The 206311-nt window shown below is 44.5% G+C and overlaps 3 protein-coding genes across 6 annotated transcripts; 1 reads left to right on the forward strand and 2 right to left on the reverse strand.

Moving 5' to 3' along the window:
* Positions 1-4350: 4350 nt before the first annotated feature.
* Positions 4351-27045, reverse strand: YY1 (YY1 transcription factor). The gene is made up of 5 exons (XM_032187750.1): positions 26138-27045; positions 17272-17434; positions 9196-9256; positions 6633-6791; positions 4351-5533 (listed from the first exon to the last, which is right to left on the reverse strand). Exons 1-5 carry the CDS (start codon positions 26832-26834, stop codon positions 5351-5353), a joined length of 1263 nt encoding a protein of 420 aa, XP_032043641.1. The 5' UTR covers positions 26835-27045; the 3' UTR covers positions 4351-5350.
* Positions 27046-36857: 9812 nt separating this feature from the next.
* Positions 36858-52395, forward strand: DEGS2 (delta 4-desaturase, sphingolipid 2). Its single transcript, XM_032189188.1, has 3 exons — positions 36858-36939; positions 45102-45844; positions 52252-52395. The coding sequence occupies exons 1-3, from the start codon at positions 36858-36860 to the stop codon at positions 52393-52395; spliced, it is 969 nt and encodes a 322-aa protein (XP_032045079.1).
* A 4284-nt stretch (positions 52396-56679) lies between these two features.
* EVL (Enah/Vasp-like) lies at positions 56680-197540 on the reverse strand. Of its 4 annotated transcripts, none has more exons than XM_032187988.1 (14): positions 197290-197540; positions 124068-124236; positions 117946-118123; positions 77000-77063; positions 72890-72951; positions 68643-68872; positions 68082-68203; positions 64570-64630; positions 62507-62573; positions 61060-61126; positions 60893-60955; positions 58765-58831; positions 58352-58409; positions 56680-57289 (listed from the first exon to the last, which is right to left on the reverse strand). In XM_032187988.1, the coding sequence occupies exons 1-14, from the start codon at positions 197292-197294 to the stop codon at positions 57252-57254; spliced, it is 1251 nt and encodes a 416-aa protein (XP_032043879.1). In that variant the 5' UTR covers positions 197295-197540; the 3' UTR covers positions 56680-57251. The 4 variants fall into 4 exon arrangements, with proteins under 4 accessions (XP_032043879.1, XP_032043878.1, XP_032043877.1 ...); XM_032187987.1 differs by lacking the exon at positions 197290-197540 and adding an exon at positions 176301-176489; XM_032187986.1 differs by lacking the exon at positions 197290-197540 and adding an exon at positions 137123-137196.
* Positions 197541-206311: the final 8771 nt, after the last annotated feature.

The raw sequence follows: 206311 nt of genomic DNA on the forward strand, positions 1-206311 counted from the left end.
AAACACATTAATAATCTAGTCTCATACCCTTAAACTGAGATGCAAGAAATTTTGAGACACTTTAAAGAAAACAAAGGTATTTCAGTGAGTCTTGGTTCTTAACCAGAATTCATGTCCAAAGGCCAAATCTTCTGCTTTGCTGGGAAAAAGAAATGTAAATTCAGTTAACACAAGCTGCCTGATGCCCCCTGCATGAGGCAGTCACTAATTTTGCAAGCCAAATTTGCTATTGGCAACACTAGCGAGGTCCCTAGCGAGCATCTTGCAGCTCTGAAGGACAGCTGACTTTATGAGCCATTAAATCACTCCATAAACCCTGTAACAGAAATAAAACAGGGTTTTCTTACTCTTCTGCACTAGTGTGTGGGGAACTACTTTGACACTGTTATGTTCAAGACACCCTACACACAATTTTGCTCACAGATTCTGTGATTCACAGGGGCACCCTGACACTGCTTTGTCTGCTGGTACAAACTCACAATTGACAGCCCTCTCTTGGCAAACTGTTATTCAGGAGTATCTATACAGACTAAAATAAAGCATCAACATAGATGCTACTTTCAAGCCAATTAGAGGGAAACCACATTTAAACCCATGAGAACACTTAATACAGAAGTGGCAGCAAGAGAACCACCCAAAAGTCCTGCAAGGACTCCAGGGGCTCTCTGCCTCTTCCCTGCCCTTCCAAAATCAGTATTTCTACAGAATTTCAGGTTTGCTGCTGAAGGGTTTCCGAATTACACAGGAACCCGGTGAGAACAGCAATTCACAAGAGGAACCTTACGTCCACATCTGAATACACAATAGAGAGCAAAGCCCGTTAGAAGAAATGGTATCCAACCAGCAGCCAATCTTAGTTTTTCTGTCAAAAGGAAAGTAAGACTTCAGGAAAAAAAAAAAAAAAAACACAACTGGAGTTGTCTAAACAACAATTACTATAAGTAAATTTATTTATTTGCCTAAAGTAGCAGAAAATACATAATTTTGCTTAAGAGAAAGTCAGGACCTGAAAAAAAAAAATCAAAAAGCGCTTCTGAACTGCTGAATCTAAACTGCTGTGCTTTTTCCAAAAGAAAATGTAATGTTCTACATTACTTCCACAAAAATAGATTAAAAAAAAAAAAATCAAGCAAAACTACCTTAATAATACAGTATTGTGAATATACATGAAGTTGCCTAAATTGATGCAATTTAGGCAAAAAGAAAGAAACTAAGGGACCACAGATTAAATTATTACATTACCTTACAAAATGAAGCTAGTAGCCATCCAGGTGGCATTTAAGCATCACCGTAAAGCCTTTTCCACTACTGGCCTTTTTCAACTTGACACTAGATCCATTCATAGATCAAAACAAATACTGAATCTCCTGACAATTCAAGCACATATATTCCTCCATTAAATTTTGAACCTTTTTGGATCACTGCTTACAGTGTTCTGCAGCAGGGTCTCACAGTCTCCCTCAAGTCACTCACATTCTTTCACCCTAGGACTGCAGAAACAGGCTGACAGAAAAAGTTATTTAATTTTCCTAACTAGGAAGTGTTACTTTTTAACTATGCCATTTACACAACTATGAATAATTGTACTTGATGCAAATCCACATTTCTGTTTCTGCCTGCAAATCTTACTCCCTACTTTCAATTAAAAATCCAACATGAATTCTTAAGCTTTCAAAAGACTTGTTGATTTCTCTACAGCATTAAGCAATATAGAAATAATTCTGCAGTCACTAAAAAGTCAAAGCTTAATGCTGACACAAACCATTGTTTACTTCCCTTGTCCTCTCAAGCCATCATAAGGCAGGCTTAAGAGAGGTGTACTACGGCTGAAAAGCACTGAAGAACCACATTTCCAATAATGCTATTCGTCACATGCTATCCTCGAGTCTGGTCATCTTAATTTATTAGAAAGATTAATTGTTTTCAGTCTTTTCAAGGCATACATTGATAGTCTCTTCTGCAAGCATCTTAGGGCAACTGATGACTACGTGGTAATATCTTTCATTGCCCCAGTCACTCCACTTCATCTAGCCCTTTGTAGCTTTTTAAAGCTTCAGTAATTTTGCCAATTAACTAATGCTGCTTTTCCTAAATCCCTGGTAGATGAAAAAGCCAAGAGAAAGGAACTGTTTGCCTTTAAAACTACATTATTGCTGACAACCTACGTTGTTTGGAAACATGTTTGGATATAGCTTTTTTGATTAACAATTTGGGGCCATGACATAAGAAATAAATGATGTGTTAGACTGTACATTCAACAATGAACTTTTTGGTCCAAAATGTCAAGTGCAAGTGCAGCCACAGAGAATAATAAAGGAGATACCAGTTCTGTTTGAAACACTAAAGTGAATAAATTCTTAACAAAGCTGTACCTGGGCTCTTCCTACTCACTTTTCAAGTAGTGTATCTAGAAATAATGGGCATTTCAGTTCAGTTTGCCTTGCATTTAAAGCAGGCACTACTGTTACAGGCAGAACATAAACATAGGCACTGCTCAAAAAGCCTATAGTCAGTTCTATGTTTTGAAATCTGGTCAAGCCCAAAGATACACAGCCACAGAAACCTATATGCAAGCAAAGTTACAGAACCTTCTTCCATTTCATCTGCAAGATAAACACATAGGGTAACATGAAATGTGACGTCACAGAAGCATTTTAGCAGGCACGATGAATCTTTTCTAAAATCTTTTACCAGTTTTAAAACTAGGCTGCATTTTCCCCAGCCCTGAAGATTTTCTATGCCTTACCTGAGCTTGCTCACAAATTCATGGTCTAAAGCAGAAACACGAAGATAGCAGGCTGGTAATTGTGGTTTCAGAGTCAACTCTGTTGCTATTAACTCTGTTGCTATTGTCAAAGCTTGTTTTTCTTCACCAAAAATGCCTAAGCAGAACTCTGGAATCAACTAAGCATGAAGTTTTAAGGACAAGATGTGCCAATTATATTTGAAAAGCATAACTAACTGACAGAAGCTGCTCATCACAAGTATTTATCCAACCCCAGTATGGAATTTGCTCATTAACAAAGCAAGATCTTTCATGCTACTAATCATCGCTCCGTAGGCTTGGGGTTGTCTTGAATGCTTACCAGTTTGAGGCCTAGATGAAATTATCACTCCGTAACACAGATGCAATATAACTAGGGACAATGCGTGTTTGAGCTCCCAGTTAGTCTTCAAATGAAGATTAAACTTAAGTAACTTCGTTGCAAATGCATGTTCAGGGATAAAGTGTGATACCATCAAGGGATCTCTTTACTTTGCAACGCAATAAAATTGGTACCACTTCATGACACAGGAAAGTAGAGTTCTGAGCAAGACTAACATCCCATATACCATTAAAAAAAAAAAAAAAAGGTCAATTAGATCTAGACTGAACTGATTTTATTTCCTTCCAAAAAGAATAGACACTAATTTAACTGAATACAGAATTTAACTTAACCGTAACTATACAAATTTCAGTATGTTGTCCTGTTCAATAACTGCTTATAAATAATACTGCCAAATTTCTAGTGCATACCTTAAAATTAAATAGCCCGTCTTTCTTTCTACTCCTAATAACCTTAGATTAGAGCTGCAACGTTCAAATTAACTTAGATACAGCCGTCAATTCTCTTGCTTTTCAGTGTAGTTTTATATTATCCACATTTTTCCCCCCACTACCACCAAACCAGGACTCAAAAGTACATTTTACTGTACTGGCCAAGAAACGTTTGATGAACCTTGTAAGAACAGAATTCAGAAAAAGATTAACAACAGTTTTTACCGTAAAATATTCATCACTTTCCTCTAAAAAATAACTTATGCATTTTTGTGCATATTCTTATATTTATTAGTCTGTCACATTTTACTATAGCATCTGCAAGTTTCTTATTTGAACACTTGAACAAAACGAGTAGTACCCACTTTTAGTTAGACCATCCAAAAATCCATCAAGTTCTTTGAGAACTATGAGTTCCTGTTTTGAAATGAAAGGTGTCCAAGGATGTTCCAAGAACTTTCATCATTATATTCAGTTAGCCAAAAAAAAAAAAAAGACAATTTTCTTTTTTCTGGTATGACCAAACACGACTGGTTCCCCTACTTCCTACTGCTGTTGTATTTAAACCTCCAAAATTCCTTACCTTTACTAAGCAAAGGTGCCCGTCTAACTATTCACTGTATTGTTTCACCTGCTTACTGTCCAGGCAAACCAAAATCTCCTCACTTCACTGCCAGGTCTCCAAATCCATTGTTCCAGTTAATGGAAGTCTATGTCACGTGAAAACAGCATTATATTCACCAGCTCTGTTTAGGCATACCACCTGATGTGGTGTTAAGTGATTTCATCACAAATCACTGACTGTAATGAAATGCAAAGTAAAGGAAACTTGACTTTATTTAGCTTCCAGTTTCTGGGAGGTCAAGAGGGACTAGGATTGCTCTGGACAACAAAAGAGACTGTGCTTACAGATCATTTTCTGCCATATTCTTTCTTTAGGACCACTGTTTTATTGTTGCCCTTTCTATTACATGGGATGTACATATTATCAGGTGTTAATAAAAGGTCAGTGCCTGTACAATACATTCTACAACTGAGCACCACTTTCCGTAACTGAACAGGCAAAGAAATTACACTGAACATCAGCATCTGGCAGTATTTCTCCAAAAAAAGTGACTAAAATGGGTTTAAATTGATTAACACTATTAAATCACATCTAATATTTGATACTACATGATTTCATTACAGCTATACGATACAATTATACAAAATGTGTTAACATCAAAGAATACAACCAAAATTAAGATAGCAAACAAAACCTATATAACTTTTTTCTTTACAGGAAAATACTTTTGAAGTATGCATGTAACTGCCCATTCTTTTAAAGAAAATCTACCGCAAGCAAGTTATCAACCTCCAGGAAAATCACACATAGCATTACTACGCATATCCCCAAAAAGTGTACAATATGCACACTTGGAAAATACAAAATTAAAAAAATTGTAAGCAACAGGTGAGCTTCATATTTATAAGAATGTGAAAAGAAGTCCAATTTTAGCACTGTTGTATAAAGAATTGTCTCTTTTGATGCAAGTTCATGAACGGACCCCTCCGGTCAGGGTCACTTTACAAAACACCGTGTTCTTGAAACGGCATTACAGAGCAAGGTAGAGCATCTTAGCAATGTCACCTTAAAGTTTTTCTGTTTCTTTTTTGCTTTTTATTCACTACTTATCAAAACATGTCCTTTAGGTTTGTAGGGTTCTTTTTTTAAAATTCTTTCCTAGAAACAATATACAAAGGGGAGGCGTATTTATTTCCAATTCATATTTCCTGTAAGATGCTTGAGTTCAACAACTTTTCCTCCAACTTTCACTGGTTGTTTTTGGCCTTAGCATGTGTTAAGATGTGAGATTTCAGGTTAGTTGATTGCGCAAACTTCTTATTGCAGCCATCAAATGGGCAAACATAGGGCCTGTCGCCAGTATGAATTCGCACATGTGTGCGTAAATTGAAGTCCAGTGAAAAACGCTTTCCACATCCTTCAAACGTACACTGTTGAAAGGAAAAGACACATTCTATTAGCTAATAAAAGCACCACCCATTTCAATCATAGATTTGAACAATACCCTACACTGCACAAGCACAAAGCCAGGCGCTGAATATTATTATAAGTGCAGCTGTGGGCATTACTTTTAAATTGCATTTAAACAATACTTCAGGTTGTTTTACCACAGTAGTATAGCAGATTTAGAAGAGGAAAATAAATTCTAGCTTGCAAGCAAATGCTTTCGCTAAAACAAAAAAAAAACACACTGCTCCCTGCACCTAAAACAGTATTTTGCTAGCTGTACTAGTCTCACATCAGATTTCTCCCTTTCAGTAATAATTTGTAAAGATTTGCTCATTTTACTAGCTTTACTTCCAAGATGGGCTCAGAATACAAAGAGCAGCATGTTTAACTGCAAATACTAATCAGGAAACACAAAGCAGCTCAAGCATGCACATCTAACTGAGTGTCTAAGAACTGCAAACTTCTGAAATAATTCAGTTTTCAAAAAAAAATCTGCAAAAAAGTACATAAGTATTGACGAACACAGTATGCTCAAAGCTATGAATACATGTGAAGAATATTTATGTGAAGGAGAAATATCATATGAAGTAGGCTGGAGACCTCTGGTGGCAGAAGCTCATGTGACTTGATACGAATGGAAAGAGATTCAGTAACTACCATCACTGTCCTCAAAATTGATTAATATCCACTACTAGAAATTAGTATTATGAGTCAAATGAGCACACAGCCCTGAGGGTCAGTTGTGTAATATGGGAAGTTGAAAAGGAGGAAAAAAGACATTTTCCTCTTTCAGGAGTAACTGCAAACTTCATTTTTCAAGTGAGTAACTTCACATTATGTTTTGGAAGGTATCTCTCACGTATATCTCTCATGTACAAACAATTTGCTTATTTCTATGTCCACAGAAGTAGATAAATGACAGCCTAATTAATTTAAGGTGACTTCCAATTTTAAAGATGATCATTCAGTGCTTCATTTGATTTTACAAAATAAAGAGTATCCCCAAAGAGATGTAGAAAAGAGGTTATATAGCCTACACAATTTTTATGAAATAAATTGTGGTTTGCAACTTAACAATACCTGAAAGGGTTTCTCTCCAGTATGAACTAGTTGATGTCGCTTTAGTTTCGAGCTCTCCACAAAGGCCTTGCCACATTCTGCACATACGTGTACTCGAGGGCCATGAGTGTGCAGATGCTTCCTCATGGCAGAGTTGTCCCTGAACATCTTTGTGCAGCCCTTAAAGAAGAACAGTGAAACTCAGTTAGTAGATAAGCTAGTTCTGTTAAGTTTTACCTGCTACAGTACAAGCATTTAAGCATTTAAAATGATTTCATATCCTGAATACTTTCTGAAAAGTTGTCCCTGTAAAGCAGACCCCTTGCATATATTTCAAAATAAACAAATAAAAGTAATACCATGAAAACTAATAATATGAAAAGCTGAGTAAAACAAAACAAAATACCTCTCTTTCTCTTAGTATTACAAACCATGTGCAGTCAAATGAATAATAGGACAGTCTTGTGGAAAAGATGCAGCTCTGCTAGAAGCAAGTGAATATGCTAACAAAAGCACCTTCAGAAAACAAAACAAACAAACAAAAAAAAAACCTGACAGAATGGTAGTTCATAGCTATCTATGGTATCATCTTTGATATGCTATACACTGAGTACTACAGTACTCCAATCTGATAGATTATATGCTGTGGTACATTAGAGCATTCTCTAGCACCAACTTGTATCTGCCCTGCTCTGTCTTCCAACATTCCATCCTTTTGCTTCTGTCCTTCTCGTTCCTGAGAAGAAATGGAGTACAAGGGCTTCCAGAACATCGCTTACAGGAACTACCCAGCCCACACCTGCAGCAGCAGACTGATCACTACCCACTGTGGCACAGAAAGAGACAACCACCAATTCTAGTTTAAACCCATGAAGTGATACTGGGCAACTGAGTAAGGCAGATGGATCTCTCGAGTTACTGTCGACTCAACCTAGTCATACTCACTTGAACTCAGGTACCATGTCAGAGGTCTTAATCTGGGGTACGCACTGCATCAACACAGGAATTCCAGGGTAAATTTAAGCCAGCAGCGACTTGTGGCTCTCTTATTCAACATTTCTGTGCCTTTATTCACCTTTTAGCAGTGATCAATAGACAACTATCTTAGGTTTTAAACATGTACTTCTCACAGCACACAACTCCTCATGAAATCCTATTAACATCTGTAAATTCTATTTGTACTCCAAGTGATGCTGTTTCAGCTTACCTAAAAATTAGTCTACCAACACTGCAGGGTTAGGAGGCACAAAGTTCAATAACAGTACCTATAGAACAATCAACTGCTAATACTCAATTCTACAGGCGTCCTCTTTGGAAGTTATTTCTTCAAAACTAATATTCACATTTAAACATGCCTTATTTCTTAAAAATGGAAAACTAACACTTTCGAGGAGTTCTCTCTTCAGGTACTAGAATTTCTTTGACTAATTTAAGAAGTGCTGCACCAAAATAAGCACACCATGGACTTGCATGCATTTATTTCAAGTCCCTGTTTGCCTCTGAGAGGAACAGTTACATCTTCTGCAATATGTTCCTTTCTTAAACTGAACTCATAAATACACATAGCCCAGAAACATCAGAAAGGAGAGAAGATGGAAGGATTGAGTGTTCTTTTTTTTTCTGTTTAAATTAAATTGAGGCTATGAAAAAATACATCAAAAATGAAGGCAGCATTCTTCAGCATTGTAAAGAATAAGTGTTCTTGTATCATCACACACTAGATGACAGTAAAAACATGATATGTAGAATGTAAAGAATTGGAAATCAATATAAGCACAAAGAGGAATCCATTAAGTGAAAATTTCTTATGCTACCACTTTCAGGAAGAAGCCTTTTATCCATGCTCTCCCATACGCACTATTAGCTATCTGCCCTCACTACTTACTTATGCTCACACCATCTAGACCAGAAGTCAGCAAGGTTGTATTTGTCTTTTTTCATTACAAATTAAGTTGGCTAACAGAAGATCTACAGAAGCTGGGTAATCCATTAAAACTAGATGCTACCAATTTAAGTAACTGGCAACATTTATTCAAGACAGTGGCCTCCCCACTACCAGCAGATCAGAATTGTGTTTCTTCAGAATCGTATCTGTGAGATGTCCCTCTCTCTTTCAAAACGATGCACCCGCCAGCTCTGTGGAATGTAATTCAAAGTCTTCCAATAATGCTAAGTTTGGCATCTGCTCCATAGATTGCTGATTCCTGATCTAGACTCCCAAATCTGTCATAGCTTCCAAGAAGACAATATATAGATCTTAGGAACGTACTTTGAACAGCTTTCAGAACATTCTTTCAAGTATGTATTCTTGGGTGGCAGGAAATCACAACAGTAAAACCAGCATGTTAGGGACTGTGCATCATGGTTACCAGAAGATTAGGGATGCACTAACCTTAAGACAAGGAATGGGAATAATATTCAGTGAAAGGTTTTCAAGGAAGCCTTGTAAGAGCGATAACTTCAATACAGTTAATCAAGCATAATTTATTTACAACAAGACATGTTGCTTATTCTCAAGAGAACATCAGAATAAAATTCTGATCTACAAATCACTGTCTAGTCAGAAGCTGAGCACTTCACTTACTTTGTGAGGACAAGCTATCGTTCGTGGAGCATCGTCTTCTTTAATTTTTCTTGGTTTCATTCTTAAAAAGAAGAAAAAAACATTAGTAGAACAACATGGGTAGACAGCTCTTCTCCCTCAACTGCCTACATAATACACACATTTATTCGATAGTATTATGTGCATCAGTAATACTCTTTTTAATATTTTTAGAACTCTTGAAATAATAGGAACAGCGGTTTTTGGTATTTGGAAAGCCCAACTTTCTAGAAGGGCCTCAAACACTGAATAAGACATTTAATGCTACATTCCTAGTTCTGAGTATGTGGAAATAAGGTTCTTCCTGACTTACACTAAGTATAATTAGGACATTTTGTTTGACAATTCCATTCTTTTTGTGCACGTAGCCATGTGTGCACGTAGCCATATATTCAGACATGAAGGACAGAGTAGTTTCAATCATTCTTCAGTAGTTTCATCACACAAAGCTTCAGAACAAAACTCTACAGAAGCAGAAAAGGCAGGCAAGTTGTGGAATCTACACTGACAATGCAGACATCTGTTTTAACCACAGAAATTGTAATTATTCTTACGTCAAGCTATTGCACACATGGATTCCACTCTTGTCAACTGACAAGCAATCATCTACTTAATTTTAGCCATTAACAGAGGTATCCCACTATCTTATCTGTGTCATTAACCTCCACTGATGGAGCCCAGCAAGTTAATGCTTGCACAGAAATTAGGTGTTTCAAGTACAGTCGTAAGACTCCCTGTAGACAATGACATTAGAACAGTCTTGCTCTAATCGCAATCTGTCTAAATGTCCAAAAAGAGACGGGTGTGTAGGCAGTAACCTGGGAAGTTGCACGCTGCCCCTTTACCTATCCTTGTATCTAAAATCTGTAGTGCACACGGTCTTCAAAAATATCAAAAATAAATGGCATGATTAGCGTAGCAGATTCCAATATAAGTATGTAAGTGTAAGTAATTCATAAATGCACCACACAGCTGGAGATTCACTTAAGTAAGGTATGAGATTTTAACACATTCCAAAACCCTGCCAGAGAAGGGGAGCTACACCATTTAGTCAAGTTCCTCAACTCTTTTTCCTGGTAACACAGTACAAGATAGCTCTGTACAACAGATATGACAGGTAGCTACCTCAAGTTAAACAAAAGGTTTTCTCGTGTTTTTGCTAGTTAAAGAGATGAGTGCCTTGAATTTAACAAAAGAATTACAATGAGCAGAGTTGCTACTATGAACATTAAGAAGCAGAGGGATCTGTTGCTATCCCAGAGCGATTTAACCCCCATTAGGACAGTCCCTGAAAACAGACTGACATGTATTTTTAACATGCATTTCTAACAATCGATCTGGTTAAAACACAATTTCTAAATGATCAAAACAACCCCCAAGAGCTGTGGGGAAAATAAGCTAAAAACTCTTTATTTTGACCATATAAGCATTTGTTTCTTTGCAGGTAGGTTCCAGGATTCTTTGATGCTGTCATATAAGTAAGTAGGACTGAAATCTGCAGTTTCACTTGCGTCATTCACATGGATAGAGGAGAGAGGACAGGAAAAGAAGGCCTCCTGAGGCTGAATTAAGGCCAGAGCAGTGAAAAACCTCCCTGAGAATTCCTGAAAACTGGATCCAGGGAAATCTCCTTAGAACCACCAACAGAGACGTAAGTACGTGATGGAGAAGTCTCCTATGGCTCTGTGGGCCATCATTTGTCTTTCAGAAACAATCCAACTCCTCTCCATGTTGCAGACATAGCACAGGTACAGCGTAAAAAATAAGGATTGAGTGGCTACATTTATTCTTTTCTCTGCCTGGACTTTTAACAATCTCCTGCTTGCTTAGCATCTCCGGACTACACCGAATATGTGCAGGGCTAACTGAAGAACACTGCAGCCTCCTGCAAGGGTTAATACATGCATGACAAAAATATGGGAACTGGAGAGTATCATATCCAACAACCCCTTAAAAACAGGCGTGAGGTATTTCTGTTGACAGAGCTCCTCTCATCCCATCACCAACAGCATGCCTAAAAATCTCAATCTTGGACAAAAACTATTTTTGTTTGTGCAGACCACCTTTATTACCTTAACTTTCCTGACTCTGAGGCTGTAGGGCAAAACACATGCTTTTTTTTTATTTTTATTTTTACAGTAGCTCTACAGAACACTTAACTACCCTTTACATTGGATTTTCCTTATTGCATCTTTGCATCTCATTTTTTCTGTTTTACAGAAAGACAAAGCATAGAAGTGTGTGTCTGTAATGCCAATGTGGACAAAAGACAAAGTGCTTTGATAATACATGACATGAGAGAACACAGTGCCATGTTTTAATGCCATTAGAGACACCCTTAGCAGACAAATCCGGTCCCACAAATCCCTGCCTCGCTTCTAATGCTATCAACTTGGTAAACGCCAACTCATTTTCCTGACCCTAAAAACAAAATGCCCTTAAGCCCAAAAATCAATGTCCATGACATCATCAGATGCTGGTGGTTAGCCATCTGGCTCCCACCCAGTAGAGCATCCCTACCAGCTCCCTCCAAGTTTTCTTAGCCTGAAACACTGACCAAAACCAGAACTCTAGCAGATACCGCTATTTAAAGCGACTATAGAGGCACACATTAATACCTGGGTGGAACTTCCAAAACAGCTGCCTTTGCACAGAGCCCATTTCCATGGCAAGACCAGAATTCCCATTTCTGCAGCAAGCTTCTGTGGGCCACGTCTAGCAGTAACAATTGCAGACCATTAAAAAAAATGGAAGTGTAACCTTTTAGACCCAGGTACAGGACAGTGCAGTTAAAGGCTAAGTCTGATAACTTGTATTTAAAGCATCACATTGCTGGAGTGAAATCACAGGCATTAACCATTCCTCAAAACAAAGTTTCTTTCTAATATTGCAGTGACAGTTTCAGCTAACTACCTCCTTTCACTGCCCTGCTGACCTGCAGGAGCTGTTCCTTCCAGGAGAACCTCTGCATCAAAGCTCTGTCAATCTCCACAAACAATTATGCTGGAGATGAATCAGATTTTTAACAAGTTAGCCACAGAAACAGTGCTAAAGCAGTCAAAAGCAACTAACAGTATAGAAATCCACCCTCCCTTTCGGTATCTTTTTTTTTTTTTCTTCCTGTTAAACCTGTGTTGTCATATTTTTTTCTTCTCCCTCTATAGAAACCTAAACAGCATTACTCTCTCTCTGGCAACTTCTTTTGCACTTCCTGGAGGTCTCTGATGATCAACAGCGATAATTCACCTCTACTAATGACCGCATCACTATGAATGGTTAGAAAAGGAGGAAGTTATTCTCTACAGGTTCACTTCCACTTCTGGTCTGTTCCCTCACTGTCACACCCTTCATGGTGCCCTGCTGAGGCAGAAGTACCACAAGTGGTCCGTTTGTGCTAAAGAGCTCCTGAAACTGGCTAGACTGGCTTCTGGATAAACAGACACAAAGGGAGTGCCACAAGGCGTCCTAGGAATCTACCTACAATCAAAGAGCCCACAGTTAGCCTCCGACGCAGCTGGGCCCAGAACTGTTTTAAAATTAAACTGTTCCCTCTTGTTCCAAGGTTCCAGCAAAAATAGTTACTGGTTTTGTTCCAGTTTGCAGAACATCATGTATGTAAACACAGAGAATGACCTTAGCAGCATGAGACAGAGCAAGAGATTTCCCTTCCCCCCGAGTAATGCCTGGGGTAAAGCAATTGTCAGTTTACTGCCCTTTAAGTGTCTCTGGAACAAGAACAAGACCAGTACAAAAGCACATACCTTATAAAGAGGCCTAAATCATAAAGCTAGGTGACCAGCGTGCCTTGTCATGTTTAAGAAGGGTGTCCAGTTTCAAACTCTAACACAGTTACCTCGCCTTTGTTTTCTATCCATTTTGGAAAGCGGTTGTAACAGGAGGGGCACTTCCTCCAATGGCTCTCTTCCAGGAAAGGTACCAAGAGGAGCAGAAGATAAAGCCACAGAGAGGATAATTTTTACCACTATGACCCGTTACTGTGCCAATTTCCCAACTTCTCTTTTTATTTCTTTGTATTTTACTCATATTTGTACTGTGCTGTCTCTAGCCAGTTCAGTCATCTATCAAGAGAGCAGACAGGAGTTTTCAAGGGGATTTGTTTGGGGGAATTTTAAAGAAGCCTACCATATGCACCAACTAGAAACACATCTGTTACTTCTCCAAGCAGTTATGACTGCTTCACATCTAACTACAGAGCAACTTGTAATCAGGTTAGACTTGGATGAAACATTTTCAACCTGGTTTCATCCAAGGTTTTCAGCCTTCATCAAAGGTTTTCAACCTGGAGAAGAGAAGGCTCAGGGGCGACCTTACTGCTCTCTACAGGTACCTTAAAGGAAGCTGTAGCGAGGTGGGGGTTGGTCTGTTCTCCCATGTGCCTGGTGACAGGACGAGGGGGAATGGGCTTAAGTTGCACCAGGGTTGTGTTTAGGTTGGATATGAGGAAAAACTTCTTTACTGAAGGGTTGTTAGGCATTGGAACAGGCTGCCCAGGGAAGTGGTGGAGTCACCATCCCTGGAAGTCTTTAAAAGACGTTTAGATGTAGAGCTTAGGGATATGGTTTAGTGGAGGGCTGGTTAGTGTTAGGTCAGAGGTTGGACTCTGTGGTCTTGGAGGTCTCTTCAAATCTAGACAGTTCTGTGATTCTGTGATTTTATTTCACCTTAATGGACTTTCAATGGCCCAGCCAAAAGGTATTGAAAGAAAAATGAGGTAATTTATGAGGTTTTATTTCTTTCTTTGCAGATCATTGACAACTAATGTTTCGCATTCTGATCTGACTGCCTTAGAGAAATACACAAATCCATTTTTACTTTTATTGAATTTTTAAAGCATAGTAGAGAAAATGCATGAGTTGTACAATAGAATGCAGTAATTTGTGGAAGGAAGTTGCCCAACAGGTATAGTTTATAGTCATTCATCTATGAATTACTAAGCAGATCTTAATGTTCTGATGCAGTTTGTTTATTTGCAGTGTTTTCAATAGTTTCAGGATGTAGAAAAACCTTTCCAGGAATCAGTACAGAGGTTCCAGTTAAAGGGCTCAGATTCCTGCTACATGACTCAATGACACACCAAAAAGGCAACAGAATCCAGCAGTATCTCGATGGCATAAACGCTCGTTCCACTGGTGCCACCTAGCTGCTGAGCAGCAGTGGTGCCCATTTCACGTGCTGAATTTCTGCAGCTTCTGAAATGCTTTTTGTAAGGCTGCAGCACTACAGAAGACTTCAAGCATCGTTGAGACCACCCCACTTTACCCCTCACTGAACAGACTCAGAACTCCAGACCCCTGCCTGAAATTGGTTACTACTAAAATTAAATTCCAACATGCATTTTAATTAGAAGGCCACAAAGCTTTTAAGTTACCCAAGTTAAATTACCCAAGCTTTGCTCATTTCAAGTTAACCTCAGAACTCTGTTCCCATAAATTAATGCAACTGTCTCAGTCAATTTACCCTTAATCAATATAAGCTGCACGGGTATAAAGAGTGAATCTAGCCTGGTTTTGAGTAGCTGATTTACAAATGTATAGCACGTTTCTTCCAACTAATTTAATGAAAATGGGAAAGCATCCCAAAATAGCTTGTTTTCAACTGCACAAAATTAACTTAGTATTAGATTTTCCTAGCCTGTTTATACTTCCTTATATGTGGACTATGCACAAACTTTTTCCCCATGATCAAAATAAAAGGCAATACCACATGAAACTTGTGAATTTGAAATCTCTTAAAACTTAACATGCTGGTCAAAGCTTTCAGAATACAGCTGAGAATTTTTGAAGTCTGAATACTGTAATCCTTCAAGCAATGCTTGGAACTTTCAGGGAACTTGACACTAAATAACACATCCTTTTAGGAATACAAATACAACTGTACTCCTAAACCCTATACCTCCAAACCCAATTCTCATGCAAGTAAACCAGTTTTTTTCTTTCGGTTTGCCACGCAAGAAGGCTTTCAGTGATACACAATATGTAGATCAACAAGACAACTGAGCAGTACAAAAAGAGATCTGAGGAATCAGAGCCTGAATTCATCTTATTAGCTAAAAGAAGTCCCTTCAACATGTTTATTTCTCTGCAAGAGAATAAAGACCATAGCAAGCAGTATTCTGATACACCCACATGCACCAGTCTCAGCTATACACAATCATTTCAGATCTAACATACAACTAACTCTGTTTTCTTTTCCAATTTTCTTTTTTAAGGCAAGAGTAAAGGTTTGACAATCATTGATTCTGACCAAGAAATCAAAAAAGCTTTCCTAAAACAGAAGATGCCTAAGGTTTTCATATACCTGCAATTAAGCTATCAGAACAATTTTTGTAGGCTTTGGGCAACCTGGGGACATTGATAGTGGGCACGTTGTCACCTTCAGCAAAGTTTGTTCATCTTATGACTGAAGCAGTTCAAATTTTATCTGCTATACAGAGATATATTAACAGAAAAATATGAGACAATAGACATAAAACTCAATCTTTCTATCATCCACTACAAATTCTAGCTCTGTAACTTCCTAGAACATTCCACCCTGAACAAGGAAGTTGAAATTTTACATTACGGCCAAGTGCCACTATTCTCTCAGCAGAAAACTAACTAAAACCTAAAGATGCAGTACTTTTTATGATATTAAGAAGTATGCAGAAATATCTCACAGAAGCAGTCTGGTAATTTCAAGAAGTCCAAATCCTGGCAACCTTTTCAAGTACTCAAACTGATCTGGAGAATAACATTCAGTATGTGCATGAAGGAAACCCTGTAAGAAACTAGTTCAGCTTCATAACAGAAGAAGATAAAAGATAACTATTTAGTACTTCAGTGCTTACCAGAACAAAAGGTTTCAGAATATTTTAAACTAACTGAAAGAAACATTCTAGGCAAATGATTAGCAGAAACGTTTAACTAACATTTTAGAATTAGAACACTATGTACATTCGGAATATCACTTAAACATTTGCTTTCACAGAAAATTGTGTATTAGCCTTTCAGCAATTCTCAGAGGAAACCACATTCATTTTGATCATTTTACTAGTAAATCAGGTAAACAAGAGCATCAATAGGTAAACCACCCACCACTTCAGGAAAAAAAAATAAAAAAAATCCCCTTTTCAGTTGTTCATGACTTTTTTTTTAAAAAAAATACACTTCCAGATTAGATAGTTTCACAGTGCTTGTTCCCTGTCTCTTACTTAGAGCCTTCAGTATTCAGAGTTTAATGGCTTTACTGCAAACAGTGGGAAGAGCCTGTACCAGCAGTTCTCCAGTGGAATCACAGCACAGACTAATAGAAGCAGCTTCTAAAAAGCAGCAAGATCAAAGAGGCGAGACTAGAGTAGACACAGCTCACTGGGCACCAAGATCCACCTAACCAAGAAGCTAGATCAGAACTTGGGTCAACAGTCCTTGTCACCTAGCAAGTAATGGAAAAATTTGGTGGTATGTTAAAAAAAAAAAAAGGCATTAAGCCTTCTGTAATTGCAAGTGCACTGCACAAATGTCAGAACTATCCAGTGCCAAACCAGACTTCTCTCTGGTGACCTCACGGTTGCCCTCTGGTGGCCAAGCCTGCCCCGAGCACTCGGCACCACACCCAGCAGCTCAGCAGGGCTTTTGTGTTTAAAACCGAGAGCTTCAGAAGTGAGAAGCAAGTGAAAAACAGAAGTGGCTTCACTAACTATGTTAGCCTAGCTTTCTTGTACTGAACGATCTGAATGCAAGACTTCATTTATTTGATCCTTTGTCACCAGAGACACTGAAAGATGCACTCTCTCACATCAAAGATGCAGAATATTAATGTCTTTAGGCCCCACCTTGCCTAATGAGAGCTGAAGATCAGAAGTCACCTGCTGAATGCAGGACCCAATTATTTTAATACATTATTCACTACTCCATTCTGAATCAAGTTCCTTGTTTTAGAAGATGATTAAAAGGAACAACAAGCCATATTAAATTTATCATTTATGCTGCCCAACAGTTTCTTAAATAAACCAGTGGAAAGAAAGCTCTTTTAGTTTGAAGATCCTTTCTTCTTACTTACCTAGCAAATTCAGCCAGCTGTTTGGGGTCTGAGAGGTCAATGCCGGGTATTCCACCAGGAGGAAGTTTCTTTCCTGTCATGTACTCTGAGTAATCCGGAGGAGAATTCTCTCCAATGATCTGCTCTTCCACCACCGTTTCATGGTCAATATCTTTCTTATCATCTGAAATACACAAAATACCCAATTCAGTACATACAAAGATCAAAACACAACACAAATTTTCAGGCTCATCTCAATCTAAGTTCACTATTGCTGTACACATAAAAACAAATTGCATTCCCAGATTTCTACATTAATTGTTTAAAAACAAGAAGACATCCGCACAGTTACAACATGAGCACAGAAAGAACACAGTAGGTGGGAACAAAAGCCTAAGTTTCATATCTACTTAAACACAGACAAGTAAGGAAATAAGTAGAACCATCCTACGAGAACGACGGCTGCATTTTAAAGATAACACACTTTTCCTGAAACAATGCATAAACATTTAATTCTCTTAACCTCTTTAAGATTACCCTCCACTGTAGCCACTTTGGATCTCAACAGCAACCAGTAACCAAACAAACCTATCTGAGAAGTGACAGGTACTTACCTTAAGAAATTACGGCTACTGATCTTTAGCTTCGGAGTCCTCAGAGTCCCTTGACCCTCAACAGAAATGTCACAGAGGGACAAGAAACTTTAAAAATAACTGCTAATGGACTTCAGCACCTGCCCATAAAATTGAAGTTTTTCAGCACTCGCCCACAGATCTGAGGGAAAGCAAAAAGCTAAGCAGCGTGTCTCCCTCCCCAGGGGGCTTCCTCTTCTGTGGCACTGGGCAGCCTAAGCGATTTCCCACTCTACTGTGTAAACAGCAGATAGGGATCGCTCAGACCTTTGATCTGCAAGCCAGTTAGAGACGGCTACTTCAGCTGCTCTACAGCTCCTCCTGCGGATTTCTGCTTAAGGACAGCGGGGAAATTAGGTTGAAGACCTGCTGTTACTGTCAGCTCATATTCCAGCACAGAACGTGTCACAACATTTTCTCTCTCTCCTTTTGCTATTTTACAGCAGAAAGCAGACAGATGCAGAGAGGAGAGAATGGAAACATCCACCACCTATCTCCTCACTGCCCAACTCACACCAGCTGAGGGAAGGACACAGCACCAATCCTGTTTTCCACCCTCACCTGAAAAACCATCTTCCCAAAATACACCTAGAACAGATGTACGTACAGCTCTAACTCCTCAGCTAACTGTTAATAAACTTGTCACTGCACTATTTCTCCTACCCTGTATATGGGAATATCCTGCAAATCACATTATACAGAAAGACTTTAAGTCCAAGTATTTGCAAAGTATCACTTTGTATTTTTTTGTAAAGTAACAGCATTAGGATAGAAACGGTATTTCCCCAATTTGGAAAAAAAAAAATAGGAAAACATAAGGCAAAGAACAAATGAGGCAGTATTTCCCTTTTCTTTTTTTTCCCACCTAAACACAAATACAGATAATAGTATTTGTTATGCAGTAGCTCCGGTTAGGGAAAAGAAGACAAGACTAAGCAAATAAAAGAACTATACTAAGGAGAAATCTCTATGCAATTTGTAATGCCTGCTTTTACTCTTGGCCACTAAGCTATTTCTAGAAATGTTACTGCTAGTTTGGGGTTTAACCTGATCTACCAGATCAAATGGCAGTTCGTGTATACCTTCCATGGCCAAAGAGGAAAACAGACTTCAACACTGCAAAGGCAGCAGTGTTAATAAGCTAATAATAATATCTGCACTATTAAACTGCAACATGGACGATTTGGACACTTTCCTTCACTTTAATCTATCTTTCCATTCATTGCATTACTTTTCAGTCTTTATCAATGCTTCACAGAAAGCAACTGAATTTACCTTAAGCAAGTATTACAGGGCAAGTTTTACTGCACCTGCAGGAGTTACAAAGTCAATTCAATAAACCTCTAATTCAGCAACGCTTTGTTCTTCCCAACTGTCAGAAGGCTGAGAAGAGGTATTTCGTAATGCCTACACAGGCAGAAAAGGCACCACGAAGCTCAGAAGAACAGAACACCGGAAAGCTAAACGCAGAGCCTCCTCCATGCTGCAGACCAGAATGAGATCAGCTGCCTTCAATTTGGCCATTTCAGCAGCTCCCCAGAACTTCCCAGAGCTTCCAGTTTGACTGTCTGATGACATGTGTAACAGAAGTGAGCTTTCATTTCCTGCCTCAGCTCGGATGCATGAGTCAACTGGGAAATTTTGTATGCATTCCTTAAGATTTTCTCTTTCCCTAACGTAAAGGCCCACAACTCAACTGTGCCTTCTTGATATTTTGAGAGTCAGACTGAAAGTCAGCCAGCTTTCAGTGCCCTTCCTTCCCGACAGCCCACCAACAGAAATCAATTCCACAGCAGTGTTTTAGCTAGGCTGCTGGAGTAAAACATGAAAAATCAGTACATGCTATTACCTTGATAGAGAAGAAAATATGCTGAAGTATCACTTAACACGTTCTTGACAGTTATGTGAAAATAAAAAGCACTCCGGTCTTCCTATACAAAAACAACACCTAACATGCATCTCTAGAGCAGGAAATACCTGCAGTTTAAAAAACTAACTTAAAACAGCCTAAAACAACAGCATACAAAACATTTACCCCAGGCTAAGGGCCTTCAAGATAACTTAGGGTATGAACCAGATCTAACTCAGTTATGGAAAGCAGCAGCAGACTTGAGCAGCTCCTTAGCATCACAACACCTTAGTTACAGGCCATCCCACGATACCATCAGCTCATTGGAATAAACAAACAAACCCACGCGCTGGGAGAAGTCAGGAAGATCTTTACCAACGTCTTCTAGGCAGGACTTTATCGCAGGTTTAAAATTGCGATGCCCAACCAACCCGGACTAGGCAGCTCAAGGTTTAGAGGCTAAAGTCCAAGCAAACTTTCACTCGCGCCGACAAGTTAACCATCACTCTCATTGCAAACAGGACAAGTTGTCTGCTTGATGCCTTCTGCCTGGCACAAACTACATCCAAAGTACTTCTCCCTTCTCCTCTCACAAAGCATCAGGAATTCGTACATACTGCATCTGAAGCAAAGCAAAACGCAGCTACCCTCAAGTTCTAGTGACACCTCTGGACGAGTACAGTCCAAAGGAGGCACAGGGCAAGCTAAATACTGACAGAGCCATTGAGCCAGTCAGCAAAAACAAAATTAACTGCTATATACTACCTAACCTGCTTTGTTTTGTCCCTTAAAACTGATTTAGAGGGGCATTAAGCATTCTGCTTAAGTGTATTTAGCCTTGTTCCGCTAGATCCATTGCAGCTTTCTGTAAGGAACTTGCAACATGATTTCAGTCCCACCTTCTCAAATACATTGCAGAGATGAAGGTACGTCAATTAGTGAACTACTTGATCCTTGATTTCTGCAGAAATGTGTGATACCAGTCACTAATACCTACATCCAATATTCACATATCTTTTAAGGTTATAAAATATTGGTTCCTTAGAGATACAACAGATACTCTCCACACCCATCATCTTCTTCTGCCCAGCTACGGAAGACAGACACCCTGAACTGGTTTGTTCTATGCATCTGTCTAGGACATGCACAAACAAATCTTCATGTTCGCATCCTTCCACCTGCATGTCTCACTCCCTATTACAAGCAATACATATTTTGCACATTTTTGCATTCAAAGTATGTCAAAGGAATATTTTTATACACAGACCAGTGGAAGTCCAGCACTTTAGCCATCTGGGTTTTGTGACAATCACTTAAAGCATACCTGGATTGGTGAAATGACCAGAAGTTTTAAGGGTACCAAGCTCAGGTACCAATTCAGGTGTGAGGAAGCCAGTCTACCAGAATAAAACCACTAACTGCAGATTGTGTGCATCACAATGACAAAGCATGGTGGAATCTGTATCCCAAGACTTCTGTTGACTATCTTTTGCTCTTACCACCAAACCTCCTCCATCTTTACACAGATAATTCATCCACCTCAGGACCTTGTTATTTCATGTGCTTCTGGAACAGCAGCTAGCTCCAGCTGCCAGCTCTCCATTCTCCCCAACTCTTTCAACCCAAGAAGTCCTATCACTGTTTCTGCCTCAGTTACTCTGGTTTTAACCTTGGAACTTCATCTCAAGATCCCCCATTTTCTGAGCTATCCTCCTCCTTCACTACATGGCAGGGAGAACACGTTATTCAATCACATTTCCCCTGTGGTACATACAGAGTACAAATGGGAATTCAGAAGGTACGCTTGCTAGTAAAGGAATGAGACTTAACCCTAGAGCTTTCTCCCCGAGGTACCAAGTTAACAGCCACTCTTCTTACTAAAAGGATGAACAACAGTTAAGCTCAGATTTTCTTTTCACGATCACACAGTTACACACATTTGTTTTAGGAACAGCTGAAATGCAATTACATGATAAAGGATGCATTCAGTGACTGCGCAGCACCAAGGCACTGTGGTAACAGCTTGGTTATTGCTACCACATCACAATCTCCTCAGGCAACATACTTCATTGGTCACGTTTGGAAGCAGAGAACCGTAATTAGCTCATTAAATAATACAGTAATTTAGCAGACGCTTCTGAAAGTTAAATTCCATTTTGCACAGTATGTCATTTCTTAACCTAACTGGCTACTCAGTTACTTTCCCTCCGCAGTGCCTTGCACGCAGATGGAGAACAGGTTCTTCTTTCCCCACGTCACCCATCTCATATTTCACACCGCTGAAGGAGACATGAACTGACAAAAACACTGCATATATCAATAGTCATCATCTGACTGTAACGCTGGTGAGACACTGTGCTGAAGCACTCTGACCTGAATCATCAGCACCTCGCAGGGAAAGGTCTAGGAGTAAGCCTGAGGATCTTCATTTGACAATGGGCTAGGAGGCAACTTCATCCATACAATAAAAGTGATGAATCACATTCACGTATTTCACTTTCAAAGCTGAAAAGATGTTTAAAACAGATGCAGGAAAATATCTACGATATGTACTTGTCCTCTAAGGTTCACTGGCAAAATTCTTAGGGCAGACTCAGTGCCTATGGATACCAACAGCCTGTATTGCTGTCAGTCAGAATCAGAAACAGATTTCCATCTTAACATTTTAAAGGAGCCACACAAACACTTCCTGCCTCCATTATGATTTTTTTTTTTTTCATATAAGAAGCCCATTACCCATTTGTCATTGCAAAGAATTTTGGCTATCCTTGATACTGGCCCAAGACTGAACTAAATGACTCTCTCTCTTATACTACTGAAGAAAACTGCTCAGATAGCTGATGATTCTTTTTCTCACCCCTGTAATCTGATAAAGCCAAATGGAACCCCTTCTACTTTAAGAAATTAAAGGTTTCTTTTTCTCTCCCAAAGAGGCTTTGAAGAACCTTCTGGAAACCCAACATGACGTCCCTGCATTTCCAAATATGGGCCCTCTGCACAGGCTTTCTGGATCATCACAAACCATTTTCAAACCATACACGTATGTATATTTGTCTTTCCCATCTAGAAACAGGATACTTCAGCAGTGTAACATCTATGGGCAATGCTGAGGTTGGTTGTGCTACTTCAGCCCTAAGCTTGCAGGCCATCTATACTAACAATAACAATTTGTGCCAGCACAGCCTATTTCAGATTCAGCAGCTTGACAATCATTATCTAATACACTTTTTCCCCCCCATATCAAGCCCAAGTTGTTCAAGATTGCAGCATTTGGTGAAGCCAGAATTTCAGCACCACCTTCCAATGTAATCTGAGAAAGCAATTTCTATCAATCCTTTCCTCCCCCCATTGCTGGGTACTATCACGTAGTTGATGCTTTTGTTTGGTGCCTATTTTCTACAGTCGAAGAAAGACAAATGATTCCATTCTGAAGATCTGGAAAACGAACATGAACTAGAACAAAGCCTTTCTTAAACCAACCACTTTAATTAAAGTAATCACGGGTCACAAGTTTGATATCACCACAGATACCAAGGTGATAAGAGAAGTTATGGTGAGTCCAAACCGTTGCCAACAACAGTAGAGCAACTACAAAGTAACCACATTAACGAGACCAGGATTGAACAGTCCACTCTAATCACATCAGTGGATATTTCACATGCTATTCCTACACCTTTCAAGAGGTGTTACGAGGTATGTTAAATGCTTAGGGACAAAGATTTATGACTGGCTACATTTGGTACAGCTAATGTAGCAGCACTAGAAAACAGTAACGAGTAATTAATCCATATTGTCTTTGCACACTGCGGTGAGCAAAGAGCCCTTGTTCCCAGTTCAAATACCCAAGAACAGCAACATAGGACTCATTGTTTTAGCTCGATGCATGGTCTTATTTACTGGTCATCTTTCGATAAACTTTTTGTTAAATATTTCAAACAGTCCATTAGATCAGTGTGTAAGCAAGTCTTTAATTAAGTCAAAAAATAGAGGCAAAACAACTATCTTTGTTCAAAATAAAGCGTGCCTGATTCTGCAGGGAAACTTTAGTACAACTAACTATCCTTTTGTAAGCAGGTAGTTTATTCAGCAATTTTTTTTTCTTCCATTTCTGCCTCTTTTGGATTTTTTCTGGCATTCACCCCCCCCAAGTTTGAGAAAACACATAATGAAGCACCAAAAGTTAAGTGTTTGAACACAAACCACTCCAGACCACTTTTAAAACATTCAGTAAACTCTCTAAGAGGCATAAAAGCCTACCCGACAAGCTCAGTAAGCTTCACTCTTAGCTGAAGAGGTTAAACCAAAGGCTGTTTCAAGCTCAGGGTGGGAGGGTGCACAGTATAGGGGGAGGAGGCTCGTGCGCATGCGTGCAGGGAAGGAAAGTCAAACTTGGATATTTTTTTCCTTTGTTAAGTATATTGTGATTTTGCTTTTGGGGAGTTTGTGGGTTTTTTTGCCTCTTGAATTCAAGTTAGCAGAGGTATTCTGTATCTTTCTGCAGCATGAATATAACTGAACCGAATGTACCAATGCAATTCAATCCCCAGTGCATTACAAGTGGAGATCGTTCTGTCTGAGCTTGCGTGGTCATGATCACAAAGAAGAAAACCACTGCAATCAATAGGGCTATCCTGATGTAAGAGTTGTGTAAGCTGGAATAGAATCAGATGCATTGATTACACACACGCTTCGTTTCAGTCAAGCAATAATCAGCACGCAGCTCTACGGAAGCATCCTATCAGGCACTCCGAATCTGAGTACAAGCGAGGCCCTATATCCTGCCAGCTCACGAGCCACACATTGACTTGCTTTCAGCTACCTCAGGTACTTTCCACAAACCAGAAGACTATGTATTTTATTCTCTTTTGTCTTTCTTGGATGGTCAGTTTTAAGAAGAGACAGCATGCGAATTCAATTCAGGTCACGTACATCGATACACAGAAGCATATAGAACCCCATTCTACTGAACAGCAATTCAGGAAACTCCGAACTGAAACTTCTCTGTTCATCCAAAAGCAGGGAACTCTGATCAGGCTCATGAGCTAACCAACTAAGTGTATATCAGCGGTGTCACACGCTCTGTCAAACTTGCTAAATAATCGCCTATATTAAAGAAAGTAGAAATCAGAATCACTGTTCTCTGCATCTTTTCAGACAAAAGAATCCAGTTGCTCAATATACTCTTCCTTCAGCACTCCCCTTACTAATAAAGCTACTGGTCACTCACAAGCATCACATTCCGCCAATATTTTTTTTTTTTTTTTTTTTTAACTACTTTGGAAGTTTAACCAATATCTGATACCCTGCTACAAATTATAAAGCACACAAGAACTATGATATGCAAAACCGAGCACCAGCCTATTAGCCGTACTAATTTAAGTAGTACATGAAACGACCGCTTTTTGCCCTTATGTAACTTTAGCCCAGAACTTTGACTACAGAGCCTTAGCTTCCAGTGACACAATTCTTTGTGAAAACAGAAAACAAAGCAAGAAAACCAGCCACAGCGTACCGCTGACAGAAGAAATACATCCTTCCCTTTACATATTTTGAAGCGAAGGGTCAGGAAACCGTTGGCGGCTTAAATGGGAAGCGCATGTCAGGCTTATCCCGAGCCCTGCAGATAATACCGGGCATCTTCACATGACTTCCCTGCCTCCCTGAGACACTCCCACAGAAAGCGACTGGGAAACGCGCGCTCCCACACCGAAAATACACGCTTTCACCCCCAAAAACACACGCTGCCAGCCCGCTCGGCCCCCGCTGCGCCTATCCCAAAGCCCCGGAGCTTCCCCGCCGCCCCCACCCCCCTCCCGGCCATCCCGGCTCCCCTCAGCCGGCAGCGGGGGGGCCGCCCCTCGCCTAACGGGCGCGATCGGCACCCAGGCGGAGCGAGAGGAGCGGCGGCCGGGACCGGGAGCCGAGGAGGAGAAGGAACGGGGAGAGGGGGGGGGGGGAGAAGCGGCGGGGCGGGGACGGGCGGAGGTGGGGGGGGGGTTGAAGCGCGGCGCGGCTGGGCTCGCCCCGCACCGAGCGCCCGCCCGCACACCCCGCCTCCCCCTGCTGCAGAAACTACGCCATTGCGGCCTAGTCCTGGAGCCAGCGGCGCGCCGCCGCCGCCCGCCCTCCTCCTCCCTCCCTCCCTCCCGCACCCCCTCAGCCGCCGCCATCTTGGCGGCCGCCGCCATCTTTCCTTCCCCCCGCCGCGGAGCCGGGCAGGAGCAGCGGCGGCGGCAGCGCAGCCCCCGCCATCTTTTCGGGGGAGCCGCCATACTTGCCCTGGCGAGGAACATGGCGGCGCCCATCGCACACACCAAAACATGGCCTCCCTTCAAAACAACGCCGGCCGCCGGCGGCCGGGCGGCCCGCGGGGCTCGGGGAGGGCGGCGGGGGGGCGCGCACTTACCCGAGGCCCACATGGTGACCGAGAACTCCCCCTCCAGGGTCTTGATCTGCACCTGCTTCTGCTCCCATTTCCTGCCGCCGCCGCCCTCGGCCCCGCCGCCGCCTCCCCCGCTCAGGTAACTCTTCTTGCTGCTCTTCTTGCCGCTGCCGCCCTTCTTCACGCGGCCCCCGCCGCCGGCCGACGAGGAGCCGCCGCCGCCGCTCTTGCTGCCGGCGGCGGCCACGGTGACCAGGGTCTGCTCGATGTACTCGTCCTCGCCGGCGGGGGCCGGCACGGGGATGAGGATCTGGTCCTCGAAGCCGTCGTCGGCGCGCAGTCCGTCCGAGTCGTCCCCGCCGACCACCTCCTCGCGGGTCTGCACCAGGATCACCTCCTGGTGGTGGTGGTGGAGGTGCAGCTGGCCCCCGCCGCCGCCCGCCGCGCCGCCGCCCGCCCCGCTCGGGTCGCCGTCGGAGACGAGCGGCTGCAGGGCGATCATGGGCTGGTGGTGGTGGTAGTGGTGCGGCGGGTGGTGCGGGCCGCAGTCCTCGCAGCACTCGTCCTCCTCCTCCTCCTCCTCGTCCTCCTCGCCGCCCACCACGGTGGTCTCGATGGTCTCCACCGGGATGGTCTCCACCTCGATCTCGTGCAGCTCCACGATCTCGGCCGGCATCTCCGAGCCGTCCGTGGCGATGTACAGGGTGTCTCCCGAGGCCATGGCGGGGGGGAAGGGAGAAGGGGGTGGGGGGGGGGGAACGGGAAAGGGAGGAGGGGAGGGGAACGGCGCTCGCTCGCTCGGCGGCCGCCGCGAGGGGCTCGGCTCCGCTGCCCTCAGCCGCCGGCGGGGCTCGGGCGCCTCCCGCCTGCCTTCCTTCTCCTGGCCGCCTCCTCCCCCTTCCACACAAACACCAGCGCCTCGCAGCCAGCCGGAGGAGGGAGGGAGCAGGGAGGAGGGAGGGAGGAGGGAGGGAGGGAGGCAGCCGCCAGATCCCGGCCCCGCGCCCTCGCGAGACTTTGCGCTGCCGCCGCCGAGACGGCCCCCAGCCCCCGGCAGCCCGCCGGGAACCGCCCCCAGCGGCCAATCGCGCCGCCCGCCTCAACCGGGCAAGGCGGGGAGCCAATCGGGGCGCGCCTTCGCTCGGAGGCCCGCCTCCGCGCGCCGCCGCCGGCCTATCGGGGAGCGCGGCGGCGGCCGGCCCCGCCTCCCTGCTCGCAGCAGCCAATCGGCACCGGGCTGCGTCACCTCTCTGCCCGCAGGCGCCGCCCGGCCGTTTAAGCCCCTCCCAGCGCCGAAGCCCCGCCCCGCCCCCACTGCTCGGCGGGAGGAGGGGGGGGCGGGCCCGGCTCGCGCTCCGCCTCGCGCCGCGGGCGGCCGGCAGGTGGCGCGCGCGGAGCCCGACCGTTAACGGCCGCGGCGCGCGCAGGCGCGCGGGAAGTCCGCTGACAGGAAGGTTGGCCCGCGGGGGCCCTGCCGCTGGGCGCCTCCTCTCCGCCGTTATTTTACATTTTGTACCTTTATATTTTTTCTTTTTTCTTTTTCTTCTCCTAAAGGCGGAGCGCGGGCGCGCTTGGCCTGGGGGAGCTGACGGAATTGCTCCCCTCCGGTCACACTCGGCTCCCCCCTCCTAACAACGGCCAGATAGGGCTTATTGTTGTAAAAGTCCCACAAACGGCGGCCGTTTGCACTTCCTAAGATATTCGCAGCTCGGCACGTGTAAATTTCTCCCCTTTGTAGGGCGATCTCAGCGACACAGTGAAAATAGTGCCTTTAGCTTTTTAAAATCAGTACCGCAAGCGTTTTCTACCTCTCCCACCCTTCAGCATATACCGAATGCTTTATTTTGCTGCAGCATTCACAAGTGGTTATTTTTCAGTGAACCGCTACACGGAAATGTTCCTCAGCTCAGTGGTTTGCCCGTTACACGCTTCCCTTCATCCTGAGCTAGGTGATTTGCCTAAGCAGCACACGGTTATTTTTCAGTGGCTGCGAGGATTAGCCATGCATTCTTTTTTCTCTTGAGAGAAGAATACGGCATCAAAGAAAAATAAATACATGAAAGCTGACCTCTGAAAAGGTGTTTTAAAAGAAAATCTTGCCCTGAGTAGCATCACCAGGTGAAAGAGGGCAGGGAAGTCACACACAGGATCTTTCTTGAGAATAGACCAGTCCATACACTAATCTGGAAACCTTTCCTTGGAAATAAAAGTTATTTTTAAGCATCCATAACAAATATGTTTATTATGAAAATATATTCTTTCCAAGCTCTAGATTACTTTTTTTTTTTTTTTTTTTTTTTTTTTTCCCCCCAGTTCCTTCCTTAAAATCTGCTGAAGTAAGTTGTGGTGCACCATCAATCCGCAGACAGCTGTTTTTAACTTTTCCTGCATGCACCACCAGCATTGTTTTGTTCTTGGCTCTGCAGAAGTCCTGGGAATAAGTTCATGTCTAACTGAAAGAGCAAAACTGAATTTGTTTACTCTTGGCAAGCCAGCTTCTACCCCCCTCCACCTTTCTTTGTTTTGGATTAACTGACTCAAGTGCTTGCCTTTCTTCAGCAGGTGGATGGGCAAGGAAAAGCCTTGGGAGATGGGTTTTCATCCCAAAGAGAAAATGTGTTTTGTGTCAAAGAGAAGACAGTTGCAAATCCAGCACAAAGCATATAATAGCTCCATGCAGTCATCATCTAGATAAGAACGAAAGCTAGCTGATAATGAGATTTGACCTCTTTAATTTTGGTACACAGTCCTATAAAAGTAGTGCCATCCACAAATACTTGAGCTACTAGCAATACACAGTGCATTAAAAAAGAAAGGAAGGGAGGAGCAAAAGGAAGACGAGGAGATACATATGAGGTCTCTGATTTCTGCTCAGCAAGAGATACCTTTCTCTTCTGAACCCCAATCTGCTTTTGCTGTCTGCATACACTTGGCATCTATCATTACAGAAGATTGTGTGTGCTGGGTCCTGTCGAGGTTTATCACAACAAATACTAAGCTCAATCTTTAAACAAGACAGTTGATCTTTTCAGTTTCACATAATCTCAAAAGAGCTGAGGCTGCAAAGGAGCTCTGGAGATTGTCCAAACCCCTGCTCGGAAGAGGAGTCACCTAGAGCAGGCTGTGTCCAGTTGGGCTTTGAATACCTCCAGGGATGGAGACCCACAGCCTCTTCCCGTTTGACCACCCTCGTGGGAAAGAGATTATTTCATTGTGTTTAAGAAGATTTCTTGTATTTTCATTTGTGCTTGTAGCATTATGTCCTTTCACCGAGCCACAATGAGTGTGGTGCCTCCGCCTTCTTGTTTTTGATTTGTAATATTATGGTGCAAGCAAGAACAATCCTCTGCAACTCCTGGGGTGCTCAGTGTCTGGATTAGGCCTTAAAGCGTTTGTTACATGCAGACTAGCTGCAGGGAAGTCAGTGGTGCTGTTCACAGCACAAGACACAGTATGCTCGAGGCATTGCAGCACCCTGGCTTGGAAGAGCTCTTGCGATCCATCTCTCAGAGATATTCAATATAGCATCAGCAGATGATGGTCAGCACTCAGCAGCATTAGCCACCCAATCAATACTGTGCTTTCTCCCCTCATGTGTTTTTGTTTTCTAGGGTGAACTACCCGTTCACAGCATCCAGAAATCATAGTTATACTAATCCATTGCATGCTGTATTCTATTGCATGACGTTTATATAGAAAACTGACTCTCATGGAGCGGCATTTCATGCTACAGAACTAACTGTTCTGGCACTTATCTCGGCTGCATCAAACCAAAACTAGGTAACTGCTTTCTTAAGAATCACTCGGTAAATACACGAGTCTGCTACATTTTAAGAAAGGGAAGGTCACTGAAAATAACTTACTTTTTTCACAAAGTAAAAAAAGAATGAACAAAAAGATCAATACTCTTTTTCCCAGCTAGGTTTTTTCTTCTAGTCCTATTTTCCTCTGTCCCCATCCCTTCAGCTTACAAAAGAGCAAGAAAGGGGAAGAATTTTGACATGTGAAACTTGTGAAACAAAATGAGGTTTTCACAGCCATCACCTACAGCCTTTTCTCTTGCCCCTAGTGGGGTCAACGCTACCTTTTCCCATTTTCTTCCACCCAGCCTTTCACATTCACTGATTTGGAGACTTCTGATAACCTTTTTTTTTTTTTTTTTTTACCTCCTTTCTCATTCTCACACCAGCTATTTTGTATAGTGCTTGAAAGGAAAGATTAGCCCTCCCATTGTAAATCAACACTGACTGATAAACTGATAACACTTGCATATCCGGTTAAATATATGACATGTATAGCTTTTAAGACATTTTTGTTCTTGTGTAAAGAAGACTAGATTATAAAGCCACTTACTAGAGGAAAAGAAAATCGATAGTTGAAATACAGTGTTAAGCAATTAGCTCTTGTTAACACTTTTTAAAGACTTCTCTAAGACTAATGAATTAGTTCTGCTGATTCACTGTATTGGGTTTTCTTTGTTATCTTTATCTAAAATGTCTTATTCGTCAATAAAAAGAGGAGAGGTCTTAGGAAAAAAAAAAAAAAACTCAGGGAGAAATCTGAACTAGGATTTACAATACCATTAAAGTAATCCACAAAGGAAGATGCTAATTAGCTGTGCCACTCTTTTCCTGTAGTCCTTCTTCTGGCTATCTGGAGCTCTGCAGGAAATGTGTTTTTTACTTTACCTTCATAGTCTTTCATGATTTAGCCTCATCATCTCCATCTGATCTAATGCAGCTATCGCCCTTACAGCCCACTAGCTTCTGCTGCAAATGTCTTTGTCCTCTCTCTCAGATGGCTAATTAAACATGAGGAAAATCCCTGAGCCCAGCTTGTATATGGACTCCTACAAAATGCATTTCAGGGTTCACCATGACTGTAAGGTTCTGCTTGCTCACCATGACTAGGGACAAGTCATGAACTCTGTGTACACTTCGTTCCTCTCTTTCTTTTCCTCTCCTTTTAATAATTACTGTTTTCTTTTCTGTACCACATCCTACTTCAGATCCCCCTTTAAAAACAAACCAACCAGCTAGCAAAGCTACGCCAATTAATTTGCTTAGATTTATAGCTGTGTCCCTCCATTTGTCATCTGTGTCTTTGAGACTGAGCAAAGTAAGGGGAGGATTTTCTCTCCTTTGTTGTCTTGCAGAGGGAAGGAGGCAGCATTTTTACTGCTACCATTACACAATAATTTCTAAGTTAGGGTCACTAATCACCCCAGTTTCATTAAGCAGGTGTTTTAAGGACAAGGTCACGTAAGTTGTTCTTACTGTATGAAAGGATACATGAATCAGTGGGCTTGATCCTTGTTCCAGAAACGTTTAACCCTTGAATTGTGGACATAAAATACAAATAAATATTATTGAACTGTGAAGCTGGCTGTCAAATATGAATGCTTTCTCCTGTGTTCCTGGTTGACTTCACAGCTTGGGGTATGAAACTACACTTCCCAAATCACCAGGCTTTACAAAGCAGTCCTATTAGATCTATCAGCATACAGTGTTTGTGGACACCTGGATGGATGGTGTCTTGCAAATCACACATAATACAAGAATGGGAAACCTCTGGCAAATAATGCATATTAGCTGAGCCAGCATGATATGATTTCACAGTTACCAGCACAGGCAGTATAAGTGAATGTATGTCCTAACCTACACCATAGGACCAGGGAGCAAATCTGCATCTCCTGCTCGTGCCTATTGTCTTACAAAGAGCAGCACCTCCCAGCCCTATTGTGCGTACGTATTTGCTTGGTTTACACGCTCCAGACCTGATGCTGAAAAGTGCTGAGCTCTCAGCTTCCTTTAAGGGCACCAGATATTGATAGATGGCTGGAACACTACGAAAGAAATAGACCTACAGTTAATATTATGTTGTAAAAGAAAAATAATCCCAGATTGAAATGAATAAAGCTAATTCATTAAAGATAAATAAAACAAATAAATTGCTGCAGTCTCAATGGAAGCCTGAGGGCAGCTATTTTTTCTTAAACAAACTTAGCTGAGTTTCTACAAGGCAATATATATTGCAACTCTGGCAGCTTGCTAAAATATGAGTATAAAAGCTCCTTCAGCATAAGCAAAGCTGATCAGTACTTTTTTTTTTTTTTTTTTTTTTTTTTTTTTTTTTTTTAGAGCATTTATTTTAGAAGAATTTGTAACTCAAACTGATTGGAGATTGGAGAGTTTGTCATTTTACTTTGTTTTTTTACAGTCAAATCACAGTCCATTGCAGAAGGGTCTTTATATATATATTTGTTGCTACAATATAAATACTGAGTCAAAATGTTTTTCCAAAGCAAAAATGGAGACTGCATGATGTGATTCTGTGATAATCTGTGCAATTTAGCAGTTTGTTATCGAAAACATTCTCCACCTGTTCCCTGCAGAGGGAATACTTCCTACATGCGCACACGTGCACACGCATACACACAGCTATCCATCACACCCGACTATCCACCTTCAAGTGGCCTTTTTTCCTCTTCTCAAAGTCCAGCCTCTGCCTTCAAGGGGCTGGACAAAGTACTCCTCTAAAGTGTCACTCCTGTTGTCAGAAGTGTGCTTGGCAGCACTGAAATAAACCAGGCTCTGAGTGTATCAGTGGAAACCTGAGTGTCTTTGAGACAGCAGGTCTGTTAGGGTCACTTGTGTCTCCGGAGTGCTGCCGTACCGATGATGTACAGCAGTGTAGGGTTTTATGGAAGAGATCCATCAGTGCTTAAGGAGGGAGGAGAGAAATCGCAGTTTATCTTGGTAAACCTCACAGGACCTACATTTTCTCATAAACCCGACACTATTTGCCAAGAGGGAATGCCTTAGGTTCTCTGCAGGTGTTGCTACTTCTTGCAGGTAACATATTTACTGTGGAAGCAAAGTCTGGTCAGAGCGCTCCGTTCTGCTGTTTGTACTGGGGTGCTACTAAAAGTGGTGCTGAAATCCCGAGGCTGCAGGGAGGGTTGCTTCAGCTGCTTATGGATTTTGTACTTAGGGTGTGCAAGAGCAGACGCATCCCTCGCCATAAAAGCGATTGCAAATCCTCTGCACAACATGGAACATGGTGTGCAGCAAACACGCTGTACGCGGCGGTGCTGCCTCTAGTCACAGCGGGCCTGCCTTCGCCCTGCTCCTAGCTAGTGACCAACTTCGAACCGTGTTGAAATTCCCCAAACCCGCGTTTCTGAAGGAGCCAGGGCAGCTCCCAGCCCCGCTCTGTTTCTGCCTCACGAACTCCAGCGCTCGGAGGCGCCGCCAGGGGGAGCGCGGGGCTCGGGGCCGCCCGCCCGGCCGTGAGGTGCCGGGGGCGGCCCGGGGCGGGCTCGGCCGCAGCCCCCGGGCCGTGAGGCGGCGGCAGCCGGGCCCCCACCGCCGACAGGGCGGCCGGCAGGGCCCCCTTGATGACCCTTAGGGTCAGCTCCGTATTAAACGGTTCTGTGATGTGCTGGGCAGATTCAGCCACACCAGCCTCTGCCCAGTGCATCCACCTCACAGTTCTGGCACAGAGTTCACCCCATGGCAAGAGAAAGCCAGAACGGGTCAGCACAGGGAAGAGGGGACGAGCAAAAAGCTGGGTTCATTGGCACATGGTTTCCCCTGAGCTAACCTCAGTGGGTGTGTGTGTCGATGACATGGTTCAGCTACAGACTATGCCGTCTATAAAAACCTGACATTGTTCAATAAAGTACACCAGCTTGCAGACCTTGTCACTGGGTTAGTGTGGTGCCCAATACAAAACTGTTTTTTAAGCAAGTGACTACATAGCTACGTTTTCTTCAGGTAGTCAAAATAACTATTTAGAAAGGTCCAATTAATACATACAGAGAAGAAACTAAACGTTTTATTATTATTCTTATTGAAAAGTCTTCTATGGGACATGGAGCTCTTTACTCAGAAAACACCTTATTTAGGATAAAATTGCCAAACAACCTTATTTTACTTCCAGAGCATCAATAATAATAATAATAATAATAATAATAATAATAATAATAATAATAATAGTAATAGTAATAGTAATAGTAATAGTAATAATAGTAATAATGTTAGTGTCTAGAAACCAGAAAAAGAAGAGTTAAAGCCTGTACAGAGATGTGGAATTAAGATACCTCAGACATGAAGCCTGCTCTTCAAGCTGTCAATAGCCAGTGGGAAGCATGTGCAGGTGTTCCTGCTGTATTTACTGTGTCACCTGTTCTTTTAATACACGGAGGGAGGAAGTAGCTGGGTTGTGCGGCAGAAATGTGTGCTGGGAAACCAGCTGGTGGAAAGGCACCTTTGGGTGGGGAGGCGTGAGTCTGACTGTGTGGATGAGAGGACCAGTATGTCTTGTTTCAGAGCTGCATCTTTCAGTTTGTGTCCTCAGTGGAGCAAAGGATTTTTGTCTTTTTACCCTGAAAACTGCTAGCAGTGATGCTGGAGGTGAGTATGACCTGTACTTAAAGCTATGTAAATGAGGTATGTGATGGTACCTACTGAGGAGCACAATTAACACGTTTCCATGTTAAAAATTTATTTCAGATAGATTTCTTGATTCTTAGAAGTCCTAAACAAGTATAGGAAATTGCCGGTGAAAGGAAGGCTACAGTCAGGAAAACCTGGCCATATGAAGCATGTTTGAATTGCCATAAAGTGCACTGAGTACATGGGTTTGTAAAACTCAGACACAGTTGTTATGATGTTTTTTACAAGGGCTATTATTTTATTCTCAGGTGAGGTTAAAATCCACCCTCCTTTTCCTCTGTGAATGATTCTAACCCTGTTTGCACTTCACTAGGGTGCTGTAAAACAAAAGGTGCCAAATGGTCAGAACTGGATAATACCTCTGCCAATTCCGAACAATTCAGCCTTACTCTAAAGCTGGCATTTCTTGTTTGTCTGGCATCCACAATTACTCTTAAATTAGTATAATTTGTTCAGTTTATTATAGAAATATAAAGGGTGAAATTCTATCCTCAAAGAGAGATGCCAGCTCACTGGAGACGGGAGCTTTTTGTTCCTCTCATGTGGTAGGGCTGAGCCCGTAGCAATAAGCTACATGAAGGCAGTGCGGTTGCCTGCAAAGGGATGCTCACTTTCAATGCGTAACTTACCCTGCGCACCAGCCTATTGGATAAACTTTTGGGGATGAAGTCATGTTTGTTTTCTTGTCAACCACATGGGCTGCCCCACTAATTTGCTTTTGTAGTCACCCTAAGAACTACTGAGCAGGAAGTGACAGACAAGTGTCATCACTGTCCTGTTGTCTTTGGCTTCTCCACCAATACTGTCAACAAGACAAAGGATTAGAGCCAATTAAAGGTTTAGGCTGAGATACTGATGCATCTGCTCTCTGAACAATTCCTTACTTACAGAAACGTGTGACAACCTTACTCAGATTAACAGTCCTAACTGGGCAGGACCCTGCAACCTTGTGGGTGACCACTGGCCTCACGTTGGAGCGATGGAGAACAGAGAGTTGTCCTTCAGAGAAGTGACCTGCAAAAGCGAACTGGTTAAACTCCTGCTCTGGGCAGAGCTGCTTTACACCATGCTCCTTCCACTCATCCTGCTTTGTTCAAGAGTTTAAATTTAGACCGCTTAAGAGGAAAAAACATTTAAAGAAAATCCTACAGGTTTCTAGCAGTCAGGTGTCAGCATTTTGTTTTCATTTTTGTGGGTTTTAACCCATATCATTTCACACAACTGTCCTAACAAGCAGTCTTAAATAGTTAAATATGACTAAAGGAAGAAATCATTGTGTTGCAAATATCAACAGGGAAAAATTTTCCTGAAAGATTTTTATGCTTTTTTTCTGCCACTTGCAACTTCCAACTGTGCTAGGTATTTGTAAGGGTAAGAGACTAAGGAGTGAGCGAGATTAAAAATTGAGCAAGAACATCGGGAAATAAGATTGTCTTCTGAGTGTGGAGCTGGTCCGAGTGGGATGTGGTCAGTGGAAGGAGCGATGCTAGGGACAGCGAGCACCGAGGACGGACAGTGGGTCAGGTACGGGCTTGCACAAGAGCGCAGCGGGAACAAGAGCAGCACTTTAATTTGGGGTTGTGCGTGGAGAAACATCACCTCTCCCTGTGAATCAGAGAGGCTAGAGAGGAGTTTTAGGCTTAGCAAATCCTTCGCCTGGCTTCCTTACCGAGGAGCGCTGATTCCCCGTACCAGACGCAGGAACTGGGCCGCGGACTCCCAGGAGCGAAGCACGACCCAGCCCAAGGCTGGCTGCTACCAGGACAGCTCGCCCAGGGCTGGCAGAGCCCAGGGGCTGCGTGCCAGGCGCTGGCCACCCGCTCGCCCTTCTGAGCTTCCCCGCCTGGGAGCAGCCCGCACCATCGCGCTTCTCCCTAAATCACATCCCACTTCGGGCTGCGGATTCACGGGATTTTTGACAACCCTCGCTTACCAAAAACCTTTCCCCAAGCCCCAGGGCGACAAGCCCGCAGTGCCGCTGCCTCCCTTCCCTCCGCGACCACCCCCCCCAGAGCCTCCCGACGTCGGCAGCGGCACGACGGGGACCCGACCTCCCCCAAACCCCCCCCGACAGCCCCTATACCCCCCCCCTCATCCCCCACACACCTCCCCCGGCCCCTTCGTGCCCCCGGCCGCCGGGCGGAGCCCTCCCCGGGGCACCCCACAGCCCGGCCGCCGCTCGCCCTGCCTCCGCCCCGACGGGGCGGCCGCGGCCGGCGCCGCCCCACAGCCGGGCCGCCGGGCTATATAGGGCGGCGGGGAGCGGGGCGCAGCGCGGCGGAGCCATGGGCAACCGGGTGGCTCGGGGGGACTTCGAGTGGGTCTACACCGAGCAGCCCCACACGCAGCGCAGGAAGGAGATCCTGGGTACGTCGGGGGGGGTGGTCCCGGGTTGGGGTCCCGGGGCTGGAAGGGGGCTCCGGGGTTGTTCCCCCTCCGGAGGCAGCACGGCGAGGTGCCCCCCGGCTTTAGTGCAGCAGGTGGAAGAGCACGGGGGGGCTTGTCTGCCTCTCCCAGACAACATGCTCCGGGAATTTCTTTCCACGCAGTTTCCTCCTTCAGCTCGAACTGCTCCGCTTGTCAAGGCAGCGGGGCTTGGCTGGGATCCCTCCTCAGTGCCAGATCTTTTTGGTGGCAGTGGCACGAATGGGGATGTGGGTGAGCTTGCCAGAGAGCAGCAGAACTCCCTGCTGCTTGCTTTGTCCTGGCAGTAAGGAGGTACAGCTACCTTGTTTTTTCCTGTTGTGCAGGCAGCATTTAACTGTACATATAAATATGTTGGCTTGGGGGATTTGGGGTTTTCTGAAGCTGATTTCTGAGAACCAATAATTCTGAGTTCCTGCAGAATATTGTTGAGTATTTCCTGATTTTTTTTTCCCTTCGGCATTTTATCAATAAAGTAGACTTTGACTCATTTTTCCTTCCCTCTGATCAGCAGGATAAAGTTGTTTAAAGATCCCTTATAAAGGAAGGGGCTGGGGCTTGTGGCTGAGGGCTGGGCAGGGGCTGCGATAACCAGATGCCATCTCTCAGCTCCTCTGCGCTCTCGTAGCTGAATCCAGGATGGGTCTAAGCTAGAAAAACATTTCCCATGTAGTTACGGTGGTGGAACATCCTGGTACAGGTTTGAATAGTATCCAGGAAAATAGCTATTATTTTACTCTGCAATAATGATAGAGAGTCAAATGATATAATTGTATAAATATGCTGCCCTTTGGTGTCGTGCCACTGATGCTTTTGGTGATGGGAGCAATGTTTTGGTGAGCTCTGGGTAGGAGAGTGTGTGGTGGGGCTCCCCCTGGCTAATCGCCTCCTTTCCACATCTTGCTTGGAGTGGAGTCTGCAGCCCGTGGTGAAAGGCAGTGCTGGAATGCGTGGGCTGCCTTACCCTTGCCTTGGCAAACTAATTTTTTGGGGACCTATCAGCCTAATGCTTGCAGAGGCTTTGCCCCACACTTGTTTTGGGCTCAGAAAGAGCAGCTGGACTCAAGGTCTGTCTCCTTCCCCACAGCGAGGGAGCAGGAGGAGCGGTGGGGAAGTGGAGATATGGACGAGCTGGGCAGAAAGGGTCACGAATCTAGTGTCATGAATGCCAAAACACCACCAAAAGTTATTGAAACTATCATGACATCCCGTGTGATATCGGTGTAATCACTGTCACTGTATTGTTCAATGCCTGAGGGTCAGTAAACCCTGGTATTTAAAGTGTACTTGGCAAAGTATCTAGTGTCTGTTGAGCAGAATATGATTCGTGTACCTTTTATACATATGAACATTCATCCATAAATATCCCTGTATTTTACATTTTTGTGTACAGCATTGCTTTAGGGACAGAAGCATTCCGTGCCGATAAAGGAAGTATTTCCTTCCCTGTAGGTTAATGATTTAGTAGTTAAGTACTGAAACTGGATTGTTTTCTGTTTAGGCTGTAGCTTTTGGAGATGTTGATCTCTCTCAGGCATGGCTACTTGGATTTTAATGCAAATGGAAAATTATCTATAAGGGAAGAAAATGCGGGGAGCTTGACAAACACATTAGGCAGCTTCTTTCCACAGACGCGCTATTTCCTTATGCTGCTTTCCCAACCTGTTTCTATGGAGTAACCGAGTTTCGTGTCCTGGTTTAATTGTTAGCAGCCCTGGTGCCTCTATGACTTTTGGTGGTGTTGATGATATATCTGAGTAACAAAAATGCCTCTGAGTTAGAGAGATCTTTTCAAGTACTGGTGGTTCAAGCTTTCTGGCCACAGCGGTTGCAGATTCCCAGGTAGCAGCCCTGGCATATTTGACCCAGGGGTGATCCTTGGGGCAGATGGTTATCCGCTGGGCAGGAGGGCTGTGTGCCGACTGGGCTGGCTGGAAGCTGGTTTATAGCAGGGCTCTGTTGCAACAGATGAGCCTACTAGGGGCACGATTCCTAACTGATACAATTACACCACCGAATAGATCCACATTTTGCACAAGGGCGAGGTAATGCATCTTTTTCTGTCCCTTACCTCTTTGTAGTATTTTCCTCCTAGCCTCTAGGTATTAAAATGTAGCTTGTGCTTGGTGCAGCCTAGGTGCCAGCTGCCTCTACGGTACTAAGGAGCTCTTCTCCCAAGCCGACACTTCAATCCTACTCTTAAACTCATGGTCATGTTATCCACATTTTTCAGTTTATTAGACCAAGCTGTTTCATTGTTTCCCTCTCACCCTCCTCTTTATGAAAAGCCTGTTACTGTCTTGTGCCAGAACTGAGATTTGTGTGACGTTGTGGAGAGCTGTGTAAGGGAAAGACCTGGCTGAAAACTAACCCAGTGGAAGAAGGGCTTTCATCTGCTATTGGAGGGAGAGGCTAGGTGTAATGTAGAGGGGATATCTGCTTCTAGTAGAATTAATATTTCAACATTAATGGCAGTAAGGGTCTATTGGATTAATTTGTGTAGTACTACGATCTTACGCAATGGGAAGTGTTGGTGTTTTTTTCTGTCTTGAGAGAAAATGAGCAGACATTGCTCAGGTGCTGGTAACACCATAAGCACACAATGAATGGTCATTACATCTGCAATCGGTTCTCCAAATGCAAGCAGTGAGCAATATGTTGTGGCATGGGAAGAATGAGATCCTGTATGTGCTGTGTGTTGGATCTAACTTTACAGATACTGTAGGTTGGTCAGAAGGTGCCTTGTCTCTCGGGTTCCTTAGAGAAGCATCTGTTTGCTGCTGAGGATGAGGGCTGAATCAGTGTTGCTCATGATAGGCTGGGAGTAGCAGATCTAACATCCAAGCATGATTATATACTTGGTTCTTTGGCAAGTTATTTTATAGCATAGATGGCATAGATGCTTTATCCTGTAGGAATGCTGAGATGTTAAACTGGGAGGGACAGAAAGGACACAAAGTAAAGGCCAGAATCCATTTTATTTTTGCATTTAGCCAATTTCTGGGTATAATAGCTTCCAGACAATAGGAGTTTTGCTCATTTATTTACAGATTAGTTTAGTATTTCTTACAGATGACTCCTCTGCCTACTTAAACTTCACATTTATGAAAAGTCTGATAAATTGCACCCACTAAAATGTGCAAGATGCATATCTCAGTAGCATAAATCAAAGCTCTGAATTACACATGCTTCTGGCAAAGAAACCGAGCCTGTTTCCCCTTTATACTGCAGTACGTGGGCACGCTGCTGCCACTGATGTGCCTGTTCTCTGATCAGAGCATTCAGAATAGCTGCCGTCTCTGTGCTCATGCAAACTCCCTTTGGGGATCACCTCCAAAATAAATCGCACGAGCAGAAAGACCATGTCCTAGGTGTTCGTGGTCTTCTGCTGACAACGTATTACGAGAAACTGAAGGCTTCAGCATGCTCCATGCTGCATGTTTTTGTTTGAGGTTGTTGGGAGCACTCTAACACTCCTGTGTCCCTTTACTCCCAGCCAGCTAATGACCAAGCATAAACAAAGAGGTCATAGCTGCTGGAATAGTGGTGTGCTGACACCATCCACCTCTGTTATCAGCACCATGGCACCACCGCAGCACTTTGCCTCTGGTGGGTGCTTCTGTGTGACCCAGCTCCCTTGGGCCTGACAGCGCGAAGCAGCTCAGGTCCTCCTGAGGGGCAAGTAGAAGTCCGTGGGTAGTGGATATGTAAAACGTCTGAGTAATTAGTTGGGTCAAAAAGGCTCCTTATTAGTTTGCATGCTGGAGGGGGCAGGAGACGAGGGAAAGCAAAGCTTTTGTCATGCATGCTGTCCTCCGGGTGTGTCCTACCTGTGTCCTGGCTCATGTACGGTTTGAATTAGATGCAACTCAAATGGGCCGTGCTGCTTGTGAGCGTGTTCACAGGCTGAGCTGCTAAAAAGCAAAACACTATCATGTCAGCAGTTATTTGCTTGTTTGTTTTTGGTACAAATACCAGCTCCATTATAAGACGTAGTGTGGTAGAGCCAACATCCTGTGCCTGGTATCTCTTATTTGATCTGGCACAGGCTCATATCTAATACAACATAGTCCAGGACAGCAGCATCACAGACTTCTTTTTTTTTTTTTCCCCTCCTTTTTTAACATGCCTTCTGAAAATATTATACTGAATAGTATGCCCACTGTGACTATACCTGTGTGCCGCATTTGGGGTCAAAGTAAAGGAAGATAAAGAAATTAAATTCCTTCTCTTGGTGCTACTACCCCTCATGGATGTGAGCACTGCTGCTCCTTTAACTCCACTGCTTCTGTGTTTCTGAACAGCTCCATCGTTTGCTCATGTCCAAATCTTGTGTCTACATAAATGTGCAAATGCTACATATGTGGTGTCAAAGCAATGACAATTTGTGCCTGTTGTTCTCACTGAGGTCTAACTAGGTCTCTCCAGAGTTATCTTAAAACAAAGCTTTATCAGTGGGACCAGAGAATAAGTGAGGGTTCAGAACAAGGTATTTGTAGAATCATAGCATGGTTTGGGTTGGATGAGACCTCTAAAGATCTTCTAGTCCACCCCCAGCATTGGCAGGGACATCTCTTGCTAGATCAGGTATTCACTGTCCCCTGAGGAGGAGAAACACCAGGAACTGGTGACTGCTTCTCTAGGAACAATTACTCCAGCCCTAACTGGGGATTGCTGTAGAACTATGCTGAGTGCTCCTGGACTCCCGGAAAGGTCCTCTGACTACATTTTTTTAAGCTTGATGTTCTTTGTCAGTGGTGTTTTAGATTGAGGCACGCCTTTAGAAAGGTAACTGATGCTTACACACAACAGTGGAGTGATCTCTGCAATTGTTAATTTGGTTAACAAGTTGTTTCAGAATCATGAATGCTTTTGAAAATAAACTCTCAGCATTTGTTCTCTCTTGACTACTGTTATTTTATCCACACTGTTGAACAAGTGGGAAGTGCTGTATTTCATCGTCCCGGTGAGTTTTCAGTTGCTCTGAGTTTATGGCATGGAGACTGCGGAGCTGGTTGGGTTGGGCAGAATTATTAACTACCCCTGCATACTGTGCTAAAGTGCTTGCACTGCTTTTTCACCGTGTGCTGACCTTGGAGACAGAAAAGTCACGTTTCTGCACTGCTGTACATCCACCCCAGTATGCCTGCTCTCCCAGTGGCAGTGTGTTGGCTCTGGACAACTGGAAGCAGTGCATGGGGTTAAGCTGTCTGCTGGGCTGAGCTAACAAATCCCAGCAAGCTGGAGGCTGGAGCATGTGCTGCGGAGACAGAGTAGCTGGAACTGTCCTGGTTGTACTCTAAAGGGCAAATCCTGGTCCTCTATGGTCACATAACTTTGTGACTTCATTCCTTTTTCTCCCCTCTACCTAGAATGGCAGAATATTTGTTTGTTTTTCTCATGCTCCTGTTCCCCATCCATGACATGACTGTTGATAAAGAAGAGCTCACTATAAATTATATTTTATGACCTTCTTCATATGCTCGCCCTGACCCAGTGCTTGTTGGGAAGCAGTGGACTCTGGCCTTATAGAAACTGATTGTGTTAATAACGGAATAGTGCTTAGGAAGACAAAGAGAGGAGATTTGGGAAAGACCAGCATGATGCAAGTTCATATACATCTTAGTGTGAAACTCCAGCAGGCTCCAGAGGGAGAGTAAGTTTGGGAAGGGTCAGCATTCAACGTTCTGCATTTGCAGCCCTCCCAAAACGCAAGGTCTCTAGCAGACCACTCCACCGGTGGCACTTTGAGCCTTCAGGAGCTTTGCAGCTGCACCTGTCAGCAGCCTCCTGGAAAGAGGAAGCAGTTATCAGTATTAATGATAAGCATGCAGTGTTTTGGCTTAACTATTACACAAAAATTTACTGTTGGATAGGAATTTATCACGTTCAATTTAATATTAAACCCTAGTAAGTTACTTCATAGCTGTCATTTGTGATGAATGCAAGCTGCCCGAATTGCTGCTTGCACACAGTGCTACTGCTGGCTATTGCTCTAAACTCCCTTCTAGGTAAGCTGCAACAACAATAAATAGGTCAAAACTTTTGGTGTTCTCAAATTACAGCATAAAGCATCGCTTAGTCATTTTCCTGTCCACTTAATATATATATATTTTTTGATAGAGGTGACCTGATTTGGCCAGGCAGAACAGATTGGGCCATTTTGTATCTGCACAACAGCCGGTGTGGTGGCTGCAGTAACTTCTCTCTACCAACTGCATGACTGAAAATTTGAGGTTGCTTGATTTACTAAAGGAATTCCTCACTTTTGGACAGAAACCCCTAAGGCGACATTAAGCTATATACAAATATTTCTATAATGGACTTCCTAACAAGGTCATTATATGAAGTTATTTAAAGCAGGTATCCTGGCACTTTGTGTAAAACCTTTCGTACCTGTCTAGGTATGAGGGAACAATTTCTACCATGTTACCACTTCTAGTGTGAAAAAGTATAATTTCTAAAACTGAAAAAAAAAAAAAAAAAAAGACAAAAACAAAACAGTGAGAACAAAAATCTGGATTTTTAAAGAGATTTTTGTCAAAAAATTAGCGTAACTTGTGAATGTTGTGTTACTAGCGCTTTCCCACCTGCCTGAATACTTCTAATGATGGTTTTGTCCCCTTGTCTGTACAAGGGGAAGAACCGAGGATATCCCTTCTCTCATCATCATCCATGACACTTAATCTTGTCTCTTCACATCTGTCGAGCCTGGCTGCAGTTGACCACCAGGCTCTAAGGTTGTTGGAATAGTTGCAGAGCATGACTGCATCAACCTGCTTCCTTAAGTCCTGCTGCAGACTCCTCAGGCTTCACTCCTACAAAAAACAACTCATTTGCATCCCTCACTCAGTGCCTGGCACTGCTTTCAAGGTCACATGAAGTTATGTGTATTGTCTCCAGTGTTTGTTTATAGTACATACAGCTGCACAGATGCGAATTGTCGTAACCTCGTTTTATGGCATCGGTATCACAGTGATAGGCAGATGACATTTGATTTTCTATTCATAAAATGTGCCTATCAAATTTGTAGGGACGCATTGTGTAACCTCAGGCTCCAGAATGAGTGACTTGTCCTACAGTCTTATCTATGAGAGCTGCAATTATTGATAAATGCAGAGTATGAGTAAAAACAGGAAGGTTGATGGGTGGGCAAAGGCCATTAAACTGGAAAAATTCCAGTGCAAGGTAGCACTGGGAGTGAGAAGTGGGGGGTTTGTAAAGAAGAGATGTGGAGGACAGAGCAGCACCTAGAAGATAAGCTGGAATTCTTATATATATAGATATATTTGTAAAAGATCAATTAGACGGCCACCAAAGATTGGTAAGCTGGTCCTGTACTGACACGAGTCAGACCTGGCAAGTCTAATCCATGTCCCTCTAATCCTGTATTGCAGTACTTGTGAGGCTGCATGTGGGATTAGCTATGTGATTTTTCATGCCTCTTTCTGGTATGTGACTTGGGAACACTCTAATCAATGGAAACATAGGGAAAAAAAATCTGTATCTTAAAAATTCCTGAAAATATTACTTATTTTCTAGTGATGTTAGCATGTGCAAAGACTTGTGCACGTTGTAAGCACTGGCAAACACTCACTTATGAAACTTTTCTTAATGCTACAATTGTCATGTAACCACAGAGTAAAACCAGGAGAGCCTGTTGCACAGCCCTCTTGCCCTGCTAGTATGTCTGAAACCAAGGTGTGGAAAGGATTACAAAGGAGGCACCTGTATCTCTCCTCTGCTGAAAATAGCATCTGGATTGGGCATAAAGAAAGAAAAGTGGAAAAACTTGACAAAAGATGCTTTTTGAGCTTACTTTAATGGTTATTAACATCCTAATACTCATCCTCGTGAGGGTGCATGGTGCCACTTGTTGACCATCAGGGTCATCCAATATATGTGCATACATGCACTGGACATGAAGCTGTAAGTGGGGATGGAGCCCATACATTAATAAAGTTTTTGCTGTAGTGGTAACTTTGGCCTGGAATTCCTATTTTATAAATCTAGAACCTTAAATTTAAGGTGACAAAAATAAAGAGCACCAGTGTTGATTGTTTACGTGCGAATTAATGAGATTTTCTCTGCATTTTTCTCCTTAGCAAAATATCCAGAGATCAAGACTCTGATGGGACCAGATCCACACTTGAAGTGGATTGTATCTGGAATGGTTTTCACGCAGTTTCTAGCATGCTATCTGGTGAAAAACTTATCTTGGAAATGGATTTTCTTCTGGGCTTATGCTTTTGGGGGTTGCATCAACCATTCACTGACACTAGCTATCCACGATATCTCACACAACGTTGCCTTTGGGAACAAGCAGGCCAAGTGGAACCGATGGTTTGCAATCTTTGCCAACCTGCCAGTCGGTATCCCTTACTCTGCCTCCTTCAAGAAATACCACATAGACCATCACCGGTACCTTGGTGGGGACAGTTTGGATGTGGACATTCCCACAGACTTTGAAGGCTGGTTCTTCTGTACGCCACTTCGGAAACTGCTTTGGCTCTTCCTCCAGCCTTTCTTCTACAGTCTGAGACCGCTGTATGTGAACCCCAAAGCAATCACACGGATGGAAATTTTTAATGCCATTGTGCAGTTTTCTGTTGATCTTACCATTTACTACCTTTGGGGGCTCAAACCTATTATTTACTTAATAGCAGGCACAATTCTTTGCATGGGTTTACATCCCATTTCTGGGCACTTCATAGCAGAACACTACATGTTTTTAAAAGGATATGAGACCTACTCTTATTACGGACCTCTGAACTGGCTCACCTTTAATGTAGGCTACCACATGGAGCACCACGACTTCCCCAGCATTCCTGGGTGCAAGTTGCCAATGGTAAGTACAGCATGAGCACAGTTGACTGGATTTTTATAAAAGCTTCTAAACTGATGCAAAGCAGTCACTCTAAATCATAGATGATTCCTTTTTAGAGAAAGGAAAAAAGGAGAAAGCTTTCTGAATTTGTTTCTAATTCTTTCTTTTTTAACCAGGGCATTGAGAGAAATGGCTGCCAAAGTGCTATAATATGTAGGTTATTTGGAGGAAACATGAACTTCTGAGCCTCAGAGGGCTCGAGTAGTATTTTTTTTTCTTTTTGCATTATAAGATCCTCAAGCAATAGTCTAAATTTCTCTACTGCCTTTCTTCAGCTACCCAGTTTTGACTCTCGTTAAAGAGTCTTTAAAAGACCAAAGGCCGATCTGAAGTGAGTCAGGAGGCAATCACCACTTGAAAATTGTCTAATGATCAATCTATGTATTAACTCTATTGCTTGATTAACATCAAACAAAAGTCTATTTTTGAGATGACATAAATGCTGGGGCGTGTTCCAGCTTGACACAAATAGCACTAGGAAATAAATCCCCACTCTACATGACTAGTTTTAGCTCTGCTGCCCCACCCACAGAAACTGAGGGTGCCTGGTCCATCAGAGGGAAAGCACCGTGGCTTTGCTCTTTCTAAAGTCAAGCCCCCTGTTGTTTACATTTTATCAGTTGTGGGAATCAAATTTGCAAAGCCCAGGTGTCTAGGAATGGTTTTGAGTCTACCACCAGGAATGTAGCTGCTCTTCTGGATTTTAATGCGAGGGTTCCTCGGCAGTTGTGCTCTCAGTGCCAAAGGTACGTGACTTTGAGTATTACTCCTACACATAGATCTTCTGGCATAGCAGGGAGGAAACCTCTTCTGCTGTTTGGGAGATACTGCAGCAACATCTTCCTGAGGAGGAGGCAGAGCTGAGGAGGCTGAAGCTCTGGAGCTGTGAGCTCCACACTAGTGCAGAACACAACTTTTATGGCAAATTGAGTTTGGGAGCTCTGCTTTATGGGTTAATCTTCCTCAAAAAAGGTTTAAAACAAGAAGCTATCCAGCCAGCAGTTCTGTTTAACACCTCCCCTTGAGTGCCAGAGGCCTGTCCTGTAGAAGCTGGCTATTCCCAGTGGGGTTCAGGGCAGCCAGCGTTCACATGTCAGGTTCTCCCATCGGGCACTCCTATTGCTGATACACCTGATAGCTCAGCTGGGAAATGCATGAGTTTAGCTTTAGTTACAAATGTTCAAACTTGTTAGATAGGCTTAGATACTTAGATTACTGAAATGTAAATACATCAAGAGAAAGAGGTTAAGCTCTGTATCTTACACAAGGGAGGTGAGTGACTAATTGAACTTGCTGGGACTGTTGCTCCAGACCTAAATGAGACCTGAAAAGCTCTTCCCCACCCACATCACAAATAGCTTAGCGTAATTTCTCGAGGCAGTGTAGCAGCTGGAAGTGTCTGCACTCCCGTGTAAAGAGGATGGAGTTATTAGTTGAATTTCATGGACTTGTTTTCATGTGTTTCTTGCTCTAGGGCAACTGAGACTTGCCCTGCTGGTGGAGGAGATACCAGGCCTGTCAGTCGTTTTTGCCCGATAGAACAATATGGAAAACTTGAATCTTTGACAAGTGAACATTTGCAAGTGAAAATCTATTATGAAAGGGGAACTCCTTTGTCAAAACAGCTGTTGTAGAAAATAGTTTGACCATTAAAACATTGTCTGTTCTTTACTGCAAATTGAGGACAAAAAACTTTGCCTCTTTGGTTGAAGGAGAGGGGACAAACTCTCTCTGAATTGCTTTAATGCATGAACTTCATAACAGGTAGAGGAGGAATCTCACCTTGCTTAAATGGTCAGCAGATTTTTCACTCAGCAAAGATGTATTTTTTCCACGTAGTCTTCAAGCACTCAAACGTTTAATAATTGAGTTGCTTGATTTGGATGACTTCTCATTTCTTCAAATATTGGCAAACAAAAAGTGGAAGAAAGTCTTTGTTCTTGCATGAAAGAGAGCAGGGGAGAAATAGGATCAGAAAATAACTGGATCTTAAGCTTGGAAAGTAACAGGATCTTCTGCTTGCTTATCAGAGAAGTAAATTTTGTCCTTTATTACAGGTGTCTTACCCAGTATGTTCTGAGTAATATGTTTGCCACTAGAAAGACCTTTACCCTGGGACTGTGAAAAAATTGAAATATAGTAGGCCGTGCCATAAGCTGCCAGAGAGTGACAGTGAGTGACATTAGTGTGCAGTAAGAACTTGTCCCGCTAGTATAATGAGAGATTACACAAGAGATCATGAAACTTTTCATTGTATGAAAGACCTCTCTAAAAAATACCTGTAGACTTATGACCAGATTAGCCTTTGTGTGAAGCCTTAGAACAATAAAATTGCATTTTTCACCAAGTGAGTAAGAAGATGCATTCTTCATTATCTGAAGGACTGAATAGACTTACAGTGAGGGGAGACAGGAGAACCAGAAGGAACTCAGTACTCGTCCTACAAACAACAGTAAAAATTGCTGTGTTACCAGAGGCAAACAAGTTATTCATTAAGCTTGTGGGAAAAGTGGAAGACATGGTATGAAACCAGATTTATTAGACAGACAAGACTGGAAAACATGGTAGATGTACTCCTTCTGTACTGCAGGTTTCATTAACCCTGTGATGGCCGGGGGGGCTAGCTTGAGTTCTTCTTCTTCTTCAGTCAAGGAGTATGGAGGGAACTCCTGTACTCTGCTTTCTAGCACTCTAAACAATTTTCTTATCTCATGATAAGGATCTCTAACTCCTGGATTGCCTCAGGACAAAAGGTCTGTAACACTTGTGGTGAAATACTAGGTTGTATTTAACTTCCGTGCCTATCTGGTGCTGTGGCGCGGGATGGGGGCATTGCTGTGTGCTCTACAAACACAAAACCAGAAGCAAAGTTTCCACCCAAAAGATTCATTACTTACCTCCTTGATCTACTTGAAGGAAAGCACCAATATACCAGGTGCCAAGTGTTGGCTTATTGTGGACATTGATTTTGGGTTGTCCTTCCACAGTAGGTTTCATTCACTTCTAGCTGCTATCTCTAAGAAGGGAGGAAGAAGTTGAAGCAGATGGGCCTTTCCAGTGCAACAAGGAGAGCGTGGAATGGGGAAGGCAGAGGCAGGATGTAGAAATACTTCGTCACAGTACCATCCTTTTTGAGATGGTGGTAAGACTGGTTGCAAAAATTGCTACCTGGAAAAACTGCCATCCACAGGTTTTGTGCTGCACCCAGAATGCAACATGGGGGATGCCTTTTCTAGCCTACACTATACTTCATAAAGATAGTTTGATGTTGCATTTAAAAGGGGACTGCATTTAAAGGGAAAAAAAAAAATAAATCACTTCCTGCCTACTACTCTGGAAGGTAATGAGGAGATCATTTTGTTTTGCACATGGAGATGCTGAAACAAATGGTAATCGATAAGCTAGTTTTGTTGGGAACCTTTTTTGTGTACATCCATTGTAGAAGAGAAAATATATATATTTTTTCTTTTCCCTCCCATATACTAGTATAATGAAAACAAGCACCAAATATGCTTCCTTGTCATTTCCATAAAAAAAATCCTTCAGCTGTCCCCTCTACCTACATTCATCAATTTTTTCCTCTTCACCATTCCTTTGTCAAAAACATTTTATCATGGTTTATCTTTTCTCCCTGCTTTCTGTACATCTCATGCAGTTTTCCTGCCTGGAGCACAGAGACCTTGCAAAAGATGCAGGCTCTGCCTGCCTTCCTGCACGAAGTGCTGCTGAGCGCAAAGCTAAACAGAGACAGGAGCAAAGAGATACTGAGCTCTTGCCCCGCAGATGGGTAACCCACTCCAGTGCCATCTCCTCTGGTTTCCAGAATGAACTTCTTCAAAAAGAGATGGCACCATACCCTGTCGGGAGGTGTTAAACCAATATGCTTGGTGAGCAAGCAACTCCTCCATCCCTTGATGCTGGCAGGCTGCTTGCCAGCCAAGACTGGGCTGCCTGCTTCCAGAGTATGGTATGCACGATCACAAAATTCACGCTTCCCAGTGGGAAGCTTCCTGGTGGCAAAACTGTTTTGTGGCAATTGGGGATGACATTTCTTGTTTATCACAAATGGGAATAATTTAATGTGGTTTTCACTTGGATAACAGCTGCATTCCTTTGGAAAATAGGAAAACTATGGGATCTCCTCAAGTGCTCAGCCAGGGTAGCTGTGTACCATAGGAAGCTTTTGAGGATGGGGACCCGGGACATCCTTTGTGTCTGCATAGGGCCTCACTGGTGACCTTTATTCACCAAGGACCTTACAGTGTGAACAGTCCTTTCTCTTGTCCTCTCATCCTCTGGCTGTTTAGTTACCCGGCTGGGAAAGAGGAGGATGCAAACCCCAGATTAAGTCATTTCTTACTGTGGTTACAGGAGGAGAGCAGGGAATTAAATCTGCATCTGCAGAGCTTCTACCCAGTGCCTAGAAATCACCCTTCGTCCAGCTATTAACAAATGCATCTAAGGGGAAATGTTGGTGTTGTCTGCATCACACTGAAAATGAATCACCTCGGAAGTACAGACCAACACTTGAAAGCAGGATGTAGGAAATTATCAGGCAGTCATAGGTATTCGGTGGCAGGCATAATGAGACCTGAATTAAATCTCCCTCCTCCAACACAACACTACCATGCCACTGGCACAGGGAGTGCACAAGGGCTGAAGTACAGAAGTAAAAGATCATAACAAAACTTGTGTTACACAACGAGCCTCGCAGGGAAGTGACTGCTAGGGAGCTGAGCTAACCATGTAACCAGCAGTGAGCAGCGATGGCTTGTAATTTACTCCAGGTCTCACCTGGAGTGCTGTGTCCAGTTCTGGGCTCCCCAGTACAAAAAAAAGACAGGGATCTCCTGGAAAGAGTCCAGTGGAGGGCCACAAAGATGATACGGGGCCTGGAGCATCTCCCCTATGAGGAGAGGCTGAGAGACCTGGGTCTCTTCAGCCTGGAGAAAAGAAGACTGAGAGGGGATCTCATCAATGTGTATAAATACCTGAGGTGTGGGAGACAGAGGGATTTGGCCAACCTCCTTTCAGTGGTCTTTGGGGACAGGACAAGGGGCAATGGCCACAAAATGGATCACGGGAAGTTCTACACCAACATGCGAAAGAACTTCTTCACGGTGAGGGTGACGGAGCACTGGGACAGGCTGCCCAGGGAGGTTGTGGAGTCTCCTTCTCTGGAGATATTCAAGGCCCATCTGGACACCTACCTGGGCAGCCTGCTCCAGGGAACCTGCTTTGGCAGGGGTTTTGGACCCAATGATCTCTTGAGGTCCCTTCCAACCCCTACAAGTCTGTGATTCTGTGATAATTTTGCTCTGGCTGTGAATCTTACCTTTTCACAAAGTCCTGCGTTAAGACTACACCATTACACCGTGGATGCAGACTAGTCCCTCCTCCCAGAGGGCCATTTATGTGTAGCTCTAAATTTACAATTTCCCTGGAAGTCTTTGCTGGGCTCATTGTAGCTGGCTCTGAAATTCTGCAGTGTTTTTAAAGAGAGAAGTCGTGCTGTCCACCCAGCCAAACTGCTTTAGCACAGAGCTTTGTTTGTCTGGGAAGTAGAGTTTTAATAAAACAGTGCTCAGGTAGGTGTTCTTATTTTTTTGGTGAAATGTACCATAGATAACACTGATACCCAGGAATTCTCATAGTTCCCCAAACCTGCCAGGTCTGAAACCTGTGTCCTCTGGTTCTGGCCTTGCTCCTCCTGCACCACCACCCACAGAAACATGCAATGCTTCTGTGGTGGCAACAGTTTTAAAACTTGCTGATTTGTAACAGGGATAAAACTTTGTGAAATTCAGGATCTAGCCAGGAGTCTTGCAGTATTTTTAACACTGGGCTGAAGAGAATGGACCACCCCCAGGATCTCCTCTGCCTGGAGGAGGAAGCCCTTGCAGGTTTGCATGGGGGGAACAGAATGAAGAAAAAAAAAAAAAAAAGAGGCAAGCATAGCACAGGCTGTGTCACTGGCATTTTCTCTATTGCTATTTCTCTCCTCGACAGAACCCTCAGCAGACAAGTATTGCAAGCCTTGCTTAAATACAGCGTGTTGGATTGCTGGCAATTTGTAGGGTGGATTAGTCACCTCGCTGCGGAGAGCTCTCCACCTCCCAAGTGAGAGAAATTTGGTTCTGACTGAAGGCAGAGGTCCATCATCTAGCACTGTGAGGCAGAACTTGCATCCAAACTCAAAGTATCTAAATGGGTTTAAGCGTATCTTATTTGGCTGAACTTCAGGAACTTCAGGAACTCACAAGCAATAACAAGTAACTCCAGGTTAGGGCTGTGCTATCAGATCTGAAAAGTGAAATACACCTGACACCGTGCAGCTAAACAGCTTTTTATCTCTCTTGTTCTTCCAGGTGAAGAAGATTGCAGCAGAATATTATGATAACCTTCCCTATCACCAGTCCTGGATTCGAGTCCTGTGGGACTTTGTTTTTGATGACAGTATCAGTCCCTATTCAAGGGTTAAGAGAAAATGCAAGCTGGCAAAAGAAAATTAACGGACTAGCTCCAGCTAGGAGCTGCACTGGTATTTGGTTTGCTTGTTTGAGTGGTTTCAGTGTTCTGTGGGAGGAGAAGGATGCTCCTCTGTGCTGGCATGACGTTGCTACGTGCTCCATAGACCAAGAGGATAAGTGTCTAAGTTGGATGCACTATTTTAGGTAATATTTTGCTAATACTTTTAAATAAAGGATATTTGTATATGTAACCCTGAGAAACTATGCTAGAGCAAGCTGCACTTACATGAATCTTGGTCTAGACTTAAAGTTAACTTCCTGGGACAAGCTTTTCCCATGGCTTCAAATGGAGAATATTTGGTGTGTGTGTGTGTGTCTGTGTGTAGCTGAGGGCAGGTTTCTCTTCGTGCCAGATGTGATGTAGATGCTTTGCATGCACAGGACCATGGAAGCAGGGATGACTGGCGTGCAGTAGCAAATGATACTCTAGAAGAGAACACAAGGGTGCCTGTAGCTCACACTTCTGTCTAATCCAGTGTCTGATGCCTGACAATGGCTGGTGGTAGAGATTTTGTATATGAAATGTAAAATGTATGTATTTTTGTACATTTGGATCATTATTTTAGTAGCTGCTGTTTGTCCTTTATTCCAGAACTTTGTTTAAACCTTTTCTCAAACCATTTCTGTTCTTAGGGTCTAATATTCAATATAGTTACGTGGCAGGGATGAATTGTGGAGACTCGGCAATGGGAAGCACATGATACTCGCTCTTCCCTGCGCTCTGGAAAGCTGACTACTAATTTCTGTCCTTACCAAGTGCTTAAAGGAGAACAGATCTATAAAGGTCCTCTAACAACCTGACAGCTTAATCCCTCTAATGGTTTTGACTGTTTTTTCTTCTGGAAACCCATGTACATTACAAAGGGAAGGATTATTTTACAGTCATGTTGATACCTCAGAATACACTGTTAGGCCTGGGAAGCCCAATTTCCCCAATAAACTCAGTTTTGTCCCTCCCTCCTACAGCCCTGGATCCAGTGAGTCATTCTGGTGCAGTCTTCTGTCCTTACAGGAGCCGGGCACAACAGGCAGCTGAGGTAGCCTGTGGCAATTTGGGTTCCTCCACCTACATTTTCTTTTTCCTGCAGTTTCCTCATTCCTCTGGTTTTGGCAGTCAGGTCAATAGCCAGGCTTGCTCAGCAGTGCAGGATCCTCTGTGACGCAGGGGCTGAGCACCAGTTTGTTCACAGATCCTGGCTTGGTCCCTGGGTTGGGCTTCTGGAAGAGAAGAGGAAGGGCAGATTTCTTCTGCCACTTCGCTGAAGTGTGCCTTTTCCCCATAAAAGAAGCTTTGGTAATGGAAGCCCCCATTAGCTTCTTTGTGTCAGTGCTCGTGTCAGGGAGCTTGGCTTTTTTTATTAATTTACTTCAGTGCTGCTGGCACGTTGTCATCGTATTCAGCTTCCCTTGTCCTTAGCAAGCTGGTGCTCAACTCTCAGCCAATTTAGCAAGCTAATATAAAAACCATAATAAAGATTATGCTGTGTTCCTCAATCTGACTTTTGTACTTCTCCTCCATGGGGAGTGACCTTTCTCCGGTTCCCTTTGCTGCTCCGTGATGCAGTCACCTTCGTGATCTGCACATTACCAGCCTATCCTGACACAGAGGCTCTGGTATAAACTGGGAGCAAGTAACCAAAATTGTCAGCCGCTTCTGACCCTGCCTCCCATCAGCATTTCAGTCGTGGTCCCACCTTGCTGTGCCACAGTGCCCCTGCTTGCTGCAGGGACTGGGAGCTGCTGGAAGTACTGGGGCCTGCGGGTGTGCGGGGCAAGCTGAGCTTCCATGAGTGTGGCTGCTGCTGGAGAAGGCTGTGGGCTTGTCCTCTCTGTGGCTGCTCATTTTTTGTAAATACAAAGCAAATGGGACTGGGTTAGGAGAACGTAGGGTCTGTGTATGGTTTTATTCTCTTCACTTAAAAATTAATCCAGATCCCCTTCGTTGTGTGGCCATGTTAGAAGCGGAGAAACGATGGACAAATAGCTGTGTGGGTGGTCAGAGAGAAGGTCAATGCCCTTTCAGGTTTCTGATGCTCTAAAATGCCCCTGGCTGCTGTGTGGCAGCAGAACCTCAACAAGCACAGCCCGGAGGGGCACCCTGCCCTATGGCAGGAACAGGCAAACTACAGCAGATGCTGTGAGGGGGAAATCCTCTGGCAGTGCCACAACTGCAACCACCTCCTGGTGCCTTCCTGTCACCAGAGCCACCAAAACACCGGCTTTGACCCCTGCTAATCCTAAACTGTGCTTGGAAGCAGCGTGGGGCATCAGCTGGAACCCGGCAGAGCCCCAGGCCTCTCCTTGCTGCTGTCCCCTGTCCCTGGGACACGGCTGGGTGTAGAGCAGGGTGAGCGCCTGGCGGGGGGATGAGGTGTCACTGCTTGTCAGCCAGGCCCCCCTGCTTGTCCCCGTGCACCTCAGGGCTCTGCTCCCATTAAGCAGCTCTGTGCAGACTTCAGTTCGTTGTCTTAATTACAGGAGGCCTGTGGAGATAGCAGAGGGTAAGAAAAGCTCGCGTTCAGCAGGTTGCTGATGTTAACGTAGGGGCACACCGCATCCAGGCCGCACACAGCCTGAGTGGCAGCAGTTTTTGCTGACCTTAGGCACAACGCAATACTCTGAGGCAAAACACAAACCATGGCAGTTCCTCAAACATCTTCAACCTTAAATAGAGTTTCACAGAGCAGTTGTGACCACCTGCAAGGCAGCAGTCTAGGAAAGTACTTGCCATTGTCAGGTGTGCCACTAAATGGGTTTATAATTAAGGAACACATCGGCTGTTGTGTGAGATTTATGCAGCTGACCATAATAATCTTCACCGTTACTGATGCCTGGCTGTGTTCTTCCCACCAGAAAGTCTCTTCCTCCTGGTCCTGGGGCTGCAGTGTTGTGTTGCACATCAGTGTCTTTCAGCTTTATCTCCCACACGGACTTCTGTCCCACTGTGCTAAGCCAGCCAAGTGGGAAGCCGGCACTAAACAGCCAGCGCAAATCAGGCCTGGAGCTTGTGTTTGAAATAAGTTTAAATTTCTCCCATATTCCCATATTTAATCTACAGTATAGCTAGAAAGAAAGAAAAAAAAAAAAAAAAGAAAAAAGGAAAAATAAAAAAAGAAGGGTTCTGAAAGACAAATGGGGCTGCTTTGAAGGCTGCTGAAGCATAACCACGGGCTCTCCATGCCAAAGCAGATAAAAATTTATAAGTAACTGCGAGCCCGCCCTGCCCCTGCCTGCCTGGGTGTCCTGTTGCTTGAAGGCAGTCACACAGATCCCCAAGACAGTGTAGGTTGGCAGGGCCTTTGGGGGGCACCTGGTCCTCCCTTGCTCAAGCAGGGCCACCCAGAGCAGGCTGCCCAGTCCGTCCTGCCCCATCCTGCCACACTGCTCTGCGAGGTCTGGGGGCGGCCACTGCCTCTTGAGGGCTCTGCTCCTGAAGCAGCTCCTGGGACGTGGCCTTCAACACGAAATCTTCAGGAAGGCCTGAAGCAAGGCAGGGGGCTCAGGGAATGCTGGGCTGACTTCAATAGCTGAACTCTGATTGCGTCTTCCGTTTACACAAAGCTGTTGAGAAGATGGTATCGTGGCTGCTGCCTTGTAAATCTTGCGCTGAACCAAGTCGAGCAGAAATTCCCAAGATTGCACTAAAGAATGGGAAGAATGGCACTAAAGAAAAAAAAAAAAAGTGTGACCTGATATAGATACAAGTGGGTGCATGCTATTAAGTGCTCAGCTGTGCCGACGCAGCATCTTGTACTCAGATATGAGACTTCATTTTCCATGAAATAAAGCTCATCAAAGGCTGCACAGCGTTAACAGATGAAACGTGTGAAATATTAACAAGTGACACCCCTAAGCCTCTAGTTCAGAGGTGTTGCACCAGTGATTTCAGCACTGCCCTAATGCCTTCTGTAGCCTTGCTCCAGATGAACAACCCCCTTTTATTTACTAGGAGCTCTTACACGTGCAGGTGATGGGACTGGTACTTTTTTGTTGTTGTTGTTTTGTGTTTTTATTTTTTTACTGATGGCAGGAGATGCAGCAGGACAGTGGTGGCCTGAGATGAGCCATAAGCCACTGACCTTCACTGACCAGCAAAAAGTCACTGAGGTTTCTGCACGGGCTCTCCGTTCCTGCTCCGTGGCGCTGCAGCTGCAGGGCGTGTCTTCATTGCCTTCCTCCCATCCTCCCTGTGCCAGCAAGGAAACACATTCAAGTGGCATTGAGGTGGGGAAACTGAAGCGATTAATGAAACAAACAAAGGCAGGGCCATGTGGACAATAAACAGTTTATTACCAATATGAACACAGATACTGTGATGCACTGACGTACCATTTTTTTATATTGTGATAACTCTGAGACAAAGAATTTGTTGGCTGACAACTAACATGTCTCTGTTTTCTTCTGGTGATGCCACAATACATTTCTGTTGGCAAAGGATCTTCATTTACATTGCAGACTACTAGTAAAATTACTTTGAAGTCATCTATCAAAAGCAAATGATTCACGTGTGTTCTTATCTACTACTAAAAAGAAAGGTAATACATTTAAATAAGCAAATACAAAATACAAAAAAGGCTGACAAATCCAATGTGCAGTGTCAGATGAAATCTAAAAAATCCAGAAATTTAAAATTTAATATTCTTTAGATTAAGACTTTTAAAATGAAGCGAATCCAAGGCAGCAGCAAGCTTCAAAGTGTGCTGAGTCTGCTAATAAAAAGGGTATAAGAACAAAGACAGTGCCGGTGTCCTCTCTCACCATCTTGCGTGACCTTGGTACACTTAGAAATGATCCGCTCTTCCTAGCATTCTTAGTACCGTCCAAATGCTTTGCAGTCATTATGTTGTACTGATCCTACTCAACTCCTGCCGTATGGCTAGAAAACCAAACCACAAAGTTAGTGCATAACGTCATGCCCAGCGCGCGGAGAACGCTAAGTACAGAGGGTGCAGAACGTACGCGCCGGTAAAAGGATGAGTGGAGGGTAAACGGATGGTAAGGGTAAGCAGTCAGCTGTTTGCTTGCAAACTGCAGTAGTGGCTTAAGAAGTTGCATCTGCGATTTATAATGGATGTCTTATTTTGCACTGGAATGAACCGGGGAGTCTCTGAGGGCCAAGCTGCTGGGGCAGTAGCGTACAAGTAAGGGCGTCCTCACCCCAAACTGCCCAGCTGATGGTGGGCACGTGGTGGTAGGGCAAGGGGAGGGGGCATGGGTTTAGCTGTTTCACAGTCTCCTCTATTTCCCCTTCTGTATGAAGCTAAGATGGGGAGTGCAGGGCATGGGCATGGACCTACATTCACATGCCCTAACGCAGGCATCAAGTAGGTATTTTGCTGTGCGTGTCAGTAATAGTGTTATTATGCTACCTTATGACGGCCTTGAGAAATACATTTTGTCATCAACTGCAGAGCAATTTATAAAAAAAATGTGGATACTTTTAGTACAGCTGTTGCACTTTTCACCGAGTTGGAAAAGTACATGGCTATTCAGATTGAGTGAAGGGCTGAAACAGATTTTTGAGCATGGGAGGCCTACGGAGGATGCTCGGGAAGGATTTCCAGGTAGCTACCTTTGTGTCCTCCTGCTTGGCAGGCTAGTTAAAAGTGATTTCACGCTCTCTGACTGTGATCAATTGATGTGCCTTGGGTTACGGGCTGGCCATTTCTCCCAGTCCCACCTCTGAGAAGCACAGGCCGGTGAATTTCTCACAAGTTGGGGTGAAAATGCTTGTCAACAGCATAAAAATAAAGGATGTGAGTACAGTGTCACAATCAAAGATCAGTTAAGGTAGATGCATGGCCTTCGGTTGTGTATATAAATCAGAGCTGCTCAGGCAAGTCTGAGAACACCAGGGAACTCCCTGCCGTGCCTATCATCTTATCTACAGGAAATTAGTCATAAAGGTGAGAAAAATAATAATTTTTCTCTTTCTTACCATCAATTATCTCCTCTTTCACTTTGTGTAACTCTCTTACAACTTCCTCCAATATTTCCTGATGAGACAAAACACAAGTCAGCTGCTCAGAATCTCCTTCTAACCGGTGGAAGAAAACGCAAGTTTAACACGGTTGTGCTGTGCCCCCGCCTCTGCTGGTGCTCGGAGCCTAGCGCTGCTCTCAGCCAGGGCTGCAGAAGAGGCTGGCATATTTATTTGCACATTTCTGTACAGGCATCTTGCTCGAATAGCAGTGAGACTGTGCTCTCGTGCTGCTCACCAGCTACCCCTTCTCTAAGCACCTAGTTGTAGAGGAAATCGGCAGACTGAACAGCTGTTTTGCTCGTACAGCGCATGCATGGGGGAAAATGGGTAGCTCGCCAAATCCGAGTGCCAAGGACCTTTCGACTCACCTGTTTCATTCGATCAAAATCTAAGGCATCCATAGCCACGTCGTTGCTGCTGCTCACTGGCTTCATCCTTGAAAAAGGAAAGAAAAGGACAAAAAAGCAGCCTGTTAGTTGCTTGCAATGCTTGCCCAGCCATACCCACCTGCTGACCCCGGCCCTCGGGGAGGCTGCTCCTGGACTGCCCACAGCATGGAGAATACATGCCAAGGCTGAGCCCAAACTTAATTTGGACTCTTTTTTTGAGGGTGAGGGGGACTCAATAATTTTAAACTAGAAAATACTGAAAGGACTTAACAATATACTTTATCACAGAATTTGCAGTGTAGATACCAGCATCCTTGTCTTGGCACCTAGGCTTTAATCAGTTGCTAAAATAACAGTAACATACAGGTTAGCAAAAGATGATTGGAAAAAGAATAGCCCAACAACCCTTTGCTTCAAAGACCTGGCTTGAGCTGAGCTTGCTGATAACACTGTGCAGCACCGGCACTTTGTCTAGACCCCAAACCAACCGCAATCTGCCCTTACTGCCTGATACACGTGAGTATTACCAGTCTTCCAGGACTGTATTCGTCCACAAGCTGACCTCTGCTGATGGCTGACGAAGGACCATAGGGAAGCTGAAGCTGTGAGACTTTCCATTTTAACCAGTAACTCTAAAACATCTCAGAAAGGAATCATGCTAAATAATTCAAAGAGAAGATTTCAAATAACTTTGCCATCATCTTTGGGCCCATGCTGGCTGAGATCCTGCCACCTCTGTGGGTACACTTGGTCTTGTAGCCTTTTCTTGAGAAACCCTTCATATTTTTGCTACCATCTCACAACTAGGTTAACAGTTAAGACAGATACAAATGCCATCAAACTGGTCAGAAAGGAAACAGGCCATTGCTGAGAGCTTCTGCAACGTGCCCTACTCCCCCTGCAAAAGTCAGATGAGCAGCAAACACTGAGAACTACTGCCAGGCGTTCAACTAGAAATGGAGTTTTCCCTCTGAACCTCTCCATGGTGGAATGGCATTGTAGAAGAGAGATGGCAAAAGCTTGGTGGCTGCTTTAAATAGCCTATATTTCATTTCTGTTTGCAAGAAGAATGAATAGTCTTTTCTATACCAACTGGAAACAGACATATTTCCTACAGCCAAGGCGTCCCACTGGTCTTAGGAGAGCTGACTACATTTTGTCCTAGTAACACTGGTTCATACTTTGGTTTTTGTGCACGATATGTTCTAGCATCTGTAACAGCAAGAAGGACGTGCAGATAGATGCCATTGGCAATTTTCTGTATACTGTTCGCACTGTGGTCAAGTAACAGTGCAAAACAAGGGGCATCTCTTTGCAGTAAGTGCTAACCACACACAAGTCCCTGTTCCACCTCCTCCTTCAACGTATCCACCTGTCTCAGTGCTCAGCACCGCAGTCACACGAGGTGTTCCTGGGCCAGCCCCAAAAGGCAGTCTCTCTTTAGCTGTGCAACACCAAACCTTAATCTCAATCTCTGTGATGACCCTGCAGCGTGGCTGATGGGACTGCTGGATTCCTGCTTCAGGTTTCTCAGCTTTTGACACTTGCCAGCTTTTGTACCCCGTATTTCTGAATGCCAGTCTGCTGGCTGGCGCTTTCCACAGCTCAGTGTTAAAAAGTTGCTGCACCAAGTTTTGCTCTCCCCCTTTCTCATGCATTTGTTGCAGCTGCACAGACAGGAGAATAACCACCCTTCTCCAAGTTGTAGGCTCTTCGGATCATTTCTGTCATTGATTTTGGATTTCTGCTGAGGTTGGGCAAGGAAAACTTCCCCTGTCAGCAGGGTCATCCTGAGCCTACCGCAAACCAGTGCTCCTAAACCTCCTTTCTACTTCGCACAGCACCCTGCCAGCCCCTGCCTGATAAGCACTGTGTGATTAATTCCTGTGATGCCCGTGCCCACCTGAGCAGGGGGCTGTTTCTGTGGAACAAGGCTTTCCCACAACACACTCTACCATCACCCTGTTCCCACTTTGTGCAGCGACAGACAGAGCAGACCGTAACAGAGTGAGTACAGACACAACAGAAGACGAGCGCCAGTGCTGAATGATGGGATTTGCCAAAGGACAAGCCAAGACGGTTAAGAAGCCGGGCTGTTAGCCAGTACCTAGAAGACACGTGGGATTGTGTGGGGCTCTTAGCTTCACAGCTCTTCACCACTGATGGATTTCTACAGCAATGGAATGAAACGAGACATGAGTTGTGCAGGTGCCACGGGGACAGCGTGACCATCCCAACTACTAGCCAGCCACGGGGACAACCTGTGCGGCTCACCTAGACAGTAATGAAGATACAGGCTTTTCAACAGAATTGCTCCTTTCCCATGGCTTCTTCCCAGAGTCTGTAAAAAAGAAATTGAAATGTTACTGTTTATTGTTTTGTTTTGTTTTTTTTCTTCTCTATCAATAAAAAAATCCTGATATTGCTTGTTTTATACAACTGCTTTCATTCAGTGGGGGTGAATGACTTAGAAAGATCCAGGAAAGCAGGAGTGCTGGATGAGGGTGGTTGCCTACATCACAGAGAAAGCATTGGCAAAGATTTGCTCAGTGATCCTTTTAATTAAGGACCAGACACTTAAATGATACTAAAAATGCATGGAATTGGAACGGTACAAAGAAAAGCACAAATCCCTGATAGCAAGAAATACAGGCTAATTGCTGCAAGGCTTAGTTTATTCAGTAGAATACTTATTTGTATTTTAAGTGAAAAAGGCTTATGTTTCTTGTCTGTTGGCAGAAAATGTGGGTGTACCTGAAAAAAAAAGTGTGACCCCCTCAAGTGAAATCTCCACAGAGAAAATTTATTTAATGCTGTTTGCATTTCAAGCCAGCAGAACGTTCCCCAAAACTGCGGTACAGATCCCTCATTCCTGAAAACGCCTCCTATTGCCCCAACTTTCTCTGCTGCAAGTAGTCCAAAATAAAGTGAGCAGTTTCAGAGACCCGCATGACACACAGCTTTTTACACAAGGATTTGCTCCTCTGTGAGGTGCTGAAAAGCTCTTTAGAAGAATTATGGACACTCCCAGGAAATCTCTTTATCTTGTTCCTCTTTCATATGCATTCACCTTTCTGCTAGCTTCTTCCCCTTCCCTTGTCAAACAAGCAAATAATGGCTTTGTTCCAAAAGGAAGCTGGAATGGTTAAATACTCATTCCCCTGGGAGAGATTTCTTTCAGCATGTATGAAAGCCAAGGCTGATGCAAGGATGATTTGCTGATGCAAAGCTGGCTGGCTTGCAGCTTATCTACTGCGATACAATCATTTCAAATCATCGTAGGAAAACATATTTTAGGGGCTCCTTAATTTCACCAGGTAACTCTCAAGATTAAGCCTACTGCAACAAGCTATTAGGCTAAGGAAGGATAACAGCTTGAGACCTAAACGCCAACAGTACAGACCAGGACAGCTACAGTACCAAAAGCGGAATAAGTATTTGCTCTCAGAGGATTGGGGTGCATGATTCTGACGGTGCAAATCCTCAATTGTATGTCTGGACCCCTGTAACTTGATTGGCCCTTTAGTCAGCTTTGAGTCTGAGAAGTGCATAAAATCACCATTTCTTGCTGAGTACAGCTTTTGAAACAACTGTCACTAGGGAAATTTTCCATTAGCTACCACTGCTGCGCTCTGAAGGAGGACAAGGAGCCAAGAGTCCTGAGAGATGCAGAAGACTGGATTAAGAGGTCAAGTAAAGTACCAGTAGTTCGTTTTAATACCTGATGAATTTTGCTGCTGCTGGGTGGGACCTCGTGTACCGGGTGAAGGAGAGGTGCTAGCATCGTCCTAGGAAGAGAAAAACAGAGCATTACGTAATTATGGAGGTGAGGCACAGAGTCCTCATCTGCTCTGGAGACCAGCTACAGTACACACAGGTACAAAACCAAGTTTTGTTCTGGCACCTTTTATAGGCACTGCTACCATAGCATGGGTTGAAGTCCATTTAAACTTTAATTTTTCTCACTATTTAGCATGGAAATTTTTTTTTGTTTTATTTTTTTTCTCTAAGATGGACACTTTGCCATGATTCCACTGAATCATTCTCATCCCTGTGTAGCAAACCAGGCTGAATTACCACTGAGGAGTGCCAGCTGGTGTTATCTAAATACAAAACATTCATTCCCCAAATTTAGAAACTCTCTGTAATATGGAAACAGAGCCATCTGAAGGAACACCAGGCTACATCCCAGTCTTTTACACCAGCACAGTCACTGGTATCAGTGAGAGCAGCCCAGGTGCTAACAGAATATAAAATAACTACATCGGTCGCTTCTCCTCCTAACTAGAATATTAAATACTACATCACAGATTTGGACTTTGTTTCATGGGGTTTATGAGTGGCAGGTCATAAAGCATTAACCCATATTTTTGACATGTCATTTTTATTTAGTTACCCTCACAACAGACTCAGGAAAAGGTTTAATTGTGTATGGTAAAAACAAAATCACGTCAAGTTTGACGTAAGATAACCGCACCACACAGTGTGCTCAAGACACACATTAAACAGATGTTAAAACATCCTTCTTAATAGTTTGGTGCTACCAAAAAGTTAGAATGGGGATGCAGACTCCTGCAGAGCTTTAGGAGAGATAGCAAGAAGCAGAAAGACAGCAGAGGCTGAATAGTAGTGGTGCCTTTCATCTCAGAGTGTATGGTTCAAAACGAGCCTTGGGGCAGGATTAAGAGTAATGGTTGCACTGCAGAACCAGGGATTCAATAAGCAAATTCCATGCTTGAAGCATTCCTGGAGGACCATGCAAAAAATAGCTGCTTTTCACCTTAAACAGTGCTTATTCTGCTCTCACTACAAACTCTTCAGACTGGGGTGAGACCTGCACTTTCTGAGCAGCTTTCCTGCTGAGCAGTTGTTATCTTGTCTCTGGTGGGAATGTCTCTGTGATATGGGGCACACGAGATGCTTTATGAACTTGCAGCCTTCACAAGGGTACAGTCTGGCAACAAGGACACTCTATGAGCAGCAACCCACGGGAAAGGACACAAAATTAACTCTGGCCTCTTCCAAATCTGGAGAGATCTCCCATGCTTCAGTGGTTCAGCAAGTAAAAAGAAGGGTTTTAATCTGCATGTTGGACTCAAAATCATAGCACTAAGTTTGGTGTAAAGCTTGCGTCAAATCAAAACTCTTGCTCAGTTGCTTTCATGGACAGCATACAGACAGACTGCCTAAAACAGAATGAATCCAAGCTCCCCGAAATTGTCTTAAGTCTCACTGCAGTGTAAGTATTATGAACACAGATTTTAATTTTTGTATGGTCTAGTAGTTAATAAACTGTTTCTCCTTCCCTCCCAGAGACATGTTTTATATGCACCCTATGGTCTGCGGTGAGCTGATTCTTTCTTTGCATGAAGGATGGCAAACCAATGTTACCCCACATGGCTGATGATCCACTTCAGCTCAGCTGAAGCTGCAAATTAAAGAAACATGGACCTGGTCTCAAGATGACTTGCCAGAAGGGCTCGTTTAATCTTCTTAAGGGGCAAGACTCTACTGTACCCTAAGATACTCAGAGCAGAGCATGAGAAAGCACCAATTGGCCTGGTTTGGGCAAACCCTCACCCACAAATAGGAAGGCAACTCTTGTTTCTGCAGTGCTCTTCCCAGGAAAGGTAGAAACAGTCACATTTATTTCAACTGATTGTGTATTACAGGGTCAGCACTGCTTGTCATTCCCTGCCGTACTCAATGAACGAGAACAGGACTTTGCAAGGCAGAACATCAACATTTTTGCAAGAGCACAACTGCAAGGAATCTTTTACTTACGTTTTGGCTTTCCTCTTCTTTTTTGTCAGCTGGCTTGTCTGACTGCGACGCTGCTTTCCTCCTTTGCAAAGGAATACGAGACAGGACACACAGTCAGCTCTCTGGAAGCACACTTCCTGCAGCCTGTGGGAAGGCTGATTCAAGCTTTGGTGGGAGTTATTATTTACTTAGCTCCTCTTACAGAACTTGACAAAGACTGAATACATTCGGTTGCGTAGGATTTTGGATGGAGGTGAGGAATCCAAACCTTAGCGATACAACTCACGGAGAGGGGCAATATTTTGAAGCCGTGTTTAATGGAGGAATGCAGGGTGTGCAGAGTAAGAAATGTGTTGAGGCAGAGGAAAGAAGCAGAGCTGGTATGAAATGGGGTAAGAAAGGGATGACTGCTCTCTAGGGCTCAGGACCTGGCAGCGTCAGTCCTACACAGGAGCCCCCACAGGGGGTTCTGAGCAACAGGTGGCTCAGGTGGGAATTGCTGTGGTGAGATATTCTCAGACAGCTCCAAAACCGTTCTGTCAGTCATCCTATGATCCAACCATCCCCATTCCCACCCAGAGAAAGGGCTGTGGCACTGCTCCCATGTACTGAGATGGTCAGAAAAGCCCTTCAGCCCTGGGAAGAGAGGGCACTGCTCAGCCAAGGCCCAGGGTAGGAAAGCTCTGGCTGGAGACCAGGAGTCAGGAAAAATGAGTGCGCCAGCCTGGGTTTTCAAGTGCCTTTGGTGAGTGGTGGCAGATTACTGCTGTCTCAAATCCAGTTCAAAGGTAGCAGAACTCCTGAGCCCCCCAGTCCCAGGACCAGCAGTGTTGGTGGTGGCTGCAGAAGTTGAGTGAAAACCTCACTCTGTCCTCCCTCTTCCCAAGGTGAGGCAGAGCTCCATGAGAAGCACATGGCAAAGAGCTGCAAGCCACCCATGGAGCAATTGGACATGTGAGTAAACAAACATGTTTGTTTTGCTTTGAAGAAAGCATGGTGAAACTTCTTGGGTGCCAGCCACATTGACTGAAGAAAATGAAAAACAAATTCTTGATTTTCAAGCCCTGCTTAGGGTCTAAACAACACTCAAGGGTGCCAGGTACTGCTTCTCTTTGTAGGCAGGGGAACTGCAGCTCCAGTCTCCACCTGACTTTTGGTTGAGATGATCCTTATCCTTACCCACCTGCAAACACTACCCTTAGCAGGCTCTTTTTTAACACACCAGTATGACAGGTTTTTCATTTCATCTTGATACTGAGTTGGACAAAATTCATCTCAAAGGAAAAAAAAAATAAATCCAAATGGCTCTCAGAAAGGCTTCTGAGTTTCAATAAACTGACATGTTTCTATCTTTGCCAAAAGAAATGCCTCACTGGATTCACAGAGGAGGATTTGATGTAAATTTGGAGTAAAACAGAGGAGTTTTTATCTTATTATTATATGCATGCATGTGCTTGTAGGATGTAAATTTGGAGTAAGGAGGAGTAAAGCACATTTATGTGTTTGTAGGCCACAGTGCTCTGTAAGAATTACTTTCAGATATTCAACTGCATTTATAATTTTATGATATCGGATCAGAAACAATGTTTAAAGTCTTCCTATAATATTTAGTTGGCATTTCTGAGGGGGAAAAAAAGTTATAATGGTTATGAACTTGAGCCAGGGAAATACTTGCCCTGCTGGGACCAGTGTCAGATTTATGTCTTTCAACAGACTTAACTGGGCTAGAAATGATGGTGGGTTATGAGGTGACAGTACATTATTACACTTGCACTTCAATTCTCAATCAAGCAGCTGCTCCCACGGAGGCCACTAAATCCAGAGAGCGGTATTTTACACCACCTGAGCATGCAGACACATTTTCTCCATTCCTTACCCAGCACTAGGTGCACTCCCTGCTTCTGAGCATGTGGTTTTCTGCTCAGAAGAGGGCCCTGAGATCCCACACTCATCACTCAGCAAATTTTATACTGCACATGCTCACTTTCAAAAACACCCTTCCTCCAGGTGCCTTTCCTCCAGGCTGCCAGCTTGCTAAAAACCACCTGAAACACAGTGCAGGTTCTCTCCTTTCTCCATGTCATCGAAAAGAAAAAGGGTTTTACAGCCAAAATGACCCCTCTCCAAATCAGTTTAACAGTCTGTGTCTGACATCTGACTAACATTTGTTCATGGCCATTGACTTCCCTGGATTTGGGAAGCGAAACTGAACATGCAGCTCTGCTGATGGAGCTCCCAGGAAGGACAAGCAGCTCAGTCATTCCCAGAGCAGAGCAGCATGGTGCTCACCACAGTGCAGGGGCTTTTGTTAAGGTAGCAAGGGGATTTGATTCTGAATGCTTGAAGACTGCCAAAAGCCATGCTTGAGTACATTTCAAGCTAGAACCATGGACATTTGTAGGATTTCTACATCCAACCATATGAAATGTCCATTTAGATCTCCTGTTTAAACACAGCTTGTCACCCAGTTACCCTCCTCGCTGTATTTTATTTTGCTTACAGACATTTTCCAGTTCAAGCAAAGTCCGTTTTGACATGTAGCAGTACAAAGTAGATCAGAAGTTAAACCAGAAAATAAGTATTAAAAGCTATTAAATTATTTTAATTCTGAAAAGAGACAGAATTATATATTTGACATTTCAAACTGCTGGAAAACTGTATTTGGAGCTTTGTGAATTAATTGAATGCTTTCTAAAAGATTACATCCACAGTCTGTGCTCAGAATTCCTTTTGAAATGACCAGAACATGGAGGAAAGTTGGAATCAGAATCTCTGCACTAGGAACTGTGTTTATGCTACACAGTGTTATTTATAATCTCCATCTCTGCACACCATAAGACTGTACCTACCCTTTGTTATCTTAGTCATCATTTTGTTTCATTATTCATATGTAAAAAAAAAGTCTTTAGAGCTAAAACTGAAACATCTATCACAAAGAACTTGTGAATTACTGTTTAACAGAACATTACTGGTGGAAGGAGGGGGAAAAGAGAAAGCAAAAATAATTGAAATAGAGTGCTTTTAAATATCTGGTAGCTTGATATATCACGACTCACCTTGGCAGAGAATAACTTGGCTAGACTGTCTGAAAAGACACTAAGGATCAATACCAAGTTACCTGCCAAGATGTTGTCCCGTTATTCTGTGTATGTCTTTGGGCCCAGCATGCTGAATGAGCTGCATAAAATTTATTTGTCTAGGTTCCTTTCGTGGTTTATTCTTTCTGAAAACTGTAACTTCAAAATAGACCTCGTAAACAGCAAAATCACAGAGAATGTATTTGCCACTGTCTTTGAAAGTTATGACACTGCAGGCTTTGCCACAACAGCTAAACTCCGCCAGGTACCATTGCTGCAACACCTTCACTTTCATATTGAATGTCAGGGCATGTGGGTGACTAGGAACTGTGCAGGACCTGGCAAATTGCAAAGAGTCACCGAAGTGACCCATTGCTCCCCAAAATGAGAGCACCTTGTCCCATCCAGTTCACTGCAGAGCTCACGCTAGGGCTTACTTGAAGTCTAAGTACAAACCTTTTTGCCAGTAATTTATTCATTTCTTCCATTAGTCCTCCGCCACCTCCTCCGCTACTTGTTCGGTTGACATCGCTCTTGGAGACCCCACTGGGGCTGGACCCTCCTGAGCCGTCTTCTGGCTTAAGACAGAAATAAATATTGGAATTAAGGAGAAGAATTTAATTTAGAACCACACCCTTAATGATTAGTTTTCCTAATTATTAGCAGCAGCGATCACAATCACAGCTCAAAACCAGAGGCGGGATGTGTTTGGGGTTGGAAAGGAGACCCACACAGACCTTAATAAACCCAGGAGCAATCTGGACGAGGCAGTGCATATGGGCGAATGATGAAAAAACCCATAGCAATGTTTGTTAATAATTATGTTTAGGTTACATAACCCTTACCAAAGTGGACACTTATTTATGCGAGGCCTCACCAGTCTACCCTGGCTTTTTGAGCATGGTGGCTTTAACCACTTGTAACGCTTGTAAAATACCAGCAGACAAAACCAGGATTGAATTGTAATGAAATCCTGGTAGAAGAGGCCATCTGGGGGCCGCCGTGCCCCCTCCTTACCCGTTGAACTCTCCTTAGTTTGGCACCAGCCAGAGCCGCCGCGAGCCCCGACACCGACCCGTCTTCACCGCCAGCCCCTTGGCTGGCACCGGCCGGCAGCGGGGGCGGCGGGGGGGGCGCAGCTCCCATGGGTGGCGGAGGGACTGGGGGGGGTGGCGGAGGGGGAGGGCCCCCGGACGAAGCAGGGATCACCGCAGCCCCGCTGGGATGGCCGGGTGGCAGAGCTGGGCCTGAAATGCAGAGAAGACGAATTACATGTGAAGAGCCATCTCCAACAGCCCGCGCGCGGCGTCATGAGCGCTATTCCCAGGCTGTGACCTGGTGGCACAACGAGTGAGTGATGCCAGGAAGCACCAAGCACCCAGAGGAATAGGGAACTGTGGTTGCATCGATGGTCAATCAGCTACGGCTGTGTCCTCCTGAATGATGGAGGCATCCATGGTCAATCAGCTGTGGTTGTGTCCTCCTGGATGGTGATGCAGCAATGGTCAACCAGCTGCGGTTGTGTTATGCAAGACCCTATCACTACCAACCAACTTTCTCCCTCTGGGCTAGTATTTTATCCTGTACTGAAATCAAAGCACGAAGTGGCACCTTTCTTCTGCTCTTCTCATAGCTTTCTGCAACAAGCCGCTCTAGGCTTTGCAGCACTTTGCCTGTAATGGGTCAGTTGAATGCATACACCACCAGGAGGGTATTTCCCTACATTATGCCCTCAGAACAGGCTGATCTTGATATATAATCACAGGTTCAATTGTTCAGTAAGTGTTATTTTCAAAGACAGGAGGGTTTTGACCAAGCAACATTTGGAAATTAACATTAGCAGCCTGGTTTTCTTCTTATCTAGGGTTTTTCATAATACTACCTTATTTCTGTGGTTACTTCTGCATGATTTCACGCTCTTGATTCCATTCTTGAAGTGAAGCATAGCTGCTATTAGAAATACTTTAAACATTTCAAGCCCTCTTTGGTTCACAAACATAATAGCTGGTAATTCATTGTGGGTACAGTTAATTGTAATTGCAAAACTACACACACCTAATTAGAGGCCAGCCTGAGGCAAAAATTGAACTGAGTCAAAATAATGGACTGATGTAAGTTTAAAATAACTTTATTGAACTAAATGGATTTCAAGGACTTGTATCAGCTGAAGGACTGAGCCTCCCCTCCAGTGGCTGTAGTAATATTTTTAGCACTAAGTGGAAGGAAATGTCTCAGTTTTATTCCTTTTCTAGGCACATAATTTAAGCATTATATGTGCTTATAGACAGGAATGGATCCAAGTCACAAAGAGTATGATCTGAATTACAAATAGGCATTACTCGTAGCTGCTCACACAGCAGGCTTTAGATGAGCACTAGGAATCAAGACCATATGTAAAGTGCAGACCCCAAGCTCTAGATCTGCTTGCATTGAAAAAGGTTTGCTAGAACAGTTATAGTGACAGTACCTCAACTATTAGTGCAATTTACACCAGGAAGAGAGTTGCTAGAAGGAAATAAATTATATAAGCATGTAAGATTCTGCATAACTCTAACAAAATCAGCGTTGCATCTTTTACTGGTCAGAAATACCACTTAAGTGAAAGAATACAAATCCCAGCCTCTACCAATACTGCTACACAGACAACAAGTCTACCACAGACCTGGCCTCCAGCTTCAGAGCCCATCGCTAAATTTGGAGCAGAATGAACACAGGCTTTGAACGAAGCTCGCTGCCAAATGCAATTTGCCTCTGCCGAATGATATAAACCTCCTCCTGGGCTAATACAGTAGGAACATGCATTGCAACAACCCAGCTACAGGGCCCCAGCCCTGTAATTCTTGCTTTTTGTTCTGCTTTTAGCTGAGAAGGTCCTCAGACCAGACCTGAGTACCTACTTTTCTACCTTGCTTTCAGAAATCATGTATGACAGCAGTGGTCTTGGGTCTCTCAGGCCTTGTTCTAGTGGTCACGGGCAGTGCGAATGCGGCTTTGTAGGTAGCTCAAAGCTAAGCCTTTTACAGGTCACAACTCATTGAAAATCAGTACTTACTCAAGTGGGAAATGGTTGATGAAGTCATGTAAGGAGGGGTCCTCCTGGGCATAGTCACCTCAGACCCAGCAGCGTAAGGGGGAGGCAATGGAAGACAGTGTGACATGGGCTGGCACCACTGCTGCGGGGGGCGAGGTGACGGAGGGGAGGACAGGGACGGGGCCTGGCCGAAGGAGCCGGGGGGGCTGGCAATCAAGGGCAGCTGGGAGGAGGGCGCAGCTCCTAGGCATGGAAAGAAAGACCCAGGCACGCTTCTCAGCTGGGTCCTAGGGGAGCCTGAAGCCATTTGCTCTTTGGGGTGGCCATTCAGAGGTACGCTGGCCAAGCCTTCCTGGCCTGCTTTACCTATGGGTTCCCTGACCCTGTCGTGTTGGGCAGGAATCACGGGCAGGATGGTGGGACTGTGGGGCTGCAGGGCGTCAACCCTCTGCCCTAGGGGGGCATTTGTAACAGGGGCAGCAGAAGTCCAAGGAGAGATGCAAAGAGAGGAGCGCCTCAGGGGCTGGCGAGAAACGAAGGGAAAGTGGGAAGGGTGGAGAGGTGGCGGAGACAGCGAGGTCCGCCTGATGCTTGGCATGATGGGCCTGTGGCTTGGGCAGGCTGGAGGGGAGGAACCCGGGACTGTCAGCAGCTCGGAGGCCGAGTGTCTGTGCAAGAGCTGTGGGGGCTCGCTGGCTCTCCCCGGGAATCGCAAAGAGGATTTTCGAGCGAGCTCTGGGACAGCAGGAGGGGAAGGGACAGCTCTGGCATGGGGGGGTGGCAAAGGGGAAGCACCAGAGGCAGGAGGAGGAGGCTGGTGCTGAGAGGGGGGAGAGCACAGGCTTATCTGAGGGGTGGGAACTAAAAGAACAGAAAAGACAAATGAAAAAAAGAGTAAGATGGGCATGCAGCGAGGAACGAAACCAAGGCAAAGCAGTATGGACAAAAGGAAACAAAAAATAAATGCAAACAGAAGCTCAAACAAAGCAAAGAGGAGATGGCACAGACACCAGCCCAGGGGTTTCCAGCCCTCAGCAGAACTGGGGGCTGTGCAGAGCAGGACCCCACGGCCCAGGACGGGCTGTGTGCTCCAGTGATGGTGAGCTCCATGTGAATCTGTCAGGGTCCCCAGCATCACCCTCATACTAGGGGAGCTGCAGGGGATGCACTGAACACAGCAGTGGTCACCCCGTAGCCTGGAGGGGACAGCCAGAATGCTCCAGAGGCCACGTCCCACTCCTTGTGGGTGCCCAGGTGGGATTTTGGCTGTGGTCCCTGATGCAGAAGAGCACACAGAAGCCTCTGCCCAAACAGAATCTGTCAAGTTATGTCACTGGCTAAGATATGAGTGCATCTGAGCTGGTTTCAAGTCAAAAACAACCAAGAAGTTGTAACTGCTGAGGAAAACTTCCACAAAAGCCTAAAGCAGACCATCCTGGCCCACTTACTGCCTTCTTTCATGGAGGCAAAGCCATACTTCATAGTTATACACTATTCCTGTCAGCTCTTCGCTCAGCCTTGTGCAACTTAATATGCTATAGAAGATTTTCATAAGCTCATTAAATATGTATGCATTTTCCATTAAGCACACAGAAGACTCCTTACCTCATGAGTACAAAATCCCCACCGATGAGACTCTAGGGCTCTCTTTTGCTCTGCGCTGTATCTGGCTTTGTGCTGCAGAGCAATGGGGAGGCCCCGACCTGGTACAGCCGGCACGTCCACCCCTTCGTGCTGACATCCTCTGGGAATGAGGAGTCACTGCCACTTTGGCCAGCCCCACCTTGGTATGCCAAAAATCCCCCTCTGCTTAGCAGTTTTGGCTAGCCCCAAACCTACCTAGCTCCACCTGCATGGCTCGGACATGAGCCTCTGTGAAACAACACACCAAGCCCGAGTGCTTTTAAGTGTCTAGCTGCAAATGCTGTAAAATCAAACTATCACTAAAGCCACTGTTCCAGCACTGGCATAGGTTGTCCAGAAAGGTGCATGAGTCTCCCTCCTTGTAGGTATTCAAAAGCAGTGTGAACATTGTCTGGACGTTGTCACCTGCTCTGGGCTGGGGATTGGACTAGATGGCCTCCAGAGGTCCTTTCCAACCTCCACCATTCTGTGATTCTGTAATTGTTAGCAGTCGAGCTCCCGCATAGCACCACAAAAAAACCAACTACAGCTAAAGAAGACATGCAGGCTGAGACTACAGCTGCTTTGTTTCCAGGTGTTTGATACATGCCTGTGGTAGAGGTTCTTCTTTCCAGGGATTCCTGGCGTTGTTGCTGCTGCTCCATCACTTGTCTGAAACAGCAATGAAAAAGACCTCAGTCATTATGTATTCCTTATATTTTTGTAAGAGCTTTATGCAGTGAGGGGCCCTCAAGCTGTACATTACGGGTGGGTGAGCCAGTCTTCCACACAAACACCATTCCTGCAAGATGGACGTGGTTTTGACTTCCACAGCAGTGCCATTGCAGGTGCTGGGGACATGTAATCAGGACACAGCCTGGTAAGTTCAGGACACTGCAGATGCTTGGTTCAGGGGCTGGTTGATCCACGCCACGCAACTCTGCAACGAGTCCCTTGTTGGCACAGCAGGGCTTTGCAGGTGAGCAGAGCACTGCCACACCGCCAGGGAGGACCTGAACCACTGCCTTTCTCCCACATGTGCTCATCACAGAATTACACCACTCTTCTTTGCATCCTCAGGAGCTGCCAGCTCCCGGGTTGCCCAGGCAGGGAAATGCACCGCCTAGCACCGAGGAGCCTTTTCCCAGGCTCTGCTTTCCAGGGACGTGCAGTTGCCAGTATCTATCAGCAGAGGTCTTCTCTCGCACGCTTTAACACTTCTGCAGAAATAGCTGTCACTGCTGCCCCTGCCACGAGCCCTCCCTGCCATTCTCTAGTTAAAAATATTGACAGCTAAAAAAGCCACTTATTTTTACCACACACGTAGATATGAACTGGGGATTTCAACAATACTACACCACAACTCTGAATTACCTTATTGGAGCACTTGGCAGTAAGGTCTATTACCATTTTCTTCCATGATTTCTAAACCAACGTTGCCTTGAATTTGTTCCACCTATGTTTGGGCCAGTCTTAATTGCAAAGAGATTTCTTTTTTTTTTTTTCTGCAAGAAGTTTATTTCTAGTTTTGTACAGTAAGGTAAGCTTAATGAACTACAGGCAACGTTTCTATATTAATACTTTACATAATATTTCAAAAAGATCTCCCTGTTACATTTTTGCTAACTTGTACTTTCATATGAGTCTGCTATTTCTAAAGAATTCTATTTACATACAAATAAAAAATAAGAAAAAATATCCAGAAAAATAAAGTTATGTTATGTAGGAACTAAAAGAATGTCTTAATTTGCAAAACAATTTTCCTGTGTTTCAATTCTAATTCAATAGAAGAAACAGAAAAATTCACAATTATAATTATTCACTGTGGAGAGATCAATCTTAACCTGGTATTATGTTCAGGACATGCATTTCACTGAACACAAGCAATTTCTGGAAAATCATTACAGGCATCTCAGGAAATTATTATATGTGCAAAGTGCAAAGGGGAAACAGTTTTGAGAAACAGCCTCAGCTGGCTGATTCCAGTGGTTTTATTTCAGCTACGACAATCTAAACCACAGAGAAATCTGTTCTGCAGCTTGGCTCATATGGGACAGTTTTGTGCTGAACACCTATGCAGCAGCATCAGTTGCACTTCTAAAATTTCAGTGGTAAAGAGATGTGCTAAAATTCCCTAAGCATACTGTCCCCCACAATATCTTGGCATATATTAGAAAGTTTTGATGTTGAAGGACTTAACATGTGAATTTTCCTCGTTAAACCTTGGTGAATTCTAGGTTTATCTGGAGGACAGATGTGAAAAACTCCAGCAGGACAGACTTGGAAAGGAAGATGGGCAAGACTTCAAACTACTGGAGCCCCTGGTGTAGACACCAGGGCTGGATGCTCCCCAGAACAAGGGTCCAGCCACAGGCATTTTAAGTCTTTTGGGCTGATACTAGCCTTGACTGCTCCTGGGCAGCAGCAGCTTGCATGAGCCAAGCACGTCCTCCCACACGTGCTAAAAGGAGAACTTCTTACACTCTTAGGAAGTCAAATTCGTTCCAGTGGAACTAAATAAAGACCAAGATTTGCACAAGGCTGCTTAAGGAGTACGCCAGGAGTAAAATACAAGAACAACCTGCATCCTCTGACTTACAATACATTCTTTTCACATTTGTGTAAAGGTCCTTAAAAAACTTTAAAACAGACAAATTTGCCGGGCAGTTACCAGAACTTGATCTCCTTGCCTGCTCATAAGCTGTTCAAAAAAAGCTAGGCCTAAAATTAGGGCTGCTATATGCTTTAAGAGTGTGTTAGCATAATTAAAACTGAAAGTCCTTCAGAGCAGATGCCATAACCTCTAAGTGCATCTACTGGCAGAGCTTATTCCAGTCCAGTGGAGCAAAAGAAGCTTTCCCAGAACCATGTGCCCTGTAGCAGTGGAAAAATATCTACCCAAAGGGCTCTTACTGTCTCCAAGCAAACAACCAACCAAAAAATAAATAAATCAAGTCACTCTTTTTTCCAACTTAAACTGGTCACACTTTGCATATACAGACTCACACACCTAAATTAGGGGTCTGAGTTCATACAGCCTGCACTTTCAGCAATTCCCACTGGCTTGATCAAGCTTGGGACCATGTCTTCCAGCCAGGTTGTGCAGCACACAGGTGTGGAGCAAGAGCTCTCCTCTCACCTTTTTGATTGCTCAGCTATCAAAGTAACCCTTAATAATCCCAACTGGCGTATCATCACCCACTGAGGCATTTAATAGTCACTTTTAATAGTCATTTAATAACCCTTGTTCAACTTCAGGCCATTTGGGAGCAGGGAACTAGTTTCCTTACACTTTACATGCGATTTTTGGAGAAGGGAAAAGAGAATTGTATGGAGGGCTGCCTGAAACAGAAACCTAAGCACCCACCACAGCCTGTGTAAGGGCTATACATGGTTTTGTGTAGGGGACATTGTGCCTGCTCACAGGTTGTGCCTACAACTGAAGGCAGAGCCCACTGAGACCTGAGCTTCTGTCACCGACAACCACCACGCTGAGCTGCAGCTGCAGGCCTGGTTGCAGTAACCGCCTTGCAAAGCTATTTATTATCCAAACCAAGCACCCGGCCAAGTCCTGCGAGAGCTAACTGCGCTCCTGCTGACCCTCCTCTGTTTACAGAAGCAAATGCAAACACAGCTTTTAAACAATCACACACCAAATGGTGATCAGCAACAGGTCCTGCTGGTTCCTGTACTCCAACACACTCCCGATGAAGGGAGGCTCACCAACTTTTAGCTACGCATTTTTGGGGAGAACACGCTGTGGTGTTTCTCATAGAGTAGGCGAAACACATTTGCAGTGAGCAGAAATACACCATTCAGAGGTGCGTTTTTTGTGTGCATGAGCCTATACTTCACCAGGGAGGCACAAACCCGGCTGTGCAGTGCTGCTGGGCTGGACACAGCCGATGCCAGGCAGCCAGATCCCAGCTCTGACAGCCCAGGTGCCCAGTCAGACTAGAAGACCTTGTCCAGAATGGGATGAGTACATCTTCTGCTTGGCAAGGGAAGCTGAAGGTACTGCTGCTACAGGAGTCTTGGGTGAATCAGCAAAGCTGAAATGGGAACATTGCCCTCACAGCTTGATTATGGAGAAGGTATACAAGGAAGGGCACTCCTGCCCACCTTCCCCTTTGGCATCAAGGAGACCACTGCTAGCAGCTAGAGAAAAGGCCACGTGTAATATGGCACTACGTCGAGGCTTGCATGGAAGGGTGCCAGGCATGATTTTACAGTTTCATTTATTATCCTGTTTAGAGCAAAACATTCATAAAAGGAATGAGATATGACATAGGAAGTTTCCATAGGCAAAGTGAGCCTCAGTTACTACTGGCAGTGTATATATTCCATCAGTGCTTCCTGGGCAACATGACTAGCAAGAGCCAGTAAGTGATCCAGAACAGGGAATGGTTAATTCTTAATGTGCTTAATTCTTTCTTAACATGCTGAGAAACACACACTCTACAGATTGCTTGTAAACATGTTTTGTCTTTGAACACGAACATGCCTCACACTTGCCCTTGAGCAAAGAGTTTACCTAGGGCTTCAGTTCACTTCACCCTTTAAAAAGTCATTACAGATTTATTACCAATAATTACAAACTGCTCAGAATCAACATAAACCAGGTTATGAGTAGGAAGAACAGTACTTATTAGTGAGCAAGGACTGCACACACATCAAATTACAAACTAGAAATCTACCATAACTGATGAACCCAACTTACCTCCTCTGTGCTTCCATCTCATCTGGGGATGGCCCATTCTGGACCTGGCGCTGGGCAGCTGGACCTACAGAGAAAACAAGAGAATGATGCTGGGAAAGCAACTGATGCTGACCTTTTCAGTAAACCCTTCTGAATGGGGTAGGAAGACAGACGAGGTCCCATCCCCAACTTGTGGAACTGGACCAAACTCCCCATAGTTAGTAATGTCACCTGTTTGGACCTTGGGCTTTGGTGTGATGCAGCTGCATATACATGCATATGTCGGATATTTCACTAAGCGGACTTGTGGATGAAAGAATTTCAGGGTTTAAGTCAGTTACTCCTCCGTCAGTGGCTAAAGAATTCCATCATGACAAGCCTCAGCCATGTTCAGCACTGATTTGATCACAAGAAAACTTCCTTCGTATGAAGACTCACAGTATCAAACAGAAGTCTGCCCTCTGCTTGGAGAGGTGGCTAAATGTAAGTGCCAATGTTAAGAAGAATGGCCAGAGGATGAGGCTGCAGGAACAACAATTATTCTTCGGCAGTAAATTATGTCAAAGTATAAATGACATCATCTTAATCAGGTACTTTGGCATGAATCTTCTCTTTCATCTAAATGCCCAGAAAAATGAGGCCTTGTGGCCAATTTGACTAATGCAAGGAATGCAGAAGGAGCCTAGCACCAGGCTGTGGACAGCAGGCAAAACACAGGCTCCTTTTCCCTGTAGGTGCTGTTAGGGACCAACTGGATAGGTTTAAAACCAAGCAAATCAAACCAAATCAATTTGGAAAGCTGCCCGAAGAAACCTTTTTCAGGGCAATGTTGCAGAGCACATCTAGAAGTTGGGATTATGGCTTTTCATCATCTGCAGCTTTCTTGAGCTGATCTCACCTGCATAGCTGGCAGGTAAATAAGTAACCCTCATAGTCTGCCAACAAGCTCACCTCAATTTTCAGCATGAAGGAGCTGCAGTAAATTCAATGAGTTTACTTCTATTTTCTGTTATGTATGTGTATGTTAGCAGGATTAGGACCATACTGAAACTAAATACATAGCCTCTGGTTGTAATGCATGGTTGCAAAATGAACTCTGCCTTTAAAAATTGTCTGTGGTAGGGCAAATACCTGATATATTCCTAGGACAGACCACAAGGCAATTCAGACAATGCTACTTGAATTTTTTTTCCCTCGCTTCATGGAAATAATTTAATTTCACTCCTTTATTCAGAGATGAGCTCTACCCATTAATAAATCCTGATTGTTTATATATATATATATATATATATATATATATATTGAGAACTGTAGATGACTGTTTCAGTTGGCAGCATTTTGTTATTATTTGGTCATAGTGTGAAATTGAAGCACATAAAGCTCATCATTATGTTTTGAAATTGCAAATTTCTCCATATTTTCTACAGAAATATCCTCCTCTTTGAACAGACAGCCCCCAAAATAAAATAAAATAAAACGAACAAACAAACAAAAACAAACAGAAGAAGCTATTTATGACCTAAATAAGTAAAAAAAACAACATTCAAAAACTCTTTACAGAAGCAGTGACAAATTTGCAGGTATTTTTGTTTGTATATTAATTTAAAAAGACAGGCAATTTTTCAGATGCTCAGGGTACATGCCTGCATGGACCCCAAAAAGCCCTAATTCTCTCTTGGATATCTTAAAATACATAACAGTGCTTTCTGAATAATGACTAATTCCTTTCTTTTACAGGTTGAGATTTCTTAGACATATCACCACACTGCAGCAAAACATTTGTTCCTATAAATCTTTTCCAGAATCATTTTTCTTCTCTTTTTCTGGCTTCTACACATTCATTCTGCTTGGCATGATTTTCCTCTCCAACTGCTTTGGAAGTGAAGTACTCCAAAAAAATAGACAAAAGAAGGCAAGCGTGGATAGAAGAGGAGGAGGAAGCTCTCTCAGAGAAGAGGTAGAGGAGTTGAAGTTGATCAGACACTGCCAGCTGAGGAAGAGCAGTGAGCTCAGTAAACTGGAAGTGATAGGAAGGGAGGGAAGCCGTACATATGTGGTGTTGTTGTGGCATAAGAGGGTGTGCAGGGCAGTTACAGCCCTTGCTACCTGTGTCCCAGCTCTTCTTGCAAGCAGTGGGGAACATACCACTTCTCTACCACTTGTAATGCTTGAGTCACCCACAGCCATAAGAAATAATACCTTCTTACAACCTCTGTGATCTTACTGTAACCAATCTTCCTCCTACACTGATGTGAAACCTTCATTTTCAAACCCTGAAGAAAAAGATTCGTTGCCTATTTTGGCGACCAAGATTTTGCTGAGGCTGGCCAATACACTTAAAAGTCCAACCTGAGCTTTCAGGTCTATTCACTGCCAGAAGCACAAATGCTGCTAGATTTATTTCCAGTCTGGAGCTCTGGGCAGACCAGGCACACCACCACCTGATGTGATGTCTGCAGAGCACTTTGTGTTCTGCAACAGTGGAGCTCCGTGGTTCTCTCGTCCTTCAGCTTGCTTCTAGCACGCTCAGTGCAGAAATTGAACATGGGGATTATTTTTATGCTTGGTTTCATACGTCTATGTTCTGTGGTGCACATACAGCAGCCATCTGTTTGATGGAGGGTTTTTTAAATTCAGGTGGACCTTTCTAGGTTCCACTTCTCTCCACCTCCTTAGGTATTTCCCAGACATGAGCAGACATGAGCAGTAGGTGCTCTTGCAATGGCATCCTCATATAAACACATGCCACAAGTTGCACTGCAAGCTGCCTCCGACCCTGCCAGCCTTTGGGATCAGCTGCACAGAGAACAGTGCTTCTCAGCACAACCAGGAGGTTGTTTTGCTCCTGACCCATCTGCAGCTTCATAGCTGTGGCAATCTACATTTTTAGCAACCTAATTAATGCAGGAGATACACTGTGAACGTCCACGTTTCCTCGCTTCGTTGCTTTGTAGTAATTAACTGCGCTTTATATAAGCATCTTGTGACTCAGCTCAAGGCAGATTTTGGGAACACAAGGAAGTTTGCCATTTTCTTTTTCTCCTCTAGCTTATTGGAGAAGGTTTGCAAGCCCTATAGCCTCGTGGTGCTCACCTACCAGCGTGATGAACGTGGTGGGCTAAGGAAAGCGTCTAGGGCCAGTGTTGAATAGGAAATATAGCTGAGATTGAAAAACCACAGTCTGCATATGAGCAGAACATGATGGTTTTGCCTGAAATAAAACAGCAGACTATGGCATGAAGAGAGGTGACAGACAGACAGACGCCTCTCCCTGCTGCTGGATCATTTCAGCTTGTACTGGGATTGTGCAAAACTCAGGTTCAGCTCTGCCCCATCGTCAGGTATGTCATAGGAACGTGCCATAAACATTTGCTCATTTTGACCAGAAGAGTTCATGCCAGATTACAAGTTCCAGCAAAGCCTTTTTTTTTTTTTTTCCCATAGGAATGCTTTTCAAATAAATTGGCATTTTTTGACGGAAAAAAGAAAGTCAAAAATATTTCCAACAGGCGCACCATGGCAGGGCACTGAGCTCTGCTACTGCCAGCTACTGGTGGCCACCCTGCAAATCCTCTCCGTTACCTGGAAAGTGCATTTTGGTTTCTTCACCACCTCCCCCTTCCCCTGTGCAGGTCGGAGGGGCATTACCCACCCCCAGCAGTGCTGCTGCCCATCAGGCAACCCAATAGTGTGACGGGGATGTGAAATCAAGAGAGCTCAGGCTCCACTCTGGCAGGATGGGGGAAGTTTTCTGTAAATCATCAGTTCCCAGCGCTCACAGCCAGGTGTAAATTTAGCTCCCTTGCTGCTGTTGAGCAATCTCATTGCTGCTGGATCTGTCAGCACCTTGTCCAGCTGCCCAGGAGACCTCAGCCCATCGCCGCAGGCAGGGATGCTGCTGTGTCACGTCACCATGATGCCCTGCCACGGGGTCTGTGTGGGGTGCAGACACTGGGGGTCTGCCCAGGGGGAAACAGGACCTGCTTTGGCCGTCCTGGTGGGGACAGCAGGTCTCAGAGATGTCCTGGCACAGCCAGAGGCCACCAGGCAGCACCCACCAAGGCAGCCAGTGCAGGAAGCGGGCACAAGGCCGCTGTGCAGTGACACTGTGCTCAGACTGATTAGTAGAGACAATTATCCCGGACAAAGCGCCAACCTAATTAGCCTAGATAAGGCACACAGATAAAGCAGGGTGCCTGTACTGCCTCTGGGGCCCGAGCTGGTAGGACCAGAGTTGGATGACACAGCAGGTCAAGCAGAGCTAAGTGCCTGTGGCTGGGTAAAGGGCTGCAAAGGGGGATCACTGAGCTGCAGGGGGGCAGAGCCAGGGCCCTCATGTGTGCCACTGTGCCACCACAGCGTTTGTAACCCAAATATTTAGGACATCTCACCTCACCTGATGTGCAACAGCTCACAGGTCAGACATGCTGCAGAGAGCATCCTCTGAAAGGGCTGAGGCAAAGGACAGTCCGGTGGGGCAGGTTTACAAATGTTAATGCCCTTAGGGTTTCATTGTGGTGTTTGCCATGCAAGACAGCAGCTACAGCCCCGTACAGGACCCTGTTTGCTCATCTGAGTCACAGGAAGCAGAGCGAGGAAACGCAGCCACCAGGCAGCAGGGCTGGGTCCAGCGCCACAAAGCCTGCTCTCATGGAGTGTTTACCTCGCTACTATTAAACATTAACTCCAAACAGAAACAGTTTCAGAGAGTGTTATTCACAGGCAGGGTGCAGTGTTTGTAACAGAAGACGTTAAATGCCTGCTATAACATCACTTACATGTTGACCAAGCCTTTCCTCCAGAAACTGCAGAGCTTTACCAGCCCTAATGAGCTTCACCAGCCCGGGGAGGGAGACGTTAAATGCCTCCATCACACCCAGACCATGCCTGCACAAGCCAAATTTGTTTGCATCAATTTACCTACAGGTGAGACTTGCTACTGACACAGCTAAGGCACTCTTATTCTGATACAGACCGAATTAAATTTGGCTTGACCTGAGGCCAGAAGAGTGCAGTGAAACGAGCACTGCCAGGCCTGCGCCAGCCAGGAACCCTCCTCTGGCTCCCTCCTGTGTGCCCTGGTGGCTGGCAGTGAAAAGTCAACATCCCCTAAAAGCATCCCCCAGCAATGTTGTATACAACCTTGTCTTACCTCAAACTACACTGAATTGTAGGAACTTCCAGCTTAATAGATCTGAAAAGCACCTTTCCCACTATTGCAACTGCCTTACCTTCGTCTTTATCCTTTCACCCATACAGGTTTACAGATTACCTTAATCCAACATAAAACAGGCCTCACTTAAACTGAAATGAGGGTGTGAGCACAGGGGGTGTGCATGAATTCTGTTCATTCCAACTAAGGACTGATTTCATGTTCACTGGTGAAACCTTCTGGGGTAGATAAGGTTTGAGGACAGTGCCAGAGCTGGAAAAACAAGCCTGGTATTTAAAATGGGAATGCCCAACCCTAACATTAGTTCACACCTCCTGCAAGTTAACAGGTTAACAAGTTAAGCTGCCTCAGTAACAGGTGTGTGCACTGTGCAAGGTCTTTTTGTAAATTTTCTGTTATGGAAATCAACAAATGGAAGCACAGGGCATGCTGGTGCACGCTCAACAAGCCTGATGGGACCAAGGAGATGCAGAGAGGAGTCACCTGATAAAACTGCCACAGAGATCCAGTGCTGAAAGACGACAAGAAAGAAACCCTCTTTGGTGCACCAGGAGTGCTGGTGAGCACACTGGCATGAAAACATTGTGCCTTTGCGTCCACTGCTCAAGCTGTTAATTCAACTATTTTGCATGAAATGTGATGGTAATTGTTTGCTCCTGTATGATTATCCATCATGGCACTGGCACTGTATTTATGAGCTTTCACGCTGGTGTCTTGATTGGGATGGGAAAGAAAAGCTTATTTTTTTTCTATTTATTTTTTTCAATGAATGAATGTAATAAAGATGATTAGGTGCTAAAGCAGCTCCTGTAGAAAGCACCTGTGCTCCGACAGCAGGGATCATATTTAATATGTAACAGGCATGGCTCAGGTGCACTTCATCTCAGCAGCAGTGCCTTAGCACAGGAGCACAGCTTGGGTTACCTCTCACATAAAGGACAGCTCCAACAGCTTTAAAAGAAATTTATAAATACCTAGAGGTGACTGTGCAAATGGGAGGCATTCCAATGAGGTGGATCCAGGGCTATCAGGGTCAGCATCACCCTTGCTGTTCAAAAGCTGCAGGAGCATTTTTGCTTTAATTCACGCTTTTCCCTGTAGCTCAAGTTTCCACTTGACCTTTAAAAACTTGTGTGAATAAACAGAGTTACTCCATTCTGTGCAAAAGCGTGAGCACGCCTGGGTTGTGTGCATGCAAGTGGAATAGCACGAGCTGGGAAACAGAATCTGCAGTTCCCCGGGCAGAGGGGATGGCACAGCCGTGTCTTTTCTCTTGGGAAGCTTTTCCACCAGCAGACCCTGTGCAGCATCATCTGCGAGTGGGTGAGCCCTGCTTGGCTCTCCTAGAAGCAGAGCACAGCCAGCAAGGCGAGCACAGGGAACAGCCACACAGGTCAGGGAAAGGTGGCACTGGAGCATCCCAGGAGGGGTTTGTTTGCTGCACTGAGCTCAGAGCGAGAGAGAAATAATTCAGTGACTGCTCCATTGTGTGCCAGTAACACAGAGGTGGATAAGCCAGCCAGCCACCTGCTATGGTAGCACTGTGAGCACCTCCTTCCTCCGCAGGGGCTGCTGGCCTTGTTTCCAGAGGAGCTTCATCATACACCAGCATCCTACTCAGCCAGGGACTGACTGCTGCTGGTATGGGAACTGGCTCTGAAAAATTGGTGTGTGCATGGAAAGCTATGGGACTAATTCCATTTTTTTGGAGGAAAAAAAAGGCGACACTGGATTTCTGAGGGTGTGACTCCAGTGTTGTCAGCTTCATAACCACAAACAGAGAACACAGGGGGACAAATGGCAATTGCTGCCAGAATTTAAAAGGTCACCCGTAAAGTTCAAAGTGATTAGACTAGCTAAAAAAAAAGGTAAAAAGTATTAAGTAAAACCATATCTAAACAAGCCCACAAAGACTGCTGTTCTTTTTTATCTTTCTTTTTTCCTTTTATTGTTCTTACAACATACATCAAGCCTACTTTCCTGCACAACCAGATTTGAAATTAAGGTTAAAATTAGTTTATAAACTCTCATGTCCCTAGGCTGAAATGAAGCTTTAAGAAACATGCCAACTATCATAAGACTTTTGTTAAAATTAAGAAGATTAGTGATACTACAAAGCTGTCACCCCACTGTCACTGAGGGTCTGGCTAACTCCAGAGCGCAGTCAATAGATGCTATATGGAAGCCAAGGGGACAAATCAATGTCCTCCATCATATGACACATTACAAATGAGCAAGAGTGCGACCAGGTGTGTATTTGCACATGAACACATGCGTATGCCTGCTTATACACATGTCATACGTACAATTCCTTTCATCAAATTAAAAAGCAGGAATTTAGTCCTTTTGGGGGACAAATTAGATCTCTGAAAATCTCTGAAAGGAAGAAAGAACAGAGCCACTGATATGTACAGGAGTTCAATCAGCTGATATTTACACACTTGGCTTGTCAAACATCATCTCTAGTTTTGTTTAACAGTAAGACTTATGACATGTTAAATTAGAAAAACCTCTACACTTAGTGTAGTCTGCTGCAGCACCTAGGGAGCCTGGAGCACCACGGTCTGTTCTTGGCCCAATTCCATGTACAACCTTGCAAGGCAAGTCTCGCTGTTTTTCAAGTGTCTCCTTCTTTCTTCACTCTCCAGTGAGACAGTGAAGTCCCCAGGGCAGGTTTTTAGTGTGTACTTCTGCACCACGGAGAACAGCAGGGCCTGCAGCCCCATATGTGCACTGAAGCAACACGTACACGTAGAAAACACCGTATCATAAGGACACAGTTTGCATCTAGTTAATGGTTAAGATCCAGACAAGATCCATTTTAGCAAGATTTAAACCCCAATGCTGCTGTACGCCTGCCAGGATGGACATCGGTACCTGGACAGAGTGCTAGAAGGCAGAGGATTTTTCTGTGAAACACAGCTAAATGAGTATAAATTGGGGGATTGATGGAAAAACGTAAAAAAACAGCATTAGCAATGGATAGTACTCCTTGATAATAAAAACATGAACGTAATAAATTCAACAGAAAACCAAAGGAATTCAAATACAGCACCCGATCCTGTTCACACCACTACCAGAAGCCAAGCCGGGAGGCCGCAGTAGCTGTGAAGGCCCACAGTGAACCCACCCATCCTTCATCCTCACAGCCCAGGCCTGCATGACCCTGCGAATCCTCACTTCCAGGCAAACTAACGGGAGTTGACAGTCCCAGGCAGGTCTTCGTGGAGGAAAAACAGGTAAACAGCCAGGCAACTACAGCAGGTATAAACTGCTGCTCTTGTTAGCTGTTTTTTTAAACCAGTATCTATTCCATGAGTATAGATGCTATTTATTAGCAAGTAAAGACAGAAGTGATCCGACATGCTGATTCACAAGTCACCGTCCCATATTCCCACTGTAATGACTTCTCCTGATTTAAGAGCCCTGACTAACGCTGGCATCATCAGAACCTAATGGCCGATATCTTTCAAAAACAACTTGTCATCCTACTGCCCTGTTGCTGGAATTAAAAACACGCAAAAGACAAACGATCAATCGATGCAATACAACTGCAAGCCATTTTCCAGAGCGACTGGCTGGCAGCACAGTACATCTCCATGCAAAAAAAGCCCAGCATCCACAAAAGCCAACCCACAGCTCCCCTCCCTTCCCGGTGTGGCTCCCGATGGATCGCAGCATGCAATGGCCAAGGCGCGCGAGGCCTCAGGGAGCTCCCCGTCACCTACACGACATTCTGCACAGGACGATGCAGTCACAGTGGCAGAGGCAGAAGCAGTGCCAGATCCATTCCCTGCTGACCATAGTATGGCAGCACACTCCTCAGCGCACTCCTCTCCGCGCTGTCCTCATGCCTGGCGCCCACCGCCCGCCCGCGGCAGGCCAGGTTTCACCACCTGTAATCTATCCACCACGGCACACTGCACCTGCACGCTTCAATATTTAATCGGGCCCTCTTCCTCGCCTATCGCAATGCTTTAGGGTGCCTGGATGCCAGACTTCATTGTCTGACACACTGTCTGGGCAAGAAGAAGCACCCCTAAAATAATCCCGTGAAATTCAGAGAGAAATTGCATTTTCTGCCCCCATCCCTGTCAGATCACCATAGGCTCACATACATGAAAGTAATTACTTCTGCAAGTAAACGCAGAAGTGTGAGTAAGGGTAAGAAGAAAAAAGTTAGCTTGTCGTGGGGAAAAACTGACTGCAAATGAACATGTAGGATCAAGGGCACTTGTTCGGTGGAGCTGCTGAAGTCAAAAGGGTTACACCAGCAGTGAATGCTGAGCACTAGTTTTAAATATAAGTGTGAACATGCTGGATTCAGAAATAAATACGGATGGCTTAAGGTCCCCATCTCCTCTCTTTCAGTTCTTTTCATCAGTCCATCACTCCTGATCTCCTCTGATCTCGGCACTTTATCTCCTTTCTACTTTGCCTGCTAGTCACTTTCCTCTTCGTTATTTAGGCACGGCGGGTCTCACAGAAGGCAATCTGGTGGAAGTTAATGGAAAGTTTGTACGAGTAGGCTACCCAGAATATTTATTCCCTGTCATCTTTGCCTTATCACTCATTCTTTGATCCGTCCCTTTCCCTTCCTGTGCATTATTCTGTGCAGAGGTGACTTCACACAGCCCACGCCTGCGCTCCTCACGCAAATTCACGGTTGGCCTCGGGCAAGTTTCTCCATAGCCCCAGTGAAACTACTTGGATTTAGACTGCTCAACGTTTTGACCCACTGAACGTTAGCAGGAAAGTCCTGTATCTGATATCTCATTTCTGGAATATGCTGAACAGAAACTTGGTACAGTTGGAGCAGGTGAAACCCCGGGTGGAGGCAGGTTGCTGCCTACCTTGTGATATATCAGAGCCACTCCTGCCCTTCCGAAATGGTACATACTCAGCACACCTCAGCAGTTACCCTCTCCCTGTGCCTACCTCCTGCAAGGTTAAAAGAGTCTGAGAACGTTCGAGTGATACGCAGATATTCTAATATCCAAACTGCTTATCACAGGTTTCCTAATGCTCCCTGCTATGAATTATTTATGTCCCATTTTACAGTATCGATACCTCTCAGTTATGCTCTGCTATCAGATTCAGCGAAACAAGTATTAACTAATTAATAGTTGAGACAGCAAAAACTTTGTTAAGAGCAAACTACCTTTTTCACTATGGCACATGGATGATCTAAATTCTACCAGCATACACCCAGCGCTTCCTGCCTGCTTGTTCATAATGCCAGGAGCAGTACATCAGGAAACAGAAATATATTGAGTGTAAATTCAGGTTCCCATGGCCATAAATGCCAAGTCTTTTGCCATTACTTTCTGAGGGTTAAAAAAATAAAAAGAGGTATAAATTTACTTCAGCAAAATAGGCATTAAAATAATAAAGCTATACACAGTATTTTATCACCAGGACTCCATTTTTTTCTATAGAAATGGATATGTTCAGATCACTGAATTCCCTGTTTTGAGGGTGCTCCAAATGCTTTTTGTTCTCCTTTGCTTTCCTCCTGCATCTTGCGATGAAGGGAAGCATTTGACTGGTGTAAAAAATCAGCTCTGACACCAAAGCACAGACATGCCATCACTGTTGGGACCACCTGCCCATTCAAATAAAAACAGTCCTACACAAGTGTAGGCAGCTAAGAACAATATACCCAGCTAAGGAGGCATTCTGTAAACACAGAGATGTACAGTTACACTCTGTCACAGGAATGCATTCAGCTCTGACTCTTTCTGTGACTTATTTGGCCACGAGTGTCTGTCATCTCATGTGTTCTATACTATTGTGCTTAACTCTTACACACTAAGATTTTGGTTGCTAACGGGTTAAATATACTCATGCGTAATAGAAAGATGGAAAATCCCCTTCAAGGCCAAGCCACATCTCAGTGATTCTCAGACTGATCTGACATAGATTAACAAATTCCTGCAGGTCCTTCTGCAGATCTACCACCTGCAGAGACAACGTGCTGCCAGCCAGGTCTGCCATTCCACCAGCGGAATGAGGGAGCTGGCATGCCTACTGCTCCCTCCACCTCATGTAATGCTTTGCAGATGTTGTGCACCTGAGGAGATTTCAAGTAGCAATTCACTTGACCATCTCTGACTTCTGAATAAAAACCTTGACCCTGTTTCTGAGCACGAACCAATACCAGCTGGCTAAATGGCAAACTCTCCTTCAACTAACTGCTCTTCTAATCCCTGTAAGAGGAAATCAATTGTGCAAATTGCATTTTGACAAATATAAATCATGACTGAGTCCATAGCAAAGGTTGAGAAATCACTTGTGATGCCCCGCACTTACCTGGTGCAGTGGTCCTCTGGAAGGAGCTGTGCTGGAAGAATGCTTCTTTTTTTTTAAACAGAAGCTGTAAATCCCTAATTCCACAATCCACAGCAGTGAAAATAAAGGACAGCTCTGATCCTGCAAGTGGGAGCAGGCAGGCGGATGGCTGTCCTACATGAAGCTTACTGCAGGAAGACTGTAATTATCTGAGCACCTACTGATTGTATCTATTGATTGAGTGCACAGAAGCCAATATGCTGCTGATATAACTGGTGTCATTTTATTTTCTGTACATTTTGCCCTTAATTGAAAAGGCTGCTTTCCGTTTTTATTCCTAATATCTATTGTCTATGCTTTGGGAGCCATTTAACAATGCATTAGATGGCTAAAACACAGAGGCCATGCCAAAGCTAAATAACACTATCGAGTGAGCAGAGTGCTTGGTTTTATGATTTTAGAAGCATCTTTATCCAGTGGTACATTGAGAAGGTCTGTACTCTAAAGCACTCTGAAAAACACTCAAGAAGGAGAAGGATAAACTTTTAGGTTCCTCAGCTGAGCAAAATACACTAAAAAAGCCATTGTCATGCCATTGCCCAGACCACTGTAGATGGAAACCAGTTTCTTTTATTGAGAATCGCTGTCAGATGCCTTGTCCTACCTGTAGAAGCTGCTTATACTGAACCAGGTTTAACTTTTGCTATTGCCTTTCTCTGCTCTCAACCTCCACTTCCATCATCACTTCCAAAGGACTCTGGGCTACTGTGCCAAGGGGAGCTGAAATTTCCCCAAAGCACACCACGCACATGGGATGGCTGTCACTCCGCAGACACTGCACTTATACACCCTAGCACATCGCCTGGTGTGAGACTGCTTGGAGCACACAAGACATGGGAGAAAGCACGCTGCTCATCTCCACGTGCTGTTTCTCTGGAGCTGCTCCCTGCAAGAGATCTTGGCTGAGCCCATACTGAGCTGGGACTCCTGCTGGGACTCCCAAATTTCTGCCTGCAATGCAGACACAAGGGATTGAGCACAGCCCATGAAATCAGCATGTAGCCTTCATTTCTTACGTGGACAGCACAGGTTCAGGAGCCTGAACTGAGACACACCCATGGTGGTGAGAAGACCACAAGGCACGGCATCTATTTTGGAACTGGGCTCACATATTTCCAGTTACAATTTTAAATAGAATGTGAGATGGGAAGTTTCCACCAACAAACAGGGAGCACAAACCATTACAGGCAGATGTGTCTCACAAACAGCCCAGAAAACCCCAGTCCACTCAAAGCAAAGATTGCAGCTAAAAGAAATGTATCTGTGTTGGAGTGCCTTGTAGTGACACCATCCTCTAACAATATCCTATGATTAAATCATGCCCGTATTTTTGGTACTAAATTCAACTAGTTTTAAAAGACATGCTTGCATGGTACATGTCTTTTCTTTAGAGGGTACTGCTAGGGGCAAAGCACCTGCAGAGGAACAATGAAGACTGGCCAGTCATTTCTGACAACAAGGTGGCCCTGCTTGCAAATTACCTAAACTGCTTGTCAGAAGCCCACAGTACAGTAACAATTCAACAGTCACTGGTAACATACCCTGATTACAACATACTGTTTTCTTTCTGTCTTCTACACAAAATTTCAGCTAATTTAACTGATTGGAAATTTTGAAGTCTGTGCTACACAGCTATTAAGGGTATTTGGTACAAAGGAAGTGTTGGCACGGATTTCATAGTTCTCAGAGGGCTCAACTTTAATTAATTTAAGCTTGCAAATTGATTATGATTCACTTGAAAGTGTTCAGAAAGTGCGTTCTGTTCCCGGAGAGGAAGAGCAGCCATTTCGGGGCACACCGGGATGTACGTTTCACAGCAGGCAGAAAGCCCCTAAGAAAACCTCCAAACCCTCCTAACTCCGGTACAGAGGCTAGCAAGAGCAAATCAGAAATACTTCAGCTTTGCAAACTTCTGCCTCTGTCACCAGCTATCAGTGCCAGTCTTCAAGACATATGAACCCTCCTCTAGTGGTGTATCTAGTGGTGAATCCTCCTTTGGTCATGGGAGGAGCTGGGTCTGACTCCACTCCTAACTTCCAGCCCTGTAAATACAGCTGGGATGAGTCTCATCCTAAGAGTCTAAGCCACAAGCTCTACCAAAATACCCGTGGATTCAGGGAAGGTTTAGGAACCTGAATATCACTCTGCATCTTGGCTCGCCAGCCTGCTCGCTGCCCATGAGTCACTCCTGGGTGCGCCTCTCCTCCACGAGCAGAGCCAAGCGAGCCTTGCACTGCGAGCAAACCTCATTGCCATTGGTAACAAATACCCTCCTGGCTCTGGCTCAGCAGCCCCCATGGGACTTCTCCTGAATGAAACAGGCTTCCCCCTCCCTGTCTGTGCCCTCAAGGAGGAAGTTTATTCATTGCTTCACTTTGCTGACAAGCCCTCTGTCCTAATATCTGGCTTTACTTACTGAGAGGAGGCTGGCGTGGTAAGTGCTTGTGAGACAACAGTGACACAGTGCATACATGTTCCCTCCCAGCTCAGGAAAGCAAGACTTCCCAGAACAGGAGTTATAAATAGCTGGTTTGCCTCGGAGGGTGTATTCACTTTGAGACACAGAGAACAAGCCTTAGCTGCCACCTCTAATAAGATGGGCATCTCTGGCTGTCTGCTCTCCGTCAAAATCACTGCTGCCTTGCTCTTCTGCTGCTTCACTTCTTACCTTTCGATATAACAGGTGCTTTGCATTACAAGAAGTCTGGAGGCAGGGAGAGCAGAGATGGCATTCTAAATTACATTACAAGCAGCCTTATTCACACCAGAATGGCTCTTCATGGTTATTTCCTCAGCATTGTTGCAGCCCTGCCTTTACTCCCACATTTCTGCCACCAGTGCTGTTTCTTTACCCGAGCACCCCATCAGCCCGGCTCCGTGCCATCCCCACAGACTCAGAGCAGACGGGCCACATCCTGCCCGCTGATGATGACGGGACAGGCTGGGCTGGAAACCACATCCCAGCACCAGCCAGGAAGGTGCCCAAGCTCTGTGCTCCCCAAGGCCAGGCGTGTCCCTCCAGCATGGTGTTTTGGCAATGAGCGAACTGGGAATGCTTCAGTGGGGACCAGTAGGTTCTCTATCACATGGGGTTATTAATATCGTGGCTTTGCAAAGTGTACGTTCTAGCACAGACAGGGCATTACCTACTTGTGCAGAATCTGTGGGCAGAACACCCTAGGTCTGTGCTGTACGAGGAGGGTACAGTAGACAGCTTTAATGGTCTCCTCTGGCTCTAAAATTCTAGGAATCCATCATCGGTGGTTATCGCTTTCTTACACCCAAAATCTGCTTGACTTTTCTGGGAATCCATTAAAGCCTAAAAGCCTGCCAAGCTGAGAAAATTATCGTGATATTTTACATTAACCCTTCCCCAGCCCCAAGTAAGCTTTGCCAGTTTTCTTCCAAGCAGCCTGAGCACAGAACAAGGTTGGGCTGCTCCTCTGAAGGCTCCTTACGGCCTCCATCCTCCCCGCATGTCCCCTCTCAGGTATTCCCATGCCATGAAAGGAATTAGGAAGCTTTTCTCATTCCCTGACATAGGCACAAGGACATCTTTGCCAGCCTGGAAGCCAGCACCACACTTCACATTTCAATAGCAGCTGACACAACCAAGCAGGACCTACCAGGACTGCAGACAGCTTGCAGGTTCCCAGCGTGACGGCCTAAATAAGAGCTGCTCTGAACATCATTATAATAAGGCTGAAAAATCAGCAATGTTCCACGCTTTTCTCGTGTGCAGAAGTGCCGAGCAGGAGATGGCATTTGCTCTCTGGCTGCCAGGGATGGGACCCAGCTGATCTCCCCCCCCGCCCCCCCAGTACAGCCAAACCCACCCGAGTAGCTGAGAAACGTGAGCAATTCTGCACCATGCTGATGAAGCTCCTTGACTACGTGTCACCCAAGCTGAACTGCAGAACACAGCTGCCTGGCCCAGTTATCAAATGACCTGAAATCCAGCACCATCACCTGCCCTAACAGCTGGTTCATTGACGGAGGCGGCAGCTCCTGCCCGGCTGCTGGACCACAGCCAGAGATGGAGCTGGGGGCCCGGCGTGCACGCCCAATTGTGGGGCTGCTGCTCCCATCCCCTGGGATGCTGTGGCCTCAAACTGTCTCATGTTCTCGCAATCCTGCACGGCAAATCCTTCCTCTCCACGTATATTTTTCATCTGGATCATTAAATAGAGATTGCAGGGACATGGCACTTCAAAGGGGGGAAGGTAATGAAACGTCCTTCCCTGCAAACTAAAGTGAATGCAAGGCTGGGTTTTGTCAGGTTTACTCCTTTCTACCTAGGCTGCTGCATAAAAAATAAGCAGCACTAACAAATACACTTCCTTTTGGAAAAACAACCTATATAGGAGCACAGTATGCAACGCTTACGTGATTGTGCAAGTAAGAGTTACGTGCGCTACGCAGGCAAAGTTAGGGAGCTAAACAACTCTGACAGATGTTATGAATTCTTTTTTAGGAATGGCTCACATTCACACACAGCAATACCTTCAGAAGTTGCTTTGATGTATAGCTAATTATATTTTTCTATTGCACTGACAAAAACATCTAGTTGTGTATTAGTAAATTTTTACAACATTATTATTGCGAAACAGCTTCAGTGATACTTATTACTCCTTAATATTGAAATAAGCAGAATTAAATATTTGCACTATATTTTAATATATCTGCTTTTGTGCTTCTTCTCCAATTAGGAATGAAGAGCGAAAGCTCTTTTATCAAAGACCAAGCCCTCAGCATCTCCTCTGAACCCAACAGAGCTCCTAAACTGAATCTAGACTAGGATGTTTTCTGGGGTGATCCAGTTTGTCCACCAATGGCATTTCCCCGTGCCATAGTTGTAACCAGAAATGAGGCAAATGCTTTCTTAACGCACTGTGTGTCAGCACTGGAAAGTCAATAGCTTCACAGCGCTAACAGTGCACCAAGGCAGCATCTGTTCCTTTTATTTTCCCATACCTAGCTGGTGGAAGTGTTCCTGCAGTGACTATGTGTGCACCAAGGTTTGGGCTGAACACATACATTGCTCTCTGTGTACATCAATGTAGGCTCCAGAATCGCATCTTTACCAGGAGAACATACTGTCAGGGAAAATAGAAACATGAATATTTGATTACAGACACATGAAAAGAATCTGAAATCGTATGGTACCAAGAGTTTAACTAAAGTATGCATGAGCAAGCAATGTAACTAATATTAAATGTATGCTTGTATTTTTCTTGTTCTGCAGGGTTGTCTACACATCTATGTGAATTAAACAAATTGAACCCCCCCAGTGAGCAACATCTGATCTAAATGTAGTGCAGAATGTCTCCCTAATGAATTTCAGTTTTCCTATTTTCTCCCACAAACAGTGTTATCATACTACTGAATAAAAGATTATTAATACATATGGTAATTTATATCAAGCCACTTATTTTGGCTTAATTATGAGAAAAGACTATGAAAATAAACATTTTTATTGATATTAATAAATTGTTTACCTGTGGGCTACTGTCACTGATGCCTTAGTTTCACTCCTTAGATGGTGTTTGCTAGGTGTGGAGTGCTGACTCCATGCATTGCTGACATACATGATGCTGCTACTCCCTGTCGGGCAGTGACCATAATCTATGCCAGCAAGTCTCAATCTTCTAATCATGGGATTCCTGCTTGCTATACGGGGACACCCTCCAGTCTGCACTCTCATGAGCCAAGAGCTCCCATTAGACACATGGGGAGGAGCACTGAAGATGATTTTGTACTCACGTGCCTGCCTGATTTGGGACAACATGCTCGAAGTGGTAGGTGAAGACCCAATTCTGCAAAGCGCTGAGCTCCACGTGAGAGGAGGCTGCATCCCATCCCTCCTTTCACTACTAGGAGTCAAGAGCACATTCCTGAGATGTGTCAAAGTCAGCACCTTACTGTATCAACCCCTCCACAAGTACTCCTTCTTATACCTTAATCTTATCCTGACTTGTTCTAATATCTTGAAGATGTTGCACGAAAGCCTTTTCTGAAGCTCCTCTTTCATTCACTAGCTGTGCTTGAACAGAAGCAGGAACACTGGTGTTGACACATGGACAATTTAAAGTAATTTAAAGAACAGACTGGTTTATATTTCTTTTGCACCTTCTTGAGTCATTTGTTAGGTCCTTCTGTCCATGGCTGAGCCCAGACAGTTTAATTTTGTCCTATGATCTGTTTTTGAAAAGTGCTTTTTTGGCTGCACTATTAGAAGGTAATAATACAACCAACACAAAGTGTTTGGCAATAAAATCTTATTCAGTCTCTATGTGATCTTAAAGTGTTGCTCTGTGAACTACAGAAAGACTAGTGGGAAATGCCAGACGAGGTATTTTGTTTTCAGCTCTATCACAATGGACAGCTAATTAAATGCTTTGCTAATAATAGTACTCTATGTTTGAGGAGATAAGCTTAATTACTTGCTGAATTTCAGTGAAGTTTTGCAGACTTGTCTGCATACTCCTGATAGCATGAAACAGATAAAACAACTTCTGTTTAACAATACAATTTGTTCTCTTCTCTATTTTTCTAGTTTTGATTTATCTTTAATGAACATAAAGTGCCACTGATGGAAAGAAATAAAGGAATCTAGGATTTCTTAGCAAAAACTCCTTACTACATAAAAAATAACTGTCAGGTCAACGCTGTAACAGCAGACACTCATCACATAAAACCCTCAAGGGAAGTCAGTGGAAATTCTTCTGTTGACTTAAGGAGAAACTAGAGTACACCTGTGGCTAATTAAAATATTATGTTTGCAATCTGAATGCAATCTGTGGTACCTGGAACACTGTAAAATTTGTTCTTTTCAATAATAAACCATTTCCCATTATCACCTGGACAAGATATTTTAAACCCTGGCCTGAGAGCAGGACAGCTGAGATGAAAGGCAATATAAATGCTTTCTATCTCACTGCTCTTGACTTACCTCAGCATTTGTAACACTGGGTCCAGCTCCAGACCCCTAATACAAGAGAAACCTTGACAAAGTGTCATAGTCCGATGAAAATGGCTGGGAGTTACAAAGGACACATGAGAAACTGGCACTGGAGGAACTGTCTTTTTCAGCTTGGAGAGAAGGCTGAGGAGTGATCCTAATGCTGGTGTCAATGCCCAAGTTAATCACAGTGGGAATGGCACAGCTCTGGAACAAGGGCCTGGCAATGCGGAGGATTCTCCATCCTTGGAGATGCTCAAAACTCAATGGGACAAGGCTCTGAGCAACCTAATCGAAGTTTGATGTAGCCTTGCTTTAAGTATGTCCCTGGATTAGGTGATGTCCAGGGGTCCCTAAATAATTCTACCTGATGACAGTGTGGAAATTAAGGAAGTAAATACCACTAGTCTCCGTAATATCTGGACAGCAAATAAAGGAACTTCATCTGACCATGGTTTTCACTACAAAATGAATTATCTGCTGATACCCTGGGGTCTGCTGAGCAGTTTCTAAATCTTAATTAAGGTGGTTACTTCAAAGATAATTCAACATTTAATACCTAGGAGTACTTACTGTTCTCCTAAATGGTTTCTTGAGTTTGAGCTCCACTGTTACAGATGACCTCAGATGAAAAAAGTGTCCAATAAGAAGGATGCTGACTTAGTACTAAAATTCCCAGCAGCACAAGATCCCTAAAAGACATAATGCTATTCTATATGCTACAGCAAATTAGTCAAAGCCAAAAGGTTTGTGTTCATTTACTAATGAATAATTTCATGAGACTGTGACAGCTCAGGAACACTGTTTGCCAACTTCAAAATTCCCAAATGAGGTAAGTTAGCTAAACAATGACAATTCCTCCAGTGCTACTCTACTCTTTCTGTGCCAAGGAAGAGTTCTAGAGGAAAGGTTATGTTTGTACAGGGTCCTGCACCTAAGGAGGAATAACACCAAGCAATGGTACAGGCTGGAGGTCCAGACCTGCTGCAAAGGAGCCCTGCAGAGAGAGACGTGGGAGTCCTGGTGGACAGCGAGTTAACCATGAGCCAGCAATGTGCCCTTGTGGCCAGGAAGGCCAGCGGTATCCTGGGGAGCATTAGGAAGAGCAGGTGGAGGGAGGTGATCCTGTCCCACTCCTCAGCCCTGGTGAGGCCTTGCCTGGAGCACTGTGCCCAGTTCTGGGCTCCCCAGTGCAGGAGGGACATGGAGCTGCTGGAGATGAGAGGAGGCCTATGAAGGTGATCAGGAGACTGAGGCAACTCTTATGAGGAAGGGCTGAGAGAGAGCTGGGCCTGCTTCACCGGAGAAGATAATGCTGAGAGGGGGTCTTATGAATATATACAAGGATCTTACGGGAGGGTGTCAAGAGGATGGGGCCAGACTGCTTTCAGTAGTGCCCAACAACAGGACAAGTTGCAACGGGCACAAACTTAAACAAGGGAATTTCAGACTGAATATGAGAGGGCATTTCTTTACTGTGAGGTGATGGAGCACTGGTACAGGCTGCCCAGAGGCTGTGGAGTCTCCTTCTTAGGGGATATCCAAACCCTGCCTGGATGCCATCCTGTGCAATGTGCTCTAGGTGATCTTGTTTGACAGGGGTTGGACTAGGTGATCTCCAGAGGTCCCTTCCACCCCCAGCCACTCTGCGCCTGTGTGCCTGTGATCACTCTTGTTATTACAAGGTGGTTCTGGTTCAGGTAAGAGCCCGTGCTGCAGAACGACACCCATACTTGGAAAGGAAAAGAAAAATGTAGAGCTAAAATGGACAGTGGTAGCAAAAGAAAAAGGCATGATGAAAAACAAAATAGCTGCTGGGTTAATGAAACCTGACTTTGAACTGCATAAATAAACACGGCTACAGCTTCTTGCAGAATTTAGGAAAACGCCCTGAGCACATGAAATGCAGTGGTTACCATGGTAATTTACATGCGGTTATACATCAGACAAATGCGGGAGCTATTTTCCAGTTTAAACTCCCAACAAAAAATAAAATAGGATGAGGTACAGACAAACAAATCTGTCGCTGTACTGGTGAGGGATTGTTCACATGAGTACTTCCCCAGGGGGCAGCTCAGTACCTGTGGTGACAGCCCTCTGCCAGCACTGGGGCTTACAGCCTGGGTGCCTCACCAGCTCAGTGCTTTGCAGAATTAGGTCTTCACCTACCACCTGCTCTAAATCTACGAAAGGGACAAAATGGTAAACACAGGTCAGGGCTCTCAGCTGCCAGGGGTTTAAACGAAGACAACATGATGGGTCAGGGACTGCACAGGACACGCTACTGAGCCCTGCGCATGAAAACTGTGACTGCACTGAGGGAGAGGGATCTCAGGACTCCTTCTCAAGGACCTTTCCCTGTAGTCTCTCTTCCTGATGGATGCACGCACTGCACACAGCTGCTGCGCCGGTGTGTGTGGTCTTGGAGAACAAACAAAGGTACGCTCAACCAAAGATGGGAATGACAAGAAATAACGAACGACAAGGAAGCACAGAATCAAAACCTGCCTTGATGATAAAGCCCTCTGTCTGCCAGAGATCGCATTCCTCTCAGTAATGCTGCAAAGCTGCTGAGGCTACAATTTCCTTGTAAAATCCATCTTTCTCTGATAACACAACCATGTGCTGAACTGCATGGCTCACGACAAGAGAGTGCTGCACAGACTTGCTGGAGACCAGGTCTCCTGGCCCGTTTCCTTCCTGCCCCAGGGCTTTGGGAAACCTGGGGAGGAAGCTGGCAGCAGTGCAAGTCCCCTGAGACCTCCTGAGGCCAATCCTTTGCTCTCTGCGCTGCGATATTACAATGCCACTTGGATCCTGCTGCAAGAAGCTGAGCACCTGCCTGAACGTAAAGCTCTGAGCAGTCCCACGGGACGACTGCAGTGCTCGCTGTGAGGAGCACGCTCAGCTGCAATCCTGAGTCTGGGCTGCAGTGAAAAACAACTGATGTGTTTAACAGCAGTCCTGGAAGCCTCATTATGCTGTTTATCCACTTTAAAAGTCGAAAATAATTCATTTTCTGAATATGGATGTCTGCAATACTTTATGTTGCTTCTGTGCCAATGCACAAAGTGTTTTGTGAGATTTTTTGCACCTGCAGTCTCTTACTGTCCTAAAGAGGGAGCAAATGAGCAGAAAAGAGCAAAAAAGATTTTATTTTTTTTTTGCTCCAGAATCTCTAGTTCAAAAAGGATTCATCTTTTCCCCTTCAAACAGGGAATTTCATTTCAAACAACTACTGGTAGGATAACTAATCTATTTAAATATATTATTTTTTTCCAAAACATCTTTTGCTTTTAGGACAATTGAACTGAAAGCCTAGAAAGCCCACTGTTTTCTCATTTAAAAGGTTTCCTTTGAAGAGGCTGCATACATTTCTGCTTCCTCACTAGCTGATGTGCTTTAATAATGTTTTCCATAAATATATATATATATTATAAATTATATATATATTATATTATAAATATATATTATAAATATATATATGTATTATAAATATATATACTTATCATCTCTAATGTTAGGAAGAAATCAGGACCATCCACAAGGCTGGCAGGCGTTGGCTTTTCTTCTGACACCACCAGAGACAGCTTCTGGGATACCCACCCAGACTCACAGGTTCACAAAAAGGCAGACAGGGCTTGCTTTTGAAGGCCACTGAATGTTTTTAACTCCCAGAGCCAGCACAAAGAGCTGCTCAGGTCTCAGATAGCTGCATGATAGTAATGTACTCGCTCCTGAATCATGCTTCTGTCTGGACTGAAGTTTCAATAAAGGAACAAAGGAAAAAAGTGTCCCAACCTCCTGCTAATCCCCTCAGCATCTAGTTGCTCCATCCCATAGTCATAGAATCATAGATGGTATGGTAATTTCATGTTTTACTCTCAATCCCCAGCAGGGATAAACAGACAGTGCTTTATAAACCTGTTGGTCTCAGCAGACTTGGATTCCACCAAAAATGTGAATCAGAAATGGTTGCATGAAGGCAGCATCTTGTGCAAATGTCACATGAAAATCAGACCTGTAGAATTTATGAAAAACAGAAACTGAGGTAGACACATTAAAAAAAAAAAAATCACAATTCTATTTCTTGCCATAGTGCAACAACTTGGGTTTAATATTGGTGAAGTTCTTCCAGGTATACAATATTTTACCCCCAACTTGCCATCTTCCCAAGAAAAGTACTGACTCCTGTTGTCAGACTAACAGGTATGTCCAAAAAAACCCCCACAAATTCCCTACTGGCAACATGAAAAGAGACATTGAGGAACCCTGTGGATTGTCTTCTGCAACCAACAGAGCTAAACGCCAACCCAGTCAGGCTGGCACAGCCCTCCTCTGGGATGCAGGAGAAGGTCACCACCAGTCCTGCAGAGAAATGCCTGAGATGTGGAGAGCCTGCCCCAGCCGATGGCTCCATACGGGCACAGAAAGCAGCGAAGGGCTCCACAGCAGGGCCAGATGAACAACAGAAAGCAGGAGGAACTCTTTTGCAAAGCCTCTAATGCGGGCTGGGTGTCCTTTGCAGCAATACTTAGCCGGTGAGATGTGAAGTACTCGCTTTTAGCCGATGTTAGCAGCACAGTTCTGAGGTCTGATGATGCTTTGTGAACCGCAGGCTGCACTGCAGCACCTCACCTTGCAGCTACAGACACTCGCTGGAGATGTACTTACTCTTTTGGCTTTTAGGCTAAAGATACCAAATGTTCGTATAACACATAGAGGGGAAATTGTAACTTGTAGCATTAAACAGCAGTAATGAAGCTCTTCTAACCACAGGGACATCATGTGCTTGAGGTATTTATGTCTTCTGTAATAACATGATTATCCTTAAAACATATTATTAGGGATAAGGAATACTTCTTATTTAATAATCGGTTTACAATTTTCACCCTATTTCAATACATAAATATATCGACACTTCCTCAACGTTTTTTGTCAAAATGTGTTTGCTCTTGAGGGTCATCCCACAAAAGAAATGTTTAAACTAAATAATCTTTTGAATTCTTGGCATGGACAGTTCTGTAAAGTCTCTCTTTTTTTTTTTTTTTTTTAATTATTCCGGATACACGCTGTGCTCACTGCAGAGAGAAATTATAATGAGGTTTCTGCTCTATATATTTGGGCTTAGCAGCTCAGCATTGATTTTCCTCAATATTTGGTGAAGGCTTCCTTGCTCCGCTCCTCTTGCAAGCCCTTGTAGCAGCGTATGTACACAATATACAGCAAGGAGACGAGACCAGGAAAGACCCATCCAGTAGAACTACTGAGTCATGGGACAGCTTTCAGACAGTTTTTAATCAATCATCTTAGCTGAGATGAAAAATCATCACAGCAGCAATTAGTAACACCTTGAGGAAGTTTTGGGGAACAGACTTGCAATATTAGCAAAAAGTGACGCACAGACACATGAAATATGGATCTTGTGGCAAAGCAGGGTCACAGCAGTCTCTTACTGTCATCGCCCACAACCAAGAAGCCCCGGCCATGCTTATAAACCTTGCATTCACTCACATTTGGGGATGTGGGAGTGTTTTTCTTCCTTTTCTAACTAGTGCTTTTTACTGAACAGAGCTAAACTTTCACTGAAACAAGAAGACTATTTTATATCATCAGCGTGCTCCATTCCCCAACAGCTGAAACCCATGCTCACATTTAATCATTCTTCGGGACATGAAGTCCATGAGCTGAAAATCCACTTCCTTCACAGAAATGTTGTTCCCCGCCTGCAGTATTGCACAAAAAGACACTGACAGTTTCCCCAAAACACTTCCTCAGAAAACTCCCCCCGTGGGAACCAGGGCTGACCTGGGTTCGGGTGCCTGTTCTGCTGCCCCTCCTCGTGAAGTCTCATGAGCACACACGACAAGAGGAGGGCTCTGCTGTCATGCAGTCGCAGGGCTTGTGCGCCAGGACTGGGTGCACGCACCAAGCACTGGGCACCAAGCACAGGTCCTCAGGGGATCCGGGAACACTGGGGATGTGCACCCTGCTTCATCTGAACAACCACAAACTCGGTCCCCTGCTGAGACTGAGCAAGTGCATTGTTTGCATATACAGCACTGTTCCTACCGTTGTATCTGTTGCAAATACAAAAGGACATTAATGTACAGGAGCAGGCACTTTCATCTAAGATTTCACTGAAATTCAACACATAAATCCAGCAGGAAAGCTCATAGCTCTCCTAACTACTGTCTGTGTTTAATCCACATGGGGAATGGCACTGGATCTTAGTCTGACATGCAAATGAATATAAATAATTAAACAATACTCTAGAATGATTCAAGCCCACAAGGTGCAGCTGTTAGCTCTCCTTTAGATCCAGCTTCATGCTGAGGACTCCCAGCTACCAGATATTTTTAAGAAGAGACGGACCATATGATACTGATTTTGAGGCTTTTTTTCCCCACCTACTATGAGCTGTGCGTGCTGAGCTCTTTAAAAATGCACCACCAGATTCCTTGTGGTTCCTGAGGTATCTCCTTTTAGAGGAACTAGATATGCTGTCAAAAGACAGAAGAGCTCAGACAGTATCAACAGGTTGAATTTGGGGTTTGCTCCTTTTACAAAAAGTCATTGATGGCATAAACAGCACTCTTAATCTAAGCACTGGGAGATCATTCTGTCACTGACAGCAAGGAAAACAGATGAATTTAAATTTGCTCAAGCCAAACACCTCTGCTGACAAACCCATCACAGAGGACAAACCCTGTACAACTTGGGTCATGGTGCCACGAGCACCAGAGACAGCAGTGAATGTTTAAGCACTTTTAGTAATAGGAACTTATGCAAGGGGAATAACACAGTCCAGGAGCACAAAATAAAAATAAAGGAACTGAGGTTTGATACTCTTTTGTATCCACTGAGTCTTAGTCCTAGTAAGCAGACTAAGTATGGCTTACTGTGGGAAGGTTAGGAAAGCCCAGCCAAATAATAATATATATATATATATAAAACTCTAACCTATATTAAAATGGGAAAAAAATAAAAACAAAAACAAAAGAACAAGCTAAACCAAAACTTCAGCTAACTTTAAAACTCATCTGAACAGAAAACAGAGGCTTCATCATCCCTCACAGTGCTGCTTGAACAAACAAAACAAAACCCATAAATCAGCTGATTCGCACAACCATAATTTCATATTATATTAAAAAAAGCAACTACCATATCCGTTTCTTGTGTAATACAATAAAATATTGGTTTAAATTATGTAGCGCAAAAGCCAACAGTATGTTTTACAGTTTTGTTTAAATTTTGTTCTTACATTAGCCATAAATTAATCTTATCACTAAAAATAACCCATAAAAAAATAACGTGAAAGCTAGTTATTCAACATCCTGCTGACCAGGAATCATTGCCACGTTACTTCTTCTACTGCAGCAGTGAAAAAGATTTTTAAGGTAAAATTTTGCACTTCAATTAAAGAAATAATAATTCAAAAATTATTTGCAAATAATTTTATGTGGTGCTATTTTTTTGATTGTGAATAAAATATATTAAATTTATTTTTAAATTTTAAATGCTTCATTTCAGCTTTTCAAACGAAACAGTTCTTTTTATGTTTTTGTAATTTACCTTGAGTTTGAGCTTTAAAATGAAAACACTAAAGAATGTTTGATTTAAATTTCTATATATATTGATTTAGAAAGCTGAGATTTTGTTATTGACTTCAAGATAACCAAACATGGCATGTTGCGTTATGTGTATTTGAAAAAAGAAGTGAAACAAAGGGCGATTTCAGAATGAAAAATATATACTTTATCTTCTCAGGAAGGTCAAAAGTCTCATTTTTATTTCAGTAAAACAGAAAGTATTATCAGATGTAAGGCATTTCTGGGCAAAAGTCTGGGTTTCCAGTAAAAGAACCTTGAAAACCCTTGAAAATATTTTTACCAGTGTTGATAAAAAGGCGACTTAAGCACACACTTAACGCCTGCTGCAGACGTCCCAGCGATTTACCTCGATGCACCTCCAGAATGCTTAGGAAGAAACACACAGGTTGGTCGTTCCCGTATCTGTAATTAAACTTCAGAAGTGGAAGAGAAACTAGGGTGCCTATGAGCAGTGTCAGTGAGATGTATGGGGAGAACCTGACTACTAAACAGGCTCCTGAGCAGCTCTTGCAGACTCAACCTACCCAAGAAACCAACGCCAAACTTTGCAGCATTATTTAGAACATATCGCTGCACTTCTGAGGTTTTTGCAATGGCTTGAGACGTCAGCATAAAAATGCTTTCCTTGTGTGTTAATGGTGGCTGACCAACCCCCAGCCAACTCTTACAGCGCAGTTCAGTGGATCTGCTCTCCACTTTTTGCACAATTTGCAGTGTCAGGGAAAACATTATTTAAAGACATGGCAGTGTTGAAAGATCTAACTGCAAAATAATGTGGCCTAAGACAAGAAATGTATACAGCACAACCTTAATTGGGCAATTTCTGGACATGCCAGTACACTCTGACAAGCAAAAAGAAGGCAGCTTGGGGCTGCACTCGCAGGCTGATGAGATAACGAAAAGCCATCCAGGGGCTGTGTCCATGAAAATCATTGCGATTACAGTCAAGTAAAATGCAGTTTCTCTGGGCGTACAGCAATGTTACAGCTGATTGCAAAAAAAGGAATCAAATGCCAGATAACCTAAAGAGCATCTGCCTTTATTATTCAACTTTAGCCCTGAAATCTAAATATTAAATCTAGAGTGATCAGAAAGGTCGGAGAGATGAGGAATAAAATGATCAACAGGAAGCATGAGGCAGGATTCCCTCTGGATTTCACCTTTGTTACACTTGTTAAAGCCTTCCTCTCACAGCCTAGAGGCACACACCTCATTTACCTCCAAGAGTCTGGAGTTCTGCTGGTGGCCCAGGCTTCTCCCAGAGCCTCCTGCCTCACGGCAGATCCAGGAACCTGTCCTCACGTTTCAGCCACATGTCCAGCGAGCTGGATGCCATCCACCCCTCCTTGCCTGCTCACCGTGCCTACCCTGCAGCATTTTGCATGCTAATCCTCGCCAGCCATTGCATCAGACGTGCCATTCCTGTTAGTCAGCAGCAGCAGTTAGTGTTTTGGCAGGCTCTGGTGGACAACGAAAGGCTCATTTCTGTTCTTCTGAGTTCGGTTAGCTGTGCTGCTTTGCTGATTCAGAGTGTTTTCTTTTGCATTTAGCAAGGACCCTGTAAGATTTCCTGGCAAAGCATCTTAAGAAGTGAAATGTATACATCTGTAAATGATGCATGGGAATCCAACCTCCCAGTTCCAAACGCCCAGAGCCATTTGTATTGTGGATGCTGATACCAGTTGCCTATGGTATGCCAAAAAAGAAAGAAAAAAATATCTCATAAACTAAAATGACTTAGTTAATATTGGAAAGAAAAAAAAAAGCCAATTGAATGAATGAATAAATAAATATATTTCCTCCTGAATGACTGTATGTGACAGAGGAAAAAGCAAAATAATCCCCTGCTAACTAGAAACGAGCCCAAAGCATGGTTGTGAAGCATATTTTTGGGGTGTAAGCACACCTTCACATTAAAAATACACAACCCTCTTCAAAGCAATGAACCAACACCCCAGAACTGAACAACCACTGCATTTCAGGACAATCCCTATTCATCATTCGGGTCTGTTTCCAACATATCCAACCTTCTGAACATCCCCTTGCTCCCCCCCTAAAGCAGCAGGTAGGTACCTGTGGGTACCTGACCTTGGGCTCCTCACCCCAACCTGCAGCTGGGAGCACACCACTGCTCCACGAGAACCAGCAATTCTCATTTTGCAAGCTCAAGCACTCACAGGAGGTGATAATGACTCGTGAGCACACGTGTATTTTTAAAGGTGTGAAAAAAGCCCAAGGTACTATGCAGTCAACGCTGAATAATGTTTGTGCCGAACAGCCAGGCAGCAGCATTACAAATGTGCACAAACATGGGCTGACACACTATCACCTGCTGCAGGGTCCCTGTACCACTGTGCACTGACATTTGCCTTGTAGCAGCACCGACAGCATGGTGAGAAGCCACATGGCCAGCTAGGGGTGTGCGTACATCTGCTCCATCCCCAAGCGACAGCTCTGGGCAGGGCAACCTGGGCACCTTATCCCAGCTTCTGCTGGTTGTACATCTTAGCTCAGTACCCAGGGTCTGAACTCACCAACTGGAGCCTATGGCCATGGAAGACAAACGTTTGAACACACCTGGAGTAAGATCTTCACCTGTGCTGGCCAAGAACAAGGGATTTGGAAACATTTTTGACATCATATTATCACAGCTGGCTTTGGGGATCCCACCACCTCTGCAAACACCAGCAATACTCTCCAGCACCTACCTCACCGGCTCCCTCCTGCCTCGCCCATGCCTGTCCTTTAGGAGGAACAGGATTTGAACATGAAATCAGGAGGTCCTGAAGGCAGTACTCTCCTCCCAGCCCTTCCAGAGTACATCTCCAGCCATCAAACTTTTAGATGGCAAGCTTCTCAGAATGGTCAATGCACATATCGCCAGTTCAAACTCTAACACCACTCATTTATCCCTTCCAACATTTTTATTCACAATCATGTATTGTATTTCTTGCAGAAAGCCATTTACCATGATGGCTGCTAATTTGCTTAGGCAGCATTATACGAGAGAATATACGCTTACAAGATGCCCAGTCATGGCTCATTGGCACCTACTGCAAATCTCCGTGTCTGCAATCCCTGCTTTACCAAACCTATTGGGGGTTTTATCTCTTGTATCGTCTCCTGGTCAGCACCATGGACCCCCACAGCCTCCACGTGGGGTGCAGCTGTACAGCAGCGCCTTCTGTTTAACTCTTGCAGTTGATCCTGGGGACACGTTTTGTGGTAAGCACCTCTAAGCCAGCTGCCTCCCTGCTTCCTTGCAGCAGCACTCTGCCAATTTGCACACCACCACCAGAAACTGAGAAAAGGGAGATTTGTAGTTCCCTTGGCTCCTAGTCTTGTCCTCTGGGCCTAGCATAGCATCAGAAGAAAAAGAACTTCCATGCACTGAGTGTCGTGGAGGGAAATAAAGGCAACTTCCCACTGTATGAACACCACTGCTCCACTGGTTATGCATTAAATATAATCCTCTATGTACCTGTCGCCCAGAGAGCAGTCAGTGACCCCTGTAGTCACTGGCCTCAAAGTCACAACATTGCTACCTAGGGTAGAAAGAGAACTTACAGTTTCCATAACTAATATTAAGAAGAGCACAGGATGGGCCCCTCGGGTAAGATTTAGTCAATATTGGAAAACTGGCCTTATTTAAGCACTATAATTCTCTCCCTTAGCACAGAGGATAGGCTTGCATTAAAATAGAGCAAAAGCAGCACAGTAAATAACTACTGCTATTTTCCTTCCATTTAGTGAATGAAATAGGGTTACATTTCTCCCTTACATTGCCATGCCCACATTATCTACCTCCAGCAGCACGCCATATCGCACAGGCAAGGATGCACACAGCTTTTTAGGTGCTGCACTAACCAGCAGAGGGAGTCCCTGGAAACCAGCCGTGGAGAAAACAGAATTAAAATCGATGTTTTATAGGGTGCACTCTGGAATGCTAATCAAGACCAAGAGATAAAGCAATCCATGCAAATCAGATTGATGGTGATTGCTTTGCAGGGTTTGGCTTTTTTATCGGTAGAACCGGAGCAGATTTTAAAATGCAGTCTCGAGGCGTGCATCACGCTGACTTGGCTGCAGCTGTGCAGCTGAGCACGTACAAGTGCAAAGGCTGCGCACCGTGTGAACCAGAGTCACCTCCTCGCAGATGACTTCCTTCCTGAACTATAGGACGACCAGAGATTGTTCCATTTTATCGCAGCTCCCTGCTGTGCTGCAGGGGCTGAGTCGCTTGGCAAGCCACCCTCCCGCAGCACGTGGCCACGTGCACACCCGTCACCTCTGGGCGAGCTGTCCTCTCTCTGTGAGGTGCAAAGCAAACGTGCACGGTGATTGCAGTTCTGTTAAAAATCCCATTTTCAGTTGTATTTTCTCATTAGGATTACCTGGAGAAAACCCAACAGTCGTTCCCACAAGGGTCGGAGGTTTTGTTTGCAGAAAGCCCTACCACCTAGAACTTCTGGCTCTCCGTCTCATGAAAAACAAGATGCTGGGTGACCGGGCAGAGTCCTTTAAGAAGGCAATTAATAGAATCTGCGTGAGCTCCCCGGGGATTACCCGCCAGCGGCAGAAGCAGCTCTGCATGCTTTGCTGGCGGCAGCATATGGCGACGCTGAGGGTTCGAATCAAACAGCACAACTTGCCTCTCGCTGAGCCTGCTGCCAGAGGGCTGCGTGGCCGTGCCCAAACTCCTCGGCTGCACTGCTCCGTGCCGTGGTCCTAAATGCTGCGTGTTTTGAGCAGGAAAGCATTTTTATTGCACGTTGTTCATGCAGCAAATTGTGGCACATAATGAAAGCTAAATTAAAATAAAGAAAAAGCTGTTTCAAAGCACTATCAATTTTATTTTGATTACACGTGAAAAATCCTCTTGGCCCAGCAGCTCATTCCTATCTAGATACTTGTGAATTGTTTCCCGACTTCACTTCTGGTTTAAAACGCAAAAATTTGCATGTCCAAAGGCCATCTGTCTGCAGAGCTCAGGCGGTCAGAGCAGTGATAATCCGATGAGCAGGGCCCATGTGAATGCATGCTCACACACGCACCCTTGTGAGCTCTCCCTGGCTGTCCCAGGGAAATCCAGGGAGCATCGCTAAAAATACAGCTTATGTACATTGGTTTCAAGTTCTGTAACTTACTATTAATTAAACCAGAGGTTTAATTATTATTGTAATTACTAATTAATTATAGCTGTGATTAGAAATAATTACTCTATTAATTAGGAAGTTTGGAAGAGGATCATAGAAAAACTGTCTATACCAGGGAAGGGTTCTTCACAGCAATTCTTTACAGTCAATGAAGAAAAAGAGGAAAATGGTCTGAATTTTGCTTAAAGGTGACTGGTAGAGGCACCTAAAATACATATCTGAACGTCCTAGGAGCATCTGATTCTCCTCCTTGATCACAGAGACAGCCTTGCTCAGATGCAGAAGTTTGTATGAAAGATTTAACTTCTGCTCCAGTTAACAGGAGGACTGTGATCACACAATTATTGCATGTTTGGGGTGAGACACAGCTAGGGAAGTGTAAGAACCATTGCATGGAGACAAGCTACTGTAAGAACTGACTCTTAGATGGCAATTCAGAAAATCGACTAAATAAAGAAGAACCAAGTTTTTTTGCCAGCTCATCAACTACTAAACCAAAACCTATCGTAATCCTTATACATTTGTATATTTAATTTCAAGTTAATCACCATTATAAATTAATTAGTACCCAAAAATTAGCATAGGGTACCTGTGAATAATATAAGTTCTTTTGCGTGTGTGTATAGCACTAGGATTAGACAACACCCTAATTATCAGAACACACCATTTTTGCAGGATGATTGAAAACGAATACAATACAATATCCCTGCATTAGGTATGCTCGGATACCTATTAATGTTGTAGAAAGCCAGAGATGTCACTCTGAGCACAACCGTTTGGAAGTTTCTACAGTTTACTTTTCCAAAAATAGTGAGCACTTAAAGGAGTGCAGCACCATCTTAAAAATCAATCCTTTTTTGGTGATTCGAGTCAGGAATGCCTATCAGAGTTATCACTCTGCAAATCTGGATCTGTGTAACTACCACCATGGCAGACTGCCGGGCCAGTTTTTTCCTTTAAGAACAAACACATCCCTCAGAGCATTTGAAGTAATTTACTTGTTTTTGATACCGTTTTTTCTCTCTTCAAAAAGAACGCTCTTTTCAATATCTGGCTTTAAAAATAGTGCAAAAGAGTACAAAAAGGTTGGAGTGGGATGTCAGGGTACGTGCAGAGTTAAACAGAGCATCATTGTTCCTTGTGGAAGTGCAGCGCCTCTTGCTCGGGCAGGGGCTGAAGAGGAAGACAAAACTGCTTTCCTCAAATGCAATTCTTGTTCTGACAGAAATGAAATCATATTAGAGTGAAGTTATTTTAGAGACTACCCCAGGACACCAAATATCGAAGCACTTTCAGAATGACAGCAAATGAACACAAAATTGAAAGTTTTCTTAAAAAAAATAAAAAAATAAATAAATCTCTTGCAAGAAGCAATTTCTCTTTCACTGAAAGCAATGAGATGTCCAACCAGTAAATAACTCTCCTGTAGTCTGTTAGTGTTGAACAAAACAACATGCACTGAGATTTGGCATGCCAAAGTATGGCATTGGAAAAGATAAAAAGAAAAAAGCAAACACTGTTTTCATCATAAAAAGACATTTTTTTTTGTTGCACAACGTGGTAGAGACTGAAACAGGATGCACCATGAGAAGAGTCCAGCACTCAGGCTGGGATCCTGCAAGGGACCGTGCCCTGCCGGGGGAGCCAACACCTACCTTCCTTGGGCATTTTAGGACATCCCACCCTGTCACCCTATACCGAGGTTATGCTTGGCAACACGTCTTCTGCCACCATGACCCTGGGGAGACAAGAGGAGGCAGAGGAGGGAGAGCAACACGGAGCAGCTCTTGAGTCACAGCATCTCCAGGGGAAAGACAATTTTTGCACTTCAGTGGCTTGAGGCTGATCTCCTCACACAGGCATTGCCTGACACAGGACACGGTGTGTATATAGCCCAGAATAACCCCAAAAAAGGAGCCCTTTCCAGTGGGGGAGATAAAGAGGTGTGTTGAGCAAGGACATCCTACTAAGAGTCTCTAAAAAATTCGATGGCCAAAATCTGGCCCACACTGCTTACATGCAAATTACTACACTTCTCAAATTCCTGAAATTCATTTTTTTTTTTTTTTTTAAACTGTCTTCTACTGCCACTTACAAGAGCCTAGTGACAAAGCCAGACTGCATCTTTTTCCACCAAGCTCTGGGGGCTTTGCCAGGCTGCACCAGTTTCAGAAAAACAAGGGTTGAGGGCAATGGTGCTGGGGGATCTCACTAGCAGGACTCCTCTCTCAACATGCACAAGTCTCCTTTAAATCTCTCAGCAGTTTTCTCCCCACACGGTTTCCTTCCTGAAGTGGTTTGCATTTAGTGCTGAAGATTTCAGTGCAGCAAAAACATCAGTGAGAGCCTCAAGAGCCGTTAGATTTGTTATGCTCTTCAAAGAACAGAGGCACCTTTTGTTGCTCGAGATGGGTGAGGGTAGGATAAGAGAATCCTGCAGAAAGTGGCTAAGATGTTTACAAGCAACGTGCCATGGGGTTTTATTAGCATAATGCCAGGAGAGCACTTCACTGCTCTGGAAAACATTTTGCCATGGTTGCCCACCATCTGGGGGATTAAAAAACTGAATGGAAGAAATGATGCCTACTTCTTAACAGCAGAATAACTAAATAACGGTCTGGTACTTCCTGGGAGATGAATAACAGCAGTGATATTTACAGTTGTAATGCTAGAAGGAGACTTTAAGCCCAGTTTATCTGTTCACGAATAGAGCAATCCACCTCCTGTGCTGCGCTCAGCTGGAGCCACGCTAAGCCGGCAGATGAAGCAGTCCTCCTCTCGCTCCTTCTGGCTGGGCCAAGTGCTTCCAGCTCTGGGTGTGCTGTGAGGGTGGTGTTAGCACACCAGTGTGGTCTCCTTCTCTTGGAATGGCTGTAAACATGTTTCTCTTAATGTGGCCTCAACTTATGTTGAGTATCCAAGTTCTTAGAAATTCCACGTATTCCTCTTGGAAAACCCAACCTAACCGGAGCAGTTCTGCAGGCAGGGGAAGCTCGTAAGGCAAGTGCCCTAAGTGGCAGGAGGAGAAGTGTTGGTTATTTTGGAAACATGGGCAGTGGGCTTGCACAAGGACTGTTATCTCCATCAGCACAGTAAAGAAGAGCCTTTGGAGTGAGGCATAACAAGCGCTGCTCTGGCCTGAACTGATGTTTCTCAGCTAGGCTGAAAGGGAAATCCTGCCCTCAGAGGATCGGGCAGAGATGGGAACCACTGAAGATGCACAGGGCCACTGGCAGGGGTGTACCCTTCACTGGCTGCTCAAGAAAATTCACACTTGTTTGCTCCGTAACACCTCATCTCTGCCCAGTTCAGAAACGATCATCTGAAGAAACGTATTCCCATAGTAAGCAATATACTACAGGAATATTTATGTCAGGTGGATTATTCCAGAACAGACCCAGTGCTAAAGCAATGCAGAAGATGAAAGGAAAAAGGAAAAAGCACAGTGAGCTAGGTTTGAAATTGCCCCATCTGCAGTGCATTTCTGAGCAGCTGAAGTTTACGTTGAAACTGGAGTAAGCACGAGGCTGGAAAAATTGTGCAACTTAATTTCTCTAAACCTTTCTCTTGTGCTTTTGGAAGATGACAGTTGAGTAAGATTTATTCCCCCAGGAAAGCTTTGTTTTTTAAAGAAGCAAAAGCTTTTTGTATTTTTAACATGCACCCAATTAACCATTGCCCGTGGCTTGCTATTTTGGCTAGCACTGGGCATCTGACCACATGGATCATATTTACACTAGCAAGTTTAGAAGTTTGTTATTTACAAGTTCTCTTTGCATACATTATAAATAGGAACAACTTCTGGGACGATTCGGTTAAAAGACCTGCAGCATAATGGCAATGCCCACGTGATGTGAGGTTACATCAGCCTGTAGATGCTCTCAGCACACCTAGAAGTAAAATGTGCACAGAATAAACCATTTTAGTGTTTTATAATCTGCACCAACACACCTGGTAGTGTGGGAAAGCAGCTTGCAGTGCGTTACATGAAGTGGCTTGCATGGGGCACGGATCCCTTTACATCAGAAAAGTTTTGGAAGCAGCTGGCTGCAAATGGTCACTGTACTCTGTGGTGGGTCCCCTCCGTTACTGATGAGTTATTTTATGTAGTATGCAGGACTGTAATGAAGACGCAGCCTTTTGTCTTCCCACACTGTGTCCTCTGTGGTGCTGGGAAGTCTTGGGGCGATATTATCAAATAAACCAGCCACTGCGCTGTAGAAGACTAACACAGCTAAAGGACTAGTTGGAAAAATGCTAATGAAAAATGAGCTGAATATAACATTACAAAATGATATCCAATAAATTACAGTCTTTCATCTGAAATCTGGTGCACCAAAATCTTCACACGCATCCCATGCTCACAGAAACACTACAAATACTTCAGGCAGCTAGCCAGGGGAGAGGAATTCTGCTATATGCTGCCAGTTTATCGCTGTTTGATGAATCAATGCTTTCTTCTGTTTCTACCCTTATTTTGGAGGGTTTAAAGTGCTTTACAAGCAACTTCCTTCCAGCAATATGGAAATAGTCACGTCTGGACTAGGGAAAGAGTGGAACAACTGAAGGAATTGAAAAAGATCTCAAACACCAAAAAACTTCATCAAGTCCAACTTATGGAAAAGGGAGTGGAGAAATTGCAAATAATCTGTAATGGTGAAAAAGAGAAGTCAGCAGATCTACTAATCAGAAGAAAAGGAGTGGGAAAGACTCCCCCTGACTGCCAAAATGCTCTTCCTGCAGAGGTCAAGTCAGGTCCGTGAGTACCAATGATTTTCTTATATAGCATGTCAATATCTCCCCAGGATAGATATTGAAAGAAAATTAAAAAAAAAAAAATCCACAATATATAATACTCATTACACAATTTACCCGTAGGTTGCATATCTCAAGACTGCCTGTTCTTCTCCAAGAGGTACCTAGTCTTTCAACCACAGAAGCTCAAGACACTTGCTGATACCCTCACCTCATGCCCTGCTCCAATAACCGTGCTGTGCTGTCACCTGTCATTGCATTTGTTAAATCTAAGAGGATGTAAGCCCCAAAGAACATGAACCCTGTCTGCTTAGCAGACATCAAACAGCCTGCAAGCATGATCCATGTAAAATGCAGGGCAAGAAGGGATGCTGCTCAGTCCCCAGTGAAATCCAGCTGCCAGTGACAAGGCAGGACAGGGACACTGCTTGCATCGAGTAATTCACACCAGTAAACAGGGCTGGCTTCACAAAGGGGACTCCCATGAAAAAAACAAACAAACAAACAAAAAAAAACAACAACTAATCAAACCAACAATTTAACAAGAAGCCATTTGTCACACTAATGGCCTTGCTAAATGACACCATTAAACAACCATAAGCAAGAGATTGGTAATGAGCAAGTCAATGTTATCATTTGCTCTTATTTCGCAGGTTGGCACAGAACCAGCTCTGCATTTTTATTGTAAAGGAGGACAGACTAAAGGGATATATAAGGAAATCAAAGTAATTAGGCATATAAACAAGCTGGCAGGTAAACAATTGTGATTCAGTGAGTCAACCTCTCAAGGAAGGATGGGACACTTTCATTATTACTTTTCTTTCATATTTTATATCATTTTAGATTACTCCCAACACAATAATTAGCATCCTTACAAAGCACAAGACTGAGATGAATACTGCATTCAGTTCCAGAACTGTAAGGACTTTCTTTACCCCATCCTGAGGATGCAGCTCCCATCACATCACTAGGAATTTGGACACGTGGGGGACGGCCAACGTCAGCGAGTTCAGCCGCTGCAGAAATAAGCCTTGGCAGCAAGTTCTGGCTATGGCTTTCCTCCCAACTTTCCCAAAAGTGGGCCATCATACTCCTGGGAGGAATCCCTCCCCTGGGATGATCTCGACACGCAACCCAGATTAACACAGGCTTGTGAGTCAGCAACTGGATTTAGGATCTGATTCAGCCCACTTAACCTTAAGCACTTAATGAAGCGCTTGGCTTAACATTCGCTAGTGCTTCATGCGACCGGCGCAGAGAGATGGGTGATGGTGGTGTACGAGGCTCTCTCGTGAAGAAGTGGGACAGCACAGCGATTCTCAGCACGAGTTCAGAACCGTGTCTTCATTTCAAGTGACTCATTCATGCCAAAGTCAGCACTGCCTAGAAATTAGTTCCAATTCCCCCAGACATGAACTGCTACCATTTTAAGACTCTCTAATTCAGCGTAATGTGCTGCTCAGAAAACCCACACCATTGCTTTCTGAACAGGACTTAGTTATTTTCGCAAATGTCTATCTAGTTACAGTACCCTGACTCCACATCTGCTGAAGACATGCCCCAGATTTCTGCTGTAGTCTGCCATGATTCATTTCTGTCTGACAAGTGGGCAGTAAATTGAAGGGAGATGGAAGACAGAACCTGTGCCCCGCTATAAGATAGCAGTGCCTAAACGCAGCAATGTCTCAGTGAGGTTATATGGAACAAATAAACAATAGCACGTCCCAAGTAGTGTATGTAGCAAATCCCAAACTGTAGAGCTAGCAGATAGCTATGATGGGCTGTTTTCAGGATGAATGTGCCATGAGCGAACACCTCTGTTTAACTCTGTGGTTTCAGTTGAGGGATTAATGAGTGTGAACAGTTCTGTGTGTACAAATACACTCTTCAAACCTGGAATCTGTCTCCACAAGAGACAGATTGTCTTGCACAAGAGCAAAACCCTAACACATGGATGCATGGATATAATAAATGCTTTCATTTTTCTAATGAGTTTTGCGTATGAAAATCAAACCCCAGTGCAGCATGCAGGCAGCAGAATGGATGGCAGGGGCTGTGCCTGACAAGGTGTATGGATACATGTGCCTGTGTGAATTCATGCCCACAAATACGAGCAATATGCAATATGAGCCTGGAAGAGCAGATCTGAAAATACATCTCATACCTCAGATCCATTACACACTTTTGCTGTCAATTCTCACGCTCAGACTATTGCAACAGCTGGGAAAATTATGATAATAGAAAAGTCCTAAGGGAGAACAGGTATCTGTTGAACACCAGCATCACACAGTGGTGCGGGGAACACAAAGGTGGGGGGATGCAGGCTGCCCTGTCTGCGGTTGTGCATCGACTGATTGCCTTCCCAGAGCTTGTGCTGTGCCTCTGCTGACTGCGCCCACGCCTCTAGTGCTGCCTGGGGAAAGCAGGGCGAGGGGAAGCAGCCCAGACAAACAGAGGCTGTGAATACAGCAGGGCAGAAGTGCAGTGTCAAGATATTTAATGCTGACAAAGTTAGCATTATATGCCACACAAGTGGGTACAAAAGCTTGAATTTTGGCTCTAAAGAGCGAAGTAGTGAGAAAAAAGAAGCTTTGAATCAAAATACTTTCCTTTTTGAATCAATAAAATTCTGAATTTTTATTTTGTTTCCTTTTTTTTTTTTTTTTTTTAAATAAATGTAATTCCTGATAGTTACTTCTGAGAAGTTATTGTTGAGAACAACCAAGAAAAAGAGTCTGTTTCAGCAAACTTTAGGTACATTAGGACATTAGGTACAACTACCACTGCCAAACTGTTTCAGTATAATCTAATGGCAATTTCATAGTTTTAAAGGGAAACATGCAAAAATATATTTTGGAATTCAAAAAAAAAAAAAAAAGTTGATAAAGAATGAATATTTGGGGACTTTGTTTCATAGAATCAGAGTTTAAAATAATGCTGAAACTTCCTTTAAATTGAAATTCCTGTTTTAGACAACCTTAGCTGTATCTAATGAGACAGCTGACAATCTTTGAAACCTTAAATGTTTTGTGTAAAAGAGAAAAGCATTGCTGAAAACTGATTGTTTACCAAAGCTTTTTTTTTTTTTCCTTTTTTTCTTTCCTTTCTATTTTTTTTTTTTTTTAAGAAAGCAGGAAATTTTGGCATCTGTGTGACCCAATTCATGTCTGTATATAAGACAAGTACAAACTTTAAATGGAAGGTCTTCAGCACAGTCTGAACCTTGTGTATGTAAAGCATTGAAAACACTATGGTATACTAACTATCTGACACTATTTTATTCTAATTAATAAAATAATGGAAACAAATCCAAATAATTATTTACTCTATATTAATAAACTTAACAGAAATCTAATAGGGCTTTTAGTATCCAAATATTCTTTCATAAAATACCTGTTGTACTTTGTTAGGAATAGCTTACAACTGAAATTTCTAGACAAGTCCACTTTAAGATAGTTCCTTTCACTTTAGCATAACGGCAATAAATTCTCATCTTGAAACTCACGCTTCCTCAGTGAGCCTCTCTGGACCAACCTCAAAATCCTGAAGAAAACCCACCCCACTGAGGGGAAAAGACAGGTGAAAAAATAAATGAACATAAGAGCTTTTGCAGAAAGCCTCTCAACATAGACATTAAGCCAATCACAACCTCAAGATCAGAAGCAAAGCATCAGAATTTTGGAGTTTCACCTGGTGATCTAACAGGGCTGACCTTTCACAGCCAAAGAGCTCTGCACTACTCAGGTACACACAAGCTTAGGACTGGGGAGTGTTGGCCAGATTTCCTCCTGAAGTTCTCCTGCTGTGGCACAACTAGAGTTGAAGAAGGCCAACTGAAAAAGGCCAAATTCCGTTCTCTACTTCTGAAAACAGAATTTGCTCTTTGATGACTTTAGCATTTGTCAGCTTAATAGCATGAATGGATATATCAAAAGAAGAAATATGAATCCTTAGAAGTATACTAACTAGTAAGATGTATCTGTGCATTAAGTGTTTTCAGGAGACTGAAATAAACATTTTAAGGATATTTGTGCGCTTGGAAACTGGTATAATGTGGACAGCTACTGCTCTGCTTTCCCCAGAGGGCTGCTGCCTCATGCCATCGAACACTGCTGCAAAAAATGGACCGCAGCAAGTGACATTAACCTTGTATCGCTGTGTTTTCAAAACAAAAACAGGGCTGTGGTAGGAAAAAGAGCACCACATGAAGACTGCTTTTTGGTCACAGTCCATGAACTTCAAAGAGGTCCTAGGTGTGTTAGTGAGGGCAGTACTTAATCTCAGCATTGCATACCAGAATAGGATTTCCATTGAGAAAAGGGGACTTGAGTCTGGGCCTTTGCAAGTTGTTGCAATGGCAATTTAACACGATAGTATACTTCACCACAAACCTCAACTACGGTCAGTACAATAGTTATGAGTAACACCAGTCAATGTCCAGAGCATAAGCCTTTACATTTTACCTTACCAAATAACCAAGACACCGGATGCTCAAAGCTTACCCACAAGCACAGTCAGCTGCAGCCAAGACGTGACATACTGGAAATATGAGCTCCGTATTCTACCTCAGAAGTTCTTAAAAAAGGTTGCTAATTTTACCCTAGCTTCTATTTATTTAACACTTTATTCTTCCATGTTACAGATAACAGAATTTATAGATAGATCCACAGAAATCAGTGGGGCTACCTGCATGCTGAGGCATTTCCAAATAGCCATTGATTTCCTACTGTGAGTTAAGGTACCATGAAAAATTGGGAGGAAAAAGAATAAAACCTGAAAATATGTACAATTCATACCATATCTAATGCTGAGCTAAAGGGGGTCTGCCAGAAACCAACCTTTTCTTAGGATAATGTTTTTTATCACAACATACCATCCAACACAACTGCATTGTGATTGATAAGAATTGTCATAAAAATGTCACAGATTAATAAAGAGCCTGGTGGCTGCTAACTTACCTCCATCCTGTGAATTCATGATATTCAGAGCAAACAGCATTGCATTGGAGAATGTGGTAGCCTCTTCTTTGCTTGCAAAATTCAAGCCATAGACTTGCCGTGCATCGCGCCATTGATGAAAGGTAGGTGTTGCTTGATTGTACTTCAGTCCCTTCACAATTGAGTAATTAATCACTACCTGTGATATGAAAGAGAAGGGTGAAAATTAAAGAGTTCTGTTCTCAGTGAGGAAAAGGAAAAGCCTTCGGTAAAGGCTAATTAAATTGGTAGTGGCATTCTTATGGCAGCTGCTCCATGGCAGTGTGGTAAGGCAGCATGCACTTGGATGACAGAAGACCTGCATGTGTGGGTGAGATTTGTAACAGTTCAAACCAGCCTCAGGGACTTGCAAGCTAGTTCTGCAAAATCTATTACCTGCTCGTGTTTTCTACAGCACCTGCCCAGGATACAGCTGCATGTATATTGCAGACAGATGTCAAGAGTCAGTGCCAGCAGCTGTTGCCATCTTTTGGGGGATAATCATCGGGACTTGTCAGGAAAGGGGACAGATTGGTACTGGCCCTCCACTACAGCAGATAAATGTTTGTCTCACTGCACAGGCTCTGGTTTTCCCCTCCTCCCCTGTGCCTGATCACTACCAGCTTCTTACGTTGAGAGACTTTTCTGTCTAGAATCAGACATGCCGTGGAAAACCCAACTAAACATTCCCTGTCTCAGCTCCTCCCTTGCTCTACATGCTATAATTTCCAGAGAAGAGGTGGCTTCAGCAGAAGGGTGTTTCTGTATGATTTAATCAGCTAGATAAAATGCCTTGTTTACCATGGGCAGGGCACACAGAGATGCAGTGCTGCCTGGCACCTTCCCAGCCTAGGTTTATAACACAGGCTCCCGAGAGCTGGTCCCCTGAAAATGGGAACTGCACACCTCACGTGCTGTGCAGGAAGCCAATTGCCCCAGCCAGGACAGTGTGGAAAAGCTCGTCCCTCCAACCACAGCAGAGTCATGAACTCACTGCTGTTGCCAATGGCTTAAACAACTATTTTCTCTTAAAACATGGTGACACTAACCCCATCCTACTGCTGAGCCGTGATGGGAGAGCCTGAGGTTGCAAGGGTTCTCCGGAGCACCAGGTAGACTCATGTCTGAATAACTAACCCAACAGTTCTAACATGTACCAACTTGTAAACTTTCTAACAACTTCTGAACAGCTTAACCAAGGGAATGCCCAGCCAGTACGTTTGAAGAAATTTATAGAAAGATTGTCCAGCTTCTTCCAGGCTCTGCAAAGTCAGATTTTCTCACCTACTAAAAGGATCTTCTGTTTCAAAGACAACACTACTGAAGTCCAAAGAGCACTAGAAGGTGTAGTGCTGTTGTATAAAGAAAGACAGAAATTGTAAACACCTATGCCAAAAGTCATTTAAGAGAATTCAGGTAAACTTTTCAAAATTTGTTTTCCCAGAACATCTACTCCAGGAATTCAGCACCCTCTTTATTCTGCGGGTTTGATCACTTCAGTTGAATAAAGACAGAATTTGAACATTGACCTTCATAAATCATCAGGATGCTTAGATGAACCATGTAAAACCGTGTCTTCAAACTCAAAATGGAGACTGAACTGGGGAGTGAAATATAAACCAGCGTGAATTTCATTTTACCTTCTTTGATTAATGTTCCTATAGAACAGGAAAAAGAGGATAGATTCTCCTGCCATTGTTAAAAATGAGTGCACAGAGGTCAACCTTTACAGATGGTGTTGAGACTCCTCAAGGCACACAATGGCAAGTGTGTGCCTTGGAGCTGTAATTAAAATAAAGAAGGTCCCACTGCTCGGTGCACAGGGGGTTTTGTACAGGTATTTCTAAGAGAACTTTACTCTAAAGCTCAATATGTTGGTAAATTAGTATCTGCCATGCTAAGCAGGTCAGTAGTTCATCTTGCCTAGTCTTCACCTTCAATTTCAGTCTATCATAGCTGAATTGGGGAAACTTATTGGAAATCTTGCAGAAAGAAGTAATAGATTTGTCAATAACAAATAGTTCTTCCTGTAACTCTTCACTCAGAGTTTGTCTTAAAAGATGAAACATGGCACACTATATGGCTTTTTTTTTTTTTCTTTTCAAATCCATTTTAATACTTTCTATCCTGAAACAAAATAGTCTTGTTACTGATAAAACTATCTGCATTGTTTTGAATTTTATTTAATTCTGGATTTCAGTTATACTGTATGGCAAGGAGTTTCACAGACCAATTGTTCATAATATTAATACAAAGATGCCTTTCAATATTCCATCACTTTAATGTTAAAAAAAATGTTTGCCTCACTTCTGTCTGGTACTCTCCCTCATAACTTTGCTTCAGTTTCAAGTGTAAACTCTCTGTGGCAGGCATGGATATATAAAGAAACTCAAAATTGAGAAGTCTTCTTTTTGACTGTAGTCTGTAGGCTACCAAATTATCAGCAGCAGTGATGGTGATGTTTGACAGGATTCACAGTAATAGGGGGTCTTGATGGGTGTTGGTTGTGTGACCACAGCCACAGGGTCAGAGGTCCTGCACAAGTCTTACACCCCATACTCTTGTTTATCAAATCAGAAAAAGGCATTTGCTCGTTTCTCCAGAGCATGAAATGCTCCACAAGTTTATTATCAGCTTGGGTTGCTGCTGTGCTCCCAGCACAAACTCCTCCCATGGGCAGCAGTCGTGTGTTTGCTAAAACACAGGGATCGTGATGAAGCAGCTAAAAACTGCTACAGCTGAGGCCAGATTCTGTATTTCTGCAAGCAGGCCCAAACCTGACTGACATCAGTAAGTTACTGAGGTAATTAACTAGTTTTTGTTGTTGGTTTTTGTTTTTTTTTTTTTTTGTGGTTTAATTTATATCACAAGAATGCTGTCCCCATTTCAGATCTGGCTCAGGCCCAAGTTTAAGAAGTCCCACCTTCCCCAAGGCCCTGTTTTTACATTCACGTCTTAGCCACATCAATACACAAAGCCCTCAGGAGACATGATTCACGTTTGTCTTACACCCTTCTCCCCACCTATGTGTTCAGCACATGTGCTTCGGCAATGAGATCATGCTGAGCTGAAATCACTTGATGTAAAATCACCCCTTCAAACTCTCAGCTGATCATGACCGTGCACTGGGAAGCTCCTGCTTGTCCACTAGACAATGGAGATGGACCAGCTGTATGTTCTTACCTTGCTGAAAGCCTTGCACGGTGACTGAAGCTAACACACTTCACCTTTGTAAGAGGCTAGGTTACAATTACAGCTGGCAAGCTGCAAGTTGCAGCAAATTGTTTGCTTGTGACTCTCTTGGGCTACATGCTAAAAGAAAACGAAGGTTGCACAGAGACATTAAAGCTCGTGATGTCAAGTGATTGCAATACAGACCTGGCCGCAGCTTCAAAACAAACAGTGCTGGCCTCTGCGGCTACTCCAAAGCTTCAAAAAGCTACTTCTGTTTTTCTGAAGATTACTGCTCATGCCAGTGTGAGCCTATGCAAATGTGCCCATCTGAGCAGAAAGGGGAATTCGTTGACTGCCGGTCTGCAGCTAAGTGCTGCTGCGTGCAAGCACACGGCGAGCACGTCATCCCAACACACAAGAGGAATGAGTGGTCTGATGACCACTTCCCGATGGTGAGAATGATGCTGATGCTCTGCCATTCTAAAAAACATCTCTCTCTGTGGTCACCTTTTTAGACACCACCAGCCAGAAAGCAAAATATACACAGACAAAGTAAACAGAATGGGAAGAGAGCATCAAAAACTCTAACATGTGCCCCAGAAAAAGGCTAGGAAACTGAAAAGAAACTTTAAAAAAATAACAAAAGCAGTCTACAGGAGATGCATGAAAAAAAAGGGGGGGAGGGGATGAAAATAAAAGAGAAAGATTATTGAACTTGCAATACAAAACAACAAAAATTAAAAGGGAAACATTAAAGACAGGCACGGGTGAAATCATGAAGATTACTCTAGTCTGTGCCTTGCCAAACAGTATGCAATAAAACTTAAAATTGTTCCTACATAGTATTATTGCGTTACATATTTTAAACTAGTTTCTCAACTCCTGGAAATTTGTGTAGCTTCATTAGCCTCATTATATGCGAAATCACATATTAGCTGAAGATTGGTCCTTTTCAGAAAAATATGTCTTTCCTTGAAAAACAGCAGCTTGTAATAAAACCTCATTTTTAATGTGACTTAGCACAACCTGAGAGCAAGCATGAAATGGCTTGTACAGAGAATTATTTTAACTGAAATTCACTTTTGCTCTCATTAAATGCAAATACTTAGCAAGTCTAGCAAGCTTATGGCTCCATGTGAGACTCATATAAAATATATCAAATTCTCAATCTGAGCCTTTCAGAACATTTGCTGTCTTTATGATACCAGATTTCTGTAATAATGTTTAAGGTATTTTCTTTTAGCCAGTTTTAAGTGACTAAAGCAACCTGTACTTTTTTGTTTGCTTCAGGGAGCATTTTTTGTCTTCAAACTCTAGAAAAAAAATACATAACTGTTTCCTTCTGAATTGAGATGATTTTTAGATAGCATTCAACCTTTTCATAAGAAGGAACATTTGCAAGCAAATAGAGCATTACAGTTAATATAAAACATGTTTAAAATAGAGATCAAGATTTGAATTTTAAATATAACCTACACTATAAATTGTATATTCTGATTAAGACAGACCTCTGGTACACATACAAAGTCTTCCATACATATATATGTAGACATTATGACTTTTGCTTGGTCTGTACTGGCTATTCAGATGCATTTTAGATTGTCTCACATGAATACCATTTACATTCACTGGCTGGCTACACAAAATAACTAGCACGGTCTGTTCCAGAGCAGTACTGATTCTCACAAGTGACTAAGCAGCCACTGTATTTCATTCATTTTCAAAAATATCTTCTATTTTTAAAATGAAGCTCCATTACTATATTGCTTTTCTCTACTGAGAAGGATAAAAACAGAGGCAAAAGATGTTGCAGATGTTTCAAAAGTGTGCTGCAAGGAGCTAAAATATGTGCTAAATAAAAAAATAAAATAAAGAAAAAATCGTTATTTCATGTGCAGACTGCTCTGTTTAACATTCTGGCAGCTGGGTGGTGGTGGTGCCCTGCTCCTGCTCCCAGACCCAACTCTCCCTGCCACAGGAGCCCCTTGACCACTTTACACAGGTTGAGGTGCTCACCACATGTTCCCACAGGGCTCTGCCGCTCTCTAACCCGCCAGGAAACCACTTGCACACTTTTTTTCTGAGCCTCCCACAAGCGTGATGGCACAAGGTAAGCATGGGAGGAGGGCAGCCAGGGCAGACCGGGCTGCTGCCGCTGCACCATCCCCACAGTTACACACGGGGGAAGTCCCCAACTCTCAAACTTCTGCTCTGAAATGACAACCACAGGACTACAGGATAGCACCGCTACTCTACACAAGCATAATTTTGTTATTTTTGGGTATAGACATAAAGTTTCTTGCTTCTGATAGCATGCACAGCCTGGTGCACCCAAGAGCAAGGCGGTCACTGGGCTGGAGTGGCTGAGGAGGCTCTGATCCCACTTCTGCTTATCTAAATCCCATGTATCTCCCTTAATACCCAGGGAGGCCCTGTGGGCTTAGCCTGCCATAAATCAGGTCACAGGGTGCATCTAGGACTTCAAAATGTGATGAGGATGTTATGAGGAACTAATTGCTTATCACAGCAATGCAACAAGCATGCTTTATGAGACACCCATGCACAGCAGTGCAAGGTGATACTGCTTTTCTTTTGTATATCTAGTACTAAAAGTGAGCAAAAACAGGGGGCTGAGAACAACACCTGCAGAATGAAATAAAATTCATTTCACAAGCAAAAACATGGTGGAGGGGGGGAATATAACAAAATCTCTCACATTCACCAGAAGTTCATTTTGCAAATAAACAGTAATAGATCATGACACACTCTGTACCCTACGAAATTGTACAAAATCTGAATGTGTGGAGTAAATGAACTCACAGACATCTTGCAGGGAGCAGGAAATGTTGCTAGACTTCACCGACTACAGAACTGATGGTATCTAAAGAGACCGAAGGTTCATTTACAGGAAACTTAGTGTAGTTACTCACTTGTTGATCTTGCAGTTTAACTCCAACTACCCTGAAGGTGTTAGTAGCCGTGTTGTGGTATATGTTGATTCTGCTGAACCCCTGCTGTCCAGGTTTGATTGGCACCCATTTCTTACTGGTATCGTCATAGACCATAACTGAAGCCCGAGCTTGGCAAATACTCTGTTCACTGGAAAAAAAAAAAAAACACAACAAAATAAGAGAAAAAAAAAGTGAATTCATTGTCTACTACTGAAAACACCTCAAAGAAAACAACAGAAATTATCAGAACCACTTAAAACGTATGTTTTACAATAAATCTGCTAATCCTTTGAATATAATCTGCCTATTAAATTAAAGCTTGCGTGTATGTGTTTGCACTTAAAAAACTCCAGTATGCTGCTGAACTGATTATCTATTCTATATAGAAATATTATGCCCTGAGGAATAACTGGTAGCGCACACATTTTATGAAAACTGTCCAAGAGTATGAATGCTCTATTTATTTTATGTACCTATTGGCAAGCAAAGCCATTCACATTTGCATGAAAACTGACTAATATTTTACAGCTTCTTGACAAAATAAACATGACATGCAAAGCTGAGTTACACATTTAAAACTGGAAGCAAGCAGACCTTGAACCAAAAGCCACGTTAGGTAAACTGAAGAAATCAATTACGTTAATCCAGCTAACGCCTAATGCTCAGACCCAGTGACGCACTCAGACATCCCAGAATATGCAGTGCAAAACACACAGGTGCCTTCACCCTGACAGCAAAGAAAATGGGGACTCCACAGATTTCTTCATTGCAGGGTTAAAGCAGATAACCATTATTAACAGAGCATTAATATATGGGTGTTTTTGTTCTGTGGCCTCACAGAAATTCATCGTTTCTTTACCTCTTGCTTGTGCACTAGTGACATGTATATGAGATCAATACTAAAATGCACTTTTCACATGAAAGAAATACCACTGGCACATACTGCCGAGGAGACAACTCAATGCAGGCTGTAGTGCTTTACAGCCACCACTGGTGGCATTTTTGGAATGGCCGTCAGGATTTTAATTCCTGCTCTCTGAAAATCCCACCCATTTTTATGCCAGAGGAAATAAGAGTTCCTTACACAAAATAAAATTTGTGATCTTTGAACATAAGTTTTTTTCAACAACTGCATGTGAGGCCTAACTAAAACTCTTACAATTTACAACTGCGAATATTCTAAGTTTGTGGCCATCCTATTAACTTCAGAACTATATATATTGACGAAGACCTCCCCTCCTCAGTCCAAGGTGTATTAAACACTTTTCAGCTATGCAGTATCAAGTGGTAATCCACTTTGCACACAGATCCCTTTCCCCCCCTCCTGCATACAGTTCTTTGTCTTGATTTTCTCTCAGCAATGCCTCAGTTTCAGTCAGATGAACACAGGAGAAGCTCTCGGGTGGTACTGAACCATATTATTGCCCTGCCACCGCGCCAAGTGACACCACTTGTAAATGATACCAACTGTTGCAAACCCAACCCCATTCAACCCCATCACTGTCATCATTTTAATGAAAGGGAGCATGCTAAGTATTAAGGGGATCTGGGTAGATAACAGCAGCAATTTTCAATCTTTTCTGATCCGTGGCTCTCAAAAAGATTCCCAAGGCAGACGCATACCCCAGTGTGAATGAAAGCCCACTGACATTTGACTCGTCGCATTAGTCACTTCTGACAGCCTCCAAGCAGTTCACAGACCTCCTCCAGGTTGTGGGCAAGAGCCTGAAAACTCTTCACAAGGTTCACAGAGGGAGCAATGACGCTGGCAGACATCTCCAGAAAGACAGAGCTAAGAACATTCAGACCAAAGTGTACTTTTATTACATAAAAACATGGGAACAGCAGTGGTCTGTAACGTACTCAGATCCGCAAGACTAAAGCTGCAGGAATCCCAAAAATCTCTGTCCCAGGAGGGCCACTCTCAGCTGGCATAACACCAGATCTTTCTCCTCAACCCTTGCTGGTTGCTACAAGGCTGATCTAAAGTAAGCAAGAGCGTGCCACTGGTTTCATCAGAGCAAGTCTGGGACCTTACGGTACCTGCATGTGAACTATGGAGCCCACAATTGCCAAGGGCTCCTTGGCAGCTTTATCGCCATAAATTAATCAAATTATCCATACTTACAGAAAATGCACCTAAGCATACAGACATGAGGGCCTTACTGTGGCCATTATTTGTCACACCGTATTGATATCCCAACACATGCAGCAACTTTGCCTTCAGAGTTTGCTGCCATTAAGAACGGAAGCAAAAACACCCTCTAAACCCCATGATGGAAATACAGACCCCAGGAGAAATATTTAATGCATGACAACTAATTGTTACTGTAACATAAAGCAACACATCAAGCTCAATTCCTGCTCTCCCTGCAGTCAACGGACATTTTTCATCATTCATTTAATGGCAACAGGATTAAGCCAGTTATCTGGCCTCCAGTGAAATAACAGAAAGGTACATAAAACAAGTACAGCACAAGGGGAATCCTTTCCTGCAAAGCACTTCATCAATCTTTCAAAACCTAAAATGCCTCTGGGGACCCATTGCTAGCTTGCTGTCTCACCCTAAATGGAGGTGTAACTCTTTATGCCTGAGGTCTCATCTCCCCCACAAAAAAACACAGTTGTCTCACTGAGGCTTTAAGGGCTTCCCTGAAAACCATCCAGAAAACGTTCATTCCAACTCTTATAAAGGTCAGTGAGAAGCTTTCTATTGCACCCTGTGGACTGCATTATTTTAAACGTAAACCAAGCAAAATTGGTATCACAAGGCTCAAGCAAAAAAATCTGTTATTTCTGTGATACCATTGTCAGCTACACATAACAAGTAATAAACAGGGTTTTAGACATGCTGTTGTACATAGTCAAATTCCTTCTCTGTGAGAAGTGTCTGCCATGTATCAGCATTTATACACCAAGTCACGACTGTAGCTTTCAGAACTTGCCTGATTTTCCTAAGAATATACTCACGTTACCAAAAAATGGGTAAGTCTTGCAAATGATTCATCAAATTTCACATACCAGTCCAAATATTACAAATTCTTCTATTGACTTTTTATGTTACATCAACATGCAAGCAGACTCAGCCATCTGGGTTTCTGCCATAGGCAATTACGTGTGAAAAGGGTAAAAGCTGCATCGTGTAGCATGCTTGGACTGGCAATGCAGATTTGCGGTATCCTCCTTGCTTTATTAGATTGTCAGCAGCAGTCCCCAAATGAGTCACTTCCAGCTTTGAAGGACCATTCAAGGCACACAGACATTTGAGAGCAGTTAGGGGTAGCTCTAGGAGGCTGCACCCCAAGTCAGTATTGCAATGAAGGTGACTTTGTCCACAAATGTCTCTCCTCTTCCATCTGTGTAGAACTTGAAAAGGACAGCCCCCTTCTTCCTGCATTTTAGTAAATTCGTGATTAACAAGAAATCGTAGACAAAAAGAACCACAAAGGAGTATGGATAAGATAAGCCTTGGGGAAAATATCTGCATCTTTGTGAATTATCCTTAATGGAGCTTCTTGACATAACCTGGCTGACTTCAAGTAAAGAAACAGAAGAGAAACAACAAAATGACAGAAATGACTGGGGAAGTTGGGGGTGAGGGAGCCAAGTCTGGGAGAAAAGTCTTCACTTTGCCGAGGCCAGCAGGCTATCAAAATATAAAATCGAAACGTTCAGAACTCAATCAAAAAAGAACCACCATAAACAGTAAAATGGGAGCAAACCAAAACGGTTGACAGCAAGTCTTCAGCAGAGGCTCTGAAGGGTCTCCAGCACTTGTCTCTGATGTCCCAGACTGTGAAAAACATGAGAGTCCAAGCTGTGCTGCTGCTTCATTGACCATCTCTGCTTACAAGGCATCCTCTTGTGGATACAACTTGTGCAGAGTGGTCCTGAGCTGCTGTGCCCACCTCTGACCCATGATCTGGGGCGAGACCACCACTGCATGAGGTAGCCCCAGCACTACCCTGGAACTCTGGCAGCACCAGCCCACCCAGGGGTTACCTGTCCAGAGGGGTTTTAAACACCTTCTTCTAGAGCCATGGCAATACAGGACAACTTCTGGAGGATCACTGAATCATGCTCTTAAAAAAGTGTAATAAACTGATGGCAACTAACCAACTGCAGGGTTTAACACCCAATTCTGTGGGCTCTACTCCAGCATGCTGGCTGGACCAGAAGACTCCTACTATTCTTTATATTTATAGAAGAACCGTTTTCTTGGGGCAGAAATTCACTTGGCATAAGGTGTGAAAGCTCCCCTAATAGAAATCAAGCAATGGCACTTTGAACCTATTACCAACCCACCACGTTTCAAGCTGCTCAAGTTGTCTCTCTTTCAAGCAAGCTGTCTTCTGATATTCTTAGGAAATGCAAACAGCTACTTTTGCAATCATTTACCTTATTTTTAATTTCCGTTTCCCATCAAATCCCACCCACTCCATATCCTTTAAATAATTAATCATTTTAAATTATTTTGGACTGATCTAATCATCCTTATTGGTGCCAGAAATGGCTAATATTGCTTTGCCCAAGCCTTGTCCTACCTCACAAAACCTCAGCACACAAAACATGCGAGTGACTCACAAGCCCTTTAACACCTCTCACTTGTCCTCTGAGTCCGACTGCAGAAAGTTAGAGCCGTGTGGTTAAACCTAACACGCAAGAAACAGATGCTGATGCTGATTTAAGAAGCTGACAGAAATATCTCAATGTTAGCTTTAAAATAGCTAACTTAAATAAAAAATCCTCTACATGGAGACGTGCGGTCTGTGCGATAAGTATCTGTTAACCTCAGAATTAGCAAGCTACAAGTCAGGGTCCTGCTGCATTGAAAGTGTGCTGCAAACTCTGCTGGACTTATTTGATGAACAGACTTTAATTGATTTCACTGCAACAAATATAATGATGGTTTGGAAGCAGGGAAAGTGTTTCAGCAGGTATCTTTGTAGGAACGGGTGGGGATTTCTGTCTGGTGACTGGATTTAGGGAACAAAAAATACAGGAGACCCTCTCAACACCAGCCTGCCAGGTCACTCGGGCTTATATACACCATTACCTGAGGTCTGAGCTCACTGCAGCTAAAGCCTGCTGTAGTGCAGTGGCTCTTCAGCCCCCCCACCAGAGATTCACTGCTGGCTCTGCCTGTGACCCCATCTCTCATTGGGACCCCCATTTCTCCAACACCACGTCAGTCATGTTTGTGAGTCCATTCGGGACCTCCTTTTCCAAGTTTACTTCCCTCAGCAACCAAACCCGAGGACACCCTAAGTCACCATCCTTCAGCCCACCTCTGTCCCGGAGCAATGAGGAACTCATTTACCTCCCCAGCAACACAGCAAAACTTCACAGTGAACCAGGAACACTTAGCCACTGATCACCCTAAAGGGCAGCACCAACCCAGAGGGACTTCACCTACAGAGAGGCGGTCTGGATCCATGGTGACATGCAGATGTCTGAATATTTTCTAGCAGGCATTTAGATAAATAGCAGTCCCGGTTCCATATATAACACAGTGTGGGTGATGGAGGGGCGGGCTGACAACCGCTTTTCTGAGTCTCATTTCTTGGGACCCCCTGAAAAACGAACCCAAAGGCCCAGCAGTCAGGAGCCCTCGGTTCACACTCCCTCCTGGCTGCCTGCCGGCGCAGAGACCTCCCTGGCAGTGCAGCCCTTGCCCTGACCAGCCCCAAGCAAAGTCCAGTTCCCACAGGAGCTGTGGGTTTTTGGTCTCCTGCTCAGCTTGCATGTGGAAGACTTGCCTTTGGTGCCGTGGCTGCATCAGCAGAGGGAGATAAGCTGTTTGCTCTGAGCATCTGCAGCAGGTGCCTAGCCGTCACCTTTCTCCACTGTTAAACTCCGACATCTAAATAGTTTAGTATTAAATAATTACAAGAAAATCGAGCATGTACAAAGCCTCCTTCACAAGCAGCTCTCAAAAGGACACTAAATAGCGAGTCATGACATGCCTGGGAGATAAATACATATTTTAGAGAGCAGGAAATTGATATAATGGTACCTACAGCATTAACACGAACAAGTACACCAGCACTTGCTTCCAGAAGGAGTAGTATTTAAGAGCTACTCTTCCTTCTGCTAGCAATGAAGATATTTGCTTCAAATTCCCCCTTTCTCTACTGGCATACCCCATGGGAATTGCCATCTCTGGTAACCACTGCCGGCATCCACCGCAGACACTTCAGATGGAAACCAAGGCACAGCTTATGAGGCACTCAGATCTCATGCGAGGCCAGGACTTTGGGAGATGAGTTACAAGGGAATGTCCGTGCAATCCTGGCATGACCAGAGAAACTGGAACATCCTTCTGTCACCCCTCAGTGCTCTAGATCATGGGAGATGTAAGTAGAAAGAAAAATAAATAAATAACATGCAGAAAGATAACGCAGCGGAGGGGATGTTTCACATGGGCCTGTCATTGCACAACAGCTCGGTCCTGCAGCACCACCTGTGAAAGCTCATGCAGAGCTGTGACCTTTCAGTGTCCGCTGTGACACTTAAATAACAGATCTGCCGTCCGGGGGATCTGCTATTAGGGCTGGTGTCCTGGCTGCAGATTTGTTCTCCTGTAAACTGGCACATCTGCCTAGCTTACAGCGCTGAGATTTTGATGCTACGTGGTGGAGTTAATTTTAACCCCTCACTTTTCTGGTATGTTCTGCAAACTAAACCATAAGAAACAACGTGATTCTAAGGGGAACTCCAGTCATCACTATCTCAACAATTACCAAAAAAAAAAAAAAGAGTAGGCACTTTGTAGCGGAAGTGTAGTGATTCAGAAAAGTGGCATCACTGCGAGGCAGCCGGATGCCCAGAGCCACGTCCAGCAGGGCAGGGGCACTGCTGTCTCCTAATGGAGAAACCCCACTCCACCGCTCCCTTCACGCTTCAGTTCACACAACGTCTCTTTCTGCAGTGAAGTGGGGTTTGCTTTCTGATATCGCGTGCCACCTGGAAGATAAACTTTGGGAGTTCCTAAAAATAAATGTCAAGCCAGTGTTTAGAAGTCCTAAAAATAAGTATCAAGCAAATGCCGTGGGGAAACACAGTGAACCCAAGTAATCTATCAACACACACTCAGACAAAAACGGTAAAAAAGTAACTTTACTAGATCAGGTTGCTATTAATATAAACCACTTCCCTTCACCACTGAATTACAGAAATAAAAAGAAGAAGTAACTAATCTCATAAAATAAACATCATGCAAAACCCAAGACTAAACTGTCAAGTGAAAATCTGTGACTAAATCTCTCACTCACTGGCCAGCCGTACGCATACTTTGGTAGAACAATACTTTAAACAAAGGCTTTTAAGGATTGTAATCATAACTAGTCATCAGGAGAGGCAGACTCATGTGTGCGTACAGCAAATCAACATAAAGGTCTTTCATTAAAGTTGGCATTGCGTAGCTTTGGGTTCTCTTCAATCCCCACAGAAATGCAAATAAACCCGCGACAGCTCCTCTGGAGCTGGTGGTGTCAGATTGGGGATGAGCGTGGCTCGCTTCTCCCTCACTGCCAGGAGATGCATATTCATGTAGCATCACCATAAACCTTAATTATCATTTTACAAAAGTATAAATTAGCCTGTGAGGCCACAACCGGAATGCAGAGCTCCTGCACTATGACGCATATGCTTTCCTTTCCATCCAGTCCCATTAACCCCATTCATTGAGCTCACTGCCATCGAGAGCACTGATCCCAGGTACTTACGGGCTCGCCATTGAGGAAGATCTGGTCAGGTAATCCCGGAGGAACAGACACTCGAATCTGGCACGTGCCCTTACACCCAAACAGGGTATTTCACCTGATTACACGGCCGAACACAAATTTGGCAGGAAGACAACCCAGGAGCCTACATGAAGGCTTAAACCCAAAACAGGAAATGGAAGCGTTATCATGAGAGCAAAAGGGCAGGAAGTAACACTTACTTGCTTGGCAGGGGCGGGGAAGGGACTTTAAAGAAGAAATGTATTACTACTTTCAGCTGATTTACTGAACAAAAATGCAAACAATATAGAGTAAGATTAGATGCACCACCCTTTCCTCATTGGTGGCAGAGCTATTAAAAACATGTCATTGTTTTCTCAAGGTACAGGTTCATTCTCTGAGAAAAGAAAGAAAAGAAAAAAAGAAAAAGAAAAAGAAAAAGAAAAAGAAAAAGAAAAAGAAAAAGAAAAAGAAAAAGAAAAAGAAAAAGAAAAAGAAAAAGAAAAAGAAAAAGAAAAAGAAAAAGAAAAAAGGAGAAAAGAAAAAGAGTCAAAAATGGGACAAAATTTGCTCCACTGGATATGTAAGCACTGCGTGCCCTCCTCTCAGCAGTGGCTGGGAGAACTGTTTTGGACCTGCTAGTTGGGCTTTCCATCACCACAATCTCCATCACCACAGAGTGCCTGCAAGAAGCCCTTGGGAGGTTGCAGGCCTTCATCTCCATCCTGCCAGGAGCTGCCCACCAATGTTTTTGCCTCTGTCTGCAGCGAGACAGCCCTGCAGGTGCTTCCACCCCCCTGGCTATCTCTGCAGTCCCCAGTTTGCTTGTTCTGCAGCTCTGTTAACTGGGCAATGCCAGCTAGCTTGGTGAGACATCAACCAGCACAGGTTGAAACTGAAGGAATAGTAATTGAAAATACTGCAGCAAAAAGAAAAGTATTTTAGGTCCTGGGAAGTCTAGCTTGTACTTGAGCACCACCTCTCCTAGGGTAAACCTGCAGCGGTTTTGATGGGCTGCCTCTCCGAGGTGGCAGGTCTTTAAGGCAGATCCTTCTTCTTGGCTTCCTTTTCGTCCATATTCCTTGCTTTGGCAAACTGGTAAACACAGATACCCTGCAAACACTCTCTAGCCTTCCCAGCATGGCCTCGGGCTATGGGTGCCTTCTGGCCCAAGCAGATTAACAGCAGAGGGAGAACGAGTGCAAGGCAAAGGGCAGGGAGAGCTGGACGGGCCCTGCTGTGTGCGTGTTGCAGGTAGAAGAAGCTGGGGTTTTCTCCCCATTCCCACATGAATTTCTGCTTTTTGTCAGCGGGCTCACGCGCTCTCTTAACGTGTGTAAATACGTCAGCTGCTATCTGTGATTACACAAACACACAGAGTGCAAACACAAAAGGCAAACAACTGCAGAACACGAGCACTGGATACCCAGGGCTCCCACCTGCTCCTCCTTAGCCCAGGTCAACACAAGCAACTGGAGAGCACAAAGAAAAGAAGACAAAGGAGATATGGGTGAGCCAGAAGACATCAGAAGAGAAGTATTTCTTCAGCTAAGACAGAAGTTGGTTATTGCCATTCATAAGGGGATTAACACCGTCCTGTACCTCGGTATCACTTGTTAACCTACATTCTATGATTCTGTGATTGCTCAAGAAAATAATTCTCTCGTGGGGCTACTCGATGTGTTGGCAGCTCAGATCCCACAGAGCCACAGAGACCAGTCCCCAGGAGATGACAAATCCCTCACGTCCCGGCAGTGGTCTCAGAGGGCCACACATGGGTGAATAACCTGAGATCCCTGCCTAACACAGCAGGAGCAGAGGGATCTGGCAGATAGGCTGAACTGGGCAAGATCCCCCAGAACCATAAATGCTTCTGTGCAGTTCTGCCTGAACAGAGGAGCCGAGTGCTTTTATGTTCATTGCTTTCCCATTATAAAAGATTGCTTTCATTGTCCACCTGGAAGAGATGTGGAGAGACATCACCCAGCTAAAACACAGGTGAAAATGTGCTCAGTCTCACCATGGCTATTGCACTGCACGTTGAAAGGCAGCTTCACATCCCTCTGCAGTAAATCTCTGTATCACTGGGAGGGTGTTGGTTTTCAACTGAAGGGGGAAGGTTGCAACCCAAAAGGAAAAAGAGTTTTCACTAACATACAAGAAAAGAGTTTTCACTAACATACAAGAAGAGATTTTTACAGCTGTTTTTTTGCTAGTGGTAGTGATGTGTTTGTTTTTTTTTTTTTGTCTTTTCTCTGTCCTCTCCTCTCCTCTCCCCTTTCCTCTCCTCTCTTTTTCTGGTTAACAAAACATTTTATTATCACTTTCACTGAGATTTCAATTTGGCTGCCATATTTACCTGATACTTTGCCTTTCTCCTTTGAGATCTGTCTGGTTTCTGAGCACTTCTGTCCCATTCAGAAACTCCTGCTTTTCATCAATTTAAAACTTGGCTTCACTTGGAGTCAATTGGCACTTCTTCTGTACAGCTCATACATTGCTCAGACTATTACTGCTGAGTTTGTGTAAACAGCACTTTACTGCCTGAATTAGAAAAGAATGACAGGAGCCTCGTGAGGTCCAACAAGGAGAAGCCCAGCGCCCTGCACCTGGGCAGGAACAACCCCAGGCACCAGGACGTGCTGGGCCACCCAGCTGGAGAGCAGCTCTGCAAAGAGGACCCAGGGGTCCTGGCTGGCACCAAGATGAACGTGAGTCAGCAACGTGCCCTTGCTGCTAAGCAGGCTGATGGGATTCTTGGCTGCACGAGGCAAGGTACTGCTGGCAGGTTAAGAGGAACCTGGGCGTACTGGACAGAGCCCAATGGAGGGCAGCCAAGGTGCTGGAGGGACTGGAGCACCTCTCCTGTGAGGGGAGGCTGAGGGGGCTGGGGGTGGTCGGGCTGGAGAAGAGAAGGCTGGGGGGGCATCTTGTCCACGTCTGTAAATACACTGGGAGGGTGCAAAGAGGACAGAGCCAGGCTCTTCGGTGAAGGAACTGAGGCTGTGGGCTCAAACTGGAACACATCTAAACACCAGGAAGCACTTCTTTACTGTGAGGGTGATGGAGCACTGGTACAGGTTGCCTGAGTACGTTGTGGAGCCTCCTCCTTAGAGATCTCCAAAAGCCACCCAGACGTGGTCCTGTGCAGCCTGCTCTGGGTGGCTCTGCTGGAGCAGGGGTTGGGCCAGGTGCCCTCCAGAGAGCCCTGCCAACCTCAGCCATGCCGTGGCTCTGTGATTCTGACACAACCTAAAAGATGCGTCTCCAAATAAATTATGGCCTCAAACTGCTAATTCAATTGTCCAGACTGGCCACATTGGCTCCATTCTACTAGGCAGATGGGTGCAGGATGATGGACCAAGGAAAGGTCTGAGCAGAATTTTTATTTCTCTTTAATGTGTTTGGGATAGATGCGGTCACTGATTTTTAGGGAAGAAGACAGCACTTAGTTGTCAGAATAGTTTTCCTGCTGAGCCAGGTGGAAATCGCATGCAATACAATAACATCAGCTAGCTCCTGACCTAGAATAATCCACTTTCAAAGATTCGGTTGTCCTGACCACAAGCATCATTGAGCACACCTGGAAATTCCCAGCCCTCCCCAGCTTCTGCCGGTGCCGAGCGTGCCCAAAGCACAGCCAGGAGCAGGGCACTGTGGACAGCTCCAAAGTCACGCCAGGAAACAATGACAGCGAGCAGGACAAAGCCCAGCTCTGCCCCTCAGTGCCCTGTCATAAGGCAAATGAATTGCACTAAGCACTACAGCATGCATTCCAGCAGAAGTGCCTCTAATCACCCGTCTGCATTGCTAAAATGCCTCGGACTAGAAAGAGTGCTTAGAAGGAAACGGCGCTCGGGGACGAATGGCAAATAGGACCCGGCAGCTGATTTCCATCCGGTCCTCACGAAGGACTGGATGCTGGATAAACAGATTATTTCAGTCATGTGTTGAGACCTGGGTGAGAAAAGCAGGATTCCTCAACGCAGAAGCAAGGCTTTAGCTGCAGCTATGTGAATATTCCCACAGGCTTTTGAGTGGCACGTCTGCTGGCTTTTGTATTCTGAGGATGGCTAAATACTGCGTGCGCTTCCTTCTGGAGGGCTCCCTTCCCAAACACAATGGCATGTGACAATAATGTTATGTATTTTCAGTTCTTGGAGCTACAGTCTGCATACAGAAAGGTGAGTGTCTCAGCCTCAAAATGACTCACAGCCAAACGAGAAACCCAGCTCGATTTTTAAGAATGAAAAGAAGACGCACCGTGGGCTATATTACGCTCGGCTGTATACTCACGAAAGCCTCGTACAGTCGTAACCATCTAAAAGCTATTTGAAGGCAGACACGATGAAAATATTTGTTCTTAATAAACGCATATTTCACACCTTCCAAAGAACTTTTCATACATATATATGTCTTGTTTTTAATTCAGTGTTACTCCAATAAGGCAGCTCATTATCATGCAAAAAATTCAGAAGCTGCATATGGCAATGCCATTTCGTTTAATAAGTTCATCATTAAGAAATCTGAAAGCTCACGCTGAAATTCCACACCCAAATTTCATAAACTACAAGAAAATTGCATTAATATATGTAGAGATGATAAATAGCAGCAGATAAAATATGCAGCAATACACTCAGATTTGCAAAACTAATTTTACAGCTGCTAATAGGTTTTGAATGTGACATTTCCTCATACACTGAGATGTGCAACTGCTAAACGTGCTGATGAGACAAAAAAAAATCCTTGTCCTCAAAAAGTTTAACCCTGTATGTTAACAAATGCTATTAATCTCTAAAATCTCTATTTTCACAATCGTCACTCATTTTGAAGAACCAGAAGAGATACTAAAGAGAATAGAAGATACTTCTTTAGTATTATAGGGGTTAAAATGTGCAATGAAGCAAGGTCTTAACTTCTATTGTGACAGCAAAACAATTATTACTGCAGTGAGCATTTTTATGAATGAAAGCCTTCTCAAGACTACTAGCTTAGGATGTAATCCCATCACTGAGGCCAAGGAACTTTGGCCATGGACTCAGAAGGGACAAGACCTAGCCCTTGATAATGATCCATCCAAGCAGGGATAGGATAGGATAGGATAGGATAGGATAGGATAGGATAGGATAGGATAGGAAAGGGAAACAACAAAAATAAACAACATATATCCAATCTTTTAAAGGACCTGAGTTACATGAGATTTGTGGACCCGTATTTTTTCTTTCTGGGACAACCCTGACTCATTCACGCAGTGCCCTTTTCTAAGATAATTTCATCTCCTCCTCTGCAGAAGAAACAGTCAGGACTCACCTGCTCACAAGGGGTCTGATGAGAACACCTTGGGTATTGCATGAAGGAAATAACCACATTGCAGAGAATTAACTCTGTGGCTGCCTTCAATTTTCTTCTCTATAAACGGTGATGAGCAATGGGCAGTACGCCCAGACCCCACGTTAAGCAGCATGGAACAAGTTATAGACCAGATGGAGAGAAATAAACTGCCACTTCATACACAGGATATCTATAGTGCTTTTTTGCTTGAGTCAGCTAATTGCACATCCGCAAATCAGCACATTTATAACAAATGGAGCGTTATGATATCATGAGAAATTTATTTAATATGATCAAAGTTTGCCAGAAAAAAAAATTCCCTTAAAGTATGAAAGTACTTAAGAGTCCTGAGTGCCTGGGACATTTTACAGTCCTTATTAAACAAACATTTCTACGTCGTTTCATGCCTGCCAGCGGTGCAGAGGACCGTGTCTTGTACCCCTCCCAGGTCAGCAGCCTCCCTGCAGCCACCAGCATGGGCATCTCCCCGCTGCAGGCAGGAGGCAGCTCCATGCTCACAGCCCGCCACGCCAGCCAGAGCTGCTCCAGCAGCAAAGCCCCTGCTCCCATCAGCAGCCTCACACGAGGCCCAGCACCTCCTGCTTTTTCCAAACAGAGCCTGGGAATTGAAGAGCATAGATGATTTTAAACCCTGATCTGTCCTGCAGATTTCAAGAGGTGTACTCGGCTTTTCCATTTAACGTTTTTATGTTAAAGCAAAGCAATGGCTTCACTCTAAAGAGCCATTAGCAATAGTTTGAGTGTTGATGTAAACTTACTCAAGGTGTCAGTTGAAAAACATTCCCATATTTATGTCACCAAGCATATGTTATCTCCCAACATTGGCTCCACGGCAGATGTTTTCACTTTCAGCTTGCATTATTCCTTTTACTTTAGTTAACAGGTTAATTACAAGTGTTTTCAGCAGCTGTAAGCAGCGGTCATGTGAACTGCATACATTATTTTTCATAGTTCCTAACTCATGGGGAAGGCATATCAATTCCTGGGTTTGGGATTTCAAGAAGAAAATACCAGCTTTACAATAGTCTCAAAGAGATGAGCAGCTTCTTGCTCAAAATCTCCATTTGCTCCTTTCCAGTACTAACCTTAGTAGAGTCCTGAAGGTGGAAAGGGCACGTGCAGCATCGTCACGTCAGCCCACCAAATCTTTCATTGCTACGTAACGCACTGCAGAGCAGAGGCACAGGGAAGCTCTCTACTGTATGTTACAGCAGAGCATCCATATTCCTCCCACCTTTTGCATCTCTTGCAGTAGCTCTTACAATAATCCCTTATTTAACAGTACACTGAGCTAGTTTTGCATGACCTGCTCCATCCTTCCCGAAGCTGATGGAAAAACTCGTTAGCAATTTCAGCTGAAGCAGAAACATCCTTTTTATCATCTGTGTCACTGGTCAAGCAGTAAAACAAGGTAAATGATACTGGACTGCTGAAGCCTCGCCTTAAATCCAATGCTCACACTGATACTGATGGGCAACGCAAGTGGCCTCAACGTTTTTGGATGTGCTTCAGCTAGGAAGAACGACAGATTACACCTGGGCACCAACAAAGTCTGTCAAACTGAGTCATGGGGTGTATTTAGACTAACAATCTTCATTTAGAGGGACAGCGCACATTACCTCACCATTTGTAGCTTTCCTACTGGGAAACGTACAGCCATCTTCAAGCTGGGTGTAAACCAACACCCAGTGTAAGGAAACTGTATTCACAGATCTCTATATTACATGCTGGAATTAGATGTGTTTTATTTACTAAATTTCACAATAAGAACCATTTTCAGATTACTTTTAGTGAAAAACACAAGGAGAGATAGCAAATGGAGATGTGCTATAAGCGAATCCCTTGACCAAAACTACTGACAGTACTTGACAAGAACAAAAACGATCCTGGTAGCCCTCCCCCCAAGCCCTTCCCTCCTTCCATTATTTCTTGGCCCAGATTTGTCCCCATTGCCTGGCAGATAAAAATATTTGATGAGTGCCAAAACTGAAACAGGATCCCTGTGCACATTTGCTCACCAGACTTCTTTGCATGCGATGTTTGGGATTTTGCAAGATGACTATCTATTTTTCTAAATCAAAGCCGCACGCTGTTTGCAATGCACAAGGCACCAAAGAGGACATCGGGGACTATTCCAGTAATGGCAGAAGTATTCCTGTTTTCCCATGATTTGTACCCTTCTTCCCCAAAAACCACCCTCACCTCATGTCACCATGGATGTTTATATGTAATAGTACCCAGGACTAAACTTCTAGCAAAAGCACTTCAGGCAGGAAATTTAAGCATTTTGGCCACAGGTACCCTGTTGCTCATTTCATTAAATCTGATGAAGGTAATCCGCTGTAACAACAGAACCTAAAGGCACGGAAAGGATGGAAAGCTATCATAAAGGATGCATCTGGACCAAGAAGAATGATCATCATTAATCTTGCAGGCTTCGGAGCTGTCATGAAATTCCCTGTGAAGAAGTTCCTATGGCTTGTGACAACTTTTACAAACCAGAGTTGACCAAGATCCTTCCACAGTTCTCACAAGTTGAGCTAAAAAGTGACGAGGTCAGTGCTCTGTAAACTTTTCTGAATGCACACCTCTATCTCTAAAAATTTCTGAGCATGCCCCACCAATATATATTTATTTATAAACTACATACGTGTACTATCGAAGTTCAAGTATTTACTTCCCATACCCCAGTGGACTGTCTTGTGCAGCCCCTTGGGTGCCCATACCCTACTTGGGAGACATCTGTCATCGTCTAGGGCAATGAACGCAGACCCTATACCTGAGGCCCTAGAGGAAACGGGTCCAGCAAAATGCCAGTTTGGTGAAGGAGCATCCTTCATTTCTACTGAGCTACAGTGTCCAGCAGAGTGAAATGCATCAGGACCAGAACATTCCTGAGGAAAAAAATAATCAAGGACGTAAGGCAAAGCAATTTTCAGTTAAATTTTCAAAATTGCACACTAGGAATTTAAAAGTCCTTCTGCCAATGTGGAAAACTATCATGATTTAAAAGAAGGGGGACGAAACGAGTCTTCCTCAAGTAAACTTTGATTAAGAAGAATAAAAAAACAAAATCACCTCTGAATAGCCATGAGAAATGAAAGACTCGGCTACTCTGTGGTGCTGAGCTGTAAAGAAGACCATATAAATTCCTTCGACTTCAAATCCACACTGGGTAAATTGCAGCAAACACAGCTACAAACCATCAGGGTGAAAGTTCCTCACAGCTCCTACGTTCCCTGCCCTGTCCCCTCCTTCCTACCAGGAATTACAGGCTTATTTCAAATGTATAACTTTATAGGTCTCTGGTATTTTTTACTGCCTGAAACACATAGCTTGTTTGTCAGCACTTCAGACAGACTTGTCAGAAGATAACCTCTCCCACTCAGAGTTTACGATAAAAGTTTAGCCCTTAAGCCATTATAGGGACAGGGGTGTTACCCAGCCCGTGATGCTGAGATGTGCCTTTCACAATAACACGCTGCTTTTATTATAGCAGCACGGAAATGTTCAGAGCTGTTCCTTTGCATAACTGACACAGTGTTGTGAAAAAAAAGAAAAAAAAAAAAAAGAGAACTGAAAATCACTCGCAAGTCAACAAACTGCAAAAAGGAGAGGTGAAAGCAGAGAATGAGGAAAGTTACTGCAGCACTTTGCTTTGCTGGTAGGGCCTCTTGGAGCATGACCGACCCCCAAAGCCCCACCACCTCCCCAGGTAACACCTTCAGGAGGGCTCAGAGGAGGTGGCCGAGGGTCCCTAGGATGTCGCAAGGTGCCACCCACACCACGGCTTCCCGGTGGCAGTGGCAGGGAAGGCAGCCCAGCCTCTGTGCTACCAGCCACGGATGGGATCAAAAGGCACATTCCTCTTCGAGGTGCAGCAGTCATCATCCCAACCCCAACGGAGATGTGGAAATCAGCACCCAAAGCTCTATTATGATTAATTTGTTAATTAAAAAAAAAAGACTTTTGAAGCTCCATGAATGCAGACCCTGGCAGAAGCCTGGTGATCTCGCAGCAGGGTGTCTCGGTGACCTCCCGGTGGGTTTGTCCCCAGCAGGGCAGTGTCACGGCGCTGTTTGCTCGGCTGAAACCAGGTCCCCCAAGTGCACGCGGCGTACAGATCAGGCAGGGCCCAAGTCGCCTCTTGGGCTGTGTGTTTGGTTTAGGCAGTTACAGCTTAATGGATAAAACACTGACCTCCGGGACCCCTTTTCAGATCCAGCCTGCGTGCCTGTAGCAGGCGGAGGATCTGGGTTAGGGAGCATTAGTTTCAAAGAACCATTTCTCTGAGTGCTGTCTGCATGCTTGCCATGAGCCTTTTCTCTGCAATATTCCTGCTTTTCTTGCCTGTCTCATCTCTTTCTGCTTGGGATGACTGGCTTCCAACACCCAGACAATGGACCTTATTTACTTAACAATGCAACCACAGCTGGACATCAGACCGTGGATTTGGGGAGCGCTCCTGTGAAATACGTGATGTGTGAAAACAAAACTCCCCCGCTCACTGAGGATTTTGTAGGCTGGGCAGGGAACTGTTTCCAGCTTCCAGCCTGGTGTTACACAGCTCATGGTCTCTTTGTTGTTTTCTGTTTTCCCATCCCTGCCCCATGCCTTTTCTGGACGGAGGCGTTTGGCTCCTCAGGACTACAGGGAATTTCCAAATGCCACTGTGTCACCTCCAGCTTTCTTCTGTGCCTTCTTGACTGTCACCTGTACAGCGCTGCTGGTCACTTAGTGACCAAAGAACACATACTGAGAATATTATTAAAAAGACAGAGAAGGAAAAGTCGGTTTCATGGGCATTTAAACAACTCCTCCTTGCTCCCTCAGGATGAAAGGAAAATAGAAAAAAAAAACAACAGCTATTGATTGGTGTGCCATGTGCCTCACTGCTCCGTCTCTCACTTTCACTGCCATTTAGAGTTAAGTTCACACCATTTTAAAAATGAAAACAAGAATAAAGCCTGCTGCTACCCCTCTGACAACAGCAAAATTAGGCTCATGCAGTGGTACGTGCACACACACAGCATGTGGGACCTGGGGGGAGTCCCCCCATATGGGCCATGGAACCAGAGAGCCAAGCAAACAGGGCTGGCTGAGCGGTAGGAATATGAGGGGAGGATTGCAGATCTAGATTATCCTTCATCTCCTTCATCTGTACGTTAATAAACATTCACAATTATAGCATCCCCTTCAGATGTCACAAATAAGCACCATCGCTTACATTTTGACATAACGTGGCTTGAGGTGAGGCTGGCTTCCAGGTACCAGACAAGCATTAGTGATCCTCAAGCAAAACTGTGGCTGTTTATAACTGTGATGCTCTAACGAGCACCCAGCTCATTATAACGAAGGTAACACTGCACAGCGAAGTGTGCCCTGAGATGCACTGTGTGGAGCAGTGTGAGAGCCTGTGCTGCAGGCAGAGGGCAAGGCTGCCGTGCCTCCTGCTGCGAGGGGCAACAGCAAATAACCAGGGTCCAGCCAGCGTGGGCAGCGCTGCTAACTTCAGGGTGAGCTGCAGAGACTGATGCTTCCAAAACAGCATAGCTCCCCAGCTCAATCCTAAATGTACTGCCCAACTCAGCTGGGCACAAGGAGCATCGCTTGATCAAGAGCCAAAGCAGCCCATGGGCTTTTATTGTAACCAAGACACTGTGAACAAAAATATTTATGCAAACTAAGAAACTGGCTATCCTCCTGTACATCCTTCATATAAGGTATGTCCTTCATGTAAGCTTTGTGCACAACAGCCCCAAATTATTTTAGTCCTTTCATTTACAGTGTTTGTGTGCACACGAAAGGATGTTCTTACTGTGAAAAAAATGATGAAATAATATACCTTATTTTTTCCATTTATATTCAACAGGAAGTAGAAAACTTAATTGAAATAGGCATCAATAGATAGTTCTGTATTGCAGTAAGAAAGACAAATTAAGCCCAGTTCAGTTGGTTGTCCATTTTTTTAGTGGCAAAACTGGGATTTCTAAAGAAAATCCAAAGAAGACTTGGCACTTGGTATCCTCGTAAGTCTGAACTTCTGTATAGGAGCAACGTTTATGTTGGAAGTGTGGGAAGTGTGTTGTGTGGTTTAATGCCAGCCTACTGAAGAGCAGCCTGCAGGTCACAGATCAGCTGCAGCTAATTTGGCAGAAGCAGCACTGTCTCTTCTGAGAAGGGCAGCATAAATCTGCAAATGCAGCTTCTGTCTGGGGGAATAAACAGCTTTAATTTTCTGTAGAATGGCAGTCACTGAACAAACATTAAAAAAAAAAACAAAAAACAGCAAACCCAAACATGGCAGCAAAGCACAGCTCCTCCAACAAACGGGAAACTTCCCCTCTGCAGGACCTTCAGCTCCCAGTGCCAGCACACGTAAACTGTGAGGAGCTTTTCCCCACTAGTAAAAAAAAAAAAAAAAAAAGCATCTTTCAGCATCTTGCAGGGGTGTTCAGGATCTGGTTTCCTTTCCCAGATAACCCTGGGAGAGACAAAGCACATTGCCCAGGACAGGCTAGAGGAGGGCTGACAAATTATTAGCCTTTGTGCTCTCCACGTGCTTCAGGTTTGCTCCAGGGTAGGGGTGAATGAGCGTATCATCTACAAGAAGCTACCTGCACCCACCCTGACTTATGTGGGTGCACATGTTATTGTAGGGATGGGGAAAAGGGACAGGAGAAAGGAAGTACAAGTGGTTGTGCCAAATCTAATGAGCACATATAACACAGAACCCAGACCCAAGCCATGCACTGTCATTCTTCAAAGTGCTTTTCTTTAAGGAAGGAGCATGGTTGTGGCCTCCTGTTGACTGCTGGCCCTCTCCTTCCATGGGAACAGCTAGTGAGCTTAAATACCACACAGTAGCTCATGCCTGGGTTAGCTCATTTGACTATTACTTACCCCAAGGAAAAACCCTGCAGCTCTGAAATCGGAGAATTTCCACCGAAGACTCACCAACTACTTACCAACCAAAACCCAAAATGACAGAAATCAAAAATACCCACATGCTAACACCAGTGTCTAGTTAAAATAACTTTCAGTCTGTTTCCATAATGGCACAGGCAACTGCTGTTAGCAAGACGTGTAGGGCATGGAGAGAGGCAATCAAAGACATTGTCAGGAAAACGAACGGGATGAGCTGTAAATAGCAATCACATCTTTCAGACATTCAAGACAGGCACCACTGGTTTCTTGGTCTTAAATGGAAGATTTAGCATCATGGAAATTATGCTAAATTCTACTTAAAAACAAATCAGAAAAGGCAAAACCAAACTGTTCCCTTCAGTAGAGAACACAAATGAGGAAGATGATGGCAATTTCGTCTTGCATCAGCTAACAGAAAACGTCTCTAAGGGACAGCACTGTATTTTTCTACCTTCATAAGCTTCTACAGCTTACAACACTGTTATCATGTAAACTGTGCCTGGGAACATACATTTGGGGGTTTGTGTTTGCAGCTCAGGCAGAGGGCTGAACAGGCTGTATTTGTATTTCCCTTTGTGCAGGCGGCAAAAATATCCCACTCCGAAAATCAGCGTTTGTAGGTTGCCAGAGCATAAGACAAACTTGAACAAATAAATCAAGTCGAACAAAAGGACTTCTTCTTCACACGGCTGATGGCCCAGGTTCCTCCACAGACAAAGCGGCTGCTTGACCCAGTGCTCTAATTAGGGGGGCAGCGATGTTGACATTTGTGTTGCACGAAGCAGACATGCTAACAGCCAGAGGGAAAGCTGTCAGTGCCTCTAAAGATCACAGCACCCGTGGCGGTGCGCGACACAGCCTCGAAATATTCAAATGATCAATGCAATGCTTAGCTCCTTTTACTGATAACAAGAAACAAACCTCAAATCAGAAAAAAAATATAAAAAGCCAACCTCAGTCAGTGCTAATGCTGAAAGATTAACAGACAATTTTTCGGTTTTATCTGCCAAGCATGGTATTTCCTTCCAGATTGTATGTAATCCAGTTTTGCCATGAAGAAATGCAAGCAGTTTATACTCTCTCTGGGTTTTTCATTTATTATTAAAATAATAATAATCACCAGAGACCGTGGTTCATACATTTGTACGTGTCAAGTTCACCTAAGCATGAAAACAGACACCTCTTTTCATTTATAAATACACGAAGTGAGTTTTAATTTTACTGTGAGCCATTTCATCATATTCCCACGACGTGATGAACTGCACCATTGCTACAGACAGGCACTTCACGTTTTACAGATCAAAATCCCTGCAGTAAATCCTCTCTTCCCCGCTCCAAAGTACCCTACAACTGCTGAGAGCCCTTAACGCTCTGCCTCAATTAGCTCCAGGCCCCTCTCAGATTTGTTCCCAACCAGGGGATGTTCTCAAGCCCGCTTTTACCCAAGGCAAAGCAGAAGGTTAAGGACAGCAGTGACAGGGTGCCATACTGAGGTCCAAGACCCAGGCTCTCCATTCCCACCCCTGGCATCCCGAGGGAAGAAGCCCTGCAAGCCCAGCACAGGAGGATGTTCAACCCCACTCATCACACCCCACAACAGGCTGCTCAACACAACCCATCCCGGGCACTTCCCGAGCCTGGTTTCTAATTAATTTCTGTGAGTGGGTAATTGAATCATTAAGCTGAATTAGAGAATATGATAATATGCAAAACTACGGTGCTATCTATTTTGCTTACCCATAGCAGCAAACACCTCCTGTTCTTTTGCTGATGGTTTTAATCTGTTTCCCCACTTTTTCAGACTGTAGCACTTTCCTTTGCACGGCTTCCCACATGGCCAGCACCGCTCTGAGAAGACTGCTGAGGGGAGGCACGTGAAGCTCATCTGCCACCCATATGGAGCTCCACACAGCACACGGATAGATGTATATGAAGGGTAATGAGATAATCTTAAAACACGTTATGGTGAGGGGATGTGTGAGCCTGTAAATGTACTGTCAATCAGGAAACACCCCCCGGGCAGACACAAAGGTTTGGGTTGGTTCAGTGCACTAAAACCTGTACCTTGTTAGTTGATGACCAAGTAATACTTCTTGATTCTATAAAATATCAAGCCTGAAATCACACTCAGGTGTAAGGAAGATAAGGAAGCAGGGCCATGGTGCAATACATCCGTGCAGGGAGGGGAAGTTAAGTCTGTGTCATTCATTCGACTGTCCAAGTGCTGCGATGCCCTATCGATCTGCAGAGTAACTGTAAGCAGCCACAGAAAGCCATTTCCATGCCAGGACAGTGCCTTCCAGCAGCACTTCTGCTGTTTAAAATACCTTGGGGAAAAAGACGGAGGAACGCAAAGGAAGGATGGAGATTCAAATTTGTTTTACACTGACAGAAATCCATTGATCTTACAGGAGGTCTTTTTCTCATTTCCATCAGCACTTTGCAAGGACTTACCCTTCCATTCCCTACAATTCTCTGCTCCAAAAAATAGCATTTGAGCATAAATTTGGGTGCAACAGGCAGTTTCCACGAACATCAGAGGAAAATGTAGAAACGCATGTGGAGCAACAAGACCATGGCCACAGCGGATGGTTTGCAGTTAGTACTGCATGAGAGAAGGAGCTAAGCCACGTAGCTACATTGGCATTAAAGCATAGCTACTGTTTTCCCTAAGAAATTACCCAAGAAGGACGAATCCAGAAATGCAAAGCTCCCACTGCTGTCCTTGGAGCCACTCATCTCCTGCTTGCAGAGAAAGGTCTGCCGGTACACTGAGGACAACTCTTTGGGGAAGGGGCTGAAAGCAACAACAGGTTTTGCTCTAACAGAGAGATTTTTGAGGAAGGTTGCAAGTGAACACTGTAATACAGAAACTAAGGATGGTGTAAACCCATTCTCTGAGAATTTCCAAGGAGCGCTCTGGGAGAGGACAGAGCTGGCCCATATAACACTATCACACACACTTCAGCTAGGACATTTAAGTGAAAACACCTCATTCTTGCCACTTGTTTTACAATTTCAAGAGTCTCAAGTTGCAGCAGGGGAGGTTTAGATTGGCTATTAGGAAGAGTATTTTATTTGGATGTTAGGAAGAGGGTGGCCAAGCACTGGAACAGGCTGCCCCGGGAAGGGTGGAGTCCCCATGCCCAGAAGTATTTAGGAGATGTGTGGATGTGGGGACACGGCTTAGCAATGGGACTCAGTAGGTCAGCTTGAAGGATGGACTGGATGATCTTGAAGGTCTTCTCCAACCTAAATGATCCTATGATTTAGACCACATTACAATGGCATTCAAAATCCCAAACTCACCAGGCACACTTCACCAGTCAGACCTGCCGCAGCCCAGAGGCTGCCTCTGCCTTTCTGTCACACACAGCACCAGCAGGAAGGCAGCTGTGTCACGGCAGGCTCCGAGCTACCAGAGAAACAAGCTGTATTTGTCCTAGAACACTTTCAACCCTGGTGGAACCAGAACATATCAGGTAAAACAAAATGAATGCTATTTCCCAGTATTGCTGCTGGCACTTGCACAAGCCAAGTGGTGTAAGTTGGCATCTGATGTGATGGTGCTTTACACCATGCCTGCAGGGACAAACCTCCACCTGGAAGGGAACAGGGAGGAGCCAGCCTTTTATTGACAGGAGCCCCAAATGACTTCAATATCCGAGTGAGAGCGTTTTGTAAATTCATTGTCCGCATTTGTACTCCCTCTCCTCTTCATCTGCTAATCACGCGACTGGCACATGGTTTGCAGGCACTGCTATAAGCCATTTATTTCTCCAGACAATAGGAGGGAGCAGGAGGCTCCTCCAGAGCCAATACTGCTGCTGCTTTTAAGCGTGGCTAAACGCAGGCGCCGAAGACCATGGCAGCTGGCACTCTGAGCCATGGGGCCTGCTGCGAATTACTGTTAACAAACACATTTGGTTTCATTAAGTCTTTCTTCTTCTTCCAAGTGTTACAGTCGTGGTTTCTGGAGTAAGCACAGAGGCTGTTTAGAAACATCCTGGGAACGAGCGCTCATGGAGCCCTTGCAAGGTTCACCTCCACGCTGCTGGGTTACCACTGCCCCAGGGATGGGTTTGCAGCCTGTAGGGTATCAGCCTCAACCCCACAGTCCCAGCTGCTTCATCCAGGGGTTCCCCCTTCCCTGTGAACAATTACACCCTCACACCCACTAGAAGGGCTCATCCAGGGCTGTCACCTGCTGGAGCAGAGCCACCAGCACTTGGGACTGTGCAGAAGAGGGAGTGGTGCCACCAGACAGGGCTCAGAGTGGGAGAGCAAGGCATAGGCTGGGTTTTCAGGAGGCCTCCAAGACCAGCAGTAAATTTTGTACGTGCTGCTGATCTTGCTGTGCCAAGTAGAGATGTTGCTTCACAGCTGCTGAGGCTGTCAGCCTACTGCTCTGCAAAGGGATCATCAGCTCCTTGTGTTGTCCTCCTGAAATTCCAGGCTTGGCTCACACCAAGTTTCATTAAGGATTGGAACATTTTTTTTTTTTCTAAAAAAGGAAAAGAAAATACTGAATAATAACACTTCAGATTAACCTACAGAAGACAAGATTGTGTTGTTGGACCAAAAACTATAAGGTATCCATAAAGCCTCAAGAGGTACAGAGCTGGGTACCAATGTGATGTGTTAGAGGAAAACATGTAATTTCAGGTCCTCCTGTTATGGAGCTGAATCAGATTACCTGCTGCTGATGCCCTTATTGCACTGATGCTGGGCGTGGAGGGATGGTTGCCAAACGGAAATCTGTGCAGCCTTGGGAACAGGCTGATGTTCCCCTACCCAGGAATCACATCGTAGATGCTCACAGCAGATGGAAATTGATGGCTGTAATCTCCACGAGGAGGATGCTGGCTGCACTACGGCACCCCTGCTGCCCACCCCGCGCGGCATGCCCATCAATCTGACGCGTGTTATTAGCACAATTCAAGGTTGCAGACCATTGCTGGAGAAAGAAACATAAAAAATCCACAGCGAGCAAGTGCTGAGGGAAGCAGAGAAAGAGGAAGGCAATTTTCATCAGCTCACTGGGTGAAGATATGCCCCCTGAGCAGCTCTCAAGCTAGCAGACGGGTGCCAGAGGGGCTCACGCACGTTTCTGTTCCTATAGCTACACGGAACGGTTCTCTGCTTGCCTGGTCACAGCATCAGCCTGGCTGGTTTGTACAGCATTGGGCTGCATAAAGGGAAAAAAAATAAAGTAAAAACGGCATTCAGCGTAGCAGCAAAGGTATATTTAGCAGAGTTGTGTTCCCACTGCAATACCGTGGATAAAGCAGCTGGGTGAGGTACTGGCGTTACGAGGGGTGCTGCATGGTGCTACGCAGGGCACGCTGCAAATGTGCCTCACGGCCAGCACTGCCTGCTCAGGGGATTTGGGGCTGGCTCCGTCTCCCTGACTTTCTGGGAAAGACAGAATCAGGGCAGCTAACTTCTCACCATGTGCTGCCCCTGCTGCCAGCAGATTTCTAGCACGTGCACAGCCGCAGCAGCAGCCAGATTTTGACTCCCCCTGTACTTCCATGGGTAAATAACCTAGCACACATCGAGATAAATTCATCTTGGGCGTAACCCCAGGAACGTCATTTTGCTAAGAACAGAAATTAAGTGGGCCACAAGAGAGAAGAAACCATGTTTCCAGGGGGAAAAAAATCAGATGCATTTCCTTGACAATTAAGAGCTACTGACATTTTCAAAGGAAAGAAATGTTGGGAGCATCCCACTAAATTCGAGTTTAAGAAAAAACAGAATATTGATTTTAGAGCCTAATTTTCAAATGCTAGTGATGTTCTTCTGATGCATAATTCACAAAGATAACCCCAGGCCAGACTAGGTGGAGACTAGCTGAGTGATTTCATTGAAGCAGATAGAGCGAGCACCAGTTTGAAAGCTGGCCCTACAAATCTCCTCCTCTGAGTCAGTAACAGATCAGTGGTATAATAAGGAAACATTTTTTTTTAAATATCCACCATGGTTGATAAAGCTACAGTTCTGAAACAGCTCTGATGACACACGATATGATAGAAAGCAGCACCTATGATACACCACGATTTACACAGATGTCCCTATTAGAACATGAGTTACTTTTTTTAGATACTTTCATCCTTTAATTACCTACAGGACACCTGCAATTCTTAAATTAGAAACAAACATGGAAAAAAAAATCACTCAGAAGCCCGTAATAAGAGACACAGCTACGTCTGTGTTCTTTCCTCTCAGTGTTGGTAGAAACTACTGCAGTGTTCCTTCCATTATACGAATTCATTTTGTCTTTTCCACCAAGCCTAGCAGTCGTGGCATGTTCTACTTTCAACAACTTGTTCTGAAAGGCTGTTTCACTTTTAAAGAAGAATACAACAGGATTAGAGAAGGCTGAGGTGGCTTTTCATGAGCACTGCTTTGTAGTGAAAATCTGTCCTCCAATTTCATTGAGGTGCTGTGATTGAACCCCTTCCAGTGTCACCCTCTCTTCATCCACTCCCACAAACGGGGCTGCAGGATCTTGCTTTCCGTATTTAGAGCCAGGTGTATTGTCAAACTCCAAATATCTAATTTTTCTTAACCTAGAGAAAGGAGGCTCACCTTAACACTCCCTACAATAACCCTAAAGGGGGTTGTAGCAGGGTGTTGGTCTCCTCTCCCAAGCACCAAGCAATAGGACAAGAAGTGGCCTCTGGTGGCACCAGGGGAGGTTCAGGTTGGGTATCAGTAAGAACTTCTTCACTGAAAGGGTTGCAAGGCACTGGAACAGGCTGCCCAGGGAAGTGGCTGAGTCACCATCCCTGGAGGCATTCAGAAGACGTGCAGATGTGGTGCATAGGGATATGGTTTAGTGGCAGACTTGGCAGTTAACGCTTGGACTAGATGATCTTGGAGGTCTTTTCCAACCTAAAGGACTCTATGACTCAGCCTCCAGATTTCAATTCAGATTTGGCAGCTTGCTAAGGTCCAAAGGCTGTTCAGCACACTGTATTGCTTGGGAATTATTTGTCTATTCATAGCATATCATCTACATTTCCTGGAGGTTGGGCTGTGTTTTTTTATTATTATTATTAATTTAGAAATGTTGTTTTAGGCACAGTAGAGACTGTAACAAAACATTCAACATATTTTGAAAAATGCAACAGCTAGATGACAATGCTATTGTTAATGCGTAGATACAAGACTGCAGCATGACTGGATCATCCCACCTGAATATATAAGAATTAAAACTTGAACTGCCTTTTCCTCTTCTTAAGAAAACAACGGTGGCGGGCAGGTGGGAGAAACAAACGCAGGAAGCCTAAAAGCTCCCAATATTTGGCTCAGACTACACCTTGATTCATTCTGTTAGAGCAGTTTGTACCCCTTCCCCGTGACAACCTCATCTCACAGGAGCTGGACCTACTCGCTCTCTGCCCCTCCGTTCGCACTGCAGGCAGGCTGGGCTGGCACCGTGCCTCTTGGGCAGCAGCAGTCCTGGCCTCCTGGGTTTGCGACCAAACTCATAAGAGGAGGGAGAGACCAGGGTCAGTGAGATCTGGCTCCCCCCTGCACTCACACCCACTTTTTTTCTTATTTGAGCCATAGTTTTGGTTTCATGGTGTCAGACCGAAGGTGAATTTCAGGACAGGATGAAACAGGTGTGTAACTTCTGATCTATCGTGGTGATCTCAGGTGTGAGCAACCATCCTCTCAATCTGATGGTGAGCTCTCTCCAGCAACAGACATCCCTTCCTGCATCAGGGGCATCTCTGAGGATCTCCCACGATACCCCCATCTGCACCTTTTCCTTTGCCCATCTCAGACATTCACTTCACAGTGACACCACACATCCACACCACAGCCAGCGTCCGAACCTGCACCCCGCTCACATTACAAAGGCCTTCCCCTCTTCCCTAAGCCAAGGGATATTGACGGTTTCCATCAAGGAAAGTTTAAATAAAATTTTTAGATATGAAAGTAAGAAATGGAAGGCTGAGAAAGAGAAACTTAACAATACAGCATTGTTGTGAGGTGTGTAGACTAACCCCAAACTGATAAAGATCTGTTGTTGTAAGAGGTTACGAACCCTCCCTACAGAGAAGGAAGTAAAACTTTACCTGATGCTACAAAACCCCATTCTCCCCCCAAGCAATATTGGCCTTTCCACACATCAGGGCCTTTCTCTGTGGCCTTCTCTGCCACTCTGTGGGTGGGTTTACCCCAGCACTGCCATGCCCCAAGGCAGCAGGGGCTCCACTGCCAGCCATCTCTTTCTAGACGTGAAGCCTTTCCAGGTGCCTGAGGACCTCCTGGAGCATTTCCTTTGGATCTGGTGTAGTTAAGAACAAACTACTGTCCTACACAGCCTCATTTTTCCAGTTTTGTTTCAATTAAGTTGGGATCATCCTTATGACACTCCCAGAGTATCTTCCAAAAAGAGGGAAGGGAACTGAGAGGAGGATCTTTCCCCTCTCCCAAACATGCACACAAGTCACCCCGTCCATCTGACACGACCTCCTCTGGGGACACGGTACCGGAGTGCTGTTAATGACTTGCCTCTTGGCTGAGGTGCTGCAGTCTTTGCTTGGGAAGAGCAGGTCAAAGAGGCACGGGAGGAAACGCATGTGGTTTGTGGTACTTCTCAGTCCATTTATCTAACTGATAGGTGGGTTGGGTTTCTTTGCTTTGCTTTGTTTTGTTTTTGCTTTAACGAGCCTCTCCTGTCACACCACCAGCTCTGCAGTAAGTCTTCCCACACGCAAAGCCCAAACTTTCCATTGCTCGGAGACATCAGGCTCCGCTGCTGGATGCTGCGTGCAGGTCCTGCCAGCTGGTGACACCTTGGTGCAGACCTTGAAGCAGTACCCACTCCAATCCTCATTAAAAGGATGTTTTCGGTAACATTTCGGTACCTCATTTATAGGTAGTGTTCACGGAAGTGTTTGGAGACCCCACTTTTCTAGATGTACAAGCGCGTAACAGTGACAGTCTTTGCCTTAAGGGCTAGTTGGGATGTGGGAGACAACCAGAGGTGAAACTCTGTTTGAAGCCAGAATCAGAACCAGGAGATCCAGACTACCAAAGCTTGGATGCAGGATGTTTCTTCCTCTTCTGACCTTTTTCAAACACACCGCAATGTTTATATGAAACCTCACCCCAAGCCCTAGTCATATGGCAGAAGAAGAAGGGGAGAGAGAAATACCAATAACGGGAGGTGACTACAATCCCCGAGTCATTCAGAGCACAAATTTCCACCATCTGCATACTGTATGTCCTCACAATGCACCTCCACAAAAAAGCAAAGCATTTTTTAACAATGCTGAGGATTAAACCCCAGTCAAATCTGACAAATAAAAGCTCATTCAGGAACCCTGATTTATTTCTTAGGGATTGATGACACTTGAAAGCAGAACAAACCACTGCGCTACAATAAACAACTGGAAGGAGAAATCAACACGTAATGGTAATTTATTTCTCTTGCTGAACAGCAACACCAAGAGATTGAACTATTTTGGATCAACCCAATCAAAACCATCATCTGGGGCCATAACCAACATTTTGTTCGAATTAAACTACAAACACGAAACACTGCCTTCCAAGCAGGGATGCTTTAAAACTGCTTTTCTAATAAAAGTGAGGGCTAGTTTCATAAGGTGACTTGGGAGTGTGATTTCTCAAGCCCTGGGAAAACTGCCTGGGGTGTGCACCACAGATCTGTGTCCTGGCCACCTCTCATCCCTGGCAGAAGGCATCGTGGCAGCAGCTCTGAGCCTCCCTCACTCCTGCCACACACACGCTTATCCCCCCGTGCACCTGCAAAAGCAGTAAGCACACACACTGATTTGTATCACTGATATTAATTATGATTTCAATCAGGAAAATTAATTAATAGTGGGCTTCCTGTGCTATCTATTTCCAGTCTGGTTTGCATTTGAGGTTTTTTGTTTTGTTTTGTTTTTAAGATGTTTTCCCAAAGGAATCTCTTACTGGTTGAAAGAAACTTGGTGCTATCTCAGGTGATGAGCAGAATGCATTATTTGGCATCTAAATGCAGTAAGTAATTACACGGATTAAACACACCTTTATTCAAAACTTTAATTTTTACATTAACTTAGGGAAAAGCCAGTGGTGTGCATTTAGCAGATCTTTCTTTTTCTGGTTTTGATTTGCCATCCTGCGCAGCGATATAAACTTGAATTTCAATTCACAGCATACAAAAATAAGCTTACATAACTGCCTTACTGCATTCCAAAAATTAACTTTAAAAATATTACAAAATAGAGATTAAATATCATCTGCCATCACACTGAGCCGACAGACTAAGCCTGGTCTCCTCCTCAGCTTTAGAGCTAGCAGGTCTCCTTGATTACATTTTTATTCATAATTAGAACAGCAGGGGGAGGAGAAGGGAGGAAAAAAAAAACTTTCTGCTTTCTCCATTTAGTTTCCAAATTTTAAATTCACATTATTCAACCAATGCAGGTGAGCTAACAGCAGTGAATACAACCCTCTCTGTACTTCTGCAGGAAGGAGCACTGGTGGCTTAGCACTTATATACAAACTGCCTTCAGGCAGGAGCATTGGCTAAAAAAAATCTTACATGAAAGTAGATCTTGACAATTCTCTTTAAAAGATATAAAACAAAAAATAAGTGCACACTTTCATGCAGCCAAGCAAAGTGCTGTGACACACAGTGACAAAGATTTTGACACTAAAAAAATAAAATGGAGTTTGCATATTATCTTTTCTATATTTGTGGCTTATCAATGGTAATATCCAAACCCTAAATCCTTCTGAGAGGCTGGCATCTTCTACCAAATTTCCAACCCAGGTGAATTTCCATATGACTTAGTTGTAATAATAGCACATTGGATAAAAGCTTTCTCCCTTCTTTCAGAACAAGACCTATACACTAAATCCAGCTCCGTAATTCACATTTTCAAAAGCCCTGATTTCCCATTTCAGTCATGATTTGCCACCTGCTGCTGCTCCTAACTCAGTATCCAGTAAAGAACCCTTCTCCCAGCTCTGAAGCTGCCTGGACACGTATTGCCACGTGAAGAGACAAGAATTATTTCAACATCTGTAGCAAGATGTCAAGAAGAAACTGCATCTCTCCCATCTCCTACCTTGCCCGAATGGCATTCAAGTGGTCAGGTAGCATAAAGGCAGAAAGTCAAGGAGCCTCACCATTGAGGTGTGGATGGATTGCCATGGTTTTACTGCCAAGCAAATAACAAGGCAGTAGACACACTGTGGAAATTGTATTATGATATTATTATATTAAACTTACGGAGGAAGAAAGTTCCTGAACCTGCCACCCCTTTCCCATAGGAGACCTGTTCATTCAGAAACCCCGTCCCCCTACCCTACCCTCCCTCTGCCAAGTCCTGGCCCTGGAAGAAACGTACATTTTGGCAATGTGCAGGTTTTCTCTGGTCAGGGATGCCCACAAGGAATGTGCTGTGGTAATTACAAGCGAGGAGGTTTCACAGAAGGAGGTTTCTCCATAGTAGATCAGAGCAGCTGTAAACTATCAGCTCTTTGCATCATCCATCCTCACGTAAATGCTCTCGGTACAAAAAGCTGCCTGCATTTCAGTACCGACTCCAGCAGAAAATCTCTGGAAAGCCTAAGGGGCAGAAATTTTCCTTCCAGATCCACTGAAGGCAGAAAATAATCTAATAATGGCTTTCTCAGCCTACAGTTCTTCCAACACCTGTTCTTCCTACTGTGCTTCATATTTCAAAGCTCTTTTTAAATCAAAGTGCTATTTGCTTAAAGTCCTCATTTTAACCAAGCCTGCTGCGTGTGCCATTAATAAAGTCCCACTAACAGACATCAGGATAAATATAAATAATCGCAAACACTATTTAGCATCAATCTGAATCCCCAGTTAACCCTATTACCCTCTATTTGTTTCAAGACATTTAGCTGTCTTCAGCTGCTTGCTCCAATCCAAAGATTCCTGAGACTGAAACATTTTGCTTCTGATTTCCTCACTCTGCCGACAGCAGATGGACAACACCTCCTGCTCACACCTCCTCCTCTGCTGGCTCAGGAGGCCTGCAGAGATGTACCTGCAGGTTGTGCAAGAGGGCTCAGCTCCACGGCCACTGCCTGGCAGAGCCCTTCCAGGACTTGTAGAGGGGTTTTGGTCTCATCACCAGCAGTAAATGGCCAGTTAGGGCACACAGCCCATGAACAGCGCCTGCAAAAGGGCTGCTGAAGCTTTTCCTAACTTCACAGGCAGCCCAGCTTCGCAGGATCTCCCCCTCCTGCAGCACCATCCCAACGCTTCTCCCACGCAACTTGCTGGCCCCAGCACCGAGCTGCATTTCACACGTGCCATGGACGTTCCCCAGCCTCCAGCAGGTTTTTCAGCAGCCTTTTGCAAAACCAAAAGCAGATTTTGCTTCCTGGAATATCTAAGTGGTGAGAAGGCAAAACTGCTCTTGATTTACCCCAGCCAAGAGACTGGCACGCCTGTAGGATTGTAGGGAAGGAGAAGCAGGATGGAGAAAGATGCAGCAGGAAGGTATGGGACAGGTTTCTGAGAGACAGCAAAGAAGGGGACAGTGCTTGTTAGAAAGAAAACAAGCTTTGTTTGTTGTTTTAGTTTAGTTGTCCTGGGTGAAATCCAGCGGAGGCTGGCCAACTTCCATTAGCCAAGCATCCAACCCACTGCATGTTCCGTTTGGGGATTGCTGGTTCATTCCTGAAGGCCTGGAAGACACCTGCTGGAGCTCTCTGCTAGCACAGCCAAGCATTGCGTACAGCTGCAAATATGCTTTGTTTGGTTAAAAGGAGCCTTAACGGAGCGCAGGGCTTGTGGACTGATGTCAACAGCAGCAAATCTCTGTTTACCCAGACAACAGGTGCAAGGAAAGCAAAGGCGTTTCCCTCCCTTGGCACGTAGCACGGCGCTGGAAGGAGGAGGAAAGGGAAAAAAACACAGGAGGAGAGAGGGACGCCTGAAGGATCAAGATGGCCAAGGAGCAATTTCAACTTCCCTTTCTCAGCTCCTTGCTGTCCCAGAGCCTGAGATCCCACACACACTCCTGACCGTGAGATAAGAGGCAATGCTTTTTGGCATTAAGATGTTGCTTAATTATGTATTTTAGGCAGTTTTCCAGTGCAGAAGCCTCCTCCTGGAGTGCACCCCAGCATCCCTCCTGCTCCACGACCCCGCTGTCCAGCCGTGCTGGATGGCTGCTCACAGAGCAGCTGCAGCCCAGGGAGCCCAAGCTGTGCAGAGCCCTGCGACACAGCCCCACAGGCATGCGAGACGCAGCACAGCTGTGGGGAAGTGTGAAACGGGCGTCCAAAGCATGAATCACACATTCCCCGTGCAAGCTGCACACCAAGGACACAGCCCAGCCTTGTTTCTTCTCTTTTAACCACTGCACTCGCTGTTTTTTGGAGCTATCGACCTCACACGCACCATGTGGCACACCTTGCCTTGAGGTAACTCGTGCTGCTGGGCAGATGGTGTGCTTGGGAGGAAAGGCAAGGGGCGAGAAGACACCTTGTAAAGGAGATTTTGTGCTCATACCTCCAACACGAGCATTTGGAGGAAAACACAATTCCAGAGACTCCAGGTCTGGTCCTTTTTGGACGCAAAACCACGGAGATCCTGGTGCCATGGCTGGCAAATTGGTGACAAAACCAACAGCACGTGGCACAGAGCGCAAACACTGACTGAAATATCAGCAAAGGTGGTGAGCTCCAGAAAGCAAGCACAGAGGCTGTGTGTGTTCTCACAACACCAAATTCAATCCACTCGGAAACACATTACAGCAAGAATATGAATAGATGTTTAAATAGACTGTTGTCATCTAGTACATCTCACAAATCTAATCAGAAGTAACCAACACCGCAGAAAGCTTGCAGTGCCATCAGATGTAGCATTTAATAGTCCATTCACAAAAGCTATCAGTTTCTTTCTCCCTTTTTGGATGTCTTTAGCTGGTGTTTCATATACAGACTCAGGTCCTGTTCCTGTCCTAGTCCATACTCATTTTGGTCTCTGACTACAGACACCTCTGTCTGTGCTCTGTTCTCCCTTTCTCTCACCTACCACACCACCAAAATCTCCAGGGTGTTTCTCTCACAGGGTTGGACTTGTCACATCCAACTCATGGAGCAGGACCACAGCTGAGAAAGCCAAACTCCTCATCAGAAAAGCAATATTAAACTTTAGGTAAATTCAGCTTGATAAAGCATTGAAGGTGTGTCATGAAAACTGTCGCAGAGCTTCTAAGCTCATGTTTTCAACTAAGGCATGCATTCAAGTCCTTTGTTAAACTGGGGTCCATGTGCTGACTTAAATCCAGCTCCTCACCCAGCACTGCGCTGATGGACACCAACCGCTCAGCTGAGGAGCCAGACCAGCAGGCTGTGCTAAAAAAGAGGGTGAGAACTCCAGCTTCACAAGGAGACAGGAGATAAATTAATTAGTAAATAGGGGCTGAAATACAAATAGAATAGAGGCAGAGATGAACATTAAAACTTAACAGTGATGAGGACAATTTGCTGGCAAGTCTAGAAACCTTTATCTAACTGCTGCTGTGCCTCATGAGGACGTTTGCAGGCAGAGCACAAGAGCAGTGTTACTGATTCCTTTAAGCAGGAGGCCATACAGGATATATCAGACACTCATTTAGATACGTACGCAGTTCAGCACTCAATGCAAAGCCTGCTGAAGCCAGTGGGTCTGAGAATGGTGTTAGAAAACCGATTTTAGGAACCTGTCAAAATAATTTTACGGATGTATTTGTGATCTGTGACTGAATGCAGCTAAATGAACTGGTTTTCCAAGTTAGATTTATCTGGAGAATCTTTTTGACTTAAACGCTCGCACAGCAGTAACAATGCTATCTAATTTTGGCAGCGCAGAACGCAGTAGGATGACTAAAATTAGGTTTGCAAACATGCAGACACAAGGCTTCACATGACTCATCTACTTCTCTAACTACGAGCGTCCCTGATAGACTAATGGAATCCTCTCCACGGAGGATCGTTTCCTCAATAAAGGCAGAGGATTTAAAGCAACCGTGTTACAAGCAGGAAGAAGATCCTGTATTTGTACTGAGGTAGCACATTTGTTTTCAAGACATACAGCCATAGAAAATGTCTCATCTGGAGAAAGTACTTTTAAACGTTTTCCTGGAAAAGTAGTTAAATCTGAACAAATGTGCCAGACCCTATATATCCTCACCTCCTGCCACGGGTGGACTTTGCTGGGAAGCCACGTTATGAAGAAGTATGACATGAATATGCAATCGACTTTGCCCAGGAGGGGCAATCCAGAAGAAAGATGCCTAAATAAAAGCTGCTTTCTGAAAGAGAATGTCTCAGCCTCAGGAGTTCACCAGTAGAGATCAGAGCATTTCTCTCTGGCAGCCTTGCTGTCCCCATTCTTCACACCAAATCTGTTTTGCCCAGTCACCCCAGTGCTAGCACACAACTGGGAAGAAAACCCAAATACCCTCAAGCCCCTGCTCCCAGTCCACTCACCACATCCTTGCTGAAATCCATCCTGACTTGAGGCCTCTGTTAACAGATGGGCATGGAAATCAGAAGAAATCCAACAGCGTTCAGCTCTATGATGCTGAAGGTGCTCAGATCAGTACTTCCTAACCTCACGTTTCAGGCTGGGAGAGCTCCTATATGCCATGCATGCTTTGTGCTCTCCAAGTGCTGGGGCAAGACACAACACTGCCAGAGCAAGGCTTTTCTTATCAGGGCCTCTGGGATGGTGCAAGCTGGCAGACAGATTACAAGAACCTCAGAAATGGGGCTCTCTGTGATTATACACCAGAAAATTTGGCCAACTAATCAAAACAACCCTGGGTGACGCACATCACTGGAGAAATAAATTGTTTCATGAGACAAGCATTGCAGAAGGACAAGTGCTGCACCTCTCAACAAGAAGTGCAACTTCTAGTTGTCGGCATGCAATGCAGTCAAAATTTCCCCAGCACTACTAAAGCTGTGATCACACCAATGCAGACACTAAGGTCACCTTGCTGACTACATTGCCCAGAGGAGTTCCATACTCTGCACAGTCCCATGCTGCTGTGGACCATCAGTTGTCTACTGGTACAAAGGCCACCATGTCCCCATGGGTGGAGCAGCCCGACCAACCTCAGGTCTTACCAGCACTTTGACAGTCAATGACAGAAAGGTGGTGGGCAGGGAAGGGAGGCAGAAATGACAGCCAAGGGGCTAAAGTGATGAAATAATAGCTGGGAAAGCTTCAGGTGGGATAAAAAAAAGATCTGCACCAAGGGAGGAAGTCTTGGAGGCTGAGATAGGGAAGGCCACAGAAGAAGATGGAGGGGTTTCCTTCTTACAGAAGGATTCAGGAGTGTTAGACCAAACTTTTCATGCCACTTACCTACCTTCAGTTTCTGGCTAGACCCCTGGGTCTTTATTCCAGTCACGCCAGCAAACTGAGCAGTCAGAGGGGATGGGAAAATACCCTCAATTACTCTTTGTACTATGCTCCCAAAATGTCAACTACTCCAGCATCCCTAGACCTCCCTTTCTTGCAGTTTTTTGGGTGCTTTCTGCAGGGAGCTGTCATCTTGGGGCCAAGGCAATACAAAACTGCCCTGGTCTTTGAACTTTAAGGGCAGGCTACAAGGAACTCCTAAGGCTGAAGGCTGCAGTAGAGAGCACACCTGTACAAGGCAGGACAGGGTGAAATGAAGAAAGAAAGTGACTGTTTAACTGGTTCAATTGTTGTAATCGGAGACACTGCACCACTTTTTATTGTTGTAGGAACATAAAAAAGTTATATACATCACTCGCTCTCCCATCTTACAACCTGAAATACAACTGTACCAGCATTTCAGTTACTGGAATAACCCCATTTTGTTTGCAAGCAAGAAGTCCAGGAACTTGGTATTTTTAAAAATCAAAACTCAGATTAGAGTTGGCATTTAGAAGCTTCCAAAAGCGGCAGGCCCTAGGGCCAGGGCCTTTGCAGCCCCAAGGGCGCAGCTATGCAAGTTTAAATAAATTAAGTGCAAGGAAATTGCATAAATCTACCTCCTCTTCTGCAGCAGGGAGAGGAAGCCCAATACTTCCATGCTTCAATGGGCAGGCATTCATGGAGATGAGTAACATATTATAATCAAAAGGCCATGTTTCATAAAGGAGTGCACTGAGGCAGCTGGTCTCCATCCAGCTTAAAAATTCAACCTTACTTGTGCCTTTAGAGGCGCAGGACCCTGACACAAACAAATTACCTTCAGCTTTTTTTTCTTATATCTCTTCACAGCCCTCCTTATGTCTGTAGATGAATAAAACGTCTTTGCATAGCCACCATCATTTCAGTTGCAGACTTACGCTGCAGTCTCACAGCGGGGAACAGGGCCCAGCAAGCCAGTAAATGCACCATTTCTTTCATAAGGAAGTGCAGCACAGCATTTTCTGCTAGAAAGAAGGCTCTGTTGTTCAGCACCTTTTGAACACATCCTTCTAGAAGCAAAATATCTGCCGCTGTAATTAAGGGTAGGGTGCTTAACTGAATATTTCTTTTGTCAGCTATTCATTTTAAAATGAGAATTTGTTGCCACATTATGCCATTTTAATATCAGATTGCCCTCAACCAGAACATCTGTGTACTTAACCAGCTGCTTCAAACAACTGCCTTCTTTAAGATGAAGTCAAACAGATTACGTGGTTTATTATAGCCAAATTTCACTCTGAAGTTCATTCTCTCGTGCCTTAGTTGTCAAGAAATGAACTGTCAATTCATTTCCAAATTAAAAAAAAAATAAGCAACAACAAAAGCACACTTACTAAAGGGACAGCAACTAGTGTCTTATAACTGTGATAAAGACTCAGTAACATTAAAAATTATTTCCATATTAATGTCCTTATTATTTGGTAACAGCCAAATTCAGTCACTCTACAACTGGCAGGAATGAGGGAAGAAGAGATCAGCTCCTGAGGACATGTAGGTAGTTGTAGCTTAGGATATTTACGTGCACGTTCAAAGCATTTCTTTACATCTCTCAGAGTAGCGAGATGCAAAAGCTTCGTCAGGTATAAGACACGTGGAATTTCTTCCCCTGGAGCTCAACTTTTAAAACAAAAAGCTATCAGTTATCCTTGTGAGAAGGGATTTAAAATGTAAACTGGATGTAATGGGCACATCTGCCTAAGCTTTCAGAAAGCAAGAACTTATGCCTGAGCTCCACGCTTAAGTTTTTTCCTTTCATTATTCCTTGTTATTTCATTGCTTCCTGAATCATAAGCCTGACCCAGGAAGACCCAGCACTGCCCAGAGAAGATCTCCAGCTATTCTAAAGGAAACACAATGCTTTAAGATGGGACAAAGTGATGCCAACAGGAGCACAGGGTTTATTTTCTCAAAGGGAATTTTCTTTTCAGTGTTTGGGAACTCCTGCACCAGTGAAACTAGGCTGGGTCTAGGATGACATTTAAGACAAAGCACTTAAGAAAAAGAGGAAAATGTCAGCTATCCCAGGTCCATTAGTTAATTGACTCAAAGCATAAAGACCATCAGCACCCAACTGAGATGACAACAGTTACAGATTGTCAGCGTAAATCGCAGACCAAGAGAAGCTCAGCACTTTGAAAAATCCACTTTAATGTTTCAGGCATTTACTACAGTCTGTGACCTTCTTAAATCCCCTGCATCTCCCTCCACAACTCCTCCAGCATCCCAATGGGCAGGTAGGTAGATCATGAAGGAAGCTATGCTCAGTCTCCCTCATCTGCACAGCTTTTACTACCCAGGCACAAGTAGCTCTTTGGACTTTTAAACACACCTTTCCCTCAGAAAGCTTCACGACACTGCACTACAGACATTTCTGTGGTTTAGCTGCTATTAGAAGTCCCAAGTAGAGAGTTCAGTTAAAGCACAAAAAATGCTGGCAATCATACAACTTAACGCACAGGGAAGGCTTTTATAAATATGATGTATGAATACATGAGGACATGCAGGGTTAGTATAAATTAGGTTAGGACAAATTAACCAGAGGATATTGATGTAGTATTGCTTAGCATACCTCTATAAAGGCAGACTTCAGAAGACTGTGTAAGTATCATAGGCACTGCATTATAAATATATTTCATGGAGAATTTAAAGTAAACTTAAAGAACATGAAGGTTTTGGGGACACATCAGGGAAATAAAGAACAGAACTTCTGAAGGCACGCTACAAGAGGACAGTAGGTGATTTTGTTTGAAGAGGTGCAATTGGAGTTGAGTGAAACATCCCATGTAACACTGAACCCTATCACAAGCCACCTTCTGTCTTGACTAACACCACGTTTTACAAGGAAGTTTATTTACTCCATCTTCTGAAACAAAAAGACGTATTCAAGCAACAAACCAAATTCAAAGCACTTATCTCACCCAAAGTCACTGAGTCAGTACCTGGGTCATTCCCACATTTATATTCCAAAACTGAAGTTAACTCTAATGGATGTTAAATCACAGGCCAGATGTTGGAATAAAAATGATGGGATAAGAAAATGAAAGCGCCATACACAGAACATTGAGAAAGCCAGATAATCTGTAAGTGCTACCCCTGTCAGCAGCTGGTTTAGGCAGAGACCTCACCCCATATGTCACCCTGGCTTTCTGTTCACAGACCAAGAAGGCCTGGTGCTGCTAGCCCCCAGATCCACCAAAACCAGATCAAGTCATCCACAGCTGCTTGGCAATAGCTAGGCTAGCCTTTAGCTGCCAGGGCAGGGAGAATCCACTGTTTCCTTCTGATGTCTTTCTTCACACATGCTTCCTCTTTCTTTTAATAACCTCCCACTCTGCAACCAGCAAGAACACACCAATCCCTGATTTCTAGGTAATGAGGTCTAGGGCTGGCAGTAAGTAGCATCAGCCAGGCCAACTGCAAAACCCCACTATGAAAACAGTAAATTGCTGTACTAAACCACAGTTTGGGCCACCTGGCTTACTAAAGCTGCTTACACTGTGCAAAGTTCTGCTTCACCTCACCCAGCCCAGCCAACCTATACACTGCAGTTCTTCATCTAGGCTCCCTTAAAATCAAAAGAAGGGAAAGTGTTTTTAGAGCATGCTTCATCTGCTTCTAAAGTAGGCAGCTAAAACAGGTCAGATGAATCACGTTATCAGCAGTTTTCTCCTGCCATTGATTACACAAGGAGGCAACAGGGACCAGGTCATATGCAGACATCCCAAGTTAGGGGAAATGAAGCCCATCTCAGACATCTGCACAACCACACCGCAGCGCTGCTTATCCTCCCATGGCTGAAAGCAGGGCTGATTTCCACTGCAGAAAAAAAGTCAGAAGTAGAAGTCACCCAGCCTTCTACAGGCTGATCTCGGATTGGAATTCCCAACAAGGCAAGGCCTTTCTTCCTAACACTTGAATTAAGTAAAGGGCTTGAAAGAGTTTGAGTCATGACTTCTATTCCCAGCAGGACATCTAATTTGGAATCTGACCTTTGGCATGTCATTTAACCTTATTTTTCCTGCTAACTACAAAGTAGGGATAATCATAACAATCCTGCAGGAATGCTGAGTCTTCGCTGATTAACATCTTTATGGTGTGCTGAGAATCCAGTGCCCCTCATCACAACAGAGGTACTGGTAACTACTACATGAGCTCCAGCATGATTACCGTAACAAAGAGCACTTATCTGATATTTATCTTTGAAACAGCTGAAATTAATTTGCATGCACTCATTTTTGGACAGTCCTCAGTGGTATCTGCATCCTTATTTCTCTGGGATTTGTATCTTTTCTTCTGTCACTTGACAAGTTCACCACCATCTTCCCTTTTCTGTTGCCTGTTCAAGTCATCCACTAATGCAAAACATTCATCTCTTACTTTCTGCCTAAAGATGACTACATATAAATATATGAAAGCCCACACATTCTGCCATTAAGTTTCCCAGACAAATAGATTTGAATTTCAGTAATGTAAACAAACCTGCAGGCTTTTGCCAAGTCTAATGGACAAATCTGAATAATTCCTGCCTAGAAGCCACATTTGGATCACTGCAGACAGCGTCTTGGACGAGAAACCAAAACCAAGCATTACTGCCCCCATCTTCCATTCTCGCAAACTCTACCAAGGTAATATCCAAGAAAATACATAATACAAATGCTTTCATTTTACTCTGAAAACAGCTTCTATTTACAGTAGGAACACACACACATATATAGGCCCTGTAAGAATGTCTATATGTGAATACACACTGCAGAGAGAAGGCATCCTTTGCCCAGTGAACCCCACAATGCCTGTGCTCATGGCACAAAGGACATGCTGCAGCAACGGCAACCAGCTGAGGGCTATGGAGACCACTTTCAGCCCAGTTACTCACCATCCTTGAGACAAGCCATATTTCCCCATCCCATATTTCCACCACAAAGCAGTGGTCACGCACAGCTCTGCTGCCCCTTCTGGTTTAAATGGATGGGGTGGTTTAAGCAAAGAACCTCCAGCCCTCACTCCTGGCTGCTAACTTCTAGCTCAAGCATCACTGTCAGATTTGATCCCCTCTCGAGGTTACAGGGGCTTTGGGTCTGCACACCAAGCACTGACTACAAAACCAGGTGACTGCTCTGGCCTACATGCCTGGACGAAGAGCTCCTGGGGTGGACACAGCTTTCCCTGGGCTGCAGCAAGCACTCCAAGGACATCCATAACTCCTCACTTGCCCACCATCTCTGTCCCTGCTTGCCTGAGCTTGCTTGGGCATCCAAGTAAAACTCAAAGTGACAAGCAACACCTGTTTCCACAGATATTTTCCACACCCAGCTACACCTGATCCTTGCTTGATTTCCTCCTTTAAAGCTTAATCATGGTTTCAGTGAGCAGCCTCACTCAAGTGCTCGAGTTTTTTACTTAATGCTTCTGTATCTGAGCTCAGACATCTGAAGGGATCTCTGGTTTAAGTAATCCGTTCAGCACAGAAAGCCCTGGAAACAGACTTTCTGCCAGTCATCATCTTAAACCACGGGCGCAAGCTGCAGTACGGTGTGTATTTTTCCACTGTAGCAACGCGGTGGCAGGATTTTGCTTCCCTTGCACTGGATTTTCTTAAATACAGCTCCTCTACCAGATGGACTCCATAAAGTGTAAAACAGGATGCGTGTCTCAAAATGGGTTCTTAAAATTCAAGCTTCTATTTGTGGTACCCACCAGAAAGCTCTGCATCATCCTTTAGAAGCGCTGAGAAACAACTAGAAGACCTGATGGAGTTCATAGGCTGGTTCTTTCAATTTACATATACGTAATTTGCAGATACAGATTTTAGGACGTCGGAGGTCATGAGGATGCCCCACTCTACATGGATCATAACCCACAGTGGGGGAACTGATGGGGGAAAAGCCCAAGAAGTGAGGAGGAGGCTCTCTGCCCTCAGCAGTACCCCCAGCAGTACGCCGCCCGAGGCAGCATAGGCCCAGCTCCTCCCCATGGCCCCAGGCTCAGGGCTCTGTCCTCAGCAGGGCTGACCTCAGATGCTTCCACGGTAAGCAATGAGGAAAGCAGAGCAAAACATGCTCCAGACCTCGGAAACCAAATAGCACATCCACAGGGAGAAACGGCCTGTGCCTGACCCCTTGCTCGCCCCTCACCCACACAGGCAGCAGCAGCCAAGCGAAGTCCTGAGGACTTGGCAATCGGGGTCACCCTGACGCAGACTGACAGGAACACAAGCGTGGCTGGAGCTCAGAGAGGATGTAGGAAGCTGTCGGGACAGAGTTGCACCGAGCATTTACCCACAACCAGGCATGGATGCGATCCCTTCCATGGGGGAGAGAATAAAAGGTACGAAACTGCAGCTCAGCACCGAGGTGACAACAAATGCACGGCTTTCCCCTCTCAACACCACCGCTCTGCTGGGAAATGGCATCGTATTTCAGGATTGATTTTCTCCTACTTCAACCTTCAAAGCCAGGATGTTGCTACATCTTTGTCAGCAGTGTCAGGAATTTCCACACTAAATCTGACATCTTTTTTCATGTGAAATGATCTAGATACCTTACATGTGCTGTACCCTGTGGATTCTTTTTCTTCACTTTGTTCTGTAATCAGGTGTTTTCTTTCTCCTCCTTTTCATAGTTCACTTTATAAATAGTTTAAATAAATGCATATCTTTGTTTAATGAGCCTATGCTTTCTGAGTGAGTTTGGAAATTACCATTAATTATTTGCAGTAGCTAAAAATGGCTATAGGGAACCTACTGATGTGAAAGCATTGCCTGCTATTAATGCCACTAATCTTGCCTAACAACCCAGTACTGTCTCTGAAGTGTGATCCTTTCCCAAAGTTGGTGTTGTGTTTGATTTTTTTTCCCCACCTTTCACAGTACTAATCACTTAGGATTCCTAAATCATTTTCTGTTTTGCTTGCAACAGAAATGTCCCAGTACCGTAATGGGATGAGTCCAGTTGCACCATACAGCACACTTACACACATACATACACACACTATACAACATACAGACTCAAAGGACTGCCTTGTTTGCTTTAAAGCACGGTGGGTGAAGCTCGGGCTGTATTCTCTGCTTTCAAAGGGCGTACAGTGATGGTGCAGTCATCTGGTGTAACTGGGACATGCATTTATTTATGCCCAAGTGGTACTGTAACTGCATGCGACCTACAGTATAGGCTCTAGGCAATAACCTCTTTCTCTGGTGACAAGGTCACAAACAAAACACGCTTCCCTTGCTCTAACCGCATTCTTCTTGGTTATATGTGAATTTTTCTTCACTTTGTCTTTTTTGTATGTTCTTCTGAAAAGGCTTTCATCACCATTACCTACCTCTACCACTTCATCAGCTGCAAACATTTACTGATACATCTTACTACTGAAGTAAGAATCACACAGGCTATGTTTTACCTTCCCAGTTTTAGTGGCTTCCAGTAGTAGAAGTCTATATCAGTCTTATTTATCCGCAACCTGATGCATTGAAAGATCATAAATATAAGAAAAATAGCAGCTTCTACAACGATAAGGTCATAATTCCAACTCCCTCCATTCTGCAACACACATAGACAAGTCTAGAATCAGATTTTCCACATTATTTAGCACTCTAAAACAAACATAAATTTTCAAATAATTAAAATATTCCACATCTGTATGAGTATTTAAATACAAAGGCCAATTTTCTTCATAAATAGTATCCAGCTGATCCTCCTCCCTGTAATAATCAGAGCAGATACCTGCTCTTAGGTATATCTGATCCATGCAAGACGAATTTTTTCTTGATTTTTGAAATATGATTCTTAGATTTCCATTCCCCAACTAAAAGAAGAATGTGATCTCATATAATTTGTAATGAATGACAAAAAAAAGTCTCATCTGCTACTGGCATTTTAACCCAGCTTTATAAGAGACAGCCCCTTGCCAAACAGCAGCAAAGCTGTGATAGTCGGACAGGACAGTGTTAACTACATGAAATGCAGTTAGCATGGAAAGACATCAAAAAGTGCTGTCTCATCAAGCAGAGATGTTCTGTGGAGGCAAGGTTTGCAGGAATACTTTTTTTATGAGACCAATTCTTTCAGTCGGAATAAAGGACAAGCTTTTAGATACACACACACACAAAAAAATCCTCTTCAATCTGTAACAAAAGTTTCAATTGTCTATTTTCCTAAACTTTTTCTCATTTTATTTCCTTCAAGCTTTTATTTTTTCCTCTCTTTTCCTTTTCTCCCACAGACAAATTTAATGGGACATTACCTGAGGATTTGAAGCATTGCTAAGAACTGATACTTTAATGAAAAACTGAAGCTTTTCTTCACAGAATTATATTTATTCTGTGTGCTTTTGATATTTTCTTTATTTTGGTTGCTTGTTTTAAACTTCTGTTTCCGATATGCAAAGTGGTTGTGTAATCATAAGCTCTCCTGTTTTGCCCATTACAGAAGTTGGTGTAATAAAAGATATTCCCTCTCCCTTCATACACTGCCATGTTTGTATCTTTAGACCATGACAGCTACAGCAGCACTACAATAGCATGTTGTATGGAAATACATCAGATACCATAAAGGCAGCATAAGCACTCCTGCCCTGTAGCTAAATGCCAAAGACACTCGGCAAGGATGGGGACAATCCAGATTTAAATGCAGCTCTGTGTGATCCTAGGGTTTGGTTGTCGTCCCATATCATCCAGAATCAGGCAAAGTAGGAATTTAAATTTAATCTTCATAATCTGAACCAACACAGGGATGCTGCGCTGCCTGAGTGATCCGAATCAAAACGCTCATACTTCAATTTCTAACAATTGACAAGTATCAAAGCACGTACCTTCACCAATGAGGAGCTGGAAAAGTTCTGGAAAAGTTTTATTTTCATTCAGTTTCAGATTCAAAGCCTCAGCTGTGCCTCCACAAAACAGAGCCAGCATCCCTGCACCTAGCCCAGCAATCAGCTTTGCCAAGCCGTTATCCCCCAAACCTCATGGCACTTCGCAGCATTACCACCACCTGCCACAAGCAGCTATCGCCTAGGAAAGCTTTCCTCTGTGGGCCTCTCTCCCCAGTCCTTCCCTTTCTTCTTCAAAGTACGGCTTTGCTCTCATTGCACCTAGATGGAAAGAGAGAGGCTGTTTCACAGACTTTCATCCTCCTCACCTTCCCCTTCTCTGCACCAGCTGCAGCAAAGAGCACTGAGGTGTCACCTTCCTCTAGCTGCTCAGGGAAGGTAATACTACATAAACCCCCAAATTTTACTTCTCATTACCATACCTGACCCAAATCAGTCTCTAGCAGGAGGCAGCTATGATTTCTAAAGGAAACAGACCCAGTTGTGCTGTGCAGTCCAAAGCATGAAACTAAACCTAAGGTGGCACTAAGAAGCTCTCCAGCTGCTGGTCAGCCAGCAGTCTGCAGCTACAGGTACCACTCACACAGAATCACCAGGGGAGAGTAAAAGTCTTGTTCCTGAAAAGCGCACGCGTTCTCAGATGAAAACTGCTTCTAGTAGTGACACATCATCTTTCCTGCCACATTTTCTCCCCTATAAGCAGGGTATCTTCTCCACCTGAAGCCAATGAACGTGAAGCTTATGAGGATGGGGTTCAAGCTCATCATAGAATCACAGACTCGTTAGGGTTGGAAAAGAGCTCCAAGATCACCTGGTCCAACCATCACCCTACCACCAACATCACCCACTAAACCATGTCCCTAAGCACCACGTCCAACCTTTCCTTGAACACCCCCAGGGACGGTGACTCCACCACCTCCCTGGGCAACCCATCCCAATACCTGACTGCTCCTTCTGAGAAGAAATGTCTCCTAACTGTAATGTGTAGTCAGAGAAAAGGCAACTGGGAAGTCATGCGCACACTCTGTCATGTGGCTGAAGTTCAGGGCAGGGACAGAGATAACAGGCACTTGGGGAAGGCACCGGGACAGCAAAGCCAGCACCTGCCCCTAAGAAGCTGGCACTGCCAGTAAGGAGAAGTAGGCAGGCAGCATCTGCTTACCATACAGGATAAACTTCAAAAGATAAAAGGCCTCAAGTCTTTAAAGACTCTGCACTCAAGGCTAGACAGAGTTAGCAGGACTGAGAATGACTTTCTCTAATAAATGCCCACAGGTGGGTTTTAAAATTATCATTAATTCTGTTCTTTAAAGAAGCCATCTGTACTCACATGTTTCTTTTCATTTTAAAGATTGACATCAATTTCCACGTGACTCGATAACTGGCTTCAGCTCTGAAAAGCGTGTCTGGATCCTCGTTAACGGCAGCTACTGCTTGCTTGTGAATATTACAGCAAGGACAGTAAATAAATAAATAAAGGGAGGGGGAGGGTATAAACATGTATACGAGATGAGAGAGACAACAGAAGAATGCAAAAAGTCAGGTTGCCACACCTACAAGGCGAGGGGAGCAGAGAGAAAAATGCATGTCTTTGCAAATGGATTAAACTGCAGGTGCTGGGGAGCCCAGCCAAGGCTTCGATGCCTGTGAGATGGGTGCTCTGTAGGGTGTGCAGATTGAGAGGGGCAAAGACACAAACACTGCATTCCTCCCCAGACTGCCCCACGTTTCCAGCACTAAATGCAGACACCCCACAGAATTTACACTGACTTTGATGCGACTGGAATTTACCTCCTAACACACAACTGAAGCTCCTTTAATCCATTAAATATCCTGAGATAAATTTTCTTTCACATCTATAGCTAGGATAAAATTATACTCCCAGGCACCAGAATGTTTTTCTCGTAAAATCTGGCCAAACCTCACCCCACAATCTCTAACAAAGAGTCTCCAGATACTTTCCTCTTCAGTAGAAATATTACAACATAGCAATTATGAGAAGGGTATGTGCTTATCTTCATTCCCAGCAACGGTATTCTCGTATTACTTCCTCAGAAGTATTCCTCTCCTGCTCTTCAAACGTATCTGCACTGAAGCAAGGAAATATGTGACAACTGCAGTGTCAGTTGTCACGGGGAAAAATATGTCAGCAAAAACATTTGATTCAATCTGCCGTATAAAGAAGCAACATTTCCTCGGGGTTTTTGTCTTGTGTGGATAAATAACAACTGTCCCGAATTCAAGTATCTAAAGCCAATTTCAGATATCAAAGGGCAGATTTCAGGCAACAACCTTCAGAAAGGAGAAAAAAAAAAGCAACCGGTTCCTTTTTTTAATTTAGTTTCAAAAACAAACCCATAAAATTTGGCCTCTTGGTCACAAACTTAAGTGTGAACTCTAAGACGAGAGAAGCAAAGGGTGTTAGGGATCTTACAGCTGTAAGTCCCCTCTGGGCACATGCATCCTCCCTGATGAGATGCATCATATGGAATATGCAACAAGAACAATGAGATTTGCCAGTTCCATGTGTAATCCAAAGCTTCTGCCTCAGCAATGTGTTTTTATCAAGTTTTACATGCAATCTCCTTGTACTCACATAAGGACAAAAGAACCAAATGTAGCCAGCTGGTCTGCTGGAGGAGCAGGGGCAGAGCAAGCAGAGCCTCGGGGTGCCTGCAAAGCCCTTGGCTGCCGGAGCCAGGCTGTCCCCTTCCAGCCTCCAGGTTCACACTTTGGTGGCTATCACCCAGCAATGCAGGTTAGAAGGGGCTGAGACACTGCACGCAACTGTGGGCTGCCAAAATACCACCCTTGTTTTTTGTCCATTTTAAGCTCATTTGCTCCCCTGCGTTTTAACACTTTGTGACTTCAGCAACAATGACGCCCCGGTTCCTCTTCACTCCCGTCAGAGAAGAGTAACTGCGCTATCTGGTGAGCTTCTCACTCACTGCTCCATCTCACCTGGAGGTCAAAGTCACTGACATGAAGCAGTGATTTGTTCCACTCCCCTGTAGTGCTACAACCCCATTGTCCCTCTCCACAAAAGCCACGCTCCTGTAGCAGCTGAGATACTCCTTCGGCTACTCTCCTGCTGCTTCTTGCTCATCAACAGGATTGTATTTCTTGCAGGAAAGAACTGCAGATCTTATTTCCTTTAAAGAGCAATTTGTGGCACAGGCAAATCCCTTCAAGTGCCTCACCTAGAGCTTCCCGAAGTTGCTTGGCTATCCCAACTGCAGCTGCACCTCTGAAAACTGCGGCATTCAGGCAGCCTCCCTCTTTGGGGCATTCAGCCCGACAAGCCCCAGAAGACAGGCCTTCCTTCCTCCTGTGCATCAGCCTTTTGTCCTTTCTGTGAGGGGTTTTGCTATTTCTTTGGGGCAGGGGGAAGCAAAAGCCACCTGGCTTTGAGTTTTAACATCAGGAGGCACTGCCTGAGCGCTGCTGCCAGGTTGGGGATCATCAGGCAAGAGGTTCTGCACCCACTGCAGAAAGGCAGAAACCCTGCACTGAAAAGCTTTATGTTCATTTTCAACTTTGCTTGCTATTCATCAGCAGATTTTGCTTCCTCTGCTCACAGGCAGCTACTTCAAAAGCCTCATTTTCCTTTTTGTAGCATTCTCAGGTTTGCTCGGTGGATGGGGGAATAGAAGATGCAGTTAAAAATACTGCGATGCCGTGGTGGGCGGTGTATCAGAAATAGACAGACAGTAGCTCACTGTGAAGAATACCAAGTAATATCCCGCACAGATAAAGGCATGGAAACAAAAGAAAGAATGCATTTGTGTTCTGGTGCTAAAGAGATAAATCTGGGCTAAGCATAATGGCAGAGAAGCACCACTCGTGGCCAAGTGGGTGACACCTCCTGTTGGCTTCACGTGCCAAGTCCTCTTCAGACAGTGAGGTCAGCAGGAGAGGATAAAAGCGTGGCTGAGGAACAGTGTTACCTCCAGGCATAAACAAAATGCAAGCAAGGTTTGAGGTTCTGCGAAGGCAGCACAGAAACTCAGCACGAACATGGACCCAGCCGGTGTCTCGCAGAACCCAGTTGTCTCTGGGAACCAAGAGCCGCCTTAGCTCCTTCCACCCTCGCCTGAAAAGCCACTGCAGTTTTTCTGCGGCCATTAGGTGCTTCCCAAGAGGAAGATAAACCCAGCCTTCCCCGTGCAAGGAGCCGTGAGCTCATTCACTGGATTTACTCCCTTATTTCCTCCGAGGCTCGAGTCTGTTCATTCACCCAGCAGCCACACGGTAACGCTTCGTCCCAGAGGGCTTCACCGACGGGTGTTTCACCGACATCACACCGGGGTCGCTTCATCACCTGGGTGAGACCTTCCTGCAAGATGCCCAGCGCTGCTTAGCAGCACAGAACATCCAGAGCTGGAAGGCACCCCCAGGATCATCGAGTCCAGCTCCTGGCTTCCCACTCAACACAAATACCCCGGGACTGCTCAGCTGGGGAAGTGAAGAGCAGCATCAAACTGAAACTGCTGGGGGAACTGGGACAGAGAGACACGATGCCTCTCGGCTTAGGCTGCCACCTGTCCAGGGAATCATGGGTTTTTAAGGCCCAGCCTGGAGACAGCAAGAAACACACCAAACAGCACATACAGCAATGACACGCACACATGCACAGGTTTGCACAAGCAGGCACCACGGGGCGGCCACCTCTCCAGCCTGGTGCTTGGCTCCTCAAGCCACATCGGTGCACCAGAGGACAGAGACAGCCGTGCTTCTGCAAGATGCACGTAAGCACCCACGGGCAGGTCACAGTCAGGCTGCCGGGCAGGGCAGGTAATGCTGATGGTCTATGCACGTGGGAAAACGCTAGTTGTGAAGAGCACGGGACCTCCAAGCACCAGGGGCCATCAGTCCAGAGAAGGCTGCCATCTACTGATTCCTCCACTGCACCCATGCTCATGGGGGCTCTTCCCCCCCACTACTCAACTTGACCAACCCTCTTCTCTTTCTCTTGCAAGATACATTTTGACCCACCAAAACCTAATACTGCCAAGGGCATGAGAATAATCATACCATAAAAAAAACCATCACCATGCAGACACAACCTTAACAAACCACCGCTGAAATGCCCAATAAAACAAATGTCATTTAAACGCTGCCATACAGAAACCACAGTGCTCAATATTCCAGAGAAAAGGTCTAGCATTCTGCACATCAAATGTTAATACTATTTTCAAAGCAAGTCTAAGGGAAGACAAGTAATTTAATAATCCTAATGGGTGTGTAATTGGCATTTGACCATTCTTGCCATAAAAGTAGGTGCCTTCCTGGCCCAAGATGTCTAGGAACACCACTGAACAACAGAGGAGGCTTTTAAAACAGATTTTTTAAAACATTTTTTTTCCCTTTTTTTCTTTGGGTAGATTTATTGGGAGTTTCACTCTATTAAGAGCAGGATCGATTCAATTGGGTGAAATACAAATCACTCTGCGGGCACAGTAAGCAGCACAGTAACTTTGGGGCCCATTTGCAGCTTAATTTACTGCCAACAATCAGCGATGTCAAGATTTGAGGCATCTCCTGACAGCCCTATGACAACTGCAGTTACACAGCATTATCTGGCCTTCCAGTAAAATCTTTTCAGTCAGATGGCATCACACTGCATTTCACAACAGAAGCACACACCGCTAGGTTGGGTCTCCTCAGCTTTTTGGGCTGGCATCAGGACATTCGGGGGGTCCTGCAGCTGCTTTTCCTGCTTCTGACACTGATCCCTTCCATGTAGGACCGATCAGCAAAGCATGAAATAAGGCAAATTGCCAATACATTAAATGTTTGACACAGGATAGAAATAATGTTGGTGATACTCTGTCTGATGCTAGAAAGTTTAATTTGAAAATATTTGGTACAAAGTGTTCCTTGTGCATACAAGGGCAATCCAACCTCTCATCTAGTTACATACTTGGTCAAACCATCTCTTTTTGGAATCGAAAAGGACAGAGTATTTTTAAGGTACATGATGATGGTGATATACAGAGTGACATATCATGAGGTGACCCCTAATGCTGCTACAATATTGTCACCATTTGATCCAGAAATTTTATAACACAAGTTATGAGAAACTGAACCCACCAAGCAAAATTAGGAAAAAAAAGTGATACCCCCCTACCCTGCAACTGACCGGAAATTTTTAGAGCCCAACATTGTTTTACTGCAGATAAAATAATCAATTTCAGTAGAAATTCTGTTGCTTGCATGTCTACAAAAATTGTTGAGGTTTTAGGAGCCCTCAATACTTGCATAAGGATGGAGTTACATTGGGGGTGGGGATGGAGGAGGAGAGGGGGCAGCGGCAGTGCTGAGCAGAACCAATATCAAATAAAAGGTGCTAATTTTACACTCTAACAATCACAGTTGCTCAAATGTTTGCAAACATGAAACCAAGCCCACCAAACTCAGCCATATCGTCACTTTAAACATCGTTCCCGTGGAATTCTGCAGCCACAAGATTACGACAGACAGACATGCACACTCTGCAGCAGCATAAAATATAATCCTATACACAACCCCAGCATCAATTTTCCCTTCTCCATCACAATCCGTATTCCATCTCGCAGGAGCATCTGTCAGATCCCGAGCCACCAAAAATAGCAAAGACCCTTTTAAACAGAACGGTTCTGGTTTATATTTATAACTGCACTGTGCTCGCTGCTTCTGGCTGCACGGCTATGAAATTCGTGCAAGATATAATCAATTCCCCGGCTTTGCACTTCATCATGCAGTTAGCTGCCGTTACCTGCATCCTGCCCTTCAAGCACTTCTCCCCATGCAAAGGGTAGAGGTTTTAAAAACCACCAGAAATATCTGCACATTGAAGAGCTAACTGTAGAGCTGACTGACATTACACAGCAAAAACCTTGTGAGAACAAAAACCGAGCACACTGATGGATAAAACAGAGAGCCTACCTGAATTCTTCAAATGCATACATGGCCTAGTAACTACACCAAGGCTCTGAAATGTAAAACGATCTTCTTAACGTGCAGGAGGACCATTTAGTTTGTCAAACCGCAGCAAAATGCATACTGACGAGACAGGATATTTGAAATATTCTGAAGAGAAAGGGTATGCAGATACTGGCCTGCAGCCTACAGCTCAGCCAGCTGCTGACAAGCAGCAGCTACCAGGGAAAGGCGATAGAGGACCATGTGATCATTCCTGCAAGTCTGATTAATGCAGCACACTCCGAGAATACAGGCTGATAGCTTTATTATCCCAGCCAAATAAGTCAAATACTCGACACGACAGGCTACGTTAACGTTCACATGCTACATCAAAATCAGTAAACGCAAGCAGAGGACGAGAAAAAACTAAATATATAGCATAACCCAAGAGATTAATCAGGCCCACTCGAGCTGATTTTCTTACCTTGCCGTGAAATTTTAGGCTGTGCTTTTAGTCATTTACACCACCCGGGATGCAACAAAAGACTGCAGCCACCAACCTCCCCTTCCATGAATGCCAGAACATTTTAAGTAGTTTATCTACTAGAAATCATTTCCTCTGTAGTCTATCCCCAACCACTTTAACTCCTTCAGCCCTGAATTCGTTGCCATCGATGGCAGTGGCGATACCCGCGCGGGCTTTTTACGTTTTATAGGGTTAACCCCGACACCTCGCAGCAGTGCCGCGGGACGAAGCGGGGTGAGAGCCATCTCTGCCAAAGAGAAGGAGGGCAAGAGGAGTGAGGAAAGTTAGGGACTGGCGGCATTGCAGCAGGCAGGGAAGATGCTCCAGCCGCCTAGCAACAGCGCACGCAATCGCCACGGCAACGGCGAGGATGCTGCGGGGGGGGCACCCCAAAAGGCAGAGAACCGCGGGACCCCGCTTGTTTGGGACCTGCACGGGACTCATCCGCGGGGTTGCCGGCAGCCCCAGGGGAGCTCGGCAGGGCTTGAGGAAGGGTTCGTGGGGTGGCTGTGCACGCCCGGGAGAGCCTCAGGGGTAAGGGTGTGGGCTTAGCTGGGCAGAAGGGATCGGGCGCTGCTGCTGGGCTGCTGGCCAGGTTAAGGGAAAGGACTGCTGGAAACGGTGGAGGTTCAGCTGCTGGGGAGGCAGCCCCACACCTGGGAGGGGAAGGTGATGGGGTAGGGGGAGAGCGCTGCTGGGGAAGTCAGGGGGAGGCAGCAGCTCCGGGGCTGCTCCCCACCTTGGCTCGCCTTTCTTCTCCTGCTAAAGCTCGTCCCCAGCACAAGGGAACATCTTCTTGCATGGATAGTCTGGCTGAAGGCTGAAGCATCCACCCAGACCCAGCTACAGCCCCTGGAAAGCCTCAGGTCACCCTTAACCTGGGGACACTGGCTGCCCCACTGAGCTACAAGATTCGGAGGCTGGCAAAGCAAAATACAGGCAGCAACATCACTGGGACACAGCGACCTGTGCCACCGCAGCATCTGACCCCACAGTCGTGAAAAAGTGGAGACAGAAGGGCTTAGAGTGCAAGGGAAAAGCACCCATGGCAAAGAATCACCCCTGGGAACAAAAGGAATCTGAATTTACTTGGGACGTGGTGTCTTTAAAGCAGTAACGACCTTGGGATGGGTTTTATTTTCCTTTAAGCAAATGTGATAGTGTTAAGAGATAATAAGGGCACGCTGTAGGAACACAGAAACACACGCGGTCACACCATCTGATGCAAATGAATTATTCCACAAGCACCCAGAGAGAGAGGGACTGCAAAGTAGCTGTTTCTGGATACAGCCTAATAAGACATTAAAACCTCCAGAGAGAACACAACCGTTAAGAAAAGTCATCTTCCATATTTAGGACGCACTTCACGACAAGTATGCTCACTGTACACAGCACCCACGCAGCCGGCACAGATGAGGTAGCCCTGTGCAAGCCAGTGCTCGGCCTCTCTCTTTGTAGGAAAGGGGATTTTACCTCCAAAGTCAGAGTTAACCAAAATCCCTCCCAGGTGAAAGAGGAAAGGCTGAACCCCACTTTTCTTGCTCACCCCAATCTCACTCTGCCTTGAATTCAAGCGCAGCAGGGCTGTTTGTCACTTGAGATGTTCGTGTTCACTTTTGATGCTGGTCAAAACAAAAACCTTTCTACACCACTCGCAGCAAACACAGTGTACGGTTCCCCCAAGTATTCATTCTCTTTGAAATGGAGTTTACCACATCACTGTCTGGTCTTCCAATTCCTGCAAGCGCCGCTATGCAAATAAACAGCCAACTGTTCGGCTCGAGGCGTCCCTCGTCAATGAGCTCACTGTGCTCCCAAGGCAAACACGCTCCAGAAGCTTTCAGAGCAGAGGTCAGCTGCTGAAAAGATTCAGTGGGATAACTTTTTTTAACTTTGCATTTTTAGCCAGCACTTTTACAACTGTTCACAGCGTTACAGGCAGCAAGAGCGGGGCTGCTATCCTGTAAGATAAGCGATAGTGTCATTTCTGGTTAATTAATTAGTAGGATTCCCATATTAGATTGGAAGATCTGAGACCATCATGTCACCTTGTCCATGTGAATGAGGATCAGCATGACACTACCTAGCAGGAATCACAGGGACTTTGAAAAGTCTCATGAAAGGTAAAATACCTAAATTAATGCAAGATTATAATATCTCCTTACAACTTCTTTAATGAAGAAGACTGCACTTTCTCATGCCCTAGAGGTGTCTAGAAGATTCGAGGTGTCTAGAAGCAGACAGAAAGCATGTCAGAAGTTGCAACTAGCAACAAAAACGTGATGCAGGGAAGAACTGTTTGTTCCCTGCTTGGCTGGCTGATCAGTCCAGACCTGCGATGAAAACGTCCCACACTTTACCACAAAATAAGAGTTATGTCATGGAAAAGGAAAACGCCACTAACTGTAGTTGGGGTAGGGTGGGGAGAGCAAATAAAGCAACAGGCACTGAGGGACGCACATCCCACCTCCCGATCTAGCCCCAGGCAGATGCAGCAAGGAGGGGTCCCACTGAAGCAGCTCCGTAACTTTTGGAAAGCAATTTGTGAGTCCAGGCTCCAACAAACACGTGAGACTGTGACAGAAACAATTATCCGTAATGAAAACTTGACAAAGAAGTGTGCAGAAAGACTGGAAATATGGCCAGAACAAGGACAATGGTGAAATTTCTGAATTTGGCTACTACTTAAGTGGCATACAACAGCCTTGCGTTGACACTCTGTATAAGAACTTATTCTCCCCAAGAGTAATAGCTTGCATTATTGGTACTCAATATATCACTGCATCACTACTGGTCCTGTCACCCTGAGATTCCACCAAAGCCTTGGCCAGATGCTAGGTGACATTATCTGATCACAGACAGGCCGAGGTATTTTAATGGGGTAACTATTTATTCCCTTGCTTAAGCGAGGGAAAAGACACTAATGTAGTGGACTGCTGTCATTAAGCCTCTATTATCATTATGCTGAAGTGACATTTAGACCATTCTAAAAAAAAAAAAAAACTGCACAGAAAAATCCAACAGCCACTTCATGAGGAAGAAAATAGAAGGGGAAGGGAGAAGTGAAATGAGCCACCAAGAGCATATATAATCGGCATATACCCACGGCAGCTCCACCATCTCTGCACCGTGGAAGATATGGCAAACACAGACTCCATCCCAGAATATGCCGAAAAATCTCCTTTCAATAGGATTTTCTCTGAGTTCAAAAGTCTTTCCTGGGCTTAAGAAAATAAGATTTAAAAGGATTATTGGAGCAGAAGGAGGAATGGCTACCTGAATTTGTTCAGGTACTGAGAAAATTGTGGAAATAATTATACTACCCTGAAGTTGACCGAACAATGGTATATTCAATATTGGTGTATTGACTCAAACCTTCAGCTGTTAAAGGAAAGGGCGGAGAGGAAATGAACTATTTTTTTTTTCCTCTTTTCATCCATGGGATTTCTATTATATGTTGTCTTTAAACATTACATCAATTTTGCTGCACAAGAATAGCCTCCTTATCCACATTTCAGGCTGCTCCTTTCAATCTGTGGTCTTCAGTTTGATCACTAGCGTGAATTTGTGAAGTTAACATTCACAAAAAAAATAATATATATATATATATATATATACATATATATATATATATATATATATATATATATATCCTACCTATGTTGCCTCCTTATTTATATAGCTTTAAATATAACAGCACATGAACAGCATAGCAAATTTCTCCCTCCCAGATTTGACCCCAACACACTTCCCACTTTGCAAATCTAGAGGCTTGGCCCAACCGTAGGATGGCCAATGTGAGGTTTTCCCCGTGTTTTTCTATGTTTTTGTCCCCCACGTTTACTCTTACAATACTGGGAGTACCACATACCATTTTCATTGCTACTCTGTTCCAGATGCAAACAGGCATACAGGATCCCACATTGCTAAAATGGAAAGTTTTCAAAACACAGCCCCGTCTGCCTTACCCTAGGGCGTAGGGAAGGCGCAATGCGGTGAATTAGAGAGAACGGGATTCTTACTGATTTCCTAATGAGCCCCTGGGGATAACACCAAGTGACAACCTGCAATCCAACAGAGCTGAGCCAGTCTGGACGAAAACTAAAAGTTGCACATGGATTATTAAATTATCACTCACTGCAACAGTGCCTGAAATTTCGAGTCCAGTTTAGGGCTGCGTGGTGCTGATTGCTATATAAAGCCAAAAGTGGAAAATGTCCTTAGCAGTTTAAATACATATGACAGACAGCAGAAGACAAGCATATTTGAGATAAATGTCAAATTAGTAAAACAAGAAATATGGTCATACCACCAAACATCCCCCAAAAAAATAAAATTCAGCCTGTATAGACTACAAATATTGCTTGGTATGACTAAGACTTGGGTATTCCTGTCTGAGTTTCTGCCTGCTTATGAAGAACGATTTAAAACCATGCAAAATCTCTTCCAAGGAAAGGCATAGGGCTGCATGAATTTGAAGTGAAAGGCAGTAATGTATTATTTACACCTAGATAAACAATTATCAACCATAGCTTTTTCAATACAGCAGAGATTAATTTGAATCATATTGCACACAAAAGTCGCCTTAGCAATTACTAGTTATGCTACTTCAATATTCACCTGACAGCCACAGCATCTTATTCCTGCTACGCCTTTGCTGATTAGTATTTTAGTCCGTATAAACACCAAGCAGACGATATAGAGGACTCTTTCAGAGCAAATAAAAGGAGCTACAGACTTCCATTTGGAAACATCCTTTAAACCAACTTTAATTAGTCGATTTGACTTTTTTCCAAGTTTTGAAGGATTAAATGTAAAAAGAGAAGAGTGGGAGGTTGAAATTAGACCTGCATTATCACCACTACCAAACGAAATGCCAAAGGATATGAAAACAGTATCTGAATAAAGTGAGGTCATGCAGGTTCGTGAAAGCATATATTGACAATAAACCATTCGGACACTGATGTGTAGTGCGTACGTCATATATAAACGAACACGGAATTGTGTACTTTAGACACTAATACAAATAAAGGTATTCACATACCACATACCACACTGACTTCTTGTTATTCTCAAGGAAGCAAATGACCCAGATCTTAAAATCATTTAAATCATATACTGGCATGTTTGCAGTCAAAAGTATCAACCATGAAGTAAGCAACTGCCCACCCACAGATGAGCACAGTAATGCCTACTGAATTTGGGACCCATTACCAAGTACACTGCCAGGCCAGAAGTTATACTTGCATGGAAAATACCAGAGTTTACTTGTCGTCTTCTCTGGTAAACATTCAAAGAGTACAGCTATTAACAATTGAGCCTTCTCATATCTCTGCATTCCCTATTTAAATGGTAGGATGCAGAGAGGAGAAAACTCAAGGCTAACTTCTATACTTCTGCTTCTATCTGACCAAAGTAACCACACTGCTGTCAAGAAGACGACCCCATGGGTGCAATGAATCTGTTGAGCATGCTCTTTCCACCACAAGATCACAGTACCAAGGTCTTAGGAGCTGCTAGCTTGGGGAGATTTTACACAGACACAATATCAAAGCTCAGATCTGACCATGACCCAGCATTTCATCCAGGGCACATACGGATTATCCACCATGAAGCACTAATAGTACAGAATTTGTTAAAATTTACCCATGTTGATGTCACATTAATACCTATACTGCTCCTGTTTCCATAACAAAACACTGAAGTACTAGAGCTGTACTTGATACTTGCTTGTTCTTAGAAATGAGCATGTTCAGGGCAGGCCAAGAAATATACAAGAATAATTTTTTTTCTTGCCCTCATAGCTGATGTTAGAATAAACATGTGAAGGAATTATTTATTATATGCTGGGGAATCCTTTGTTCAGGAACAGCTTCTGACAGCAGCAGCAGATTTAAGCTGTGGCAACTTCAGAGTATTATTTGCTCACTCCTATGAGCACGCACAAAAGTTGTGACTGCTCCAAGGCTTCGGGATAGCCTAGCACCCAGGAGCAGTTTCACACATGAGCCCGTACTACTCTACTGGCAGGTGGGACGTGCTAGCGGTGGGATGCCCCTGGAGCTCGGCTTCCACCCAGGGAAAGGTGAGGACACAGCACTGGGCTGGTTCTGGCCTACTCTGTACCAAGTCAAGGCCTCTGGAAGCACCTCCCATCACATTCTCACAGACAAAATCATCCATGTCCATAAAAACTTGATAGGGGGAGTAAAGAAGACAGAGTTGGACTCTTCTGAAGTGCCCTGTAACAGGACACGAGGCAATGGGCACAAGATGAAATACAGGAAATTCAGCTCAACGTGAAGCTTTTCCACCATGAGGGTGGTCAGGCACTGGAGCACGTTGCCCAGAGAGGCTGCGGCATCTCCATTCCTGGAGATACTCAACACTCAACTGGACAAGGTCCAGGGCAGCCTGCTCTGGGTGGCCCTGCCCTGGGCGGCCCTGCCCTGGGCAGGGGGTTGGACCAGATGATCTCCAGAGGTCCCTTCCAACCTCATTGACTCCCCGTGACTCTGTGAGCAGGAATGTCCCTTCCCATGGGCACTGCACAGTTTGCTCCCAAAGTGTGCCCGGCTGCTACAGCAGCTGCTGTGCGAGGAACATCAGGTCATCCCCACAACTTCTCCTCACCTCACGTGAAGTTCATTTATTGACAACACACACTCCCTAACATACACGTAGTACAGAAAGATTCAGTACAGTCTTTACCAAAAACCAGGGTATATATCTGGCTTTTGAGCCAGATATAGCAAGGAGATACCTTGTATGACATTCCACAGCAAATCAAAACCAGAGAGGAAGTTTAAGTTGCAAAGTATTATTTGAAATATCAGGTTTGTACCACTTGTTCGTTCTTCACATGAAGTAAGAGTGAAGATTGAAAAACTAATTTATTTTTTAAAGGACCAGAGAAATACCAGAGCTCCTGCAAGACATTTTGAAGAGGGAGGGGTTGTCTCCAGTGAAACATTATTAGGTTTGACACTTCAATTAAAGGAGGTGTCAAAGTTAACACAAAAATATCTTTTTCACATAAGCAGCATGTTCCAATTTGGAGGTAAACACACACAAATTACAAAAATAGCACCGCAGCAAAAGCCTTTACAGAATCCATCAAACTGGGCAGCTTTCAGGACCTCCCATCAGCTGAACATCACCAGTGCTCCAACTTTCAGTGTCAGCGGGGAAGAGATTCAGTTTCCTAATGGAAGGACAAGCACTAATACTTAGAGAGAAGCAAAGCAGTAACACAAACCCTATCTTTGGGGCACCTTTCTTTGCTTTCCACATCCAGAGTATTCCAACCCTCTCCTAATCTTCCTGTGAGTTACAGAATACGATCTGGATTTCTAAGGTGGAAGGTGCATGATGGGGGAAGCCACACCGCTTGCTCCAGGATCTGATATCTTGGAGAAAGGGAAATTTCGCACCATTTGTGAGTGTAAAATCCCAAGAATAAGCTGTAGTCCCACAACCAGACTGTGCTGACCCCACCTCTGTCTTTTGATTGCTCAGCCTCTTCAAATGCTATTATTATTGATGCTCAAGAGTACCGGTGTCATGACAGATCGTGTGGCATTGCACATCACTGTGCCCCAGGCCTCCAACATGAGAACGTCCTTGAGGTTCTCTTCCCTCAGCACTTCACTAAGTTGCATGGTTTACATTTCTGCAACATTTCTGCATTCTGTTATATTTTCATATAGACAAGGATTCAGTAACAGGCAGAGTAATTTTTAGCTTATAATCATAACTTTCTTTTCTAAACCCTCTTTCTCTTTCAACTATCTTTTCAGAAACCGTTTCAAAATGCTGCAATGAAAATTTTCTGTCTCTTCTCTCACTCTCCCCACATGACTATGTCTAAAATGCTTCTATCTCTGATGCCTTCCCTTCCATTTATTTTTTTTATCTCTACAATGTAGGCTCTTTTATCCCACCACAGTTCCCAAGGAGTTACTAACAAGAAGTGTTAGAAAAAAAAAAAAAAAGGGTGATGGCAGACGGAGTAATTTCTAAACAACGCCACATTTACATAAACCAAAGGTGGCTCTCAACAAATAAGTAATGGAAAAATTGGTAATGCAGAAATAACCGTAATAAAAGCATATGTGAATCTGCTCAGGAATTCTGACGTATCTTGAGTTTTTCAAAGTTCACCTTTGAAATCCTTCTTTCTCTACACTGGACCAGAGAGAGGTCCAGAGGGGTCTTTGGTCTCTTTTGACCACCACACTGGGTTCTCCTCCAGCAAATATTCCTGGGGAGAAAGAGAGACATGCAACACTTGCAAGTTATCACTGCACAAACACAGGAGATTCCTCGCTGGAGAACCGTATAAAGGAAACTGTCACAGAGCCAAAATATTCTCTATTGACAGCCAAGCTTCTTGCAACTTCCCAAATAAGGCCCTGACTTTAAAGAGCATGTCTTTTCAAAGCCTCATTGATTTTCATCGCCTCATGAAGAAGCACATTGTTTATGTGTCTGGATGTGCTGATATTCAAACAGGATGAGATGGGCATAATTCAGTGGTTTCAGAGCCTGGTTTCCAGACAGAATGAACGAAATAATCATGGGAAGTTTCGAGACACTAACAGCATCCCTTTGGCCACTATTTTGGAGTCATTCCCTGACCAAGTTGAAACTAGAAGGTGTAAAGAGGCTGAGGGACAGCCAGCATTTCCCAGTACTCTGGGAAAAGACTTCAAGGGAATTTTGAAGCACGGTAATGTATTCCTTCCAGCCCCCCATAGTCCAGAGACTATGCATCAAAACTAGAGTTTATGTTAGCGTTCAGGCCTGGTTTTGTGTCATTTCTCTATTTTTCAAGTATTAGTTTACTCATCTTCAGATAAAAATAAAATAATAATAATAATAGCTACAGAATTAGACCACCTTTGCTCTATCTAGATCACATTAAAAAATATATATATTTTTCTCCTGAAATCACTTTAATAGTTGAGTTTGGCAAACTGTTGACAATAATCTGTTGCTTCAGTTCTGCTACTTCTTTTACACTTGGAGCACAGCACTGTGAAATCAGAAGTCGTTTGGATGAAGCCAAAAACTTTTGAAAACAAAGCAAGTCCTTAAAAACACCCTAGGCAAAAATGGGCAGGTCTCAGCCATTCCAGTCACCCTATCTTTGCAATTACAGCACGTACATCCCTGTAATACATATCCTGCAAAAAATATAATCACAGAACTTTAAAGCCATGGACAGAAAAGGAAGAAAAGCTTTACGAAAGTGGGTCAGTAGAGCTTGAGTATACTGAAAGCACAAGCTACTTAGGTGATGGCTATTCCCTACATACATGCCATAGTACTACATAGGCACAAAGAAGAAAAGAAGCGAGAAGAAAAGAGCACAAGCCAGAGTAAAGTAATACAGGCTAGTTGTAGCTAAATGCTGAGCAAATCAAACTCGGTGATATCTGATTTTAAGTAGTGTCAGCAAGACTCACAACTTCTGGTCCACGTGCGACGTAACACAACTGGGAGTGAAATTCCAGCACACAAATTCTGCCCACAGCAGGCAGAGTTGTGCAGAAAGGGCTGACCGGAGGCTGCAGATGAAATGAGTCCCCATCCTCTTCACCTAGATGACACATTCACACCCTGCCTTTACCCGGTGGAGCACCACGAAGCCACAAAACAGGTCAGAGGTGGGATAACCCAGCGGAACACTGCTGGATTTTCTTTGGCGTGATTAACACATTAACAAGACACCCCACAAATAAATGATCATGAAGCCCCACAAAAGGAGTATGGTGGGAATTTCCTTCTAGAGCCATGGAGAATCAACCTGCAATGCCACCAGTTTAGCCATAAGTAATAAACTGTCCGATAGGGTTTATTTACATGAGAAAACTCTAGAATGGTAATGTGAATTAACATCCTTGAATGAATCAAACCACATTAGATCCCTGCAGACACACTCGTTATTAATTAAATCAACCCTATTTCATATTTAGTATAATTTACTTTGATGTGAATTAAACTTAATCAAATTAAGGTCACGCGAACGCTGAATCAGAGAATATATACAATGGTTTAATGTAGTTTACCTAATTTACTTTACGTTCACATTTTGGGTGATTTGGATTAATTTTCCTTCATGCCTTTCTGCAGACAGCTTTAGAATAGAAAGAGACAGCAGAGAACAGATGAGATGCTGGGAAGCTCCCCCCACAACCTACAGTTTTGAGCTGTCAAACTCATTCCCCAGGAAAGGGGTCCCTGAGGTAACGTAACCTGCTGGGGACACGCCAGACAGACTACTGCATGGTCACTCTCCGTGGTGGCTTCCCATGGCTTCCCATCTTTGCTAACTCTCACCTGGAGTCCAGAGGCTGGGAAGTGAGAGTCAAACCCTGCAAGTCCTCACCCCTCAATCCTGCTGCATTTGCAGCCGCTGATCAGATGTTAACGGGCCATTGGCAGCGCATGTCCTGAGGAACCCGAGACAACCCCCAAGGAGGCCAAGGCATTTGATGTGGTTATCTTTTAAACAACAGGTCACTAAAATATTTGGTGTGTTTCCGATGTTGTTTTTAATAAAAAAATATAAAGGCCAATTTATTTAGGCAGATGTGTTAAAGTCACTTGTCGTATTAATTCACTGTTGTAACGTCTTATTGTGGTTACCCTGCTCCAACACTTACAAAGTCACCCCTGAGTCTTCCACCAAACTCCCTTCATGCTCCTGTTATGTGCCTCTGCTTTTTACCATGGAAGATTTTTCTGTGTACACAAACGCACTCTGTCATATCTAGGGCACTCGGCATCTATTATTTTCTGTGATGCAGGTACCATCTGTGAAGCTGAACCTCAGTTCAGGACTATCACATTGACACGTGTTGGGGAATCAGAGATGGAAATTGATATTAGGTTATAATCCTACTGCATTCAAATAGAAGACCAGGACTTTAGCAAGATCAGGCTTAACCACAGCCTCTAATACCCAAGCATACCTCTAAAACGTTTGCTCAGGAAACCTTCAGCTGCACCCTTTGTTTTGCAGTGCCCTGCCAGGATTATCACCCTCAGGGGTCACAAAAGGTGTCCAAAACTCCAAACCAAAAGAATGACGAACAGACCCTGATGGCAACAGCAGGTGACAGCTGGCAGCAGTGTGCAACTAAGTGCACAGTGATGAGATCAGAGACCTGTGTCAAGAAGAAGGGGCTACCAAAAGCACTCCTGAGTAAGGAAGAAGCAAAATTGTTTTAGCCCTTTGCCATGGAGGTCCTTCACAAGCCGCTGGGCTGATCTGACCATGCAGTGACTTAAATTCCAGCTCCTGTGAGCACGAAGTCAGCACTGGGAGGAGGGTGGGACACAGAAGCATTTCTGCTTGGGCTGCCTGGACAAGTGCCCACCTCCACCGCTGCCTTCCCTCCGTCCCCCCAGCACCGCTCGTGTGATGCTGACAAACATTTATGCAGCTCCACGGCAGACCTGACCTGAGGATGGGCCCAGCTGAAAGCAACACAGCTCTTCATGGAGACTGGGAGCACTGGCTAAGCTGGACCCACTTCAGCACTGACACCGGAGCTCCAGCCATGCTCAGGACATCAGTGACACAGAAATGTGTTGCAGGAATGGCATTCATCCTGCACACCCCCAAACAAGCCTGAGACGTGCCCCCATGTGCATTTATTGCTTTTTCAAACTTGTTTCCATCTTCCCTAGCTTGCTGCCCCATGTGTTTTCCCCCCTTGCTATTTCTGCAGCACTCATATTTAATGCCATGAAATTTTAAAGTAGTGTGCTGGCTCAGGCTTTTTGAGATTGCAGAGGGTTGCAGTCACGCAGCTCTGGCACTGTTTTTGTTTAGCAAGTCAGGACAGAGGGTACAAGGAGGCCCCTGCTGCTCACCCTTGGGCAACATCACGTAGATGACAAAGCAAGGGAGCACTCCCTTTTTTTAAACCAAATGAGATGCTTCTGCTCCTATTTGTATGTGTTAGATGCCAGGACTTCCAGACACAAGACAGGAGTAGGGTAGCTTTGGGTTCCCCCTTCCTAAAAGCTATAAAATTTCCCAACTGGCTTTGCCTTCGGCTGAAGAAGCCAGCATTCACCGCTCCACCAGCCCCCAGTCCTGTCAATTTGCATGCACGTACTTGGATTTATCACGGTCAGTGGCCTTATCACAACGGTCAGTCGGTTCACAAACATCAAGGATGCTGCTGCCAGTAATAAGGTCAGGAACACGTGCAAGTCTTTGCAAGACCAGGATCTTGATGCCGCAGCTCCAGCCGCTGTCCCCCTGCCTGTGGTGTGAGAGGGGCTGGGGGCAGCCCCCAGTACAGGATGGGATGGGATGGGGCTGCTTGCAGGAGAAGCCAGGCACTGCCCCAGGCTACATGCAGGGATCACAGCAGCAATCTGGTAGTGCTTGCAGGTGGTTCACGTGCTGTAAACCGGTGTCTGAGAGCTCAGCACCAGTTAAAACAACTAGACACCAAGCCAAGAGCCCGCAGGTCAGGCTGCGGGAAGCTCCTTCCTCTGGCTGCCCTGCTCATTACACGCATTGCTGAATTGAGGCCACTGCCCCCACCCCACTCTGAATCCACCTGGCTGCAGGCAGGGCCCATAGGGCAGGATGCTGCCCTGCCACAGCCCTGTGACACCTCTTCAGCAGAAACATTTCCAGCTGCACTTGGAAAGAAAGTGCAACGTAGTCTGCTCGACAGCCTTTTGTCCCCAGACAGATACAGTCAGTCAGATCCACTGAATTGCACACTCTGCTTTCCTAATTCCCTCCAGTTATGCTCTAAACAGAAAACCCTTCATGCTAAAAATGGCAAGATCCCATTCTTTCACCACCACCGCTCTAGGTGGGGAGGATCCATCCTAGCACCGGGTTGCTGCTGGAGGAGGCACAGCACCATGCTGCGAGTTCAGGATCACGGCAGCAGCAGCTGACGAGGCAGCGCCGCAGTTTGCTCCTCTAACTGCAAACACCGGGCGTGCTGAAGCGAAAGGGAAGGGCACAACTCTGCACCGCATTTATTCACGGATGGACCCTAACAACAGACAAGCCAAACATCAAACAGGGACAGCTAAAAGACATTTTATTAAGCATACAGGTAAAATAAATATATAAACTTGTGCTCCTTCTCTTTCATTGATCTAATTAGTCAAAGAAATGAAGTGCTTGAGAACAGCAAGACTGCTACGCAGGGATGACTCAAACCCTTACTTCTTAATGTAACTGCTGTGGGATCAAAAATTAACTAGGATTTACCTAGACGATATATTTTAGAAAGATCAGCATGCAAATGTATTGCAGCACTCACCACTAATTCATGATAAAGTCAGAATATTAAAGTTACCTCATTATGTCAAAAATATGCTAGCCCAGTATTGCTCTCACTTTAAATTACAAATCCTTTTCAAACAGGAATTCACAGATTATGTCAAATCCTAGCACTGTTTGGCAGGTGGGAATGAGAGTGACAGACACAACAGAGTCATTTAATAAAATAATGATTTTAGTATTAAAAACATTTTAACTGGGTAATGACAACAGTAAAGAGCTAACAGGCAGAAATACATATGTACAAACTGTGGGAAAACATGTACATGTGTAGATGATTTTAACTTCCTTGTTTTCTATTTTAAAGGATTTTGCAGGCATTTTTTGAACTCTTTTGATGTCATTTGGACCACAAACCACAAGTTGAGTAATGCTGGTCTATTCAGTGCTGAAGTCATATCCCTGCTCATCCAGCACACATGTAACAGGCTTATTTCCAGCTCCAGCTTTTTCACTTGTATTTACTTATTTAAGCTAACCTTTTATCATAAGCATTGAGCAGTGCTGGTTGCGTTTAGTTCTTCTCGCTGCTGCGTGTGGGGGAGCGCATGCAGCCAACAGCCCGGCCTGTGCACAGCTACGGGGAAAAAGGATGCAGCATGCAATTAAAGGGATTATGGTGACCGCGGACCTACTTCTTGCTAATGCCATTTCAGTGTATTTTCTAGATCCCCTCGTTACTGAGGGAGTGGCTTACTAACGAGGGATAAAGAGCGGAGGCACAGGAAGGAAGCAATGCTCACTCGGACTGAGGAGCAGCAGCGAATGATGGGAAAAGGGGGAAAATGCAAAGAGGAGGAAGGAACAGACAGCAGCATGGAGAACACGAGGAGCCTTACTGTAATGCTTGGTGATTAATATACATATTACACTCTTCATCCTCAGAAATGCTTCCTGAACAGGAGTCACTATTCCAGCAAAGCAAGGACTTCAACAGGACCAAGCTTAAGCATATCCTTAAATCCTGTGCTAGACTGAGACCTAGCTGCTTAACCTTCTTAATTCCCCCTCAGGTAAGTACTGCCACCCTGCAGCAGATAAAGACCTGAGGCCACAAAGGTTAAAAGATTCAGCAGCCACGAAGCAGCGGAGGAAGCACAATGCACCTGTGATGAGGAGCTCACCACAGTGACAAGGCCCAGGCCCAAACCACTGCGGTCCCCCTGCTAGGGCATCCGTGGGATCCCACAGCATGCTACAATTCGTAGTATTATATTAAGCTGAGCTGTTCTGCACAGCTCTTTATTCATATATTTTATCACCAAATCACAGCAGAACATGCCTGTCCTTCTCAGCACCTACGCGAGCTGGAGGAGGGAATATCGAGATCTCAAGCTGCAGGAATGACACCTACTGCCTGAGGAATGAATTGCTCACCTACCCGAGACCTGCGCCCAAAAAGCGAGGGCCTTCCAGAGAAATGGGTCACAGAACCATAGCATGTCTGGGGTTGGAAGGGACCTCTGGAGATCACCCAGTCCAACCCCACTGCCGAGGGTTGTTGAGGGGTGTTGTCTTCCCGGTCAATAGCACGGCTAACTGAGGAACAACCCCCTGCCATGAAGGCAGGTGGGGAATGCCTTGATGGGAGTGGGAGCATGGCCAGTTGTTAAAAATGCTCATCCACACTGCTGGCTGGGCTCATGGTTTGTAATGCAAACACTGGGGAGCCTGGGCAGAAGGGTTCGTGGTGGGGAAGAGGAATGCGAGGACTACCATCTTAGTAAATGCCAAATCCTAAGTTGTAGTTATAGCATTCCCTGGGGAAATGGTTCCAAGAGCATTTCTGGTGGTGTCAGGGGACCCTTGCTTCCTACCCTATACATGTATGCTCTTCACGTGTGGAAGGTGTGAATTACACAGAATCACACAGAATTTCTAGGTTGGAAGAGACCTCAAGATCATTGAGTCCAACCTTTGACCTAACACTAACAAGTCCTCCACTAAACCATATCCCTAAGCTCTACATCTAAACGTCTTTTAAAGACCTCCAGGGATAGTGACTCCATCACTTCTCTGGGCAGCCCGTTCCAATGTCTAACAACCCTTTCAGTAAAGAAGTTCTTCCTAAAATTACCTTGTCTTTGCAGGCAAGGACTTAATGATCCCATTTGCCCTATCAAAGTGCAAATGGCCAAACTGGCACAGCTGGGGTGAGAGAAACCAGAACTCAAAAGGAATGCCTAAGTTAACCCTGAACTGGAGACAAACATCAGACCTTCAGGCTTCCCTCAAGCAGGCAAATCAAAACTTTCTGGCCCTCACATGTCTCTCCCACCCAACAACTGTGAAATATCCAGAAAAGTGTAATGCTTCGCTAGTTGCTGTGATGCTGCAGAATGGTGCTTCTGGCAAACAGAAATGTGAAGGAGGTTTCCAGGCTCTGATTTTTGGTAAGGGCTTGCCCTGTCTGTCTTCTTGTGATTACAAAATAGGTATTTTTAATGCCTTCATAACCTTCAAGTCAAGAATCATTTTAGAAAGACTGTCAGTATCATTCTTCGTGTTTACCTCAACGCAAAAACACAAAGTCTCACGGGAAGAAAAGTTGTGTGGTGGTAAATATGCCAGGAATGAAACGACAGGGAACAAAATAAAATTTGATGGATTTTTGATTTCACATGGTCACAGCCCAGACCAAAACACACTTTGAGTGCCACTGGGGGATGTGCACACACACACACACCTCGGGCAGAGGTCTGGCCTCTCCTCCTTGTGCTGCAGCTGCAGGGAGGGCAGCCTCTCTGCCCAACCGCTCCAGCGCGTCTTTTGGTCACTTCCCCTCATTATAATGCGTCAGATCAAAAAGCAGATGGAGGTGGAAGTGTTGGGGAGCTGTGGATGAAACCTGCCCATGGAAGATGGAGGGGGTGAGGCACAGTGTGGCACAGCTGCCTCCCCTCTGCTCAACACTCCTGAGAAACTGAAACCAGACACAAGGCCGAGGAAAGGAAAGGGGGAAAGGATGATGGATCCCAAGCGATCTGAAATGACCATGATGACTGCAGAACACACATCCTGAAACTCCTCGTCCTCTTGAAGGAACACCACCAATGTACACCAGAGTGGTTTCCACTGCAATAAAGGACAACAGGGGAATGATGTAATTTTATTTATTTATTAATGTAAACAGAAAGCAGATGAGATAACCCTAAGATTCAGATGGAGATTCAGCAAACAAAAGTATCTACACTGAACTTCTTAGATACAGAAAATCTATAGCTCATGCAATTTCTTTTATTTTAATTCTGTAATGATTAAGACTAAGCATTAGTCAGATTCATTTCACTTTGGCAGCAGCTTTAGAATTTTTTTCTAAAGAGGTTTGATATTGCTCATCTCGCACAGTGCACTGCAATGGATAGCAAGAAAAAAAAAAAAAAAAAAAAACCACAAAATTGCTAGCCTGCAAGATTCAGGAAATTATTTGAGCCTAAACTGTATTTGCACTTTTGGAAAGGTTTTGATGCTTCTTTACAGTAAATGTAAATATTTACAAAGAGAGAAGTGCTGTACTGTCAAAAGCAAGCATCTAGCTCGGCACAAAGAAGGAACGTGCAGACACCTTTAACCATGATGCTCTTCTAACAGAGCTGTTCTGCATTAGGATGCCTGTTATTTAATAGAGCCTGAGTGATCCAGAAAAGCACAGGAGTGAAACGCCACACGAAACCACGACACTAAGTTACAGACATGCACACCCTCACTTCAAGAATTATGCTCAGCCTTGGTTGTAGCGTTACAGGAACAGAAGACAAAAGATTTCCAAAAAGAGGGAATGAACAAAAAGATGTCCAGAGTCTGTGCCTCATTTTAAGGACGGGAAAGTTTATCTTTTAAGCATACAGAGTAACAATGAGAATAAGTGAGACATAACTGGCCTGCCCGCTCACATCTCCTTACAGCAAGGGCATGTTGAAGGCCAGTAGGTATCATCTGGCTGCAGAAGAACCACAGCCTCCGTGCTGCACCTCAGCAGAAGTACAGCATCTGCTGACAAACAGCTGACCACAGCCAGAGCCAAAGCACTCCTCCAAAGACCTAAGCAGAGCTACAAAAGCAACTTTCTGCCTGCAGCGTAGCATCCACACTTGGGATCTTGCTGGTGAAACGACAGCCACAGGGCTGGGCGTTTCCTCACGAATGACACAGGTGGAACTGCGCAGCACAGGTTTGGCTTGAGGGCCACCAACCTTCATGCAAGGCAAGGCAAGGCAAGGCGGTGTGACAGCTCGGCCATGGCACGGCTCCAAGCCAAGGCAAAGAGCTGCAGTCAGAAAAGGACAGGACAGGGTTTCTCGAGTTCCAGAGTTTGACAGAATTAAACAAACTAAGCTGCAAACATACTGCTCCAGCTCAGAAATCAATTACCAGCGACAGGGCTAAATGGGACCTTATAGACGACTTGAGTTTGTTATCCATCTCAGGGGATGCAATGAGTTCCCTACAGGGCACAGTGCGCTGGGCTACACGGGCCACTAGTCCATCAAGGTCAGCAACCCCAATTCCAGCAACATTATACATGGAAACAACACATTCTCTCTAATTTGTTACGGAGAGAAACAGAAAAAAGGAGTAAAGAAGACAAAGAAACCTCAGTAACTAACGATGCATACCTATAGCTCCAGTTAGCCCCCAAGCAAATCAAATGCTTTGGCAAACCTCTTGAATTACCTCATGAACTGCTTCATGAACAGAAAACATAGAATAAAGTGAAATGCTCCACACTTTGTGTTTATTGGATCAAATGTAAAGACTTTGCTTGTTTATGTCCAAAACAAAAGGTTTAAAAAGAATGAAGCATATATGGTTTTTGCTACTAAACCAAGTTTATGCTATGAATGCAGGACTGTAACATACAGCCAACTTATCAGCATGGCTGAGAGAGAGACTGTGTGAATATTTTTTTCAAGCATACAAACAATCTGCTATTGCTGCTTTTTACTTTTAGTGAGAGACCACTGAAACACAGATTTCTTATAAACTGCATTTCTGACTAACAAATGCAAGGTTACATTTAAGTTGATAGAACATACTAAACTTATTTTCATCTACAGTAATATTCAGAGACATTGTCTCATCCCAAATATGAGACAATTCTGTTACCTGCAAGAATAAGTGAATATCTGCAGAAGAATAACCTCAATATTTATTGTACTACAGCAATATTTTTATATACTAAGAAGTAATAACACCTCTGCACTTTAGCATTTTCCACCCCGGAATCATAAACCACTTTTCAGATAAAACATCTATTATAATCTGTTTTAGTACTAAGGCCTGCGGTACACCCACTACACACATTTTATGCTTTTGAAGTTAAGACATAAAGAAATTATCAAAATACAAACGGAAATTTTTACTTAAAAATGGCAAGCATCATATAACTGCCACATAGCAATTGTGCAAAGAACAGCACCGCAATTTATTCACCACAAAATGCAATATAAATAAAACACACGTGGCTAAGCAAATGTTTTAAGAAGGTTTTTATTAAATGATTTTATAGCCTGCCAGGGCCCTTTGGAATTATATAGCCTAGATTTATTAAACAGGAATTGTCACTGAAAAGGGTTTTAGGTGATTTGCAGATGTGTATTTACTGGCTAGTAGTACCCATAGAGTAAAGACTATACAAGCAAGGAAAAAATCAGACAGAAACCTTTAGAAGCAGAAACTCATTTAGAAAGACAGAGCAAGCACGTACATCGAGGTGTGGTAGTGGCGAGACAGGACTGCTTTACGGGTGACACACTTGCAGACTGCAAGCATCACATGGCGAGACACGGAGCAGCTACGCCAAGAAGCACTCGCAGCGCACGTGGCCCAACTTCAGGTGCTGCACAAACGGGCACAGCCCAGCACAAGGGGCCCGGCCTAGAGGAGCATCCCTTCTGACTGTCAGTCCGTCCATAACCATCAGACATGAGGAAACGTGGAAGTCCCAAAGCCCTTCCTGGAGGCAAGCTGCTTTTTCTTTCCAGAATGCCCCATGGCTCTCATCTCTTCTGATGGGGATTATTATTTCATGGTCTGTCTTTGGGTCTCCTAATTTCCTGCTACCTCTCCCACCAAAAAGCACAGCCACAAACAGCGTGTGCTCACGCGGAGCGGGGTACCCTCAGCAGGGCAGCCTCACAGCTGTACCCGCTTCCAGCCAACCCCGTGGTGCTGGCTTGGGGCACGAGGTGTGCTTACCAGTCACCTCCAGGGCAAACAGTCCAAGGCCTGGGGAGCAGCTCCACTGATGGAGGGAAGGGAACGAGGGGAAATTTGGCTGCCACGAGCTGCGTTTGATGGTCTCTGGGCACCCCCGTGAGCAGACCAGGTGAGACAGAGAGTGATGTGCTTCTTGTGTGCAGACCGGAGAGGTGCAGGACACTGGTCGCATGGCACTGCCCACCTGTGTGCCTTCCAGCCCTCCCCATTGACAACATTTAAAGCAATTGAAGGAAACTGACGGCAAGACAAACACCTACACAGATGCACCTCCGAGCCTTTGGCACACGTGGTAGCGCTGGGGGTACACGGGGCCGTAAATGCATTCAGCTGTACTTCCAGGAGCAACGCAAACCTTGCAATTTGGGCATTATGCACCGCAGAAAGGCGGCTGCTCTTTCCATTTTTAACGTTTCCCGAAGCGGTTTTACCTTAGCTCGGTGGAAAGAGCCACCGGCGCTAGCCGAATCAGAGGCTGCGTTGCTCCGAGATACTGACAGCTCGAGTCAGCTCCTGGACTGAGGAGCAAAGAGCCGGGTCTGGGGGAGGACGAACCAAAACAAGCAGCGCCTTCCTTGCAGCGGGCACCCTTTTCTATTAGGGGCGAGCCGGCCTGGGGACGGGGAAACCTGCGGGCAGGGAGGCTGCTGCCCAGAGGGGGGAGCAGAAAGAGGGGCTGGCCGCACGCCTCGCCCCCGGGGGCTGTGCCAGGGGCTCAGGACCCCCCCGGGGAGCTGCAGCTCCCGAAGCCGGGACCCCCCCGCTCCCCTCCTCCTGCTCGCAGCCTTTGTACCCGCCGGGCGGCTCCAGGCAGCGGCAGCCCCAAGCCACGCCACCGCTGTCACCACCCACCCGCACCATCCATCTTACCCCACACACACACACACGGCGTGACACCGGCACGGGAGGACCCGCGTGTCCCCGCACACACTCACCTCATCTTCCCGGAGGCGGCGGGGGCCGTAACGGGGCGGGGAGAGGTCCGGGTTTGGGGCTGGGGCTTTGGGGGCCGCCCCACTCGCCCCTTACCCGGGCAGCTCGGAGGCGGCGGCGGCAGCGGGCGGCCCCTCCGCCGGCCCGGCCATGTTGCCGGCTCCCTGCCGGCTGCGCTGCGTGTGTGTGAGCGGGTGTGTGTGTGTGTCTGTGTGTGTGTGGGTGTGAGCGGGTGTGAGTGTGGGTGTGAGCGCGGGGGGGGCCGTGTGGGCAGGACAAAGCGGCGCCGCCGCCTCCCGCCCCGCTCCGCTCCGCACCCACGCGCGGTGGGGCCGCCCCGCCCCGCGCAGCCTCCGCGGGTGGACCCGGCCCGGGGTCCCCCCCGTGTGCCCCCCCCGGCTCCTTCTTGTCGCCCCCCAGCGGCTCGACACGCCCCGGGGTGATCCCATACACACCCCGACACACCCCGGGGTGCCCCCCGTCCCCAAATGGGAACGGTTTCTGTAAGGGAACTCCGGGGTTTGGGTCCCCTCCCGACCCTCCCCACATCTCTTGGCCCCTTTCTGCCCACCTGGAAGGGGCGGTGGTGGATGTGGCACCGTTTGGGTTTCCTCAGGGGCCTGCCCTGAGCAAATGCTCCATCGTTCCTCAGGTGTGCCATACACAGGTCACCGTAACTTCACCAGCAGTTCCCCAGGGAACGAAGGCCCTTCACGCTGGACATCTGTGGTTGCAGAGCCCACAGGTCTCTGCCAGTTCTGTGTCACCCAAACTGGGCATAGAAACAGACAACTGGCAAATCCCACACCCATGTAGTCTCAGAGCCAGGCAGGTACCACAGGTGTGTGCTTGTCTGGAGCTGAGGTGATCCCTGCCACCCCCCAGCGTGTCCATGTCCCAATTAACGCTGCTTTGATCACACCCTGAGACCCACCTGCTGCAGCTCCACTTCCAAACGAAAATACACTACAACAACAACAGACAACAGCAGCAGGAACCCAGCAGCAGTAGTACCCATGCCTTTCATTCAGAGCCTTGCTTCTTTCTTGGTAGCTAATGCATATCTGTAACTGCTACTTTCAATGGTCATTAAAATGTTCAAAAATTAATTAGGGACAGAGTCAGGGGCAGGGAACTGTTCCCTCCTCCTGTGCCTCGTTAGCACAGAGCCCAGCCTGTGCCGTCCCCTTCCCCAGTTCCCCATCAGTCAGCATACGCTCACTTCTGACAGAGAAGGGCTCTCCCAGAGGAGCATCCCTTATTACTAAGGAGTCTCCTCATTTGGTTGAAACCAAAGCTAACAGTCACTTCTTACAAGCAATTATCCTAAATTTCCTAACAGGAACAATATACGTAGCTTGTATAAATTAAAAATCGTGTCAGACCACTGATCTGATACGCAGCCTCCACCGTCTGACAGCGGCTTGTAGAAACTCTTCCATATAATTTGTGATGGGGTTGCTAAAGGTAGCAAGCTTATGAGGAACTAATGAGCAAAAATAAAGTCTATTTTCTTATTTCTATCATCTGACTAATCCTTTAGAGTGTGGGTCACTGACCAGCTCATGCAGCATATGGGGGACAGCATAAGGCAAGGAGGATGCTTATCAGACTAGAAAGTTGCATGGTGATTGCACTAGAACTTAAATCATCATTAAAGAGTAAATCCATATGTGGGCACATTCATAATTATTTTTTTTTTAATGTAATTTCCTTAAGCGAGGTTTATAACAGTCACAAATCAAACAGGCAAAGACACATACGTAAACCATGCCATGGCTGAGATACAAAACTGGAGTAGGTACAAGCGTGTCCCACAAAGACTTTTATCCGGGCACGTCCACTTCACAGCGTGAGGGACACCTGATGTTGCAGAGGGACTTGGTCAGTTCACAAACAGATGACACCATGAGCAACACATGCCACCAACACGTCCAGCCACGCGCAGCAGGGACTGCAAGCAACTGGCTAGGGAAAGGCTTGGTTTGCACCCCTTGGGGCTGTGTGGGAAGAGCTGCGGGTAAGCTGCAGAACTTCAGGGGCTATTAACGTGTGCAGTGACTGCCCTCTGAAAGGGCTGGGAGCCTTGATTGCCCAAGGGGTGGTTTGAGAACTGGTGTAGAAATGCAGAGGTTACTGGTCGATGATGACATCGGTCACTTCATTAATTCTCATATTAGGAAGCAAGAGAGAAAAAGAGAAGAAATCACATGCAGTGTTACATGTGCTGATCTTACTGGCTCCTGGCAGACAGAAATAGGAGATCAGTGTTAGAAATCTGTTTTATCAGAATCCATGTGGCTTTTGCACCAGCATTCCCAGGGCTGGTGTTTGACCTGCCCGCCTGATCACTTTGTTGTCTGAAAGAAATGATTAAACCGTGTTTTGCCAGGACAAATCTTACACTACATTGCTATCACAGATCTCTGTCTCCTAAGAGACTTAGGTCGGTTTATCCGTATGAAAATGCAGGTAACCTCAGCCTGCAGACTGGCTGATTCACCTCTTTGCCCAGGGTGTACCTGGCCCATCGGGGTGTACCTACATCCCGGTGGTGTCACCTTCCCTGCTTTCCCCTGCAGCTCTCCCCGTAGCACAGCCTCCCGCACAGCCCTCCAAGAGCTGCAGAAGGAAACATGCAGCCCTTCAGGACTTGTTTTTCATGGCAGAAACCTCCTGCAGGGCAAATCCTGATGGATCTGCGCCCTCCGGGCCCTGCTGCAACAACTGCCCCGGGGGTCTGCTGGTTGGTGCTTCAAAGGCTTCACCTTAGGGTGGGAGGAGGAGGAGGAGGCCCTCCTTTAACAGACATACAGCCCAGGGCAATATTCTCTGTAAATATCTTCGTATCAGGAGCTCAAGGTCACCGGGCTGTTTTTCTGTGAGCCAACCACCCACCAGCACAGCCAGGGCCTTGTGGTGAGTTTCTTTCCCACTGAATTTGTCTACCTCAGAGTTTTCTCTTCAAAGCCTCAGGCTTTCCTGCCTGATTGGCCACCAAAAAAAAAAAAAAAAGAAAAAAAAAAATAGCTCTTTTCAGGGAAAACAAGTTTCCAAATCAGTTTTCTTTCTTTTTAGCCTCGTGGACATTACCTTTCAGAGGAATTCAACAGACCAACTAAAATCCTAGATCAGTGCAAGGAAGACACACAATGCCCAGAAACACCCACGTGAATTTAACTCTAAAAAATGTCTACACAGATGGCAAGGTGACTGGTAACTTTGCTGAAGCTGGGATCCAGTTGGGCTGCCTTGCTGGGGCAGAGGGAGTGTAATTACCAAATTCAGCCCAAAAAGGCTCCCCTGGTGCAGAGCTGACTGCTGAAGGAGCAGACAGAGGCCGTGATGCAGGAAGGCATCAAAAGCTGCAGCAGGGCAGCAACAGGAGAGTCCTGGACAATGGCGTTTCTTCAGCAAGACTTCACCCAGGCTTGGGGTGAAAGGAGATGGGATGAAAAGAGACTGGAACAACGAGACGAAATGGCAGAAAGGTCTGGCAGGAACTAAAGGGAACAAGAGAATAAAGACTAAATGAAAATGAGGGAAATACAGAAGTTTAGGTTTTTTTGAACAAGAAAGGGAGAGAGAACTAGGTGAAAAGGGCAGAAATGAAGAGAGGAAAGCACAAAGAAGGGGAAGAAGACAAGGACGGTAGCATAAGAAAAGGCAGAGAGCGGGCAAGAACAAATACACTGACGATGTACTTCGATTTTTGTTTGCATTATATTTCCTCTAGTGAAGACGGGAGATGAGGACAGGTCCAAACACACTCTCGAGACCTCGGTGCAGGATGGTCCTCAGGCCATTACATGCTCTCGGAAAGGGAGGAGCCCTCCAGCACTGTTATTTTTCCAGTTCAGCCTCAGGAGAGCATGGTTTACAGTCACAAAAAAGGCTCATGCAGGAAGCTGCAGCCTTCCAGGAAGCTGGAAGGAGCTCAGCTATGCATGGAGACCCTGGGGATCTGCTCTGGTGTTATCTGCTCAAGGCCACCAGTCAGCTTCCCTTGGAGCTTTGACACAGAGCTGGAAGCACAGATAGCAGTAACCCAAGTGCACACAGGCACTCGGGGTGTAAAGGCCAAACCATTAGGAGTGTCTCCAAAGACCACGCACCATCCTGCGGTACCGAGAGAACAGGGGTCCAACCTCCATGCTTCCAGAGATGTTTTCATTCCAGGCAGAGGGCAGAAGGGCAGGCATGGGAAATGTAAACAACCCTGGCAATTCCAGTTTTGCTTCTAACAACTAACTTTATCTACAGTGAAGAAATACGACCTCTGGTCCTAGCTAGGGCTTACAGCTTAGTCCCTGTAGAGCATTCCCAAAGCTTGTGTTTTGATATGGCATCTTCCACGCCCTCAGAGGACAAGCTGCATCTCTTGCAGAAGCAGCAATGCTGAGCCTGGCCAGCAGCTGTTTCATTCTGTTGTTCTATCATTATTAAAATCCCATCAGTCCCATTCTTGGAAAGTTAAGAGCATTTGGGCTTGAACATTTTAGGTGGAGGCCAGGCTTCTCATTGAGGGGTAACAAAAGCGGCGGTGTTCTCACCCAAATCCAGTCCAAAAGACCTCGGCACGGAGGTGATGCCGTGCTCGTGAAGCCAGCAATGATCAGGACTGTACAGGCTGCTGAACCGTGTGTGGCCAGATTTTCTGCTGAACGGGAGCTGCGCATACGGGAAATGCCAGAGGGCTTTTCACTTAAACTGAGCCTCCTGTCAGCTTGCTCTCCAACTGTTCCAACCCTAGACAGAGACTCTCAGAGCTCAGCTTCTGCTCTTTTTAGGTGCTGTAATGAGGCCAAAGCACTTGAACCTCTGGCATAGCCCCCTGCCCTGTGGTTACACACTGATGTCATAAATTTGGGATTATGATGTCAATGGAAGTTGCTGAAAAGGAGAAGCTGGGCAGGAAGGAAGGAGCCCTGAAATGTTGACATTTATCTTAATGAGAAACTGAATCCAGAATGAACAGCCAAGGCAATTGATTTTGCAGAGAAAAGTGTTCTCCCCAGGCTGCCTCAAGCAGACAGTTCCCTCTTTAACGTGTCTCAGCAGTGCAAGGGCAACGTGAGGCAGTGACAAATTACAATAATCTAACGTGGCTGCAAAACTGATCCAGCCTGTTAATTTTTGCTTTCTAGCCATGGTGACTGAACAGCCTGAAGGAGATTTCTTTACCCTGCAGTCTGGAATCCAGAGCAAACTTAGCACATGCAGTGCTGATAACCAGACATCACAGAGCAGCTGAATTTTCCTCCCTCTGGCTAAATGTTTATTTTAGGTAATTCCACAGGTCAGGTTTTACAGCTGTTCGTCTCTTAGAAGCTTCTGCTAAAAACCCACTCACTTGCACAGGCACCCAGAAAACAAGCAGCCATCCTCGTGGTTATAACCTCAGCACCTTGACGAAAGCTGAAGAGAGAGACTTTAAGGTGCAGTATTTGACTAGGAATATATGTCAAAATTAATTTAATGTAGCTTGTGGAGACCCAAAAGATGGTAAAACAAACCTGTGTTAAAGTAAGGCTGTGGAACTGGTGAGGAGGAACCACTTTTCATGGAGACAGCAAACTTTAATAAGCACACAGACAAAATACAACGTCCAAAGGAAGCGCCTACAGTCGCAGTGACACCAACAGTGCCACGGTGCTCTGTCAAGAGGAGATTCCTGCTTACACTTCCACCTGTGGCAGGAAAGCACGGAGAACCCCCAGTGCTAAGAAGCAGCCTTGATTGACAAAGGTCCCCCAAGTGGCTTTCATAAGCGAGCCACCACTGGTGCAAATGAGGAGAGGTCTACCAAATTTAGTGCTGGGTTGGAGCTTTCTGCAAGCTGCCCTCAATACCTCAGTGTAAATGATCACCTTCTAGGTTTGTCTAATGAATTCAGGGGCCAAAGTTGTTCCATTAGAAAAAATGAAATTGCAGCAGAACTGTCTGACTAAGGAGAAACATAAATCTGTCTCAATAAGAACATGAACCGCTAATGCACTCACTCATCCCGCAGCCAGCCGCATTCATCCGGAAGCAGACAGACCCTGGTTCAATTCTGTCCTTACCTGAGGAACCGGTTCCTTATCTCCCACCTTTTGGGCTATGCAGCAATCAGGCCTGGGGCATCTCGTCTGCAGGGCAGCCTGCTGCAGCACAAGAGCAGCATGGAAGTAAGGAGACAGCTCCAGCACGGCTATGAATCCAGGCCAGTAATGGAAGGAAAAGATTTCTATTTAGGTTTCTCACAAGTCTGTTCTTTTCACTAGTAATTAAAGTGACATTTTCCCTGCCATCTGTAGAATTTGTGAGGATGCAGTCGAGTGATTTGTCAACAGTCCCAGGGATGTAGGAGAAAACACAGCAGAAAGACCTCCTGCTTCTCGGAACAGAACATGAAGAAATGAGAACTACCAACCTTTGCAAAAAAGCATCTTCCACTTACAAACTCGTCACATTAATAAATTAATCATTTTAAGGGCAAATAATATTTTCTAAAATTATTTTTTGTTAAGAAAAAAAATTAATCCAAGCTTTTCACATATGAAATATGACCTTGTATTAATTAAAATGGTAAAAAATCAATTTTATAAAAAAAAAAATCATAAAAGAATTTTTATCATTTGATTTTTTTATATATAAATTCACTTGCATCAAAATATTATTTTTCCTTTTATATTCATTTATTATTTTTAAATACAGTGGCTGATTTTTACAGAGCTCACCTGCTGCAAATTGTTATTACCTGTTAGGTTTTAACAACCTGTCAAAACTCAGCCCTACCACTAATATAAATAATCAATTTGCAAGTAGTAATTCAAATAAAACATATAATTAAGATGAACGATGCTGTAGTTTAGCTATAATATAAATGGGGCCTTTAGGAGTAAATATATGAAAACAGGCAGGAGAGGTAAATAAAATCATGAAAAAACACTACTTGAAAATGGGTGATGATGCTAAAAAACAGATTGATTCTATGCTTGTTTTATAAGCGCATAAAAGGGGGGGGAGGGGGGAAAGCATTTTAAAAAGCATATGTATTGCTTTCTGAATAATTTAAACCAGGGGAATAGATGATATCGGCTCCAGCAGCCAATCATTTTGAACACCTGCACACTCAGAAATGATATCTGATATCTGATCTCATTTTGGACAAGTGTAGCAGTCATACTTGTCCTGAAAACAAATCACTAACCGAAAAAATATTTTATAGTTTAAGCTTGTGATATACGTTATGGGGATGCACACAGATGAACAGAGCAACCAAGAAATGATGAGATAGTACTGATCATCCAGATACCCTAGGAGAAGCAAGGAAGGAGGGCAGAACAGACGGGGCTAAAAGCAGATGTAAAGACACTGATATTGATGCGCTGGAGCCAAAGCAGCAGCATAGATAAGGATACTGTAGGAAACCAGGAATTCAGCCCCCAGCTGAGTAGAGTTAGTCAGGGCCACTGGTTTTCTAAGCAGTCACAGACAGCAAAACCTGCAGGCAAGGGCAAAGCTGGATGGGCTCCTGCAAGCCAAAGGCACAGAAGAGCAATGCCAGAAGTGAGAGGAAGAGAAGCAAAACACAAGAACTGAAACCAAAGAAAGCTGAAAGGGACTAGGAGAATGCTCGATAGGTGACTGCAGTATGAGTGAGACTAGAGATGAGTTGCTTCTTTGAGCAACACTACACCTGCTGCAGCCAAGATCAGAGGTATGGAAGGATGAGAAGCCCAGCCCTATCACCAGCCAGACTTGAGAACTATCTTTAAGCTACATGGAAAGGCAGGAAAAGACAACTGCTGCAGAAACAGCACCAGGTGGAGGAATGCAGGTACAAGACTCCTGGCTGCTACTGAGATTGAAATATATGAAGTACAGGAATAAACCACCTTTTTTTTTTTTTTTCTTTTCCCATTTTCATTATTTTCCTCCTATTATTTTTAAATTTAAAAAAAAAAAAAAAAAAAAAAGGAAGGCACTCCTGAGAAAACATGCAAGAACAGAGGAACAAGGGTAGAACAGGAGAGTTGAAGATTATACATAACAATGGTTGAATTGTGTAGAATTTCCCAGATAATGAAAGACAAATAACTTCAACAGCCATGAAACGGATATTTGCCTCTAGAAGTTACCCACCGTTTGCCAGTTCTGCTAATACACTTGTCTTGCTTTCACAGAGAACAAAGACATTTAACAGCAAAAGTTAGAAACAGAGGAGCAGCAGGAACTCATATGGGATGGGACTGTTGAAAATCCCCTTTGATCAGTAGCCCTAGGGATGAACTTGCAGGATTCCTCATCTATTTCTTCTAAGGAATAATGACATAAAACGAAGAAGAGGATCACAAATACATTACCACCCAAGACTAGCCCTGCAGGAGAAGGATGAACCAGGAGTGAGCCAACCCAATTTGTAGCTCGTTTTCTCTGTCATAAGTACTGACTAATCATCTGCAATTCTGAAAGCAGAAAACCTGAAAGGACTTCATATGCAAAACCCCCCAAAAAATAATAATAAGCATGAAGTATTATGACAAACTATCTAAACAAGATCACAACCCATCATTTGAGTATTATGACCTCATCGAATTAACATTAGGAAGTAAATTCTATGCCTTAGTTCCACGTACTTCAAGCAGAGGGAGACTGACGTTACCACCAGAAGTTGTTCCACTGCTCCTCCATCCATTTACTTCCCTCTTCACATCGTGGCTTCTTCTACCTCAGTAGAAGCATTCATACAGCTGCACAGCTAAACCTGAGGAGGCAACTGAGAAGTGTTTTCTGTTTTGCAGTAGTAGCTGTTTGCTTGCTTGACTTCCCCTCACCTCCTCCCAGGTCCATCCCCTTCCCAGCTGGGTTCGCTCTACAGCTTCACCAACTGCTGTACAGCTGCACGGGATGGGAATAAGCAGCTGGGGGTAAGACCTCATCCTTCAGTGACAATGCTAGGTAACAACAGCCTACAATGACTCTGAAACCACAACTTCAGTCTTACCTGAGGACAAGTTCCTAACACAGAGAAGTGCT

This window comes from Aythya fuligula, chromosome 5 (genome assembly GCF_009819795.1).
Source record: "Aythya fuligula isolate bAytFul2 chromosome 5, bAytFul2.pri, whole genome shotgun sequence".
NCBI classification, from domain to species: domain Eukaryota; kingdom Metazoa; phylum Chordata; class Aves; order Anseriformes; family Anatidae; genus Aythya; species Aythya fuligula.

Excerpts from the sequence above, each read along its gene's own strand:
- YY1 (XM_032187750.1), bottom strand. The coding sequence starts at position 26,834 with ATGGCCTCGGGAGACACCCTGTACATCGCCACGGACGGCTCGGAGATG. Across the intron at positions 9,257-17,271 it reads CAGCTGGCTGAATTTGCTAG|AATGAAACCAAGAAAAATTA; the intron begins GTAAGTAAGAAG and ends CTTCTTTTTAAG. Across the intron at positions 6,792-9,195 it reads CGATAGCTTGTCCTCACAAA|GGCTGCACAAAGATGTTCAG; the intron begins GTAAGTGAAGTG and ends TTCTTCTTTAAG.
- DEGS2 (XM_032189188.1), top strand. The coding sequence starts at position 36,858 with ATGGGCAACCGGGTGGCTCGGGGGGACTTCGAGTGGGTCTACACCGAG. Across the intron at positions 36,940-45,101 it reads GCGCAGGAAGGAGATCCTGG|CAAAATATCCAGAGATCAAG; the intron begins GTACGTCGGGGG and ends TTTTCTCCTTAG. Across the intron at positions 45,845-52,251 it reads CTGGGTGCAAGTTGCCAATG|GTGAAGAAGATTGCAGCAGA; the intron begins GTAAGTACAGCA and ends TTGTTCTTCCAG.
- EVL (XM_032187986.1), bottom strand. The coding sequence starts at position 137,181 with ATGTGGTTATTTCCTTCATGCAATACCCAAGGTGTTCTCATCAGACCC. Across the intron at positions 124,237-137,122 it reads ATCAGACCCCTTGTGAGCAG|TGAACAGAGTATTTGCCAAG; the intron begins GTGAGTCCTGAC and ends TTTTTTTTCCAG. Across the intron at positions 58,832-60,892 it reads CAATCCCACGTGTCTTCTAG|GATGAAGCCAGTGAGCAGCA; the intron begins GTACTGGCTAAC and ends TCCTTTTTCAAG.